Source organism: Tursiops truncatus, chromosome 8 (genome assembly GCF_011762595.2).
Source record: "Tursiops truncatus isolate mTurTru1 chromosome 8, mTurTru1.mat.Y, whole genome shotgun sequence".
NCBI lineage: Eukaryota > Metazoa > Chordata > Mammalia > Artiodactyla > Delphinidae > Tursiops > Tursiops truncatus.
In genome coordinates this window covers 48689074-48955370 of record NC_047041.1, presented here as the reverse complement: position 1 = coordinate 48955370, position 266297 = coordinate 48689074, and the positions used below count along the sequence as shown (strand labels likewise).

Here is a 266297-nt window from a genome sequence, read left to right as displayed (position 1 = left end):
TTCTGAGCCGTGTGGCTGACAGGGTCTTGGTGCTCCGTCCGGGTGTCAGACCTGAGCCTCTGAGGTAGGAGAGCTGAGTTCAGGACACTGGTACACCAGAGACCTCCTGGCCTCACATAATATCAAACAGCAAAAGCTCTCCCAGAGATCTCCATCCCAATGCTAAAACCCAGACCCACTCAACGACCTGCAAGCTACAGTGATGGACCCCTATGCCAAACAACTAGCAAGAGAGGAACACAGCCCCACCCATTAGCAGAGAGGCTGCCTAAAATCATAAGGTCACAGACACTCCAAAACACACCACGGGACATGGTCCTGCCCACCAGAAAGACAAGATCCAGCCTCATCTACCAGAACACAGGCACCAATCCCCTCCACCAGGAAGCCCACACAACCCACTGAATCAACCTTACCTGCTGGGGGCAGACACCAAAAACAATGAGAACTACAAACCTGCAGCCTGCAAAAAGGAGACCCCAAACACAGTAAGTTAAGCAAAATGAGAAGACAGAAATACACAGCAGATGAAGGAGCAAGGTAAAAACCCACCAGACCAAACAAATGAACAGGGAATACACAGTCTACCTGAAAAAGAATTCAGAGAAATGATAGTAAAGAGGATCCAAATCTTGGAAATAGAACGGAGAAAATACAAGAAGCATTTAACAAGGACCTAGAAGAACTAAAGAGTAAACAAATAATGATGAACAACACAATAAATGAAACTAAAAATTCTCTAGAAGGAATCAATAGCAGAATAACTGTGGCAGAAGAAGGGATAAGTGACTTGGAAGATAAAATAGTGGAAATAACTACCACAGAGCAGAATAAAGAAAAGAAGAATAAAAACAATTGAGGACAGTCTCAGAGACATCTGGGACAACATTAAACTCACCAACATTCAAATTATAGGGATCCCAGAAGAAGAAGAGGGGGAAAAAAAGGGACTGAAAAAATATTTGAAGAGATTACAGTAGAAAACTTCCCAAATATGGGAGAGGAAATAGCCAATCAAGTACACGAAGAGCAGAGAGTCCCATACAGGATAAATCCAAGGAGAAAAACGCCAAGAGACATATTAATCAAACTATCAAAAATTAAATACAAAGTAAAAATATTAAAAACAGCAAAGGAAAAGCAAGAAATAACATACAAGGGAATCCCCATAAGGTTAACAGCTGATCTTTCAGCAACTCTGCAAGCCAGAGGAGAGTGGAAGGACATATTTAAAGTGATGAAGGAGAAAAACCTACAACTAAGATTACTCTACCCAGCAAGGATCTCATTCAGATTCAATGGAGAAATGAAAACCTTTACAGACAAGCAAAAGCTAAGAGAATTCAACACCACAAAACCAGTTTTACAACAAATGCTAAAAGAACTTCTCTAGGCAGGAAACACAAGAGAAGGAAAAGACCTACAATAACAAACCCAAAACAATTAAGAAAACGATAATAGGAACATACATATCTATAACTACCTTAAAAGTAAATGAAATAAATGCTCCAACCAAAAGGCATAGACTGGCTGAATGGATACAAAAACAAGACCTGTATATATGCTGTCTACAAGAGATCCACTTCAGACCTAGGGACACATACAGACTGAAAGTGAGGGGTTGGAAAAAGATATTCCATGTAAATGGAAGTCAAAAGAAAGCTGGAGTAGCAATTCTCATATCAGACAAAATAGACTTTAAAATAAAGACTATTACAAGAAACAAAGAAGGACACTACATAATGATAAAGGGATCAATCCAAGAAGAAGATATAACAATTGTAAATATTTACGCACCCAAAATAGGAGCACCTCAATACATAAGGCAAATGCGAACAATCATAAAAGGGGAAACCAACAGTAACACAATAATACTAGGAGACTTTAACACCCCACTTTCACCAATGGACACATCATCCAAAATGAAAATGAATAAGGAAACACAAGCTTTAAATGATACATTAAACAAGATGGACTTAATTGATATTTACGGACATTCCAACCAAAAACAACAAAATACACTTTCTTCTCAAGTGCTCATGGAACGTTCTCCAGGATACCTCATATCTTGGGTCACAAATCAAGTCTTGGTAAATTTAAGAAAATTGATATCATATCAAGTACCTTTTTCTGACCACAATGCTATGAGATTAGGTATCAATTACAGGGGAAAAAACTATAAAAAATACAAACACATGGAGGCTAAACAATACACTACTAAATAACCAAGAGATCACTGAAGAAATCAAAGAGGATATCAAAAAATACCTGCAAACAAATGACAATTAAAACACAACAACCGAAAACTTATGGGATGCAGCAAAAACAGTTCTAAGAGGGAAGTTTATAGCAATACAATCCTACCTCAAGAAACAAGAAAAATCTCAAATAAACAACCTAACCTTACACTTAAAGCAATTAGAGAAAGAAGAAAAAAAAACCCACAGTTAGCAGAAGGAAAGAAATCATAAAGATTACATCAGAAATAAATGAAAAAGAAATGAAAGAAACAATAGCAAAGATCAATAAACGTAAAAGCTGGTTCTTTGAGAAGATAAACCAATAGCCAGACTCATCAAGAAAAAAAGGGAGAAGACTGAAATCAATAAAATTAGAAATGAAAGAGGAGAATTAACAACTGACACTGCAGAAATACAAAGGATCATGAGAGATTACTACAAGCAACTCTATGCCAATAAAATGCACAACCTGGAAGAAATGGACAAATTCTTAGAAATGCACAACCTGCCAAGACTGAACCAGAAAGTGAGCATAGAGGGAACCTACCTCAACATAATAAAGGCCATATACGACAAACCCACAGCAAACATCATTCTCAATGGTGAAAAACTAAAAGCATTTCCTCTAAGATTAGGAACGAGACAAGGATGTCCACTCTCACCACTATTATTCAACATAGTTTTGGAAGTCCTAGGCATGGCAATCAAAGAATAAAAAGAAATAAAAGGAATACAAATTGGAAAAGAAGAAGTAAAACTGTCACTGTTTGCAGATGACATGATACTACACATAGAGAATCCTAGAGATTCCACCAGAAAACTACTAGAGCTAATCAATGAATTTGGTAAAGTTTCAGGATACAAAATTAATACACAGACATCTCTTGCATTCCTATACACTAATGATGAAAAATCTGAAAGAGAAATTAAGGAAACACTCCCATTTACCACTGCAACAGAAAGAATAAAATACTTTGGAATAAACCTACCTAGGGAGACAAAAGACCTGTATGCAGAAAACTATAAGACACTGATGAAAGAAAGGCAATAATGGTCTTAAATGACACAATAGACCAGTTGAACGTAATAGATATCTACAGGACAATATATCCAAAAACAGCAGAATACACATTCTTTTCCAGTGCACAGGAACATTCTCCAGGATAGATCACATGCTGGGCCACAAAGCAAGCCTTGGTAAATTTAAGAAAATTAAAACCATATCAAGTATCTTTTCTGATCACAATGCTATGAGATTAGAAATCAACTACAAGAGGACTTCCTTGGTGGTCCAGTGGTTAAGACTCTGTGCTTCCAATATAGGGGGCATGGGTTCAGTCCCTGGTCAGGAAACTAAGATCCCACATACCACGTGGTGTGGACAATAAATAAATAAATATATACTAAAATAAATAAATAAATAAATATAATTTTTTAAAAACTCAAATACAAGAGAAAACTGCAAAAAATACAAACAGCTGGAGGCCGAACAATATGCTACCAAACAATAATGGATCACTGAAGAAATCAAAGAGGAAATTTAAGAATACCTAGAGACAAATGACAATGAAAACATGATGATCCAAATCCTTTTGGATGCAGCAAAAGCGGTTTTAAGAGGGAAGTTTACAGCAATACAATCTTACCTTAGGAAACAAGCAAAATCTCAAATAAACAACCTAACATTACACCTAAAACAACTAGAGAAAGGAGAAGAGACAAAACCCAAAGTTAGTAGAAGCAAAGAAACAATAAAGATCACAGCAGAAATAAATACAACAGAGACTAAGAAAACCATAGAAAAGATCAATGAAACTAAAAGCTGGTTTTTTGAAAAGACACACAAAATTGATAAACCTTTAGCCAGACTCATCAAGAAAAAAAGGGAGAGGGCCCAAATCAATAAAATTAGACATGAAAAGAGAAGTTACAACTGACACCACAGAAATACAAAGGACCATAAGACACTACTACAAGCAATTATATGCCAATAAAATGGACAACTTCTAAGAAAGGTACAATCTCCTAACACTGAACCAGGAAGAAACAGAAAATACAAACACATCAACTACAAGTACTGAAATTGAATCTGTGATTTTAAAACTCCGAACAAACAAAAGTCCAGGACCAGATGTCCTCACAGGCAAGTTCTATCAAACATTTAGAGAAGAGTTAACCCTTAACCTTCTGAAACTATTCCAAAAAATTAGAGTAAGGAACACTTCTAGAGTCATTCTAAGAGGTCACCATCACCCTGATATCAAAATCTGACAAAGATACCACAAAAAATGAAAATTACAGGTCAATACCACTGATAAACATAGATGTAAAAATCCTCAACAAAATACTAGCATACTGAATCCAACAATACAATGAAAGGATCATACACCATGATCAAGTGGGATTTGTCCCAGGGATGCAGGGATTTTTCAATATCCGCAAGTCAATCAGTGTGATACCCCACATTAACAAACTGAGGAATAAAGACCATATGAACATCTCAATAGATGCAGAAAAAGCTTTGGACAAAATTCAACACCAATTCATGATAAAAACTCTCCAGAAAGTGGGCACAGAGGGAACCTACCTCAACATAATAAAGGCCATATATGACAAACCCACAGGTAACATCATACTCAACAGTGAAAAGCTGAAAGCATTTCTGCTAAGATCAAGAACAAGACAAGGATGTCCACTCTTGCCACTTTTATTCAAAATAATTTTGGAAGTCCTAGTCACAGCAATCAGAGAAGAAAAAGAAATAAAAGGAATACAAATTGGAAAAGAAGAAGTAAAACTGTCACTGTTTGCAGATGACATGATACTTTACATAGAAAATCCTAAAGACACCACCAGAAAACTACTAGAGCTCATCAATGAATTTGGTAAAGTTCAGGATACAAAATTAATGTACAGAAATCTGTTGTATTTCTATACACTAGCAATGAAAGATCAGAAAGAGGAATTAAGGAAACAACCCCATTGCAACAAAAAGAATAAAATACCTAGGAATAAACCTACCTAAGGAGGCAAAAGTTATAAGACACTGATGAAAGAAATTGAAGATGACACAAACAAATGGAAAGATATACCATGTTCTTGGATTGGAAGAATCAATATTGTCAAAATGACTATACTATCCAAGGCAATCTGTTTCAATGCAGTACCTATCAAATTATCAATGGCTTTTCACCAAACTAGAACAAATTTTTTTTTAATTTGTATGGAAAGACACTAAATAGCCAAAGCAACCTTGAGAAAGAAAAATGGAGCTGGAGGAATCAGGCTCCCTGACTTTAGCCTATACTACAAAGCTACAGTCATCAAGACAGTACGGTACTGGCACAAAAACAGAAATATAGATCAATGGAACAGGATAGAAAGCCCAGAAATAAACCCACACACCTATGGTCAATTAATCTACAACAAAGGAGGCAAGAATACACAATGGAGAAAAGACAGTCTCTTCAATAAGTGGTGATGTGAAAACTGGACAGCTACATGTAAAAGAATGAAATTAGAAACTTCTCTAACACCATACACAAAAATAAACTCAAACTGGTTTAAAGACCTAAATGTAAGACCAGATACTATAATTCTCCTAAAGGAAAACATTGGCAGGACAGACTTTGACATAAATCACAGCAATATCTTTTTGGATTCGTCTTTCATCTCCTAGAGTAATGGAAATAAGAAAAAAGTAAACAAATGGGACCTAATTAAACTTAAAAGCTTTTGCACAGCAAAGGAAACCATAAACAAAACAAAAAGACATGGGCTTCCCTGGTGGCGCAGTGGTTGAGAGTCCGCCTGCCAATGCAGGGGACACAGGTTTGTGCCCCTGTCCGGGAAGATCCCACATGCCGCGGAGCGGCTAGGCCCGTGAGCCATGGCCGCTGAGCCTGCGCGTCCGGAGCCTGTGCTCTGCAACGGGAGAGGCCACAGCAGTGAGAGGCCCGCGTGCCAAAAAAAAAAAAAAGAAAGAAAAGCCCGCAGGTGGCAATGAAGACTCAACACAGCCAAAAATAAAATAAAATTCTAAAAAGTAAATAAATAAAATAAAAGCCACCGGGGTGTGTGTGCATAACAGAAAAACCATGTGAGGACACAGCAAGAAGGCAGCCATCTGCAAGCCAAGGAGAGGCCTCAGAAGAAACAAAACCTGCCGACATCTTGATCTTGGACTTTTAGCCTCCAGAACCGTGAGAAAATTAATTTCTGTCATTTAAGGTACCCAGTCTGTGGTATTTTGTTATGGCAGCCCTAACAAACCAAAGCAGATGCAATCCATTTCAAACATGTTCTCAAGCAAAACAAGAGCTAGTCCTCAGGTAAGAGGACTTGTCACATATAGTTTATCCTATATTCACCTGGTAACTGAGGGGGCCATCTATGTCTGCTAATTGGTTTTATCCAAAAGAAAAATAAACTTCTCATATCTTTATGAAAGGAGGAAGTTTTACAACTTGAAGCAGGTCACCCACTGAGGTTAGGCTCCTACCTTCTCCCAGAAACTGGGATATAGGTGTTCTGTCTCCCTTAATGGTTACTTTTCAAAGAGAAGTCTCCCAGGATGGATGGTGATGCAATTGTACAACAATGAGAATGTATCTAATGCCACTGAACCAACCACTTTAAAAGGGCTAACATGCAGGCTTCCCTGGTGGCGCAGTGGTTGAGAGTCCGCCTGCCGATGCAGGGGACACGGGTTCGTGCCCCGGCCCGGGAAGATCCCACATGCTGTGGAGCGGCTGCGCATCCGGAGCCTGTGCTCCTCAAAGGGAGAGGCCACAACAGTGAGAGGCCCGTGTACCGCAAAAAAAAAGAAAAAGAAAAAAAGGCTAACATGAAAAAAATAATAGTATAGAAATAAAATGGCTAACATGGTAAGTTTTATGATATATATATTTCGCCACAATTTTAAAAAGAGAGATGGTTCCCAAGTCCTTGAAAGGCATTCCTGGGTTGTAAAACTGGCAAGATGCTTTTTAAAAGATTTATATACATCTCAAAGGGGTAGAGAAAGAATTTGTAAGTTTTCTTTTTAAAATGCTCTAAGGAAAAGGAGAGGAGAAGTCTCTTTTCTTATTCTCAACAGTGCCCTTACAACTTAAATTCTATTCCTTAATTTCATACTTAAGGAAACTGAGGTCCAGAATGATAAAAAAGAACTTGCCTGAGGTCACACTTGGTGAATTGCAAAGCCTGAACTTGAATTCAGATGTCCTGATACCCGGGCTAGTCCTCACTTCTGAGATACCTCCAGAGAGAGTAAAGCCCCTATACCTATACCTGGACAAACAGCATCTTATCCTGAAGCTCACTGCCTGGCTGCTGTGCATATTAAGGAGTCAATGTCCTTTGGCAATGTCTGTGTGGCTAGAGACAACACAAGTCATCTCAGTTTAGGCCAAATACAAACCACCAAGCAGGGCCCTCACTCCCTGCTGCAAGGGAGTACCTGCTCACAGTGCTTAGGGAAGTGTCCCTGCCTTCCTTTCTAATCTGTCTTGACTTGGATAGATGGTATAAATTCTATACTCCCCCTCTGCTTCTAGGCCAAGGAGAACCCCTTTGAAGGCAGGGCTTTGAAGAAGCAAAGCCTTGAAGGGGTTAGGAGAGAAAATCCTGGTGCTTGGCCCAACGTGGTGCCATCTCCAAGAGGCTGGCTTATATTGTTCCAGGCACTAACGATAACAGCGACTACATTTCTACAGCACTTAACTTTCTAAAATCCTGTAAAACCTCCTTTATCATCACAATAACCTTCTGAGTAAAAACGGAAGGCTTTACGCACATCCACTACCTACCTTCCCCTTCCCCTAATACACACACACACACACACACACACACACCCCACCACCACTACCACCACCACCACCACCACCACCACCACCACACATACCACTTCACCCTCCTGTCAAAATATACACATACATCTTTTCCCTCCACACCCAACCTATTATTTTTTAGTTAAAAACCTTAAGGACATTCAGGAGTTTGACCAAGTTGCTGACACAGGAGGCTGCTGAACTCCCGTGCTCCCATGCACACTCCAAACATATAGCTATAGACAGAGCAGTTCCCTCTGAAATAAATACAGAAACTAGCTGAGAAACTCTTACACATCAGGCAAATGAGAAAACACCCATATCAAAACAGGTAGGAAAAACTGAGACACACTTACCATAGACTCTACTACCAGCACAGCACCATGTAGTTGGGAAGGAATTCCCAACATCCAGCTTCTCCCTGAAATGCAACGGGTTTGGACCCACATTTTGTGATCTAACTTTTAACCTGAGGGATAGGCCCCCAGAACACCAGGCTCTGAAGGCCAGTGGGGCTTGCATCCACAAGTCCCACAGGACTGTAGCAAACAAAGACACAGTTCTTAATGGTTTCAGGAATACACCGCCCGGGTTACACACCTCAGGCCAAGCACAGAGGGAGCAGGCAAAAATGCTCATCTACCAGTTTCTTCCTGAAAGGGACTTAAATACATACTTTCCCAGCTGCTGCCTGAGGGGCCAGCTTCCAATCAGCCTGCATGTAGGTACTGAATGCATTCCTCCCCTTTGGCACACTGACAGGTCTTGACACGCCTACTACTAAATAGTCATTAAGAACAAAGAAGGCACTTTGGACAATCACAAAGGTTTGTGAGACAATTAAGAGCTAGGGCTGGGCTGAGCAATAAGGTTCATCTCCTACCTGAGGCCACTCCATCAAGACTGGGAGAGTTGGCTCTTTTATCTAATTTACATAAACCAACACAAAGAGTCAAAGAAAATGAAGAAACAGAGATATATGTTCCAAACAAAGTTAAAAGATAAAACTCTAGAAACAGACCTTAATGAAACAGAGATAAGGGATTTACCTGATAAAGCATTCAAAATAATGGTCATAGTCTCTTCAGCAAGTGGTGTTGGGAAAGTTGGATGCTGCATGTAAATCAATGAAGTTAGAACATTCCCTCATACCCTACACAAAAATAAACTCAAAATGGCTTAAAGACTTAAATATAAGACATGACACAATAAAACTCCCAGAAGAGAACATAGGCAAAACACTCTCTGACACAAATCAAAGCAATGTTTTCTTAGGTCAGTCTCCCAAGGCAATAGAAATAAAAACAAAAATAAATAAATGGGACCTAATCAAACTCATAAACTTTTGCATAGCAAAGAAAACCATTAAAAAAAACACACACAACCTATGGACTGGGAGAAAATATTTGCAAATGATGTAACTAACAAGGGCTTAATTTTCAAAATATACAAACAGCTCATACAACTCAATAACAAAAAAAACCAACCAATCAAAAAATGGGCAGAAGACCTTATTAGACATTTCTCCAAAGAAGACATACAGATGGCCAATAGGCACATGAAAAGATGCTCAACATTGCTTATTATTAGAGAAATGCAAATCAAAACTACAATGAGGTATCACTTCACACCAGTCAGCATGGCCATCATCAAAAAGTCTACAAACAATAAATGCTGGAGAGGGTGTGGAGAAAAGGGAACCCTCTTGCACTGTTGGTGGGAATGTAAACTGATACAGCCACTATGAAGAACAGTATGGAGGTTCCTTAAAAAAATAAAAATAGAGCTACCATACGACCCAGCAATCCCACTACTGGGCATATACCCTGAGAAAACCATAATTCAAAAAGAGTCATGTACCACAATGTTCATTGCAGCTCTATTTACAAGAGCCAGGACATCAAAGCAACCTAAGTGTCCATCGACAGATGAATGGATAAAGAAGATGTGGCACATATATACAATGGAATCTTAGCCATAAAAAGACACGAAATTGAGTTATTTGTAGTGAGGTGAATGGACCTAGAGACTGTCATACAGAGTGAAGTAAGTCAGAAAGAGAAAAACAAATACTGTATGCTAATACATATATATGGAATCTAAAAAAAAAAAAAAAAAATGGTACTGATGAACCTAGGGGCAGGACAGGAATAAAGACGCAGACATAGAGAATGGACTTGAGAGGGCTTCCCTGGTGGCGCAGTGGTTGAGAGTCCGCCTGCCAATGCAGGGGACACGGGTTTGTGCCCTGGTCTGGGTAGATCCCACGTGCTGCAGAACGGCTAGGCCCGTGAGCCATGGCCACTGAGCCTGTGCATCCGGAGTCTGTGCTCCGCAACGGGAGAGGCCACAACAGTGAGAGGCCTGTGTACCGCAAAAAAAAAAAAAAAAGAAACAAATCAACAAAATGAAAAAGCAACCTATGAAATGGGAGAAAATATTTACAAGCCATACATCTGATAAGGGGTTAATATTCAAAATATGCAGGAAACTTTTACAAATCAATAGCAAAAATACAAATAACCTGACTTCAAGATGGGCAAAAGACCTGGATAGACATTTCTCCAAAGAAAAAAATATTTGAAGATCATAATAATGAGTTCAACTAAAACACAAGCCATAGGTACGTGATGCATGGCAACCTTTTCAACAACGGTCCCCCGATAAAATTAAATCTTACAGAAAATATTTCGAATGACTTTTTTTTTTTTAATTCTCTTAAGGATGGTGCCATTTCTAGATGCAATGGAGAAAAGTTAATTCATTACACACAATAGATACTTTAAGCATTGGGGCATAATTCCTTCATTGAATACACAAAAAAGACTTGAATTGAGAGGCTGAGAAACAGAGAAGGGTCAAGAAGGAAGCCTGGGCTTCAGGCTTGGCACCTGAGAAGCTGGGAGTTCTATTTACTGAAACTAGAAACACAGCACTCCACCCCCACCACTCTGGTTGTAGAGAGTTCTGCTGCAGCTACGGTGATATTTCTTGTCCTTTCTGTGCAATCTTCTTGGATGTCCCACAAGCAGAATCACTCCTCATGTCCTGAAACCAAGTTCTCATTTTTCATTCCCCTACATTCCTTCTCTACCCTCAGTTGGTTGGACTTTACCCTGGAGATGACAGAAAGTCCGTGTTTTGCAATCATCAGTTCAAGGGCAGGCCCTATGCAGATGTATCTGTGCAATCTCACAGTGCCTGCCACAGGGCAGGTGCTCCCTATATATTGAGTGAATAACTAGTTATGCATTTATGATGACTAAACCCTTTGGAACTTCCTAAGCAAGAAAGTGACTTAAGATTTGTCTTTAATTGGATTACTCTGGCTGCAGTGTGTAGAATCTCCTAGAGCAGGTCTTCTCAACCTCGGCACTACTGATATTTGAACTGATTAATTCTCTGCTGTGAGGGGCTGTCCTGTGCATGGTAGGATGTTTAGCATCCTACATCCCTGGCCTCTACCCACTAATTACCATTAACTCTCCTGTCCCCAGTTATGAAAGCAAAAATGTCTCTTCAGACATTGGCAATGTTCTCTAGGAAGCAAAATTGTCCCGGAATGAGAACCACTGCCCTGAAGGGAAAAGAAAATGAAAGATCAGTCAGGAGGCCATTCACCACATAATATCATAGGAGGAAGAAGAGGGAGTACAGTCACATTGATTGAAAATGTCTACTATGTGCTGGGCACTTTGCATATATTATCATATTTTAAAGAGGGATATGGGATAAGAGAGCTCTACTCCCATACCAACTGCCCCCTAAAATCCCTTCAGGGTTACCTGAGGTCAAGCCCCCAAATGATTAAACCCTAAAACAGACACCATCACTTTCCCTGGCCCCATATAAACGCGGTGGAGTCTAATTCCCACGCCATGTCAAAGAGAAGTGTTTGACATTGCTCCATGGATATTAATTTAAGTTATTCTGGGGAGGCCTCAAAGTCACTTTCCAGTCAGATCCAAGGGGGGACAGGACAGAGGTTCTTTGCACAAGGTGGTCAGACTCCAGACCTTGGGTATCTTATTCCTTTGTCCAAGCCCTCAGCCACCCTTGGGGAGCCTCTCCCTGGGGACCGCACAGCAGCTGGGCAAAGAGCTGAATGTTGGAGCCGACCAGTTTTCCTGGTGAGGTCCAGCTCAGAGGGCCCTGGAAGGTGCCTGTGCATTCACTCAGCAGCCTGGGGACTCGGTTTGCTCCCACCAACGCCCGCTGATTGCTGCTGGTATTAATAACATAAGCAGCAGGAGGCTTTGCACCAGAATCAGGGCTGTCTGGATAATTATCTAGTGGCCTAGGACCAGTCAGTAAATTACTCTGTGACCTGAGAATTCAGCAGGTTACCACCATCACTCAGGCCTGCTCACTTTATTGCTCTCCCCTCCTGCTGCACTGACATTTATTTGTCTCGTTTACATTCAGAGCATTGATTTCATGCCTTTTGTTTTCTGTCTTAGAGGTGAGAAGTAGTTTCTTTAGGAAGGCTGGTTCTCAGGTCAGTGGGATAGCTGTAGTGACACAGGGAGGGGGGAATACTGGAGTTTTTGTTTTCTGCAATCATTTAGTGTGCTCCTAGCACGTCAACACCTGCTCTCTGTGGTACTCCCAAACACATTTCTATCTTTTTTGTCAGAGTTGTGACACTCTCTAGTAAACCGCCTGTATATGTAAACTTGCATATTGGGGAAGGGGAGGTCAGAGAAGAAAACTCATATCACTCCCTCCTCACACACTACACTTCAGCTATACCAAATGGGAATGGTACATTCAAGTTAACTTTCCCAAATTACTTGGGGTATTTGCCTAAACTGTTCCCTTTATCTAGAGCACTCTTTGCCCTCTCCTGCATTGCACTCTTACTCATCTTTCAGGTCTTACCTTAGATGTCACTACCTGCACCCCGCACCCCCACCCCGACCCAAGGAAGCTTTTCCTTGCCCATCCAGAACACAGTTACTCATGCCCCTTCTGGGCTGCCATAGCATCCTATACCTTATTTTTATTACTAAATTCAGTTGGTTGCAATTACCTGTTTTCTTGTCTGTCCCATCTTTCAGACTGTGAGCTCAATGAGAACAAGAACCAGCTCACATCTGTTCCAGGTCCCCATTTAAAGTGGCCAAAAAAATGTAATAAGTAGACGTAGGAAGATATACCTTAACTCTGTTTTCCGGCAAACTCGTTTCCCAGCTTCAGCTCAGCCAAGACACTCACTTACATATCCAACACCACTCTTCAAAGAGAGCTGTCATGAAGTTTGCCAGTGGGGAACCTACAGCTTCAGCTAAGGACTTTATTCCCATTCCCTGCAATTATCTACTTTATCTATCCCTCTTTTCAATTCACCAATTTCTATAAATGCACCTGAAGATAATCCTGTAACTATCATTTATTGTTCACTTTAACTCCATAATCCATCTGAAAAACACAGATATTCCTGGCTCAGCTGATTAAACTGCTCTATAACCTTGATTAAGACATTTACACGCATTCAACCTTGATTTCCTCTTGCATAGAATGAGTCCACGATCTCTTAAGTGCCTTCCATCATGAAAGTTTTCTGATTCTAAAATTTGAAGTATATTTTGTGATTCTGCACCATAAAAGTGGCTACCCTTCCCACTTTCTGCAAAACTCTTCTAAAAACTATTTATTATTATTATTTTTTTTTGGCTGCATTGCATGTGGGATCTTTCGTTGCGGCATGTGGGCTCAGTAGTTGCAGCATGAAGCCTCTCTAGTTGTGGCACTCAGGCTCCAGAGCATATGGGCTCTATAGTTGTGGCACACAGGCTCCCCAGATGTGGCACGCAGGGTCAGTAGTTGCAGCACACAGGCTTATTTGCCCTGCGGCATGTGGGATCTTAGCTTCCTGACCAGGGATCGAACCAGCGTCCCCTGCATTGCAAGATGGATTCCTAACCACTGGACCACCAGGGAAGTCCTGTAAAACCCTTTTTGATAAACAAAATATGAATCAAGTAATTAATTAAAGTAAATAATTTACATACTTTTTCCACAAAGGTGCAGTGTGAAAGATCATAATCTGGCCCCAACTTACTCATCCAACCTGCCCACTCCATTATCATCACAAACTGCTTCTAACTCCTCTCTGCACAAATGCTTTTCTAGCCAATGTGCTCTCTTACCTATGATATTCCATCTGCCTTTCTCCTCTATACACCTGGAAAACTTCTAATTCTGTTTTGAAACCCAGCCGTGGTTAACTCCTCAGGGAAGTCTTCCTTGATTTGAGATGCAGCATGGCACAATGAATAAGCGTTTAAACTGTAAAGTCAGACAGATTTGGGACTCTAATTTGGCCCACCACCTATGGTGGTGGAAATCTGACTTAATTGATCTGACCAAGCCTCAGACTCCTCATCTGTGCAATGGGCATAATAGTTCCTACCTCATAGGGCTACAAGGATTGAATGAGGTAACCTAAGGAAGACATTTGACTCAGCTCCTGGCAAATAATAAGTATTGTATAACATTTAGCTATTATTATTGACTCCAGGTTAAAATTAATCACTTCTGATGCATACTTATCAAGCTGAATTTTACAGGCCTGTCTTCCCTACAAGATTATGACTTCCTTAAAGTTCAGAGACTTATTCATATCTGTATTCCCAGAACTGTGCCCAGCACATAGTAAGTAACGAATAAATGTTTTAAGATAAACTGAATTATACATTTAGAAAAGAAAGGTATTCTTAAAAGAACAAGAATTTAAAATAATACTTTAAATAAAGGTAAAATAAAAGTGTACAACATGTTATCTGATCATGCTCTAGACTGGCTGTGACACTTTCACATTCACGTTCAGGTTTTCACTTTGGTTTTCACAGTGAATTTATGTGGCAGGTATTATTATCCTGAGTTCACAAATGAGAGAAAGGACCTTGATTTTGCTTCAAATTCACAGAGCAATTTGCAGAACCCAAACCTGTATCACTTTTCTCCCCTCTTATGCTTCTCTTGCCCACCCCCACCCCCCAAAAAGGAGCAGCTCAACCACTCTTAAAACTCAGGTGTAAGATTTTAAGCTTCCACAAGTGATCCCTCACCCAGCACCCAATGAAAGCAGGCACAAAGACAGGGCCCTTCTCCGAGATGCCATTCCCGCTGGTTACTGCGGCCCCTACTTCTTCGCACGCTGGAGGAGAAAGCATGCATGGGCTGTACATTTTGCCCTCAGCATTTAGGAGACACTTGGTTTCTGCCAGTGCTTTGAGCTCCTCCAGGCTTTTCCTGTACTTTTGTGCAGCTGAGAAGGTGAAGCATAAGGGTATCAAAAGCTGCAAACAGTCCCTACCTCTGGAGACAGGCATTTACTAGAAGAAAGAACGGACCAATGGCTCCCCAGAGCATTGTTCAGCCACATTAGAGAAAGGATTAAGCAGATACATTCAGCTATTCTAACAGATTTTCTTTAAGCTTTGAATACGCCTCTCACCCTCACTCAGATAATCACATTAGTTTTGTCATTAAAAGCTCCCTTTTGTAGAAAGTACCTAAACCGCTTAAACCACCCAGAGAGGTCGCATACATTATCAAACACCAAGACAAACAAAAGGGATTTTCTGTTCCACATCTCAGTTTTCCTTATTCCTCAAAAAATCTGGGAAATCAAGGTAGAAATTATTTTGCAAATGGATAGTGGCAGGACAGCAATTCTCACTCCTTCCTTCCCCGGGAAGTCCCTTAGCAATCAGAACTGGGAAGACTGAAAAACTTCTGCGCTGGGGCCAGAAAAAAACAAAAGTTTAGCCAGGGATGAAGACAGCAGAGAAAGGAGTGGGGTAGAAAGAGTGTGCTTGCCTCTCTGCCACAGGAAATTGCATTTGGAACCAAGGAATGGTAGAAAAGCACAGGATTTGGGATCAGAACATGCCATTTACTAGATCTGTGGTTAGTGGTTGGGGGTGGAAGAGTTTCTTCATTTTTCTTGGCCTTATGGTCCTCCTTTATAACATGGAGGTAGGTAATATCTGCCTTGCTTCCTGCACAGGGATGTTAAGGGGCTCAAAATGAGAAAAAGCAGGCAGCAGAGTTCATGTAAACTATGATACAAGCACTACAGGGGAGGTATCTTTTGGCTTTCTTTTTATAACCCCCATGATGATAGGAGCTATGTCTATCTTTTTCACAATAACATGATGGGTGCCTAACCCTTGGTACATGATGAGTGCTGAAGATTTTTTTTTAAATAGTGCTTTTATTGCCTTTCTCACCAAGCTCCATCCTCCCTGCAAACTTCCATCCTTCAAGTCTCAGTTCAAATGTTACTTCTCCTTTAGAGCCTTCCTCAAACTTTCAGGATGAATTCATCACTTCAGCTTTCATGCTCCCACAGCATTCTGAATGCAACCCAAATTCTTAGCCCAAAGTATTTAATCATCTGACATTGTGACCGTCTCTCCCCTTTAATAGTGAGCTTCTTGAAAACAATAGGGCTTTGCCTTTGAATTCTTACTACCTAACACTGTACGGCATAGAGTAGCCATTCAATAAACGTTTGAATGAACAAATGATAAATGAACAAACAATCCAAAGAATTGCAGTTATTTGGCCCAGTGAAGAGAAATTCAAGGAGTAACTTAAGAATCAGACTTCAAAATAAAGGTTATTAAATTTTAGAGAAGATAATGTGTCTGTACTGCACACTGTGTTATTGTTATTTTTAGAGTTTAAGACTATTGGATGAGCTGAATAAACCATCAGTTTTTCATCTCCTTTGCTGGGTAAAACTTGAGGAAAGGGCCTTAAATTATAATGGAGAAGATTTAGGTTAGACTAGAGTTTCTCAACACCAACATTATTGCCATTTGGGGCCAGACAATTCTTTGTTGTGAGAGGCTGTCCTTTGCACTGCAGGATGTCCACTAAATTAGATGCCAGTACAACCCACCCCCTTACCCCACACACACATACACATCGACTTGTGATGACCAATAACATCTCCAGACATTGTCAAATGTCCCTGGGTGGTAAAATTGACACCAGTTGAAAACCACTGGCTTAGACCTAAAGAATAAACTCCTGCAGGTGAGGGTTTTGTGGCATCAGAAAAGAAGACAAAACAGGTAGTGTAACTGACCATGAGTTCCTTAGAGATAAAGCAGAAAATTTACTTTACTGCTTTATATTGTATCTTCCATTCTGAAGGTAGATGATTAACTAAATGAATTGACATCATGATAACACATGAAATGTCCCCTGTCGACCGTGAGATTTCTGAAACAAGAATAATCTGATAGCCTGTGTCAATGAAAAAGGAGGCCATTTATCAAATCATCTGGCTATTTCCACTGTACTGCACTTATTCAAGGGCATTTACTATACATCCTCAGTGTCATAGCACCTTACATATCACCTGAGCAAAAAGTTTCACTTGGAGTTTAATATCTTGGAGTTACTGATGGATGGTTTTCTGCACGCCTTTCTTTGGCTCTTTGCATCTAGATTTCAGGGGCTACAAAACAAAGAAAAGCAGTTAAAACCACTCTCCCAAAGCTAAGGAGGAAGTTTGTTAACAGATGCAAACATCACTGCATAGAATCACCTGATTCCCTATCTCTGCTCTGCCTCCACATGGCTGGTGAGCTGCTACTGGTCCCATAGTTCATCTGTGAGCCAAGTAGTGTAATAGTAGATACAAATGTCTGAGTAGATTCAGAAGCAGTTTTTCAAACTACTTCATTTGTTACAAAACATCATTCTTCCCCTTATTCAACTACCTCCAATGACATTTAAACTGGCCAACGAACATCTATTCAGAAAAATTTTGACTGAGAGTGTTCCTCCAGACACTGTAAAATCCATATATTTCTAGATTAAGTCAGATCAGCAAATACACACACACACCCCAAGTATATATACATACCAGTAGTATATTTCATTAGTTCATTACAGTTTAATCATTATACTTTGGTGTTATGACTTTCCTTTATACTGAAAGGTCATATAAGAATGAATACAGTGAAATTTAGCAATATGTATAGAGAAATTGAAAATCTTATTCATTACATTACATTTTTCCACTTTCTGAGGCTCTTTCAGGAAGTTCCTGCCTGGGACTCTCCAGGCTGACTGATCTTAAGTACAGTGTGAACTGTTTGACTTTGTTTTCCTCTTTGTAGATGGCTGATAAAAAGCTTAGAGCCAAATTTTCTCGGCCTCTATCATCAGAAAACATCTAGAATTCCATGGCAGCGTTTCCCAGTGTGTGTTTGGCAGAGCATTAGTTCTTAAATGTTGTTGAAAAAGGGGTTCGAGATCAGTTTGGGAAATGTCACATTCTTGTTGATTTCACAATGAACGTGGCATATCAAAGTTTTGAGAGATTCTGTAGTAAAGATAATCTGTTTAAATTTATTTTAACCATATTCAAACAGTTTGATCATGTACCTCTTTTTTATATAACACCCACTCACATCTGGCCTTACTAGCATTCTGTGGAAACTGTTTTATAAATGCTGCTTTATGATTTGCATTCCTAGATAAATTTTACATCCCTATCCCTTTTAAATCTCTTCTGTCCCACTTATGCTGTGCTTACTGTATATCTTTAGATCACCCGAAATCCTTTCAGAACCAGGTGTGACAAAAATCTTAAAATAAATAATAAATAAACACGTGAGCTGTATGACCTTGGGCAAGTAACTTTCACATTCCAGGCCTGGGTTTCTTATTTATTTATTTATTTATTTTTTAAGAAGATGTTGGGGATAGGAATTTATTAATTTTATTTATTTATTTTTGCTGTGTTGGGTCTTCATTTCTGTGCGAGGGCTTTCTCTAGTTGTGGCAAGCAGGGGCCACTCTTCATCGCGGTGCGCGGGGCCTCTCACTATCGCGGCCTCTCTTGTTGCGGAGCACAGGCTCCAGACGCGCAGGCTCAGCAGTTGTGGATCACAGGCCCAGCCGCTCCACGGCATGTGGGATCCTCCCAGACCAGGACTCGAACCCGTGTCCCCTGCATTAGCAGGCAGATTCTCAACCACTGCGCCACCAGGGAAGCCCGTGGGTTTCTTATTAAAGACGTTAGCCATGTTAAACACACATGTGTTTGATCCCAAGACTGCTTTTCAGCTCTGCAATTTTATGTGTCTCCACTATTAGGCAGCAATATCTGTTAGAACCAGCCCTTTCCTTCACCCCCTTGCATTGAAAAGTGGCTCCAGAGAATCTATCCACTTGAATGGCTATTTCTAGTCAGTGTTCTATTCCCACCTAACATCAAGGCAGAGTTATATTCAGCTCCCTTGATAAAAAGTGCCAGGCTGATGGAGTAGGAGAGGGAGGCTGGGGCATGAGCAGTTGAAGTGAGGGAAAATCAGTGGGTCCAAGTTTTAGAGGTATTGAGTACTTGGAGACCTAGGGAAGCCCAGGGTAGGAAGTACTTTCCAAAATCCAGGGGAGCCCAGGACAGGAGGTCATGTGAGCACATCAGAGCTGTGAAAGATGCTTGGCTATAGAGATGAACAGAAAGCTTGGCCTTTCCACCCTGGAAAGTATCCATTCGTATAAATTTACCGAGGGCCTACTGAGACCAGCTGCCCAGCGTCACGCCATTACTAGATGCTGATTACTAGAAGAAGTAAGGCATAGTCCCTGCTCTCAGATAGGTAATCAAGTTGATCTGAGCTTTGAAGTATGCAAAGAAGTTTGCCAGTGAAAACACATTGGAGGGTAGTGATAAGAAGGGAATCAGACAGAGAAGCAGTATTTTATTTTATTTATTTTTTAAAATAAATACATTAATTTTTTATTTTATTTATTTTTGGCTGTGTTGGGTCTTCACTGCTGCGCACAGGCTTTCTCTAGTTGTGGCGAGCGGGGGCTACTCTTCGTTGCGGTGCGTGGGTTTCTCATTGCAAGTGGCTTCTCTTTTTGTGGAGCACGGGCTCTAGGCCTGCGGGCTTCAGCAGCTGTGGCACGTGGGCTTCAGTAGTTGTGGATTGCAGGCTCCAGAGTGCAAGCTCAGTAGTTGTGGCGCACAGGCTTAGTTGCTTCGCAGCATGTGGGATCTTCCCGGACCAGGGCTTGAACCTGTGTCCTCTGCATTGGCAGGCGGATTCTTAACTACTGCGCCACCAGGGAAGCCCAGGAACAGTATTTTAGAATAACAGAAATTTTTGTGTTTGAAGTGCAGGTTGTTAGGAAAGTCAAAGGCAGCAGTAAGAACGGGAAATGAGTGCAGAGAGGTAGATCCCAATTTTAGCAAAGGCTGTACCAGGGATCAAGTGATGGGTTGGCTCAGTGGAGTCAAATGTACTACAGTTGTAGGAGAATTAGGATGTTTGGGGTCTTCTTAAGAATGTATTCTGGTAAGTACAGTATAGTAGCAGCTCCTGAAGTATATTTCCCGAACACTATTTCCTTGAGCTCACATCCCATGCTTTGATTACCATCTATTGACCATGGCTCTCCAGCCCAGACCGGGTTACAGATCTTTACATCCAACAGTCCTACTTGACAGCTAGCTCCACTTGGTTATTTCAAAAGTATATAAAACTCAGCATGACAAAACTGAACTCATAATCTTCCTGCCAAACCTGGTCACCCAGTGGGGCTTTCTTTCCAGTTTATGACACCACCATCTATCCAAGCGCACAAGTCAGAAATCATCAACCTTGACATCTCCTGCCCAACTCATATCTCATATAAAACTCATCACCAAATCCCACTGGCATTCCTTACCAAATCTCTCTCAAATTCATCCACTTCTCATTTCCACCTCTACCACCCTAGTCAAAGCTCTCTTTCTCTTACTTGGACAACTGCAGCTGTGGCCTCCTATATTACATGCTTACCCCCTCCAGTACACTCTACAATTTATAGCCAGAGTGATCTTTTTAATGAAAATCTGTTCATGTCACTCCCCTGAATAAGGACAGTCGACGGTTTTTCATTCCTTATAAAGACTCCTTATCATGGTCTACTTGAATGAGCTTCCTCCCTGCCCAGGTCTCCAGATTCATCTTATGTCACTTTCTCTGTGGTCATGTGGTCATCTGCTGTCCCATACAGAGGCCTTCTTTCAGTTCCTTGAGTATACTACACTCGGGGCTTTTGCGCATGCCGTTTTCTCCACTCCTCTTCTAGCATAGCCCCCATTTACCGTTTAGATAACCTAAAACATCACCTCTCAGAACAGCATTCTCTTGCTCCCACAGACCAGCTCAGACTATTCCCTGCTAAATTTCCTAATAACACCACTCTTCATAACACTTATAATTGTACCCTCTGTCTGTATAATTTGACATTTCGTGCCTTCCTCCCACTGGAATGTAAACCTTATTAGTAGAGACACTGTGTTTGCTTTTTCACCGTTGTATCCTCCAGGTTCCAGAACAACATCTTATGCCTTGTAAATGCTCTGTAAGTAAGAGCATTTCTGTAAGCAAAAGTTGTATTCTTTTTTTTTTTGCGGTAACGCAGGCCTCTCACTGTTGTGGCCTCTCCTGTTGCGGAGCACAGGCTCCGGACGCGCAGGCTCAGCGGCCATGGCTCACGGGCCCAGCCGCTCCGCGGCATGTGGGATCTTCCCGGACCGGGGCACGAACCCGTATCCCCTGCATCGGCAGGCGGACTCCCAACCACTGCGCCACCAGGGAAGCCCAAAAGTTGTATTCTTGATCACCATTTCAGAAAGTCACACTGCATATTTACAGTTTTAAAAAAAAACTACTTAACTTTAACCCATCGTTTTCCAACCTTGCTTAACTATGGATCTTTCTATTACGTAAGTCATTGGCATTTTGTGACACCTATGTTCCAAGAAACACTGTTTGATAGATATACACTGAATTGCTTGAGATGCTCTTCCTCCACCCTCATCCTAAATAGTGTGTCTCTGAAGCCATGCGTTTATGATTTTATCCCTCCCTAACCATCTGAGAGTTGTGGGCTTGCGAGATGGTGCAGCCTCAGGAGCCTGAGGACACCATTCTGGGAAGTCGTCACAGGCCTTTTGTGAGCAGAGAAGAGGAAACTGATCTGCAGAGATGAAGCAGCCATGGGAAAGGAAGCGTTCGGCAGGGCTCCCCTACTCAAATGGGATCAGGTAGGACAACAGGAGTGAGGAGAACTGAAGGCACATGCCTTGTCTGAGGAAATTCAAATTCAGAATTCTCTTAACTAGTGGTGCTCAAGGTGTGATTCCCCAGCGTCATCTGGAAACTTGTTAAAAATGCAACTTCTCAGGATCCACCCCAAGACATATTATTACAAATTCTGGGATGGGGCTCAACAATCAATGTTTTAACAAGCCCCTCGGGTAATTCTGATGCACATGCACACTTTAGACTGCTAACCAAACTACAAATAAGAGAAGCAAATCGTATGCACTGGTTGACAACTGGTGACCTCTGCTGTAAGCGAGAGAAAGTAGCAGTCTTGACTTTTAATGACTTTCCAGACCCTAATTCCATTCTTTCACAATTCCTCATTACACAAGTCCTGTAGCTATTACTACATAGCTTCAATAAATTCCCTCTTTTGCTTAAGCTGGTTTAATGAGGTTTTGTTGCTTGAATTCAAACAAAGATTTAAGCTACACCAATAAAGTGAAAGCAACAAAACAACAACAACAAACAAACTTGGATGCAAAGCTGGGTTCTGCTAAAAGTGAGCTGTGAGGCCTTAGACAAGTCCCTTCTCTGTGGGCCACAATGCCATCACCTACGAATGATGTGGTTGGACTGGATGACATCAGAGTTGCCTTCAGAACTCTCTAATATACTAGACTAGACATTGGCTCCTCTGGATAATCTCTTGACTCTACAGATCCCTTAAGAAAGATCTCTAAATTTCTTTAGTTCTGCCCATTGACTCTAGGTAGTTAGAGTAACAAAGACACAGAATAAAAAACACTCCAACTCTCTGTGTCTCTCTTTCCTGGTCTTCAAAAGCATCATCTAATAATTAGATGGATGCTTTAAATAAGGCTTATTTGATGCTTCAATTATTTTTCAATTTAAAATTAAATTTTAGCATATTATAATTAGGCCAACTTTAGTTAAGGTTGCTATCTGTCATGAAATGTACATAGAAAAAACATGTACATAAAAAACAATCATTTTTTGACAACTTTTCTCTTCACAAAAATGCAACTCATCCAAACAATCAATATTAAATGAAGTGGCAAAGTATTTTAAAGATTTTAAGTAAAAAAGGTTTCAATGAAAATATCCTAAAATCAATATAGCCTAAAATAAATAGTAAGAATATTCTCCATTAAGCCCATAAACCCTGCATTATATAACTTCTTAGTTGACAAAGAATAAAAACTAGTATTGTCTTGACCCTTAAATTCCCACCCCAGCAGACTTTTCTCTGATGCTGAAATGAAAATAGTGACCAAATGCTTTGATGGACAACTTATCACAATGAGAACTGAAGGCTTCCGAAACCAGACAAAGATTTTTCTGTATCTCCCAGATGCCAGGGAAAGTAAGGGGAATATTTCAGTCTCCCACCCGAGAATGAACATTATATCTGCATTTTATAAAAAAAAATAAGTGCTTTAGAAATACTCAAGCTCAAGATACAGTTTTTAAAAAGCAGAAAATGTTCCCAAGGCAGAGTGAAGAAAAAAAAAAAACTGAGAGAAAATAAAAGGAAACAAGGGAAAAGAAATCTTTCAACAGAGTAGAAACTGTTAGTCTCTCTCTCTGTCCCTGAAAGGTTTTGATCCAACCCTATTTGTTATCCTAGAAAAGCCCTTCTGAAGAAAGGTCTCAGTGTAAGAACTGCTTGAAAGAAGCCAACCCCTTGGAAATAGGAATGGCTCAGCCATTTATTAATGTCAAATATGCTGCCTGCATGAATTAGTCAGCTTGTCTTTTGGAAGCCATACAGAAAAATTCTTGTGCACCTGCCTCTTAGTGTCCTCTGACACTTCTGGCTTTAATGACAGCATAACAATCACCAGAAAATAAAATTAAAAAACCAAAATGCTGAACATAATTATATTTTGCCTTCTGAATAGCTGATTCATCAGTTTTTAAAGGCTTCTTACTGAAGTATCATCAGTAACCACAGAATATAACCTGCTCAGATGTAAAAAGAAAAGGAAAACAGAGTCATTTTCCTAAACTGGCAAAACCTGACCAAACTACCACAAAACTGACCTCAGAAACAAAGAGAAATGGAGCAGAAAAAGGCCAGATTTCTTACTGGCAGTACCATGGTGGCAAATATCCCAGAACTAAGAAAAGCTGCCAAATAGAAGAGAGAAAATTAAAGGACTTTACAAAAACAGCCAAGCCCAGCGCACACAGCATTCCCAACAGCTGGAGTGAGCTTCAGAAGCAACACACAGGTATAAGGTCCAGCCCTATTCTTTATTTACAGCACAGTTCAAAGTCATTAAATCAAGCACAAAAGAAATGGTTCCCATTTCCTGGTTTGGCACTGGATATCCTTTCTACCAGCTGCAATTACATCATTTTTATCCATCTTCTGCTTTTCCTTTTGGGAAAGTAGAAGAGGGGCTAGTGACAAATGGGCCAAAGAGACTTCAACTTCGAAACCAATAAATCCCTGCTTTCAGAGAAACCAAGGAAGTGACTCCCCCCTCTTGTGAAAGGCAGTCAATACTCTGCTCTAGTTATCAAGGCCACTGATGGTGTGGGAAAGCTGTCATGAAGAAATTCTTCCTGGAGGTGGCACAAAGATGGCAAGGACTCAGGTCATTGGATGGCTGCTATCACCACCATCACGTTCTCTTCTGTCTCAACCTTCACCACACCAAATCTAATAAACAAGGGAAAGTAATTATGTACAGAAAACCAAAGTGAATGGAAGTGTGGGTGGAATGAACTTAAAAGAAGAAACTGAAAATGATCTAACGTTACTCAGTGCATCTTTCCCAGACTTGCATAGAAATCTTTGATCCACTGCTTCATGTGTCTCACTTCCAAGGAGCGGGCTAATAGCACAGTGACGGGATCAAAGGCATTGTTGGCTCGGAGATCTAGATGATGCGCTCCCTCTGGGATGACGATCGCAAGTAAGGTGTCTGTAATATCCTTAGTTACTCCACCTCCTGACCACGGGTCTATTTCACCATTGCTAAGTGAGGGAAAGAAAAAAAAAACAGATTATTAGTTTTTTATATCTACACAAATATAAGATAGGAGAAACCTACTATAGGCATAACACCTAAAATTATAAGCTTATAACCTGGGGGATTTGATCTGAGGATTTAATCTGTCATATAGAAAGGTGCTTTATCCTGGAGTTTGACAATATTTCTGCAAGCAGGTACAGAAATAGGACCAGAGAAGACTGAAGGTGATGCCCCATGAATCAACCTAGATTGTACTGGGACTTGGAATTTAGAAGACTGAATTCCAATCCTGGCTTCATCACTCAAAAGCTGTATGACCTTACACAAGTTACCTGACTCAGTCTCCTTATCTGTAAAGTAGAGTTAACAAGGCCTACCTCATAAGGTTGCTTCAAGGGTTAAATCAGATGCTACATGTGGATATGTTTAATAAGTGTCAGGCACATAGGAGTCTTTCAATTAAAGCCAGTCTCCTTCTTTCCTAAGACCCAAATACCAAAGTGATAAAGAAAAATTTCCATATTTAAAAATGTTAATTATCTCTTGGCTCTTTAAGAAAACAAACCATTTTTTTTAAAAAAAATGTCCCTCTTAGTATAGTACTTTGGGAAATAGGGCGGTAGGACTGAAAAAACTGCTCTGAATCTAGAATCAGAACTTTTGGGCATTACTCAAGATACTCATTTTACATTAGCTTTAAAATTAAGGAAATGCTATTAGGTTATTAGTCCTGGCTGGTTCACACAACACATTTCAGAATGATGTAAACAGGATCAGTTATTGAAACAGGATATTTAGTTTAGCTGAAAAAAAAGCCAATACAAACACAGACAGCATCCCTAATAATATTTGTTAACAGCTTTGTTGAGCTATAATTCATCTCCCACAAAAGGGACACTTATATCGTACAAATTCAATGTTTTTTAGTGTATTCAGAGATGTGCAACCATCATCACGATCAATTTTAGAACATTTTCATCACCCCCAAGAGAAACCTATACTCACTGGCAGTCAAATCCCCATTCCCCTCTACTACTTCCCCTCACTCTCAGCCCCAGGCAACCACTAATCTACTTTCTATCTCTATAGATTTGCCTATTTTGGACATCTCATATAAATGGAATTATATAATGGGTGTTTTCTGTGATTGGCTTCTTTCACTTTGACATATTTTCGTTTCATCCATGTTGTAGCACGTATCAGTACATTTTTCCTTTTTATTGCCAAAAATATTCTATTGTATATGGATATGCCACATTTATTTATCCATTCATCAGATGCACATTTGTGTTGTTTCCACTTTTTGGCTATTATGAATATTACTCCTATGAACATTTGTGTACAAGTTTTCACATGGATGAATATTTTCATTTCTTTTGGGTATATAACTAGGAACGGAATTTCTGGGATATATAATGACTTAACCTTTTGATGAACTGCCAAACTGTTTCCCAAAGTGACTGCACTATTTTATACTCCCACAAACTACATCTGAGGGTTCTAAATTCTCTGTATCCTCACCAACATTTATTATGTGTCTTTTTGATTATAGTCATCCTATGTGGGTGTGAAATGCAATCTCATTGTGGTCTTGATTTGCATTTCCCAAATGACTGATGGTATTGAGAATTTTTTTCATGTGCTGACTGGCCTTTTGTATATCTTTTTTGAAAAAAATGTCTACTCAGATCCTTGCTCAGTTTTAAATTGAATTATCAATTAAATCATTTGATCCATCTTGAGTTAATTTTTTTGTATAGTATGAAATAGGGATCCAGCTTTATTCTTTTGCCTGTGAATATCCAGTTTTCCCAGCATCATTTCTTAAAAAAAACTATTCTTTCCTCAATGAATTGTCTTAGCATTCTTGTCAAAAATCAATTAACCACACAGATAAGGGCTGACTTCTAGACTGTCAATTCTCTTCCACTGATCTATATGTCTATGTTTATGCCAGTATCACACTGTATTGATTACGGTAGCTTTATACAAAGTTTGAAATCCGGAAGTATGAGTTCTTCAAATTTGTTCTTCCTTTTCAAGATTGATTTAGCTATTCTGGGTCCCTTGCATTTTTAGATGAATTTTAAGATCAGTTTGTCAATTTCTGACTGGTTTAAAGTTTACAAAGCCTTTCATATTTGACCTCACATTATATCAACCATGTGAGGTAGGTTTAATTACAACTCTTAGAGATGAGAAAACTAATGCCTAGTGAAGTTAGATGGCTTACTCAAATCAAGCCTCTGAGATACAAACTCAGATCTTGTAAGCCTATTCCAATGCTCATTTTATACTACACATTGCATTTCATGGACACATGATTGCTGTTGGAAATCAACAGCACATACCATCTTGGCTTGTGTGGTGCAGAGTAAGAAGAGCACAAACTTCGGGATCAGACACACCTGGGTTCCAGTCCCAGGTCTGCCTCTCATCTTACTAATCTCATGGAAGCTTAGATTCCTCAGGATATAACAGGGGCTGAAACAGCTGGATTTAAGTACCTGGCCCATGGTAGGTATTAGGTCACTTTTCCCTGTACAGCACCTCTTGGTATGTCTATCTATAAATCACTTGAAATCACTTACAGAACATTTTAATGTGTGTTCTGACATTTGTTTAATGCACATTCTATTTTGCTGATATTGTTACAAAGCCTGAAATAACAAATCTTCAAGGTCATATTATCAGACATATGAAATTATTTCCATAATTTGCATAATCATTTAAGAAAAACCCTATCATCTATAAGTACGATCTATACACAAATGACTATCAAATAATATCTTTAGCCAGGACCTTTCCCCTAAACTTCAGGACCAATATTCAATTATATACTTGACATTTTTACATGGCAGTCTAACGAGACATCTCAAGCTTTCAGGTCCAAAACAGAGCTCTTTATACTCTCCAACTCCCAACCAGCCCTGCCACTATCTTCCCAATCTCTGTCAATGGCAACCTTATCTTTCCAGTTGCTGGGCCAAAAACTTGTTACTTTTTAATCTCTCTTTCATATCTAATCTGTCGACAAATCTTGTCAGCTATAAATTCAAACATACCCAGAATTTGAACTCTTCTCACCACCCCACTGCCACTGCTCTGGTCTAAGTCACCGTTATCTCTAGCCTGAAGAGCTTTTTTTTTTTTTTTTTTTTTTTTTTTTCAGTACGCGGACCTCTCACTGTGTGGCCTCTCCCTTTGCGGAGCACAGGCTCCGGATGCGCAGGCTCAGCAGCCATGGCTCACGGGCCTAGTCGCTCCGTGGCATGTGGGATCTTCCCAGACCGGGGCACAAACCCGTGTCCCCTGCATCAGCAGGCGGACTCTCAACCACTGCGCCACCAGGGAAACCCAGCTGAAGAGCCTTTTAACTGATCTTCCTGCTTCTACTCTTGTCTCCCTGCGATCTAATATCAATACACCAGCCAATTTGATGCTGTTAAAATCTGAATCAGATTCTGTCACTCCCCTGCTTAAAACACTCCAAGTTTTCCCATTTCCTTCAGAGTAAAAACCAAACATGCAGGACCTACAAGTCTCTAAATGATCTGGGCCCTTCCTGCCTCTCTGATTTCATCTCCTGCTACTCTCTCCCTCCTTAACTCCACTCCAGCCACACTGACCTTCTCACACTGACCTTCTCCTCCTACCTGGAGGAGAACATGCTGTGGGACATTTACCTCTCAAGGCCTTTGCCTCTGCTTACCTCTCTGCTTGGAGTATTCTTAGCCCACCGAACTCGTGGCTAGCTAGCTCCTTCCTCCACATCACTATTCAAAAGTCACCCCTGGGCTTCCCTGGTGGCGCAGTGGTTGGGAGTCCGCCTGCCGATGCAGGGGACACGGGTTCATGCCCCAGTCCGGGAGGATCCCACATGCCGCGGAGCTGCTGGGCCCATGAGCCATGGTTGCTGGGCCTGCGCGTCCGGAGCCTGTGCTCCGCAACGGGAGAGGCCACGGCAGTGAGAGGCCCGCATACCACAAAAAAAACACAAAAAACAAAAAAACAAAAACAAAAGTCACCCCTTGGTGAGGTCTTCCTTAGTCACCTCATCTAAAATTTCAAACTTCTCCCCACCCTCACCAAGATTTCATAACCCTCTTCCCCTTATTTTTTTTTTCCCTTAGCACTTATCTCCTTCTAACATGCTTATAAGTGCTATCTTGTTCATTATCCATCTCTCAAACTAGAACTCCCCAAGGGCAGGGCTTTTTGTCTGTTTTATTACTGTATCTTCAGCACCTGGCACACAGTAGGAGCCATACAAATATTTATCGAATGAATGAAAAAAGAATGTATGTAGTTATTTGTGGCCTTACATCAGATGCCCTACACAAAAGAGATCTATAAATACACGCATGCAAGTTTAGGAACATGTAAATCACTTCAGTACTTTTTACATGGGAAAGCAGAGTTCACCTAAGTGATTCATATAAATATAGAGAGACTGACCTTCAGTTATGTGTAATACTGGCAAGAAACAATGAACTAAGTCAGCAGACCTAAGTTTTATACCCTATTAAGCCACATGACTTTGGGTAAGTCACCTGACCCCTCTGAACCTCAATTCTCATGTGTATTACCAAAAAAAATTTTTTGAAAGATAATGCCCCTCACTCACAGAGATATTGTGAGGCCCAAGTTGAATAATATATGTGGAAATCAGGTATAAACTATAAAACACATGAATGTGCAGCATTATTAGAGTTATTATCATATTCTGTAAGCATAAGAAGTGTTAATACTTCTGAGAGGTAAATGAATAATGAAAAGGGATGCAATAGCATTTCTCACAGAAATTTGGTCAGAAAACGAATGCAATCAATTTTCTAGGTAAATGTACAAATTAAAAAAGAAATATGCATTTAGGTACGTTAAATACATGTGTATTTGAAATACAAGTTTAAAACCCCTGTTCTACCCTCACCACACTTTTAACCACATTTTTCTTCTTAAAAAAATTAATTCAATTGCAACTTAACAACATCATTCTTGGGGGAAAAAATCACTCCAAAAATGTACTTTTTTTGGCGGGTTTTGTTAAAAACAAGAGGAAAAACTCACATGCAAAATAGGAGCCTTAGTTTTCAACTATGAGATAAATTTTTAAAGTAAACTACACAAGGGGTTGGATTCTCTTAAGTGAACAACTGGCCTTTATCATTATTGCAATTTGACAGGACCAACCCAGATAGGAAACTCTCCATTATTTGCAAAACAAAAAAGCTATCCCAACAGCCACATAATAAGCAAACTGCATTTGATTTAAAAGGTCATCTGAATCAGCCTAGTGGCTTAGCAACAGTGTTTGGAGTTGCTGAGAGACCTAAGATGCACATGGACTTGAATTTCTTGGTTCTAGACATGTGAAAGCTAAACCAGTCACTGGGAAATTTACAGGAAAAAAAAATACTGGCTTTCATGAGAGAATCTAGATGCCTGGATAAAATTCCCAACAGTGAGCCTCACTTAATTGCTGGCAACAATTAATTTGCCTGAGAAATGATGTTAAAGTAACCAGTTTCTCAGAGACTCCTTTTTGAATTTATATTTAAATAACTGAAAATGACCATTTGTAAGATAATTTCTTACCAACTGGAGTTGGGGAAAAAAATAAATCCTTCCAACAAAACCACTGTGGAATAAGAAAATTGCTGAAATGGAACTATTAATAGCTACTATTAAATCCTCATTCATTCAACACATTTACTGAGTGCCTACTATGTGTCAGGTACTGACTGGGTACAGGTGACTTAACCATGAACAGACAAAACCTCTGCCCTCACAGTGCTCACTTCTATGATAATCTATCTACTCCTCGAAGTAACTCTGGCAGGTAGTCATTATTTCTAACTCATAACTCATAAAAATTGGCAATTTGCCTGAGGCCACGCAGCTAATTCAGGGTAGAAGCAGAATGGCACCCAGGTCTCCCTGACTTCAAAGCCCAAGCTCTTAACTGGCAAATCTCTAATCCAACCATTAAAAACAGACTGAATTTTCTAACCAGAAAAGCAGTCACAGTTGGATTTGTGTGAGGTGACTTGAGAGAAGCATGAACATAAAATACACTTTCCACATGGTTCCTTAGACATTTTCTTACTCATCAATCAGTAATGTTTTCTAGCTGATGGCCACTAAGTAGACAGAACAGACACACCTAAAGCTGCTCTTTTACTTTCAGAATATGCTTTCTTCAGAAAAGCAGTAGAATTTTGAATTTTTAAATAACTTAAGTTTTACATTGAATTCTTCACACCTAGCAGCATATGGGAAAAGATTTCTTTTTAAAAGTAGTCTTGCCACTGCACAAAGGTAAACCAGCATTTTCATATAGTTCTGCCTTTAAACTTTCACATGCCTCTGAAGCCTTTCTGAGCTTTATATCATTCCTCATCCTTATCAAACATATTAGGCATTCACTCTGTGCCAGTCACTGTAGCAGGTGCTAAAGGCACAGAGATGATTAAGACAAAGTCTCTGTCTTTGAGAAGTTTACAGTCTCATGGGGCAGATAGAAACACGAACAGATAATTTCCACAAAGGGTGCTAAGGGATAGTCACAGGCCTTAGCGGAGCTAAGTGTGTGGGGGAAACCTAACCTCCCTGGAGGTGTCAGGGAAGGTTTCTTGGAGGATGCCCGAGCCTTAGGAAAAAGAAAAAAGGGGAAGGAAAGGACATTCAGGGACAGATAAGTCCCCTGTTGGCTAGAAGGTAAAGTACAGGCTGAGAGTATACTTCCATTTATTCATTCAACGTACATTTTTTGAGCATATATATTTGCTAGGTCTGGGCCAAGTACTTCACTAGGTTAAATTTTTTAAGCATCACAACAACTCTGTGGGTGATTTTACAGAAGAGAAAACTGAGGGTCAAAGAGCTTAAGTAATTTAAGACAGCTCATTCTGCCTTTGCACAACTCTGTTAGGAAGTCCTTTCTTACACTGAGCTAGAAGTTTTTAACACTGAGCCATAATTTCCACCTACTGGCTTCAGTTCTACTCCTCAACCTTTTTTCACAAAATCTATCCTTTCCACCGATGATGATGATGATGATGATGACGATTGTTATTTTGATACCCTGAGGAAAACAGTATAAAAGGACAAATGGATCACTAAAATACTCATCTGTAATGGATGAATCCAATAAAAAAGGATAATGTATTTGACGAAAACTCAGATATTAAAACCTTTATATAAGGATTTAAAGACTCCACTTTACAATTCAACTTGAACTTCAGATTTGAGCTTACAGCATCAGCACGCTAGAGAAATCCATACAAATACTACTTGGAGGTAAGGTCCTAAAGAAAAACAAGAACATGACAAAGTACTTCCTCCTCTGAGGCAACAAAGATGACCTTGGACACCCAAGGCTTATACGTAAGCCTTTTTCAGTCCTCTCAGTCCTTTCATGTTTTCCTGATTTCAAACATCCTAACTTGGCAGTTTCCTTAAATACCTTAAATATACTTATTTGCTCAACTGTCACTTCATAAGGTTGAGATGAAAAGTATAGTTTTGCAGACTCCTATTGAGGACAAGGAAAACAATTTCAGGAAATTAAAAAGAATCTTTAAGTTTTCCATACAGTGGGGGCAGGTACCCTACTGAGTGAGAAAATAGCATGAACCCAATAAGACAGAGGCTCTTTTGCAAAATGGGCAGTGCCACTGGCCTAAACCCAGAGAGTGATCCTTCAGTCAAAACAGCATTCCTCACTCCTAAAAGCTATTGGCCATGTCTAGAAGGTCAAATGTAACTCTGTTTAGAAGAGTTTGTAAAAGAATGACATTTACAATTTAAACAATAGGTCCCGTTTAAGGGATATGTACAGGTATCTCTCTACTATCTCCATATAGATTTGGGGAAATTTTTAATTAAATGGTTGCTATTTTAATAACTAACAACCTAATATTCAAGCCAAAACATGGAAATTTTGAAGTTGCAATCAGACACATAGAGTCTACTCAATTAACTCCAACGTGAACCAATACCAAATATGACACTACTAGTGCAGCAGTGTAACAGAAGAACAAACACGGGTTTTGTAGTCAGACACACCAAGGTTGCAAACTGACTTTATCACTTGGTAACTAAAACAAAGCTGGATGAGTTTTGGCAAGTGACTGCTCACAGTGACCTTCACTTTTCTCCTCAGTAAAAAAGGGACTATAAAAACTGCTTCCAAGGGTTGTTGTGAGAATTGAATTAAGTAATTTATTTAAAGTGCCTCATACAGTGCCTGGGACAGAACAGAGTGGGCACTTCAAAAGTGTTTGTTAAATATATATTAAAATTTTTTATTATCATTGATAACAATAGTAACACAAATTGAGAACAACAGATGATGCTTCACTTTGTGTTGGAGAGTATTTTTTTAATATTTTAACTTTGCTGCTGTTGTTTTTAAGCCTTTAAGCATACTGGTAATAGAGCAAAAATTCATATCACCTCTCAGCATCCTCTGTCTTTCAAGAAGTAGAAAAACATGATGGATACCACTGCTGTATTCTATATTGTTCTAACTGTGCAGCATTTTCCTGGTTCTCTTTTCTCAGCTATTCTAAAAATGTCTCCGTCAACCAAAGTTTTCTTTGGATCAGCAAAAATTCACCTGAAAATGATGTTCGTGTGTGAACTGATGTTTTTGCCTCCATACATAGTAGGGATCCAAGAGGGCCTTGGTTTCACACCCCACTGTTTAAAACAGTCATCAGAAAATTCCTTAAAGTTCCACGAGTGAGGTTCGAACATGTCATCAATACCATTAGAACAGAAGGGCATGACCATTTCTGTGCAGGTCTGAAAAAGCAAACCAGGAGAGATTCCAGTGAGAAGATGAGGCATAAAATGTTAAAGAAATTGACCAAGATCATACAGCCTGTAAGCAGTAAAGCCAGGGTTTGAACTCAGGGAGTCTGGCTTCAGAGCCCCTGTTCTTTATGCCATACCACCTCTCATTATTCCTGGAAAGGCTCAGCTGAGAAGTCACAGAAGTTGGGGCTATACATTCCTTCTTTGCAAACTGCTTCATTTCACATCTATTATCACATTTAATCCTCAAAACAACTCTGGAGGAAAGTATTACTATTATTATTACTAGTCTCATTGTACAGATGAAGGAATGAATGGAGGCTCAGACAGAATCAAGTTAGACTCCCCCTTCTTTTCTATGTCCATAAAATGCTACCTTTATGGGACTTACCAAGATCTATTGTAACCATTAGTTTAGTTACCTATCATTTCCACCAAGCTATATTTGATGATTAGATCGTATCTCATTTACCTTTGTGTCTCTGGAGCCTAGAAAAGTGCCTGACTTGTGGTAAGTACTCAGAATATATTCTGTGATGATTAAATACCAAACTGAACTAGTATATATAGTATATATAAGACAGATAAACAACGAGGTCCTACTCTATAGCACAGGGAACTATATTCAATATCCTGTGACAAACCATAATGGGAAAGAATATGAAAAAGAATATATATATGTATAACTGAGTCAATTTGCTGTACAGCAGAAATTAACACAACATTGTAAATCAACTTTACTTCAGTAAAATAAAAAAAAAAATGGAATTGGTATTTAATGAATGTATGAATGAGGAAACTTATCCATAGTCTCAAAGTATAAGGTAATAGAACTCAGATTTGGATCCAGGTGATAAAATCTTGCAAATTCTCTGTTATAGCACAACCATATCAGTGAAAAGTAAGTTCCGCTTGGGGAAATATACACACTTACCTGATAGCTCCAACCCAGGGCTCCCAGACTGCTGGTTGCTGTCTCTGATATATTCAGGCATCTCGCCTGGCCCGAATAATTGTAATATACATTCAGAGCTTGGAAAATATTCTGCAGCAGCCATGTATCAGATACATTGGGATTTTTCAAATACTGGCACACTACCTGTCATTTTAGAGAGATAAAAGGGAGAAGAGTCGAATAAAAATATAAAATTACAGTTTAATAAAACAAAGAAGAAATATGAGTTTGATTTGATCATAAAACAATCTTAAGCATCTAACGGCATTGCCTGACAATTTCTATCTATTGCATATAACCACCTTCATAAATGAATAAACCTTTCAAATTACTCCCCAAACTACAGAAATAAACCAAAGTCATTTGCATGGTATGCAAAGTCCTCCCCACTTACCACTCTAGGTTTATCTTCTGCAGCCTTTGCTCCAGCCTAGCAAAACCATTCCCACCACACCAACTTCTTTCCCTCCTCACTGCCTTCGCTCACACTGAAATGCCCTTTTCCCACTCCACTATTGCCTGGCAAACACCAACTCATCTTCTTCAACGCAGCTCAAGTGTCACCTCCTCTATGAGGCCATTGTTGCCTATGCCCTCAAGTCAGGGAGAACTAAATCACTCCCTTCTTTGTGCCTCCTCATCCAGTGCTTATTTCTATCAGAGCTGGTACCGCACTCATTTGATTCCAGAATGTCTCCCATGGTACTTAGCAAGGCATCTGGCAGCTAGTTTGCTGAATGAATGACTATATTTTTATGAAAATGCAAAATTTATGAAATTTCTTTTGGAAAAACTACACCAAGCTCCTACATCTGTAACATTATAAGAAGCATATCAGGCAGCTCCCCAGTTCAAAATACTCCTAACACTCGACTATAATCAGAGCTAAAAGTCACAGGTAATACTTGGGGTTGGGAGCAAAGGCAGGACTGACTAGTCAGGGACATGGGGAAATTTCAAGGTTATGAAAATATTTCTTATCTTCATAGGGGTCTGGACTATACAACAAACAACACACAATTTGTATGTAAATTTTACCTCAAAAAATTTATAAACAAATATTGAACTCTAGATAGTGATGTTAAAGCTGAAGTATACAGTCTATATTTCATTTATTTCTGCTCTAATCTTTATTTCTTTCCTTCTACTGACTTGGAGCTTCACTTGTTCTTTTTCTAGTTCCTTGAGGTGTACATTTAGATTGTTTATTAGAGACTTTTCTTGAGGTAGGCATTTATCACTATGAACTTCCCTCCCAGAAGTGTTTTTGCTGCATCCCATAAATTTTGGTATGTTACATTTCCATTTTCATTTGTCTCAAGGTAGTTTTTAAATTTCTCTTTTAATTTCTTCTTTGACCCATTGGTTGTTCAATAGCATGTTGCTTTATCTCCAAATATTTGTGAATTTTCCAGTTTCCTTTGTGTAATTTATTTCTAGATTCATATCACTGTGGTTGGAAATGATGCTTCATATGATTTCAATCCTCTTAAATTTACTAAGACTTGTTTGTGGCCTAACATTTCATCTATCTTAGAAAATGTTCTATGTGTACTTGAGAAGAATGTATATTCTGTTGCTCTGAGATAGAATGTTCTATAAATATCTGTTAAGTCCATCTAGTCTAACGTGCTGTTTAAAATCAATGTTTCCTTATTGATTTTCTGCCTGGATAATCTATCTATTGATGTTAGTGGGGTATTAAGGTCCCCTACTGTTCATGTACTGCTGTCTATTTCTCCCTTTAGGTCTGTTAATATCTGCTTTACATATTTAGGTTCTCCTATGTTGGGCACAAAAATATTTACAAATGTTATATATTCTTATTGAATTGACTCCCTTATCATTATGTAACACACTGTTTTGTATATCATTATAGTCTTTATTTTAAAGTCTATTTTGTCTAATATAAGTATAGCTACCCCAGCTTTCTTTTGGTTTCCATTTGCATGGAATATCATTTTCCATCCCTTCACTTTCAGTCTGTTCGTGTCCTTACATCTAAAGTGAGTCTCTTATAGGCAACATATTGATGGGTCTTGGTTTTTTATTCATTCAACCACTCTATGTCTGTTGATTAGAGAATTCGGTCCATTTACATTTAAAGTAATTATTAATATATATGTGCTTATTGCCATTTTGTTCATTGTTTTCTGGCTGTTTATGTAGCTCCTCTAGCTCCTTTCTTTCTTTGTCTCTTGCTCTCTTCCTCTGTGGCTTGATGACTTTCTTTAGTGGTATGTTTATATTCCTCTCTATCTATTGTATATTTACTATAAGTTTTTGTTTTGTGGTTACCATGAGGCTTACATATAACAATTTATATCAATAAAAGTCTATTTTAAGTTGATAACAACTTAAGTTTGATCTCACTGAAAAGCTCAACATTATTACTCCCCCATTTTATAATTCTGAAGTCACATTCTACATCTTTTTCTTTTGTATATCCTTAACAAGTTATTGTAATCATAGTTATTTTTACTACCTTTGATTTTTTTGGCCTTCATACTAGTTTTGTAAGTAATTAATCCACTACCTTTACTATATATTTGCCTTTCCAGTGAGATTTATTCTTTCATATGAGTTCTTGTTACTACTTAGTGCCCTTTCTTTTCAGTTTAAAGAAGTACCTTTTAACATTTCTTATAAGGCTGGTTAAATGGTGATGAACTCCTTTAGCTTTTGCTTGTCTGGTAAACTCTATCTCTCCTTCACTTCTGAATGATAACTGCCAGGTAGAGTATTCTTAGTTGAAAGGTTTTTTCTTTCAGCACCTTATATAGTGTGTCTTTCCCTTCTGGCCTGCAAAGTTTCTGCTAAAAAATCTGCTCATAGTCTTATGGGAGCTCCCTTGCCTGTAACAAATTGCTTTTTCTTGTTGTTTTTTAATATTTTCTCCTTGTATTTAACTTTTGACATTTTAAATATAATGTGTCTTGGTATGGGTCTGTTTGGATTCCTCTTATTTGGAACACTCTGGGATTCCTGGATCTGGAAGATTAGGGAAGCTTTCACCTATTATTTCTTCAAATAAGATTTCTGCCCCTTTCTCTCTCTCTTCTCCTTCTGGGAACCCTATGATGTGAACGTTAGACCACCTGATGTAAATGTTAGTCTATAAGTCCCTTAAGCTATTTTCACTTTTTTTCATTCTGCTGCTCTGACTGGGTAAGTCCTACTGCCCTGTCTTTGTGTTGACTGATCCTGTCTTCTGTTTCATCTAATCTGCTGTTGAACCCCTCCAGTGTAATTTTTTTCAGTTATTGTATTCTTCAGCTTTGTGACTTCTATGCGGTACTTTTTTTATATATTCCATCTCTTTGCTGAAATTCTGTGTTCATCCATTCTTGCTCCCCAGTTCAGTGAGCATCTTTATGACCATTACTTTGAACTCTTTATCAGGTAAATTAATATCTCTCTCATTAAGATTTTTTTCTGAGGTTTTATCTTGTTCTTTCATTTGGAACATATTCCTCTATTTCTTCATTTTGTTTGACTCTCTGTGTTAGTTTCTATATAATAGAAAAAACCACCTCTCCCAGTCATGAAGGAGTGGCCTCGTGTAGGAGATGAACCTTGTTGTTCAACCCTGCCTTAGCTCTTGGGTGTCTTTCAAACCTTTGTGCTTATCCAAGCAGCCTATTATATTTTTAATAACTCCAAGTAGTTGAGGACATGCCAAAACCTGTCAGCATCCCAAAAGGGAGGATCTTAGCCCTTTCATTCAGGATGCCTAGAAGCCAGACCCTCAAGCACTAGCTTTTAAAAGTATGCAAATATATACAGTACTGTGGGACTGCAAGCATAAGCCCTGTTGGCCACCAGAGTCAGGTGATCTGGAAGTGTCCACTGGGCAGTCACAAAAAACCGGGCTCCAGATGAGTGTATAAGCTCTTTTCTAGGTGATATCAGCAAGCTGAAGCAAGGCAGAGGGAAAGCACCAAGATGGCATCCATGGCCTACATCCCTTAAGAGCAGCTTTGCAGGCCACTAAATACGTGTTAAACCTGAAGCCTGCCCCTCAGGCAGAAGCTCCAAACAAGCAAAGAAGTCTCCTTCACAAAAAGACTAGGGGGTGTACCTCAGTCTGCTGTCTATGCAGTGCCCTGAGGGTGGCAGCCTGACAAGAACCAGAGCTCCAATAGCACAGTCCCATGGGACTCAGGAATGTAAGACCCAACCCCCCAGCCACCAGAGCCAGGTGATCAAGGGGTGTCCCCTGGGTGGGAGCCACAAAAACTGGGGTGCCAGACATAAAAGCCAGGGCACCAGACACATGTAAAGCTCCCCTCCAGGAAACACTGCAGTCCGGAGAATGGCAATAGAAAAAAAATTAATAAAACTAAGACCTGGATTTTGAAAAATAAAATTAGCAAATCTTTAGCCAGAGTGACCAAGAAAAAGAGAGAGAACTCAAATAAATAAAATCAGAAATGAAAGAGGAGATACTACAGATACTACAGATCCTATGTATTTCTGATACCACAGAAATACAAAGGATCATAACAGAGTACTATAAACAATTATATGTCATCAAATTCAACAACCTAGAAGAAATGCATAAATTCCTAGAAACATGCAGCCTATCATGACTGAATCATGGGGGACTTCCTTGACAGTCCAGGGGTTAAGACTCCACACTTCCACGGCAGAGGATACAGGTTCAATCCCTGGTTGGGGAATTAAGATCTCACATGCTGTGCAGTACAGCCAAAAAAAAAGACTGAATCATGATGAAACAGAAAATCCAAACAGGCTGAATACTAGTAAGGAGATTGAATCAGTAAACAAAAACCTTCAAAAAAACAAGAGTCTAGGACCTGATGGTTTCACAGGTGAATTCTACCAACATTCAAGGAAGAATTAATATCAATCCTTCCTAAACTCTTCCAAAAAAATAGAAAAGGAGGGAACACTTCCAAGTTCATTTTACAAGGCCAGAATTACCCTGATACCAAAACTACATAAGAATGCCACAAGAAAAGAAAATTACAGGCCAATATCCCCGATGACCATAGATGCAAAAATCCTCAACAAAATATTAGCAAACCGAATTCAATGATACACTAAAAGGATCATATACCGTGATCAAGTAGGATTTATCCAGGGAAGCAAGGATGGTTCAACATCAATAAATCAGTCAATGTGAACCACCATATTAACAAAATAAAGGATAAAAATTAAATGATCATCTTAATAGATGCAAAAGAAGTATTTGACAAAATTCAACATCTATTTATGATTAAAAATAAAAACTCTCAACAAACTGGGTATAGAGGGGACATACTTCAACATAATAAAGGTTGTATATGACAAGCCCAGAGCAAACATCATACTCACAGTGAAAAGCTGAAAGCTTTTACTCTAAGATCAGGAACAAGACAAGGATGCCCACTCTCACCACTTTTATTCAACATACTATTGGAAGTCCTAGCCAGAGCAATTAGGTAAGAAAAAGAAATAAAAGGCATCTAAATCTGAAAGGAGTAAGTAAAACTACCTCTATTTGCAGATGACATGATATTATATATAAAAAACCATAAAGGCTCCATCAAAAAACTGTTAGAGGAAATTCCCTGGCAGTCCAGTGGTTAGGACTCCACACTTGCACTGCAGGAGGCATGGGTTCGATCCCTGGTCAGGGAAGTAAGATCCCACAAGCCGTGTGGTGTGGCCAAAAAAAAAACTGTTGGAAAAATTAATGAATTTATTAAGAAAAATCAATGAATTCAGTAAACTTGCAAGAAACAAAACCAACATACAAAAATCTTCTGTGTTTCTATATACTAATAATGAACTATCAGAAAGAGAAATTAAGAAAACAATCCCATTTACAATTACATCAAAAAGAATAAAATAGGGCTTCCCTGGTGGCGCAGGGGTTGGGAGTCCGCCTGCCGATGCAGGGGACAGGGGTTCGTGCCCCGGTCCAGGAGGATCCCACGTGCCGTGAAGCGGCTGGGCCTGTGAGCCATGGCCGCTGAGCCTGCGCGTCCAGAGCCTGTGCTCCACAGCGGGAGAGGCCACAGCAGTGAGAAGCCCGCGTACCACCAAAAAAACAAAAAAACAAAAAACAAACAAACAAAAAAGAATAAAATACCTGGGAGGAGGTATTTTAGACATGAAAGACCTATATATTAAAAAATACAAGACATTGGGCTTCCCTGGTGGCGCAGTGGTTGAGAGTCTGCCTGCCGATGCAGGGGACATGGGTTCGTGCCCTGGTCCAGGAAGATCCCACATGCCGCGGAGTGGCTGGGCCCGTGAGCCACGGCTGCTGAGCCTGTGCGTCCGGAGCCTGTGCTCCGCAACGGGAGAGGCCACAACAGTGAGAGGCCTGCGTACCGCAAAAAAAAAAAAAAAAACAAGACATTAATGAAAAAATTGAAGAAGACACAAATAAATGAAAATATATTTCATGCTCATGGATTGGAAGAATTAATATTGTTAAAATATCCATACACAAAGCAATATACAGATTCAATGCTATCCTTATCAAAATTCCAATGATATTTTTCACAGAAATAAAATTAAAAATTCTAAAATTTGTGTGGAACCATAAAAGACCCCAAATGGCCAAAGCAATCTTGAGAAAGAACAATAGTAAAGGCATCACACTCTCTGATTTCAAACTATATTACAAACCTGTATTAATTAAAACAATATGCGGCTTCCCTGGCGGTGCAGTGGTTGAGAGTCCGCCTGCTGATGCAGGGGACACGGGTTCGTGCCCCAGTCTGGAAAGATCCCACATGCCACGGAGCGGCTGGGCCCATGAGCCTGGCTGCGGAGCCTGCGCGTCCGGAGCCTGTGCTCCGCTACAGGAGAGGCCACAACAGTAAGAGCCCAGCGTACCGCAAAAAAAAAAAACAAAACGAAAAAAAACCAATATGGTACTGGCATAAAAACAGACACGTAGATCAATGAAACAGAATAGAGAGACCAGAAATAAACCCATGCATATATGGTCAATTAACTTATGACAAATCAAGAATATACAATGGGGGGCTTCCCTGGTGGCACAGTGGTTAAGAATCCGCCTGCCAATGCAGGGGACACAGGTTCGAGCCCTGGTCTGGGAAGACCCCACATGCCGCGGACCAACTAAGCCTGTGTGCCACAACTACTGAGCCTGCGCTCCAGAGCCTGTGAGCCACAACTCCTGAAGCAACAAAAGCAAAAATAAACAAGTGGGATTTCATCAAACTAAAAGCGTCCTGCATAGCAGAGGAAACCATCAACAAACGAAAAGGCCACCCACTGAATGGGAGAAAATATCTGCAAATCATATATCTGATAAAGGGCTAACATCCGAAATATATAAAGAACTCATACAACTCAACAACAACAACAACAAATCCTATTAAAAATGGGCAGAAGATCTGAATAGACAGTTTTCCAAAGAAGACATACAGATGGCCAACAGGTATATGAAAAGATGCTCTACATCATTAATCAAAAGGAAAATGCAAATCAAGAGTACAATGAGATATCACCTCACATCTGTTAGAATGGCTATTATGAAAATGACAAGTGTTGGCAAGGATGTGGAGAAAAGGGAACCCTATGCATTGTTGGTAGGAATGTAAATTGGTACACCACTTTGAAAACAGTATGGAGGCTTCCTCAAAAACCTAAAACTAGAAATGCCATAAAATCCGGCAATTCCACTTCTGGGTATTTACCCAAGGAAAACAAAAACACTAATCCGAAAAGATATATGCATCTCCATGTTCATTGCAGCATTATTTACAATGGCCAAGATATGGAAACAACCTAAATGTTCATCAACGGATGAATGAATAAAGGAGATATGGTACATGTATATGATGGAATATTATTAAGCCATAAAAAAGAATGAAATCTTGCCATTTGTGACAACATGGGTAGAATTTAAGGGCATTATGCTAAGTGAAATCAGTCAGACAGAGAAAGGCAAATACTATATGATCTATCTCTCTTATATGTAGAATCCAAAAAAAAAAATTTTTTTTTTTTAAATTTAAAAAACCATGCTGGGACTTCCCTGGTGGTGCAGTGCTTAAGAATCTGCCTGCCAATGCCTTCCCTGGTCTGGGAAGATCCCACATGCCGCAGAGCAACTAAGCCTGTGCGTGAAAACTACCGAAGCCCATGCACCTAGAGCCCGTGCTCCGCAGCAAGAGATGCCACCGCAATGAGAAACTCACGCACCACAACAAAGAGTAGCCCCCGCTCGCCGCAACCAGAGAAAGCCCCCGTGCAACAACGAAGACCCAACACAGCTAAAAATAAATTAATTTATATGTAAAAAAAAGAAAGAAACAGAACTGAACTAAACTGAAAGCTGCAAAAACCTATCAAGCCTAAAGCAATAAGGAAATGCATATTGAAGAGAAAAGGCAAAAGATTGTTTTGCTATTCTGACAACTCTCAATTATTCATGGTAAGTCAAAAATACCTAATTGCATAGCCCTTTTCTCAGAAAATGTTCCTGAGAAATATGCCAATTAGAAATACTCAAGAATATATGGAAATCAAGAACCAATCATAGAATTTATTAAACTATCTAATGCCAACAGTTGATCAGCATTCTTTCCTGCATGTGGACACCCCACTGGACTTAGCTCTTTCAAAATGCAGCACAAAACTACGGAGTAGACCCATGCAATGCAGAGAAGAGCATTAGGTTCAAGCACAGCATGGTAGATGAGGCCGGGTGACAGTGCAAGCTGGGCAGGGGGAGAAGGGAGTGCTGATATGCAGCAGCAAGTGGCCTAATACTCTCGAAGAGAACAGTAACAAGTGAGTGTGACTCACATGCTGGCATCAGATCCCCTCTCAGAGCTAGAACACTGGGCCTCTGTCAGGCAAAGAAAAGGAGTCCCTATGAATAGCCATCTCTGCAAACAGCAGTTACTGTCACTCCCTAAGAGACACAAGCATGGCTGGGGACTGGCACCAGCTGACAATACTTGGGTTTTGGCAGCCCCACTTACACAGAGAGAACATCCTGGTCAGAAACTTGGCCTCTGCTGATAGAAATTCCATGTCCAGATTAAGGGCAATCCTGGGCCCACTGTCCTCTGTGAGGTCAGAGCACCCTTGGAGTACTGTGTCCAATTCTGAGCACCACACTCTAATAAGGACACTGACCAACATGAGGAAATTCACAGGGGAGCAATCAGGATGGGGAGTTGAGGAATAGTTGAAGAAACTCTATAATTGGTCATTTGAATCATCCCCAATCTTTTACTATTGCAAGTAAGGCTACAATAAATATCCTTGGGGCTAAATTTATCTATCTATCTATCTATCTACCTATCTACCCTTGTTTTCCTGAGATAAATTCTTAGAGGAATTATTGGTTTGAAGGAAATAAACATTTTTTAGGCCTTTGCTACATCATGTCAAACTGCCTTATAGGAAGGAAGTACCAGCTGATAATTCTACCAGTAAGATAGACAGTAGGCCTGAAAAATATCACTTAAAATTTGTTTACAAATATTTAAAATAAGAGAATTTTGTTGTTTTAGGTGTTTCTAAATTTCCTCTCTAACTCAAAGGTTCTGTGAGTCTAAGCATCATCCTCTAGATAAAAGACACACTCTCTACATTTCTCTATGTACAGTTGACCCTTGAAAAACACAGGTTTGAACTGAGTGGGTCCATTTATACACGGATTTTTTTCAATAAATATATAGTCAGCCCTCCATATCCACAAGTTTGGCATCCATGCATGGACATTTCCACCTGAGGTTGATTAAATTCACGGATGGGAAACCCATGGATACAGAGGCCCACTGACTATACTACACCATTTTACATAAGGGACTTGAGCTTCCATGGATTCTGGTATACACAGGGGCTCCTGGAACCAATCCCCTGAGGATACCATGGATACTGAGGGAATTCCATTAAGAATTTTAGTAGCCAAGAGTAAATAAAGTTTTCCCCAAAATACTTAAATTATACTAGCAAAACCTCAGCACTATTCCCATGTTTATTTAAAGACTAGTAATTCAACAGGATATAGTCATATACTTTTATTAAAGATCTATAGGATACACAAAATATGTAAATGTTAAGCCGAACCATATGAAATTGCCATGTTTATAAGTCAAACACAAATATTGGCATTTTTGGTTCAACCTCATATAACACTTCAGCTTACGCCTGATAATTTGCAGGTATTACCCATCTGATGAGGGCAAGCACTTGGTTTGTTGATTATTTACTTAGGGACTGTCATCTAATCAGACAAGGAAAGCTTCTCTGCCAACCACTGCCATCCGAAATACTCAGCACTGAGGCAGCCCCTGTACTACACTTTCCATTTATTTTGTAGACACTAGCAAACAGTAACTTCTAAACAATTTCTACAAAAGGCACAGCATTCCTACTTAGACTATAAATCTACTGATAAGGGGGCAGCTGGGGCTGAGTCTGCTAGTAAAACTATTGACTATTCCTTGAGGTCAGGTGCTTTCCCTACAATGACCCGGGGAGAAACATATAATAACCATCTGCATTTCACAGGAAAGGAAATAAGCTCAGAGAGGTCTGCTACAGACACACAAATTTAAAACTGTGAATATAAGTTCTGAACCCAAACTTTGGCTACAAAGTCCTGGTATACGAATATCTCTTTGATATCATATAATAATAATTATATGCATATAACTAGCATCAACTTAGTGCTTACTATACACCAGGTCCTATTAAATCCTCATAATGACCCTAAGAAGCACTATAATTATTATTATCCCCATTTTGCAGTTGAGGAAATTAAAGCACAGAGAGGTTAAGAAACTTCTCCAAAGTCAAACAGCTAGGAAGTAGCAGAACGGGGATTCAAATGCAGACCCACTCTGAAGTTTCCATTTGTAACCACTACACTACACACACTCAACCTAGAAGTTATAATATAAGAGAAAAATAACAACACGTACAGTACCTAAACATACCTGTAGCCTCATGCTTAATTTTTTAAACAAATATTTTTTTATTCTTAGATTATATTTTTCTAAGTTTATTTGTTTTAGGTAGAAACTTAGATAGAAGGGATTCTGTGGCAATATAAAATTATAAAACTTCTTATTATGCAATAGTGAAAAGGAAACTGTAAAAGAGTAGAGCAAAATGAGGTTCAGGAAATGGACAGACTTAATTCACTTTCTACTTCCTAGAACAAATGTGAACATTCAGGAAAAATGTAAAAAGAGCATAAGAGGTCCATTTTAATAATTCTGTGTTAAAGAGTGTAGAAATTATGGAGATAGTAGAACATTGTAATCTTAGTACCAAACTAATCAACTCTGTACCCAAATATTTAGGTTCTGCTTTTTGACCCATGTACACCAGAGAAAGTGAAGATAATGAATTGTTTAAAAGCTTTAAGTGTCCCTGTACCTATGAGGATAAGCATTTGAATAAGAGAGAAAAAGAAGGCAAAGAAAATGTTTTTAAAGGAGAAGGAAAGAAGATAGGTTTAAAAAAAAAAAAAAACCCATCTCTTCTCAGAGAGTATGGTCCATCCACATTAGAGAAAGGATTAAGCAGATACATTCAGCTTTTCTAACAGATTTTCTTTCTCTAAGGCTTCAATACGCCTCTCACCCTCACTCAGATAATCACATTAGTTTTGTCATTAAAAGCTCCCTTTTCATAGAATGCACCTAAACCGCTTAAACCACCCAGAGAGGTCGCATACATTATCAAACACCAAGACAAACGGAAGAGATTTTCCATCTTATATCTTATTATTTCACTGTATCTATCTGCATGCTCAGGAGGCTAAGCCAAAAGATTTGGTGAGTTATCAGCTGAAAAATGATTCCAAAATAGACAAACTCTACAGTATCCTTTAAAACTGGTCATTAAGCTGAGAACTGAGAACTAGCAGTTTTTATGCTGACAGAGCAGTCAAATGACACAGAGGTTTTCTATTTCCCTTTTCTCTTCTTCCTTGTGTTCTATCAGCCAAGTCCATGATTATTTCTGCATGAATGTTGCAGCTTCTGTTAACAGTAAACAAAAGCAAATGGAGTCTGAGTGTGCATGGCTCAAAGATAAATTAGAAAGAATGATATTTGAGTTGACATGGAAAATGGCATTCAGTTGCTGCATGTGGATACTTCAGAACTGTACAAGGTCCAGGCAGAATTGGAAATCATCTGCTTTTTTCATAACCCAACTATTACATATTATCTCACCATCCTAAGCCTGAGTTACAGGCTCAGAAAAGGACGACTGTTTGTCAGCCCTTTAAAAAGGAGGAAGTGTATCAGAGGGGGGAGGAGTCTTGGTTAAATGGAACTATCCAAGTGAAAGAGCAGTCCCCAACTGGGTAGTATTCCAGGGATTAGGGGGTTGGGAGAACAGAGAGGGGGTCAAGAAAGGAGAAACAGAATGAACAGTGAAAGAAATTGATCTGAAGCTAAGAGTTGGGAAGAGAGGCATGTAGTGGAAAAATTCTGAAATCAGATAGGATAAAATTAGAGATAGTTGTAGGCAATGGAAGTTTCTCAAGCAAAAGTCAAAGAGAGATTACTTTCGGTGGGGTGCAGGCAGGAAACAGAATTATAAATATATCATAAGCAATAAAGAATTCCTTAGTATGTCAAAAGAAAGGATAAAGTTGGTAAAAAAAATATTAACTGGAGGAAATGACAAAAACAAGTCCTGGATAAAAGAAGAGAAAGGTGGGCTTCCCTGGTAGCGCAGTGGTTGAGAGTCCGCCTGCCGATGCAGGGTACACGGGTTCGTGCCCCAGTTCGGGAAGATCCCACATGCCGCGGAGTGGCTGGGCCCATGAGCCATGGCCGCTGAGCCTGCGCGTCCGCAGCCTGTGCTCCGCAACGGAAGAGGCCACAACAGCGAGAGGCCCGCGTACCACAAAAAAAAAAAAAAAAAAAAGAAGTGAAAGGTGATTGTGAGGCAAAGACACAAAGTTATCTTGCCTTAAAAATAAACTTTTGGGCTTCCCTGGTGGCGCAGTGGTTGAAAGTCCGCCTGTGGATGCAGGGGACACGGGTTTGTGCCCCAGTCTGGGAAAATCCCACATGCCGCGGAGCGGCTGGGCCCGTGAGCCATGGCCGCTGAGCCTGCGCATCCGCAGCCTGTGCTCCACAACGGGGTGACACCACAGCGTTGAGAGGCCCGCGTACCGCAAAAAAATAAAAATAAAAAAAAATAAAATAAACTTTTAAAATACATATGTACACAAAAGATAAAAGAAAGACTGTGCTAAATCAAAAACAGATGACAAAATATTTGAGATATACTCCACTAATTTTGAGTGATTATTTAGGAGAGAGAGAGGATAGAATATATATTTACGTTTAAGACTCAACAGCAAAATATCTCAAAAGGAACATTAAAGAAGCGGAGATAAAACCAGTTAGACTGTTCACTGTTCCAAATCATAAACAAATGAATATTAAAAAGCTGTATTCCTCTGGCATTTTTTCTAAGTCAGGGCGGTAAACTACAGGCCCCAGGCCAAAGCCAGCCCACTGCCTGTTTTATAAATAAAGTATTGTTGGAACATAGTCTTCCTCATTCATTTAAATATCGTCTATGGTTACTTTCTGCTAGAACTACAGAGTTGAGTAGCTGTGACAGAAACTACATGGCCCACAAAGCCTAAAATACTTACTATATAGTTCTTTACACATAAAGTTTGCCAACCCCTATTCTAAGTAATGAGGGAATTGCCCATATGTTTTTATCATCTGACAACTCAGTTGTTCTCCAAGTGGGCATAAAGATGCAAATGTAATTCTCACTTTGTACACAGAGTTCAAAGTTAAATCTGATAGTTGTCACACTGTGGCCAGCAATCTACCCAAATCTTCAGTCAAATCTTCTAGTTCAGTGCAATGTGGGAGAAGATCATAGCCTCTGAACAATGGTAGACTTGAGTTCAAATCCCACTTCCACTACCTCTTAGTTGAGCTTAAATATCCTCTACCACTACCTCTTAGTTGAGCTTAAATATCCTCTCCATAAAACTGGAATTATAACTCTTTTTTCCCACAGTATTTTTCTGGGGATTAAATGAGATAGTATATATGAAAGTGCTTTGTAAATAGTAAAATAATACAGAAAGATAAGACATTATTAGCACATAGACATTTATGGAGACTCATCGGTTCAGATTTAGTTTTTTCTCATTATTTTGATCTAGGTTTTCTTACCATGAGAGAGATCTGTTCTTTAAAATAACTTTGTATTGTCAAAATTCAATTTAATTCAATATGCATTTACCTCTGGCTTGCTATGTGCAATATACTCACTGGTCATTCTACTTTTTAGATGAAGAAAAATATCTCTAATAGCAAATGATCTTGTTCCATTTAGGCTACAAAGTTTTAAACAAGGTGTGCATTTAATAATTCAAAGGGACAGTTAAATTAAAAGTGCTTTTGAAACCTGGTTCTTGTATTACCAATTCTACCTACATTCACAGCATTCATTCTAGCTGTAGAGTCTGCTGTATTCTCTAAATTTAATAACCATCAAGTTGGCCAGCTTTTGTTTTTAAAACTAAGAGGAATGCTCTTTACAAAGGAATGCTTAAAAAGAACACATACAATAAAGAATTCTGGCATGAAAAGAACCTTAAAATTTATTGTGTCAAGTGTCTTTAAATTTTCCAGAGTGTTTTCACATCCAATATTTTATTTGATCCTCAGCACATCCCTATTGAGAACATAGGTATTGTTATCCCATTGTGCAGAGGAAGACACGGAGGCCCAAGAAGAGAACAGAATTGCCCAAGATCACGCAGCTGGTAAATGGTAGTTCTGAACAAGGAACCAGAGTCAGTGCTCTTTCCACTCTACCTTGCTGTGTGGGGATCATGCCTTTATGATATATGTAGCACTTAGAATGTGTTAGCAGTTGACTGAATCATAGCACTTTGATAGCAGCTGCGATTTATTAAGCACAGACCATGTATTATATAGCTCTATGTGTCTCACATATATAAACTGTGTATATGAAGTGCAGAGCACAGAATTTGGTACATAGTAATTATTCCATTAACAGCAACTATTGGTCTTATTTCTAAGAGTTGGTTCTTAGTTCTAAGAGTTGTAATTCATACAACTCTGTAATCTCTGCATTTTATCTCCATTATTCAAATGAGAAAACTGAGGTCCACAAGAGCTAGGTAACATGTCCAAGTTTGAGGAACCAGAAAGTGACAAAAGCCAGGATTTGCCTAGGTTTGAGGTTTGACTAACTTCAGAGCCCCTTTGTCACTAGGACTTCCTCTGATGTTGAAAGTCAGAGTGCACCAAAAAAAAAAAAAAAAGAAAAGGAGAGAGAGAGAGAAGTATGTGATTAAAAGTGATGAAAGGACATTTTCCTATTACCTTGATAGGCCAAGCAGGCAAAGGCTGTAAAAAGTTGGACTCATAAGGGTAGTCCACCATTGCCAGATTCACCCAGGTTTCAGAGATCCAGTCTTTCAAATGCTGAACATCCTGAGATTCTGTTAATGGAGTGCATAAGTGAAGGGCTTCAGAAAGCCAGTGCAAGCCAGTACCTGAGAATAGAATCAAATTGTTGGAATCTAATAAGCACTGCTCAACAGAAGGGCTTTACAGATCATTCATTCTTCACTTGGTATTTTAGAAAACTCAGTCTTCTATACAGTTTCTCCAAGAATGCTTTTTCAACATTGAACAAAATATTTTTAGAACTGGTTAATCTCGTGATAGATAAGTTGCCTATCTTCATGAAGCTTACCAGAATTAGTATTCTGAATCATTCCCTTTTGTAAATAAATAAATGGAACATATAGAGCAATGAGAATGCATAAACTACAACTAAATAATACAAATGGATTTATCTGACAGTGCCGAGCAAAAGACAGCAGAGACAAAAAATACATACTATGCAATTCTGATTACTAAAAAATTCAAGAGCAAGCAAAATTAATCTATGGTTCTAGAATGCAGGATAGTGTAGCCTGATAAATGCAGAGGTAGTATCTGAAAAGGGCTTGAGGGGATTTCTTGATCTGCATACTCATTACACTATATATTCACCTTGCAAAAATTCACCAAGCTGTGTATTTTGATTTGTGTACTTTTCTATATGTTATATTTAAATACATATGTTATAATTAAATATATAAAAAGTTTACTTAGAAAGTGGGAAGTGTTAAATTTTATACTTAAAAGGTAAAAAATCCCAAGATTCCATTCTCTTAATTAAAGCTTACCCTTTTCTGTGAGTCGACTAATGGCATCCCAGGACCTGCGGATACTCTCTGAACAATTTGGGCCACTTTTCCTAAAATCTGTAGTTACAATCTTCATAAATACACCACAAGGTACCATATTCTCAAACTGCCAGATGGGGGCAGAGGATGCAAGAGCTCTAAATGGTAAGAAGTCCAAGGAAGGAGAAAAGAAAAAAATGTAACTCATCGAATTCAAGTTTTAAAATTGAAACTTATATTGAACAAAAATGGTGAGAAAATAACAGCTGTTAATGAAATAGAAATGAAAAATCTCAGTACAACAGAATAGAACATGTTTTACCCAAAACAAATCCCTACGGTTGCCTTGACAATTATTAAGAAAGTGCTCACATCCAACGTAAGTGCATTTACCCAACCACCAAATGAGGATACTTCATCCTGAACCAGGCTGCAAGCATGCCACCGTAAGAGCCCCCTAGGGCAATGACAGGTTGATTTCTAGCTCCTGGGATTGTTCTTTTCAAGTATTTGATTAACGTTGCAAAATCAGCCAGAGCTTGCTCTGTTGTCAGAAAATTCAAGTGTCTGGAATCCTAAAGAAAAATAACAAAGAACATGGGTATAAATGTGCACATAATAGCAGCTTAGGCATAGCATAGATCCAGAAAAAAGCCAGATAAGCTTTTCTCCAAATAGAATTTCTAGGCAACTGAGTTAAAACGCCCAGTCAAAGCAACAGCAATGCTGATTTAAACTCATGAAAAAGTGACTTTAAGTTTGTGGGAAGAAGATAAGGTATTTTGCATTCAATGTAATTTCTATTAAATGCTATTTACCAAAGACCTTGTTGAGGTAGTAGAAACAGCAGAGACAAACTGTAAGTAACAGTTAACAACAAATGTGATAGAATACAATACTAATCTTAACAGACAACTACTCTATTCTAATTTTATTTCAAATCTTGAAACATTTACAATGGCTACCATATAGGCAAAGGTAAACTAAACCCTGTGGAAAACTGAAGTAAGAATCATCAGTAAAAATAAAACTCATCCTTCCTCATCAGAAAGATGATTATTACGTCTGATATACCAACAACTGGAACAAATCAGCCTGCCTGATGTACAAGTATAAAATTGGAGTTAAAAAAAAAAAGAAAAACAGCAACCTATGGAACAACTATTTTCAGACATTGGGAAACAAGCAACACAAGACTTTGAGTCCTGAGAGAAGGATACTCCGCAAGTAAGTTCCATGATCATCTAGTTCTCTACCTAGGGAGAATTTCCTCATTGCAGTATAGGGAGGTGGAACTGAGAGTCCTGCTTAGCTGAGAAGGCTAATGAAGTGTCTCCTTTGAAAAGGTGAAAACTAATTCTTCTCCTTTTGAACTTGGGCTGGACTTAGTGACTTGGCTCTAACACGAATAGAATGTGGCAGAAGTGATATGTGACTTCCAATGTCAGGTCATAAAAAGCACTGCAGTTTCTACCTTGCTCTCTTGGATTGTCAACTTTGAGGGAAGGTAGCTGCCATGTCAAAAGGTCACTCAAGCAGGCCTTTGGAAAAACCCAAGAGGGAATACCCTGAAGCCTCTTACTAATACCCAGAATCAGTTTGTCACTCATGTGGATCTTCCATATGAGCAGAGAGGGTCCTCCAGCCTCACTCAAGTCTTCAGATGACTGAAGCACTAACTGACATCTTAAGCTCATGAGATCCCCTGAAACAGAACCACCTAGCTGAGCCACTCCTAATTCCTTACCCACAGGAACTGTAAGATAATAAATGTTTTAAGCCACTAAGGTTTAAGGTAAACTGTTATGTAGCAATAGATGACTAACACACCTACATACCCATATCAGACTATCCTATTTGACCTTCATACTTTAGTCTCACCACTCTGACTACTCCCATCACCTGGTATATTTTGGAAACAGAGTTCCATCTTTCCTCTTTCCTACTCCTTTAACCTTCCCTCTTATCCAAGATGTACGCTTTCTGGCTTCTTACCTTCTCTCTCATTGTCTGTCACTATTCTTTACTTACAGTTTTCATGGCACTATGTATAGCTGAGTGCAGTTTTTTCCCAATTCTCACAGTATATCTGTAATACTCCCCTACGCTACTGACAAATTCTGTGAGTACCTGAAGGGAAGGAAGCATATCAAAGACAGCCCTTACCGCCATTTTGCTAGCAACATATGAACCACAGGGACCTAGGAGAGGAGGTTATGTTTCTACCTGCAACAAGCTGACTACCTCCCAATGGTTTCAGGACCTGTCAACTCCCCTAATCAGATAATTATGCAAAATAATAAGCTAAAGGATAGAGTTTCCCATGTAGCCTAACAAATATCAGCAAATTGCTCTGCTTTTCATTTATAAAACAAGGACTATTTATTATTTATTTATTTATAACATGAGATAATAAAACCTCTGAAAATAAAAATAAAAAGTCCTTGCAAAACAGGAAGCCTAGAAAATGATTAACCCCAATCATTCCTAACTCATATTTCTCCAAAAGCATGGTATGTGTATAACGGTGGTATGCATGATGATCTTAGGTAGTGAGCAAACATTTTTAATGTAATACTTGTTTTATTTCAATGTAATTTAGAGAAAAATAGTACATAAAGCCTTACTAAGATAACACTAAGTTTGAAAAGTGAGTTGTGGGACTTTCCTGGCAGTCCAGTGGTGAAGACTTCACCTTCCAATGCAGGGGGTGCAGGTTTGATCCCTGGTGGGGAGCTAAGATCCCACGTGCCTCGGGGCCACAAAACCAAAACATAAAACAGAAGCAATATTGTAACAAGTTCAATAAAGATTTTAAAAATGGTCCACATCAAAAAAAAAAAAAAAAAAAAAAAAAAAAGGGGCTTCCCTGGTGGCGCAGTAGTTGAGAGTCTGCCTGCCGATGCAGGGGACACGGGTTCGTGCCCCGGTCCGGGAAGATTCCACGTGCCGCAGACCAGCTGGGCCCATGAGCCATGGCAGCTGAGCCTGCGCATCCGGGAGCCTGTGCTCCGCAACGGGAGAGGCCACAGGAGTGAGGGGCCCGCGTACCGCAAAAAAAAAAAAAAAAAAAAAAAGTGAGTTATTTAAAGAAAAATAGTCAATGAATAATAATACAGATGGCAAATTCATATAGCCAGAATCACAAGGGTAGTACATGAGTGACTCAGTTGAGGAAAAGGTGTCCTGGCTTATTAAGTGTAGATTTGTAGCTTTGGCTGAGGCCAAAGCTCCTTGTGAGAACAGAAAGGCCAGAAGGGAATCCAAGTGGCCAGTTGGCCTCACTGAATCACAGTGATGATTTGTCCTTATTGTATTGAAAAACACCTTACTAAGCAAACATTTGCGCACTCATTACATTTTTTTCCAGTGGTAGACCCAATAATTTAAGTGTATAATTTATAAAGCAGATTATTTACTGACATTTTTTAAACACTGAAAAGTTCCCTCCAATCTCTGCAGCCATAGATTAAGATTTGCCTGGTGAAGGCTAGCCTCATCACACTGAGTTAAAGGCTGATCATTATACATAAAAAGTAAAGATTAAATACAAATTACTGAAATTTCAGGCAGTTCAACTTAAAGCTATCATTTCTTTCTTACAGTGGGACATGTAATTAGAAAATGTTCTAAACTTAAAAGTAGAAAATACACTTACCTTGAAGGAGTTGGCACCAAAGGGTAGGGACTCTCCATAATATCGATGTTCAGCAAACACCAACATAGCTTTCAGTTCCTCAGCCACATCCCACATGAACCCCTAGGAGGAATTTACAAATTCACAGGATAAAATCAGGTCGTGAAAAAAAGTCTGAATCTCTTTGCAACTCATGAAATGGACCAAAAAGAGTTCTCTGAGAAGCTGCACAATTCATATTTGTTCCACAGGTAAACAATATAATTGCTGTTTCACTGTTGCACATCAATCTCACACTGTATTAGAGTGAAACAATTAAAAATAAGCCCAAGTTGCTCAACTATCAGTCATTCCAACTCTCCTTATTCTGACACTCTAGCCTCAGAATCAACATTATGTCTAAAATAGCCTTCAAATTGCACTGTGTGCCAAAAAATCTAGGAAAGACCTGTGGATAACTAAGTTATCTGTCTACTCACAGATAACTTTTATTTATAACATGAAAGAGAACAATACAAATAAACATATTGGACTCCCTTGGGTTTTAGGTTAATCTTATTTACATGAAGATAAATAGTAGCTAACCATAGCTAATATTAATTGAGTGCTTACAACTTGTCAGATACTCTTCTAAACACTTTATATGTATTCACTTAATTATCACAACAATCTAAGAGATAGGCATTTTGATTATACCCATTTTACAGACAAGGACACTGAAGCACAAGAGTTTAAATAACCTGTGACAGTCACACAGCTAGAAAGTGGCAGAGCTAAGATTCAAGCACAGGCCATCTGGCTCCAGAACACAACCACATCAAGTGCAGTAAGACCTCCTTATTTCCACACATAATGCTGGTCATTAATCAACCATTGCATTTTTTCACTTACCTCAAATTGTGCCTTCAGAATCCTTCTTAACAAAGCATTCTAGGTGCCCAACTTCAATCGACTAGATTTAGCACACTCGATCTAGACAAATCGACTAGATTTGTCATTCCCTGTGTACATTATTGCTTTTTAATGAGCTGTTGCTCCCTAACAAAGACTAAGAACCTCTAAGGTTTTTTTGTTTGTCTTGACCAATAAATGAACAATTAAAAGGGCTGTATGCATGTGAGGACAGAGAATTTAACCTGATATCTGTGATGGTTTCAATAACCCCCATTTTCTCTCTTAACACCTTGCTCATTCCCTGCCATGAATCTACAGATTCTGTAACACCAGCTCAAGATGCCCTCCTCTGCCTGTCCCCACTATGGCTTACTGATCACACCCTCCGCTCAACACCACTGTGCTAGGTATAGATCTCTATTACTCTGCTGCAATATTTGCTTACATGTGTGTCTGACCCTACCAGACTATGAACTTCTTAAGGGTAAGGATCATCCATCAAAATAGCCAGAGGAGTTGACCTCAGGGTTTGAGAGGAAGCAACTGTATTGATTATTTACCTGCACCTATTTCAGGGTGTTTTATTTTTCAAAAGAGGTCCATGTAACATATTAATATTAAATAACATTATGTGTCAGCATTGTTCTAAGTTCCTAATTCTTATTTGCCCTCATAACAACTCAATTAACTAGACATTATTATAACCGTTTAATATATAAAAACTAAGGCACAGAATAAGAAACTTACTCAAAGTCATAAAGCATAGTGGCAAAACCAGAATTCAAATCTTATCACTGGCTGACATCTTCACTCTTGACCACTATGCTATACTACCTCTCAATAAATAAATGTCCAGAATATGTAAATATGCAACCCAAACATTTTAGTATGTAAAGGAAGGTGTGTCTAGGGCTGGGAAAGGGTCAAGATCTGTCCTTCTAGGATCTGCCTCTATCAGGTACCTGGAACTCTTCCTACCCTGAGTAGCTCTTCCTTTCTACCACTTCAGAGGTCAGAGATTCCCAGCAAGTCTTATTAAATTATGCTGCAGTGCCTGTCAGAGCAGTGGGGTCTGTGGAGGCAGGAACAGTTGCCTACCTATGATAAAGAACAGGAGCTGGGAAAATAACTGGATAGGAGAAGCTGCCCCGTGGCCTTGGCATAAAAGAGAAATCACATTAGAAAGAGAAAGGGAGACAAGGCAGCCTCAGTTGTTTCACAGAATAACAGAGCAGGAATCTGATGGAAAGTAAGTCCTGATTTCATCTGTCACTCATCTAAGAGAGATAGATATCTAGGATCTCAGCTCTTAGGGAATTATTTTATTTTCAACTAACATATTTAGACTATTAGCATTCCTAAGGAAATAATCAGAAATGTGGAATGTGATAACACAGTATAATTGGGTTCATATCTTTGCTTTCAGTGCAGTTCAGTTCAACATTTACTAAGACCTCCTGAATACCAGGCACCATGCCAGACATTGGCAGTGGAGAAAATACGATTCAGTCCTCACTTTAAGGTAGTTCACAGACTAGCTTTTTGGTAGAAAGTTGCCATTTTCTAGTCTTAGCTCTGGAACATTAAAAAGGAAAATTTCTTCCTTCCATGTGTCCTCCTAAATTAAGTTTTGTTAACAGATTCAAGCATTACTATAAAAGATGACAGAATATATAGTCAGGGAAGCAAGATAACAGCTACACTTTTTTACCCTCACAAATATAAGAAAAATGGTAGAACAGGGAAGCTAAAATACAGCTACAGTTTTACCTTTGTCCATTCCTATTTGACAATCAAACTTGTATTATTTTTTCTTATTTGCACTGGCTTTGTTTAGATTTTATTAATTCATTCATTTAACAAATATTTATTGAGTACCTACTATATGCCTAGCACAGTCCTGGATCTGAGCATACAACACTGAACAAACAAAAATTCCTGCCCTTGTGTTCACATTCTAGAGACCATAATAATAATAATAAACTATATGCCATAACATTCCCACTCCCATTTCCCTCATATCCTTGTTCAATCGTTAAATAAGCTGGGATATTTTTTTTAAAGCTTTTAAAATTCAATTGTCCAAAAACAGTATTTCATTCTTTTCATGTGTAATTCTTTAAGGCTGAACAGGCTTGTTGGATATCTGTATTTATTCTTTTGTGAACTGCCTATTCATGTACTTTTTCTGTTTTTCTATTATTCGTGAGTTTATCTTTTTGTTATTTTTTAAAAAACTTCACAATACAGAAATACTCAGTCATATATACTGCAAAAGATTTTTTCCAGTTGATGATAATAAAAAGGAAATTGAGCCCAGAGTTTCACAAATCTGCACATACCGTATTATTGCAAAACCAGATAATGTCCCCTTCATTACCAGTGTAGAAAAGTATAGATCCACCATCTTCCTTCCAATGTTTATCAGCTATTAGGTACCGTTGTTTGAAAGTTTTATCAGTATGAAATCCAAAATGATCAACCTATGACAAAAAAGAAACAGACAAGACATATTTCAAAGGAAAGTAATTAAATATCAAACAAGTATTTATATTTATTCTTCCATTAAAATCAATCTATGCTGCAAAAATCACAAAAAAATTTAAACTTCACTTGGTTTCATTAGTAGTAGTAATATTGATATTGTTATTTTGAAATTATTTTCTTTATATTTTAAGATAAAGCAATGTTATTGGTGGTCAAGATTTTCAGTGTAACACAAAAGATACAATTATAAAATCAAGTAGCTACTTAAAAACAATAATGTTAAAATTGAATGAAACAGTAGAACCTATTAATTGGAACCTATTCATTTTTAAAATACAGACATTCCTTACTACCTGAATTTTCATTATTGAAACTTTTAATATCAAAATTCAAGGACTAAACAGACCACTGAAAAGGTCTATAAACATTGTCACCCCAATAACAATTAACATTCCAAGGGCCAGGATTTTGGTATCTAATACTATTCCCCACTAAAACGAATAGGGCTTGTTAGTGAAATGGCTGCCTGACATTTGGGACAAGAAAGCTACGAGATAAACCAATGCATCTTCCTGTGCAAGGAAGCACTCAAAAATTAATGGAGTTATATCTAACAAATATAGGAGACAACTATAAAGGACTATCATTGGCTAAAGTTTTAATAAATTGAACATAAAACAAATTGAACATAAGAATAATGATTGTAGTTGATTGAAACGTTCAATTCATGAAAATCCATTACTCCATAAGGATATCAAAAAAGAAAAAGCAAGAAAAATATTCGTTCGCCACCACTTAAGTTATTAAACCAACTCCTCACTTAGAAGTTGTAAATAAAAAAGTAAAGAACTCAACATTTAACCTGCCTTTCCAAGAGAATTATATTTCAGGGTACCAAATAGTCCCAGTTGATGAAAAAGAGCTCTGTTTTACCAAATGTCAGCTAATGCAGAAGGAATGACAGAATTAGAAAAATGATATTTGGCAAACCCTAGTGAAGTTACTGATTCAGGCAAGAATTACCAAATAGTGTTAAAAGCATTAGGAGAATGGATGACAGGAAAATGAACATTCATATTATTTCCAAAGTAATACCATAGAGAATACTGTCACAAGATCAGGCTGTCATCACCTTAACCTAGTAATCAAAGTTAGCATCACTAATAGTGGTGTGAGCAGGAATTATGTATCTCCTCACATGGTACAACACAAAGCACATTTCACCTATGATGAATTCTTGCCAAAAATGTTCGACTTCTAGCTTAGTCCAGTCTTTAGATCTAATTTCCAGTTTCTGGGAAATACAAAGGGTAGAAAAACAAACTGAAGATACTCTGAAGAGGCAATCAGACAAATCCAAAGGTAAGACATTTTACAAGAAAAAGGCAAGGCAATATCCTGATAAAAGGACTGTTTTAGATTAAATAAATTTTAAGGAACATAATAATCAAATGCAATGCATGATTCCAGATGGTATCTTGGTTTGAACAAACAAGATATAAATGACAATTTAGGGACAACTGGGTTAATTTAAATATGGACTAGGTATTAGGTGAGACTAAGGACTTGTTAATTTTGTTAAGAGTGATCATATTGTTTTGGCTACATAAAAAAATGTTTTTCTTTTTCTACAGCTGTACATTGAAGGATTTAGAGAGAAAACGTCATGCAGTTTATAATTTACTTGAAAATACTTCAGCATAAAAAAGTAAAATGAATTTAAAGGAAAAAATATAATCTACACTGAGAGAAAAAAACACACTGGATACTGAGACTTTGTGAGATACAATATAAAACATGTCAGAATGACACAATTTTAAGCTTACATTGCACTTTAAATATATTTTTTGAGCTTTTTCACCCTTCTCTTAATAAACTCACCATTTAAAAAATACAATTATTAAACCCTATAATATGGTAAAGTTCATATACAACTATCTGAATTTAAAGAGTTACCCAACAGTACAGAGCCCACTGAGCCTTTAGGGTCATAGTGTTTGAATTCTTCAGTGCTTTGGAGGGACAGGAGTGAGAATGCAGGGTGCTCTGGGGCACACATAGGCTGATCCAGTACTGCTCCAGCCTTCCTGGGGCAGGAGCTGGTTCTGACCTAATCCAGATCTTGTAAGATTTCCCTTGGCTGTTCTAAAACAGATGGAACTTCCTGCATCCACTCCATCTACACACACACACACACACACACACACACACACACACACACACACACACACACACACACACACACACACACACATGCATACTTCACATTCATACCAGAGGTCCCAAAATGCAAGTTTCTCAAAACTGCACCTAATGCACACATCCCAATGTCCACAATCATCACCATATATAGTCCTAAAATACAAGCTATTCTAATATAAAGACTATCTACCTTTCAGTAAAATAAGCAGTCTGTATGGAACAGGTATATAATAATGATGTCCATGTGCTAAAAAACCCCTCCCATGACATATGTTAACTCTCTCAGTCACTTATTCAACAAGCATCTATTGAATGGGCCAAGTACTTGTTCTAGGCCAAGTAGTAAACTAAGCAACAGGATAAAGCATTAGCTGAGCCACAGCTCCTTGATTTAACTTAAACTAATTCAATTATACCCACTAAGGCTAAAAGTAAAAAAGAGCAAGAGAAACAGGCAAACAGTGAAGGGAAGATAGACAAGTGATTCCACTTGCTTCCATTCAAATTAGTAGTGTTTCTCCACATGAGGTCCCTAGATATCAGTATCAGCTTCATCTGGGACTTGTTAAAAATGCAAATTCTCTGGCTGAATCCCAGGCCTACTGAATTAGAAACTGTGGGGAGTAGAACTCAGTAACTTGTGTTTTAACAAGCCCTCCAAGTAATTCTGATGTACAGCTAACATTTTGAGAACAATGAGTTAGCATAAGCCCCCAAATAAGACAAGAATCTGCTATTCCTTCTCTTGATCTAGGTTTCAGAATACTTCTAATATGTAAGCATCTCAGTATGCTGAATGAAACTCTGATGTTTAAAGATGTGAATTACCACCCAACATGGCCCCTAAATACAAGCCAACTGCATCATTTGAAGCTCAACAGGAAAAACCATCATCTGTTTCAACAAAGGAGGAAGGACTAGCTGTGTTGGACTTAAAGGAAGGAAGTACACAGCTCTCTAACAAGACGCCTTCTCCTGGTATTCTCAAAGATAATTCTGCCATAGTGATTTTCAACTTACCCACTGACTTTAGAGCCTAGCCTTGTAAAATGAGATATCACTGTTCCCTTTAAAAGCAGCCCACCAAGAAACCTATTTCAATAATACAGTCTAAAGGTTTCAAATTTGAAAACATGGGTATGTGTTTGTATATATCATGTTAAATGTATATGGTGAAAAAATTCTCGCCAGAGGAAGAGCCTGTATCTAGAATTACAAGAGCCACAAGAACTTTAGACAGAGAAAGCCAAACCTCCTTCTGTGGCTGCTCTCAGGGCACTCCTGCTCCTAGCAATCCCTAACTGTTTAGCTTGGGGAAAAGCGGGTGGAACTCTGGTATGACAGAAAGAAAGCAGGTTAGAAGTCAACAGATCTAAACTTGAATTCCTACTGTGGGGCCTCAGGCAAGTCACTTAACCTCTGTGAGCCCCACTGTTGTCCTATATAAAATAAGGATAATAACACATAACTCAAAGGATTGCTGTGAAGATTAGAGAAAACATATCCAAAGTATTAGGTATAGTCCCTGGTATATAATACATGCTCAGTGAATGTTAGCTCTCCACTCCATCCCATCTGCACACCAATCCTAAGCATGGAGTACTTAGATGGGGTAAATAAGGCAGAGAGTGATGAAGCTCTTCACAGAATTATAGGACATACCCTTAGAATGTCAAAATCTCCTATCTCTTGAGTGCTTCATCTAAATATTAAACAGCTAGAAAGAGGCAGTGAAATATCATTTACAAAACATTAATTTGCAGAATTTTCTTGACTCTTCCTAATTATCAACGATATCAACTTCGGGCTACACAGCTATAGATATTTTCCAATACCTAATGACCCAGCATACTAGGTGCAGCATGCCCTCTGCTGTTGAGAACTGAGGCCTGCACGCCACTTACAGTCCTGTGCTCCTGAACAGAGATTTTATAAATCACAACATAAAAGGAGACAGGGGCGTAGAAGCCATTTGATCTGCGTTGTTCAACTGAAGAAACCAGACTCAAAGAGGTCAAGTGCCTTGGTCAAGGTTACAAGTCAGAGGCAAACCTGGAATTTTTAATTGTTTTTTCAATTTAGTGTATTGAGATAACTAAAATAATTAATAGCACTGTAAAAGCCACACAGGCATGACCTCAAAAAGTGAAAACACCTCTAGTCACACACAGCAGTCCTTTCTAGAATGTGGTCCTAGAAATTCCAAGAGATGCTCCCCTTCTTCACCTTGTAGAGGATAAAGAGATCCATGAGAATGGGTAGGCAAGAAGGAATAAAGAGAACAACATCCTTTAAATAGTTTATTGTGGCAAAAATAACTATTTGGACTTTAAAACTGCTCAAAAATAAAATTTACACCCAGAAAAGCCTGTAAGAACATCACATCTATTAGAAACAGTTTTGGTGGCAACTTGGAGTGAGGGTTAACACAGAGCACCTGCTCTGTGTCTGGTACTGTGCTGGTGCTTTACACAAATCACCTCACCATCTTCCCCATTACCCTCTGGGGGCACGTTCATTATACCAGTCTTACATAATAAGGACACTGAAGCTCAGAGAGGTCAGATAACTTGTCCAAGGTAATATAACTAATAAATAAAAGTCAAATACAATTGTTTTTCATGTGCTTTATCCACTACCCAATCCTACTTCTGACAAAATCCAGCCTGCTTTTTTTCACTGTAACACACTATGGCAGATAGGGCTGGCTACAAACTGCAACCTTCAGCAGGGGACACTAGAGTATCTTCATTTGCAAAATGAAGTACATATCCCCAAATACATACTAACAGTTATACTGAAGCATATGGTCTTTTCACTGACCTGACTCAAGAATTGTTACTATATTGTTTTTAACTCATTTAATCAGGCTGCTGATAAAAAAAAAAAATCACGTTGACTCTTAGTAGCTTTTAGTTTTAAGAAACTCAGTATACAGTTGGTTTCATTTACATACCCAGATATACGATAATAGTTAATTGAAATTTTACTAAACATATGAAAAGTATACTCAGAGATATACAAGACAAAAAAATAGACTCACACCTCCAATACATTAAAGCACCTTGAAAGAGGGCTCTCTGGTCTCCAATTCTAATCCAGAGATGTTAAAATGAAATAAGATGTTCTTTCTTCCATTTGATGTATGTACCCTGTATTAATTATGGAATTATGGCATTACATTCTATTAGAGTTCCTAAATGGAGACCGACATTGTTTCTGGGCAAGCTTGATCTCCCCTGAAGGGGTAGACACCTTCATGTTAGAAGGACACAATTTGTCAAAGAAGGAACCAAAACCTGAAAGGAAGGTGGGGTTTAGGCAGGATCTGGGTCTATAGTTGGAGAAAAGTCCTATGAGTGGGGTCCTACTAAGTTGTCCCTCACCCCGGAGTAGCCACAGAACTGGGTCAAGACAGGAGAGCAAGCCATATCTTATGAGTCAGATCATGGGTGACTAGGTTTATTTCTACTTTATTATGTCAGAACCTTTCAAGAATCTTTTGAACGTTCTACCTTTGTTCATCTGTACTACAAAGATACCAGGAAAGATTGGAGAGTAAATCTGACTTAAAAGAATTAAAAGGGAAACAGTATCCCTTGATGAGAGTGGTGGTGGTGATAAGGAAAAGAATCACAAGTCTCTCCAAGAGGAAGGTGAATCCAAGAAACAGGAATGTCATTCCCTTCCCACAGGGATGCTCCCTTTATAGCCAACCTTAGCAGGTCTAGTTTCCATTTTAACAAGGAAGGTGGAAGTTTCCTCAGAGATAACCTTCAAGTGAAATCATCCTTCTATGTAATAAGATGCTGCATATCTTCACACATCTTTCTGTCCATATTAATATAAGAGAGAAAACTGTATTCCTTCCTTCTGTATATTATTTGTAACCTGCTCCTAGTCTCAAAAAAGAAACTCTTAGATATAAATTATTTACTTAAAGATAAAACAAACTGGGAAGGGAATAAAAGGATATGAGAGAGTCCACTGTGGAAAAAGTTTGGCTATCCAGCTTCCTACACCTACAAATGAATTGTTAGAAAGGCAAGAACACAATAGCTACCACAGTGCCCCTGTACAAGACAGATACTTTATAAATAATTATTAAATGAATGCAGTCCAAATCTTCCTAATGTGGTCCCCCACATTTCTGTGTAAAAGGTCCTCTTGTTAATGTTAAAATTCTCATAGACACTTTATATCGTGTTATATCAAGCCAGTGCTTGAGAAAATATAAGAGAAGCTATTATAAATTCAATAGTGGTATAAATAAATACCACAACAGCATCTAAAAACAGTATATACTATTCTCAATAGTATATACTTGGTAGGAAAATGGATTCAACACAATTCTACAGTGTTCAGGAAGCCTCCTTTCCCCTGACCAAAGACTTGGACCCCAAAAGGAGAATCCCATTCTAAATTACCAAAATTCTATGACATCAAAATATTCTCTGCTCTACTAAAACAAAGGTGAAGATATCCTGCCCTTAAGAACACCTAAAACATTCCAGTAAATCAAGAAATAACATGTTTTGTCCAACAATAGTCAGGTGTTTCAGCAGAGGAAAATTCTGGCATCATCTACTGGCTAAACAGCTCTGTGAGAGCACCACACGATCAATAACTTCCTGTGGCTTCAGGAAGCTCTGTACCACTAGAATTACCTGAGCACATTTTAAGCTCGCAAATTAGAGATAAAGTGTCACTGCAATTATTAAATATCTAAATTTTAGTAAATGTTACATCGTCAGAGGGCGCTGTTGTATAAATATTGGATTGGCCAAAAAGTCCGTTCGGGTTTTTCCGTGTTATGGGAAAAACCCGAACGACTTTTTGGCCAATCCAATAGTAAAGCAGGAGAACCGTTAGGTTTTTTTCTTTTTTGAACCGTTAGATTTTAAATATTAGATACATAAAATTTTAGGACAGTAAGGGAACTTAAATCTCAAGTCCAAACTCTTAAATGAAAAAAACCTGAGATACAAAAATGTCAATTATTTTACATCTTTCTTTTTAAATAAAGATATATTCACATAGTTTAAAGTCAGGGTTCAAAATGCATGTTGTTAGAAGTCAGACTAGTGGTTACCCATGCGGGGGAAAGTCACTCTAAAAGAGAATGAGAGGATTCTGGATTTAGGATGGTGCATTTTTCTATACCTATAAGATAATTAGCAAATAGATTTGTAAACACTTAAGATTTCCTTTAAGATACACGTATTATGTACATATGATGTTTATATTTCTATTTCACTATAGTCATATGTAAATTATATTATACTAAATCACATTTATATTAAATTTTTCTCCAGACTATTCTACAAAGCTACAGTAATCAAGACAGTATGGTACTGGCACAAAAACAGAAATATAGACCAATGGAACAGCATAGAAAGCGCAGAGATAAACCCAGACACATATGGTCACCTTATTTTTGATAAAGGAGGCAAGAATATATAACGGGGAAAAGACAGCCTCTTCAATAAGTGGTGCTGAGAAAAATGGACAGCTACATGTAAAAGAATGAAATTAGAACACTCCCTAACACCATACACAAAAATAAGCTCAAAATGGATTAAAGACCTAAATGTAAGGCCAGACACTATCAAACTCTTAGAGGAAAACATAGGCAGAACACTCTGTGACATAAATCACAGCAAGATCCTTTTTGACCCACCTCCTAGAGAAATGGAAATAAAAACAAAAATAAACAAATGGGACCTAATGAAACTTAAAAGCTTTTGCGCAGCAAAGGAAAACATAAGCAAGATGAAAAGACAACCCTCAGAATGGGAGAAAATATTTGCAAATGAAGCAACGGACAAAGGATTGATCTCCAAAATGTACAAGCAGCTCAATATCAAAAAAAAACAACCCAATCCCAAAATGGGCAGAAGACCTAAATAGACATTTCTCCAAAGAAGATATACAGATTGCCCACAAACACATGACAGAATGCTCAACATCACGAATCATTAGAGAAATGCAAATCAAAACTACAATGAGGTATCACCTCACACCAGTCAGAATGGCCATCATCAAAAAATCTACAAACAGGGGCTTCCCTGGTGGCGCAGTGGTTGAGAATCTGTCTGCTAATGCAAGGGACACAGGTTCGAGCCCTGGTCCGAGAAGACCCCACATGCCGCGAAGCAACTGGGCCCGTGAGCCACAATTACTGAGCCTGCGCATCTGGAGCCTGTGCTCCACAACAAGAGAGGCCGCGACAGTGAGAGGCCCGCGCACGGCGATGAAGAGTGGCCCCCGCTTGCCGCAACCAGAGAAAGCCCTCGCACAGAAACGAAGACCCAACACAGCAAAAATAAATAAGTAAATAAACTCCTACCCCCAACATCTTCTTAAAAAAAAAAAAAATCTACAAACAATAAATGCTGGAGAGGGTGTGAAGAAAAGGGAACCCTCTTGAACTGTTGGTGGGAATGTAAATTGATACAGCCACTATGGAGAACAGTATGGAGGTTCCTTAAAAAGCTAAAAATAGAGCTACCATATGACCCAGCAATCCCACTACTGGGCATATACCCTGAGAAAACCATAATTCAAAAAGAGTCATGTACCACAATGTTCATTGCAGCTCTATTGACAATAGCCAGGACATGGAAGCAACCTAAGTGTCCATCGACAGATGAATGGATAAAGAAGATGTGGCACATATATGCAATGGAATACTACTCAGAAACGAAATTGAGTTATTTGTAGTGAGATGGATGGACCTAAGAGTCTGTCATACAGAGTGAAGTAAGTCAGAAAGAGAAAAATAAATACTGTATGCTAACACATATATGGAATCTTAAAAAAAAATGGTTCTGAAGAACATAGGGGCAGGACAGGAATAAAGATACAGACATAGAGAGTGGACTTGAGGATACAGGAAGGGGGAAGGGTAAGCTGAGACAAAGTGAGAAAGTGGCATGGACATATATACACTACCAAATGTAAAATAGATAGCTAGTGGGAAGCAGCCACATAGCACAGGGATATCAGCTCGGCGCTTTGTGACCACCTAGAGGGGTGGGATAGGGAGGGTGGGAGGGAGACCCAAGAGGAAGGAGATATGGGGATGTATGTATATGTATAGCTGATTCACTTTGTTATAAAGCAGAAACTAACACACCACTGTAAAGCAACTACACTCCAATAAATATGTTTAAAAAAATTTGTTTTTCTTTCACTTAAAAATGTGTATTGAGTATTCATTAGTGACAGGCATTAGGAAGGAGAACGGAGTAAGATACAATTCAATCTCTCAAGTTTTGAATGTAAAAAAAGTGATGAGCATACTAATAAACAATCACAAGATGGTATGGTTTAAGTTCTATATACAAAGTGCTGTGGGAGCTTAGAAGTTACGTTCCGACCTGCAGGAATCATGCAAGGCTTCACCAAAGAAGTGATATCTGAGGTGAACTCAGAAGAGTAACAAGAATTTTTCCAAGTACAGAAAAGCATGTCAAGCAAAGGGAGCATGAGGAACTCTGCAGAACAAGCATATTCAGGAACTGTTGTTGTTTGTGGCAGAAGATATATAATTCATGAGGAGAAGAGATGGGAGATGAGATTAGATTCACCAGGCTGCCACCTGATGTACATAGGAAAATCTCCCTATAAAGAGAAACCTAACTGAAATCTGAGATTGCCTCTCTAAACCAACAGTGAATGAAATAGGTACGCTAGAAATAGAGCCTTAATGAGGCAGAGACTTTCATCTGTTGTGTCCACTGCTAAGTCCCCAGTGACTAGAATAATGTCTGGCACATGGTAGAAGATCAGTGACCATACACAGAATAAATGCACGCATGCATACATCCTAGCTCTGCAGATGGTATTAAAATAAACCCAACACAGCTTCAGAGAACAGCATGACTCAAAGCAATGAGAATAGAAATCAAAGTTCCCACGATCAAGTTTGTGAGGATTCATTTATTGCATGGGTCTGTTACTGGCTTTGGAAGAGTTGCAGAATGCTGTAGTCAGATGTGCCTTTTGCCCAGTGACAAATCACGTGCCTGAGGAAGAACCCAAGCATAAAACCTAAACCCGACTCACAAGAGTTTAGCGTTATCCAGGCTGCTGAGGAACCAGGAACTGCATGCCCTCTGCTGGGAGGAGAAACAGGAAGATTTAATATAGACAAAAGGCCAGCATCTAGGTGGAGGAGCAGGGGAAGGACTAATCAGCATTTTACTGAAGTATATAACCTAAAAGGTCAGGTATGACCTTGTGACAGGGTTATAGTCACAGTTTTTAGGGCTGTAAAGGACTTAAACCTGTGGCTCTCTGGCAGTGCACAGTTATTTAACCTGAATGACAGCTTCTTGTAAAATGTATATTATACTGGATCATTCAGCAGCATACTAGTGTTCAGTACACCCAAATGTGCTGCAAAATGTCGATTTGAGCAATGTGTAAGATACGTTTTTCCACAAAGAGTTTTATGAAGAAGAAAGAAACATGGTAGAGGTATAATGCCCAAAGGCAAAAAGTGATTAGAGGGAATAGTTGAGACTATAGGTGAGAGGGGGATTAGTGATGCTGGGAGATTCTGAGGAGACAGGAGAAAATGAGGTCAAGACACATATGGAGGGATTTGATTTGGACAGGAGGAACCCCTCCTCCTTTGGGAAACAGATGGGTACAGAAGGAACTACATCTCTAGGTGGAAAAGGAGAACACTGACGGGGTTCTGGCTAAAACGCCTCTCGTACAACAACTAAGTTTTTTAATCACTGAAGTAGGGGGCAAGGCTATCTACTAAAAGAGAGTAAAAGGGCATAGTGTGGCAATGATTTGAAGATAGAGGTGAAAGTGCAGCATGGAAGAAGGAACTGATGCTCAGGCCTTCCATAGGATCCCTGAGTTTAGAGACTAAATTTGCAGGCACAACAATCTACCTAGTTGTGGGTTTGCTTCAACAGACATCCACCACCCAGGACAGGAGTAGAGAAGTTTAATGGCTAGATAAAACTAGGATAGGAATTTCATAAAGAGGCTGTGACAGAGAACAGGAGGCAAGGGAGCTGAGGTCATCCCTGATGTCCATGCATCCCCAAAGCCATGAATACCCAAAGCCATGAATACCCAAAGCCATGAGGTCCTCTCCATCACAGGCAAATGCTGCTGAAATCTGCTTGCTGAATTGCAAGGGAATCTAAACTATGTTATATTTATTCCATTTTAAAAAGTGAAAAATCTTGCCAGAACTCATATACAGTAATCCCCCCCACATCCATGGTGGGTACATTCCAAGACCCCCAGCAGATGCCAGAAACTGTTGGTAGTGCTGAACCCTATACGGTCAGCAAACCCAATATAGTCAGCCCTCCATATTCTTACCCATATATTTGGCTGCAGAACCTACAGATACAGAGAGCCAACTGTATTATGCCATTGTATGGTACGATATATAAGGGCCTTAAGCATCCGTGGATTTTGGTATCCGCAGAGGGGTCCTGGAACCAATTCCCTGTGGGTACAAAGGGAATATATTCTATGTTTTTTCCTATACTAACAGATGGGTAGCATATACAGCGTGGATACGCTAGACATAGGGATGATTCAGGTCCTGGCAGGACAGAGCAGAAGGCGTGAGATTTCATCACACTACTCAGAACAGCATACAATTTAAAACTTATGAATTGTTTATTTCTGTAATTTTCCACTTAATATATTTGGACCAAGGTTGACTGCAGGTAACTGAAACTGTGGAAAGGAAAACCGCAGATGAGGGGGACAAACTAATGTTTTTCTTCCTTTATGATGGAAGAGATGGAGGCTGGTATCTGGTAAAAAGTAAAACGATAAAGACCCCCACCCCCACCCCCAAAAAGGCAAAACCATACTTCTCAAGTACAGGATACAGACCTGTGTATGTATGTAATTTACAATCCAATCGTCCGTATTCCCCCTCCTCTGAAGGGATGGTCCTCCTGCAGAGGGCTGTGATGACTTCCCAAATCTACTCTTCTCCAACTGAGCAAAACCCCAGTTCTTACCCATATAACATGATTTCTAAAATCTTCACAACCCCATTCACATCCTAGTTCAATTATCTTCCCTTTCATGGATGGTGTGCCCAGAATTGAGCACAATGCATGAAATGTGGTCTAATGAAGTGCCTTGCTCACCAATGGCTAGAAATAAATAACTTGTGAGTATGTTTATAGATATAGATCCACTAATGCAGCCTACTTTAAATTGAGAGTCAGGGAAAGTGTACTGCGTTGAATAATGTCTCCCCCAACATTCATGTTCTTCCCGGAACCTCAGCAAGTGACTTTATCTGGAAATAGGGTCATTACAAATATAATTAATTAAGATGAGGTCATGTTGGAATAGGGTTAGCCCTTAGTCCAATATAACCGGTGTCCTTATAAGAAGAGAAGAAACACAGAGACAGATACAAAGAGAAGGCCATGTGAAGACACAGTTATACAAAAGAAAGACAGCCACGTGATGACAGAAGACGACACTGGAATTATGCAACTGCAAGCCACTAAGGATTGCCAGCAACTACCAGAAGCTAGGAGAGAGATGGAACAGATTCTCCCTAGGAGGAACCAATCACACCGACACCTTGATTTTGAACTTCTGGCCTCTAAAACTGTTAGAAAATAAATTTCTGTTGTTTTAAGCCTCCCAGTTTGTGGTACTTTGTTACAACAGCCCTAAGAAACTAACATAGATGGCCTCTCTGTGGAGGTGGCACTGGGGGTAAAGCCTGAAGAAGCCAGCCAGGGGAAGAACTCTAGAAAGAAGGAACAGAAAATACAAAGGCTCAGAGACTTGGCATGTTGTAAAAACAGAAAGGAGACCACAGTGTCTGGAACATGGTGAACAAGGGGAAGCATTGTGGTATGGGATGAGGCTCAGGGCCAGGTGGGCCACAGTAGGGAGTTTAACACAAAGAGCAATGAGAAAGCCTTAAAGAGCTGTAGGAGTTATTCTGATCTATGTTTTACAGAGATCGCTCTGGCTGCTCTGTGAAGACTGGCCTGGAGAATGAGATGATAAAGAAAGGGAGAAGAGTAAACAAAAGGCTACTGAAAGGTCCAGGTAAGAGATCATGGTAAGACTGAAAAATAAGCCAGGTTTCTTCAGTCACTATATATGTAATATATATAACATCATACACCACTTTCTAAAATCATAATACACCCAGGAAAGATCACAATGAAAAAAGACCCAATGTATGACATCAGTAGTATTTGCATAACAGCAATCAACAAAAGGAAGTCTTTTGAATAGCTATAACCACCACTATTGTCCTTTAATAACTGATTCTGCACTGACCCTGACTCTGGGCATTCTAAATAGCAAGAGCCCTGCTAAAATGGTGAAAGAGTTCCAAGGCCATCAGGCTCCCAGTAGCATTTAATGGATGTGAACAAAGCAGATTTTACTTCTACCCTTTTCATCCAGAAACTAAAGAAATTATACAACGTGAGAATGTAATTGTTCTCAAAGCTGATGGTCTCTGTTCCTCTCTGGTGTGACAAAAGACATCAGGGACCACAATCTTTACCTGGTTACCTCTGTCAAATCAATAAACTACATTTTTAAAAAGTAGTGTATACAAAGAAGATACTACTACACAATGCTAAAATGCACCTCTTCCTCCCCCACAAAGGACCTTCTGTGAATCATACCGTGAGAACTGCTGAAACAGAAAACTTACAGCATTCTCTCTTTAGAGATTGCTTTAAAGAAATAATTTTTTATTACACTAATACATGACTTTAAAGGCTTTTAGCATTCCAAAAAATTAAACTTTACAAAATGCCCACATGAAGATCAAACACAAAAGGAAGCATTGAAGAAAGTAGCAGCCTGAGCTTTTTCCTTCTGGGGAACTCCAACATCCAATTTCAGTCCTGGTTTCACTATAAAATGGCCTCTAGAGACTCTTAATCATCATCTTAAAAATACACTCTATAGACTGCTCATTGTTTTCAGCATTCATCCGGTCTGAATGATAAGGGCGCTGTAAGAAAGATAAAGGAAGGGAAAAGGATATCCTCAGCTGAAACCAAAAAGCTCAGAACAATGGCAGCAAGTTCAAACAGGACCAAGTTGCTCCTTGATTACTTTCAGGTGCTTTTGTCATTAGGCCACAGTCCTGCATAGCAACTGCCCAGAGCTAATACGATATATAGATAAATGACAGTCATTGTTTACAGTCATTCATTCATTTCACAAGTATTTCTTGAGTGCCTACCAGGGGTTAGTGCTAGAGATACAACAGTGAACAAGGTAGATATGGTCACTGCCCTCACACTGCTTATAGTCTAATGAAAGAAGCAGATAATAAACAAGCAAATACACAAATAAAGAAACACTTAGAGGGACTTCCCTGGTGGCTCAGTGGTTAAGAATCCACCTGCCAATGCAAGGGACTCGGGTTCAATCCCTGGTCCAGGAAGGTCCCACATGCCACGGAGCAACTAAGCCCAGGCGCCACAACTACTGAGCCTGTGCTCCAGAGCCCACGAGCCACAACTAGTGAGCCTGCAAGCCACAACTACTGAAGCCCACACGCCACAACTACTGAAGCCTGTGCGTTCTAGGGCCCACGTGCCGCAACCACTGAAGCCCGCACGCCTAGAGCCCGTGCTCTGCAACAAGAGAAGCCACTGCAATGAGAAGCCCGTGCACCACAACGAAGAGTAGCCCCTGCTTACCACAACTAGAGACAGCCTGTGTGCAGCAATGAAGACCCAACGCAGACAAAATAAGTAAATAAAATAAAATAAATTTCAAAAAGAAGAAACACTTAGAAACTGTAATTGTGCAGGTTTGACTCTGACAGAGAATAACAGAGATAGACCTAATTTTAATAGGGTGATCAGAGAAGGGGTCTCAGAACAGGCAATAGTTGATTAAGCCTTTAATCTCCACAGCCTTCTAGTTAGGTATGTCAACTGTGTGAAAAGGGGATTCTATTCAATGCCACTTCTTCCACAAAGCATTCCTTGGTCTTCCTGCCTTCTTTGTGCTTCCATGGTAATTTCAGCTCTATTATAGTGCTTTTCAAATGTAGCCTTTGCACTGTATTTACCTATTTACACATGTCATACACCTGCTATTCTATTATAAACCCTAAAGTAACCCTATATAATAAGATGCTAGAATCTATTGATCAAAACCATGTGTATTATTCCCACCTGCCCTGTGAATAATGTAAGGCCTGCACTAAGGGCTAAATGTACATTCTCTCATTTGTCACAGGAACCCTATGAAGTGAAGAGGCTGCACCGTGCCATACTGCCTCCCCTTTCTTGTTCATGTCTGAATCCTCATAGCACAAAGTACAATGGGCACAGGACTTGCTCCATCAATGACTGCTGAGTTGAACTGAGCAGAAAAAGTGAGAAGTGTGATGTGACACCAGGAGACCAAGTAACCCAGGCTGGACTTAGGCTATACCAGTTAACTCTACTCCGGGCCCTTGGGGCCACCAGTAAGGCTCTGTTAGCTTTCTTGGCTCACGAGCCCAGCCGCTCTGCAGCACGCGGGATCCTCCCGGACCGGGGCACGAACCCGCGTCCCCTGCATCGGCAGGCAGACTCTCAAACACTGCGCCACCAGGGAAAGCCCCTCTGTTAGCTTTCTATCAGGTGTGTTAGCCTCAGGAAATGTGAAGAGATCCTAAAATTACCAAGTTAAAATCCTACTCAACTGTGAAAGAGTAGAAGAGTGGCAAACAGAGGTGACCATGATTAATATTGATTCTCCTTAGCAAGGACAAGGCCCTTTCATACACCATCACTTCCTGAGTGCCTACTGCATGTGTCTGGCTATACTAGATACGATAAAAAGCACAGTCTTTGCTCTCAAAGAGGACACAGACTAGTGGAAACAAGTGAGTAAAGAAACTATTTCTACACAAGGGATGCACATTATGCACAGGATGCTTGTTACGGCAGCCAAGAGGAGACAAAACCCAACTAACTGCCGGTAGAGGAGGCTACGGAAGAGGCAAACTCAGAGAAGCTGACAATGCCTGTGCTGGGACCATGCCCACCTCTTTTCCAACCTCATCTTCTGCCACTTGCCCCTCTCATAATTCAGAAATCATTGGATATAATATGCTTTCTCAATTCTTCAAAATTCAGAAGTCATCTGGATATAACATGCTTTTTTATATCATCTGGATATAATATGCTGCACACAGATTTACCCCTGCCTGGAATGTCCTCCTCCCTCACGTCATTACAGAAAACTCCTACTTCACCCTCCATGCATCCAGGTGTTCACTCAAGCACTGTCCCCTCTGTAAATCCTTCCAAGACAACCCTAGGCCCAGAGGAAAATGCTCCTTATCCAGTGGAAAAAGCCCTGCTTTGTAGTCTGGCAATCCTGAGTTGAAATGCTGATTGTACCACTTTCCAGTGAGGTAGATTCCAGCAAATATTTTCACATCTATGAACCTCAGTTGCCTCATTTCTAAAAGGGGCTACTAATATCTTCCTGACAAGGTTGCCAGGATTCAAGTATGTATACAAATCCCTGACCACAGTAAAGGCTCAAAATTTATTGAATTATAGCAAATAACCCCTGAGGATTATGGCCATCAATAATTTTATTTTTTGTATTTAAAAAAACACACAAAAGTACATTACAACCATATGGATATTTTTACAACATTTAACATGTGACCCTGGGGAACCTAAAAAGCAATTTGACAATGCATTTTCCCCAGGTATAATTCTGTCTTTACTAAGGCAGTAAAAATCATGCAAGATAGGGGCTTCCCTGGTGGCGCAGTGGTTGAGAGTCTGCTTGCCGATGCAAGGGACACAGGTTCGTGCCCCGGTCTGGGAAGATTCCACATGCCGCGGAGCGGCTTGGCCTGTGCGCCATGGCCACTGAGCCTGTGCGTCCGGAGCCTGTGCTCCGCAACGGGAGAGGCCAAAACAGTGAGAGGCCCGTGAATCGCAAAAAAAAAAAAAAAAAAAAAAAAAAAAAATCATGCAAGATAGCCTTTACATAAAGGATCTTCTACAAGAGAAAAGAGCTGCCAGAAGTATATAACCAAGAAAAGCTTCGCCTCAAAGGCTTATTTCATTTAAAAAAGAAAGGAAGGAAGGGAGGAAAGAAAGGAAGGGAAGGAAAAAATCAGTGGAAAAGAAACAGCACATTCTTAGGAAAATTATTCAGGGGTAAGAATTACAGTCTGTCAACACTACTTACTATAGGATATCCCCTCCCTTGGGACTTCCCTGGAGGTCGAGTGGTTAAGACTCCACACTCCCAATGCAGGGGGCCCAGGTTTGATCCCTGGTCAGGGAACTAGATCCCACATGCTGCAACTAAGACCTAGCGCAGCCAAATAAATAAATGTTAAAAAAAAAAAAAAGAATATCCTCTTCCTTTAAAACTATAATTCAAGGGCTTCCCTGGTGGCGCAGTGGTTGTGAGTTCGCCTGCCGATGCAGGGGACATGGGTTCGTGCCCCGGTCCGGGAAGATCTCACATTGCTGCAGAGCTGCTAGGCCCGTGAGCCATGGCCGCTGAGCCTGCGCGTCCGGAGCCTGTGCTCCGCAAAAAAAAAAAAAAAAAAAAACTATAATTCAAGAAGGCTACAATGAAAAGGTAATTACCACCATTTGTAAGTGATGGTGTTTTCATCTCATAGCATAGTACCTCTTAAAGTTCCCCATTTTAAAAAGTCTTTTTTGTTCATTCTCAAAATGGATGAGTATTAAACAAGAAATAAATCTTCTCCCTTACAGTATCCTGCTTTTGCTCCTTAGTATTTAGAAATACAATCCAAGTCAGGAAATCTCTATTACAAGCCCTGCTATTATGCAAGCACATAAACACTAAGGAAGAAAACAAGTAAAGAGGAAATGAATGTGTGTTATTCCCACCTGCCCCTGTGAAAGGAAAAATCCCTGAAAGGAATGATTTAACTACCAAAGGAAAAATCTGTAAGACTACTAAGGGATACCCAAGTCCCCAAGTCCCTTCTTCCCCAAACAGAATCATCTCCCTACAGTAGGAATAGTTTTCACCGTGCAGGTCTCTCTCCTTTGAACTCTCATGCTATATACCTCTCCTGCAATACTTTACACTCACCCTTAGTAAAGATTTTTGCTTCCAGGACTTAATCTCTCCATTACAGGAGAAAGATTCATCTTTGTAAGGTCCATCTAGTCTAGATTAGTGTTTTATAAAATGGAGGTTGTGATCCATTAGTGGGTTATAAACTCCATTTAGTGGGTCACAGCCACTAAATGCTTTGTTGAAGCATTTCTCTTTAACAAAATTGCACATTATTCAGCAAGCTAGCTACAGAATCTATGCCTACCAAGAAATTCTTAAAATCTAATAGCCTGAATCATTATGCTCCTATGGGTGTATTAATTCTAAGGCTTTCTACTTGAGGGATAGCTATCTATTAAATCACATTCCAAGATGTAATTATAATTCAGGCAACAAGAGCCATTTCACAAAGTAGAGCACAGTTAACAGTCAAATGAATGCTACAGACATCAAGTACTAGGGAAGCCCAGGGAAGGATAGCTCATGCTAGGCTAGGTCAGTTGGGGAAGGTTTCCCTGAGAAGTGAGGCTTAAGCAGGGCCCAGTAAGATGTGGATTGGAAAAGAGGAGAAGAGAAAAAAACACAGTGCCAGCTAGCCTGGACAGAGGCCTAAAGAACAGAGGAACTCAAGAGGCTACTGTAGTAGTTTACTTTGGGCCTACACAAGGTAATAATTCTGGGAATGTAAAGGAAGGGGCAAAAACTAGGAAGGAATCATGGACAGTCTTCATGACTGATTGGATTTTTGGCATGAAGGTGAAGGTGAGGGAATCAAATGATTCTAAAGTTTCCTATTCTGGGTGACCAAGAAGAGAGTAGTGCCATTAACAGTAATGTGAAAAAAATCAAAGGCGTTTTAGACGGGAGTCTCATGCAAAATGTAATAAAACATTAATATTTGTTATAAAAGTTTATCTTATTCTGAATGCTTATACCTCTGAGTTGTACCTAGGTAGCCATATGAGGGATACTAAGCAATGTAAGTAGCATCCTATTCTTAAGGCACTCATTACCTGGAAGAACCAAGGCTTGACACTCAGCCAGTTCTTAAAATATTAAAACACTTCCATACCTGTTGGCAAATAATTACCTTAGCACCTTGAGTGACACCATCCCCTTCTCTGTGCCTAACTTCCCAGCTGCCCCAGTCCCTTCTCCACACCTACAGACCTAAAGAACTAACCTACAGCACTCTAAGAGGCCTCAGCTCTATGACCAGTTTCTGCTTTGATTGGGCAGTGTCTATGCCACGCTGGTAGCACTAGGCAAAATATAATAAAAGCAAGTGTTAACAGCGTTCAGAAGACGGAGTAACCACTTCAGCTTGGGCCAGTTATTCATTCAAACAGCTGTTGAGCGCATACACTGAAGATACACTGATGGATGTGGTCCCAGGACTCAGGCTGCTCACAGGCTAATGGGAACACAAACATATAAACAAATCATTGCAATCCAGAGTAGTAGCACAGAAGTACCTGTAGAGTGCAATGGGAGACACAAAGGGGATGAAGTCAATTACCCAGCCCATCAGAAAGAAGAAAAGCAGTCCCATAAAGTTTCACAGAGAAGGTGGTGCAAGACATGAGCAGCAAAGGATGAACAGGAGCGTGCCAAGCAGAGAAAGGAGAAAGACAAACCATTCCAAGCAGAGAGATACCAGCACTGTATAAACCACATCCCAGCATAGTGTGTACAAAACAATGAGATGACCAATGTGTAATGCATGGCACAAAGTGTCAATAATAAATAACAAGTGTTAGAGATTTTTTTCCTAGCACATTTATGTTTGTAAAGGTTGATCCTAAAATGTATTTCCATTGCCTAAGCCTACACTAGCTAAGCCAGGAATGGGGCAGTCAAGATATCCTGAGAGGCATGGATTCAGTCAGTTTGGAATTAAATGAAGTACATGGAATCTGCACGTCAACTAAAGTTGCCTGCACTTGTTAGATATGTGTAATCAAAGGTGAAGGAGGGACAGTAAATGAATTGGAGTATGAATTAGGAGCAAAAGACCAACAGAAGACCTCACTACTTTTCCAATTAACAAAAAAGGGCTTCCTAGAGGGAGACATTTTTTAACAGAAGGGAACATGCGAGTGTTAAAACAAGCCAGACACCTCGAAAATTGAAGTATTTAAAGAATAAAGCTTTGCAGGAAGACCAACAGGAAAAAGCGTACATATATATTTGCCTTGAGTGTGGAGTAGAGAAAGGTCACATGAAGAATAGACACTACAGACAAATGACTATAAATTCAAATTAATAAAAGGATTTGGCAATGTTATAGAATTTGACTGCAAAAAGCCTTTCTGGAAATCTTTAAAAACCATGATCCATATTTTTTGGAAAGTAACTCCCCTAGCATCTCAGCCAACATCCATTTCACCATGGTAACACTCACATTCTTCAGAGATGGACCAAAGCACTGGGGGTATATAAGTAACAGCAATAGGCTCTTCTATACCTTGCCTAAGGTCAGATATTTGCATTTAATGTCTGCAATAAAACAGGACATAATACGCAGTGTCATTCCATCAGCTCAGTTCCACATATACAGAGCTTGGTGCTGTGGCCTCCCAGAACCACAGATGAGTGAAACCCAAGATTGTTGCCTTTGAGGAGATCATGGAGAGATGCTCGGTAAATATGAATTCCCTTCTTTTAAAGTGTGGTCATTTTCTAGATATTTATATAGTCTAGACTATATAAAAAGGCAAACAAAAAGCCTGTTTTGGTCTGCACTGGCTGCACCAGTCATGGTCATTTAAAGCCAATTGTTCAAGAGAAAGGAAGCATCCGACGCCAAGGAGAAGGAAGTCATCATCACTGCTTTCCAAAATTGTTGTATGAGCGGCTCCCTCAAAGGAAGAGGCCATCAGTGCTCAGGAAGTGACAGAGGTTTCCGACAGTTTTAAAGCACAGTGTCTGCAGTGTGACCCATGGTTCAAACTGCATAAAAATAAAAATTAACTGACAAATGATAACAAGTACTTCCTCACTTTCCTATCTGATGAATCAGCCATTGTTTGGGTTGCAGTTCCTTGTTTAAATTAGGTTATTAAATCACAATGATGCTGGCCAAACATGCTAGTCATATGCTATCAGCAAAACTTATCAAAAATGCCAAAGTGTGTCAAGGCTTAAATACACACACACACACAAAACACACACGTGCTTTTACACTAATAAAATCTAACCAGTACCAAGGGCATCTTTCAAACACTTTGTTTTTTGTTTTCCTCCTGAAAACCACAAATGTTCTGTGATGTAGTGGAAAGAGATGGGAATTTGAAGACAGATTTGAGTTTGAGTGCCAAATCTGCTATCTATTAGAGCTATCTGAACTTGAACAAGGTACTTCATGTCTTTGGGTTTGTTTTCTTATCCGTAAAATAAAAAAAAATAATAATAATGATACCTATCCCAGATGTGTCTTGTGATGATTAACTTGGATAATACATTCATGCAAGTGCCCAGCAAGGGCTGGCAGGAAGTGAGAGCTTGGTGTATTATTAATATATTTTGCAGTGTATTATTAGCATGCACCTCCCAAGTCTGAAACCACTTCCAAAAACACACACGAACATACACAATTTATATTATGTATTTAATATTGCCACTTAGAAGGAAGAAATTAATATATGAAACCTCAGCAATTTGTTCTGAGTGTTCACTTAAAAAGCCATAACCTTGCAAAGTAAAATTTTAAATAAATTTTTTTTCAGCTCTCTTAGGTAATGACTTGGTGACAGTGAGAGCATCTCACACACCAAATATGTTGTGGTCTAGTATGGGATATGCTTTTGCTTTTGACTTTCTGCCCACTTACCAGTGCTAGGACAGTGCAATATATTTTTGGTACACATTCACTGCTGTATAAACTACGTAGCTCTGAGGAAAGGTACATACTGCAGCAATGAAACACGGTGGCTTTGGATATCTTATTTATAAAGAAATTTAAAATAATCTGTGATATCCCCTTCATCACTTCATATGCTGAAGATTATAAATCCACATCTCAAGGAACTACTTATTTCCTCTTAGGTGGCAAAACAATGGTTCAAATAGCCGGCCTTCTCATAAAACTGGTTAAAGAGATTAGCTTAAATTTTCAGTCTAATATCCTTTAAAACAATAACACTTTATTAAATAAACAGGAGCCTGGTACTATTATTCTAAACAGTGTGTTTAAAGATGAGACCAATATCCAGACTTCTAAAGAAAACAAAATACATGGGTAGAGTTAACTGGACTTGACTCCCTAACCCAGAGACTGGGAGACTTTCAAAAACAGAGTGCCAAACAGTGACCTCTGTCCTTTGGAGTTACTGGGTAGGAGGGGGAACATGCAAGGCCCTCTGCAAGTGAAGTGGAAGATGAAGATATGGCAGGGACTAGTCCATGCAGCATAGATTAGGGACCTTTATATGAATTCTTATTAACTTATTCCAAGCCAAATTTTGTACATGGACTGCTGGGAAAGCTTAAAATGGAGGATTCACTAATGTATTTATGGTAAACTGTATTAAGCACCAAGCTTAAGGGGACAAAGTTCCACAGTAGTGACCTCATTACTTTATTCCCCATGGAGAATGCCTTTTTGTGATCATCAATGGAGGTCTCTTAACATCCTTTACTCTAGAATGTACAGAGCCACCCAAAAATATTTCATAGTACATTTTGTCTCAGGTGTCATAGTCCCCTTCTGCTACTAATGTAGTTCCCATTCATTTTTTTTTTTTTTAACATCTTTATTGGGGTACAATTGCTTCACAATGGTGTGTTAGTTTCTGCTTTATAACAAAGTGAATCAGTCATACATAAACATATGTTCCCATATGTCATTTTTTTAAATTAACTTTTATTGGAGTAGAGTTGACTTACAACGTTGTGTTAGTTTCTGCTGTACAGCAAAGTAAATCAGTTATACATACACATATATCCACTCCTTTTAAAATTCTTTTCCCATGTAGGTCATTACAGAGTATTGAGAAGAGTTCCCTGTGTTATACAGTAGGTCCTTATTAGTTATCTATTTTATATATAGTAGTTATATATGTCGATCCCAATCTTCCAATTTATCCCTGCCCCCTCTTCCCCCCCGGTAACCATAAGTTTTTTTTCTACATCTGTGACTCTATTTCTGTTTTGTAAATAGGTTCATTTGTAACATTTTTTTTAGATTCCACATATAAGCAATATCATATGGTATTTGTTTTTCTCTCTCTGACTTACTTCACTCAGTATGACAATCTCTAGGTCCATCCATCTTGCTGCAAATGACATTTCTTTTCATTCTTTTTTATGGTTGAGTAATATTCCATTGTATATATATACCACATATTTAACCATTCCTCTGTCGATGGACATTTAGGGTGCTTCCATATCTGGCCATTGTAAATAGTGCTGCAATGAACACTGGGGTGTATGTATCTTTTTGAATTATGGTTTTCTTTGTGTATACGCCTAGGAATGGGAATGCAGGATCATATGGTAGTTAGAGCTACCATATAATCCTATAATCCCATTCATTTAAATTCTTCTTTCCATAACAGAAAACCAAAGCCAGAAGAAAGCTCTGTATTGTTAAAAACTCTGTTATGTTTCTTTTTACTCTCCAAAATCACCCAACTTGCTGTTAAAAAGAGAATTGAAACTCCTCTTATTCCTCAACTTTATTAATGTGTAATCTGGATTTCCTTAATATGACTTCCACAACTATCTCTAAATCAGACCATAAATTACGAAATCTTCTATCTATTCCAGAAATACAGCTATTACAGAGGCAACATGGAGTATGGGTTCTGATGACACAAAAGCTCAGTTTAAATCCTGGTGTTATCATTTATCAGCTATGTGATCATGAATAAAATTACTTCATCTCTGAGCCCTCTATTCCTCTGTAAAAGAGATGTAGTACCTTCATGCAGGGTTTAAGATAATTATATGAAGAGCACATATGCAGTACCTGTCACAAGGTGAACATGTCGTACTATGGTGAACAGAGCAGTGCTCTGTCCCAGCACCAACTCAACACCAAGTTATGTTCTTAAAGTCAATGAAAGCTTCAAAGAAGGAATACCCACATCATGAGTGTGTAAGTGGAAATAGTGACAACACTGACTTCACAGTGTTGATCGCCCACCTCCTGCCTCATCATCTCTGCCCCCTGTCCCAGTCTTACTGACCTCCTTTCAATTCCTCCTACTCTTTCCTAAATTAGTATGTTGTACATGATACATCCTCTACCTGGACAGAAATCTCCATCACCTCCCTTCTCCTTGCCAACTCCTACTCAGCTTCTTGTCTCTGCTTTAACACCATTACTGACCAGAGGAAGCCCTAATACGCAAGACTTAGGACCGTACCGTAGATTCCGCAGCAAACTACTTCCTTAAAACACACATCACACTTGTAATTACTTGTCACTATCTTCTTTCCCACTAAACTGTAAGCTTCATGATGTACGTTTTTGTTTTCCCCTTATCCCTAGCTATTGACACAGTATATGGCACATAGGGAGAGTTCAATAAATATTTGTTGAATGAATATATAACTGTGCTGCTTTACTCTATAAATGTTAGCTATCATAACTTCTGTAATAGTTATACTTTCACACATATAAATTGTATCATATAACCAAACTGCAGGGCTGCTCTGGGAAAAGTTCCTAAAGAAATCTGACTTTAATAAATCTGCCTTATCTTAACCCCACGTGGGCAGTCCTCACAATACAAGCAGCAAGAAAGAGATCATGAGCCTGACAGAGACAGGTCAGCTGCTTCTCTCCAGTCACAGCACTGAAGGGCAACTTGGAACTAACTGATTCATACACAATAGACAGCAAGGATTTACAAATACACATAGTTAATTAGCCTCTGTTTACAAATGAAAAGCCAAAACCATAAAAAGTACTCCCTTTACTTTAGCTCTCTAATAAACAAAGGCAGTACACAGCCACCACAGAAGCAGCTTTTAAGGAGATATTGTTCCTGATACATTCATTCTTCACCCTTCCCCTAGCCCACATCCTCACACAAAGCAGAAAAAACAGGGGCTGCGGCACTCCCTCCCACGACTCCTTCTATGTAGATACTTTGGGAGAAGCGTCAGTACAGACAACCAGCTTCCAGATCATCCAAATAAGAGGATGAGAACAAGTAAGCCTGTTTTTATTTGCCTGGCTTCCTACCTTCTTCCCCCAAAGCCTTTTAGACAGTTGAGAATCAAGTTTCCACACTCTTTCCTTCCCTATACATACACACCCCTTCCTTACTGCAATGTGCAGAGAAGCAGAAAAAGGGAAGGGGGAAGATATAGATTCAAAAAACGTTTGTGCAGATGACACTCTAAGTAAAAGAGCGTGCTGTATGCTGTGGAGGGGTATGGATCCTTCAAGACAGGCTTCCTGCTTTAAAAAGGGAACAAAAGGTTTTAACACAAGGCTAGAGTAAGACACATGCCATGAGAGAAGTACAAAGAAAGATCTGACCAATCACACACTTTCTGGGCGATTAAGAAATGGCTCCTGGAGGAGGCAGTGTCTGAGATGGGGCTTAAAAAATGCAAGGGGTTGATAAAGGAGGGAAGGGCCAGAGAAGAGGCATTCCAGGCAAAGGGACAATGTGGATTAAAGCATAGAAACAGGAAAGAAATGGCCATGTGTGGAGAACAGATTAGCAAACTGGAAAGGTGGGTTGCAGCCAAAGGGTGGAAGGCCTCAAACATACAGGATTTTGTTCTTAATAAAGCAAACAATCAGGAATCATTGCAGGTCCTGAGTGGAAGAGTGGTTTGACTGGAGGGGAGGTGATTAATATGGCCCATGGGGACTGCAGTGGAGGGGGAACTGTAGGTTGCAAGGAAGGCCAGTTAAGAGACTCTTCCAGTCCAAGAAGGCAGTAATAGAAGCTGCAACAAAGCATGACGGCCATACAAGTGAAAATAACAGATATACTCTGAGAATAGAATCAACGTAACTTGTTGTTACAAAGAATATGGGAGAAAGAAGAGCCAAAAATACCTGACGTTTCAAGCTTTAGGGACTTTATACTTTCTGCTCCCTCTCTGATCCAGTGTCCCTTCCTCAGGGAAACCTTCCTGAGATAAGCCTTTCCCATCCGCTGTACCCCATATTTACACATACATATCACCTTGCTTATTTCCTTCAAGGCAATCATTACAATCTATAATCATCTTATTTATTTAATGTTTATTTGCTTACTATCTACTTCCTAACCAGAAAATAAGCTCCACACGAGCAGTCCAACTATTGTCTCAAGAACCATGCCTGGCATATATGTAGCCCTCAATAATTTTTTTAAAATGATAATAGCGCCACCAGGAGAAAGTCACCACTTAACCAGATAAGTCTGGTTTTGAGTTAGAACTACAGATCCAAGTAGAAATATAAGGAGGCAGATGAGGTAGTAATTAAAATGCAGTTGGTGCCTCAGTTTCTCCATCTATAAATTGGGGATAGCAGTACCGAGACCTCATGAGGTCACTGTGAGAATTAATTAGCTAATATATGTAAAGTGTTTAGAACACTGCCTTGTACATAGTAAGAGCCCAATAAATATTTTCGATTATTACTATTATGATTATTCTTAGAGAAATATGCCAAAAGTGAGACAGAGACAGATCGATCTACAATTATGGATTTGGGAATGATCTGCAAAGCAGCCATGAGAGGAACCATGGGCTCCTATCTGTGAAAAGCACAGATAGGAGGGGTTGGAGACTTAGGGAAAATATATGCCTTGGTTCTACTTAGGTGGCCTGAATTCCCCCCCGTCTGTTTGAAACATGTACAATTCCTCTGGAAACCTTTCTTCTTTCCTGTCACCCTCTTCTCCCCTTCCTTTCAGTAAAACCTTAGGTTGAAATGGGGTTATAAAGGGCCATTGTTCTTTTTTTCCTCTATCTCCACTCAAATGAGTTCTTCATCCTTGTTTCAGCTGTGTATGGAAGATAAGGATGTAAAATATTCAAGGAAAAAATGGCAAAGCAGCCATAGCCAGGCAACGAAAGAGAAACAAGAGTAGTCTGAGCGTTTACCCAGAGATGTGGTGCTGGGTAGTGCAGTCTGGAGTCCTGAGGCCCAGGTTCTGACACTGCCACATACTGCCTGTGTGAGCCAGGACAGGGCAACTGCTTTTTTTTTTTTTTTTAATAATACTCTTTTTAAATGGATTATAAAACAATGCAGATTCATCACAGATAATGTGAAAAATACAGAAAAGTATAAAGAATAAAATGAAACATCACACATCTTTCCACCATTGTTACTATTTTAGTATATTTTCTTCTACTCTTTCTCTGTGCAGCTATAAACATATTGTTAAACATATCTGACCCTCTCAATTGGTAGTTGATTTTTCTCTCAAACCTCTCCCACCACTGGGTCTGGAGGTGGAATAGGTATTTCCATTGTTCCTAATTCTTCCTCCATCTTCCCCAATTCGCTACCTTTAAATATTATGTCATCAAACTATAACACCCCACTACCCTTCTCACTACAATCATCTACTGACCCCTGGTTCACTTCCCTTCATGCCTTGAAGATTTTAGCTCCTTGTTCACTGTCGCTCCAACATAACTCCTTTCAAAACTCTTAGTGATGGGATTCCCTGGTGGTACAGTGGTTGAGAATCTGCCTGCCAATGCAGGAGACACGGGTTCGAGCCCTGGTCTGGGAAGATCCCACATGCCGCGGATCAACTGGGCCCGTGAGCCACAACTACTGAGCCTGCGTGTCTGGAGCCTGTGCTCCGCAATGAGAGAGGCAGTGATAGTGAGAGGCCCGCGCACTGTGATGAAGAGTAGCCCCTGCTTGCCGCAACTAGAGAAGGCCCTCGCACAGAAATGAAGACCCAACACAGCCAAAAATAAATAAATAAATAAATAAATACTTACTAAAAAAAAAAAAAAAAACTCTTAGTGACTTCAGTATCTTGGCCCTTTAGTTCCTTTTGCTCCTCTCCCCCAAGGACCTTGTCCTTCACCTACCTTGGTCACTAACCCATGGTCAAACCCTAGACCTTGTCACTCCCAGTAACTGTAATCCTGCCACACCCTCAATTTTAAGCATTCTACTTCCTCTATCTTTCCAGCTCATTCCCTCTTCTACTATGATTCTCCAAATCCTTCAACCTCACATTATCCACCTTTTCACTGTCCCTCACCCCATCCTCACTCACCTCCCTACTTGGCTTAAATCCTTTGCATACACCCCTCAGCTTCCATGTCTCTCTCTCATTTTGTTTTACTCATTTGGCAAAAGGGCAAAATCCTAGTTGAAAAGAATTCTCCACCAACCCCACACCCATACCCAAGAAACTGAATGTAGCTATAGAAACATACAGCCATGTCATGTGGTCTTACTAACTTGCATGAGACTTCACAACGGCCCTGCAGTCAAACTCTATTTCCCTAGTTCATTTGCCTTCTTTCTCTACTAGAGGAGTATGTACATTCTCTCTCCTCCTCACTGTCCTCATCCCCTACTACTCTCTCCCTTGGGCACATCCCTCCAGCCATACTGGCCTCCTTGCAGTTTTTCCCATCAGGCACACACCTACCTCATGGTTTTTGTACTTGCTCTTCCCAATGCTTTTAATGCTCTTTCCCCACTGCCTAGAATAGTGCCTGGCACATAGTAGGCACTTAAAAAAAATTGAGTAAATGAATCTGGAAATACATTGTACATTCAGTTTTCCATTTTGTTTTTTTCACATCATTAATTCATGACTATTTTTCCACATCATCAGATATACTTCAAGACCATCATTTTTAACAGGTAATAATATTCCATTTAATGGATACACCACAAATCACTTACAATGATATATTTACAGTCAAAAACCAGTAGATTTACAAGTAGGATATTTTGGATGTTTCCTTCTTTGATCTTTTTGAACCTTGGTAGTTTCACATCTAAAAATGAGGATGATATCTACCTCACAGGATTGTTGTAAAGACTGAATGTGGAACATAAATAGATACAGAGATGTGAGTTTTGTTACTACTGCTTACAACATAGAGGCATCATGGTGTCAACTGAATGAAAGGTCATAGATCTTGGAAGCAACAGATTAAAATATAACTCACAATATTCTCCCTTAATAGCTTGATCGAGACATTTAGCCTATATGAACCTCAATGAAGCCATCTATTTTTAAAAGTGATTGTAATAATTAACCAGCATGTAAAAGATTTTAGCATAATATCTGGCCCAGATTAGATAATCAATAAATTTCATTGTTCGCTGCTCATAAACAATAACTAGGACTTTTCTTAAATTGTGAACTGGAAGAAAAAAAGATTTTTATATATTCCCCAATAAAATATATATTATCAATGCAGAATTTTCCTGTTTTGATGGACAATTATATAATACCTACAAAGCACAAGTAAGATTTTTTGTATAAATCTATATATTGTTTCTTTTATTAAAAAAAAAAAAGCAAAACAATTATTATTTTTTTTTTTTTTTGCGGTACGCGGGCCTCTCACTGCTGTGGCCTCTCCCGTTGCAGAGCACAGGCTCCGGACGCACAGGCTCAGCTACCATGGCTCACGGGCCCAGCTGCTCCATGGCATGTGGGATCTTCCCGGACCGGGGCACGAACCCGTGTCCCCTGAATCGGCAGGCGGACTCTCAACTACTGCGCCACCAGGGAAGCCCCAAAACAATTATTTTTAATTACTGAATGACAATATGAATAAATTAATTCCCTTTTTTATTATGTGCTTCAATGTGTACATATATGTGTATATGTATATATATATGATGATGGTAAGCTGAGCAAGAAAATACTAAGTAGACCAGCCTCACTTTAGGGCTATTTTTTGAAGCAATCTGTGAGCTGCAGCCATATATTGGGTTGGCCAAAATGTTCGTTCGGGTTTTTCCGTAACATCAAATAAATGCTAAGACATTACAAATTTATTAGTGCTTTTCCATATTTTTCAGATACAACTTAAGTATGTGCTATTGGAATGGTCAAAAAATGTAATGTGAAGTCCTCCAGGATGTAATCATCTCTGCCTCCCCAGGACCTAGCCTGGTGCTTGAAATACAAAAGGAATTAGATAAACATTGAGTAAGTGGATGGGTAGGTGCGTAAGTGACTGATTAAGTATGGCAGTCTTTAGTGCCTTCTCTCCTTCTAGGCACTCCAGAGTCAATACTTTTTGTCTCCCCACCCTGTGGTTAGAGAAAGCAATGTAACCTGTTCTGGCCAATGACTTATGAAAGGAAGTGACCTATCATTTCCAGGCTGGAGCATTTACATGCTAGCAGAAGCCTTCTATGTTCTTTCTCCACTGCTACATTGATCGTGAAAGCATAAATTGAGAGGAAGCCTCTATCAGACCCTCAGTCTCTAAGTGAATGTAATGAGCAGAACCCTCTGCTCACCTGAATGGAAATACACTGTGAGCCACAAATTTCTATTGGGTTAAATCACTGAAATTTTGGAGTTTTGTTACTGCAGCACAACCTAGCCTATCCTGCTTACTACAACAAGCAGGGTAATGACATTCATTTTAGAACTCATGAGTTTATTTTTAGAAAAACAAAATGGTACAGATAAGTGGTTTACCTTGAACATGTAACTTAACCTCTCTGTATGATAGTTCTCTCACCTATAAAGCTGGACAATAATAGCATCTACCTTGTAGGATGGCTATAGGGATTAAATAAGTGAACGTCTATTAAGTATTTAGCACAGTATCTAGAGCATATAAATATTTCAATAAATGGTAGCAGATTATTATTATTATTAATGCATTAGACACTTATGCACTGCATATTTCAATTTACTCTCCCCCCTTACTCCATATTCATTTTAATTTATAGCCAATTTTTTCTATTCAAAAAATCTTTATTAAGAAATACTATGTAGAGGGTACCATGCAAGGCACTGGGAAGGAAAACAAATAACACATATCATCAGTTATTCTTCTTACCTCTGATTCTTCTTTCTTCTCCAATCCACCTTCAACCAAGCAAACTTTAAAATCGTAAACATAAATACAATGTTCTATGTTATAAATATGGTATCAGTGGGAGAGCTAATTTTTTTTTTTTTTTTTTTTTTTTGCGGTACGCAGGCCTCTCACTGTTGTGGCCTCTCCCATTGCGGAGCACAGGCTCCAGACGCGCAGGCTCAGCGGCCATGGCTCACGGGCCCAGACGCTCCGCAGCATGTGGGATCTTCCCGGACCGGGGCACGAACCCGTGTCTCCTGCATCGGCAGGCAGACTCTCAACCACTGTGCCACCAGGGAAGCCCAGGAGAGCTAATTTTTAATTTAAAAAACATTTTACATGATTTGAGTCTGTATCTTATTCAAAGTTGACATGGATAAATTGTTTAGGTCTGATTTACCAAAGGCAATTAATGGGTAGGGCAAAAAATAGAACTTGTGCGTACATCTCCACAGCTCCTGATATAATGCCCTATAGACAGGAGGCAGTTGTGAACAGAATTACAGATGCATCAGAGATCAGCAGATCTAATCTTCTTATCTTACATATTAGTACACTGAGATCTAGAGCGAAGCAATTTGCCCAAGGTATCAATATTAACACAAGTTAGTGGCAGGGCTGATACTAGCACTCAAATTTTGAAAATGTGTTTTATGTGGCTAAAGCACAAAGTCCCTGTATGCTGATGGATACAAACATGACAGTACAAAATCTAAAATTTTTGCTGAAATTACATTTTATCATTAACTGATAAAATATTCAAAACTCTTCTATCAGAAAGACAGGTTAGATTTAGTATTATTATCAAGAAGAGATGGTATTTGCAAAAACCTAAAAGGATACATTTATTATCATATATTTTCCCCTCCACAATTTACCAAAACTCAAAATAGCATAGAAAAAAAATAGAAATAGCTTCAGATGACTTTCTTTATATATCAGTCTTATGTGAAAGAAAATGATTTCAAGTGAGGAAAACAATTAATTTCTATGCCTTATTTACAAGTGTACTATATTATATCCCACTGGTAAAAAGACACATATGTACTACTTATGTAACAGAAAAGAATTCACAAAGATTTTCATATTTTCAAGAATAATTATTTTAGGTATGACAAGGAATGACTTAAATATTTTATTCTGAGTGGAGAGGAGGTAAGTTAAAAGCCATATTAAGAAACTGCAAGATAAAATAAAAATAACATTTACCATTTATTGAGTGTTTACCAAGTGATCTAAACTGTGCCTGATAAGCACTTTACACATATCAGCTCATTTCACAAGAAGTCTGTGAGATGAGTAGTATAATTATCCCTATTTGGCTGATTATAAAAATGGAGGCTCAGAGCAACTTGTCTGAAGTTACTCAGGTAGTGTTAGAAACAGAATTCATTCTCAAACCTGTATGGTATTCAAGTTCTATCAAGTTCTTAACCCTCCATAATTTTGATCACAGTCAATTCATCATATCTAAGGGGTGGACTACAATGACCCCTTCTGACAATGATTCTGTGAGCAAAAACAGAAATCAGTTCAGAATTCACATAATATTTGTGACGGTATGCTCCAGGCCTCAGGGGAAGGCCATCAACAGATGAACCAATAAGAAAAAGAGAAGAAGGGAAAAATGAAAAGAGGACAAGGAAAAGAAAAAGCAATAGGCCCTTCCAAGAGGCCTGACACAGCTCCGTTTTACTAGACATCAGGGCCACCATGACAAGAAAGGGAAACCCAGAAAAGGAATTGAAAGTAGAACTGTAAGGGACATACATAAATCAAAATAGCTTAGTCCACTGTGATGATCTCACAGTAGATAAGGAAGGAGCTGTGGGAAGGCCCTGCAGGAGTCAGCAGCCATGAGTTCAATGCTGGGCCAAGATGCAGAGCTCTCACATAAACACTGTTCAGTAGTTAAATAAGAATAGTTGAGTGTAGATGACTGACCACTAGGTTTCTAGAACAGACATTACCACAACTGTCAGCATCTGGATCAACCTGAAAGGTATAGCACTACGGAGAATGTGGTTTTAAGAGAGAGCAGGGGAGGAACCAGCATTTACTCTATTAAGTTCCTTAATTTCCTAATGTTCCAGGCACCATGCATGTGCTTTCCTGAATTACCATATTTAACCCTCGCAACAACCTTGGTAGATGTAATGGTGAATTTTACATGTCAACTCAGCTGAGCCATGGTGCCCAAAAGAGTCAAACATTCTAGATGTTTCTGTGAAGATGTTTTTTGGATGGGATTAACATTTAAATCAGTGGACTTCGAGTATAGCAGCTTCACCCTTCATAACGTGGGTGGGTCTCATCCAGTCAGGTGAAGGCCCAAATAGTAAAAAAGACTGGGGCTTCCCTGGTGGCGCAGTGGTTGAGAGTCTGCCTGCCGATGCAGGGGACACGGGTTCGTGCCCCGGTCCGGGAAGATCCCACATGCCACGGAGCGGCTGGGCCCGTGAGCCATGGCCACTGAGCCTGCGCGTCCGGAGCCTGTGCTCTGCAACGGGAGAGGCCACAACAGTGAGAGGCCCGCGTACCGCCAAAAAAAAAAAAAAAAAAGACTGACCTCTCCTGAGCAAGGAATTATGCAAATTGACTGCCTTTGGATTCAAACTGCAACTCTTCCCTGGGTCTCCAGCCCACTGGCCAACCCTGCAGATTTTGGACTTACAAGGCTCACCAATCATATGAACCAAGTTCTTAAAATTAATCAATCTCCCTCTGTGGAGAAAGATATACATAAACACACACACACACACACACACACACACACACACACACACACCCCTATTGATTCTGTTTCTCTAGAGAACCCTGACTAATTCAGTAAACACTGATTTCTACTTTCACCAATGAGGAAAATGACAGCCTGAAAGGACCCATTCTCCTTCCTCACTACATCACATAGTAAAATGCCCTCAGGATTCACATTCCAGTCAGAGGGGCTCGGGTGGGAGTAGGAGGGTAATGAAGAGCAGGGAAACCTCATAACCACAAGCCATGCATCCCAAGGAGCCTTTTACAACACTGGCATCACACATGTACCCAGAGCCTTGATGTGCCCGAGTGATGTGCTTATCCTTTGTCTGGTCTCCTGATTCAGTTATTTTGGATAAAAGATATCAAATATTCCTACTAAATCAACAACATTTGAAGACGCTGAAAGAAGAGGAAATATAATTGGTAAAGAACAGAATTAAAAGATAAAAAGAAAAATAAACAAAAAATGATTTGTGTCAATTAAATAATGGTAGACTTTGCTTTGTTTGGGTTTTCATTGGATAGTCATCCATTCACTCCCTCAACAAATATTTATTTTGTACTTTATATTTTTATGGGCTCTTCTGGGTACTGGACAGTGCTATCTAGCTGAGGAGACACATACAAAATAGTACATGTGAAAAAAGACCAACTAAAGTCAAGAAAGTTGACATTTCAACTGGGATAGAGGTATGAGTTTAACTAGCGGAGAAGACGGATGGTATTCCAGACAGAAGAGGTGACATTTCAGCTGGGATACAGGTATGAGTTTAACTAGCGGAGAAGAGGGATGGTATTCCAGACACAATTTCTGACACAGTCAACTTCAATTCTATGTTCTATGTTGCTAAAAGTATACGTGTACAGGGAAGGCGCGGGGAGGCGGGGGCCTATGGCAGGATATGAAGCTGAAAGACCAGCTGGGGTTATGAAATGAGGAACAATACCAAGGACTTGGCCCTTCATTCTGCAAGTAATCAGAGTTATGAAGGAGGGCTCAGCTTTTTTACCAAGACCATTCATGGAGCTTATGTGCATATAAGGACAGCTGGGAATCGCTTGGTCAGCTGGACAGATATAACCACAGATAAATAAAATTATTATAATGTTTGATGAAAATTAAACCTTGAATAAAAACTACACCTTAGGGGCTTCCCTGGTGGCACAGGGGTTGAGAGTCCGCCTGCCAATGCAGGGGACACGGGTTCATGCCCCGGTCCAGGAAGTTCCCACATGCTGCAGAGCGGCTGGGCCCGTGAGCCATGGCCGCTGAGCCTGCGCGTCCGGAGCCTGTGCTCCGCAACGGGAGAGGCCACAACAGTGAGAGGCCTGCATACCGCAAAAAAAAATAAAAATAAAAAAACTAAACCTTAGTTATAATAATAATTGTTTATTATTAAAAGGCATAAAAGTATTTCATGTGCTCTAACTAAAAAAATTAAAGTTGAGTTTACACATACTTTTCAGTCCCAACTAAAAATCTATGGTCCAGAAAAGTTGGCAATTACTATAAAACCATTATTATGCAACAAATATATATGTGAAAGTTTTTCTCAAAAAAATGAAATAAAACTCAATTGGAGTTGATGTAAAGAAAATTATCATGGTAATAAAACATTTGTAGAATCTGTGTCCTAAAATATGAACTAAATATAAGCCAGAGGGCAAAACATGGCTAAGGCCAGATCTTATAAATCACCAAAAATGGAAAAAGAACTGGCCTCAACTTATATATCTAAAGAGTGAAGTGGTCAAGAAAGGAATCCACAGTGAAGGAATATAAATTAGGACCTAAGAGATCATTCAGTCTCTTCTACCCTTTCATTCCCTACCCCGCTTTTCTGCTGATAGTTCTCTCTCATCATTCCTAAAAGGATTGTAGAGATCTTCATTCCAATAGTTCCCCTTCAATTTCACTTTAATTATGGGACTCTGCAATATCCCAGTATATAAAACAGATAAAAACATAAAGTTCAGGCTGAAAGAGGTCAGGGAGAGAGGGAGTTCTGGGGTACCCTAACTTGGGATTCCACTTGGGCCTTCCCCATCCCTTTGAGACAGCTCCATAAAGAGCCCTTAATTTTCCTCAGTAAAATGTGAAACACACTGGTCCTTGTCCAGATCTCTCAATTTACAAATGAGGAAACTGTAGCCTAGAGAGTTGCCTAAGAAAAAGACCCCTGTTTCCTAGTACTCCTGCTAAAACTAGAATGCTTTCTTTTCCTCATAATCTCTAAATTTCTGGGTTAAAAACAATTTCTTACAAATTATTCTATAAGTTCACACCATCCCTCTATCTCAAATTCCTATTCAGAATTCATAGGTCAGTAACCATGAGTTTAATAAGTGCCTACTTGAGGCCAGATACTCTGCTAGGGACATGTGATCTGCTCTCATTTAACCATCACCAAATCCTCTGGAGATCTAGAAATTGCGCACAGAGAAGTACTTGAAACTTCCCAAGGTCACAGAGGTAGTAGATTGGAATCCTGGTCTATTTGACTCCTAAAGCCAAACCTCAGACTCTTGCACTTCTAATCCCAACCTTTCCCAAATCTTTGCCTATCTTTTCACAGGCTCCCAGAAATACAGAACTGTAAGGGATCCTGTCATTTCACACAGGATGTACTTCTTCATCCAGGCTTCTCAGGGAATACCTACCTCATGCTTCAGCCAAGCACAAAGGCATTATGCCTACCTTAAACCCCTAAACTCAGGCTTCAGAACTATAGAGATGCTCACCTCCACCCCCCTCCCCAAATCTTGAGAAAATCCTACAACTTCTTTTACAAGTGTGAGCTACATATATGTTCAGTTTCACGGAGAATAGGGAAGGTTAAAAACTCTTAATAAAAGGGCTACACAGGGCTTCCCTGGTGGCGCAGTGGTTGAGAATCCGCCTGCCAACACAGGGGACACGGGTTCGAGCCCTGGTCTGGGAAGATCCCACATGCCGCAAAGCAACTAAGCCCGTGTGCCACAGCTACTGAGCCTGCGCTCCAGAGCCCGCGAGCCACAACTACTGAGCCCACGTGCCACAACTACTGAAGCCCGCGCACCTAGAGCCCATGCTCCACAACAAGAGAAGCCACCGAAATGAGACGCCCGCGCACCACAACAAAGAGTAGCCCCCGCTCGCCATCACTAGAGAGAGCCCGCATGCAGCAACGAAGACTCAACACAGCCAGAAATAAAATAATTATTTTTAAAAAATAAAAAAATTTAAAAAGGTCTACAAAATCAACTCTGAGCTGAACATGAGACAACAGGCTGGTAATTTAGGTTGAATAAATACTAGATATTATCTAATAAGATATTGGAAGTTTGAATTTAGGGGCTGCTTTGGGACAAAGGATGACTGTCACCTTGAAGTAGGTGCCAGAGTTGGGATTAAATAATTTGAATTTGGCGGGAGGCCAAAGGAGTTTTCATTAGGGCAGCCTCTGGAAGCAGAAGGCGTTGGAGTCACAGCTGTGGCCAATCACAGAAGAGAGTGTAGAGCCAGAACTGATAATAAATCATTGGTAATGGGAGGACAGAATTTAAACAGACTGGGGACCTGGGGCCACCATCTGTAAAGTGTAAGCCAAAGTTCAGACAAGTCCTAGGCATTAGGGGTCCGAAATTTCAGGTGAGCTCTGGTGCCTGGGAACCACGAAGCCAGTCCTCGCCACCCGCTCCGCCACCCCAAACCCCTTCCCCCTTACCTTCTGTTGGATGTAGTGAATCGAGTACTTCATGGCAACAGCGGGACGGGATCTGAAGCTGGTTGACAAGTGCAGGCTGCTGAGGGCCCTCAGGGCCGGCGGTACGGCTGTGGCGGCCCCAGGAGTCAGGAAAGCCAGGAGCAGGAGCAGGAGGGAGCGACGCCCCATGGCTCAGGCTGGCTGCTGCAGAGAGGGTAAAAGGGAGACTGGCAGATGCGCGCAGCCCGAGCCGGGCCCGCCCGCAGCTCCGCCCGCGGCAGACAAGCTCCTCCTCCCCGGGGGAAACCCAAAGCCACACCCCGCCCCTCAGCAACTCCGCACAAACCCGGGTCGCCCAAGCCATACAGACCCCGTCCCCGTCCCCGTCCCAGAAGGTGCCACCAGATTTTACTTCTCTCTTGTACCATCCCCTCTTTAGCGTCCACCTTTATTCCGGTCGCACTCTAATTCCATTGCCACAGCCTTGTCCTCCACAAATTCCATATAATAGTAATAATATCGATAATAGTATAGCCAACTAAAAATTGGTACTTGCCATCAGCCTCTACAAGGATTAAGTCACTAGCCACTGCAGCCTTGACCTTCAACACACCCTAAAAGGAGTTCAGGGTGATCAGGAATGAGGCACTCTGTGCTCTGGGAAAAACTGGCAGGTCAGGCCTTTCAGATATAGTTTCAGGAGGTTTTATGAGCCCAAATTCTTGCATCTTCTCATATCTAGAAAAGCACTAAGATCATCAATGGTGACATCTGCTCCTTGTGACTAGCAGCTAGCCTCTGCCAAAATGTGTGCTTGACTGTGCATACCCCCTTTCACTAAAATCATATGTAACACTGACCTTCCCCCCTACCTCTTTGGAGCAGCTCCACAGAGCTATCTGAGATGCTGTCTCTCGGGCTCTAGTCCTCATTTTGTCCCCAATAAAAGTTAACTCACAACTCTCACTGTGTGCTTTTTCTTTTTTTCCCAGTGGGCAGTACCATGACAATATATTGATGGTTCACTACAGCACTAGGCTTAGTGGCACACCATCTCATCTAACTCAACCATCCCACCTATTTTGTGGGTCCTGTATGATTGTTATTCCCATTTATAGCTGAGGAAACTGAGGAAACTCGAGAGGTGCTGGGACTTGCACTAGGTCACTCAGGAGGCGGTGGAGCACTGGCTTCGCAGACCTCTGAGTGTGGCTCCTTTGCACCCCACCTCCATGATGTCAGCCTAACCACCTCCTATGGTACTCTGTTGGTGGGTCACCCCAAACCTCCGTGTAGCCCACACAGGCCATCCCTCACCGACAACGGAGGTCGCCCGGGAATCCCACTAGATCCAGGGCCCTTCTTCCACGTTACGCCTCCTTTCTTCTTCCGGCAACCCGCAACCGCTTCAAGCCCCGCCTTCCCCTCCCCCCGCACCCCGGCAGTGCCATCCCTAGCCGGCAGAGGCCCCTTTTGTCTTCGCGGCTCCCCCAGCACCCACGTCCGCTTCTCCTTCCAGTCAGCCCGCTGAACCCCGGTCCAAGGGGCGCTCCCGCCCACCCCCACCCCTTCCTGGGGTCCCTACGCCCAGCTGGCTCAACGCTACCCGAAAACCAACTTTACAGACTGTACTAGTGCTCCCCCAATCGGTAAAGAACCTTCTTCAAACCCTGTCTGACAAAAACGGTCATCCGCAAAAGCTCACAGGCTGCTGTGCTAAATCTCCACCATCGGCGGCTCCTTCTTCTGATTGGCTCTGAGGAAGGACGGCTAGAGCGTCACTTCCGGCGGAAGGAAGCGCGGGAGATTCGATTGGAGGGCGCTCGTTTTCCGCTGAGTCTTGTGGATCTGCGTCACTGTGCTTCGCCCGGGCAAGGATCCCCGTCCTGTGCCTCAGGTGAGGAGCTAGGAGAGGAGGTTCTCGGGGAGCAAGGGCCGGAGACTCCTAACGAGACCCTTAACGTCGTTCTGAGTGAGACTCAGTGCATTCTATGTTGTTTTTTCAGGAGTCAGTCTCTTCTAGAAAAGGGCGGTTATGAGCGTAAAAGAGTAAGAAGGTCAATTATTTTAATTGGAGACGGTGCTGCTGCAGTCACTCAGCTAGCTTTTGTATGTGCCATCAGGTGGACACGGGTGAGCGTCTGGAACCGGACATACAGGGAGGAAAAGGTGCTACTTGCGACTTTTGAGGTGCTCGGAGATAAGTAGGCAGCTGGCTTTTCCAAACTGCTTTGACGACCCAGAGGGAAAGAGCTTAACTGAGCAGTGTGCTCAAACCAGAAACTTGAAAGTTTACTTTTTTAAAAAAAAAATTTTATTCAAGTATAGTTGATTTACAATGTTGTGTTGATTTCTTCTGTACAGCACAGTGACTCAGTTATACACATATATTCTTTTTCATATTCTTTTCCATTATGGATTATCACAAGATTTTGAATATCGTTCCCTGTGCTGTACAGTAGGACCTTGTTGTTTATCCATTCTATATATAATAGTTTGCCTCTGCTAATCCCAAACTCGCAATCCTTTTCTCCCCTATTCCCCCTCCCCCTTGGGAAACTTGAAAGTTTTCTAGGTGCCTTTCTTATCTCTCACATCCAGCCAGTCATACCAGCCTCTTGAATATCTCAGATCCATACACTTCTCGCCACTTTTACTGTCATTACTTTGGTTCAGCACGACTACTACATAACTATGCCAGTAGCCTCCCAGCTGGTTCTTCTTCTTTCAATCCTGTTACATTTCAATCCAGACACCACATTGGAGGCTGATAAAGCACAAATCTGATCTGGCATGCCCCATTAAAAACCTTTCCTTCAGCCCCTCCTATTTGCCCTCAGGTTTGAGTTTAACATGGTTCACAGGGCCCTTCTTGTCTTTCTGAGTTCCTCAAATGCACCATTATCCCTCACCTCCAGACCTCTTCTAAATCCCATCACCAACACAGCTAATTCTTACTCATTCCTTGGGTCTCCGTTTATGAAGCCTTCTAAGTTAAGAAGCCTTTCCTAACCCTGCAAGATTGGGTCACAAAGCACCCAGTAGTTAGTTACTCATTCTACAGATAGTTTTTAAATGCCTCCCTTCTCTGTTCCAAGAACTGCTAGGTACTAGGATTACAATGGTGACCAAGATGTGAGATTCCTGTTCTTTCTTTTTTTTTTTAATTTTATTTTTATTTTTGGTTGCATTGGGTCTTCGTTGCTGCACGCAGACTTTCTCCAGTTGTGGGCAGTGGGGGCTACTCTTCATTGCAGTGCACGGGCTTATTGCGGTGGCTTCTCTTGTTGTGGAGCACAGGCTCTAGGTGTGCGGGCTCAGTAGTTGTGGCGCACGGGCTTAGTTGCTCCGCAGCATGTGGGATCTTCCCAGACCAGGGATCGAACCCATGTCCCCTGCATTGGCAGGCGGATTCTTAACCACTATGCCACCAGGGCAGTCCTAGATTCCTGTTCTAATGGAACTTAAACCTTTTATGGGTGGACTTAAGAAGAGTAAAGTGGAATTTGTTTGATTTGGGTTGGTCTGAGAAGGCCTCCCTGAGGAGTTGACAGTTAAATTGAGACCTAAAAGACAGCCATGCAACAGAAGAAAGGAAGAGCATTCCAGAGTGAATAGGTTATGCCAAGACCTTAAAGCAGGAAAGAGCTTGGCATCTTAGTGTTCAAGAACCTAAAAAAAGACCAGTGTGGCTGGATCATGTTCAGAAAGAACAGTTTTATGAGATGAGTCTGGAGAAATGTTCAGGGACCAGATCACACAGTTAGGATTCTAATACAGCAGCATAAGCAGGAGATGATGGTGGTTTGGATTAAGCTGGTGGTAGAATATATTAGGGGAAGAGTGAATGACGGTTCTTATTTATTTATTTATTATTTATGCTGCGTTGGGTCTTCCTTGCTTTGCGTGGGCTTTCTCTAGTTGCGGCGAGCAGGGGCTACTCTTTGTTGCGGTGCGCGGGCTTCTCATTGCAGTGGCTTCTTTTGTTGAGCATGGACCCAAGAACATGCGGGCCTCAGTAGTTGTGGCACGTGGGCTCAGCAGTTGCGGCACACGGGCTCTAGAGTGCAGGCTCAGTAGTTGTGGCACACGGGCTTAGTTGCTCCGCGGCATGTGGGATCTTACCGGGCCAGGGCTCGAACCCGTGTCCCCTGCATTGGCAGGCGGATTCCTAACCACTGTGCCACCAGGGAGGTCCCAGAATGATGGTTTTTAGATGCGGAAATAGACTGAAGGGTGTCAAAAAAGACTGATGAATGTGATGTGGGACTTGAGGGAAAGAAAGGAATGAAAGATGACTTGACTCCTGGGTATCTGGCTTGAATTACTAGTTGGAGAGTACTGCCATTTACTGAGATGGAGAAAATTACTATTAAAGAGGTTTGAAAGGAAACTAACAATTCAGATTTTTTTTTTTTTAGCCTATTAAGCCCTGAGATGACTATGAGATATCCAAATACATTTGGCTGTCAGATAAGCAGTTGAGATATGGAAGTCTGGAACTTACACATATTGTGTACCTTTGTGTCACTTTGTTGGTAGTTCTACATTGTCTGTCTTAGCCAATAGATTATAAATTCTTTGAACAGAGAACCTGTTTTTTCTATCTGTAACCCTGTTCCCTTCCCCATCCCTATTCTATCCCTAGAATAGTACTTTACCTATCATAAATGCAGTGGACAAACTGTGCATTATACTCACTAAGATTTTCCTGGCTAATGTTTTAAAAATATTTTTCACCAGTATTTCTCCAAATAAAAGAGGTTTTGTCTGGTTTTTGCTTATTTAATTTTCTTATCTCCTGCCTGCCTCTCCCCTTTCCAGATTTTTCATGTTAACGTCAGAAAATCATTTCTCAGGGACTTGTTATGACTGCCTTTAGAAAATTAGACAAAGTATGTACCCTTTGAGGAGACCATTAGTTAGTCTTAATAAAGCAACTCAGAATACCCACCCTTTCCATAGCTGAGGACTCTGTCCTGTAAAATGTGAAACGGGAAATCTGAGAGCAGCAAAGTGACAAAGATTTTCTTGCAAAGCAAGAACAGTTTGGGAAGGAATGAAGAAAGGGAGAAGAGTTAGTCATATCTCCTTTTCTGTATGCCATTAGAAGTGGGGAGTAGTTTTTTAAAGGAGTGATTTCATCCTTTGGTCACAGCCTTGAAACAAATACAAATAGTTTGTGTGAAGCTTGAGCAAACAATGTAATGGACTAGAAAGACTGGTGAGCTACTCATCAGAAGGCATGAATTCCAGACCTGATGCTACCTGCTTCTTGACCTTTAATTAGTTACTTAATTTCTCTGAGTGGATCAGATAATCGTATAAGAGAGAGAACTGTAAAGCATTCAGAAGAATTTATGAGCCCAACCAGGTTATAAACTTCATTAAAATAGAATCCACATCTTACACTTCTCTTCACCACCCTCCCCATAGGCTAATTCACATTAAATACTTAATTAAATTTTTTCTCCATGATCTAACACTTAAGAAGAATTATTCTAGTAGACCAATTATTTTGGATTTTCTAATCTAGTCCAAAGGAGGAAAAAACTGTATCAGTGTGTGTGCATATATGAGCGTGATTTTTTTATAGGCTATTAAGTTACCTTCTAAAAACTTGGTAATGAGGGAATTAAGCTGAAAAGCCTTAATAGTAGTTTTCACGTGTAGGCAACGTAAGCCTTATTTGGAAACTTGTGAGACGTGCAAATTCTCAGGCCCTCATCCCAGACTTAATGAAATCAGACTCTGACATTGGGGCCCATAAATCTGTGGTTTAGCAGTCCCTCCAGGTCATTTTGATGCACACTAAAGTTTGAGAACCCAAAGCATCTCTAGTGTGAAAAGGGTGCATCACCTGTGTTAGCATGATTCCATTAAATATTTGCTTCACCTAATGCCCCTTCTTCAAGTAACTTTGTTTATAATTTAGCTTAATATTTTTTTTTAACATCTAGTTTTATCCAAAAGAAGATATGGGCTTAAGATGAGTTCCTTCCTTGTGACAGTAATTTTTTGTGATAAATTAGTAAAGCATCTTGGATTATAGTTCATCTCCCATGGCTAGAAACAGAGAAAGCAAGTAGTCCAGAGTATTCCATGTTAAATTAAAAATGCACTATAATATGTCCACCTGGACCCAGCATATTTTCATAAGCATAAGTCTATCAGAGTCTTCAGTCCTGGACATTGACTTGAGCAATCTCTGGCCGTCAAAACAAAAGCCAACTGAGGTCCTAATTAATTCCCTAACATTTATACTTTTCTCCCTCTCTCTCCATCTCATTCTCCTGTTTCTACTTCTATATGTGAGAGATTAAGGGGACCCAAGGTTTTTATTATATTTATTGATTTTTCTAATTTAAAAAGTAATACATTTATGAAATATTTAAAATATTTAAATAAGAAATATTTAGAAAATATTTAAAATGGAAATAAAAATCACCTTTAATCTGACAACTCTGAGAGAAAGTACTTTTTAAAAGAAGGTTATCTGTGTGCCTAACTATTCTCTTTCTCCCCATCCCCGCCAAGCTAAGACTAGATCAGTCCCCTTGTTGTATTTTCTCATGGTATTCTGTACTTTTTCTTTATAGAATTTTCCACAATTTCAGTTTTTTGGTGTGATTATTGGTCACTATAAGTCTAGTGACCAGGTAGGGACCTTGTATATTTTGTCCATCTCTTATATTATTCCCATCACCTGGTATTTATCAGCTGTACAATAAATGATTGATACATAAGTAAATATATTGGACTTATTAAATTGGAATATGGTTTGCTGACCGTGATGGAACTGAAAGTAATGTAATGCAATATCACCATCCTTCCCAATAAAATCAAGAAGAAAGATAAATTGCAATAGATACCACATATGGAATTGTTACTAAGTCTGTGATCATGTTTTCCTAACTTTAATATTCGCTCATTCCTGATGCTTCATTCAGTTATCCATCAAACATTAATTCAACATACTTTAAGTCAGGCAGTAGAGAGAGAGGCAAAACAAACTAGATGACAAGAATCATAAGGAAATACTATGAAAATAACAAAAGGAATAACTAATAGTGACTGTCTAAAAGGATCTTATTGCATTTTTTTCACCAGCCAATGAATGGAAAGTCTTTTAGCCATTTGCTGGAATTTACCAAGTGAAACGCAAATAGTAAAAATACTTCAATGACCTTTTTCATTTCAGTTCTCAAATTTATTTATTTCTCCACTAGAGGGCAGTAAACCCTTAAATAATGACAATTTAACCTTCCTTCCTTTAAAAATAACAGCAGTTAGTGCTTGCACAATTAATTTAGAAATTAATTCGCAAATATTTCTGCTTATATATGTTTTTCATTTATAGGTGACATGATAGACCAGGTCTCCATCTTCATGAAACTTTAAGATTAATGGGGGTAGAACCAACAAAAACAAGTAAGCATGTATCATCTGATATATAATTTTCATGATTGCATATATCACGAGCACGATTAGTACCATGAAGGAGTAAACTGTGTGATATCATAGAAACTAAGAGGAAGGAAGTATTTACCTGAGATGAAATGGGGCTCTCTAAGGGGTAACATTAAAGATTGAAGGATGAGAATGAGCCAGCTATTTGAAGTACTGAGGGAAGAGCATTTTAGACAAAGAGAAAGGTAAGCACAGAAGCCTAAGAAAGATTATTTGGTGTGTTTGAGGAGCAGAAAGAAAGCTAGCATGGCTTGAAGTGCAGTGATTAAGGGGGTGAGTGGTACAAGGTGAGGTCAATGAGGTGGGGCTAGATGAGCTAGGGCCTGACAGGCATTGTGAGGAATTGAGGCTTCATTCTAAACTGCAAGATTTTAATCAGGTAAAAGACGACATTTTCAGGAGGGAGTTTTGCCCTGTTTTATCTCTCCTAGCTCATAGGCAGGTGTACCACCTTATTACACCCTACCCCAAACTGGATTTTAGAGGAAGTGTAGAGGGAGGATGCCTTTGCTGACATACATTCCATCATTTGTTGCATTGGTAAAAGGAACTTGAGGTAAGTAGCACTAAAAATAGCAGTGTTCTCTGGCCTTTTCTTTCTGCCTTTTCCTTGTATCCTGTATCACCTCCTCTACCTTGTCCTTAGAGATTGCCATGTAGCCTAAAGTGACAGCCAAATCTAGGAAGACATATCTGCTTTTGGTAGAACCTTATTAGTCATGTATACCTAAGGGTTCAAAAACAAGGATAACAACAAGAATTAAGCAGAGTTAGATTTTTTTTTCTATGCCCGCTTTAATAACATAGATCGGTGATTTATGTAAATCCATTTATCTATAATCTTTGTACGTTTCCATCTTACTGCCTTAGGTGGCAAGATTTTATTTTCACAGGAATATTTTGATTGGTAGACAGGATTAGAAACATTTTAAGATACCCATTCCATAATCACATTTCTAAATTCGTGATCATCCTCAGGAGGAGCTATACCTAAAAGATTCTTTTATGATTTTGAAACTGATGACTTACACTTTGTCAAAATTTGCTGATGCCAGTCTCAGAAACAGTTTCACCCATTTGCAGAAATTGAAAGCTTTTGCCGTGTGTTTACAAATGAAAATTTATTGGTATAGCTTTATCTTGAACATGTACAGAGATTTTTATTTCAGAGCATTTATATTATGCTATAAATAAGCTAATCAATTTTAAAAATTTTGATAAACCAACATTTGAGTTTTTAAAAGGAAAGTATAAAAGAGGCGAACTGCTATTTTATTGTTTTACTTCTCTGACGTGTTTTATACAAGGCTCATAAAGCACTTTGAACTCTCATTTGACCATGCAACATTTTTATTTTTCTATCTGTACACTCTAAATTGTCTTTTTTTCCCTCTTCAAGCTGTGTAGAAATGTACATACTGAAATCTAATGAAGTGATTTTTTTTTCCAGCTGAAAAGAACTATTTCCCACCAATTTCGTTTCTTTTAAACATTCCTGTAAGTTCATTTAAGTTCCTTTCTATTAATAGTGGAAACAAGTTCTATATAGCTCTTCTTATAAAGATGTTGAAAGAAATTAAATGATACCTTTCTTGAATTACTGGGGTGGAGCATTTATTCAAAAACAGAATATTTGCTTGAACTACTCTGTTTTAAATCTTATTTTCTTAATTAAACAGAAAAAGAAAATTAGTTTTCCAATACACTAACATTTACTACAAAAAAAAACATCTATTGACTTTGCAGTGAAGTTTAAGTGATTTTCCTAAGAAATGAATTACACACATGCAATTAAAGATTTGCCATTCATCCCATGGTTATTTTGTTTTGCAGACCACAGTGAGGACACATGAATAGAAGAAGAAAATTTCTTCTTGCCTCAGTTCTTGCTCTCCAGAATTCTAGTTTTATATATCCTTCATGTCAAAAGTGCTTCTCTCGAATACTCCTGGTCTCCAAAAGGTAAAAATAAAGCCTGAAAGTGTGAGAAAGAAAATGCAAGTGTACACTGTAGATTTCCTATGGCTCAAAGGCAAGTAAGGATTAAATTTGTATCAGGACGTAAGATTCTCTTAGATTGGTTCTTCTGTAAATCCTGGAATAGAATTGGCTGGTAATCCTCTATTACTAGAGGGATGTTTCACATTATCTCCAAGTCTTTACTAAGTACCTGCTTCAGAGAAGAAAACTAATTTCTCAGAGAGGAAGTCACGAGCCTGATGCAAAAACTTAATACACTTCTGGGATATCCCTGGAAATAGTGTAGGGGTTTTTTGTTTGTTCATTGTTTGCTTATTTTTGCATAATCTCCAGATTATTTTTTAATAAATGAATAAACTCCCTGAGAACAGGGACTTTGTTATTGTAACCTCTGTATCCTTCAGCACCTAGAACTGTGCTTGGCACATAATACTTTCTTATGGTGCCCAGATTCAGGCCAACTAGACCTGAGAGCCTAGGATTCTTCTCTGATCTTTATAGAGTACAGGTGAGAGGTTAGGGTTGGAGTTCCTTAAGAATACATTCTCTCTTCCTAGGGGTGAGAATAAGAATATCTAGTAAGTACCTAGTAGTATGTAAGTAGAGTAGTAGGCCAGCAATATGCTTAACTAGTCTTTTTTGTCTAGTTAGCATTGTATGGGGAGGAATTGACAGTTCCAACCCACACCTGGACTCTTAAGTCATCCTTCTAGTAGTTTTCACTATTTCTTTATTAAGCTATTCTTTCAAGTACTCATTTGTAAATTGAGAGAAAGAACCTATTTGTGTTATTCATCATTAAATCCTCAGCATTCAGCCTATGGTTTAGTTCATAGAAAATACACAATAAATGTTAAATGAATGAATAAATGACAATGTGATAGTGTCTGGGTTGTCTTCGATCTAGACTTAGCTTCACTCATTTTCAGGTTCCTACCTATTTTCTGAAAAAACTAAAACACAGGGACTGTTTTCCTTTGATCAGGACCTATTCTTAGAAGCAGTGTGGTAAAATGGAACGATTTCAAGCTTCGGAAAACACAACAGGGTTGTAGATAGGCTCTGGCACTTGATAGTTGTATGATCTTGGGCAAGTATACTTTACCTATTGCATTATATCCTGGTAATTAAAAAGCACAGTTCTCTGGAGCCAGACTGCCTGGGTTCAACTCTCAACCCTGCCACTTAAAGCTTTGTAGCCTTGGGCAAGTCACTTAAATTATCTGGATCTCAAAATGGGGAAACTAATAATATCTGCTTCATAGGATTGTTGTGAATTAATAAATGCTTCAAACATTGTGTGATACATAATTAGTAATATATAAATGTGAAACATTTTTAAAACTGAGTTTTTTTCCCCCAAGTCATTTCTTTTAAAGATAATCTATAACAACCATTTAGGTTGAACAATACTGCCATTTTTACCTCTTTAGACTGGTAATAACAATAGATAACATTAATGAATGTTTACTATATGCTACACATGGTACTAGGAACTTTGTAAGCATTATATCTTTTAATACAACAGCCCTGTGAGGTGATGCTACTGTTAATGCCAACTTTCAAAGGAGAAAATTAAAGCTTAGAAAAGTAAAATAAATTGCCCCAAATCACAAAGCCAGATAGTTAGTGGCAGAAACATATTCAAGCCTAAACAGTCTGACTGCTATCTAGATCCATAATTACTATATTACCTCTAAATTAACAGTGAAATTTGTATCCAGAATGATACCTCCCGCTCTCTTTCCCAGAGTTTAAGATGCCCTCAGAAAACTGAGCTCTAATTGGACCATTTAGTCACATAAAATCCACAGCACTTTGTCCTTGCCTGTGGAAATGTAGTCCACAAAAATATAGCCTCTCCTCTACAGATATTACATTAACAGTGCTACACAAAGTCTATTCCCATACTTTCCAGTGCTTATCTTTTCTACTGTTATCTCTGCTTTCCTTTTTTCTTACCTGGAGTCAGTTGTAAGCCAGCACAGGAAACAGAAATTCCTCACTGCTGCAGCACAGCAAGTTTATGACAGAGGAATTCCACACTGTAGCCTTTGCAGAAGATTTTAGAGACAGTGAAGAACAAAAAGACTGCTCCCTAAAAGTTTTTCATTGAACCCCAAATCCTTAGTGACAACCACCATAGTAGTTTTGTGTTTTATGGGATTAACTTTTTTCTCTTGTTAACCTCCAAGATTAGAGCAGTGGTGGTTTTCAAATTACTGTTCTGCAGAGCCTTAGGGTTCTGTGCTTCTAGAAGGAGATAGGATTAGAGAAGTAATAGTGGATTGTGCTGACTAGTAGGTAGGGCTTTAGGGCCCCCACTTTAGTTTCAACAACAGCTCCATTCTCAGCCTTGAATTAGGGTTCCAAATTAGATTTCTTTTCAAAAAAGATTCCATGACATAAAGATGCAGATAAAGAAATAAAAATGTAAAAACTATATGTACAGTTGACCCTTGAACAACACGGGGCGCCAACCCTCTACACAGTATAACTTATAGTTGGCCCTCCATATGTGCAGTTCCTCCATTTATGCAGGTCCTCCATACCTGTGGTTCCTCCATATGCACAGTTCCACATCCAAGAATTCAACCAACCACAGAATATATAGTACTATATAGGATTTACTCTTGAAAAGATCCATGTATAAGTGAACCTGTTGCAGTTTAGACCTGTGTTGTTCAAGGGTCAGCTGTATAAAAGTTAGTTTGGTCCTTCATTATCATATTCATATATATGTGAATATGTATATATATATATATGTACACATTTGTATATGTGAATATGGTAATCTCATATAAAGGAACAAACATATGTGTGTGTGTGTGTGTATATATGTGTATATATATATATATATATATATATATATGATTTTATATATGTATGGGGGAGGTGTATGTACTCCCAAAAATTATGAGCAAGAAAGGGGACTCATTTGTCCATATAAGCAATCTGGCCAGCCCAAACATGTAAATTGCCCTTCTGATTCACTTAAAGGAACCCATTATCCCTTTGGTCTAGAAATCTGTCTCTGCACTAAGAACTTTCTTTTCCTGTTATTTTTTAATATTTTTCATTACCTTTACCTGTGAAATATGTAAAATATTGTGTGTTATGGTTATGTGTGCAGTTTTCTGGGAGAGAAGAGAGTCCATTGCTTTCATCAGATTTTCAAAGAGTTACTAATCTCATCAATTTTTCTACTTTGGGGCTAAATATAAGTACACTAACCTAGAAAAATAAATGAATGAAAGAATGTTTTAACTGGTATCAAACAAAAAAGGTAGCAAATATAAGTATTATTTTAGATAGATCCTTTCAGAGGCTTCTTGGGGTCAAAAATTTTCATAATAATTCTAAGGCATAATTTGCCTTTTCACTCTCATTCTTGTAAAAGTGCATAGTGGAATTTTCCAGAGGCTCCATGACATGTGATATCACAGCAGAGTGAGCAGAGAAGGAGGTATGAGAATCCAGCTGTCTATTAAGACAGACATTAAATAGGTTTGCAAAATATAAAGCAATGCCACTCTCTTCTCACTGATTTATTTTGGAACACAGTTATTTTTTGTAAAAATATGTTCTTTTTGTTAACTATGCAATGGATCTATTTTTTAAGGTATTAATAAGTATTTTTTAGAATTCTCACTTTCATTTAACTTCTCATTTTCAATTGGAAATATAGATAGATATTACCCACATAAGCAAAAGCTCTTTGGTATTCTCAATAATTTTTAGGAGTATAAAGGGTCCCTGAGACCAAATATGTTTGAAAACTGCTATTCCATAACAAATGACATTTTGGAAATAGGGGTGCCTCTAGAAGTTAAATCAGAGGACTGTGATTTCAATGTGTTGTCTCTACCCCTGCTTCTCAAAATGTGGTCTGAGGAACAGCTGCATCGGCATCACCTGGGAGCTTGTTAGAAATGCAGAATCTTGGGCCTTGTCCCAGACTTAGTGAATCAGTATCTTCATTTTAAGAAGATCCCTAGGTGATTGGTATACATACTGAAGTTTGAAAAGCTGTGATCTGTATTACTCCATACTAACATTTATTTCAATTCAGACTTATTCCCAAAAGGATTAAAGGAAACTACATAAATATCTTCATTTTATATATAACATAAAAGTATAAATAATTTAGTGTATATATGCATTAATGCTAATAATGCATTAATACTAGTCTTTCTTAGGCTATCATTGATACTCTGTATTTGTAAGGTAGTTCATTATTAACCATACTGTTCTTATAGTTAAACAAGAAAGAACTCCAGGCAAGGAATCCAAAGCCTTGGATTTGGTCATAAAAATCACTAACTTTGTCACATTGGGCAAAAATTCACCCCAGTTTCCCAGTTTGTGAATGGGAGTAAATGCCTTGTTTATGTATCAGAAGGAAATAATGTATGTTGAAAACATTTGTAAACTGTAAAACACTGATGCACATTAATTGTAAGATTTGCTAAGAATTTTACATTAGATCTGAATGCGTTATTAGTACATAATTTTTAAAGAAGTTCTAATATATATTTAAAACACTTAATTCATTTCACTAGAGCTTGGTACTAATGAGGTTTTATGCCCCAGTAAGTCGATTACCTTCACTTCCTTCTATGGCCAGACTACAACACAAACTCCAGCCAATTTGGTTAAGATTATATGAATGGATTGGCACAGATCCATCATCAGTGTGGAAAAAAAAATTAATAATTAGCGCAGATGTAATGATGATGAATCAGTAACTTCTTTTTTTAATTTATTTATTGTTTTTATTTATTTATTTTTTTGGCTGCGTTGGGTCTTCATTGCTGCGCGCGGGCTTTCTCTAGTTGCAGCGAGCGGGGGCTACACGGGCTACTCACTGCGGTGGCTTCTCGTTGCGGAGCACAGACTCTAGGCGCATGGGCTTCAGTAGTTGTGGCATGCGGGCTCAGTGGTTGTGGTTTGCAGGCTCTAGAGTGCAGGCTCAGCAGTCGTGGCGCACGGGCTTAGTTTCTCCACGGGCTTAGTTTCTCCGCGGCATGTGGGATCTTGCCGGACCAGAGCTCGAACCCGTGTCCCCTGCATTGGCAGGCGGATTCTTAACCACTGTACCACCAGGGAAGCCCCAGGAACTTCTTATATGAAGGATTAACCTTTGTTCAAAAGAGTCACCTTGTGAGCCATGGAATTCAGGCTCCCCCTAGTGGCTGTCTGGGAGCAATCAAATTTATACAACTGTCTCTAACATTTTCTATGCACATTTTTAAGCCAGATCATTAGCGACATGAAGAAAAAACAGTTCTAGGATTAACCATTACCATAAGATGTTTTAAGGGGTCAATTTGTTAAATTAAGAATGTGAAAAATGGATAGCAGAGTTCTAAGATATTGTAAACAACTAGAAAAGAGGGGAAGCATAAGTAGAAGTGACGGTAACCATCACAATACTTAATATAATTATGAGGGAGAAGCAGACTAAACACATTAATTTGACAAGATCTGTACTAGATTCTTTCTTTACTTTCTTTTCTTATACTTTGTCTCATTTTATCCTTCTTCAACCCTGGATTTCACAGATGAGGAAATCTAAATTTAAGGGATTTAGTATCTATCCTAAGACCAGACTGCTAGTACATAACAGTAGTGTTATACTTGACACACAGTAGTTTTTTTTTTTTTATAAATTTATTTATTTTTATTTTTGGCTGTGTTGGGTCTTCATTGCTGTGCGTGGGCTTTTCTCTAGTTGTGGCGAGCGGGGGCTACTCTTCATTGCAGTGCACGGGCTTCTCATTGCGGTGGCTTCTCTTGTTGCAGAGCACAGCCTCTAGGCCTGCGGGCTTCAGTAGCTGTGGCTCGCGGGCTCTAGAGCACAGGCTCAGTAGTTGTGGCACATGGGCTTATTTGCTCCGCGGTAGAGGGATCTTCCCAGACCAGGTCTCGAACCCGTGTCCCCTGCATTGGCAGGCAGATTCTCAACCACCGTGCCACCAGGGAAGCCCATACACAGTAATTTTTGATAAGAAAGGATTTGGCCAAAAAAAAAAAAAAAGTGTTTGATAGAATTCAAACTTGAAAAAAAGAAAACCAACTAATGTCTAAACATGACCTAGGCCATCTTCACTATTAAACATGAACCACCACCACCACCCCCCAAAAAAAAGAATGCCTTTGGCCATAATTGCCTTACAAACAAGTTAAACAAGATGTTTTGTACCTATTTTTTGTAATCTAATAAATTCTCAGCATATTTCAATGAACTAAATTAAAGAAAGTAAAGTTATTCTTATAATAGTGAGAAAAATATGACTAGGTACTTTGTGTATAAATATTTGTTAAATGTTTTGAGATTATTCATTGTCCTTTTAACAGAAGATAGACTCAGGTCTTCTGTTGGTGTGGTGCTTGCTTCATTATATCTAGTTTGCCCCCACCCCCAACCTCAGACTATAATATGCCTCATTTGTTAATGATGACTTAGCTACCCAGTAACAACCAACCAGCCACCCTCCCTCCCCACACCCCTCTCTCTCCCCACATACACACACACAGTTTTCCTTCAATTTTTATCAATTTGGTGCTACTTAATTTAAATCAGTAAAGTAACTGTTATGAATAGAGAAAATTCAAAAGAGGTTGATCTGAAATCGTTTAAGAAGGATGGAACTTGTACATTTTGTACATAAAATATTATTTTTAATCTTTACTTTTCCAGATTTGTTTTACATCATATTAAAAAAAAGTAAGTGAACGTCTCTATGCTTTTTTTCCTCCACTTTTCCAGGTCTAATTGTCCAAAATGTGGCTCTACTGGTGAAGCTGAAAATGCCAGTTACAGATATAAGCTTACCTTAAAAGTTGCAGAATCAAACAAATTATTTGGTATTACTGTATTTGGAAGCTGCTTAGATGCATTTTTTGGTCTTACAGCCACTGGTTTGCACAGGTAAGAATATTTAAAGCATTCTTTTTCCTAGCTACTACTTTAGAACATCAATAGAATTTGAAGACGTGGGTTTTTTTTGGTTTTTTTGTTTTATTTATTTTTGGCTGTGTGGGCTCTTTGTTGCTGCTTGTGGACTTTCTCTAGTTGTGGTGAGTGGGGGCTACTCTTCGTGGCAGCATGCGGGCTTCTCACTGTGGTGGCTTCTCTCTTGTTACGGAGCACAGGCTCTAGGCGCACGGGATTCAGTAGTTGTGGCGCGCAGGCTTCAGTAGTTGTGGCTCACGGGCTCTAGAGCGCAGGCTCAATAGTTGTGGCGCACGGGCTTAGTTGCTCCGCGGTAGAGGGATCTTCCCGGACCAGGTCTCGAACCCGTGTCGCCTGCATTGGCAGGCGGATTCTTAACCACTGCGCTACCAGGGAAGCCCCCAGAGATATGTGTTTTTAAGGTAATATGCATTTAGTAAAAACAGATGATCACTCGACCTCAGATCATCAGTTCATTTAAAAGATAATCAAGTGAGAAATAGAAAGATGTTTATTTACTGAATACCTATTGTGATGATGTTAAACCATGCTCCAACCAAACTGTAATTAGACTATTAAATTACAAAACTCTAATCCAAGTTAGAGAAATATATAATAAGAAAGTAGGGCTTCCCTGGTGGCGCAGTGGTTGGGAGTCCGCCTGCCGGTGCGGGGGGCGCGGGTTCGTGCCCCGGTCTGGAAGGATCCCACGTGCCGCGGAGCGGCTGGGCCTGTGTGTCCGCAGCCTGTGCTCCGCGACGGGAGAGGCCACAGTGGTGAGAGGCCCTCATACCGCAAAAAAGAAAAAAGAAAAAAAGAAAGTAAAATTGTTTCAAACTGAAGGATTTTTCAAATCAAGTGGCTAAGGTCTCTTGAGGTGGAAGAAGCTATTTGAAGGAATATTTGCATATCAGAAATTGAATTTTGTCATTTATTTCATTTGCATTGCAAGTTCATCTGCATAGTTTGACCTGTTAAGATGTTCTGAGAATGTAAGGAGATATGTAAGCAACTGAAACTTTTTCTCCCCTTCAATCTTCTGCCCTCCTCCCCTAATACTTAATAGAGGAAATCTCTGTTCATCTCCTTATAGTTGAGAGCAAAGTGATTTGAAGAAAGGGAGGGCCAAGGGACCACAGCCAGGATTGCCAGCGATGAGGAAAGACTTCCCCCTCTGCTTTGAGGAGAAGGGTTAAAGATCCCAGCACTACTCCCACTGACACTTTTAGAATAATTGCTGGGCCTGATTACTAGGCAGGCATCTACTTTATTCACATTTGATCAGTTGTTTTTGTCTTTCTAGGCTATAAGAACCTAGAGGGAACAAAATGCGTAGCTCTTAAAGTCACTTTTTTTCCCCCTATATGTAACTCAAAAGTTTCATGCTGTATTTTCAAACTAATTGTGTCTTCTTTGTGGAAAGTTAAAATTTCAAAGCTTATCTCTTCCCATTTTTTATTTTCTTTCCAATCAAGGTACATTCAAGATCGTAATGAAATTCCAGAAACACTGGACAGTGATGCAGCTCAGACCCTATTAACTAAAGCAGTTGAAACTTGCTTTGTTGGACAAAGCTTTATTTTTGGAGTGACGGTAATTGAGACTAGCTTTCTTTTTATTATTATGCTAACATTTCCATTGTAATGAAATGATTTTAATTTTCTAAATAGTTTTTAGGAGTCATAAGTGTGAGAGCCTGTGGAAGCACTTTAAGCGTTGTAAAAATAGGCTATAGGTGATCTGTTAAAATACCATGTATGACAACTTCCTCTTTCAAAAGTTAGAAGAGCCCCATTCAAATGCATTCAGAACTTTAAAAATCTAAATTTATTATAAATTCACAAGTGCTAGATATTTTGTTTTGATATTTGGTATTTACTGTACCCTCTAAATTCAGTTCAGGTTCTGTAGTAAAACTTTCGTCAACTCTAGCTTTTTAATCTTATCTATAAAGGGAGAAAGAGGGAACTAACCTTGAAGGCAAAGTAACTGAGTGTTGATAACTGTAAGAATAGGTTAGGAAGGATCATCTTAAATAATTATAAAAGTGACTATAGAAAAAGTCCAGAGAATGTGCTGACTGAAGGAGTAATCGTTTTCTGTCTCTTGTATGCTAAAGGGAACAAATCAGTATTTTGCCTACACTGCAGTCAGTGTTTTAAAAAGCGGAATACAGCACTTCACAGCTGAACAGTGAGAAAACCCAAAGGGAAGATGAAATTAGAAGCTACAGAGGTTTTCTTTCTTAAAATCTCAGACGGCTCTTTTTCTTCTTTTTTTTTTTTTAAAGTGAGAACATTCCTTTAAACACTGAAAGCTTATGGAAGCTAATGAGAAATATAATAGTAGTTACCATTTATTGAGCAACTACTATTTGCTAAGCACTATAGTTTTTTGTGTGTTATTGCTAATACAGTAATCCTGCATTTTTATCCTTATTTTATAAATGAGAAAACTAAGGCTGCTAATAACTTGTCCAAAGTCCCAACACTAGGAAATTTTAGAACCAAAATTTAAAGACAAGTCTCTTTACTCCAAGGTTTACTTCCCCATAATTTCAATTCCTCTAGCGTTAAACCCTATAACTCTAGAGGAATTGAAATTACAGGGGTGGGGGTTATAGTTGCATCTGTTTTTAACCTTTTAAAACCCTGTTTCACATTTGAGTCAAAGGAAGAAAATATTATTCTGATTTAAATTCATTTACTTCTTTCACAGAATTTTGAAAGCCAACATCGACAAGGTTCAGGTTCCAGTAACCTCTTAGAGCAGTGCTCAGACCACAAGAGAGAAGTTAAAGCGCTAGTAGCTTGCCAGATTGTTCTACCAGACCCAGGTGTCGTAGGCTTCACTGTCATTGACTATTTCCATCGGCTTTTGCAGCTTTCTGATATCAGGAAACTTCGCTGTGGCTCCCAGGCACCTAATAGCCACCTACTTGCTTTAGAAAATTCAAATAGCGATGTCAGCAGCATATGTGGCCCTGACAGCAGTTCTTGTTGTTTTGAGTCCCATGGCAGCGATGATTTTTCAGGATTCTGGCAGCTATCACTTGAACTCACTTCCGTTGTTTCACAACTAACAGATGATGATGATTTTTCAGCTTCAGAACAAAGCGAGGCCATTGATACTCTTCACCAGAACAGAATGTGCATCTCCTCTGCAGAGGCCACTGGTTCCAATAGCTGCCGTGATACCATTCAGGGTTTATGGAGCCCTGTTTCTTATATGGATCAAAATAGTGCAGCACAAAAGCTGGGTGAAGAACTTGGCTTACAAGCTGATCAGCCAAGTGCGGTTCATAGCAATCATCATGAAATTGGAGTTCCTGGTTCTAATTTATTCCCTTTGAAAGTGCAAGAGCCCCTTGAGCCAAGTAATACAATATCCTTCCACAGTGCAGTGGAAGTTAAAAATATATATTCCCAGCGTGAGCTAACATGTCACCAGTATCATGATGTAGATACCCCCGCTAGCTTTCAGGAGAGATCTGTGTGTTGTCCACCTTCATCACTCAGACTTGAAGAGATAGCTGGGGGTTCTCAGGACTGTGACCCTGAGATCTGGGCTGACCTTCCACTCTCTGAAAGCCTAAACAAATTTCTGGCAGCTATCGAAAGTGAGATTGCTATAACCCAGACAGATGGCAGTAGCAGGAAATGTCATCTAGATAATGACGTCAGTAAATTACATGCAGACCACAGCAGGATATCCGTGACTCCACAGAGAACTACTAGATCCTTGCATGCACCACCTGTAGGCTTAAGATCACCACAAGCAACAGTCAAAGCAAACTCCAGCAAAAATAACTTCCTTTCCAACTGTGAAGCAAATCCAAGTCCTAGCATTCATAAGGAGTCACAACCAGAGAACACAGCAGAGACTATCTCTGTAAGTAGTAGTGAAAGAGGCATTTCTGAAAATCTTCTACCAAATGTTTACCTGTCAGTTCTGTTTCCATCTTCAAAAGGCTCAGGCACAACAGTTACTCTTAAGTCTACCAGAATTCTACCACATGAGGCTGAAATTTCACTTAAGCACGATACTTCAGAGACTGACCATTCTTGTCTCAATAGCAAATATTTTAATGGATGTGCAGAAAAATCACTATCCGAAAGGAGTGAAAAGTTGACAACTTTGAGTTCTAGGAGATATAATGATGTTTCCAACCTTCACAACTTAGAAAATAAACAATACTGTAGGCGGCCAAAGAACCAGGGTGACAGTTTGACAATTTGCAGGAAACTCACATATCCTTTAGAAGCTCTTTGCAGTATGCCAGATAGAAGTACGAACGCATTGAAAGAAATGTCTTATGAGCACACTGGTAATAACCTAACAGCAAACTGTTCTGCTGGTCATGAAGGTGGCTACAATGCTTCTGCTGATCTCTTTGATGATAGTCCTAAAGAAATGGACATGGCAACAGAAATGACCAAAAAGTCACAGGATATTTTGTTACAGTGGGGAAAGTCTTCGGCAGAAAGTCATCCTACAGAATCTGATTTTTCATTGAGATCATTCTCTGAAAACTCCAGCCAGTCTTCACAAAAGTTATCCTTGCAAAACACATCTGCCTCTCTGTATCTAAAAACATGTCCCTCTCCACCTCATTTTCAGTCAGATTCAGAATATGATTTTGAAGATAGCCAAGACTTTGTTCCATGTTCACAGTCAACTCCAGTTATAGGATTCCACCAAACTAGAATTCATGGAATGACAGGAGCTTTCAAAAAATTACCTGCCTTTTATTTGGGCCTTGATGCTAACTATAAAAAGACAAGGATTTCCACTGTAAATGATGCACAGCAAACCACCCCAAGCTGTCCAAAAAATATAAAGACAACCAGCCAGAAATCCAGAAGCCCTACTATATCTAGTATTACACAACCAGAGATCTCCAACAACTGTCCTGTTGCTAAGTACCTTGAAACTGATGTTGATGAATGGGTCCCTCCTACCACACAAAAAGTATTTCCTTCAGAAATGCTTGGATTCCAGGCCATGGGTCTAAGGAAATGCCCAGCTGCTTATAATTCTCCTGATCAAAAAGAGTTACCAAGAAAAAAACTGAAATATGTCAAACAAAGAACTGATAAATGCTTAATTAAGAAAAAGTTAAATTTGAAGAATATGCTTACAGCAGCAGAACAGAAATCTCCTGACTATAACAGTACAGGGTTAGGCTGGATTTTCAAGGAGTCGGTTTTGGGACTTGCTTCGCATTCAGAAGTCAAATGTTGCCTTCCATTTTCAGAAGGTTGGTCACCTTCAGTGCCTGAAACTAAAAGTGCTTGGTCTCCTGAATTGTTCTCATAAAATGTCACCTGAACCCAATTTCTGAGCTTTTAAAGGTAAGTCTGTTTGGAAACTCTTGCCTCCAGTGTCATGGAAAGCATTCTTACCATTTTGAACGCTTGAAGAGAAGCAAATAGAAAAGAGGTGCTGTTGTGCCTTTTTATATGGGGGGAAGCCATTGTTCTTCCCAGTGTTTTATCCAGAATACTCTGATTTCAGATAATTTGGCACTTTATCTTATATTATTGATTGTACTTATGTAATATTGTCAGTTTTGCTTATTGAAAGTATTTGTTAAAATCACACATACATTCAGAAATAAAACCTTTGCAAACCAAAACTTAAAGTCTTTCTTAATTGTTCAGCTTAGATCAGAAAATGTCTACCATGTATTAAGCCAACTACTGTTCTGAGTTTGTGATACAAAGCTACAACGCCACTGATCTTAAAAGATTTTAGTCTACTGGGTAAGACAGAAATACAATGGACAATTTCAATACAATGCAGTAAATGCGATGATAGAAGTTTTTAACGGATATTAAATTTATGTTGCTCTGGGAGCATGGCAGAGAATCAGTTAACCCAGCAGCATCTATGGGCTGGGGATAAGAAGAAAGGTCAATAAAAACTTACAATTTAGAGGTAAATGTGAAACTGTCACTATTTTATCCAGTAATTATTTGTTGAATGCTTACTACATGCCAGGCGCTATGCTAGGTGCTGGGAATTCAAAAATGAAAGTCAAGCTCTTACCTCAGAAACTCATGGTCTAGAAGAGTAAACAGGTCTCTGATAGGGAGATAAGCTCAAAGGGCTAATAAGGAGCAAAAATGAAGAATAGTTTCTAGACATTCACGTCCTTAGCAGCACCTCAGCTGCACCCTGTAAAATATTTGTGCGTCTCTGGTCAGCTCTCTTTGCCATTCCCCACAGCAACTATTCCAGATACTCACCATTCTTCGTGCCACCGACCTACCTACTCTTGCCTCGTACTTCACGGAGATCACCTGTATTCCCTTACCTTCCCACACCCATACTTACCCACTTGTCTGTATCGACTCACCCACAACTCTTCTTCCTCTAACCTCAGAAATAATGCACACCTCCTATTTAGTGCTAATCTTTCTTTTTGGGCTGTTGATCCATTATACCCATCTTTATCGTCTTGCTCTACTGGCTCTCTCCCCTTCCCCCACTTTTAATTTTGAAAACTTGCAAAAAAGTTGAAAGAATGATACAATGTTACAGCATCTATACATACGACCTAGATTCAATCATTTAACATTTTGCCTTTTGTGTATGGGTGTATTTTTTCCATTGTGTCTATAGATACATATAGTTGTTTTCTGCTGAACCTTTTTTAATTAGCTTATTTATTTTTGGCTGCATTCGGTCTTCGTTGCTGCGCACGAGCTTTCTCTAGTTGCGGTGAGTGGGGGCTTCTCTCCATTGTGGTGCACGGGCTTCTCATTGTGGTGGCTTCTCTTGTTGCAGAGCATGGGCTTTAGGCACGTGGGCTTCAGTAGTTGTGGCACGTGGGCTCAGTAGTTGTGGCTCACGGGCTCTAGAGCTCAGGCTCAGTAGTTGTGGCATGTGGCTTAGTTGCTCCGCGGCATGTGGGATCTTCCTGGACCAGGGCTCAAACCCGTGACCCCTGCATTGGCAGGAAGATTCTTAACCACTGCGCCACCAGGGAAGTCCCTTTGCTGAACCTTTTTAAGGTAAGCTGCAGATATGACATTTTACCTTGAAATACTTCAACATGAGTTTTCTTAAAATAAGGACTTTCTTCTACATAATTATTGGTACAATATCATTATCACACTAAAAACTATAACAGTAGTTCTACAACATTGTCTAATGTTTAGCCCATATTTAAGTTTTTCTACTTGTCGCTAAGTTGTAATTGTTGTCGATGTTGTTTAACCAGGATTTCATTAAGGTGACTCCATGGGGTTTGGTTACGTCTCCTGTGTCTTTTTCTAGAAGTTCACCTCTTTTTTTCCACAACATTGGGTTTATGAAAATATCAGACCATTGTTTTGTAGAATGTCCCACATACAGATTTTTGTATTTGCTTCTTTGTAGTATCACTACCTTGTCTCTCTGTCTCCAGTGTTTCCTGTAAATAAGGTCTAAAGACTTGATTAGATTTAGGGTTTGGGCAGAGATATTTCATGGATTTATGTTGTGCACTTCATATTGTATCAATGGAGACACAGTATCAAGTTATCCCACTATTAATGATGCTAAGTGAGATTGCTTGCTTAAGATGTTGCCCACCAGATCTCTCTAGTCTACAGGTACTTTTTTTCTTTTTTTTCCTTTTTTTAAGAGTAAAGAGTCTGTATTATAGTTGCCTACCAGTGGTGTTAATGAGTTTCCATTTCCTGCTCTCTATCACTATGTACTCAAGAATTTTTACTTACTCAGTGATGTACAGTCGGTTTCACTCATTCTTTTTGATACTCCATGTAATACTTGCTCCCTCACTTCTAGCTACTATTGTTTATAGCCAGTCTCCATCAAAAAATAGTCACTGTCAGCTTTCACATCACTCACTATTCAACCTGCTGCAATCTATTCTCTCTCCCCCACCTCCAGTGGCTATGGTGTTGGTAGTTTTCTAACCCTCAAATCCAATGGATTTGTCATTCCTTATTTTATTTGATCTCTTTGCACTCTATATACAGGTAACATTTTCATGGTTTCTGGTTTCTCCTAGTCTCTGATCAGGTATGCCTGCAGGGCAATTTTTTTTTTTTTTTTTGCTGGGCCCTATATAAACAATTTGATTTTAAGATGTATTACAAAATTCATGGTCCCATGTAAGGTAGAGTTCATCAATGAAGATTTAGAATAATGGATAAGAAAAAGATGTGCATTTATTGACCAGTCAGTGCATGTGAAGATTCTTTATAGTATACAGGCAGCACCCCTTTCTCAGGCCAAGGATATAGTCTCTTCATGTTCTTTATTGTCAAATGTGCCATTCCTGGCTAATTTCATATCTCCCACTGTGATTAAAGAGTAGTAATGTAGTTACTATTGTATTGAACTATGTAGATCTTACCTCTACAGTTCCCTAATGTCATTTATTTAATGCTGGTTACATCTTTACTCATGCTGCATCCATTGTGCCACCGTGAGTACTGGCTTCCAGTAACTCTCTCAAATGTTGTTACTCTGCTTCACTGATGATTACCAAAAATGCAGATCTTACACAGAGTATGCAGGAAAATGTGAATAATAATTCATTTTCTGGTGATATTTAGCATTTGGACTTTTCTAGCATAAACGTAGAGCACATGTTCTAACCGTGTCTTCTCTTGAACTTTTTAGGCTGTAATTACTGCATTCCCAAACTGTGATCTCTTAGCCACACCCAGGAAGAATAGTCAAGAGGCCCACGGATGGAGCAAGAAGAATAGTTTCATTTGTGCAAGGAATGCCCATTCCTCCATCAGCATGGCTTAAGCCCATACCTAGAGGGCACAAGGTCGCTGTCAATTGGAAATGAGAGGACATTGATTGGAAGAGCCAGTTGGCATAGCAGAGCAGCAGTCTTAAAAGGCCTCAGATTAGATGGGCCTGTCCTGACACACAGTGCAGAACCTGCAGAGAGGGTAAGGGGACCTCCCTGGTGCCAGTGGTGGGAGGTGGACAGAATTTAAGAACAATGTCACCATCCTCACAAACTTGGTGGTCTACAGACCAAAGACAGTCCCATAGTTGGAACACAGACCAGTGGGAGCCAATGCACAGACCCACACATACAACTCAATCTCAAGGGTCAATAGTTTGGTAACCCAAAACCCTGAATTCATTCTGTGTCCAATATGAGAGTCACCTAAAAGCACCATTCTGGCAGCTCAGTTTCCTACTATTGTGTGAAGGAAATATTGCTTCGGCCAGTAGAAATGGTCCACTCTTCAGACCCAGGGAAATTCCATAGGCACAAGACCCAGAGCTCCTTAGAGCATTTGTTCCACATGAAGAGTAGGTGAGTGGGTTAGAGGGTCAGAGAGTACCTCAGATGGGAGAAATGGCACGTGTCCCAGCACCAAAGTGGGACTTGAAAATCTCAAGAGAGGCATTCTGGCGACCACGTCTACGTGGGGACCAGATCCAGGCTCAGGGTGCCTTCCTTAGTTCCAGGAACTGGAGGTGAATTTAGAAAATCTTGAGGAAGACACTCCAAAGCATCAGTCTCCCTGAAGCATGGGGCTGGTCAGGGTCCTTTCTTACTCAGCTCTTAGAGGTACTGTCTGATCATCCCCTCTTATTATCCTTGACTGCTTCATTTGCCTGCCTTTTAAAAGATGGTGCCTCAGTGTTCTGTTATTGGCCCTTCTGTTGAAAACCCGAATGAACTTTTTGGCCAACCCAATACATGTACTCTTTGGTTGAATTTATCCACTCATCTGTAGTTACCACCCATAAGCTGTTTAATTCAAAATCTGTCTTTTATCTAGACTCTCCTGAGACCAAACTTGTATGTTAGTGTTTTATTATTCAGCTCAAAATGTTTTATAATTTCCATGTGGGTTCTTTGACCCCTGAATTTTTTACAAATGTATTTCTTCATTTCCAAACAGAAAGGATTCTTTCCCTAGCTATCTCTTTATGAATGATTTCTACCTGAATTACACTGTGGTCAGAAAAATTATTCTATATTATTTCAGTCCTTTGAAATTTGTTGAGACATTTTCTGGCCCAAACTATAGCCAGATTGTAAATGTTCTAGGTGTGCTTGAAAAGAACATATATTCTGCAGTTACTGGGCACAGAATTTTATATGTGTATATTAAATATATTAATCATGTTCAAATTATCTATATCTGTACTGACTTTTCCCTTGTTTTATTAATTATTGAAAGAGGGATTTTTAAATCTCCCTCTATGATTATGAATATGTATATTTCTCCTTTTAGTTCTGTCAATTTTTATTTCATTTTGAGGCTATGTTATTAGACACAAATTCAATCTTGTGTCTTCCTGATGGACATGGGGAAAGTCCCGTTTCATTGCTATTAATGCTTTTTGTCCTAAAATCTAATTGTTATTACTGTACTACATTAGTTTTGTCTTGGTTAGTGGGTTTTGTTTTTCATTTCTCTTTTATTTGTTTGTTTATTTATTGGCTGCATTAGGTCTTAGTTGTTGTGCACAGGCTTTTCTCTAGTTGTGGCAAGCAGGGCTGCTGTTCATTGTGGTGCGCAGGCTTCTCATTGCAGTGGCTTCTCTTGTTGCGGAGCGTGGCCTCTAGGGCGTGCAGGTTTCAGTAGTTGTGGCTCGTGGGCTCTAGAGAGCAGGCTCAGTAGTTGTGGCCCACAGGCTTAGTTGCTCCGTGGCATGTGGGATCCTCCTGGACAAGGGATCGAACCCATGTCCCCTGCATTGGCAGGCGGACTATTAACCACTGTGCTACCAGGGAAGTCCCTCATTTCTCTTTTAAATCTTTCTGTAGCTTTACATCATAGAAATGTTTCCTGTAAACCTCATATAGTTTGGTTTTGTTTTATTGTCCAGTTTGACAATCTTTGTCCTCTAGCTGGAATATTTCATCCATTAACAATTAATGTAATAATTTAAATATATTTGAGTTTATCATATTTCATGCTTCCTGTTTATCCTGTCTATTCAATGTTCTGTGACTTCTTCTTTTTCTTATAATCCTTTCCCAAAGACCTTAAATCTTTTTAATACATTTACTATTTCTTTTAATTATGTTTGTCATAAGTTTTAATTCTATATTTTTAACTCCACAAGATATAGTTTCTATAGTCAGTTTTTTATATTTTTTTTGTTTTTGTTTTAGATTTACCCACTTATTTACCATTCTCTTTGCTCTTCAATTTATGTTTTATCCTAGATCTTATATCACTTTCCTTTGGTCTGAAATAAAACCTTCAGAATTTTTTTTTTTAACTTTTATCTATGTAGTTTTTTCTTTTAATCCAGAGTTGTTTTTTGAGTTTTGAGTGTCCTAGCTTTGGCAGTTTACTGTTTATTTATTTATTTGGTTGCACCAGGTCTTTAGTTGGGGCAGGCGGGCTCCTTAGTTGTGTGCGGTATGCATGTGGGATCACCAGCAATCAAACCCAGGCCCCCTGCATCAGGAGCATAGAGTCTTAATGACTGTGCCACCAGGGAAGTCCCCAGAATTATTTCTTCTGTTGAGATTTTCTTGATGGAAAACTCAGGTTTTTTGAATTTGCATATTTATTTATTTGTTTGAAGATGTCTTTATTTTCACTCTCAATCTTTTTCTTTTTTTGGCCACTCCACACAGCTTGCAGGATCTTAGTTCCCCAACCAGGGACTGAACCTAGGCCACAGCAGTGAAAGCACCAAGTCCTCACCACTGGATCACCAGGGAATTCCCAATTTTTCACTCTCAATCTTGAAAGATATTTTCTCTGAGTGTAGAATTCTAGGGTAGGAGTTATTCTCTTTCCACTCACAATGCCATTCAACTGTCCCTGGCTCTCATTGCTGTTGAGAAATCAGCTAACTGCCTTTTTTTTTTTTTTTTTTAAGTAATCTGATATTTTTCTTTCTGGATATTTTTATTCTGCCTTTAGTGTTCCTCAGTTCTATTAATGATGTGTTGAGATATGGATTTCTTCTTTTTTTTTTTTTTTTTTTTTTTTTTTTACGGTACGTGGGCCTCTCACTGTTGTGGCCTCTCCTGTTGCAGAGCACAGGCTCCGGACGCGCAGGCTCAGCCGCCGTGGCTCACGGGCCCAGCCACTCCGCAGCATGTGGGATCTTCCCGGACCGGGGCACGAACCTGCGTCCCCTGCATTGGCAGGCGGACTCTCAACCACTGTGCCACCAGGGAAGCCTCGGATTTCTTCTTTTAATTCTTCTTGAGATTCATTAAGTTTACTGAATCTGTGCATTAGTGCCTTTCAACAGTTCTAAAGATTTCTCAGCCATAATCTTAAAATATTGCCTCTACTCCATTCACTCTCATTTGAGAATTCCAATTAAACATGTTATGCATTCTCACTCTTTCATTTCTCTTAACCTTTCCTTGATTGTTTTCCTCTTTATATCTGTGCTGCATTCTATACAATTTCTTCTGACATCTTCATCTGTGTCTAATCTACTTTTCTACCTACCCATTGAGTTTTTCTTTCAAAAATTATATATTTTCTGAAACCTGGATTTTTTTTTTCGAATTTGCTAGATCACATTTTAAAGTGTTCTTTTTCCTCTAGACATTTTCAGGTTTGTCTGTTACTACTTCAGACACAGTAAGCATAGTTGTTTTATATTCTGTGTTTGACAGTTTCAGTAACTAAAGTCTTGATAGGTCCCTATTGTCATATTTTTTTTCTGCTGGTTCTCACTCATAGTGCCATGTTTCCTTGAGGCCTAGTTTAGCTGGAGCTACTTGTTTTCTTTGGAAAATTATTTATAAGAATTCTGAGGCCTAAGAAAATGTTTTCTGGGGGAGGATTTCCATTTGCTTCTGCCAAGTGCCTGGAATCAGTACCAGTATAAAACAACTTAAACTAAATTCATATTTGAGGGCTTTTTATTGTTTTAATTTATTTTATGAAGTATAATTGATTTATAATGTTGTGTTAATTTCTACTGTGAGAGTTTTTTAGATCCGCCAAATGAGCTGAATTTGGGTTGCTAAATCATACAGGGGTCAGATTATGACTATAACTTCTTAGGGACTGTTTCCTTCCTCCACTGCTGAGGGTTTATATCTGATTCCCCCTACACTGAAGACCTTCTGAGGTCCTGCCTTGATGGGCAATTCCTAATCCTATTAGATTCCTTACCATGAGCAAGTTATCTTCTGTCCCCCATACCTCACACAACAATGAAAACTGAGTTAAGATTGTCCCCTAAGCATTTTGTCCATCTTTTATGGCTGAATTATTTGTGACTATATTACAGTATTTGACCTGCCATGAATTATCATTTAATAATAAATGTCCCAGGATTTTTACTCCTTTTAGATGATTAAAAAAAACTACCCTCAAAGTTGCAGCTACCTTATTAGACTGTTAAACAGTTATTAAATTTCTAAATATTGCATCTCATCAGTTCTTAGCATTTTAGACCTGGAGGGGACCTTGGAAAACATCTGAATCAGTGGTTCTCATCCATAGGCTGCTCATTTAAATCACTTGGGACCTTTTAAAACCATATTGATGCCTAGATCTCATCCCAGACCAGATTTATCAGAATTTGTGAGGATAAATCTCACATATCAGTAGTTTTTTTAAACTCTCCAGGTGATTCTAATGTGAATCCAAGGTTAAAAAGCACTGGTCTAAACCTCATAGATGAGGAAACTGAGACCCAAAGATGCTAAAAGTCTTCCCAAAATTCACATTTACATAAGGTAGAGATTAGAACGTGAAGTACCCTAAGTCTTACTCCAGGACTCTATTGCCCCATTCTGCCTCCTTTATTATTGAATACTAAATAAAGATTGGCAACAACATTTCTTTTAATTCAAGAATTCATACAACAAACATCATGTGTTTTCTGGGTACTTGGCACTAATGATAGGATTATTAAATAGAAAAACACTCTGGAAACTTAAGGTTAGAGAAAAGCTGATGGAAAACTAGAAGGATTATCTAGTTAGCATTTGTTCTTTAAAGTCACTGCCTAGTCTGGATCTTCTACCTAAGATGCAATGAAATGTTTTGGTTATAATTTAATACCAGGGGCAAAAGAACCTGTCTTCCCATTAAAACTGATATGTTTAATTATTTTCTAATAATGAGAACTGCATCCTTGACTGTTTTTCCTTTTTCTTGTAAAGAATTCAAAACCAAACATGATGCTCAGTTATAGCCACTGTACTGGGTCTTATGGTTTGCTCTCTCCTTTTAAGTGATCTGAATTTTATTTCCATTTTTATTAACATTATGGCATAAGTGCCTTTTATTATAAAAATGCCTTTATTAGTTTTGAAAGGAAGTGGTGAAGTAAATTTTTAAATTTAAAAACCAACCTCAATTCATTAATAGATTGTTACCATTTAATGAGTAAAGTATATGTAAACTGCTGTTTTTTATTTCCCTAGAGTGTTTACCAAGGAAAACATAAAATATAGACTCCTAAATTTATCTAAGAGAGAAATTTTAGATACATGGTTTTCTCAATCAGCATTATTCATTTTATAGATTTCTTTGATAATTATCATTTGTGAAAGTCATACCTATACCTATTAGATGACTGATTATGTATGCATACGTACCAGAATCTAATGTGATACCACGGCCAGCCAGACTTTTCTTTTAGCTGCTGGTCTTTAAAGAGTCGATAACCATTTCTTGATAGCCATAACTTATGTGGCAGACCTTTGTTAGGTTCTATCATTCATTAAAAGTATTCAGCAAATTGTTTGTTGCGTTCCAGAATGTACCTGGCACTGTGCTAGGTTTAAGATAACTGCTATCAAGAAGCTCACACTCTAATACATGATGTCACATACATTATATCATTTAGCTTTCATTCAATCCTGTAAAATATTGTTATCCCCATAGCCTCTACTATCTTATCTGTAAAACAGAAATAATACCTCTTAAAGCTACTGTGAGAGTTAAATAAGACAGTAAGTGTGGAACATGTTCCTGCCATCAAATTCAGTGTTCTTTCTACACCACCACACCTTCCAATACCAGAATTTTCTGTTTGCTTTCACCTACCCCTTTATTCTTCAGACACCATTTTGAATTAGCATCTGCTCTATGGTTGTAATACCTTTAACCAATTCCGATTCCTCACCTCCACCATGGCTTCTTCCCATCTTTCTCCCTCTATTAAAATCCAATCCTTTTCTGACCCCTTGCTTCCCCCTTGCAACTCAAAGTATTTTTGGAAATGATCCCTTATCACTGATTCATTGTTGATGGCAATGTAATTGGTATGAATTCTGTGTAAGATAATTTGGCATTATCTATGAAAATTATAAAAGCATTTCCACTTGTAAAAAGTTATCCCACAATTATATTCATATATAAAGAAGTATTAAAGAAAGATATTCCAGGGCTTCCCTGGTGGCGCAGTGGTTGAGAGTCCGCCTGCCAATGCAGGGGACGCGGGTTCGTGCCCCGGTCCGGGAGGATCCCACATGCCGCGGAGTGGCTGGGGCTGTGAGCCATGGCCACTGAGCCTGTGCGTCTGGACCCTGTGCTCCGCAGCAGGAGAGGCCATAGCAGTGAGAGGCCCGCGTACCACAAAAAAAAAAAAAAAAAAAAAAAAGAAAGATATCCCATATCACATTGTTTTTAATAGCAAAATAGTGAAACAAATAATCATCAACATTTATAAATGGTTTTATATGTGTAGAATATTACTGGAAGGATACAAAAAAACCAGTGAAAATTTTTTTAAAAAGTGAAAATCAGAGTGTATGGCATTATATGTATACACGTACACATATATACACATATAGACATATATATGTATATATCTTTCATGAGTATAATGATACTTTAAACACTAGGTGCCTTCAAATGATGATAGAGAACCAATTCATTGTCTTGAAAACTTATAAAAACAAAGGGAAAGAATTAAACATTTATCTTAATTTTCTTATATAAACTGTACCATTGGATAACCAAATAGCTGTAGGGAGATTCTCCTTATAAAGACTCCAACTAATACATTTCATAAATGATAGAAATGGAATATCACCATTTTGCAATCCCCAATGAATAATGGATGTGCTCATTGAGCATCAATGGCTGCTAATATTCCAAAAAGAGACAAGGAGCACCTATTTACTAGATGACTTGCTGCCTGATTCATAAATCATTCAATAAAGTCAATTAGATCTTCAAAAAAACCAAAAAGACAAGATATTATATGCTTCCAGATGAAAGAATATATCACTTCCTTTAATCTTGCCAAAAGTATTGAACCTGAGTCTAATCTCGCCTCTGTATCTAGCTGTCAATTTGCAAAATACACAACTGACAAAAGAACATGCAGACCTACACCAATAAAAATGAAATCAGCAAAATCCAGACTAGGAAACTGCATATCAGACAATGCATGTTCTTCAACAGATGATTTTAAGGAAAAGAAAAAGATGGTGGAGGAGCCTGTAAATCATTTAAAAGGCGCATGAAATTTTTTTTAATGGGCAAGACTAAACTCCAGTGCCTTGAGATGCACACTTGAGTATGTCAATTCCTTGATCACTATGAAGTCAAGATAGTTTCTTTGAGAAGGAGAGGAGATTCAGGAATGGTTGACAAAGTTCTATTTCTTGACTCAAATACAAGTGTGTTTACCTTATAATAGTTTACTAAATGATACACTTGTTTTCCTGCATTTATGTTTTAGTTTATATTTTTTAATGTTTTAAAAATAATTGAAAAGAATGTAAGTAGGTGCATTGTAACGAGGGAAACAAAAGGCACAGACAGGTGGAGCATCTCTCTTTGGGCCAGTCCTCATAGTTATTTTACATACTTTGTCATTTACAGAAGTCAGGTAACTCACTCAAGGCCAAGGCCACATCACTAAGTGGCAGAGCCAAAGCTCTGATTTTTCCAGTGCACTGCACCGCCTCTCAGGCCTTAGGGGGAATGCTGCAAGAGCCCTCACCTCTTAGGCCAGGCATTTCTCTGTGAGACAACTTCTGCCTTCTTGTTGACCAGTGGCTGCAGCCACTTGAATAATTTAAGGTTGAAGGCAGGTGAAGTATTCTGCACTGTTTTTATCTGATCCATCACTTGCACTTTCAGCCTAAATTAATTTGTTATGTGATAAGAGAAAATTATCTCCATGGGAGAGAAATGAACTCACCTATAAAAATATTGCCTTTTCCCTAATAGGATTCAATCTGTTTCCTGCAGTTCCCTTTAGGTGCCAAGCTGAAGTGTATGACCACTTGGCCTATCTCCCTTCATCACAATTCCTTCACTGGCTGAAGAATTTTCTGCTAACTCGAGCTACCAGCTCTGCCAAGAGCCAGGTGTTTGTCCATCCCTTGCCTGCCTTGGGTGGGAAATGATAACTCATGACATTGCAAAACCCAGGGCTGACCAGCAGCTTTCTCATTTTGTATACAGCAAATACAGGGGCTCAGGGCCTGGGTTGATGGACACAATAGCACCTGTAATTAGATCCAGGTGCTGTATACACTGGCCATTGACTATGACTCCAATAATTACAAAGTCAACCAACCAAAATAGATGTTATCAAAGATGGCTAAAACAGAGACCTAAAAATCAGCAGGAGCTGGAGAAGCATTTTCCCACTCTTTGAAGATCTAAGCTTAAGATACATGTGTTTGGTAAAACAGGCATTTTTTCAGCAGGCCTTAACCAGATTACTTGTCTCAGGGCTTGCAGCTTGGCTGGTATCAGATAAAGGGATTCATTGAAAGCATAAGCTTAAGGGACATGATTAAATTAACTGGAGTCAATAAATGCCATTGACAGTATGTTACAACTCTCTTAGATCTTGGGGTATTTCTTATGTAACAAAGGGGAAGTGGATATGGTAACTCTCATATTGAACCTGTAACTAAGCAGCCAGTCAGCCCAATTAACTAATACAATCTGCTGTAGATTGAATGTTTGTGTCCCCCCCATCCCCGAAATTCCTATGTTGAAACCTAATCCCCAAAGTGATGATGTTTGGAGGTAGGGTCTTTGGGAGGTGATTAGGTCATGAGGGAAAAGCCCTTATTAAAGAGGTCACAGAGAGCTCCCTCACCCCTTGTACCATGTGAGAACACAGTGAAAAGATGGCCATCTATGAACCAGGAAACATACCCTCACCAGATACCAAATCTGCAGGCACCTCGATCTTGGACTTCCCAGCTTCCAGAACTGTGAGAAGTAAATTTCTGATGTTTATAAGCCATCCAATCTATGGAATTTTGGTATAGCAGCCTGAAGAGACTAAGACACCATCTCTCAATGGCCTGCTAGATGACTAATTTTTATTTCATATATGTAGTGTTATTTATTATGTGCCTATTATATGCCAGACACAATGGCACTTTACTTGTATTATTTCATTTAATCCTCAGAGTAGCACTAGTATTCTGAGCACTAGTATTAGCTAAATTTTAAAGAAGAGAAAATTGAGGCACAGAGATAAAATAACTTGTTCAAGGCCATAACCAGTATATGGTAGAGCTAGGGTTCAAACATAGGTCTTTTGTCCATGCTCTTCCCACAAATACTAAGGCAAAGATTGCTAACAGCCTACCCTAATATCCATTCTCTGCTTCTTCCTTTGTAATAAAACCCCTATTTTATTCAGGAGAGAAATATGCCCTATTGAAAGACTGTATTTCCCTGCCTCCCTGGCAGGTCAAGTTCTGGTCAGAAAGATATAAATGGAAATGTTGTGTGGAACTTCCAAGAAGTTTCCTTAGAATGAAGGGATCAAGCCCTTCTTCCTCCTTCCTTTCTCTTTCTTCCTTCCTGCTGTGGAGACTGGGACGTGATGGCTAGGCCTCTAGCAGCTATCCTGGACAGGAAGGTGGTCTTGAAAATAGAGGCCAGAATGAGAGAGAGCCCAAGTCACTGATAACACCATGAAACCACAGTACTACCCATTCCAGGCTTCCAACCTCTAGACTTCTTTCACATGAGAAAAAGAAACCCTGCCTTGTTTTCTCGGGTTTATTATTATATGTAACCAAATATGCCACATATATCTGTATTTCACCCACATTTTGCCTTGCACAATTATCTAAAGCTAAATAATTCTGCTCTCGATGCCCACTAATTAGTAAAATAGCTGTCTGTGGCTCCAGCTTGTTTAACTCTTTATTAAAAAGGCCCGAAGAGAAAAGAACTAACATTTGTATGCCTTCTATGTGTTAGGTACCCATATATATTATTTAACATTCTCACTGTCTCATTCCATGATCATTCCCATCAGTGCTAATATATCCTGCTTTAAAAACAAAACTCTTTTTTTTTTTTTTTTTTTTTTTTTGGGGTACGCGGGCCTCTCACTGCTGTGGCCTCTCCCGTTGCGGAGCACAGGCTCCGGACGCGCAGGCTCAGCGGCCGTGGCTCACGGGCCCAGCCGCTCCACGGCATGTGGAATCTTCCTGGACCGGGGCACGAACCCGTGTCCCCTGCATCAGCAGATGGACTCTCAACCACTGTGCCACCAGGGAAGCCCCCAAAACTCTTTTTTGACTTCATATTCCTCTCAACACCCCTTATCAGCAAAAACTCCTTAAAAGATTTATATTATAGCCACTGTTCATCTCTCTTCTGATTCTCCTGAACCCAAGCAAGGCATTTTCTCATCCCTGTCATTCTGATAAAATAACTCTTTCAGCATCATCCATGACCTTCACCCTTGCTAACTCCACGGTCATCTCTTAGTCCTTGCCTCTCTTAATATATTAGCAGCATTTGACACAGGTGATTGCATCCTCCTGGAAATACTTTCTTCACTAGGCTTTCAGAATACCACTCTGTGTTCTTCCTGTTTCACTGGTCATGTGTTCTATCCCTTGCTGGTTCTTTCTTATCCCTGACTAAGTGTTGGGAGTACTCCAGGGTTCAGTCCTCAGTCCTCTTTTCCACTTACATTCACTTCTTTGGTGACATCAAACAGTTTTCTGACTTTCAGTACCATCATTGTGGTATCAGCTCCCAAATTTCTACCTCCAGCCTGATCTTCCCAAATTTCAGAAACATATATATAGCTGCCAACTCAATATCTCTATTTGGATATCGAATAGACATCTCAAACTGGACAGGTCCTAAACCAAACTCCTGGTTCACCCTGCCCGCCATAACTACTCCTCCAACAGTGTTTTCCTTATAAATGTCAGTAAAACACTACCAGTTGCTCAAGCCAAAAACTTCAGTGTCATCCTTGGCTCCTCTTTCTCTACATCTAAACCATGAGCAATGGGAATTCCCTGGTGGTCCAGCAATTAGGACTCAGTGTTTTCACTGCCGAGGGCCCGGGTTCAATCCCTGGTCAGGGAACTAAGATCCCACAAACTGCTGTGCAGGGCAGCCAAAAAAATAAATAAACCATGAGCAAGACCTGTAGGCTCTATCTTTAAAATATATACAGAATCCATGTTTGAGGGCATTAAAAATTATTTAAAACTTTTTAGATATGATTATAATATTGTTGTCTTTTAAATTCTTTTAGTGATACATTCTGAAGTATTTTTAGATGAAATTACATGATATGTGGGCCTTGCTGCAAAACTACAGAATGGAGAAAATGGGAATATAGAAGAAACAAGATTGATCATGAGTTGGTAATTGTTGAAGGTGAGTGATGTGTACATGGAGGTTCATTATATCAATACTAGTCTACTATGTTTTACCTATGTTTGACATTTTCTATAATAAAAAGTTAAATAGTTCTCATCACACACAAAAAATTGTTTCTGTGTGTGGTGATGGATGTTAACTAGCATTATTGTGGCAATCATTTTGCAATATATACATATGTCAAATCATTATGTTGCACACCTGAAACTAATACAATGTTATATGTCAATTATAGCTCAATTTTTTAAAAATATGAGTAGCTCTATTTTTTAGTATTTTATTTTTAATTTTTTTTAATTTATTTTTTTTAATTTATTTTATTTTTGGCTGTGCTGGGTCTTCAGTGCTGCGCACGGGCGTTGCAGTGAGCGGGGGATGCTCTTCGTTGAGTGCACGGGGCTTCTCATTGCAGTGGCTTCTCTTGTTGCGGAGCACGGGCTCTAGGCGTACAGGCTTCAGCAGTTGTGGCATGTGGGCTCGGTAGTTGTGTCTTGCAGGCTCTAGAGCACAGGCTCAGTAGTTGTGGTACACTGGCTTAGTTGCTTCGCGGCGTGTGGGATCTTCCCAGACCAGGGCTCGAACCCATGTCCCCTGCATTGGCAGGTGGATTCTTAACCACTGCGCCACCAGGGAAGCCCCAGCTCAATTTAAAAAAATTTAAAAAGGTAAATAAAATAGAGCCAGAATAGGAGCACTTCCCACAATCTCCACACCTACTCCCATGTCCCAAGTCACTTTCTTTCACCTGGATTATAGCAGTGATCTCCTTAAATAGTCTCCCTGGTACTGCCTTTGCCTGTTTATAATCTACCCTCAACAGGGCATCAGGGTGATCTTGTTAAAATGTAAGTAAAGTCACTCCTCTACTCAAAACCCTCCAAAGGCTCCAGCTCACTCTAAGTCTAAAAACCAAAGTCTTTGCAGTGGACTCCAAGGTGCAATGATCCATGCCACCACTCCCCTCAAACCTTTGCCCCTCACTTTTTCATTTTGTTTTAGCCTTGTTGGCATCCCTTTGCCTTGAGGCCTTTGTACATTCTGTTCCCTCTGCCTAGAACACTTTTCACCAAAATGCATACACCATTCACTCTGTCACTTCTTTCAGGTCTACTATTAAATGACATATTATCAATGAGGGCCTCCCTTAACCACCTTATATGATGTATCAATACTCTACCATCACTGCTTCTCTCCTTGCCCAGGTTCATATTTTCTACCCCTCCCATGCTAAATCAATTCCATGAAATTAAGTTGTGTTTGTTTTGTTTTTTTAAACTTTGTTCACTGCTATAGTTTCTGTGACTAGAACACTACTTGGGACATACTAGGTGCTTGATAAATAAATGAATACCAATGTTGAGACCCTCATTTTATAATGAGGAAACTGAGATAAGAAGAGGTTAAATAACTTGCCTAGAATGCTTTCCATGTTCAAAGCAGGGTCTTAATCTTTGTCTTCTATACCAGTGCGCTTTTTTTTTTTTTGGGGGGGGCACACAGCATTCAGGGTCTTAGTTCCCTGACCAGGGATCAAACCCGTGCCCCCTGCAGTGTAAGCACAGAGTCTTAACCACTGGACCACCAGGGAAGTCCCTACCTGTGCAGTTTCTACTCCAAAAGTGCTGAAAGTATTTCACAAGTTTACAATCAGGATTAAATGTAAATATGAACATCAGTAAACTTTATAGAATTTTAGGCCACATGCAAGTTGTTAGTTCTTGTGGTTTCATCTTTAAGATCAAAGTCAGAAAGACTAGCCTGTTTCCTCAAGCTTATTTTTATCTAGATGTGAAAATACAACTATTCTCTGGGAAGCCTGAATAAATTCCAAGTATTAAAATTTAGATAGTCTGTCTTATGTTACTAATATGTGGTTTCCTGCAAGTAATGGAAATAAGATATTTTGATTCTTGAAATCTTCAGAGGTGAGCACCTGGCCAAAAGCACAGCCACATGATTGTGGTTTAAAAATAGCTCCAGGTTTCATCTCTCAGCTGCAGATGTGTTTGGGAGTATATAGATAGCATATAGCAGGTATATTCTGCCAGTCAGAAGATGTGAAATAATGGAGTAAATTAATGACAGTGATTCTCAAGTTTTTTCAAAACACTGATTTCCAATTTGCCAAAGAATTATATATCTGAATCATTACATTGCCCAAATGAGAAACACAGTGACCTAAACATTTAGATATTTGGGGAATAAACCACATTTATAATTTTCTTCCAGTGATCTGTACTGATTTGTATATGAATAAGCATTTAAAAATTCTATTCGAGTTTGCAATTTGTTCCATTTAACTAATGGAAAAAACCAATGCACAAGTTGAAATAAACTTGTCAAAATTCCCTTAATGGCAAAAAACCCCCCACAACAACAGAATGAAAACACTTAAGAGTCAAAGTTTCTCCTCCAACTGGTGGTATTTGCCTCCCAGTCTTTGCTGCTTACGACTAACTAGGTCATATTAGAATCATATGAAATTGCCAATATCTGACTGATTTTGACCTAAAAAACACAATTTCACATGGTTCAAATTAATATTAATAATAGAACACTTAAAAGCACAGGATATATAAATTCAGAAGAGAAATTCCTGCAAATACATCTTTTTAATAAACATGTTAAAAGAGCAAAATTGAGTCTCATACCAACTGCTGAGAAGCTATCATTGGACAAAAACAAAATTATAGTAAGTGATTTTGCAAAGCCCAATATTTATGAATGTGAAAATGTTAATGTCAAATAAGGTTACAGAGTGCCTATGCTCAGTTAACTGAAGAACACCATGCCAGGGAGCCCAAAGTCATAGTGCGATTCCTTTTTATCCTGTTAACTCTACCATGCTCCATGACCCACTGTACTCAGTCTTAATCCAGGACATTTGTCTCTCAAATGCATATCGCAAGGCAGAGTGAGAGGCAAGAGGTGAAATGGGGATGAGTTTCAAGAAAAGGTGCAAATCCGTGACTCCTGCAGTGGAGGTGAGAGACATCTAAAAGCAGATTCCTGCACCTACCCTATAGTATATGGTCAATAAATGGCGAATGAATGAATGGGTGAATGAGTGCCTTATTAGTAATGCATAAGTAGTCTGATTCCTAATTATGAAGGATAATATTTTAAATGATATCTCTAAAAAAATAGAACCATATAATGTGTTTTAGCTGGAAGGTATCTTAAAGATATCCAATCTAGTGCCCATATTTTACAGTTGGGAAAATAAAGGCTTGAAATTAAATGATTACCCTGAAGTCACACAGCTTCTCAGTATCAGCTGGGACTAGAATTTGACTCATGCTTCTCAGTGTAATACTCCTTCCAATATATGATAGGATAAAACATTTTTCTCACCATTAGAAATAACTAGCATATAATTTTCACATCCTGAATATAGCAGAGGAATCTTATTTACTGTTATAATTGGAGGAGGCCTTACTCAATGTAGCCCCGTATTTTATAAGAAAGAAATCCATGGTGCAAAATGTTAAACAATTTGTCTAAGGTTAGCCATTTAGAGAATCGACATTCAAACTCAAGCCTCCAGATCCCCAAATCCAGATCACATTTCATGCTGAAGGACATTAGTGTACTTAAAGCTTGTATGCTTTTTACATAGTTTGATGGCATATGATTGTCCAAATGTGGGCAACAGGAAATGTTTATTTATTTACAAGTACATGGGAAAGCAATTTCTATTCACCTTTTTAAAAAATTCTGTTACAAATAAAAAGTTGTTAATACATTCATCCTTTGCACACAAAATACATTCTTTTTACTTTTACTCTCAGTATGAATTATTTCTTAATAACAACCGAGGCTACAATGGACAGTCAAGTGGTTTGGCAATTTGACAATGTTTTTTCAAGAAGGAAAACCCAAACTTTAAAAGACAGTCGATATATGTAAAGGAAATTGTATATTAAAAGTGCTCCTAGGGCTTCCCTGGTGGCGCAGTGGTTGAGAGTCCACCTGCCGATGCAGGGGACACGGGTTCGTGCCCCGGTCTGGGAAGATCCCACATGCCACGGAGCAGCTGGGCCCGTGAGCCATGGCCGCTGAGCCTGCGCGTCCGGAGCCTGTGCTCTGCAATGGGAGAGGCCACGGCAGTGAGAGGCCCGCGTACCGCCAAAAAAAAAAAAAAAAAAAAAAAAGTGCTCCTTCATTGAATCCTAGAAGATTGAGTGCTGCTCTCCAGCATGATTTGTAGCCGCCCTTTCAAAAAATGTGGAGGACTTGGAAATTCTCTAGTGATAACAATTCAATTTCTACAAGACTGAAGCAGTCTTCATGAAATTGACTATCTAAATGATAGGCTCATAGAAAAATTCTTATAGCCATATTAGGGTGTTAGCCATTATTCAAGAATCTCCTAATTGACCAGTTGATCTAAGATTATAAGTTGCATTCTCTAAGTAGGATTTTAAGAGGCCCTGCTTAAATGAACCCAAGTGACTTTGATTTGCTAGACTAATTAAAAGATGTGAAAACATATGCCCACACAGAAAACTTGTACACAGATATTTATAGCAGCATTATTTATAATAGCCAAAAAGTGAAAATAACCCAAATGTCCATCAACTGATGAATGGACAGGTAACATCTGGTACATATATACATACAATGGAATATTATTTAGCCATAAAAAGAATGTATTGATTCATGCTATAACATGAAACATGGTATAACATGAAACTTGAAAACATTATGCAAAGTGAAAGAAGCCAGACACAAAAGAGCACATATTATATGATTCTTTTTATATGAAATGTCCAGGATAGGCAAATCTATAATGAGAAAATAGATTAGTGGTTGCTAGATGATGGTGGGGAAGCAGGGAGAGTGATTGCCAATGGGTACAGAATTTCATTGGGAGATGATGAAAATGTTCTGGAGTTAGATAATGGTGATGGTTGCACAACTTTGTAAAAATACTAAAAAAAACCACTGAATTATACACTTTAAAGGGGTGAATTGAATGGTGTATGAATTATATCTTAATTTTAAAAAGAGAAATGCAACTTCATTTTAAAATATTTTGCTCAGATTCCTGCTCCCTCATCCCCCTTTTTAATGTTGAGTGACGTTTTCACACAATCACCTTTCTATACAATGTTTTCAGCTAATTGCACTCAGGTCATCATCAGCTTATATTTCTAACAGGCATTTTATTAAAAAAATACATGAACACATAAGACATGATACAGCAGCCTGTTAATATCTGCATATTAACATTTAAAATCAAGTATTTTGCTTGTGTTGAAATAGATTTTATATTCAGATGTATTCAGATATTACTGAGAGCCTATGCTTGAAACCAACAACCAATTAAGAGTTGAGTTCATATGATTCCATGATGAACATGTTTGTGAAAACTATGTTTACATTTTGATCAAAAGAGATAGGAAAAGGGAAATCAGGGATTCTCTAAGTCTTCATAAAACAGCTTCTCTAAATATTTTAACTAGCTGCTGAGAAGACCTCCAGAATTATATATTTTGTATTTTATTTCATCCCTATACTAAAAGTCATGCATTAAAATGTATGCAACAATATATATGGGCACACTTTTTCCCTTTAGATGATCTAAAAAAAACTCAACCCTTTATTATCTGAAATTTTTTTTATCTGAAATTTTAAGCAAAGGTTTTTGTTTTTTTTTTTTTTTGCTGAAAATAGCAATTTTACTCACACACTTACATTTATGTAAGTGTATTTAAGTAGCTCCCTTACATATCAACAAAGAAGCCCCAACCTTCTGGTATGTCTAGAGGACACTTCAGTGAGCAGAAATTAGGAGTCAGCATTCCAGTCATTTGAAATTTTCTACAACAGGAACATGAAAGCCCCAACATACCTTAAAGGGATAAAAGGGTTCACACACAAAAAATTTTTTTAATAAATCAATTGACATTCATTGTCAGGGAGCCTACAAGAAAGTTCTACTAACATTCTGCAACTGTATAGGACAAGAGAATATATATTCTTAATGATTACTTTCCAGAAAGCAGTATGTTTAGCAGCTGTTTTTCAGAGGGCTTATCAAGTTTTGCTGTTGTTATTTAATCCAGGCATGACTGTGTAACCTTAAACAAAAGCTCTGTACCATTCAACCAACTAGTGACAAATTATCCTAGCAGACCGGATTCGTATCTTTTGATATTCTGTGCAGGAATTTTTGCTTTATTAGGCATTTGGTATTCCAATTTTTATTTCAGAACTTAGTGCACATGTAGAAAGGGAAAGAAACCCTGCTAAATTTAGGTGTTGGTAATTACGTCCATCAAATAATGTCATGTATGAAATTACATCCTAAAAGCAGTTGACAAAACTGGGATTCATGACTCCATTTTTACCAAGAGGAGAAAACAAGAGCCACATAACCAGAATAATTCTTCAGAAGCATACTTGGTTATCAATTATATGTTAACTAAAGAAGAAAATACATGGATAACTGAAGAGTTAATCAACAGTAAGATTGTGATCTAAATCTGATATCAATAAGAAGCTAAGAATTTATAAATACCTATCCTGACATTCCCCAAGGGAATAATAATTATCACCTTAATGAGATTTTTCTGTCAATTAAAAAAAAATTGAGGCAGAAAGGCTATAATAAATGGCAAACATGGCCCTTTAAAAAGAAAACAGGATGAACGCATTTATCTTCTAATGGAGAATGGGATCAAGAAGAGAGAGGTTCAAATTGCACTGTGAGGTATCTCGGTAATAAGGTTAAGTTTCCTGATAATGAGTTTACGACCCTGGAATTGCCCACTGGGTAGAGAGAGAGAATACCTTTCTTGAAGTAGGTAAAGAAGTGGAGTCTCTTGGGTAACAGTTATGCCCTAAGGCAGAAGAATGGACCAAATGAGTGATTTTCTTTTAAGGCCCTTTCAGAAATGGAGTTTTTTTTTTTAAGTCAGGAGGATTCCTTGTTTTGTTCTAAGGATCTATAGTTGTATCAGACCATCCAAAGTCTGCTCTTAATCAAGGAGAAAACTAATATTTGAGTGTTTACTGTTTACCAAGCATTTTCAATTTATCTAATTTTTACAATAATTCTGACAGGTATTATTACTATTAGTCTATCTTGTGGAGGAGGAAACTGCAAGAGATTGTGCTTTGCATAATGTTATAGCTAATTCATGGGAATATTAGGACCCCTAACACCTAGCCTAGTGTTCCCCCCTTCTAAATACCTCCCTACATCACTCCCTGAAGTGTCAAAGTCACAACCCGCCAAGGGAACTAGAACACAATACCTCTGAAAATTCTGCTTTAACTCAGTGGGAAAGTAAAATTTTGACTCTTGCATGTCACAAAGTCAGTTAAAGAAGAGGGTAGCTTTTGTGCTCTGACTTCTTAACCAAAGGAGTCAAAGAAATTCTCACCAAAACTGAAGTGTTTCTCACCATACTGATGCAAGACCAATGACTTTTTTAGAAAGACCAATGAAGAGCCATCTACCAGCCTTCCAAGGTTGCAAGTTACCTTGCAGGTGGAGGAATCACTTGGGTAATGGGCTTTATTAGCAAGTGTTGCTTATAGTTATCTCTGATTTTCAAATCAAAGACCTATATTTTGTTACTTTCTACATAGAGCAATTTGGCCTCCGTTCTTTTAAAATTATTTTCAGATCATGCTTTTTCAAGAGAATCAAATCGACTAACCAAATGTCATTTGAGACTTTTCCAAAATAGATTTTGGGGCCTGCTTTTTGCCAGTGACCATCAGCCCATCTGTGACAGGAGCTGCAAAACTTTACATTGGTAATTTACGGGATTTTAACTGACGATTCCGCTCTGCTAAAGAGGCCTATCCTGAAATCCTGAAGAAATACCAACTACTCACTAACACTGAGCTTGGCCTATGTTTGGCAAGTGACAAATACATAATTTCCATGATTTCATGTAGATTTCAACTTCTACTAAAACAATACCTTTTTAATCTTTAACTCAAGAATCAGTTTGTGATTTCAACAGGATATCAATGAATGGACTTGGAAAGCAATCCCAGCCTAGGGCATAACAGCAAGCCAGTCTCAACCTAATGACATGTAACCACCCTCCTTCCTGGAGAGTAGGATGCACTTTGGGCAGAAGCACAAAGCCTTAAAAAAAAAAAAAAAAAAAAGCTGTGGGTCAGCAGATATTTAACTGAACGTGTTACGAGAAGCAAAGTACTACAACATAGAATTTTAATAGGTCATCTGGGCCACCCCAACAAATGCTGGGATCTTCTCCACATCATCTTTGCCAAGTTCTTATCTAGCCTTTGCTTGACAGAGGCAGCCCCTTCCATGGTAAACCAACTTTTTGAGAAAGTTCTCCCTTACGTGAAGTTCAAATCTGTGGCCCTATGACCTCTATTCAGTGGGCCTCGTTCCACCCCTTTGAACAACAGAGTCTTGCTCTAATGTACTGTGTTCCTCTCTCTTTCCCAAGCTATATTTCCCTAAATCCTTCAAATATTCTTCAGATGTCTTAAATTTTAAACTCCTTCACCATCTTTGTTATGCCTCAGTTTGTTTTTAAACTATGGCTCCCCAGAATGATTGCAATGTTCCCATGGGTTTAGGAAAGGAGATGAAGTATCATCTCCCTTGCTCTAACATTATTAATGAGCTGTTGGAAGGGATGATAATTTCTTAATTCAGTATGCTTTCTCCCCAGTGTGAGAATGTCAGGGAAGCCAGTTTTCCCTCCAAACACAAGTAGGCTCATGTCACAGATATGAAATCCAAAAAGAAGAAAACCAAAAAAACACATCCCTCTCTTATCCCCAAATTAGTGTTCAGCCACACACTGCTTACATGGAGTACATTTTGTCAGAAGGATGAGATAACACATGTTTTTTCACTGCTTTTCATTTTCAAGTTAAGTCTCAAGAGGATTATAGTTGCACTGAAACACATCTGTCGGGGCCATGGTTGAGGAGAATAAGTAACCAGTTGAAGTTAAAAAAAAAAACTCTAGAAAAAAAGGGTAAACCCTAGAAGAGCTCTTCTACAGGCTAATAGGGCAGTAGTCCCTAAAGTACTTATGGTTATGAAATACAGAGTTCTGCAGGATTAAGAAATAGAAAATGTCTATCTTTAAAGCTATTGGTTTGATACATGGGGCAAAAAATTAAATAGTTTTTTCCTTATTATAATATGATCTCATTCACGTAGCTTAGTTTATTATTAAAAAAAAGAAGTTTCCATTTTAGTCAGAGGACCAATTCAAAATCACTTGCAACTGGTGTTTTTTCAGAAAGATGCATTAACTGAAACTTGATGCTAGATCTGGAAGAATTATGGGATAGCTTAAAGGGCAAACGAGGCAAATCATGATCTAACACTGGATGTCACCAGTGTCCTCCAAAGACATAAATTCATAAACAGAAGAAGAAAGAAGAATCCAGCCTTCGGTTAAATTCTGCCTCCCCTCTCCAGCAAGTCTAAATTGTTTACAGGAAACAGCCCTAATCCAAGTGTCGTATTTTGGCCAGTGGTTTTTACCTTTCTTACCAAACTCTAACTCAGAAATTGACACATTGTCAAATCAATCCATTTCACTTTCATTTTTAGTTATTTTCTTTCCTCTTTACTCAGGTAGAGGTGCTAACATGAAATGACTAAAAAAAAACAGAAGGAAAAAATGGCCAGGAAAAACTAATGGCCTATCTAAGTAATCCACAGAAAGGATAACTGGCCCCATATAATCAAATTTAAATGTTAATATAATTCAATAGATCTAACACAAGCACATAAAGGACTAAAAAGCCTTGCATAGGTAAAGGACAAAGCATAAAATCCTTTGAGGATACAGTCTGGACAAAGCCATAATATCATTAATATAAGCAAACTACATGATTTCACAGATTCCCCAAATCTGACTATATGACATGAATACGACGTGTTGTAAATTGAAGAAAAGTTCGCCATATATTTAGTAACATTATTAAAAAAAAGAAAAAGATCACACCCAAATGGAGGCAGACATGGACTCTGGTAGTCTTATGAGTCAGATCAAGCCATACTGAATTATGAGAAAGCAACTCTCTTTTTCATCCACCATTAAATGAGAATTCATTTTTATTTAAGAAGGTTCATCTTAGCAAATATTGCCAAGACAATAAGGACTAGTAGGCAAACCAGTAAGTTTAGGTCCTGGCCTGTGTTAAGATGGCCACATTTAATTAGTGTCCTTTCTCAAGTTCTATTTGATAAATTTCTGTTTAACTGAAAAAGCTCCTCTTGGCACTAAGTCGTTTATTCAACTAATATTTATTAAGCACCTACAATATTGTCAGGGCTTGTTCTCAAACTTGAGATACATCAGTGAACAAGTGTCCATAAGGCCTAATCTAGAATTCATACAACTAAGAGAAAAAAAGAAACAAAGCCCTGCATTCTCATGTGTCCTTGCTGATGTGCCATAGATGGGTGACTGTAAGTACAGAAAGGCTGGGAAGGGTAACAGGGAAGAAAGGGGCCAAGAGCAGAGCTTTCTAATACCCTTCTGAGTTTGGCCAAGAGTAGATAAAGGAGACTGAGCCCTAGGAAATAATCTCAGAATGCAAGAGTGGCCCTACAACCTGTTATTTTACAACTAAATTTGTCCAATCTAACAATGTTCTATTCTCTGAGTTCATAAAGCAACTTTATTTTCAACACACTTATGCTGTGAGACAAAGTTGAGTCATGATATGCTGGGGACTTTGGATTTTTGCCCTAAATGACAGATAGTAAACCTAAACTTAGGGACATTTCCTCAACATTTAAAAAGAGTTCTTCTGCCCACTTTGATGAACTTTTCTGAACACCTTTACTTGCTGGCTTGGTGGGGAAAATGGGGAGGGAAAGGCAACCATGATAAATTATTTTGTTTGGTGTTTATTAAAATGATTTTTCTTTCCTATAGAGATACGTTCTAAAATAAAAGCATTTCAAACTTCTGGGATCTCTTTCTCTTACCCATAGGATCAGGACAAGCGTGGTGAGGCCAACCATAAGTATCAGTCCCTTAAACAATATGTACAGTCCCCATGTGCAGATAGGTTGCTCTGAAACCTACTAAGGAAATGCTAGAAAGGCTTCACCAATATTGTGTCTCCACATGACTCATTGCTTTAAAACTCAGTAGCTTTCACACATCAATATATCAGGACCAAGACTGCCACCATCTACAGCAACAGTGGAATTATGTATCATATCCTTATCCCATTACTCATCCCTCAATTATACTAAGCAGCAAGCTACAGAAACATCTGACAGCATCAACAGCAAATAGGTTTAATTATTTTCCCAATTTGCATTTATATCAGTGAACAAATTGGAAGGTATCAAAGTATGGCACTGAAGAAACAGTAACACATATTCAGCAGCATGGCTTCCATTTTGAGTTCTGTTTTTAAATTGGCTAAGTAAAGGCATATATACCTCCATTTGAATTGGAGATTTGCAGTAACACATGTATATAAGGAAGGGAGGGAAGGAGGGGGATAAGGAGGAGAGGAGGTAAAAAGGGAAGACCAGGAAAGAGAGAGAGGAAAAGAAAAAGAAACAGGAAAGAATGAATGGTCATGAGTCAGAGAGTAATATTACTACAAGGAGATGACAAATGACTACTCAATCTGCTTCTAGAAGCAGAATTTTTCTAAGGTTATCATTGCAGATACAAAAATTGTGAGACTTTTCATCTGTTGCTATTCTCACTTACCGTACTAAAAACTTCTACAAAATCCTAAGCCTTGGTCTGTCCAAGATGGATAGTACCAGGAAGTAAAAGATGTGACCTGCTATCAAGGACTGTGCTCTGCTTGGAACTCTGCACGGCAGTCCATTAATCCACAGTATTTTGGTCAGATCGGGTCTGTTTTCTCACACTACTCATAATGTTTTAGAGCTAATCTTTTATATTAGGGTATCTACCATTCTCTCTTTTTTTTTTTCCATTTTTCAAACTTTTTCATTTACTTAAAGGGCAGGAAAGATGGGAGAATTGAAGAAGAAAGTGGTAGAGATTTAGAGGGGAACAGGAAAGGAAAGTATTCTCTTTCCCAACAAATCTACCCTAGAAAAGGTGATAATGAGACTTTGAGAAAGACAGCTGATTAATGGACTTCCCTTTTTTCTTTTTTTGTTTTGTTTTGTTTCGTTTTTATTTCTATGAAATGTATTTAAGGACATCAATGTACTAAAATGTTTGGTCTGTGAAAGAGTGGAATCATTAGCACCAAAAGGAGTCATGGAGCTTGTATACATTAATAAAACAATGATTGCTACTGTTGTCACGGGTAAAGGTTTCGTTTCATTTTTACATCCCAAAGTTCTTGAAAGTGCCCATGGAAAAGAGAAATAACACTTTTCAAAATCTCCATGGAGCTATCAACACGCACCAGAGACAGGACTTGGCGTTCCCAGTTTTGGTTTACCTGGTAGACAAGAAAACCAGGGCCCCCAGAAGCCCTAAAGAGCAGCCCCCACATGCACCCACTGACGTGCAGGAGGGATCCCTACAGTACGTCTCCCCCTGGACTGTGTTCAGGAATGCGTTTTACTTGCTTTTTTAAAAAAAACAAAAGCAACATGCTCTGCAGATCATGGAGCGCCTAGTGCAATTTTCTCCTTGATCCGACTCCAGACTGCAAAAGGGTGAAACCATTATATGTTCTGCTAATGCTGGCCTGTGGACGAGGCCCTTGGCCTGCCATGCTTTGTAAGCTCAGGAGCCCACAGGAGTCAGAAGGTCCTAGAGCGGGACCCATAGTCATCGCCAGATCTCCCCAGCAATTGGTGGCCCATCAGGGCAACTGCTGATTCCTTTTTTTGCTTCTCCTTGCCTCAGCCTTTAGTTGAAATTACAACAAGTCAAATAGCTGATACTTTTCCCTTCTCCAGGTAAGGGTGAGGATACATTGTTCACAAGTGTGTTCTGCCTGGCTTCACTGATGAGGCGGCACGCCAAGTCAAGGAAGAGTTTCTCCACGTTATCGGATTCCTTGGCTGAGGTCTCCAGGTAATACATGTCCTGAGCTTCTGAGAATTCTTCAGCTCTCTGCTGGGAGACCTCTCTCCTTTCAGCCAGATCAATCTTGTTGCCTAAAATAGTGGTAAAATCAAAGAGGAAATCGTCATTTGACTTTTTTGCAAGTTTGGAAACATCAAAATTCAACTCCGTATCTGAAGTCACCCAGAGAGATGGGCAAGTAAAGCAAAACAAATGTGACTGTGATTCCTGGATTGTTTATTTTAAAATACCAGTGCCATTTGTAATGGCAAAGAACTGGAAACAACCCAAAAGCCCATCAGTTGGGCACTGGCTGAATAAACTATGTCACATCCATAGTTATTTGGAGCTACTTAGCACCATAAAAAGCAATGAGGAATATCTCTGTAGGCTGCCATGGAATGAGACATTAGGATATATTGTTAAGCAAATAAAGCAAAGTTGAAAAAAGTGTATATAATATACAATTCTCTAAGAAAAATGGATGAAAAAATACACTTTATTCTTATTTTTTTAATGGGAGACTAAAACAAAATTTTAATTTTAAAGATAATGGTTACCTATGAAAGGAACAAGCTTGAGGGATGAAAACCAGCCCTTTCTAAATATACTTCATTTTATAGATTTGACTTCAGAATCTTATCAATGTTTTACACGATTACACAATTAATATGAAATTAAATTTAAAAAGCAATTCCTAAAGTTGAAAGCAAAATTAAACAAATGAACCTGTTTATCATGAAGTGGCATAACCACACAAAGAGGAACTATTTCAGGTGAGTTGAAGATAATTTAACCAGTAATTTAACCATGTATCCCCAGTGGCACATACCCTAAGGACAAAAAGAATTGAAGGAAAAAATCTTGAACTGTCCAGTAATTATCTTGTCGGTGGTAGTGTTGGCATCATTTATCTGGGGCTACTATACCTGTTTTAAGGGATAAAGCAAATGAGTAATTATGCCAGTGGCATTAGGACAGGGATTTTTAGCATGGGAGAAAGGAAATACGGATATAAGATTAATGAGGTTAAGTAAAATTTCTGTAGTCCTGAATTACAAATGGAAGTATCAGTGTGAATAATTCATGGTGTTATTTTATCTTTAAAAAATTTTCAACTTCTGTTTTGGAAATCTGACAAAGGTGATATGCCAACTGTGTTACTTCCCAACATTGCTCATGGTAAAAGTGACCCTTGATTGATAAATTCCATCGGGCCTGGGAATTCTATGTATGAATTATAAATACCTAATGGAAAGCCTTAACTTTAGGCTTCCCTGAGTGTGATGATTCTTCATCTGAAGAGACCCTGAAAGTTAGGCCTGTCGGGTTGTTACAAGAGCGATGGGCTCCTATGGGGCATTGAGGCTTCTAGCCAGGGCAGATCCTGCACTTGCCTGAAGTGAGCCTTTTCCCTTCACATCTGAACTGTCCCGGGAGGTCCTGGACAGCTCTGTGGACTGCTATGAGGGCTGCTTCCACTGAAGAGGAATGCTTGATGCTGGCTTACTACTAAGCTGTGTTTCCTGTCCTGTATCCTTCTAAGTGACTGTGATACCATGTGGTCTATGGTAGTCTCGTCAATCAAAACGTTTCACAGAGCCTAATGAGAAAACCCCCTGTGGATGCCACAGAATTCACCATATACGCACACACACACCAGCTCTGTCCACTGAAAAGCCTAAAAGCCATCACCTAGTAAAGACGATTCCTATCACCTTGGTTGTAGCCTCTAAATACAACTTCCCATTGAAAAGAAACAGCGCTTCCTGAAGAAATGCCTAATTCCAAGTCTGGGGTAGGAAATGCACTGGATGTGCCTCGAACACTTGTCATCCCAGAAATAAAGAAAATTATCAAAGATTCCTGAGTCATGTCAAAAGGACTCAGGAGCCCAGTTGAAGAAGCTCCCACTGTCAAAGTTGGAACAACTGAAGCATCAATAATAATAATTGCAAGGGGCTAGAATACATCAAATATATTTAAATCTATAGCAATATTCAAAATATAAACAAACTTCAACAGTTGCTTTTGGAAGACTAGGGAACCAACTCATTACTTTGGAAAGTAATAAATGGAAAAGAAAGAATCAAGCATTTTTCTTGACTGTCCTATGAGAACAGTACCTTGGAATACCAACTATAAAGTATTATCTGCTAAAACGAAAAACAAAACCTAAATCTGACCAGGCTCTAGATTTACCTACATATCTGCCACAAATTTAGGTGATAGAGGAACATATCAAATGATACCACCAGGGTGAAATAACAAAATTCAGACTTGAAAACTCCACAGGACAAACAAATGCTTTAACAAATAAATTCCCAGGGAGCAAAAATGGAGGGATAAGCTATAGCTAAAAGGAGAATCAAAAGACATAAAAATTAATTACAACATACAGACCTTATTTGGATCTTGATTTGAATAAATTTCTGATGGATGAGTCAATCAAGGACTCATTAATATTTTTTAGGTGTGAAAATGGCATTGTGGTTAGGTTCTCTTTTTTAAAAAATTTTATATCTTTTATAGAGATACACACTGAAATAATATAAATTGAATTAATATGACATCTGGGATTTGCTTCAAAATAATCTGAAGGGGAAGGCAGATAGAAGAGATGGGGAAAAGATAAAATAAGATGGGCTATGAGTTGTTAATTGTCAAATCTGAGAAATGGGTATATGGGTGTTCATTATACTGTTTTCTCTATTTTGCTTATATTTAAAATTTTCCATAATAAAAAAAATTTTTAAAGCCAGTGCTGGAGCCGCATAGCACAGGGAGATCACCCCTCTTTGTGACCACCTAGAGGGGTGGGATACGGAGGGTGGGAGGGAGACACAAGAGCGAGGAGATATGGGGATATATGTATATGTATAGCTGATTCACTTTGTTATAAAGCAGAAACTAACACACCATTGTAAACCAATTGTACTCCAATAAAGATGTTAAAAAAAAAAAAAAAGGCCAGTGCTGGGACTTTCCTGGTGGTCCAGTGGTTAAGAATCTGCCTTCCAATGCAGGGGAAGCAGGTTCAATCCCTGGTTGGGGAACTAAGATCCCACATGCCACGGGGCAACTAAGCCCTTGTGTTGCAACTACTGAGCCCATGTACCATAACTACAGAGCCCACGTGCTCTGGAGCCCACACACAGCTAGAGAGAAGCCCACACACCGAAACGAAAGATCCTGCATGCTAAGATCCGATGCAGCCATAAATAAATAAATAAACTTTTTTAAAAATAAAAAATAAATAAAAAGGTAGTGCCGGGCGTCCCTGGTGGCGCAGTGCTTGAGAGTCCGCCTGCCGATGCGGGGGACACGGGTTCGTGTCCTGGTCCGGGAAGATCCCACATGCCGCGGAGCGTCTGGGCCCGTGAGCCATGGCCGCTGAGCCTGCGCGTCTGGAGCCTGTGCTCCACAACAGGACAGGCCACAGCAGTGAGAAGCCCGTGTACCGCGGAAAAAAAAATAAAAATAAAAAGGTAGTGCCTCTTTCATACTGAGCTGACTGATCATGTCCCCTCATACATTCATTTAACTTCCTTTATATAGAATCCCAAGTAGTAATGCTTTGACTCATGTTCTCAAGGACTTTATGTCCGAAGTGGAGGTCTTTCAAGCTCTTCACAGCAAAGGTTCTCCATTGTGCAGGAGGGTTTTCAGGACCGAGCATGGAGCATTAGCTCATAGAGAGGCAGATACTTAACCCAGCAGCCTGAAGGAAAAGTCCAGCAATCTGTTACAAGGCAGCACGTTACAGCTGGATAAACACAGGCTTTGAAGTCAGTCTTACATGCTGAGTGACCTTGGGGAAAGAACTTCACCTGTCTGAGCCTTGCTTTCCTCATCTGTAAATTTGGGATCATGACACATAATATTCCTAATATGATTCCTGGCACATATACACTAGCTATAACGCTTTCTATAAAGTGTTTAACTTACTGTTAACCATGATTTTTAACTTAATGTTTCTGAGGTTCTCTACTGGATTTCCAAAATTCAGGTCTTTCTAGAATATACAACAATGTTCCTTCTTAGGAAGAAAACTTTTTCTTTTTTTTTTTTTGGCCACACAGCACAGCATGCAGGATCTTAGTTCCCTGACCAGGGATCAAAACTGTGCCCCCTGCAGTGGAAGCTCAGAGTCCCAACCACTGGACTGACAGGGAATTCTCAGGAAGAAAACATTTTAACAACCAAATATTATTAACATTTTTCCATCACCAGTAGAGGATTTTTAACAATCTAATCTGTTTCGCCGCAATTTCATTTTTAATGGGTGCATTTGTCACCACAAAAAAAAACCATGGGTTATTTTCTGCTTTCCCCCCATACTAAATAGAGGTTCTACCCTCCTACAAGAGGAAACAAACTGCAGAATTTCCCTTATTCTTTCTGAAAATTAGAATTTTTCAAATCAGTATAAATGTAAGAAGGGAAAAAATTAACCAAAGTCCATTTTTTTAGGCAAAAAATAATTGCTTCAATAATGAATTCCTTATCAATGTAGATATATTTTACTTCTAGACCAGCAGTTTCCATGGCCTAGATTTTTTTGTAATGTTTAGCAGCCCACATAACTTTCATGGCAATCCACCTTCTTCCCTAGAGCCTGCACTGATAGGAAAATCAATCAGCAACATTTTCTACTTTACTTTTCTAAACCATCACCATGGGATAGGATCTATTTCATTTTCTCTTCAATTTCATTTAGAAGAACTGAATGTTGACCACATGAATTATACAGCTGTAGACTATATTCTCGGAAGGTACCAAGGCATGTGGCCTTATGTGACTCTAAATTCTCTGATGCTCACAAATCAATGTCCCTCCTCATTAGTCCTTACTTACCCACTAGCACAGTGATGACCTTGTTGCTAGCATATTGTTCTATCTCCCGCAGCCACTCAGGAAGGCAACGGAAGGATTCCTCACAGGTTATGTCATAGGTGAGGATCAAGGCATTGGCGCTTCGGTAATAACTCTGGGTGATGGACCGAAATCTCTCTTGACCTGCTGTGTCCCAGATCTGGAGCTGTAAAGGCATAAGAGAAGGATCAGGTTGGTGAAGCAAAAAAGAAAGACAGCACTGCCTTGCTTTAGTTTAGAAACAGAAGCACCTTCACCCAGATAATTTCATGGTTATTTTTTGCCCCAAGAAAAAGGCACCTACAATTTTTTTAAAGATTTGTTGGGTGAGCCTGGTTAAAGATAGGGATTCACTTTGATTTTTGTTTTTTAGTTTGTTAAATTATTTTGAGTTTCCCCTTTATTCTTTTTTTTTTAAGGCATTTAGATTATTTTTGTATAACTTCATTTAAAAGGTAAAATTAGGGTATTTATAATCTACTTAATTTTTATTATAAGCCTATTTCCCATAAGAATTGCTTTTTTTATCTGTAGACTCTTCATTGCTCATATCTTTAATTTTCCATTTTGTTTATTTCCTAAATCAGAAAGTATATTCCTATGTCTTATTAAAGCTTTGCATTCATATAACATATTTCAAACGTTCTCCTTTTGGTCATAAGCAATCCCTTCTATTCTTTATAAAAAATCTTAAAAAAGACAACCAAACTATTGAGCACTTACTTGCCAAGCTCTATTCTAAACACTTTACATAGAATAACTCACTTAACCCTCACAACAACTCTATGAGGTAAGTACTATTCCTATATCCATTTCTTACATGAGGAAACTGAGGCACAGAGAGATTAATTAACTTGCTCAGTGTCTCACAGCCAATATGTCCTAGAGCTGATTCAACCAGGCAGTGTGGTCCCAGAGTCCCTGCTCTTAATCATAATGCATGCCCAATTACAAAAGTCGGGATCCAGGGCAAGCTGTCACTGTGATTGTTGGCATTTCAGTCAGCAACTGGAGAGGGAAAAAAAAAATCCATTCAAATGAATATATTAAGGTATTATCTTTGTTAATGAAAACAGGAACAATGCCATGGCAGGCAAAGAAAATAATTTCTCTCCACCACTTGTAAGCTCTGTGACCTTGGGCAAGTCATTTAATCTCTTTGGGCTTCGGTGGCTTCTTTATAAAAAGAGGTTAATAATATGCAAACTTGCTGAAGTCATTTACCTGATGGTTCTAATAACAAAGAAGGCAAAACACTTCTCACTTCAACCTGAATTTCCCTGCACAGAGCAGACCTCTGAAAGAGAACTCTTCCCCAGAGCGACTGCTGAGTGCAGAACAAATCCGAGACCTTGAAAAATAACACCAACAACAATCTTCCCTTCTAACTGCATCAATTTCACATGTCACAAAATGCCTTCACCCCCATTAACAGAACATCATTTCCTCAAGGGAGACCTTCTGGAACCTTCAGATTAGGCCAGATTCCCCATCCCCACCCCCAAATAATCTCTCCTGCAACCTACCCTGCAATTCTCCCTCACAGCACCTGACACACTTGAATCACTTAGTTACTTGTAATAACTTGTTTCAGAACCGTCTTCCTCACTAGACTGAAAGCTTCATGAGGGGGAAGCTGGGGTCCATTTTACTCTCCCTTATCCCCTATACCAAACCCAGTGTCTGGCAAAGAGTAAATGTTCAAATATTTATTCACGGTCTCATTTCATCCTTACAACAACCCAGTGAGGTAGGCAAGTTTATGCCTCTCTTTCATTAACAGGTTACTCGCAAGGCTGGGACACAGACTCCAGGCCTTCTGACTCCCAGGAGAGGACTCAGTCCATACACCGTGCTGCTTTGCTGCCAGAGACTGATTTAAATGTACATCTGCATCCAAAGAGGATGAGGCAGTTGGTATCACCCTCTGCTCAGACCAGTTTAGCTGAGGAGACTGATGAGTGACCGGTGGTCCCTGCCACCAGTCAGTGGCACACAGGCTCTCCTTTGATTTGGAGTCACAGCTGCCCTTTGATGATGTACATGAAAGCCTGTGTATGCTGAAGGCGACCATACAGATGTTACAGCTTTTGCCAGGACAAAAGCTACTTCTGTTCTCTGCCTCAAACCTAGGGACATGGTTCCCCTCTGCCAGGCTGTGTCTTAGAACAAGAGACTATTATTTTAATGCCGCACGGAGCCTCGAGAAACACTTGTGATTGGATTTAGTACTGCCAATCATTAGAAATCAGTATGTTCTCATGACTGGCACATCTTGAGAACAGCTCTGAGAATGAAAACCACTGAGATATTTTCTAGAATACTGACTGTATGTCTTGGCTGAGATGTAGGCTGTTTTCCCAAAGAGGCTGCCCGTTTCTAGCCCTATGGTTAATTCCTGAGGAGATCCATACTCCACTGCCTTTATTATTCAACTTGGTTTCACTATTCTCTCTGCAATTCATTTGCTCTTTTTCAGCATTTATAGGTCATTAACAGATGCAGAACACTGTGCTAAGCACAGATAGGATGCAAAGATAAATAAAACACAATCCCTGATCTCAAAAAGCTCCTAGTACAGGGAGGATGAATACATAGTTGACTAACCATGGTAACATATGAGATGTTTTATTAAAGAGGGGCCAGCAGGAGAGTGTCTCCTGGTGTTAGTCTTATGTCCATGAATACGTTCTCAATACCACTGCCCTGGGCTTTCTAACCACTCTCACCTCCAGTATGGGGCTGCACCGTTGTCTACTCTTTTCTTTGTACCACCACTTACACCTCTATTGCCTCTGCTACAAGAACGTACTGCAATCGTTGGTTTACTACTATGTCCCCTTGTTAGACTAGGTTCTCTAAGGGTAAGGGCTGCCTTTTATTTAACCTTATACCCCTACTGCCTTCCTAAAACAGGCCATGGTATGTGGTGGACACATTGGAATGATGGCTAACTGAATGAACAAAGGATGGTGGAATCACAAAGGAAGGATGGATTCATTCTGCTTAAATGATTAGCAGAGTATTAAAGAAGATTTCACAGATGAAACGTTTCAGCAAGATGACAGTAAGTTACTAGGGAACAAAGATGCTTTACCTAACACAGTGCCTGGCACAAAGCATCCACCCTAACACAGGATGGCTGGATAAATGAAAGGATGGACAGATGGCTGAGAGAGGAAATACAGATGCATACTTTCAAGACTTTCCTATCTATGCAGTATATACCTGATGAGAGAAAAATCCAGCAAATCTTCTATTATAATTAATCTCCTAAGGTTAAAATGTCATAGACTGAGCTTAGAGTTTTGCTTATTACTCATTAATTTATGATAGGCTAAAAAAATCAGTGGTTAGGAGAAAATTCTATATAAGCTTTAATTATATTTTCTACCCAAGGTCACCTTCATAATACAGACCACTTTAAGAGAAGGGCCTCTTCCTCAACTTTGCCTCTACTGATTGGGCACTAAGACTTAATAGCTATGAGAATCTTTCTATCACCTTTGCTTAGCTGCCTGTGATGTTGGGAGTCATTCTAGAAAGAATGGGACTTGTAGGAGAGGCTGAGGGTGGATGATGAGCAGTCAGGAGAGAAACCGGGGTTCTGGTCCTGCCCTGCCACTCGCCAGGTGGGTGATCCTGCACAAACCACGGGTGGATTCTCTTTCCATTGGTTCTATGGGGCCCTGAGAAAGCCTGCAAACTACTAGTAAAAAGACACTTAACTCTCACCAAGAAGAGGTATTCAGTGAATGTTAAAGAACACCAACAATAATAAGACAACAACTGCTTCCTTAGTGAAGCCTGGGCTGCTCTCCTCACGTGTCCAAGTGTTAATGAGACCCTTGGACTAATGTGGTTGAAGAGGGTCATTTTCTATCTTGATTCTACATATACGGCTAGAAAAAATCCCAGGCAAATTAATTAGGACTGGATTTCGGAGATGAACCAACTCTCACTTCTCAGAGACGAAGGTCCAGAGGCCTAAAGTGATGATGGGAACAGGCACTGTGCTGTGATACAAAGATGAGTAAGATACAAACCTTGTTCTTGGGGAGCCTGTGGTCTCGTGGTAGAGTTAGATGCTATAAAAAGATGGATTTTAGCTGAGTATAATAAGTACTTCAAAATGAGGTTATGGTTCATGGAAAGTGGCATAAATGTAATACCTAAATCTGGGGATTCAGGAAGGAAAAATAAGCCTGTTCTTTAACAATGGGGACCATTTCTTATTCACTGCTATCTATTCCCAGGGCCTGGCATATGGCAGGCATGAACCTTTCTGGTCAAAGGAATGAACTCATACATATATATGTATATAAATGGGAAACCCAAACATCTGGGAATACAATGCCTAAAACAGAAGTTACCTTAACCCAGCTCCTTGGGATGGTACCACCTGCCTCTGCTGGAACAGGAGGGAACTACAAGTGGCTCTTCCTGCCTCCGCCTCTCGAGTGCACACGCCTGGCTCCCTTCTCTCCCCACCCAGCTCCTTCTCACCACCCCAATGCACAGTTTTTCTGACCTTTCCAGTGGGCATTTATGTGGATTCCACACCCTGCTTTTATTTTCCAGAGCCCCCAGCTCTCCATCACTATTGTATTTGGTGTAGATGTCTTTGCAGTAAAAAAAACCAAAAAACCCTTTGAAGAGTCAGGGCTGGAAGAGGCACTAGGAAAGATACTGTCCCCCACTCAGGAGCCTCATCCTAAACACATCTCTGTATGTCTGTGACATGCTGTAAGAGCACCCCGGAGCTTCTCTGCCCTTCCTGAGGCATCTGAAGGTGGGCGTGCAGGTACCTATGGGAGAAGGATGCAAGTGACATGGACTCAAACTTGGGATGCTGAGGTTGGGATCTGGCTGTAACTCTGATGCCAGGGTCCTCACTGTGCTGCTGATGCCAGGGTCACCCCTTCTTTCCATGGGACTCAGCTCTGAAAGATCTGACCATGGAATTTCACTAACTCTGAGGGGCACAGTGCCAAAGATCAGTATCTCTACCCTCCTTCCAAGTAATTTAGTCTTTTTTCTTCTTCTTCTTTTTTGGCCACACCATGCGGCGTGTGAGATCTTAGTTCCCTGACCAGGGATCGAACCCATGCCCCCTGCAGTGGAAGCACAGAGACTTAACCACTGGACCGCCAGGGAAGTCCCCCAAGTAATTACTGCACACTTCTTTCCATCACCTCCCGCTTTCCTTGCTCTGAGATAATGGGCTTACTATGCTTTCATTCTCCCCTGCTCTCAGAGCAGTAGAGACCCCTGTCAGGGAGGCAGTGAGGTGCACTGGCCCACACAAAACTGGTTCAGATCCTGCCTACCTCCCTTGCTAAACTGTGTAGCCCTGGATAAATAAGTCACTCAACCTCTCTGAAAACTATAAAATGAAGACAATTTACCACTTACCTCACAGAGTTTACAAAAAGGATTAAGTTAAATGTAAAAACAGGTAGCAGGGGGATTGATGCATATTAGGCACTCGAAAAATACTACCTCCCTTCTCCTGTTACTGAACTCAGACGCCATAGCTCATACAGGTACCAAACCATCCAGAGGCCACAAAGGGGATGGGGCAGATCATGGACCCTTCCTGGACCCCTCATTTAGTATTTCTCCCTTACTAGGGATAGGGGTAGGGTGGTAGACAGAATAATTCTAATAAATGATTCATACAACAGAATGACCCATAATGAATGTAGGAATCGGGAGGCTCTTTCATGAAGCTGCTATTAAGAAGAAACAGGGAGCTCAGGTCCGTGCTCTGTGATGACCTAGATGGGTGGGATGGGGGTGGGGGAAGGGAGGTCCAAGAAGGAAAGGATATATATATATACACATAGCTGATTCACTTTATTGTACAGCAGAAACTAACACAACATCATAAAGCAATCATACTCCAATTTAAAAAAAAGAAGAAGATATAGCTCTGCATAATGGCCCAACTCAAGAGATCCCCAAAAGAAATTTCTTCCTTTTTTTTTTTTGGCCATGCCACACAGCATGCGGGATCTTAGTCCCCTGACCAGGGATCGAACCCATGCCCCCTGCAGTGGAAGCACGGAGTCTTAACCACTGGACCACCAGGGAAGTCTGACATGACAAGAGACAGGACAAACTTGCCTCAGCTCTTCTCTCTCTGTCTTCCCATTTGTAAACACATCACCCATAACCCCTTCCTGCCCCTATAAATGGAAGAGAGGAACTCTGTTTGGAAATAAGCTGCCATGGCTGAGTATGTTATTTTCAGTGTGGGTTTCCATTAGGTGATTTAATAAATGTTATGAAAACACTACTTCCTCTCACACAACACAATGAAACCCTTATTGAACACTTAGTATCTTACCTTTACTTTTTCACCATTAATCTCCACTGTCTTAATCATAAAATCAACTCCAATTGTGGCTCCTTGTCCTGGGGGGAAAAGACCCTAAAGCAGAAATAATAGAAAATAACAATAAGCAAATCTTTCAATTAAATGAGATTCTCCCCCCACCCCACCCCATTACTACCCATCGCCAGCTCCTTCCTTTGGCTGAGTTAACTGGTAGAAGAGAGAACTCTGGTTAGTGTCATGGGAACCCTGTTTAATTTAACTTTGTGTGTATGTTTTGAGGGGAGGAGAAAGGGTGGATGGGGGAGAGAGAAATGCTGAAAGAAGAAGGAAGGGGAAAGGGGTACAAAGAAAGGAGGAAGCAGACAGAGAGGGTAAAAGAAGAGAACTGGGAAAGGACGGGGGACCTGACTTCAAAGAATGAAACAGAAAAATCAGACACAAGGATAAGACATGGAGCTGCAGGGATGAGATCAGGATGGTCTGGGTGGGGGCAAAACGGACAGGTGCTCTAAAAGGTAAGCTCAAGGAAGATTCAAACTGGCTATTAGTCTAGGGCATGGACAGCCATGGGGGTGAACAACCAAGATGAAAAAACAAACAAGAACTCAACACAAGAAACATGAATGAGACAGTGATCCTCTGAATTTCCATCCGCCCTGAGAGTGATAACTATTTCTGTACCATACAGATATAACTACATGAGATCAGGGCCAATGACCCTGGGAAGATAACTGAAGAAAAGCAGTCATCCAGGGAGACAGTATAGTAGAAATAGCACCAAACCAGGAGGCAGCAGCCTAAGGATCTCTGAGTGACCTTAGGCAAACCAGTCCTTCTCTCTGGTATGATGTAAGTAATTCAAAACAAAGCTTTACATCAAATTGGAAGCTGAACTAGAAAGGTATGATTTTAGTAAAATTACATGTATAATGTAATTTACTGTCACATAATATTTCCTGTAAGCTTAGGGAGGGAGTTGAAGTGGGAAGGAATTCTATCAAGAAAGAACCCTTCACCTAGTTTCTCTTCCCTCTTCACATTCATACTCCAGAATTTCCAGAAATTAAAGTAAAATGGACTGTATTAGCTCTGGGAGCTAAGACTGGGGCATCTTTAATTAAGTCCATTCCCTAACAAGAGGGTTCTTTAATTAAAGTATGAACTTAAAAGACTGAGCATCAGACCAACAGAAACTGTTCCACTGCACGTCTGCAAAAGATGTAAATATAAACATTCACAACTTTGCTTACAAATATTGAATCAATTTTCTTCTATTTTGGTTTGGCTCAAACACAAGGCTGCCAAGCTTCAAGTTTACAGCTCCAGCTGTTTCGCAGTATAACAAATGCCAAAAAATAAAACAAATCCTTCCCAGTGTCTCCCTCATCATTTTGTTCCCCAATTCCTCATGCCTCAAAAACAGCTGAATCCAATTCATTTTAACTGTCTACTAAATAACAAAACTAAACATAATCCTGTCTATGAAATATGAACTTTGGGGGGAGTTAAGGGACTGGGAGGGGTAAAAAGTAAACAGAAAAGAAAAATAAGGGGTGGTGTGCTTATTGGTAAAAATTACTGTTTAAAAATCAAAGTATTTTTACCCCTAATGACAAGAATTATGCTTTTAAAAAGAAAAGCCAGACTCCTACGGTCTCAGAAGTTAGAACATGCAAAAGATAAAAAATATCACGCTGTGAACCGGAAGATCTGGATTCTACTCCTAGCCTTGCCACTAACATGATATGAGATGCTAACAAGTCATTTCATCCCTCTAAGACCTGAGTTTTTTACCTATAAAATGAGAAGAGCGGGCTGAAAATTCTCTAAGGGAACTTTCAGTTATTAGACAAGGTCAAGGGAACTTCTGACAAAGGGACCGAAAACTTTACGTCTCTGCAGTCTTGTCCTCCTGCCAAAAGCAGAAAGGTTACTAATGGTAGAGGGAAGTAAAACTAGTTGGAGTTTCCAATATTACGCCATGGCGGTTGACTGAGCCCAGATGCCTGTCAGCTTGTTACTTTTGATTTCACCAGGCCATGGCTTAGTAAAAAGTCCTATTCTGCGTTCATTATCATGGGAAAAACCTTGACATTTCCAAAGATGACTCTCTGCCCTCAAGCTATTTGTGTTAACCAATCTGTCTCTCCAGTTTTCCAGAGAACCACAGACTGTCAGAGCTAGAAGGGGCCTTGGAGATCACAGGGAGGCAGGAAGGCCCAGCAAGGGGGTGGAGTTTCCCCAGGCTTACGGGGCAAGAGCTGCGACGAGGGCCCGTGTCTCCACTCTCGAGCCAGTGTTCTCTCCTGGGCACCAGGTTGCCCTGTGCCTTAGACAGAAGAGCTATTCTCAACCTTCCCCGTTAGCACTTTATGAAAATGCAAGATGCATGCATGATAAATCCTGAAAAGGATGCCATTCATAATTTTCCAGGAAAACACAGAAGAAGGTCAACCTCAGAATGATTTCCCACCCATTTCTGTGTGAAATCAGGTATATAATCTCTGGCAGTAATTCTCAAAAGGGCAGCCCCAAAGGGAACTTGTACTTAGAACAAATGATAAGGACTCAACCCAGAGGGAACATTTAATTTAGTTCAAATAGTCCTTCACTGTTCTCATTTCATTCCCGTGGAATAGATTAGAAAAATCAGCATATTTGGTTCTAAACCAAAACGATTTGATCAGCTTTCTGGGAGGAACTGAGAGGGCATCAGCAGGGAGCTTGAGGGGTTTAATTTGAATTTGAGTTTTTAAAAAGTTAACATTTAGGTTTAACTTGACATCCAGATTCATTTGTTTCCACCTTTGGATTATTATTAACAAGTAATCTTTTTTTTTTTAATCTGATAAGCTATTTTTGATACTGCGGACTGAAAGCAAAACCACTCACCCCTTTTACTAAAAGAAGCCATGAGAGGCGTGGGAGGGCTGGTGGAGACCCACTGAGCCGTGCTCCCTGGAAATGGTTCAGAAACTCTAGTCTATACGAACTCTTACGTATAAAATAAATAAGCTGTGAGGATATATTATACAACACTGGGAATCCAGCCAACATCTTATAATAACTATAAATGGAGTCTAACCTTTAAAAATGGTGAATCACTATGTTGTACACCTATAATATAATACTGTACATCAACTATACTTCAATTTTTTTAAAAAGTCAAAAGAAAAGAAAGAACAAAGGATATTTCACAGAGAAAATAGTGGTCATGTTCACCGTTGCTGAGACTTCAAATAAGATGAAAATTTTTAAATGTCGGAAAAAAACCCTCCAGACTAGGCTATGGAGCTGGTACACTTGCAAAGGGCTCGTTAAGCATTGGCAGCCAAGAGGCTGGCGTAGGTACCACTCACCCATCCTGTCAGGATCCCCTAACCCCGAAGGCCAGATGGAAAAACCCGACCCCAGACTTCAGACTTCTTACCTGAGTGAACCGTCGGACTAGGCACGTCTTCCCCACACCAGCATTGCCGATTAAAACAATTTTAAACAGGAAATCATAATCTTCCATACTCATTTACACAGCTGCAAGGCAAACACAGGCACGAGTGAGATGGGCCTGGTCAGACTTGCCCACAGAGCTCAAGCTGCACCACCCCGTCTCCTCGGGAACAGCAGGGCTGACTCATTTGAGGAGCAATTTAACACTCCCCTCTGGTGACCCTGCCAGTGAGAGAGGAACACAGGTGTTTGGTCACAGACGGACTTTATTCCTTCCCAGTCACCTCACACCACAAAGAGCAAATGACACAGAGGTCATTTCACCTGGTAAACTTTATTCTTCCAAGCAGTCAGGTCACAGGTCTCTCATGTGATAAGATGTTTTCTTTTAGCATCAAAAGGAGATTGCAAATCTCTGTGCAGACAAGCTGGGGGTGCAAGGAAGCAGAGCGAAGGGGAGCCCATCCAAAGCTGAAAGGTGGTTTATGTACATGCTGTGAGTGCCTCTGGGAGGAAGGGCTAGAAACTGGGAGACTGAACAAAGGGAGGAAGCTTCCAGTCTCCTGCAAGCCCTGGGGGTCTTGGGGTCTTACCAGTGGGAGTTACTGCCATCTTCCCTTCTATCACCACCCCGTTGCTATACACCTCCTGCCAGCCTTGCTGATGCTGCAGTATCTCCCAAGGTGCTGGTCTTTTCATTCCCATAGGCTGTGTACATGGTATTTCCTCTATCTGGGATGCCCTCCCGCCCACCCTTTCTGTGTTGTGAAGTCAACCCTTTAAGGACCAATGCAAGCGTCTCTTTCTCTCTCAATTTTTCGCTGATCTTCCCCCAATAAACACGTTCATTGTTCCTCTGTCCTGAAACTTCATACAATTATTTGTTCAAACATCTGCCTCATCCTCGAGGGAAGGGATGATGTCTTTCAGCTCTATTTTCCTAGCCCATGGGACAGAGTTAAACTCAGTAAATATCTTCTCTGTAGAATTAAATAATCAATGGACCTATGGCTGAAGTGTAGGCCTTAGTTTCTTAATTGTGCTAAAAAGAATACTACCTGCTCTGTCTACTTCAGAGGACTGTGGTGCAGATTTGAAAGAAAAAAAAAAAAAACTATACAAAAGAGGCTTGGTTAACCACAAAGCCCTACCCGCGTAAAAACAATTATTGTCTACTGAGTACCTACTACAGCACTGTGCTAGTCACCATAGGAAATACAGAGATGAGACAGTCTCTGCCCTTGAAACCAACATGAGAAAAGTTAGAAAACAATAACAGGGCTTCCCTGGTTGCGCAGTGGTTAAGAATCTACCTGTCAATGCAGGGGACATGGGTTCCAGCCCTGGTTCGGGAAGATCCCACATGCCGCGAAGCAACTAAGCCGGTGCACCACAACTACTGAGCCTGCGCTCTAAAGCCTGCAAGCCACTACTACTGAGCCCATGTGCCACAACTACTGAAGCCCGCGCGCCTGGAGCCCATGCTCTGCAACAAGAGAAGCCACCGCAATAAGAAGCCCGCACACTACAACGAAGAGTAGCCCCCACTCGCCGCAACTAGAGAGAAAGCCTGCAGGCAGCAACGAAGACTCAACATAGCCAAAAATAAATAAATTAAATAAATAAATTTTAAAAAAACAATAACAAAGTTAAATAAAATTGAGAAAACCAGAAAAAACCTCATTTCATAAGGTGAAGGCAGAACAAGCCCAAGGGACTCTGGAGGAAGAGGAAAAGGATGATCAGCGAGCCCAAGATGGTAAGGGTGCCTGGGAGGCTAGAGCAGCCCGGAGTCACTCCTACCAGCCAGCTGAAGCTCAAAGGGCTGAGGGTTGCAGGGTGGAAGGACAGAAGGGGAGTCCACTGCACTGAGACTTGTGAAGGAGCCAGAGGAGTAGATTCCCTGTGTGCAAAGGTGGTTTCTATGTGGATTCCAATGATCCTTGGAAAGATGACTGACGGCCAAGCCAACGTGCAGGTGGCAGCCCAGGGGGTTCTGTCTCTGTTCACCGGGACTGTGAAGGAAAAATATCTCTCTGTCAAGAATCTGGATCCAGGGCTTCCCTGGTGGCGCAGTGGTTGAGAATCTGCCTGCCAATGCAGGGGACACGGGTTCAAGCCCTGGTCTGGGAGGATCCCACATGCCGCGGAGCGACTAGGCCCGTGAGCCACAACTACTGAGCCTGCGCGTCTGGAGCCTGTGCTCCGCAACAAGAGAGGCCAAGAGAGTGAGAGGCCCGCGCACCGCAATGAAGAGTGGCCCCCACTTGCCACAACTAGAGATAGCCCTCGCACAGAAACGAAGACCCAACACAGCAAAAATAAATAAATTAATAAACTCCTACCCCTAACATCTTCTTTAAAAAAAAAAAAAAAGAATCTGGGTCCATAAACAGTCACTGAACTCACTATATGCCAGGCACTATACTTGGCACTTTATGTCTATTTCCATTTGTTTTTACAAGTTTATGAGGCTGGTATTTTATGTTACCTGTTTTGCAGGTGAGTAAATTGAGGGTCACCCAAAGTCATAAAGCTAACAGCCAGACTTCAAGTTCAGAAGGTATACATGCCATCAAAAGAAGCCTCACTGCCATATGCTCCCACAGTCCCCTCCCCTGCCCTATAGTAACTCACCAAGTTTTACTGTACTTAATTATTTATATCTGTCTCACACTCCAAGTTCATCCCTCAGCATGCACGTGCACGCGCACACACAGCTGTGAGCAGCATGAGAGCAGTGAAGTCTCTGTCTGATTGAGCCCTGACCCCAGCCCCTCCCTATCATCACCACTGTCACCGTCATCATCATCATCACCTCATTCTTTATTATTAACTCATTGATCCTCACAACACTCCTATCAGGTAGACACTATTAGCATTCTAACTTGACAGATGGGGAGACTGAGGCACAGGAGAAGTTAAATAAGAAGTCATTAAGGTCCTACTTAACAGTGGGTCCCCCTTCACTGATGGAAGTGCAATTCAAACCCAGATAGCCTGGGTCCAGCTCCCACATCCCTGAAGCACTGCCCTACGGTGCCTTTCAGAATGCCTGGCTTATAATAGCATCTTAAGAAAGATCTGAAGAAATGGAATGATGAAGGGTAAGACTCAATAAATGTGATTTCCTTTTTCTCTTCCCCTCTGGCTTCAAATCCAGAACTCTTTCTACCACACTGTAGCAGTTTAAATAAGAACCAAGGTCAGACTCTGGCTAAAAAGGCAGGGATTAAAACTCAATAAAGCTGTTAAAAGTGAAAAGGAAATATATCTCAGGGCTAGGTGCAAGGAGAGCAGGAAGATGTGAGGCTCTGTGGCTCATATGCGGACCATAACTCACTGCTTCCTAAGTCAACAAAAAGAGAACACAGTACTGGGCCACATTCTTTTTCTGTGCTTAGATTGTTTGCAACACATTTATTTCTCCATCTTTGGCAGAGGTCAAAGAAACAAAGCAGAGAATCGAGAGAAGAAAGTCCAAAAACAAAGACCTGAGAAACAGGGCTCTTAAGAGAAGGTCAACAGTGCCCAAATTATGCACCTTCAGAGAAGGAAGGCAAAGAGTTACGTGGCCAGAGTCACGTTCATAGTCAAGTCTCGGGTAGAGACCACCTGGAGCAAGCCACAGACTAAAAGTGAAGGCCCGGGCTTCCCTGGTGGCGCAGTGGTTGAGAGTCCACCTGCCGATGCAGGGGACACGGGTTCATGCCCCAGTCCGGGAAGATCCCACATGCCGCGGAGCTGCTGGGCCTGTGAGCCATGGCCGCTGAGCCTGCACGTCCGGAGCCTGTGCTCTGCAACGGGAGAGGCCACAACAGTGAGAGGCCCGCGTACCGCAAAAAAAAAAAAAAAGTGAAGGCCCTTTTCCTTTCTATAAGAAATTATTTTAATGCTCCGTTAAATGTTTTTTTAAATAAACTTCTGGGAGAAAAAGTGTCTGGTCTCTTTAGAAATGCAGGCTGCCTGTGGCTACGGCTGGACTGTAAACTCCAGGTTACTGGCTGTGGTTACTGTTCTGTTTCTAATAGAAAACACATTGCTGGATGAAAAGCTCACAAGAATCTCTGGAAACTATGCTCTGAGGAAGCCTTTCTGTTTGGGAAGTACTGTAACAGCTCAGGCATCACCAATCACCAAGTGACGAGACAGCATCCAAGGAGGGGGATCCCACTCAGTAGCAGTTAGTTACACGCAGCCCTAAAACTGAAAACAAAAGTTGCACCTTGTCTGGGGAGCAAACATGTCACAAGATACGCTACTGGCCAAGCACAATTCTAAGAACTGTATATTCTATTATTGTTAATAATAGCTGACACTTAATTCAATGTTTATTATGTGCCAGGTATTCTTCTACATGTGTTCACTTATTTAATCCTCACAACAACCGTATGAGGTAGGGTACTATGATTACCATCCCTAATCATAGCAGAGGAAACAGGCACAAAGAGTTTATCCTAAAGTCATGCAGCTAGTTAGTCTTAGGACCAGGACCCAAAGACAGATCCATCTGACTCCAGAGCCCTGCTCCTACTGAAATAGGATGCTGCGGCCCCCTGCCTCGTGGCTGACAGCGTTGCTGTAACTGTCATGAGGGCTGCAGGGTCAGTTGAATGTGCCCTGAGGTCCCTTGGAGCGCAGTGTTCTGGAACCTCCCTGGTCTAGGAGCAATGCACCCACATTGAAAGGACCACACACTGATTCTAGGTCATACAAGCACAGCTCCTCATGATGCCCTCCAAGCCCAGGTCTCTTTTAGGAGCTGGGCCCAGACTTTTCCTTGAAAACCACATCCACAATTCAGTCACCATTTGTCCCTGTAACCAAGTATCGGCACAGGGAATATAAACAGGAACACTACTCAGATAAACAAGCGAAACCTCAAATATCATCACCACAATAGCTCTAAATAAATGGATATGTACAGAAGATTCAAAAAAGGAAAAAGAGATGAAGAAAAGAAAAAAATGAGTTTAAAAAGGATAAGGAAGCAAGATGTACTATGAAAAGCTTAAAAGAAAAAAAATTCTAAGCAATGTGATTTTGGCAACATAAACCATTTATCAAAGTGACCTTTTAAAAAAACAAAACAAACTGTATTCACTGCTGTACATCAGAACATTTTTTCCCCTTGCCCTTTTGGGCTCAGGGTAACAGATAAAGTCAAGGCTTCTGGTGAACACAGGGCCAGATCCCTGCCCTGGCTTCTGACCCCCAGCCCCTGCCCAAGAAAATGATACTCGGGGGACTTGTCCTCGTTCAAAAACCGTGTGTCTCACGCAGGTCCTTTTCTCTTTCAAGGTCTCAACCTTGGTCTATAAATGGAAGGGGTGGGTGAACAGGCGCCAGGGCCCCTCCTAGGACAGCCCCTCCCCAGGACAGCCCCTCCCCCAGGACAGCGTGTGCTGCCCCTTCTCTAACCCAAAGAGGCAGTATGAGAACTGGGTCTGCCAGAGAGCCGTGTAAAGTTTCCTCATCCCTAAAATCGGGATAGTATCAGAACCTACACCACTGAGTTGCTTGAGAGGCAAATCAGGTAATATATGGAAAAGTGATTCATAATCAAATGTATAATAATCAAATGTTTTAAAAAATATAATAATCAAAAAAATTTTTTTCCCTCAACCCTCTGACAAGAGTCACATATACTGATTGCAGAGCACATAGCCAAACAAAAAGGAAAGAAAATCACCTGGGGGAAATCTTTTTCCCTACCCACACCCCACCTGGGGGTAAGTACAGTTAATATTTTGGCATACATCCTTCTAACTTTTTTAATATATATATTCTCACATCTATGCGTTTTTTCATTTATGGATTTTTTAAACAAAAACAATCATAATATTACAAGAAGTTTTTTTGTTTTCTACAGAGTGCTATTTTCCCAAAACCCAGAATCAGAACTCACGGTCTACAAAAAGAATGGACACCCAGAATGCCCATCAGCCTTCACTCAACACTTGCTCCTATGACCCTAAAATCTCAGGAAGGGGGAGGGGGAAGATAGTGACATAACTGAGAAATACTAAATACTATAACCCAATGTTGGAGATTTAAAAGGTTTTGAAAATTTCCACAATGAAGAAAACTGGCTGTTTAATCCAGGATTTACCAAACATGACTTTAGCTGAAAAATCTTTTCTTATATTAATACCTTTTAACATCCCTTGCTACTAAGCCTCCACGAAACATTAGTGTCAAATGCTATTTTATAGCATTTGAAATCAGGGCTACCCAGGTAGGGTTGCTAGAGGGAGGGAGGGAAGAAGGAAGGAAGAGGAGACCTAGCTAAATTTCAATTTCAGATAGCAAACAAATAAATTTTAATATGTTTGCTCCAAATATTACATGGGACCTATGAATAATTTTTTAGTATATAAGTATGACCCAAATACTTCCTATGACATACTTTTTTAGGCTGAGCTGGGTCTTCATTGCAGCACACGGGCTTCTCTAGTTGCGGCGCGCGGGCTCCTCTAGTTGCGGCACGCGGGCTCAGTAGTTGTCGCTTGTGGGCTTAGTTGCAGTATGTGGGATCTTAGTTCCCCAACCAGGGATCGACCCCGGGTCCCCTGCATTGGGAGCGTGGAGTCTTAACCACTGGACTGCCAGGGAAGTCTCTGGGCATTCTATATTTTATCTAGCAACTCCTACCCAGGGAAAATTCGACTCATCAGGTCTAGTAGAAACAGAGGCCCTAAGCACAACCCCAGCTGTGGAGGAAGATGGGCAGGACATTAGAAACATCAAAAACAACCAAACAAGGAATAAAAAAGGGCAGCAAGTAATATTTGAAGAAAGCATTACTGAGCTGGGGTTCTTCAGAATCTGGGCCAGACTCCAGGGACTGGGTTCAGACTGGCACACAGGGCTGAGCAAGTGAGTCTCTCCCTCCTGGACAATCCCAGGGCACTGGGGACCTTCCTCCAAGTACATATCCACACGTGCTCTGTCTGGTGGAGGGGCCGTGCCCTACACATCTATTGCTCCTACTGTCTGTCCTTAAAGACAAGGACCACGCTTCAACAAGATACTCGTGTCTGCATACTCCACTGGCTGTGTTCAAGAAGTACAGGATGAATTGGAACTGTTTGATCTGTCTTTTGCTCTAACAAGGTTCTGTCTCAGGAAGCTCATTATTGCTTAATTACTAGAAGGCAATTACTAAACATTACTTTAATCAACTGCTGCAGCTCACTTGCTTTACATCAGCTGCTAATTTCAAGTTACTGTGAGTTAATTATTCTTCTTGGCCAGGGATGGCAAACGCCCACCTGTGCCATGGCTGCTCCTCATTCGTCAGGCCATAATCCCCAGCATTTTCATAGGGCCCTTTACAGTTTACCAAATGCTTTCACAGACATGATCTAATCTGGACCTGCCAACAAGAACTGGTTCTTATCATTCATTAGGCAGGTGAGGAAACCAAGGGTTTAGGTGATGACGTGATTCATCCTAAGTCACACACTGGTGAGTTGCAAGGTGACCTCTGTATCCTATGCACCTAGAACTTCTCCCCGTTGCATGAACACACTGTTTTCCCAGGTTCCTGGGTATTTGGAACATGATTTGAACACTTACGATGTGCCAGGAACTGTGCTGTTTCCATATATAATCTTATTTAACTTTTTCAACAACCTCATTAGGTAGGCTAATTTTTAACATCTTTATTGGAGTATAATTGCTTTACAATGGTGTGTTAGTTTCTGCTTTATAACAAAGTGAATCAGCTATACATATACATATATCCCCATATCTCCTCCTTCTAGGTACGCTTATTATTCTTATATATAGATAAGGAAACTGAGGTTCAGAGAAGTTAACCTATTTGTTCAAAATTACACAGCTAATGAGTAAAAGTATCAGGATTCAAGATCCAAGTTTTTCTGTGACAAAATTAAGTTGGAACTCTGTGAGAGTTATACTAAAATAAATTCCATATGGATTAAAGATTTGGATTTTTAAAAACGAAAACATGAAAGTGCTAGAAGAAAGCAGGATATACATAAATATATAAATCTTAAAGTGGGGCAGGCTTTCTAAGAATTGCTCAAAATCAAAGCCATAAAATAAAGATAGTGACCCATTTGACTAATTTTTTTTAAATTCTGCATTGCAAAAGAGTAAAAGATAAACTGACTAAAATACCTGAAATGCATATAACTAAGGGCTAATTTCCTTAAATGCATAAAGAGTTCCTACAAATCAATAAGAAAAAATGAATAACCCAATAGAAAAATAGGGCAAAGGACATGAGCAGATAGTTTACAAGAAGGAAATTAAAATGGTACTTACATTTAAAAAAAAGAAAAGATCAGCCTCACTCATATAGTTTGAGTAAATTCAAACTAAATGATTTATAATTATAAATAATAATTTATAATGAAAACTATAATCAATTTGTAATCAGAGGCCATTTTTCATATCAGATTGGCAACATTCACTCTGTATTGGACAGAGTGTAGAGAAATGGGGCATTGAATACTGCTGGTGGGAGGCAAATCAATGCAACTTCTATGGAGGGCAATACTGAGTTAAAACTAAAAGGGCTATTATAACCCCTCCGACCCAGCAATTTCACTCCTAGGAATCTGTCCTACACTTATACTGATACACATGTGCGAAAACACATGGAGTAGGATATTCCTTACAACAATGTTTGTAATAGCAAATAAGAAATCAGCCTAAATCCATCAGCAGGAAAATAGTTGTACATATGGTGAAAACCACGCAGCCCACTATGGATATCTGTAAGATACATTAAGTGAAAGAAGCAAGGTGGAGAATGGTGTGTATAGTATGAAAAGAGGGGCATATAATTATTTATCTGCATATGCATAAAATATCTCCGAAAAATACAAAAGAAAACTAGCAACAGTGTTTGCTTCTGGAGAGGCTGTAGTATGTAGCTCTTTCTGGGAAAGAAGACAACCTCTAACTCTTAATAGACTCTGCCCTTTCATTCAGTCTACAATAGTGCTTAAAAGGCAAGGTAGGGCTTCCCTGGTGGCGCAGTGGTTGAGAGTCCACCTGCCAATGCAGGGGACACGTGTTCGTGCCCCGGTCCGGGAAGATCCCACATGCCGCGGAGCGGCTGGGCCCGTGAGCCAAGGCCGCTGAGCCTGCGCATCCGGAGCCTGTGCTCCGCAACGGGAGAGGCCATAACAGTGAGAGGCCCGCGTACCGAAAAAATAATAATAATAATAATAAATAAATAAATAAATAAAAAGGCAAGGTAGTTGTCCTAATACAGAGAAAGGGGCCCTTTTAAAAATATCTGTTTGGGGTGCTCCGTCTCTATTTGTTTTTCTCTTTGTCTGCCCTGCTGCACCCCTTCCTGTGACAGAGATTCAGGAAGGAATGTTCCACCCAAGTTCTGCAGTTGCTTTTTCTAGTTCATGGTATATATTAAAACATGTCTCAGAGCAGCAAGACTCGACATGGTAGGCTCATTCTTTCACATCAACTTCCCTTAAAACCAAATACCCATCGTATGACAGCCAAATCCAATGGACAGAAAAATAGTCTATTTGTGTCACTAATAAAAACAAAACTCTCGCCCATGTAAATCATGTATTACCACTCAGAAATTACTCTCACTGTACCCTGACACAGAATCTTCCTGAGGAAGCAGGAGAAGCCTGTCCTTTTCTCCCCATTTCACAGAAATGGCATTTGAAACTAGGAGAGTGACTCACCTCAGGCCACTCAGCATGCAAGCAACAGAGTCAGAAGAGACACGTGGGTCCCCTGACTCTAAATCAGAGCTGCCGCCAGGACAAATAAAGTCTGCAAATATAAATCCCTACTGGGCGAGGCCACGGGCCTAACCACCAATGGAAGCTGGCATGGACCCGTGGATGGGAGGCAGGTCAAAAGCAGCCCTTGGCTTGCTTGCATTGGGAGGGATATTACATCCAATAAAAGGAATCTCGAAGAGAGGAAAAAGAAAAAAAAAAGCAGCCCTTGGGAATAGTTTTTAAGACATGCAAAAAAAATAATAAAGTAGGCCTGAGATCTCCACAATATTATTTTCAAAACCAAGACAATAAAATAGTTTACCTTCTTCTTTGTACATATTGTCTTTTATATTTTCCTATTTCCTCGAAATACAAAATGGATTTGGGATACCGGACAAAGAAGAAAAATGAAAAGTAATCCAAGAAACAGCATTTCATCAGAACTTTAACCAAAGCACACTTCCAAATGATCTTGTTTAAGTAAACAAGGCTCTTTCACCTTCCACAGTGAGAAGGTGTCACTGCCCTGAGCCCAAATGTGTTTTCCCACATATAAGTGAGAGGAGGAGGGAGGGCCACTGCTGAGGACCCACTTGGGCCCCCATTCAGTTCACTCCCCAAGCAGAGCTAATTTGTTTTGTACCACAGCACCTGGGGGCAGGTGCTTGACCAAGAGCCTTGGATGCGCTTGGTAGTATTGGCACCTTGATTTCCAGGGGAAAAGGAAGATACCCGTCCCACTCATTAATCCCTTTCCAAGATTGGGAGCCTCAGTCTGCAAAACATGTTTGTTGCACTGATCTAAAAAAGGCCTTCCCCAGACCCAACTTGCTGTTTCCAGCTTCTGCACAAGCCCAGGCCAGGCTCCCTCTATTGTTCTCCTCCAACAATAAACAATACCACCCACAAAGAGCTCCGGGGAGGGGGGGAGGTTTGTCCCCCACCCCCCACCCCCGCCATCGTGTTCTCTAAATCGGGGATTGTGTCTAATCTTTCCTCTGCAGAAGCTTTCCTGCGCCTGTTTGGCTGCACCGGAAGGGCCTCATTATCAGCATCTTTAGGCTCCTCCCCCAGGGTGAGCGCACAATGTGGCCCAGCCAAGAGACCAGAGGTCACGGCTGCAGCCCCAAGCACTTCCCTCTGCCTTAGGGACCCAAGGCAGACCAAGCATGGAGGTATCTCCTTCCCCGTCACTCCAGGCTGGACCCTACCCTCAGCTGTTTAAGCTGATTCCCTCCTCACTGGAAGCAGGAGACAAAGGAAAAGGAAAGCAAGTGTCCACGTGCTCTATGACTCAAACGGATGAGGATAAAATGTAGCAATTCTCCCAAGTTTATCTCCCAAGATTGTGCCAGGTCACAGGAGAATGACTATTTGCCTAGAGCTTAGAGGCTTCATACACACCAGCCCATTTCATCCTTGAAACAGCCTTTTGGGTGGGATTTCATAGTTACTATCAATAAGCTTTTACATCTATAGAGCACCTCAAGTTTGCTAGGTGCTGTCCTGTAAATTATTTTGTCTGCATCCTGGCAAATCCTATCTGGAAGATGGGGTAGAAATTCTCCCCCAGCCTGGTCCCCCAACACACACATACACGCGCAAGCACACAGCCTGCCATAAGCCATTTGTTGCCAAGGCCTGCAGATGTGCTGTCAGAAATGTATCTTGAATACCCCTCTCTGCACTACCTTTGTCTCTACCGCACCAACCTGGCTCAGGCCCTTGCCACCTCTCACCCAGCCAGTGACGTCTAAGCAGGTGAAGTATAAAGTGGCACAACTTTCCTCACTAGCAAGTTTTCAATATTTATCAAAAGCCTTAACAACATCCACACTCTTTGATATAGCAATTTTGCTTCTGGGAATTTTCCTAAGGAATGATTCCAAGATGTGCACAAAGGTTCATTCACAGTAGCACACATAGAAAGTTCATTCCAGTATTACTTAGAATAGACCCCCAAAATGGATCGAGTAAAGCCTGTATCCAACAATGGAGAAATGGTTACACTTTTACTGAGCAACATGATATAACACTATGAAATATATACTTGGAAGAAAATACAGTTTTTAATAGATCTTTATTGGAGTATAATTGCTTCACAATACTGTGTTAGGTTCTGTTGTACAACAAAGTGAACCAGCCATATGCATACATATACCCCCATATCCCCTCCCTCTTGAGCCTCCCTCCCACCCTCCCTATCCCACCCCTCTAGGTGGTCACAAAGCACCGAGATGATTTCCCTGTGCTATGTGGCTGCTTCCCACTAGCTATCGGTTTTACATTTGGTAGTGTATATATGTACATACCACTCTCTCACTTCTTCCCAGCTTACCCTTCCCCCTCCCTGTGTCCTCAAGTCCATTCTCTAGTAGGTCTGCATCTTTATTCCCCTCCTGCCCCTAGGTTCTTCATGACCATTTTTTTTTTTTTTTAGATTCCAAATATATGTGTTAGCATACAGTATTTGTTTTTCTCTTTCTTTTTTTTTTAACTTAAAACATTATATTTATTTACTGTTTTTGATATAAGGATAAAGTCTTCTCTTTGACAATGGTACTAGTCATTGAACCTCTGATTTACCTCTTTACATAAACCACATTCATCAAGTAGCATCTAATTTCCAGTTTCATTTCTTTAAAATAGAGATGTTTGTTTTTCTCTTTCTGACTTACTTCACTCTGTATGACAGACTCTAGGTCCATCCACCTCACTAGGAATAACTCAATTTTGTTTCTTTTTATGGCTGAGTAATATTCCATTGTATATATGTGCCACATCTTCTCTATCCATTCATCTGTCGATGGACACTTAGGTTGCTTCCATGTCCTGGCTATTGTAAATAGAGCTGCAATGAACATTGTGGTACATGACTCTTTTTGAATTATGGTTTTCTCAGGGTATATGCCCAGTAGTGGGATTACTGGGTCATACGGTAGTTCTATTTTTAGTTTTTTAAGGAACATCCATACTGTTCTCCATAGTGGCTGTATCAATTTACATTCCCACCAACAGTGCAAGAGGGTTCCCTTTTCTCCACACCCTCTCCAGCATTTATTGTTTGTAGATTTTTTGATGATGGCAATTCTGACTGGTGTGAGGTGATACCTCATTGTAGTTTTGATTTGCATTTCTCTAATGATTCGTGATGTTGAGCATTCTGTCATGTGTTTGTGGGCAACCTGTATATCTTCGTTGGAGAAATGTCTGTTTAGGTCTTCTGCCCATTTTTGGATTGGGTTGTTTGTTTTTTTGATATTGAGCTGCATGAGCTGCTTGTAAATTTTGGAAATTAATTCTTTGTCAGTTGCTTCGTTTGCAAATATTTCCTTCCATTCTGAGGGTTATCTTTTCATTTTATTTATGGTTTCCTTTGCTGTGCAAAAGCTTTTAAGTTTCACTAGGTCCCATTTGTTTATTTTTGTTTTTATTTCCATTTCTCTAGGAGGTGGGTCAAAAAGGATCTTGCTGTGATTTATGCCATAGAGTGTTCTGCCTATGTTTTCCTCTAAGAGTTTTATAGTGTCTGGCCTTACACTTAGGTCTTTAATCCATTTTGAGTTTATTTTTGTGTTTGGTGTTAGGGAGTGTTCTAATTTCATTCTTTTACACATAGCTGTCCAGTTGTCCCAGCACCACTTATTGAAGAGGCTGTCTTTTCTCCATTGTATATTCTTGCCTCCTTTATCAAAAATAAGGTGACCATATGTGCGTGGGCTTATCTCTGAGCTTTCTATCCTGTTCCATTGATCTCCAGCATTTATTGTTTCTAGATTTTTTTTTGACAATGGCCATTCTGACCCATATGAGGTAATACCTCATTGTAGTTTTGATTTGCATTTCTCTAATAGTTAGTGATGTTGAGCCTCTTTTCATGTGCCTCTTGGCCATCTGTATGTCTTCTTTGGTGAAATGTCTATTTAGGCCTTCTGCCCATTTTTTAATTGGGTTGTTTGGTTTTTTGATATTGTACCCCATGAGGTGTTTGTATATTTTGGAGATTAATCCTTGTCCGTTGTTTCACTTGCAAATATTTTCTCCCATTCTGAGGGTTGCCTTTTCATCTTGTTTATGGTTTCCTTTGCTGTGCAAAAACTTTTAAGTTTAATTAGGTCCATTTGTTTATTTTTGTTTTTATTTTCATTACTCTAGGAGGTGGGTCAAAAAAGATCTTGCTGTGGTTTATGTCAAAGAGTGTTTTTCCTATGTTTTCCTCTAAGAGTTTTATAGTGTCTGGCCTTACACTTAGGTCTTTAATCCATTTTGAGTTTATTTTTGTGTATGGTGTTAGGGAGTGTTCTAATTTCATTCTTTTACATGTAGCTGTCCAGTTTTCCCAGCACCACTTATTGAAGAGGCTGTCTTTTCTCCATTGTATGTTCTTACCTCCTTTGTCATAAATTAGGTGACTATATATGCATGGTTTATCTCTGGGCTTTCTATCCTGTACCATTAATGTATATTTCTGTTTTTGTGCCAGTACCATACTGTCTTGATTACTGTAGCTTTGTAGTATAGTTTGAAGTTGGGGAGCCTGATTCCTCCAGCTCCGTTTTACTTTCTCAAGATTTCTTTGGCTATTTGGGGTCTTTTGTGTTTCCATACAAATTGTAAAATTTTTTGTTTTAATTCTGTGAAGCATGCCATTGGTAGTTTGATAGGGATTGCATTGAATCTGTAGATTGCTTTGGGTAGTACAGTCATTTTCAATATTAATTCTTCCAATCCAAGAACATGGTATATTTCTCCAACTGTTTATGTCATCTTTAATTTCTTTAATCAGTGTTTTATAGTCTTCTGAGTACAAGTCTTTCACCTCCTTAGGCAGGTTTATTCCTAGGTATTTTATTCTTTTTGTCGCGATGGTAATGGGATTGTTTCCTTAATTTCTCTTTTTGTTGTTAGTGTATAGGAATGCCAGAGATTTCTGTACATTTTGTATCCTGCAACCTTACCAAATTCATTGATTAGTTCTAGTAGTTTTCTGATGGCATCTTTGGGATTCTCTATGTACAGTATCATATCATCTGCAAACAGTGACAGTTTTATTTCTTCTTTTCCAATTTGTATTCTTTTTATTTCTTTTTCTTCTCTGATTGCCATGGCTAGGACTTCCAAAACAACGTTGAATAACAGTGGCGAGAGTGGACATCCTTGTCTTGCTCCTGATCTTAGTGGAAATGCTTTCAGTTAGAAAATACATTTTAAAAATGCTTAGTCTAGGTGGTGGGATTATAGATTTTCTTCTTTATATATTTATATCTTTTCTAAATTTTCATCAATAAACATGACTCCTTTAGAAACAATACACTTTATTAAAATACATGGACTCAATACTGGTGAGTGAAACAGGAGACAGGTACACACAAACCCAGCTAGTGACCATCCACATTTTCAACTGGCTCTTCTAGAAAGCAGCATCTTCCTTGGTACAGACCAAAATCCATAACAGAGTTCAAACCTTCCATGCCCAGAGCTCACTACTGGGAATTCACTTTAAGAAAAGAACTGAACAAACTCAAAAAGCAACATGATCAAAAATTCTCATTACATCTTATCTAAAAGAACTGGAAACAATCCAAATGTCCAACTTGGGATAGTTCTGTATGGAACATCAACACCATGGAATGCAGGGCAGCCATAATCATGCCAGTTATGAAAACTATGTAGAAATATGAAATAATGTTGAAAATAGGCTGTAAAATTAAAAGAAGACACAAAGCTGCATTTGTCAGAACTGCAGCTATAAAAAATAAGCATGTATGTGAACAAGGGCATTTCAAAAGTAAGAACATATACTGTGTTTGGATTATGAGATCACAGGGAGCTTTTTGTTTTTTAACTTTCATTCCCCCCCACACCAGCTTTATAAACAAGCTTTTAACATTTTGCATGTACCACAGACACATTTTTTTAAAACGTAGAGAACGTAGAAAAAGGGAAAATGAATTACCAAAAGGAACACAATCATTGCCAGCATTTTGATGTGTTCTTCCCTGTCTCTTTTTCCTGTGCACTAGATGGTTTGGTTTGGTTTTGATCACTGGAATCATGACAACATTTTCTTTAAAGTAGTCACAAAATCATTTCAATTTTTTTTTTTTTTTTTTTTTTTTTTATTTTTTCAGTACGCGGGCCTCTCACTGTTGTGGCCTCTGGAGCACAGGCTCCGGACGCGCAGGCTCAGCGGCCATGGCTCACGGGCCCAGCCGCTCCGCGGCACGTGGGATCCTCCCAGACCGGGGCACGAACCCACGTCCCCTGCATCGGCAGGTGGACTCGCAACCACTGCGCCACCAGGGAAGCCCCATTTCAATTTTTAAAAACTGGAGAACGTAACATAAGACCTGTAGGAACATACAGCGATGGGTTTTTTGAAATACTATCAAGAGAAATGACCTCATACAATGTCTGACTGTAAGCAAAAAACAGCAATATCGTACCATTGTGACAGAACAGATGGAATGATCAAAGTTCCTAACACCTGCAGAAGACTCGCAGGCCAGTATCAGTAACCATAAGTGGGGAGCATGGAGAGTGCTGTGCTACTAAAGCTGACATCATTGGAAATTAGAAGGAATTTTCTCAGACTTGGAAAAGATAATAGATATGACAATGGACTAAGTTTTCAGATCAGAAAAAGCTTGAAGGAATCAAATCCAATTGGTCAGCTGACCCAGAATAGTTAACCTCCTTGATACCTACTGATATCCAAGCCAGCATGGACCCCTCCAGCGAGAGAAACTGCAACAGGGAAAATCACTATGTAAGCAATGCCTGGGCTCTGCTGCCCATTGAATGTGGTCCCTGGAGAGAGTGAGGGGAGGCTGAGTATGCTGTCGTCACGGAGGGGCTCGGTTTCTGCAGGAGTGTGACACTTTGGGGCTTTTCAAACAACTGACAAAGGATTAATCTCCAAAATATACAAGCCGCTCATGCAGCTCCATATCAATAAAACAAACAACCCAATCCCAAAATGGGTGGAAGACCTAACTAGACATTTCTCCAAAGAAGATATACAGATTGCCAACAAACACATGAAAGGATGCTCAGCATCACTAATCATTAACAGAAATGCAAATCAAAACCACAATGAGATATCACCTCACACCAGTCAGAATGGCCATCATCAAAAAAACTACAAACAATAAATGCTGGAGAGGGTGTGGAGAAAAGGGAACCTCTTGCACTGTTGCTGGGAATATAAATTGATATAGCCACTATGGAGAACAGTATGGAGGTTCCTTAAAAAACTAAAAATAGAACTACCATATGACCCAGCAATCCCACTACTGGCATATACCCTGAGAAAGCCATAAGTCAAAAAGATACATGCACCCCAATGTTCATTGTAGCACTATTTACAATAGCCAGGTCATAGAAACAACCTAAATGCCCATCAACAGACAAATGTATAAAGAAGATGTGGTACCTATACACAATGGAATATTACTCAGCCATAAAAAGGAACAAAATTGGGTCATTTGTAGAGATGTGGATGGACCTAGAGACTGTTATACAGAGTGAAGTAAGTCAGAAAGAGAAAAACAAATATCGTATATTAACACATATATATGGAATCTACAAAAATGGTATAGATGAACTAGTTTGCAAGGCAGAAAAAAGAGACACAGATGTAGAGACCAAATGTATGGACACCAAGGGGGGAAAGCGGGGTTGCGGTGGGGGGGGGGGGTGGTATGAATTGGGAGATTGGTATTGATGTATATACACTACTATGTATAAAATAGATAAGTAATAAGAACCTGCTGTATAAAATAAATAAGTAAAATTCAAAAAAAAATTCTAGAAATGGCTCAGTCTATACATACTCAGTAAAATTTGATCCATAGTTCAACCAAATTCATGGTAAAATAGAGTTTTTAATTGTAAGATTTTAAAAAAAGACATGTACCACAATGTTCATTGCAGCACTATTTACAATAGCCAGGACATGGAAGCAACCTAAGTGTCCACCGACAGATGAATGGATAAAGAAGATGTGGCACATATATACAATGGAATATTACTCAGCCATAAAAAGAAACAAAATTGAGTTATTTGTAGTGAGGTGGATGGACCTAGAGTCTGTCATACAGAGTGAAGTAAGTCAGAAAGAGAAAAACAAATACCGTATGCTAACACATATATATGGAATCTAAAAAAAAAAAAATGGTTCTGATGAACCTAGGGGCAGGACAGGAATAAAGACGCAGACATAGAGAATGGACTTGAGGATATGGGGAGGGGGAAGGGTAAGCTGGGAAGAAGTGAGAGAGTGGTATGTACATATATACACTACCAAATGTAAAACCGATAGCTAGTGGGAAGCAGCCACATAGCACAGGGAAATCATCTCGGTGCTTTGTGACCACCTAGAGGGGTGGGATAGGGAGGGTGGGAGGGAGGCTCAAGAGGGAGGGGATATGGGGATATATGTATATGTATGGCTGATTCACTTTGTTATAAAGCATAAACTAACACACCATTGTAAAGCAATTATACTCCAATAAAGATGTTAAAAAAAAAAAAACAAAACAGGGTCCCTCAATACAAACTGACTCTTCATCTCTTACATGCATATCTAGCAAAGCCTCTGCCTTCTGTTGCAAGGTTGGGGGAAAGCTGCTGGGCTGATTGAGACAATGAGATGCCACCGCTAACATAACAAACCTCACTCAGATACTCCCCACTTCGAGGAAAAACGTCACGCTGCATTCTTTGCTTTAGAAGCTTTTAGACACTAACCCCCGGACAAGGTGCAGTGTGACTCCACTACAGGCCTACACAAGCCCTCTGTGAGAGGAAGGACAGGACCCTGGTGAAGAGGGCGAACGTAGGAGCCAAACTGCCTGAGTCTGAGTCCTACCTCTGCCCTTCATGAGTTGGGTGACCTTGGGCAAGTTCCCTATCCTCTTGGTGCCTACATTTCTTTATTTGTAAATAGGGATAATAACTGTACCTACCTCATAGGGTTACTGTATGGCTGAAAAGAATTAATACAACAAAGCACAAAGAAGAGAGCCTGGCATACAGGAAGGACCCAATAAATCTTAGGTGTTGCTCTTATATTGTCACTGTTGGAGAAAGTTCAAATTCCCTAGTAGGGCATACAGAGCCACCCATGACCCAGCCCCTGCTCATATCTCTGGCTTCATTTCTCGTGACCTTTGAGTTACCATCACCACGATGATCACATAGCCATGCCCAGCTCCCAGAGTGTGGCCCCCAAGGCAGGTTCATCCACAACTTGACTCACATGGGGCCATTCTCTCCTTGTTGCTGGCAAGGAACCACATAGCTCTGGAACCTTCCTCCCCTCCCCCCATGTGAATTAGCCACTCTCTCCTTTACGCCTCCACTGTGTTCTGTGGAGACTGTCTTCATAGATACTTCATTATCCTCATTGGTTTAGGTATCCTGCTTCCCCCACTAGACCTAAAGGACAGAGGCCCTTATGAATTCCTATCTGTATCCCCATTGCCTGGCACTCAGTAGATCCTGAATAAATATAAATGCAAAAGAAATATTGATCAGAACATGCAAAAGCTAGGAATACTTTTCAGAGAACCTAAACACAAGGATGAGGAAAGCAAACCCCAAAACACTTTGATCCTAAGGAGAGTTAATTGGCAAAGATCATATAACCAAAGAAAAGAAAATGATAATTTCCCAGGGGAAAGCCAAACCTTGTTATAATGAAGTGTCTCTGTGTGTACTGGAAGAGGGGGAGGGAGAAGTGACATTAATAATGGTTCTAAACTTACTGATGTTGACGAGTTATTGAACAGCACTTTTTAAACCTTTTCTTTAGGGAAAAAAAAAAAGCTGATTGGGAAGTATTTTTTAACCTTGTTCAGAGTGCAGGTTATTTCAATATAAAATATTGCAGCGGACCCAGACTGCAAGAAAAAGAGAGAATTAATCTTTGCTCAATGTCTGTAATGAGCTAGATACTTTAAAAATAATATAGTTTCTATTTATTAAGCAGAAGGTGCCAGACACAGAACCGTTCACTTTAGACGCATTATCAAATTTGATAACGCAAGTCCTCAACATCTCTGAGACATAAGTATTAGCCTCTGAATTCTACAGATGAGATAAACATATTCACTCATTCCATACACTTGTAGTGAGCACGTACTATGTGCAAGTCACTGACCCACGAGCAGAGGATACAGTGATGAACAGGCAGACAAGTTCCCCCGCCACACATCTTCATAGAGTATACATTCTAGCTAGGCAGAAGAGAGAGCAATGAATGAATGTGGAAATGAGCACATACATAAATAAACAAGGAAAATTCCTGATAGTAGCAAGCGCTAATGGGAACATATGTGTATATATAACTGATTCATTTTGTTGTAAAGCAGAAACTAACACATTGTAAAGCAATTATACTCCAATAAAGATGTTAAAAAAAAAAAAAAAAAGTAAAGGAAGGGACAGAGTGTACCCAGACAGCAATTTTAGAGTGAGTTGTCACAGAAAGCCTCTCTGAGGCAACTCTATTTAAGATGAGATTTGAATAAGAAAAGGACAAGCACATGAAGACTGGAAGAGCATTTTAGGCTGAAGGAATAACTATGCAAAGTGTGCTAAAACAAGAATGGACTTGGCATGTGCAAGGAGCCAAAAATAGAACAATGAGGCTGGATGCATGGTCAAGAAGAAGAGGGCTGAGACTGACATGGGGCAGGTCACATAGAGCTTGGTCAGCCAGGACAAGGAGTTTAGACTTCATTCTGAGTGCAACAGGAGGCCACCTGGAGGGAGAGGGGTGGTTAGGAATATGACATAAACCAATTAACATTTTTCAAAGATTTCTCTGGTCCCTGCAATGGAGGGTATTGCGGTATAGATACCGGTTGAAGCAGGGCAACTAGTTAGGAGGTTACTGCAAGTAGTCTAGGTGAGAGATGATGTAGCTTGGACTAGGGTGCTGGTAATGAAGATGGAGGGAAGGAGATAAATTTGGGAATGTTTCTGAAGATAGAGAAGACAGAACTTGCTGAAGGATTGGATGATGATGGTGAAGAAAGAAAGAAATCAAAAGTAATGCCTAGACATTTTGGCTTGAGCACTTGAGGGGAATACTAGCACCACTTACTGAGGTGGGGAAGATTGAAAGAAGAACAAGTTTAGGGTAGAGACTAAATCAAGAGTTCTCTTCCGCCCACGTTAAATTTGCAATGTCTCTTAGAGATCTACCTGGACATGAATCTGGAGTTCCAGAAGAAGTTTGAGGATGAAGCTACAGATTTGAGGGTCATTAGCAAATGGATGTTAGGGAAAGCCATTGGATTAGAAGAGGACATCTGTGGAGGGTGAATAAATAGAGAAGAGAAGGGGGCCATTTCAGAACATGGGGCACATCTCCATTTAGAGGCTGAGGACAGAAGGAGACTGAAGAAGAGACCAGAGTGGTAGGAAGAGACCCAGGAAAGTAGAGTGTCAAAGAAAACAGAGATCTACTTTGTCACATGCTGCTGAGAGAATAAGTAAGACTAAAACAAAGCAGTGGCCTTCGACTTGGCAACATCAAGGTCACTGGCAGACACAGACAGGAATAGTCCCTGTGGAACGATGAGAAGAGATTAGAGTCAGGGGAAGCAGTCAACGCCAAAACAATGGACAACTTTTAGGTTTTACTGAGAAAGGGAACAAAGAAACTAGAAGATAGCTAGAGGGTGGGTATAAGGTCAACAGTCTTAAATTAAATAACGAATTTATTTTATAACATTTGAGAGACAAAATTAGAAAACATTTTGGATTGTTTTGGGGGGGGATTGTTTTCAGGTAAGAAATACTAGAGAATGCTTATTTGCTATTGAGAATTATCCTGTGATGAGGGTAAATTTCATGATGGCAGAGAGAGAGGGGGCATAATTAGAAGATCAAGGATCTACAAGACTTGGTCTTAACCCAGTTAATAATGTGCCCAAGGCAAAAGAAATGGTAGGCAGGGAGATGGGATACTAATCCAGGTCTGTTTTGACTCATACATGCATCCTTTTTCCACCACACCAATGACTGTAATCTAATAGAGTAGCATTTGCAAAAGATCACAACTCCAGGCTCTGAAGGTAATCAGAACAGAGTTAGAAGGGATCTTAAGAGAACCTGGGAGAGCTAACACAAACACACCACTTCTTGTATGTAACCAAGCTCTGTTCATCATACAGAATTCTATTATTGCATCTTCACTCAAATGTCATTCATGAGTGCACATCTAGCTGTAGTCCTACTAGAGGCAGAACCCTCCAACACTGCCCTTTAATGTAAAGAGTGGGTTTGAGGACGGGAAGGGGACACTGAGATAAATCACAGAGCAGAGTAAGGGGGAACACTGCAGGGAATAAACTCTCTAGTGACTGTAATAAGGTAGTTAAAAATACTTTTAGAAGGTTAGTTGTGTATTTATATTCAGCAAAGTGAAGACGGAAATCATTATATGATCGTTTTGTTTCTTTCCTATTTACATAGCGACCTCAGGAAGCAAGTGACTATGGCTGTGCCAGGAAGTGGCCTCTTGTCATCTGTTTCCCATGCCCACTCCTGCTCTACCACATGGGCACGGCACCACCCCTTCAACCCCATCTTTCTCTCACCTGGTTTCTCACTATCTGTTCTAGTTTACTTCTTCCTTCAGGGCAACATACATGCCATCTCCCCCATGACGTCCTCCCTGATTTCTCCCTCTCTGAAACTTTATAGCACTAAGTACTAGTACCATGTAAATTTAGCTCTTGCTCACATTAAGCCTTTTGTTTTTGTTTTTGTTTTTTCGTGGGGAGGGGAACAGAGAAAGGTTTACTGCAAGGTCCAAGCAAGGAGAACGGATGGCTCATGCTCAAAAGACTCGAACTCCTTGATCACGTTAAGTCTTAAAACTATTCTCTGAGTCAAATATCAGAATGAGAGTACTTTTCAGTAGGAAATTCCATGCAATTGTTGGCCACTGTTACTTTGAGAGGAAAGATCCAGATTGAGTTGAAATTGTGGCTCTGTTCCACATCTGATACACTGAGTGATCTTGGGCAAGTCACTTTCTGAGCCTCAGTTCCCCCACCTAGAAAACAGGAATACTATTACCTACCACCCACCACCTGGGTAGGTATCCAAAATGTGCTGGACAGCCCACTCTTCTGCTAAAAACCCTATGATGGCTTCCCATGGTTTTCAAAATCAAGTCCCAAACTCTTCAACCTGTTTATTACATCCTATCAACTTCTCCAGCCTTATTTCTCACCTACCTCACATCCTGTACTCTAGTAACAATGAATTCCTCATGATATTTCTCACCCCCATGCTTTTGTTTTTTTGGTCCCTGCTGTCCCTGCACTCTTAATCCACCTTGCTCAGGCATCGCTCTCCTCCTGGGAGCCTTCCTGGATTTGTCAGCTTCCACCCTTTCCCCACATACACAGGTTAGGTTCTCCCATTTGGTTCTCCCATATGACCCTGACCACAGCTTAATCTCTGTAGTTACCCCACTGTTTATAATTATTTATTTACAGGCCCACCTACTCCATAAAACAAGGGTTCCTTGGGGAAAAGGACTGGGCTTTATTCATCTTTGTATCCCCAGCACAGGCACTGACTTCTGCTTCACCTTTTTGATGCTCCATTTCTGCATCTAGGAAACAGAAAGAATTTCACCTACTTGAAAGGTCAGGATTAAGTTTAAATATTCAAAGTTTACTGCAGGGTGTCAGGCACACAACTGGCCTTCAGTACATTTGATTTATATTCTCAGCATCTCCAGATTTTTCTCTTTTTCTGTCCTTCATGCCCAGGCTCTTACACTGGCCCTGTGCCTTCGCTGTGAGCCCTCTCCTTGGTCCATAGCCCTGGTTCCTACCCCTGACAGTGCCCTTTGAACTCTGAGGATTACTCAGTTAAGGCACTAAAGCAGTACTGCAACCACCTCGAGTACCTCCGTGCAAGACAATGTCCCAGATGCAGTGAAATTGTTACAACATGTACAAGGAATTTATGACCTACTAGGGGGTAGAGAAGAGGTAGGGAGACAATTAGACAAATGAAGCCCGGGCAATTCAAAGAAGGAAAAGTTCAGATATCTCTAGGGGAAGATGGGAAGGCTTTAGAGGAAGTGGCATTTCAAGTGGACCTCAAAGGATAAACTTAAGTTGAGGAGCTGTTTCTAGAGTTATACGTGTTCCACAAAACACATTACTAAAATGCTCTTGGCCCCTCAGATGAAAAGTAAACTAAACTTAGGAAATGCTGCCTACTGCATACCCCTCTAGGAGATTCACAATACACAGCAGCAAGGCTCTGGGAGGTCTGGAAGGGACCCTATTTAACTTTGCTTAACGTAGCATCCCATATTTGTTCGGCCACTAGTTCTCCATTTCTTTCCCCCCTGGAAGATATCTATAGCATCTTGAGGATCATACGTTAAGAAACAGGTTAAATGGTACCCTTTCAAAGTTATACATTTGCATCTTAACAGGACCTCTCCAAAATAATATCTTAGCACCATATTTCTTTAACAACATCATCAGCAATTTAAAAAATTCTCCTGGCATCATGTCCAAAAGGAAGAAGACCCTGCAGGGCTGAGTGAGTAGCTGAGACAGAATGAATTCCCTCCCTTCTCTAGTGAGAGGCAGAGTGTAGACTACAAGCCTTTCAATCAAGGGAGGGAAAACGAGCCCTCTTCTGAGTGAGTCCATTCCTTCTTTGGTAGGATGTTTACACCCTTACAGCCACCCTCCCACCCTTTCCAACCTGCTGACTGGGTAAAAAAACACCAGACTTGAAAGCTAAGGGCACAATGTTGCATAACAACAAGCCGACAAGGTATGTTTTGCTCCTTAATATTTATCACAGTCATGACCTGTGAGAGGCAAGAAGAAAAGGGGCATTGTCTGCTTGCCTGTCCCCACCCTGGAAGCATGGTGCTCAATTACGCAGTCTGGGGGTTAACAAATGTTTACTGGGAGCAAGGTACAGTACAAGCTTTACTGTGCTCATGGTACAGAGAAAAACAAGATATAGTCCTAGGCACAAGTCCTGCTTCCCCGACCAACAGGGAAGATAGGTAAAAACCAACTGCAATGCAGCACACGGAGCTCAGGCAAACAGTGCTGGAATCAGAGGTGAGGACAAAATGCCAGCAAGGCATAAATGCAGGGACTCCTTAACTTTGCCTGGGCATAAGGTCAGAAGAGAGGCGTGTTAAAACAAGGACATTCCTCTTACTCCTCAGAAGATCGGAAAGGAGTTTTCCAGGCAAATAAATCAATCATCTGTAAATAAATAAAAGAGGGTTCTAGGTTTGATTAGAATAGGGATGGACATAGCAAAACTGAAAAACAAAAAAGCAGCCAGTCTTCCTGAGAAGGGGGCACACTGAACAGACGCATCTAATTTCACCGACCCCTGCTTTTTTTCTTAATAACAAAACCGTTCAGGCCAGGGAGACAGGAGAGATGATGGTGTCAAATTTGGGAAGCCTGGGAAACAGATGAATAAGTAGTTAACAGACTTAGCAGACTCAAGAAATCTGAATCCTAAACCAGATGCAAGGAAAGCTGAGAATTTGGCTGATTTAAACCACAGAATCTTTACCGGGCCCAGGACTGGCGGTACCAGGTATCCCTAGAGCAGGTGTATAGGATGCTTATATAGAGACCACAGTGAAAGCTGCCTGAAAAGAAGTTAGAGCCCCAGACACCACCTCCACCTCCCACCCCCGCCGACTGACGAAATTCTGGAGGCTCAGTCTCTAGAAAGCATAAAACAGAAATGTCTAGTATGTGCTTTAAAATAATCTGAGGAAGGGGATGGGGGATACAGATGAACGGAAAATGTTCATGAAGCGATCATTTGTGAACCTGGGTAATAGGAACGTAGGGGATTATTGCACTATCCTCTCAACTTTTTGTAAATCTTTGAAATTTCCCATAATAAAAAGTAAGAGTGTCTCTGGCCCAGGAATGCCCAGCACAGTTGAAGGTGAACAGAAAAAGACAGGGCGCTGTGTCTACTGAAGGTGAAATGTAACAGGTTTTCATATGCCCTTTCCTCTTGACTGCCAGAACGTTGTCAAGTGGACCACATTCTGCTAGGAGGATGGAAGAGTCCTCCTGGGTGAACAGAACCAAGGGAAAACCTGAAGATGCTGTCCCAGGGGCTCCCAGCAAACAGCCCACCCAGATCAAGCTACAGGGAGGCCCAGAGATCATGATCTCCATCCTATATTTGGTTTCTTGAAAGCTTTTTTTTTAATACAGCAGATTCTTATTAGTTATCCGTTTTATACATATTAGTGTATAAATGTCAATCCCAATCTCCCAATTCATCACACCACCGAAAGCTTTTTTTGTTTTTGAGAGTTTTATTAAGATATAACTCACAACTCATTTCACCCTTTTAAAAGGTGTACAATTTAATGGTGTTTAGTATATTCACAGTTGTATAACCATCACCACTGGGGTGGTTTATTAAGCTATAATATTAAGCTTTATTAACATGTAACTTACATACTCGATTCAGTTTTTTAAAGTGTACAATTCAGCGGTGTTTAGTATATTCAGAGTTGTACAACCATCACCACAATCGATTTTAGAACATTTTCATCACTGCAAAGAAAACCCTATAACGTTAGCAGTCACCCTACTCTCCAGCCTCAGGCAACTACTAATCTATTTTCTGTCTCTATGGATTTGCCTATTCTGGTCATTTCGTATAAACGAAATCATACACTACGTGGTATCTTTCACATACCAAAATGTCAAGGTCTCAACAGCTTTTTTTTTTAGTATATGTGCTGCCAAAGCGAGCACTCAACAGCTTTTTTTATCCAACCGCCCTGCCCTTAATTAGAAGCAACACAACCAAGGATCACATTCAGAGTGACATATTGGGGAAGTCTCTAATGAAGATACAGACCACAGCAAACACATAAAAGCAACTGGAAGGAAACAGCTACTATGTGGAGAGGAGTGGGGTTTGGGGCAGGGAATACCATTAATATTCTCACAAAAATGAAATAAAACTGTACCCATGAAACAAAAATAGGACACTATAAAAAAAGACACACTAAGAGAACAACAACAACAAAAAAAAACTTTTAGAAATTGACAACTTAACAGCAGAAATTTTAAAAATTCAACAAAAAGATTGAAAGACAAAACTGAGGAAATCTCCTTGAGAGTAAAATCAAAAGATAAAGACATGGAAAAGAGGAAAGAAAAGTTAGGAATATTCTAGAGGACCAGTACAGGGGGCCCAATATCTGAATAGGAGAACTTTCCAAGAAAGAGAAAACAGAAAAAAGAAAAATTATAACAAGATAGTAATTCTCAACAGCATCAATAAAAACAAGAAGACGATGAGCAATGCCTTTAAAATTCTGAAGAAAAATGATTTCCAACTTAGAATGAAATCTAAGAACCCAGTCAAACTATCGATCAAGTATGAGAATAGAACAAAGACATTTTCAGGTATATAAGATCTCAGAAATTCACATTCCATGAACCTTTTCTTAAGAAGCTTGTGTAGGAGGTCCTTCACCAAACTGTATAAAAGAAACAGTGGATCTAGTAGAGACAGGCAGCAGAGGACCCCAAGAGGACCACATAAAGAAGTCAACCAGACTGGAGAAGTACAACTCAAAGGGCAGACATGTTGAAGACGGTCATCACCAACAACCCCACTGCCATTAAACCCTCTTTGCTATTGTTGACCTAAATATTTAAAATATATGAGTATAAAATTTTCAAACATACTCAAAAGTAAGCCCCTGATACCCATCACCCAGATTCAACAATTATGAACGTTTTGGCCTATTAATTAATCTATCCTCTTTTTTCTATTTTTTTCTTTGTTTAAATATTTTAAAACAAATTTCACATCATAGCATTTCACCTCTGCATACTTCAGAATCCATCTCTACATTACCATTTTCTAACACCACATTACTATTATTGTGCCTAGAAAAATTAATGATAATTCCTTTTTATCAGTCCATAACAAAATTTCCCCACCATCTCAAAAATGCCTTTTTATACTTAGGCTGTTGTGGGCTGAACTGTATCCGCCCTCCCACCCAAAAAATTTATATGTTGAATCCCTATGTGCTGGTATACTTCAGAATGTGACTATAATTGGAAATAGGGGTTTGAGAAAGGTAACTAAGCTAAAATAAGGCCTTTAGGGTGGGCCCTAATCTAACCTGACTGATGTCCTTATAAGAAGAAAGGAGATCAATGGAAAAGAATATGAAAAAGTACATATATACGTATAACTGACTCACTTAGCTATATAGCAGAAATTAACAACATTGTAAAACAACTATACCTCAATAAAATAAGTTTTTAAAAAAGAAGAAGAAGAAAAGAGATTAGAAAATACAGAGAGACACCAGGGTCACCTGTGTGCAGAGGGATGACCATGTGAAGAGGCAGGAAGAGGGTGGCCATCTGCCAGCCAAGGAGAGAGGGCTCAGAGGAAACTAACCCTGCCAGCACCTTGATCTTGGGCATCTAGTTGCCAAAACACTGAGAAAATAAATTTCTGTTATTTAAGCTACCCAGTCTGTGATATTTTGTTATGACAGTTGTAGCAAACTAATACACAGACTATCTGAATCAAGATAAGGTTCATGCATTACATATAGCTACGATTCTTAAGTCACATTATTATTTTTTTCAGATTCTTAAGTCACATTACTATTTTTTTCATGCTGTTGACTTGTTGCAGAAGCCAAGTCAGTTGTCCAACACTCTGAATTCATCTGTTTGCTTCCTTAGAGTGTAATTTAATTTGTCACCCTTTCCCCTCTCTAATAAATCAAAGTTGGCACCATAAAAGAGTAAACCCTAAGAGCTCTCATCACAAGAAAAAGAAATTCTTTTTTTTTTTTGGCCATGCCATGCAGCATGCAGGATCTCAGTTCTCTGACCAGGGATCAAACCCACATCCCCTGCAGGGAAAGCACAGAGTCTTAACCACTGGACTGCCAAGGAAGTCCAAAAAATTCTTTTTCTATTTCTTTAGTGTTGTATCTATACGAGATGATGGATGTTCACAAAACTTATTATGATAATCACTTCATGGGATGTGTAAATCAAATCAGTATGCTGTATACATGAAACTTATAGAGTGCTGTATGTCAGTTACATCTCAATAAAACTGGAAGAAAAAAAGAAATTTGCAGAAATGTAAACAAGGCATTCTTGCTAATTTCTTTTTGTTTTGGCAAACAGAGTTTTTATTTATGTTACCATACGATTCAATTTGTTATTGTTATTTTAAAATAAAGTAGTAAATTTGAAAAAAGTTAGCTCTAGAGGTTTGATTGATTTAGGGGTCAACTTTTAGGTAAGAATATTCCATAGGTGGTACTGCATACTCTCTTTTTAATCTGACAAGAATGACGGGTAAACTTGGTCCAGACTCTTTCTGGCACTATTGACCTTGACCATATGCTAATGAAGCATCTGCTCATCCCCTCCATGCTGTCCATCTGGATTAACTGAGGGCATTCACTTCACCCCACAGAAGAGATGGCCTGCTTTGGCCTACTTGCTGAGAGCTGGAGGTGGGCCACAAAGAAAGCAGAAGTAGAAAAGACATAGCAGTCCATTCTCCGTGCCCATATCCTACCGGATGTCCAGCGTCTGGCCCACACTGAGCCTCACCAGATGCCCCAGGAGTGGTGAGCCTTGTATTTCCAAGGATTTACTCACAGCCTTGCCCTCTGACTTCCCCATCAGGATCCTCTGCAACCCCCAGGGAAGCTACTGCCAGACTATGAACCTGAGTCTGTTCGGTTTATATTTAGATCTAATAGTGGCAATGTTGCCCTTTTTCAACAGGTTTGTTAGATTTGCACTTGATCCTTTGTTTTAAAAAAACTAAACAATGTACAGTTTAGTAATACAAACATGGGTGGTTAAACCATAAAGAAAAGTAAGGGGATGCTCAACGCAAGAGTCAGGATTACCATTGCCTTGATGAGAAGAAGAAAAAATAAAAATTAAAAAAAAAAGCGGGGGGAGATGTGATTTTGGGATAGAGGGTACACAAGCAGTTTCTAAGGAATCAGTAATGTCCAATTTGATAAATTAGATGGTGGATATACAATTTTCACCATATTGTTCTTTACTTGTAAATATATATTTAAAGCATTCTTTGGTATGTATGATAGTTTCCATTTGAATTACCTTTTTGTGAGCAGTCCACTGTGGCTAGAACATAGGATTTGAAGAGTGAAAGGAGAAAAGACTGGAAATGGAGTTAACTCTGAAGGCAAATGGGAGCCTCCGTGATGCTCTCTTGGGAGGACCATCAAGGACATGTATACCCGAGATCAATTAAAATGGCTTTCTCACAACCTATCCATCGAGAAGGATAGGAAAAATTCTTTTTTTTTTCTACTAAGTTACCTGAAGATGAAATATCCAACATTGTAAGCCTCTCATGGGGAAACATCATATGGTTTTGATGTATTTTTCCAGTGAAAGGAGATTCAGCTTGCCCTAGGGAACACATTTGCCTCAAATTCTTAAAAGACACAAAGCTGAGACGGACATGGAACAAATGTTTTAGATGACAGAATTGGCATATATCTTGGTGAGCTGGAGTGACAGGTCAAATCTAGCCCAATTTATCTCAACATCTACCATCTACTGTGAACATACGATATGCCAAGAGTTTAACAGAGTTTATCTCATTTAATCCTTACAACCCCACTGGGAAGCTGAGACCCAGGGAAGTCACTTGCCCAGGGTCACAGAGCAAGTCAACAGCAAAGTCATGATTTTGAACCTAGATTTTCAGATTCAAGTTCCAATCTCAAGTGAGATTTCTTCAGCTACCACAAATTAACATTTAAAAACAGAATCTTCTTTACTCTAATACCGTCTGTCACCCTCAGAGAAGTGACATCCAACCCCAATCCCTTGGGCATATGAGAGTATCAGCACCTTAGAAAAATGATTCGACCAGACTGATTTCATTCATTAAACATTTGGGGATCCTCTGACAGCTGCCAAGAAACCTTTATCTGCTCTCAAGAGCAAGTCTGTCATTAGGAGTAAGCTCTAAGAGGATTCTCTCTGCTACCAATTCCCAGCTCAGCTTTGTCTATCTCCACATCAGTACTTAAGAATCTGCGAAACTCAAGCTCTGCAGTTGTAGATGGGGGTCCCTTATCACAAAGACTGCTGAGCGAGACCCCTTAGCCAGCCTGTTCCCCACCTTCAATCTTCTCTCATCCTCAGGGCCACTGTGATTTGATGGGCCTGTGTAGCTGACAGAACAGTACAACTGGCTCTGTTGCAGAGTCATAGCCAATGACTATGGAGCAATCCCAAAAGACAGCCAGAGAATTTTAATGAAAACCAGAAAACTCCTGGCCACTAAGTCCAACTGCATTCCAGGCCCACCAGCCCCTCCCCCTGCTGCTAGGAATCCCTGAGCCAGCTTCACCCCAAAGAGCAGGGAGGAAGATCCATTTTGTATTCAGCAATGCTTTCCACAGCAGCCACCTTCCAGGGTCATTTAGGTGAGAGGCAAGGCACACGCTAATTGCAACAGGACCAAGGGACCCTGAGAAGCACAGGGTGTGGCAGCAGCAGGTCTGAGCCAACAGATTATGAAACAGTCATTAAAAAAAAAAAAAAAAAAAAAGGGCCTCTTTCTTTCTGCCAAAGCTGTCTGAACACAGCTGCATACGAGGCTAGTGAGGAATCTTAACAAGCTTAAAGGGACAGTATTTCGGATACTCAAGAACCAAAAGGGAGGAAATGAATATTTTGATCACTTACTACGTGTCAGGTGCTCTGGTCTCATTCCACCTTGACTATGAGGTGGGAATTATAAACTGCATTGAACGGATAAAGCCCCTAACTCAGAGAAGTTAGATAGCTTGTCCAAGGCACACAGCTGGCAAGTGGGGAACCAAGACTCAAAGTTCAATATGGGTGAGGCGCATCATAAATAAACTCAAAATCCTGACCTGTCCTGTTTAATAAAAAAAATTATGTGCCTGGAAGTAAGCTAAGATTTCTGTACACACTATATCATCTACTCCTCACAGCAACCAGACAAGATAGGGGTCATTATTATCCCCATTTTCGATGAGGAAACTAAGGCTAGATGCTAAGTAACTTGGCCAAGGTCATGACGCCACCAGGATTTGAACCCAGGTCTATCTAATTCTAGAGCCCACCCCCATGTGAAACCAGTCACCCTACAGCCTACAGATGGGAATCACAGAGGCCAGTCATGCCAAGCGAGCAAGTTGCATAGAGACTTCTGCCAGCTTCTCAGCAGGTAATTCACATTCTGGGGTCACCTTTCAATTCCTCCAAGCAATCCACAGAATCGTGGCTCTGGGAAGGCTGACAGGGTTGTTTCCCATGGGCTCTGTTGACACTGCAAGTATGAAGGAGAAGGCCACCCCCGTGACGGTGTAGCCTGTGATACCTGTGCGTGTAGAAGCCGACAGCTCCTTTCCGCAGGCTCTTCTCCATAAGCCCACACACCTCACAGCAACCCCCCTCCCTCTCCCATCAATGGCTCACAGGCCTATTTCGTATTCCTAACAGGAGAACGTGTGCCTTCTCTTAGAGCAACTCTGATTTCCCAAGGGAGACTACTGTCTAGACAGAGCATCCCGATCCATCCTGGCAAGAGACGGGCCACACAATGTCATGTCTGCTCATTGCGTTATTTGGGAGTCTGTGTTCAGCAGCCCAGTGAAGGCCCTGGGCTTGGCACCTCTGAGTTATCTGACTGAGCAACACTCTGTATCACAGCCGATATGCAGGGTTGGAACGGTCTTCCCAGGCAGGCAAGTGTTACCCGAGGGGAGTCACAGGCATCTTACACCCAGGCTACGGGGTCACGCACACACGGGCACACCATACAAACAGTTCCATTAATCAGGCTGAAACTTGATAGAACTCTTCTCCACATGTTTAGAATTAAGCACCAGGCTGGGAGGAGGACTGAACCCTTAATACTGCCAGGTGCTGCGGCAGGTACCTTCACAGCCGCTATCTCAATTAATCTTCATAACATGCTGTGAGGTAGATAAGACAGCTATTGTACAGATGAGGCACCTGAAGCCCAGAGAGGTAACATAAGTTGCCAAAAGTCACACAGAAAGTGGCAAAGCTCAGATTCAAATGCGTTTTTTGGGGTTTTTTTTTTTGCGGTACGTGGGCCTCTCACTGTTGTGGCCTTTCCCGTTGCGGAGCACAGGCTCCGGACGCGCAGGCTCAGCGGCCATGGCTCATGGGCCCAGCCGCTCCACGGCATGTGGGATCCTCCCGGACCGGGGCACGAACCCCCGTCCCCTGCGTCGGCAGGCGGACTCTCAACCACTGCGCCACCAGGGAAGCCCTCAAATGCATTTTTAATAGGACTCCAACATTCAGTCATGAGGCCATGCATTTATTCCTCAGATATCTATTGAGCACCTTCTCTGGGAAGCTATTGTGCCGCTTGTAGAAGATCCGACTGCTAACGTGTAATGTAGGTCCAGTTACCCAAGAACTTAACGTTCTCATTAGGAGATAAGACAGGCGATCTGAAAGAGAGGTGCAGATGATGAGATTAGGACCTCAACTGGGTGATCAGGGCAGGCCGCTCTGAAGAAGTGGCATTTTAGCTGAGATCTGAAAGAAGAGAAGGAACCGGGCATTTGCAAAACTAGAAGAAGAGTGCGGGCAGAAGGAATATGTTAGGAGGGCAAGTACCGCCTGCAGAAGAAGGCTTGGGACGTCTGAAGAACATAAAGGACACCAGGGACCAAGGCTGAGTGAGCAACAGGGAAGAAAGAACATTTGAGATAAGGCAGGGCCTTGCTGACCACAGAAGAGAGTTTGGATTTTGTCGGGAGGTCCATGGGAAATCAAAGAAGAGTTTTAATTAAAGCAGTGACACGATCTGATCCGTGCTTTAAAGGGATGATTCTGGCTGCTGTGTGGAGGACAGACAGCAGGGAGGGGGCAAGAGTTAGGAATCAGGGGAGAGATGATGGTGGCTTGGCCCAGGATGATGGCAGTAGAGGTGGGTTTTACATTTGGAGATAGGTCTGAACAGACTCGATGATGAACTGTATGTGAATGGGGAAGGAAACAAACTCCTGGGTTTCTAGGTTGAACAACTGGGTAGATGGAAGTACCATGTATTATGAGAAAGACTAGAGAAAAAGCAAAATGCTCATGAGATAGCATGCTTCTTATTCTTATCACATCAAGAAGAAAAAAAAAAGTAGACCCAGTTGTTTGTTCAGGGAAAGCTGTGAATTAAAGGCTTGAAGCTACTTAATGGGGAAGAAAAGGTGTTGGGGGTGAAAATGGAGAATAAATGCCTTAGGAAACAGGGATTCCACTTACTTCATGGGCCATCCATCACTGCCACACCGGGACAAATGGATGGAAGGGAGATTTAGGAACAGAATTCAGTTATATATAAGGAAGGGCTGTCTCGTGGTCAGAGCTGTGGGAAATGGAATGAGGTGCCCTGGGGTGATGATGACTTCCCTGACACTGCAAGAGTTAAAGAATAAACCAGATGACCCCTTGGCTAGATGGTTAGAGAATTCAATAATTGGGTGGGCAAATCCTTCAAAACCTAAAATCCTTCTAAACCCTAGAATTCTATGGTTTTACGATAAAATGTTATTAATCTGACCTTCAGGACTAGAGTTTGCCCAACAGGGCAGAGCTCTCCTACCCTCTAGAAGGTAAATGAGAACAATATTAGCTTATTTCATTCACTGTAAAGTGACTCCTAGTTTACTTCTAAGTGTCATATAAGATGATGAAAGGCTTTTTGTATAAGCAAAAGGTACAAGCTATGGAATCAGATATCCTAGATCTGCAATTTATTAATTCTGTGACATCTGGCAACATATTTAAATCCTCTAAGTTTCAGTTTCTCTCTTTGAACAATGAGAAAAACAATACCTAATTTAGGATGTTTGTTGTGTGGACCCAAGTCCAGCATCTGACACATTATAGTGAGAATAATAATGATAACCAATATTCATTAAGCTATTACTACATGCTAGGCATATGCTGTGTGTTCTCAGTGCATTTTTTCCATTTAATCCTTACAACAACCCAGAAGGTAGGCACTTATTATCCCTGTATTAAAAATTAGAAAACAGACTCTAGAGCTTAAATAACTTATCCAAGAGTCATATAGCTAGTAATTATTCAAATTAGGAAAACAACCAAGCAAATAAACAAACTTCAATAAAGGTTGAAAGAAAAAGACAAAGAAGCCATATTTCAATAATTTGAAAGAAAGTAACTTACTGTTAAATTTCACAAACAATTCAATCCATTTAGTAAATATTTTTGAACATATAAATGAATAATTGAATGAATAAATGATTCCAACAAACATTTATTGATTTCCTACCAGGCACAGCATCAAGAAACTAAGGTTATAGAGAATTTACATCGATTTAATTGAGAATTTGCTTTTAGAACCACAATCTTCAAACTGCAGATAACTATGACCCATAGTCCATGAAAAAAGGTACTAAGAAATGTCATTCTCATACAGACCAAAAGAAGCTGGAATTACTGTTGTTCTTAAGTCAAAACTGTTAGAGGGACACTCAGAGCGGTAGGCAGATGACCAAGAGCACACGATAAATGGAAGCTGAGGGAAGAGAGAGTCTCAAAGAAAAGATGAGTAAGACTTCCAAAGGAAGCAGAAATCTAAGAGAACAAAGGCTAACTTAGTAACTCGGAGTTTGCTGATGAACTTCACTAGAATGGTGAGGAAAGAAACCAAGTCGCATAAGGCGTTTGGATGAATGGGTTAAAGAGGAAGAGGAGGCAGTCTGTTAAGAAGTTTGGGGGGCTTCCCTGGTGGCACAGTGGTTGAGAGTCCGCCTGCCGATGCAGGGGACGGGGGTTCGTGCCCCGGTCCGGGAAGATCCCACATGCCGCGGAGCGGCTGGGCCCGTGAGCCATGGCTGCTGAGCCTACACGTCCGGAGCCTGTGCTCCGCAACGGCAGAGGCCACAACAGTGAGAGGCCCGCATGCCGCAAAAAAAAAAAAAAAAAAGTTTGGGGATAAAAAGGAGAGGGAAAGAACAGCAGCCTGATGAGGAGAAGCAGAAGAACCACTGACAAGTATAGAAGGTTAAGGAGCAGGAGACAAAAGACAGATGGAGGAGATAGAAGAAATAGAAGGAGGACCAGACCCAAGGAAGTCACAAGGGGAGGGACAGAAGGCATAGGGAAAGGCTACCCTTGGGAAAGGAGAGGTCACCTTCTGCTCTGGGACAGGAATCAAGGAGGAGAAACTGGTGTATGGACATTCTGAAAGAGACTCCAAATCAAGCTGGATGAATACAGAGTGATCAAGTTAGATAACACCATTTTGAAATCAGTATCAAAATGACACTGATTTTTTAATACTCAAAAATTAGTATTAAAAAAGATAAACCGGGCTTCCCTGGTGGCGCAGTGGTTGAGAATCTGCCTGCTAATGCAGGGGACACGGGTTCGAGCCCTGGTCTGGGAGGATCCCACATGCCGCGGAGCAACTAGGCGCGTGAGCCACAACTACTGAGCCTGCGCGTCTGGAGCCTGTGCTCCGCAACGAGAGGCCACGACAGTGAGAGGCCCGCGCGCCGCGATGAAGAGTGGCTCCCGCTCGCCGCAACTAGAGAAAGCCCTCGCACAGAAACGAAGACCCAACACAGCAAAAATAAATTAATTAATTAATAAACTCCTACCCCCAACATCTTCTTTAAAAAAAAAAAGATAACCATCATTTTGATACAAGTTCTCTATGGTTAAAAATCAGACTTCCTGAGATATGCTTATATTCTGTTTCTTAACCTGGATACTGTAACTCTGGTATGTTCAGTTTGAGAACTCCATCAAGCTATATGCTTATACATGCACTTTTCTGTATGTACATTATACTTCAATAAAGTTTTTATAAACCAATCATTAACTTAGAATCACCACTCCTGTACTCTGCTCAGTTTTTAAAAGAGTAACTCAAACTCAAACTATATATTCCTTCCGACAGTCAACATTCCTTACCATTCTTTTAGATTTTCCATAGCACTAAATTCAAGATTAGATACACAGTAGGTATCTAATAAATACATGTTGATGTGACTGAAAAAACTTTAGCACCCAATGTTCAGATTTAATACAAATCTATCTATAGGAAATGGCACCTTTAGGATTGCAAAATCTTGCAGACCCTAACTTAGCCAAGTGATTACACAGAATATCACCAATAATGGGGTAAACTAACATTATGTGCCTCCCCTTGTGAAGCAGTGGGAAGTAAACAACATCAGCTATTTAGAATTCTTGCCAAAAATGGCTAACCTGAATATAATCATGGAGAAATAATTAGACAAATTCGGATTGTGAGATATTCTTAAGAAAACAGGCCTGGGATCTTAAAAATATCAGTGTCATAAAACACAAAAAAGAGGAAGGGAGAATCATAGATTAAAAGAGACTTAAAGGGGACTTCCCTGGTGGCGCAATGGTTAAGAATCTGCCTGCCAGTGCAGGGCACACGGGTTCGAGCCCTGGTCCGGGAAGATCCCACATGCCGCCGAGCAACTAAGCCCGAGCGCCACAACTACTGAGCCCATGTGCCACAACTACTGAAGCCCACGCACCTAGAGCCCGCGCACCACAACGAAGAGTAGCCCCCTCTCACCGCAACTAGAGAAAGCCCGTGCGCAGCAACAAAGACCCAACGCAGCCAAAAAATAAATAAATAAATTTTAAAAATAAAAAAAATAAGAGAGACTTACAGAGAGAGACAGAGAGAGAGAAAAACTAAAGCTACATACCTAAATTTAATACATAGTCCTTGATTAGCTCTTGGATTAAAAACAATTAACTGTTATCAGCATTATAAAATTAACAATATTATTCCTATTATTTGGACAATAGGGGTGTGACAGATTGCTTGCAAAAATGCCTGCACTTGTTCGTTCCCCTGTATCCATGCCCTTGAGCAATATGACTTTGCAGCACCTCCCTTCAAAAGGAGCTTGTGCCTTGCTTTGGCAAAAAGACTGCAACAGAAGTTATGCTGTGCCAGCTCCAAGCCTAAGCCTCAAAAGGCTTTGCACACTTCCACTCTCTCTCAGAATCTGCCTGTGTGCCGTGGATAAGTCTGGGCTGTACTGCTGGAGGCTGAGAGACCCTCTAGAGTAAAGACCAGCCATCCAAACTGAGGCAACATAGACCAGCCAGCCCCTAGCAGATCCAGCACAGATTCCAGATTCTGAGGGGGCCCAGCCAAGGTCAGCTGAGCCTGATCCACATTAGAAGAACCACCCCGTTGACCCACAGAATTATGAGCATTAATTAATAGTAGTTGTTTTAAGCCACAAAGTTTTGGCAGGATTTATTATGCAGTGAAAGGTAACTGATCAAAAGTGAGATTTAAATATAGACTGTATATTAGACAATATTAGGGAATCAATGTAAGTTTCTAGGGCATGATAATGGTATTGTGGTTACGCAGAAGGATATCCTTATACTTAGGTGATAAATACTGACAATATTTAGAGACCAAGTATGACGATGTCTGCCCCCCTAAAACATAAATCTGCATATAGAGAGAAAGCAAAGGTGGCAAAATGTTAACAATTAGTAAATCTAAGAGTTTTTGAATGTTCTTTGCACTAATCTGTTCATTTGAAATTTTTCAAAACAAAAAGTTAGAAAGAAAAATTACCACCTCTCTCCAGAACATGGTGACATTAAATATTTATCTGGTAACCCAGCACACCACTATGTAGTGAATAGATCCTTCTCATCCTTTTTTTGCCATCCTCTGCCTCCCATCCCTTTAAACAGATAGAGACTACTGTTGTTGAAGGGGGAGACAGAACAGATAGAAACTGCAGTAAATCAGGGGTACTGTAGTTTAAAAGTAGCAAGCAATCCCTAAGTGAGGTTTTCTCCCTGATATAATCAGAAAAAAATTGTGGCAAGGGCTTCCCTGGTGGTGCAGTGGTTGAGAGTCACCTGCCGATGCAGGGGACATGGGTTCGTGCCCCGGTCCAGGAAGATCCCACACGCCGCGGAGCGGCTGGGCCCGTGAGCCATGGCCGCTGAGCCTGCGCGTCTGGAGCCTGTGCTCCGCAACGGGAGAGGCCACAACAGTGAGAGGCCCGCGTACCGCAAAAAAAAAAAAATGGTGGCAAGTTGGCTAAAGCATGAAAAGAAAAAAAGCTTTGGCAAAAACCATGGGCAGGTCTTTGAATGATTTTGTGTTAGAAACAAATATCAAATGTTTCTCTATTTTAAGGGATTTCTCAAATTTCTACAAATGAGAAAAGTATCTTGTATTACATCTCTTCCCCCTGAAAATCCCTCAAGATTCTTATCAATATAATGGAAATGTGTTTTTTCACAACCAGATGAAAGCCTCCTTTATTTAATTTGAATTTTCCCCCAAGTGATATGCAGCAATTATTAATGCTGTGTATTGACTTATATGAACCAACCCAGGGGCCTAGGTTCAAAGGATATGGTTTTCTGAGATGAAGTCCAAGGACCTCGGCTTTCCTGTGCCATATAGAGGACGTCTGCCTACAATGAACAGCAAACAAAGCCCACACTGTTCTTTACATAAAAATAGTAATCTAGATAGAGTGATTAATTTTTCAGAACAATCTCTACAAATCTATTAAAATGTCTTCGACTTCAGAAAACTCCATTCAAGCATTCCCATGTGTTACCATTGTCAGGTAAGAAAAACATTCAATTTATATAAGAAAGGAAAGAAAATGTCTCAAGGTACTGTAACTTTAATGAGCTGTTGTTCTCATCCATCAAAACTGAAAGTTTAATGCAGCAAAAATATTTGTTTTAGGCATTATTTGACTCAAAGCCAAATCCATGCCCACTTTTTCTTACAGAATCCCTCAGTTCTTTAACCCACAAACCCCAGGATGTCTCAGACTATAGTTTGAAACTAGAACTTTAAATTAAAATGGTTGTGCAAAAGGAAGAAGGTACCACATACAGACAGCATCTTCCAGTGGCTCCACAAACTTCATCCGAATTAGAGAAAACAACCAGGCTGTCATGTCTTCAAGGGACCTTTGATGTTCAAAGAGAATTCTGTGCACATTAATTCTCAAAATTGTTCACTGACACTGTAAAGACAGCTGCAGAATGATGGGCTTTCCTGGCCCACATCTGCATATTAGCATATGTGTCTGGTAGAAGGACTAGACATCAGCAGACCTGGGCATGGGTCTGGCTCAGCCAGAGTCCCCATTTACTTGTTACTGCTTAAAGCATGTTAACTGCTTAAAGTCCGCATTTACTTGTTACTGCTTAAAGCAGTGTTAACTGCTTAAAGCATGGGTTGATTGACAGACGCATTGATTCATTCATTGAGAAAACATCTGTTGAGGAAATTTTACATGCCAAACCCAGAATGGGGAAACAGAGATGAAGGGGACATGGCCCCTGCCCACAAGGAGCTCATAAGCTAATGGAGAAGCACAGTCCAAACACTTAGACAAGCTGGAGTAAAGAGCTCTGAGCAGGTTAAGCACTTGAGCCTGGACTTGAATCCTGGCTCTACCACTTGGCTGGGTGAATGTGGGCAAATTTATTTAATCTCTTCAAGTTTAGTTCCCTGAGCTGTAAAGTGGGGACAGTAATCATATCTCTTACATTGAGTTACTGTCAGAATTAAGTGAGATAATATATAGTCCTATACATGTCAGTAAACTTTCAGTAAATGTTGGCTATGATTATTATTATTTATTATTATCTGGGTGGTTATACTAGATATCTTTTTAGGTCCTTTATAACCCTAAGATTCTATTAATTAGCTGTGACCCAGAGTAAGAAATTTAACATCTCTGGGCCTCACACTCTTTGTCTGTTAAATGAAAGGGTATAGCTAAGGGACCTCTAAAATTGCTTCCAGCACTAGAATATTAAAAGGCTCTATGACTGTTCTTATATGATTTTATATATGTCTCAGTAACACTGCTTAGATAAACTGGTACAACAAATAAACCATCTTTCTCTGAGTCGTTTTTCACTTTTGTTCCTTTAACCTCATAACCTACCTCTGCATACATAGGATGCGCACAAGGTATCAGTCCCCAGAGAGAAAAATAGGCAAGTGCAGGGGAAGCCAGGTCCCTGTCCCCTTCCTTTAGGCTGGGTAGTGGTTTCCAAAATACAAGTGTGGGAGAAGCATTGTACGGATTCATTCATTCATCCACACAAGCATCCCACATACTGAGGGAAGAGAGCCTTCCTGTGCTCCCGTGGCACCCACAACTTGTCCCCATATGCTACTCTCCACACTGCCATCTTATCTGCCTGCACCAGCAACTAAATTGATTGAGGGCTGGGACTTTGTCATGCTAACTTCGCATCCTCAGTCCCAAACACAGTGCCTAGAATGTGGCAGACACCTAATGACTTAATTAACTAAGATTCAAACTTCCCTCAAAACCAAAACTATACATTTGCAAAGTTACTAGGCATTTTGAGATGTGGGCCTGAACCTCTGGGGATTCTTTACAAAGGGTCACCAATCTAGTAGTGTCAAGAAATAGCTGTGTGACCCTGGGTGGGACGGGGAGGGGGCAGGCACGCAGTGGGAGGATCATTTCAGTTTCCTCTTTGATAAAATGAGGGAAATGGATTAGATCAGAGGTTGGCAAACTATGACTCCTGGGCCAAATCCAGCCTATGGTCCCCCCCAGTTTAGAGTGATTTTTACATTTTTAAAGGGTTATGAAGCAAATAAAGAATAATATGCATCAGAGACCCCCCTAAGCCAATGCGGTTCTCTAAACAAAACATATTTACTTTCTGGCCCTTTAAAGCTTGCTGACCCTGGATTAGATGAGCTCTAAAGTCCCTTTAAACCCAGAAATGTTAGCATTCTAGTTCTGCTCAATCAATCCCATTCTGGCTCTGCACACAGAGCATTCCCAAGTCTGAATCAGTACGCACAGCAGGAGCTCAATTGTTATTTGTCTAATTGAATAAATGGATTCTGCAGCAGTAACCCTAAGAACTAAATCCCCCACCAAGAGGGTACACTGGGTCAATGTGTATCAAATGATACAACACGGGGACCATGCAGCAGTTCTACTGGCCCTTTGGATGACAGCGGCACCAAAAATGGCCCAGAGCTCAGATAAACAGGATTAAGATTCACCTTGCTCCACCAAATCAAAAATACACTTAGCTGTCCCCTGAACAGACGCCTTGGGCAAATTGTAAAGCTGTCTAGAAGTTACTATCAGAAACCCAGATCATCTAAACAGATAATCTTTTTTTTTTTTGCAGTACACAGGCCTCTCACTGTTGTGGCCTCTCCCGTTGTGGAGCACAGGCTCCGGACGGATGCGCAGGCTCAGCGGCCATGGCTCACGGACCTAGCCGCTCTGCGGCACGTGGGATCTTCTTGGACCGGGGCACGAACCGGTGTCCCCTGCATCGGCAGGCGGACTCTCAACCACTGCGCCACCAGGGAAGCCCCTAAACAGATAATCTTAATAGCCATGGGCCCAAGAGAATAAATCCCATCCAAAATAAGGCATATAGGATAATTTAGCTCCCAACATTCTGTTTCTCTTTTCCTCTCTTGTTAAGAATACACAATACCGGGACTTCCTTGGTGGTCCAGTGGGTAAGACTCCATGCTCCCACTGCAGGGGGCCGGGGTTCGATCTCTGGTCGGGGAACTAGATTCCGCATGCCGCAACTAAGAGTTTGCATGCCACAACTAAGAAGTCTGCATGCCGCAAAAAAGATTCTGCATGCTGCAACTAAGACCCGGCGCAGCCAAAAATAAATAAATAATAAATTAATAAATTAAAAAAAAAAAAAGAATACACAATACCAAAACAAGGAATTCAAACATTTATGTCAGGGCAGCCAGCCAAGGAGAGTCTAGAATATATGATCCTATTATCACTAATGGAAGTTGGAGCAAGGTAATGAGACAATAAGGCCTACCTCCACTCTCACTACACATACTTTTCCAAAATAAACAGCTAGCAGTTATTCTTTTCTTGTTCCTGCTCTCTACACCCATAAATCACTCCTGGGCATATACCTTTTGCTGGTTTCAAAGAGGGGGTTTCTGGTTTTTCTTTTTTTTTTTTTTTTCTTCCTTACCTTCACTCTTCCTCTTTCTGGATGCTACCAAGGAGTCCTGAATGGACCTTGGCTGTGCTTGTCTACAATCCCTCAGTTGAGCATCTCCAGTCCACGTGCAACACACACAAACCCAACTTCCCTTGTCAGACTGTCCCTTAGGAAAACAAAGTTGATCTGGGGATTCTGCCCTCTACATTCTCTGCTAAAGAAGCTACTTGGAGCTCTCTCTTCTCCCAGATGACCAGAGAAGTCTGAAGGCGCCCACACCCAATGACGAGGTGGATTCATACATCTCACTCCCATTCCCACCCCCAGGCACCATGCTCCAAATATACTGGCCCGGAAGGTTAAAACAACAACAACCTGTATATCTCAATCCTTAATTCCAGGCTTTTCAGAAACCTGAGGAGAGAAGAATAGTTTCTTTGGATTCTCTTCCTGACACATTAGGTAAGCTTTTTCCAATAGCCAGAACAGACAGACAGACACTGACCCTCTGCTGAGCTCTGCATAAGCTTCAAAAAAAAAAAAAAAAAATTAAAAAAAAATCCCATTCCTTCTCAGTCTTGTTGTTTTCATGGGTTTTTCAACCAATAAAAAGGGTTTAATCTCAGTTGACATCTTTGCTTTAAAGATAAGAAGCCAACACTTGGGGACTTCCCTGGTAGCACAGTGGTTAAGCATCCACCTGCCAATGCAGGGAACATGGTTCGACCCCTGGTCCGGGAAGATCCCACATGCCGCGGAGCAACTAAGCCCATGCACCACAACTACTGAGCCTGCGCTCTAGAGCCCGTGAGCCACAACTACTGAGCCCGTGCACCACAACTACTGAAGCCCACTCACCTAGAGCCCGTGCTCCGCAACAGGAGAAGACACCAAAATGAGAAGCCCGTGCACTGCAACAAAGAGTAGCCCCCACTCACTACAACTAGAGAAAGCCTGTGCACAGCAATGAAGACCCAATGCAGACAAAATAAATAAATAAAATAAATTTCTTTTTAAAAAAAAAAGAATCCAACACTTGGATTATATTATCAGAGCTCTAAGACCCTCCGCCCCCCGCAATGATCCCAGGGCCAAATAGCCTCACCCACATTTCCTCCAAATTCCATCACTGTAACCCCTGCTGCGGGACCCAGCACAGCCCTGAGCACCTGTTCCTGGCTCTTCTCCCTGCTGGAGCATGTGATTCAGAACCGCTAGGGCCAAAAAAAAAAAATCATCACGTGGTTTTCAAAAAACCACTGGAAGGAGTCTAGGTAATTAACGTACAGAAATGCAGACTGACTGCCTCCACCATAAGATAAATCTGATATCTACTCACTCTGTCTCTATAAAAGGTTTCGCAGACTATTCATTATCATTTGAACAAAGAAAAGAGACCCACACGTGCCTTTTGAATGTAAAGTTTCATAGGAAGCTTGAGGTGATTCAAATAGGTGTTGGAAGATACGTTGGATTACTCAGATATTATCATCAAGTATATATGAGAAAACTACATATTAATACTCAAAATACACTACTGCTTATACTTTTAACAGTGCACAATCATCTTAGTAAACATGGTACAACCATTCTCACTCCTCAAAGCAGAAATGACCATTTCCTCTACTTTGTGGGCCCACTGGACCCTGTAAGGATGTTAATAACAGGAACTGTGACCCTTTATTTACTCGTTTGTTTGTATGATCATCTCCCCACACCCCACTGCTTCCACTACCCCAGGCTGTAAGTCCCTTGAGGACAAGGACCCCATCATATTCTTTTTGTTTTAATATTTATTTATTTATTTGGCTGCATCAGGTCTTAGTTGCGGCACGGGGTACCTTTCATTGCGGTGCACGGGCTTCTCTCTAATTGTGGCGCATGGGCTCTAGAGTGTGCGGGCTTAGAGCATGTGGGGTCTTAGTTCCCCAACCAGGGATCGAACCCGTGTCCCCTGCACTGGAAGGCGGATTCTTAACCACTGGACCACCAGAGAAGTCCCCAATATTCTTTCTTGAGTCCTCAGTGCCCAATAGATTGCCTAGCACCCAGCAGGTACTTCATAACACCAGGATGAAAAGCAGGAGATGCAGTAGGTACTAAGAGAGCAGAAACTGAATCTGTCTTATTCGTTGTTACCTGGCCTATACATATTTTTTGAATGAATGGATGTACCGAAGAAATAAAAGACCAGTGGTACTAGGGCATGAAAGTATAGAGCTTGGTTGTGGAGTAATAAATATCATCTTTCATCAATTCTAAAAACATGTTTTCTTACATTTTGACAGCTTAGAAATTAGGATACATTTTACAATGGATGGCATCTTGGCATTGTGTCATAGTTTATTTGGAATCTTCTCTTTCTTTCTCAGTGGTACATAGAACAGTCTTACATGTTCAAAAATAATAGTGTCATAGATTCAGTGAAATACAATTATTTGATGTGGCTGCAGTAAGAAGGGTTGGAAAGATGAGTGTAAAGTTGCACTGAATTTTCCACAAGAGTAGAAACAAAAAGAGAGCTTGGGACTTTTTAGTGGCTGGCAAGTGGAGTGGCTATTTCTTTCAGAATGACTGCTCCTTCTCTAAAAGCAGCCCAATGGCCAGTCTATGCTAAATAATCCTGTCCTTCTGCCTACCACTGATTGGTCCAGGGTTGGTCACATGATCCAAAGTGAGCCAATCATTATTACTCTGAGATTTTTTTACTTGAAGCCAATGAGAGTGTAGGTCAGTTTGTCTCTGATGTTAGCAACAGTGAGATTTAGTGTTCAGGAGCAATCCCTGGCCATGCTCCCTGACATGTAGGAGAGAAGCAAAGGCAAGAGACACAGTCTTGATATAATTTGAGTGCCTGTGTGGCTCAAACTAGCTACAGGCTCACAAAACCCATTTCTTTTTCTTCTTAGGCCATATTTCTCAGCCTCCTTTACCATTAGGTGGGGTCATGTACTGAGTAATAACTGACGGAATGAGGACAGAACTAATATAAGACACTTCCAGACCTGGCCCATGAAAACCTCACACGTGAGATCCTTCCACCTTCTTCTCCATCTTCAGGTTAAAAGGAGAGAACTCTGAGATACCTAAAAGAGATGGGAGCCATAAGATGGCAGGAGCCTGGGTCCCTGAAACATAGAAGGTAGCCTAACCAGAAAAAACTATGTTGAACTGTTGTATGAATGAGAAATAAACTTCATTTGTGTTAAGCACTGAAATTTGGGGGGATTGTTAAGGCAATTACCTGCTCTAATATTTCCTGGTTCCAGCTGCACCCAACGTTCATATGGTTACATGAAACATGCCAGGATTCTTCCCATAAATTCGCTCTTTGCCCAAGCTAGTTTGAGTTGGGTGTCTTTCATTTACAACTCGAAGAATTCTGAAGAACACAGCCAAGAAAAATGAACTGCAGTCATTTGAAATGGCAAGAAGATAAAAGTAAGCAACAATCCCTAAGTGTCAAGGGAACACCTAGAAAATTTCTCAGAACAGAGTAAATAATTCCAACAAACTGATGACAAATCACAAAAGATTCTTTTCAGTTTCTAAGGGCTTCTAGCTCTGAACTCATAAGCCACTTACAGTAAGATACTCTCTCCATTCTCATTTTATTAACAGAAACATGTATGAAGTTGTAATAACCCTGCCTTAAGGTATACCCTCATGAGTTCTCACCCATCTAGAATCCTAGCAAGATAAACGTCACTTACCATACATAGTCAGCCCTGCTGTCCCAGGATTTATTGGGAAATGGATCCACATGTAACTCCAGAAAGTCAGATAATTACTCTGGGGCACAGAGCTCTGGGTATGAGTACACAAGCCTGACCAAAATTTTCAAAAATAAATATTCAGGAACCACCAAAGCTTAAGGGAGCATTTATAAGACTATAAATGAAAAGATTACAAAAATAAACAGAAGAGTGACGCCATGAATGCCTACGTGAGCAATGAAAAGTTTTGCCTGAACTGGGAGCCAGAGATGACAGAGCATGCATCCTGCTCAGTTTCCAGAAATGTCTCTCAATGAGCCCAAGTTTGTTTTAAAGCAAGCACTGACATCTATAATACTTTCTAGGGGCTCGTTACAGAGCACTTCTACACTATACATTGAGTAATCTGACTCTCACAATGACAGTAGGAAGCTGGGATTGTCGTCAGTTCTCCATTTACAGCTAAAAACACAGGCTCAGACAGGTCAAGTGCTCACAGCCTCAGGATTTGTGGTTTGAGCCAAGACTTGAGCTCCAATTTCCTGACCCCATATCCTCTGTCCATTTCGTTGTCACCCAAACTATGGAATGCCAGGGTTGAGAAAGCTGGAGAAGACTTTTCCCCACTGCCATAATTCATCAACCCATTTGGAGAGTAGTTTTCTATGTTTCATGCAGTCATATGTGGGAACTTTCCCGGGGGTGTGCGGGGGAGCGTTAAAGGGCCTGGGATAAATGCCTGGTCTGCCTGCAAACCCAGCTGGGAAAACACTCCCTGACAAGACACCACAGCTTGTGCCCACAGGGAGGCCTTGACAGAGGAGAAAGGAGCCTGAAGCAGGGGGTTAGGAGTACTGAGACCCTCATGTAATCCTGGCAGAAACTCATGGTTGGAAGCCTCTGAGAATCAGGCAGCAAGGTCTCTCAGGACCCCAAAAATAGAATCTGGAGCAAATGAACTGAAGTTACTCTTTGCTGGGGAGGGAGAGGGGATCAAATGCATAAACTTAGCTGGCCTCAAAAAGCATTCTCCGGGCTTCCCTGGTGGCGCAGTGGTTGAGAGTCCGCCTGCCGATGCAGGGGACACGGGTTCATGTCCCGGTCCGGGAAGATCCCACATGCCGTGGAGCGGCTAGGCCCATGAGCCATGGCCGCTGAGCTTGTGCTCTGCAACGGGACAGGCCACAACAGTGAGAGGCCCGCGTACCGCCAAAAACAAAAAAAAAAAAAAAGCATTCTCCCAGATGATTTTCATGAGCCGCTTCTGAGAGACAAATTGCCGATATCAAACACACACATATTACCTGGGAAAGACGAAAAAGGAAAAAAAAAAAAGTGCTTTAGTAAAAGCCATTTATCCCTGGCAGCTGGTGATCCACCACCTCGGAAAGAAGACATAGGAAATTGGGGGAGCTGCCCTTTGGGGTGTTGGGAAAACTGAGGAGTGGGCCTCTCCTGAATATCACTATTTCCCAGGCTCCAAGGATGAGAGGGAGGTCCTGTACCCTGGTACAGTTCCCCCAGAAACAGAAAAATCCAGGATCCTGAAGAAACATGGGATAGTGGAAGGAGCAAAGGCCTTGATTTGAACAACTTGGGCTTGAGCCACTGCTCAGTCTCTTGGTAGCTGGGGCTTTAAGCAAGTCACAACCTCTTTGAGCCCCAGCTTCAATATCTGTAAAGGATACAACACTGACCTTACAGGATTGTGGGGAGGATAAAACAAAATTATTAATGTAAAGGGCATAGCACAGTGTCTGATATATAAGAGCTGCTCAATAAATATTAGTTCTTTTCCCCCTCAATCCTCACTTCAATTCCTTAGTATTAGAATTCTAATACTTGGTCATTCTAATTCTTAGTAATTCACCAGTCCTTAGTAGTCTTGAGAGGATCATGTATATTATCCAATATCTTGGCCATTTCACTTGCCTCTTTGAAATATAAGCATCTGCGACTTTAGCTGTGAACATCTCAAATAACTCCAGGCCCTTGGGCCTCTTATTAGTCTACTTCATGCTTACTAAATTCCCTTAGACAAACAAACAAACAACTGCAACCTTATAATCTTTCTCCAGTCTGAAAGAGAATCCAAACCTTATGGATATTTGGCACATAGCTGCACTTAACAACTGGCAAATTCGACTAAACTTTCCACAAGGCTTAAAATAAAAGAGTTTTGAGTTCACCAAAGCTTTACTGAATTTAATCAATATGTAGTGTGCCTATGAACATAGGGACAACAGGAATGATGAGGATCTTGTGGTCTTCTTCATTACCTTCCTGGTCTTTGGGACCATTTCCTCTTGACATCCACCTATCCAAGACAGGGCCATGCCCCTCCTCTAGGTCTTCTGTATATACCACTACCAGTGCTTTGAGTGTACTACACAATAGTCATCTATTTTATGCCTCCTTCACTAGTCTACAATCTCCTTTCAGGCAAGAACAGTGTTCTGCCAAATCTCAATTACCAGAACCTACCAACACAGTACCTGGTGCGTAACAGATACTGAATTAACATTGGCTCGATGGATGGATAGATGGATGAATAAACAAATAGGGTTTTTAGATCTGGGAGAAACCTTAGAAATAATCTAGTCTAATACAAGGGCTTCATTTCACAGATAAGGAAGCTGAGGCTCAGAGCTGTAAGATGACTCAGCCAAGGTAGCCTCAAAGGCAGCAAGAAGATGACAAGTGGTGGCAGTCACATGCCATTTTGACTGTGAGTTCAAAGGCAGACATCACTTCACACTCACCTCCAAGGGGAGGCCGTGTAGCTTGGTGGACACAGCATGGGCTCCCCGGTGACGTCTTCTGCTACCTATCAGTCATGTGATTTTTGATAAATTGCTACATCTCTCTGAGTCACAGTGGCTGCATCTGTTAATTGGGGCTATTAATAACTCCAGGGTTGTTGGGGGTATTAAATCTGCCAACATACATAAAGTGCCTCGCATAGCATCAGCACTATGTGCTAAACAAATGTTTACTGAATGAATCATGAATGAGTCCCTGTCTAGCATACCACGACTTCATGATCCTGGCTTAGACTATATACTTAAATCTCTGCCCACGTGGAAGGTGGCTGGGACACCCATAATTATAGAGCCATGTACTTGGAGTTTGTTTCTTGCTGGAATTGGATTTTAAAGCCAAGTAGCCTCTGTAATGTTGTTCACTGTTCCTTTCACCTGGGTTGCCCTTCCTACCTTCCTCATTGCCACACAATTGTTACCCATCTTCCATTACCCAGCTATATATGCCCTGTCCAGAAAGCCCTCTCTCGTTCCTATGATGTCTTCAGTCCTTCCTGTCTCACTAATTACTTTCCACCCTAGAGTAGAGGGGTGTATCTGTTTTGTTTTTTAAATTGTGGCAAAATACATATAATGTAAAATTTACCATCTTAACCATTTTTAAGTGTACAGTTCAGTACTGTTAAGTATATTCACATTGTTGTGCAGCCAATCTCCAGAACTTTTTCATTTTGCAAAACCAAAACTCTATACCCATTAAGCAATGACTCCCCTATTGCTTCCTCCTCCCATACCCTGGCAACCACCATTCTACTTTCTGTCTCTAGGAGTTTAATGACTCTAGGTACTTCCTATAAGTAGAATCATACAATATTTGTCCACTTGTGTCTGGTTTATATCACATAGCGTAATGTCCTCAAGGTTCATCCATGTTGTAGCATGTGTCATAATTTCCTTCCTTTTCGAGGCTATTCAGCTTTGAACTACATTCAAGGCTGAATACATTGAATGATTATCCAATATTCCACTACATGTACATTCTACATTTTGCTTATCCACATATCTGTCAATGGACACTTGGGTTTGCTTCCACTTTTTGGTTATTGTGAATAATGCTACTATGAACATGGGTGTATAAAGGTATATCTGTTTTATCTCCTCTACTTAAGTGTGAATTTTTCAATGACAAAGAGTGGGTCTCAGTCACCTCTATAGTTCTCAAGGTATCTGACACATGATGAGCACTCAATAAATACCGATCAAATAAATAAGACAGTAATCTGCTCCAAAGATGAAGTAAAAAAGTAATGATCTTCCACACACAAATTTTCAAAATGGCAGAATTACACAGCAGAAAAGCACAGTCTTTGCAGTAAGACAGTCTTGATTTCTGGTCTTGGATCTGCTTCTTCTTAGTCATGTGATCTTAGACATGTTGCTTAAGCTCTTCAGTTTCTTTATGTGGTTTTTGCCACAATTAAATACTATAACTTATGTAAAGCAGTTAGCACAGCACTTGGCACACCATAAACTCAAAAAATGTTTGCCAATATTACTATTATAAAATTATATAATAAAAGTAACTTATTGCACATACAAACATGCCATTTAGCTTCCTGGCCAAGATGACTTTAAAAGCAAAGAACGTACAGAATTCTGAAACCAAACAATTATGACAGGTCATAGTCAAAACAGAAAGAAACTATACAGCAGTTACAATGAATCCAGATTGGTATCACTAAACATGGAATCTTGAGCTATACAGTTGCAGTTCTGGGAGCTGGAAACTTTGTCACATCAAAGGGACAGACTTAAATGTTGTACTAAGAATCATCTCACTCAGCAAAGCAGCCTAAGATCTCATAAACGTTTTTTGTGTTTGTTTTTAATTTTCTTTTTTTTTAAATAAATTTATTTATTTTTGACTGTGTTGGGTCTTCGTTGCTGCACGTGGGTTTTCTCTAGTTGCGGACAGTGGGGGTTACTCTTCGTTGCAGTGCGTGGGCTTCTCATTGCAGTGGCTTCTCTTGTTGCGGAGCACGAGCTCTAGGTACATGGGCTTCAGTAGCTGTGGCACGCGGGCTCAGTAGTTGTGGCTCGCAGGCTCTAGAGCGCAGGCTCAGTAGTTGTGGCGCACGGGCTTTGTTGCTCTGTAGCATGTGGGGTCTTCCCAAACCAGGGCTCGAACCCGTGTCCCCTGCATTGGCAGGCGGATTCTTAACCACTGTGCCACCAGGGAAGTCCCTCATAAACGTTTTTTTAATCAGGATGACTTGAGGGTTTTTTTGGTGCCTGGGCTAAATCTATTTTGGATTTGATCATTCATGTTTTGAACATTTTAACAAAACGATGAAAGAAATAAATAGATCTTTATTACTATTTCAGACAGAAGTATTTATTTCGATCTGTCTCAAAGGAAATTGAGTGTCCCCACCCCACTCCCAGATCTTCTTGGACATTAATTCCTTTTGAGGTTGCTATCCAAATTTTCCAGACCAGAAACATTCCTTCCAAAGCCAGCTCTTAGAAAGTAGCGTTCTTAAATGTTAGAAGGAAAAGCTTATTCGAGTTTCTTTTTGTCTGCCAAAACAATTAACATTTGCCATGGCTAATTTAAATGGCTCTCTGAGACAAAATCAGAAACTCAGTTGTGTGGTGGAGGAGAGGGAAGGGAAGAAAAAGAGAAGGTAAGACAGAGTTGCCTGAATGCTAATATTGGCCCAAATGTGACCCCAAGGGACCATAACTCCTAACTTTCCTAGGACAATCATGACCTCATGTAAATTTAACTCTATACTGAGATGATCTGTTAAATGGATGACTAAATGTGATGATATACATATATTTTATAAGACCTTGCAATTAATTTATAAATAAGGGTAAAAATTCTTTGTCAGACCATACGTTCCAATTTTGAATTCAGAACAATACTTTCCCCATATGCTATGTGTCAATTTTAATTTGGCTCCCAAACAACCGCTAAGGGCTACTGCTGCCTTACCCACCCAGGATACCCAAATGACGTCGAGGCCTATTAGGTGAAGGGCACCAGGGTGAGACTTGAAAGGCAGGGCCCTGTTTAATCTTCACAACAACACTATGCTCTAAGTATTGATTTTGGTGATGACTGCACAACTCTGTGAATATACCAAAAAACTACTGAGTTGTATGTACACTTTAAATGGGTGAATTGTGTGATGTGTGAATTATATCTCAATAAAGCTATTTTAAAAGTCAGCATGATAGGGCTTCCCTGGTGGCGCAGTGGTTAAGAATCCACCTGTCAATGCAGGGGACAGGGGTTCCAGCCCCGGGTCTGGGAAGATCCCACATGCGGCGGAGCAACTAAGCCCGTGCACCACAACTACTGAGCCTGCGCTCTAAAACCTGCGAGCCACAACCACTGAAGCCTGTGCGCTTAGAGCCCATGCTCCGCAACAAGAGAAGCCTCTGCAATGAGAAGCTCAATGAAGAGTAGCCTCAGCTCACCACAACTAAAGAAAGCCTGCGTGCAGCAACAAAGACCCAACGCAGCCAAAAATAAAATAAATAATTTTTTAAAAACATTTAAAAGGCAGCGTTATATAAAATAGTAAATCTTAAGAAAGCTCACTATGTACACACACACCCCACTCACTCCTACTGCCCTGTGCCTGTAATCATTCTGTTATCTTATATACTTCCAACTTCAAATGTATTTTCTTTTTTTTTTTTTTTTTTTTTTGTACTCGGGCCTCTCACTGCTGTGGCCCCTCCCGTTGCAGAACACAGGCTCCGGACACGCAGGCTCAGCGGCCATGGCTCACGCGCCCAGCCGCTCCGCAGCATGTGGGATCTTCGCGGACCGGGGCACAAACCCGTGTCCCCTGCATCGGCAGGCGGACTCTCAACCAGTGCGCCACCAGGGAAGCCCTAAAATGTATTTTCTTATCCCCACTTCTTTCACAAAGTATGCACTCTTCTACACCAGCGTTCTTCTTTTCTTCTTCTTTTTGGATCATCCTTCTTTCACTTAAAATATGCTTGGAGATCTTCGCATATCAGTACTTAGAGAAACCCTCATTTTTGTTTGTAGTTTAATAGCTTTCCCTTTTGTGAACATACCCATTTAATTAACCAGTTTCCCACTGATGCACACTTAAGGTTGTTTCCAATCATTTGCTATTAGCAACAATGATACAATGCTTGTGCTTTTTTTTAATTTTTTTTTTATTTTTGCTGTGTTGGGTCTTCGTTTCTGTGTGAGGGCTTTCTCTAGTTGTGGCAAGCGGGGGCCACTCTTCATCGCAGTGCGCGGGCCTCTCACTATCAAGGCCTACTCTTGTTGCAGAGCACAGGCTCCAGACGCGCAGGTTCAGTAGTTGTGGCTCACGGGCCTATTGCTCTGCAGCATGTGGGATCCTCCCAGACCAGGGCTCGAACCGGTGTCCCCTGCATTGGCAGGCAGATTCTCAACCACTGTGCCACCAGGGTGTGCCTTCTTTTCAACTTGGTTTTATCAGGTAACATTCTGCTCCTGGACTGTCAGGAGACAGCACCAATAGCAGGAACCACTTCAGAGTTAGTTGGAACCGGGTCTGCATCTAACCTCCTCTGCTAACCAGCTACTAGCTACATGCCTCTAGGAAAGTTACTTGTATTTTCTGAGCCTTAATTTCCTCACTTCATAAAGTGGGCAAAATTCCACCTACTTTATCAGTTTGCTTTTAGGGCTCAATGAGATAAGACTGGCTCCCACTGTCCAAACTTGGGACAATTTTTGTATCAAAAAGCATAAATATTGGGGGAAGGGAGGCAGAAGATTGGCAATGGACTATAACACACTGGGGGGAAAAGAATCCAGGAATCCAAGTGATACTAAAAAATAAAAATACAAAAATAAAAGAGGAGGGGAGCTGAAAGCTAATCTATCAGAAAAATGCCAGGAAACAAATACAGAAAAAATTCACTGCCTAAATTTTTTTTAATAAAATAAGTAAAATTTATTTATTTTATTTAAAAGAAAAATGTCAGACTCTGACAAGTACAGGCTTCTGGTAACTGACTATACTGCTGAACTAAATGAATAAGCATTTTCAGAACACTAATGGAAAACTGATGAATTCATAAAAGTTCTAACAAAAGATCAAGATGAAAAAAAAATTAATTACATGGGACTGAGTGAACTGATGAGGATGATTATAATTTTTGTGACTTTCTGTTTGAATTAAAAAAAAAATCCCACAAGGACTCAGAGGCAAAAAAAACAAATCAATTTTCACTGCAAAGTAAAGGAGCTGTTACGGTGGAGGATTACTGGACTGAATGTCAATATTATGACATAGTATGAGTGTGTTTCATGTTTGGTAATTGCAATCATTGTTGCTTTTGTTGCGGTCATCCATTTACAATGCTTGGTGTCAGTTTATTTATCTCTTGTAAAAATAAAATACAGTGTGTGTGTGTGAAAAAAAAAAGAAAAATGTCAGGAAACAAATACAGAACGGAAGAGCAAATTAGAAAATCATCCTTTAATAGATGTTAATTAACCTAGGCCAGGATTATCAATAGATGTTTAAACCACTGAATGAAAGTTTTTGAGAAACAGGATATCCAAACAATCTCAAAGTATAACCCCACAATTTTATTAATTACAAAGAGAAAAGGGTTCCTTTACAATGCAGATATCAGGCAATGTCACCTCATCCAAAATACAAACCTCACATCACCAGTGACATGACAAACTGACAGAATGTGTCACCTAATGTGATGCAAGGGGAGGGATGCAGCATCGCCTCCGGGGAATTCTTACCACGAATGTTTAATCTGAGTCTAAGAATGAGAAAACAATTAGACAAATCCAATCTACAGTCTACAAAGCAGCTGAGATCAAAATGTCAATATTATGAAAGACAAAAAAGGCAGGGAAACTTTGCTACATTAAGAGAAACTAAAGAGACACGACTACATTGTGTAAGTAATCCTTATTAGATTCTGGGTCCCCCTCCCCCCAAAACGTTATAAATGACATTGGAACAACTGGGGAAATCTGAAGAATATTATTGTTTCAATATAATGATATTGTGGTTACAGGGGAGAATGTCCTTGTTCTTTAGACATACATGCTCCCGTGCTTAGAGGTAAAGTGTTGTGGTGTCTGCAACTCACTTTCAAATGGTTTAGAAAAAAAAAGTGTGTATGTGAGTATGTGTGCGTGTGTGTGTGTGCATAGAATGGTAAAGCAAACAAATCTAGATGAAGGGTGTAAGAGTGTTCACTGTAATACTTTTGCAATTTTTCTATATGTTTGAAAATTTTCAAAATAAGTTGGGGAAAAAAAATCAAACCAAACATGTAAACCACTTGACACCCAGTAGGTGCTATGATTGTTCCCATCATGGCTTCAACTAACTCAATACATCTACAAAAAGCTCCTCCCCTGTGCCCATGGGTAAAATAAACCAAATCAAAGTAAACACCACCAGCCAGCCAGTCCTGCCTTCAGAATGCTTATACTTTTGATCAGATGGCAAGGCAAAAACAGGAAGCAGCTGGAGATGAAGTAAGGTTTCAGTTCCAGAAAATCTACCTGGGGCCTACAACTGCAAATTTTTTTTAAATTAGGTAACTTTAAAAAACAGAACAGAACCAGTTACTTACCGTCACTAAGAATTGTTTCCTCATTTACATGGAAAAGTGGAGCTAAAATCTACCACCCAGGTTGACAGAATAAGACAGCATACATAATACACCTTTGTAAAGCATATATTATTGAAGACTCTCATTAAAAGATATTAGTCTCCTAGAATAAAAGCAGAGAAGGAAAGCTCCTGGATGGTTCCACCTTTGTTTTCCTATCAGAACACCCAGCAGAAGAATTTGCATTTAGCTTATGCTCACAAATATTGGATGAAGACATAATAATAAGACATTATGAGACAGAATGCCTAAAGAAAGTCTTTTGGGTAACAGATGCCACTGGAATTAGAGGAAAGATTAATATGAGCTGGCCCAGCCAGAGACAGCAACACCTTAACAAAAGCACATATTTATGTGCACATAAATTTGCCAAAGCCCTATTACACACATTATCTCATCTGAGCCTCACAATAATCCCCATTTTGGAGATGAATAAACTGAGGCTTGAAAAGACAAATTACCCACCTAGCACACAACTCAAATTTGTGTTTGCTCAACCCAGCCACAGAAGAACAAAAATAACTGGCTAAAAGAATGGAAATAATTCACAGCTCAGCGATCCCAGGGTCTCTGCTGGGACAGTGAGTCACTGATGGCCACTCCTAAACTCAGACCTTTTACCAAAAAAATGCCAAAAATCTGCCTTGGGATTGCTTCTATGGATATTCAGAAAGATGAAAAATCAGGCCTTTTTACCATGTGCTTCAGATATTAAAACAGTGGAGCTTAAATTCCCCTTTCTTGTGTGGTTATGTGAAGGAGATGGAGAGGAAGTGAGCAGAAGAGGTTATTTTCACTTCAAGGTTGATGGTGTCTGCATTTTAGTGAAGTTAACCTTAACTCAAAGATAAAATTTTTCTGCAGAATTTTCTGGGGGAAAACTCTTGGCTGCTTTACTATTTCAGATCACTTTTTAAACATCCTGTTGTGTTGCAGACTGGGAAATATATTTTATTTCTCTCTTCCAGAGGTTTCCATGTTATTTACATATCAACCTTTACTACAGCCATCACAAAAACCAGCAGGAACTCTTAATTCCATTTTTCCCCACTTTCTGTCCACCCATCACAAATTCCTTCCCTTAGTAAGAGAGGGTAGCCCAAGTGGCTAATGGACTTGACAAACGGCAGTGTCAAAGACTACGATACGAATTTTTTTTAATACTTATTTTATTTATTTTGGCTGCACCAGTCTTCCTTACGGCATGCGGGATCTAGTTCCCTGACCAGGGATCGAACCTGGGCCCCCTGCATTGGGATCTCGGAGTCCTACCCACTGGACCACCAAGGAAGTCCCTGCGATAAGAATTTAAATCAGGAGGCAATTAAAGGGAAACTGTCCGTGCCCTTTGACCCAGCATTTCTACCCCAGAAATGAATCCTACAGAAATATTCCCACAAGTTCATTACAAAAGGATGCATGCTCAAATGCTCACTGCAGTAGTGTCCAACAGCCACTGAAAAGGGCAAGTTAGAGGAACATGCAAATACATGGGGCAAATGCCTGAAAATATATTAAGTAAAAGAGCAAGCAGAATACGTATTATAATAATATCATGAGCATATGTGTGGGACAAAATGACAGCCATACACATCAAAATCGCAACAGTTGACTATGGTGGGGTGGAATCAAGGGAATTTTCCCTTTGTACAGTAGTTTGTTGTATATTTCTGTAATGAATTTTGCTTAATCTTACGTTATGTCTAGAATCAAAAAACTAATTTAAGATATATATTTATGTGCTCTTTCATGGCCTTTCCTCTTTGCAGTCAAATGCTCTACTCCTGAGTTATAGCCCCGCTTATCTTCGCTCTTCACTTTGGAAACAGCTAGCGTTCTACCTGCATTACTACCTCTAGAAATAAAGAGTGCTGGCTGTAGAAGTTTGCACTCTTAGGGAGTGACAGAATCATGGTTAGAAAGGACAGAAAAGGTCACCTACAATATCTGCCAACAAATGGTATTCCAGCCCATAGGCTAATTAAATATGTGCTGTTATCAAGAAAATCACTATCTTCTGAAGCAGGCCTTGATGTCTTCTAGCTTTGCTGTGACATTCCTAAACATGACATTCAGGAACGGGCAACTGACCTGGACACCAATGTCCACTATGTGGCAGGCTAAGCAGACAGAATCATTATCACATCCAAGAAAACTAACATTGTTACACTGTCATCTCCTATGCAGCTCCCATTCAAATTTCCCCAACTGTCCCCACAATGTCCTTTATAGCTTTTTTTTTTAAGTCCAGGATCCAATCAAGGGTTGCATGTGGCATTTGGTTGTCACAGCACTTTAGTCTCTTTTAATCTAGATTAGTCCCCCATTCATTTTGTTTTGTTTTGTTTCTCTTTCATGACATTGACATTTTCGAAGATCGCAGGCCAGCTGTTTTGCAGTATGTCCCACAATCTGGACTTGCCTGATTATTTCCTCATGATTAGATTTAGGTTAAACATTTCTGTCAAGAATTCTACCTTGGCGATATTGTGTACTTCCCATTGCATCAAGTTGTCTAGTTACACTGAGTTATCTTTTTCTTCATTGTGTCACTGTGGGTACCAAGAAAGCATCAGCCAATAAATAAAATATGTAAAATAATAAATAATGTCAAAAACAGCTTCAATGAGCACCAGCTATTCCAGGCACAGTGCCAGACATTTCAAAATGTATTATCTCATTTAAACCTCACGACAATCATGCAAAGAAAGAGGTTCAAAGAGGTTAAGTCACTTGCCCAAGGACACACATGTAGTGATAGAAAAATGCACAATGCACATGTGAACTCACACACACACACACACACACACACACACACACACACACACAAATGATCTCTGGGGTTCATGGTCTCCCTGAGGATCTTCCAGGGACAAGTTAAGAAGCCCTACCTTAGGGCTTCCCTGGTGGCGCAGTGGTTGAGAGTCCGCCTGCCAATGCAGGGGACATGCATCCATGCCCCAGTCCGGGAAGATCCCACATGCCGCGGAGCGGCTGGGCCCGTGAGCCATGGCTGCTGAGCCTGCGCGTCCGGAGCCTCTGCTCGGCAACAGGAGAGGCCACAACAGTGAGAGGCCCGTGTACCGCAAAAAAAGCCCTACCTTAAACTAATCTTGAGGAGTCCTACCTAGCTTTCGAGGGTTGAATTCCTGTGAAGAATAAACTGAAAATAAATGATCTGTGGTCCATACAAAATTCTTCCACACTTGGAAATGTTTGGAGATGGGCCACCTTTCCACCACAGCCAAGAAAATAGGGCAATGGTTCCATAAATTATTTTAACATTCTGGTATTTGTTTGTCTTGTTTTTTACTATTCTGCAATAAAATGAAAAAAATAGAGAATTTTTCACAAAGCTAAATATATTTTTAATTTTAAAATTATGCTCTTTCTACAACTTTTGATATAAAATGTCCTTTATTTCATGAGATAAAGCGAAGGAGGACATATTTTTTAAATATCTTTACTACAGAAAAATAACCATTGGCAACAACTCACCCAATTTTATCTTATTTTTTGTATTTTTACTTATCTATAAAATTCAAAAGTCTGAAACCCATTGATCTAGGGAATTCTATACAATCAAAATTATTTTTGAGAAACTAACTGGAATAAATGAAGTTCAGCCCAAAAAGAAACCAGATCTGAAATATTTCTGAAATTTCCCTTTAAGTCAACCAAAAAACATTTCAGAAGCTTGGGTGTCCTCATTTTAATGCATTTGTTAAAACCATTTTACATTTTGTATTTGCATTACTCATTGCCATCTTCCGATATGTTGATATTTCCTGCTTTTGAATGGGCCCTTATGACTTAGATTAGTTTATTCAGTCTACAAACATTCACAGAGTCCCCAGTTTGTGCAAGGCACTCTATTAGGTGCCTGGGAACCCAGACTGGTGAGTTTTTTCTTGCCTCCATGTCTCAGGTCAAAGGTCACCAACAACTTTGTGAACACTGCTCCTCCCCCACCAAGGAAGCATGAAAGTCCCCCTTGGGGCTGTGCTCTCCTAGCACTGCCTACAAACCTCTCTGTGTGTGATTATATGTTTATGTTCCACTCCCTCACCTGAGCAATTTTTCCAAAGCAAATACTGTCTTATTCAATGCTGTATTCCTAGCACAGTGCACGTATACCTGGTGATCAGTATAAATTAGTGGAATAAATATATCTTATGATGAGGAAACTAAAGCTCACCAAAAAAATATGACGTGTCCAAAATCATACAGCTAATAAATAAGTAGTACTCAGTCTTAGAAAGCCTCACCAGAGCTCTCTTCCATTCCACCATGCTGCATCCTACACACAGACAGTGAGTGAAAGATCTTAGATGTCTTCCTGGAACCTGAAACTCAATATGACCAAAAGTCCCTCCTCCTTGAAAAAACAAACAAAAATCTGGTCCCCAGCTAATGTTACCTTTCTCTTGTAAGCGGCATCTCCAGTGGCTCAAGGAAAAACTCAAGTCATCTCGACTCTCTCTTTTCCCTATACCCACATCCAATCAGTCTACAGTCTTATCACTTATAATCTTCAAACTTAGTGTCTCTCCAATCTCTTCCCTTCTGTCCTAGCCCCTGCCACCACCCTAGATCCAAGTCACCACCATTCCATACGTAGACTACAAAAATGACATGCTACCTCATCTCACGTTCACTTTGGTTAATTCTTTCCAGTCTCTTTCCCACTTAACAGGCACCGTGATGGTTTTAACATCATTCTACCTGCATATGTAATTCATCTAGCTAAGTAAAGCCATTCACTTAAGATAAAGACCAAATTCACCTGTGGCTCAGAAAACTGCCCACTCTTTAGACTCTGTCCACCTCTCCAGCCTCATTCGTCTTCATTCTGGTCTCTCTCCCTTGCTCGGCCCCCATATACTAACCTTTTAAATCCTCATATTTATCGCTTTCCTTTGTACTTTGAACATGCAGTTGCCCTTTGTCCCCATTCTCAGCACCACCCATTGCCGTCCTAAATTACTTACACTCACTCTCCAAGTCTTCTTGAAATGTCACTTCCTACAGAAAGCCTTCCCTGATTCTCCCAGACAAGGGAAGCACACCACATTAGGCACTTCTATCCCACCTAGTAGTACATCCCCCTTTGGCAGGAGCATTCATCACACCTGCAATTACTTCTCCAATGATTATCTCCCCTATTAGAACATAAGCTCCGTGATGGCAGTGGAAGCGTCTCTTTTCACTGAGGTATCCAGTCCTTAGAATATAGTAGCTGCTCACCATATCTGCTGACAGAAGGACAGGCTGAGGCCATAACATCAGGCGAGGTAAACCAAGGGGAAAGGATTCTTATCCCTTTGCAAAGGATTTAAACTAATGGAGAGGACTTCCCTGGTGGAGCAGTGGTTGAGAATCCGCCTGCCAATGCAGGGGACACAGGTTCAAGCCCTAGTCCGGGAAGATCCCACATACCGCAGAGCAACTAAGCCCATGCGCCACAACTACTGAGCCTGCACTCTAGAGCCTGCATGCCACAACTACTGAAGCCTGCATGCCTAGAGCCCGTGCTCCACAACAAGAGAAGCCACTGCAATGAGAATATGTGCACCGCCACAAAGAGTAACCCCCGCTCACCACAACTAGAGAAAGCCCGCGTGCAGCAACGAAGACCCAATGCAGCCATAAATAAATAAATGTTTAAATAAAATAAAATAAGCAAGAAAGGAATGCACAGTTTTTCAAGGTCACAGGGATAGCAGTGATAGGGCCAAAACTAACCTTCCATTCTGCTCATTTCTCCTCCCTAAAACACTAAAAAGCCTGGGTAGGAGAGGGCACAGCTTAGAAGAAGGGATGAAAAGATGGTGAGTGAGAGGTCCAAGATGACAGCTTCTGAATCTGCCTGTCACACTAATTGCCTCCAGATGGGCAGCAGTTAGACTTTTCATGCCTAGAGCAGCACTGTCTTACACAAACATAACCACTACCACATCCTTCTCCTTAATAGGAAGTTTATAAAATAACAAACTTCTTTCATCCACAAAGGAGAAGAAATAACAGGAGGAAAAGCTGTTGCTGCTCCAAGCACCTTAAGAAAAAAAAAAAAAAAAAAACCAAATGGCTAGTTTGGCCACCTGGACCTGCTCCTCAGCAATCAACAGGGAAGGGAGGGGAAAAGACAGCCTTCCTACCACATACTAAAGCAGGGAAAGGAAAAAAAAAGTATTAAATGAGGCAGAAGCCATTCGAAGTCTACTTATTCTTTGGGAATTATGAGAACATTTTGTGTAGAGCATTTAAAAACCTTGCTAATGCATTGGCAGCTCTTAATACAGGTACCAAGGAAAGGAAAAGTGGCATGAGCTCAACTGCAACAGTTAACTGTCCACGTGCTGCTGAGGCCAAACTATGTCTGTCACAGAAGCCACAAACCAGGCCAAGGGGTCAGGTTCGTTGCTGTTCATCCTGCCAAGCACCAACTGCAAGAAAAAGAAAAGGCAAAGCCTCTTCAATGAGGACTCTGTAGAATAACTATTAGCACAGTCTCATTCACCCTGGAGTTTCTGGGTGAAGAAGAGAAGGGATGAGAGGGTATTCAGAGACTGGAAAGTGACTCAGAGAAAGAGATGTCATCTACTGGTGATAAGAGGGAGATTTTGAAACACAGAGGAAAAATGAGAATTGCAAATGGAGAGGCAGGGAAAGAAACTGGAAGAACTTCAAGAGACACAGAGGGGTGGGGAAAGGAAGGTACAGCGGGAGGGATGCTCAGCAAAGCAGACAGTAAGCAACAGAAAAACACAGAGGGAAGCAAAGCCAAGCAGTCCATCTTTTCCCAAATCCCAAAGCTGCTCATTGCATCCCAATAAATCACTCTACCACAAAGCCCATACAATGAATTGTCCTTTGCATCCAGTAACAAGCAGCATTTAACGAAGCATCGCCCAGCTGCAACTTTAGAGACCTAAGGGTCTGAATTAAAAATGTACAAAATTGGTTCAGCAACAGAAGACAAACAGTAATGACTTTCCCCCAATGCCTGCCTTGGCTATGAAAGGTTTAGCATTTTGAAGTTAAGCATAAAACACTCTGGCATTTCTCCTTTTGACATTCCAAGAGGGGGTGTGGTTGACCCCAGGTCCATTCATTTCCAAGGTTGTAGATCTCTCAGCTAAGACTGGCCCCATCTGTTCTGGAGTCAGCCAGCTGTTTATTTCAAAATAACATATTTATTGTACTAATCATCCTACTAACTCTTACAAGAAGAGAGCCAATATCATACGGGTCGAAATGCTCTCTGTCTTGTTAAACGTGTCAGTTTGTTTAAAAACCAAAACCAAAAAGCAAAAAAAACTCCACTATCCTCCTCGGTTTCCACCTCCAGGATCACTCTTCCATGCGTACCTTTCAGTAACGGCAAATGAAGGTTAATGGCGCTTCTAACTTTTCCTTTCCCCTAACGCTTTAAAATGAACCAGAGTGTACCTAATGATCCCTTCTCCCAACCGTTATTTGTGACTGGTGACTGTGCCTCAGGAAACGGCAGCTCATTATGGTACCATTGTCAGTGGCAAGGAGCCTATTGCAATGTAATTTAAAACACTCACACAAGCACAAATCTGTCGGCTCCACTTCCAAACAATCCTGAAATCCTGCAGTTGGGAGAAGAAAAACACTTAACAAAAATGCTGCATCTAGAAGCCCAAGAGAACCTTCACCAGACACGTGAAATGTTTCTGACAGGCACGGAGTGCACCATTAAAGGACACTGTCACCTCAAATCAGCAGAAAAGGCGAGACAAACGACGTAGACACACATACACATAAAATAAAGCCCCACAAAACTTAACCTACTCAGAAGCACGCTCATCTTAAAAATGAATAGTGTGTGCTCGCCCAAGTGACATGAAATGTTCCAAAGTAGTGCGACCACATTAAATCACTGTCTCCATTTCTCCCCACGCATCACCCCTTCCCACTCAAATCTCAGCACTCGGGCCGTGTGTGACAGGACTGCAGTCCCCCAACCTCTGCCTTCCTCTGATTTTCCAAGAGCACTTCCGAACGTCCTCCGCAGCCCAGCCCCCTCTCCCAGACTCCAAAAAGATTGAGGGGAGTTGCGACTAGGGAACTGGCAGGCATAGGTCCTCCGGCGGGGGAAGGTTGCTGGAGTTGTTCTTTGCAGTGACCCAAATTGCACAGAGCTTTTCGCTTAGCAGCGTTTGCGAGCACCTCCCCAGTCCTCCCGCCCCCATCTTCCCAAAAGAAAGCCTTGAGAACTAAGCGGGAGGAATAACTTGGTAAGAATCATTTGAATAAATCACTTCAACTCACCTGGTTTGGGATTTTTCTCCCCACCCCAGGCATAAACAGAAAGGATGTGCGAATGAGTCACGCACGCAAGGGAAGGTGTTGCGATGTCCTAAGTCCAAGGGCTGGAGTCAGTCCCTGCCCTGGTGCTGCTGCTACTCTTAGCTCAGCTGGAGCGAGCGGCAATCGCAAGCCTAGCAGCAGCAGGGGGGTGGATAGACCTTAGCACAATGAATGCAGTGGGGTTTTTGCAATGACATCATCCCTCTGTCCAAAAGGCCCCAATAGCCATGCTCAGGTGCGGTGCATTCTGGGAATTGTAGTCTCCTCAAGGGCTGGCGGGGACACCGAGGCTGTTGCCGGAACTACAATGCCCAAAATGCGCCAAGGTCGGACGCGCCCAGAGCGGGCAAAGGGAGCGAAGGGGACTCGGCCGCCATGTTAGGAGTGCTAGGACGTTTCTGCGGAGCTGGCTGAGGTTTTAGGGAACGCGGGAGCCGAGTGGTGGTGCAGAGGGGACGGTGAGGAGGAGGACAACCCGGTCGGAGAGCCTGGGTTCCAAACCTGGGCACCGGGGGATGGAGGCGGCATCTGGGGACTGAGTAGGACGCGTCTGGCTGGTGGCGGCATGAGAGACCGAGTGGGCCTTGACCTCACGGTCTTGCAGGGGTTGCGGAGGCCCTCTACTCCTCTTGCTCCATTTTATAACTAAGGGATTGAGGGAGTCAGTTTACTCCTGGTCTCAGAGCATCATTGAGACCCGCTAACAGGATAGTCGGGGGGGGGGGTTGTGAATTTTGGGGAGTGCGGAGACCCCGGGTGGCGATTCTGTCGCCTTTGGTCGGAGAAGGTTTCACCTAACGGAGTTGGGCTCTCCCTCCCAAATTTATTTTTATCTTCTTGTCATTCATTTTTCAACCATCCTTACCCTTTCCCAGGGTGTCGTACCCTCATTGGTTTTTCATACAGCAATGATTTGCAAAAGGTTCCAAAGAAATCGATGTTGGAAGGGAGCTAAGGTGGAAGGGAACGGTGTTTTGGCCCCGAAATAAAGACAAGACAGGAAGAGTCCTACAGGAGTAACACACCCGGTTTAAAACGACATCTTCATACCTGCCAACGAAAGCAGGGAGATGTTGAAAGGGAATATTGATGATAGACCGATTGGCGGCTGGCTATTGGTTCCGGAGTAACTGGGATTCTTGAATAAACCTAGAGCGTTATGCTAAAAATACTGCGGAGACGGGATCTTCAGTAGCATGGATCACGGACTTATTTAAAAAATACATTTAGTGTTTAATTTGTGGAACTCCATATATACGACCATTTTAGGAACTAATTTTCTGTTGAACTAGGTAGCTGAAACCGAAGTCATTGGTCTTTAAGTTGTTTTGCCCAGTATTTCAAATGGACTGTGTTTTTTTCCCGATTGTGTTACTAAAACAATGCTGTGTGTTTGTTCTTTTTCAGAGTCTGTCTACACTATGAAAAGATGGGAAATTTCTTTCTTCCTGAGGGTGTCCGAAGGGCTAAAAATGCCGATATATTTGTGCTGTTTTTCTCCTTTCCTTTTGTGTATTATCCTGAAAAACAAAATTAACTGACACTTTGGGTCATCAGGGGTATGCACTTCACTTGTTAGGAGTTAAAATTATAGCTGATAAATGGATTATCATATCAAGGAAAGACTAGGCAGAGTGATTATAAACAACAAAAGCATGGTCCAAAAACATGTCTCAAATGTATGCAGATGATAACTACAAAAACAGTTTTATAAAGAATGATCTTATATATGTCATGTTTCTGGGAACAAGGCAGGTGAGTGGCTTTGTTTCATTTTTAAACAAAGGTAGTATGTATTGACCTCACTTATCCATGGATACAACAATGGGAAGAGCTTATGAAATCATTTGTTATTCAGAAATACCTTCTTTGCAAATAATGTTGGTAAGTATAGGAAAAGGTACAGAATGTTTACTGTTTTCTTTCTGATCATCAGTATAACTATAGACGTGTTTTAAGCATAATAGAGATGAAATAGACTGAACAGGTTTACATTTAGGCTTAGTTTCAAACTCTTACAAATTATTCTTAGGGCTTGGTGATTCAGGGGTGGTATTGTGTCTTATATGAACTTACGTTGTTCATTTTATAATACTTCTTTATGTAAGCAATAACCTCAATTTGAGTTACTATGGAAGACAAATGGCGGGGGGTTGGGGGGAGGGACCCAGCAGATTTCACAGAAATACTGTATGTGAGAAATGAGACCTGTATAATGTAGTGATTTCTATAATTTGTCATGTGATTGGATAGTTAGAAATTTTTCCAGCCTTATATCCAATGGACATCTAACCATAAAGAAATGAAACAAGTCTAGTTACTATCTCAAAAAACAACTCCATGACCCTTAACTTTTAGAAAAAAAAATTATGTACTCTGTGTAGAAATTTCATTTAAAAAATTAGTACTAGAGGAATTGATGATGCCAGCTTCTGAAAGAATAACCTCAGTGTCCCAGAGGAAAAACTGGGTTAGAAAGCTGAAAAGTGGAATTAGGAATGCCTTAAGTAAATAAAGAAATCTACCTTCTTTTTCTGTCAAAAGGGAATTAGAACATTGATTTGTATTATAATTATAGGTAGTTCATTAAAGAGTATTGAGTTAGTTGCTATTATATCAAGGGTTTTTTCAACAGGGTCAAGTGTCTGGAACACCTGTAGAACTCTAGAAATGTGTAGCTTTTGCCCACCATTCATCCAGCTGAATTATTGTCCAGGGTTGTAACCAGCTGTTGTGTATTTTTAAAACACTAGAGGTGAGTGCACAGGGGTGGGGTAGAGCAGCCTTCCACATCCCATATTTGTGGTTTTTTGTGGTGTGTCACACAGGTAATAACAAAGTTTTGGCAAGGATTTTAGGTTTATTACTAAATATATTAATAAATGAATTTTGAAGATGTGTAGATGACCTAGGGATCAATTTATGCATGGGGTGGAGGAGGGGACATCAATTTTAGCTTTAAGAATACCACAATATCCTGACTTCCTGGATATTTCTTTTTTTTTTTTTTTTTTTTTTTTTTTTTTTTTTTTTTTTGCTGTACGCGGGCCTCTCACTGTTGTGGCCTCTCCCGTTGCAGAGCACAGGCTCCGGACGCGCAGGCTCAGCGGCCATGGCTCATGGGCCCAGCCGCTCCGCGGCATGTGGGATCTTCCTGGACCGGGGCGCGAACCCGCGTCCCCTGCATCGGCAGGCGGACTCTCAACCACTGCGCCACCAGGGAAGCCCTGGATATTTCTTAGAGTGAGGGTTTAGTCTAATACGAAGAAAGTCTGATCATAAGAGACACTTAACCAGTAAGAGCTCAAAGCTATGACAGAATTATGGTAAAGTTACTCAGATATTTAAAAGAAACTGAAGTATCTAGACAGAGGCAAAAAGATATTAGAATTTTCTGAAAATAATTTTTCTTTAACTCCTTGCCCTAAATCCTAATTTTTTTTAATTATTGATGTTATTGTAGTATTCTTGGTATTTGGGTACATGATATATAAGAGTATCTTTTTTTTTTAGCTCAAAATTCTTTGACTCATTACTACATTTGTGATCTTTTCATTCAAAGTCATGTAACATTCTTTCATTCATATCTGCTAAAGGATAAAGACAAGACAAAGAGAACAAGCATATGAAAATTTTAAAGCAGCCCCAAGAGTCAAACTCAATAAGTCTTCCTTCAGAGGAGGGAGGTCCTCTTGGAGATGGTATATGAAGACTGACTTTAGTGTGTTGGGCAGTAATATTAGTGGCCTTTCTGGACTCCTGTTGCTTCAGTTTTAAATCTATCTTGAATAGCTTGCTAATTTTTTACAGAAATTCGTAACATTCTAAGCCTCAGTGGTAATAGCAGCCTCATGGGGGTGATGGTTAGGATTAAACAAAGTTATGTAAAGCATTTAGCAGAGGACTTTGGAACATGTAAGTTTCTTGTGGATTTTTTAAATTTTTAAAAAGTAGTCTCAAAGTACTTAGGACCCAAGGACAGGGATTACCTCAGCTGAACTCTTAGCAATTTGTTGATAAGTCAAACTTGTATGACCAAATTGTTAGGAAAATACAGTTCCAGTTTTTCCTTTGATAAAGTGATGATATAGGGCAACAGTTTTTTTCAGCCCATGCCACGTAAGGAATGTAAAATTCTTGTTATTGAGATCGTGTTAGTGCCTGGGATGGCTGAAGTCAAAAAAATTACAATAAAATTTTGTTTGTGTTCTTGTATAGTTTGAAAAATCCCGACAGTTGATTATGAAAATTAGGCCCTGTCTTTACTGAGGATCAGTGTAGTTAATTAATTCTGTAAAAGATGATGTCCTAAATTATGAAAAATGTTAGAATTGTTTCATGCCTTCAAAGTTCTAAAATGCTTTTATATTTTAAGCTATGAAATTTGAGAGAACAGCCGTCAGTTATGTTGTCCACCTGTCTGTGTCTCTTCCAAAATAGAATCAATTTTCTTAGCATTCTCAGAAATGAAATGCCGGCAACCCAAAGGTGATGTAAACCCAGCAGTTACAGTAAGAATTATTTTAAGCTGATCACAGAATTGAGACAAGCGAACTTAAGGGGGAAAATGAAAAACATTTTACCAAAAATTATCTTTATATTATAATTATTATAATTATAGCTTTATATTGAGTTAAATGTTTTCAACAGCGTGTATTTTTAAAGTAGACACAGATGAGCCTGTCATACAGGGTTCAGCAGTTGTAGTTTCTCCAGGGAAGATCTTTAACTCATTCAGCAAACTTTAATGTTTCATATTTTAAGCATTTTACTTTAACAACATTCAGAAAACTAAAGTGTATGTTTTCTAGTCTTGTTTAGTTGACCCACTGTTGTGTTTGTAACAAGTTGGCATAATTTTACCTGCTGGGTTTAATAGGCCACAAAAGGTATGTGTAGTAAATATAAATATCGCAATGTCAGGATGCAAAATCAAGATGCTCATAGCTAATGATTAACCAGAAAAGTGAGCCCTCTATCCTATGATTTTTTATTTCTCAGTTTTTAATAGGTTTGGATAATTAAAGTGGCACTAGAAAAACATTTCTTTGCAAGAATATGAACTTAATCCAATATAAATATGTTCATGAATATAGCCACTTAAGGAAAGTGCAGAGATATACAGTTGTAAGAAATTAATGTACAGTAAGTTGGTACATATTCATAATTCTTAATTTGATATGGACTATTTGATGGTGATGTATGTTATTGAACTTGCTGTAAAGATTAGTCCTCAGTGAGTTCTGTCTTAAAACATTTTAGGAAATGTTCGTCAGAGTCACCCTCTTTACACCTAAGTCATGATTTGGTGAATTTGGCACATAGGTGCTTGTAAATGGAACAGCTTGGAGACTTTTGAGCTACTCCACCACCATAAGATAAAGTTCAGTAACCATAACCCTTAGCATAACCTAAATGATAATATTTTTTCACCTTTGAGCCAAAATAAAACTCAGCTTTCCTCCTTCCTTACCCTGCACCACCAGACTTTTAGTCATTAATGTAGTATTAAGTGGGATCTTTCATAGTTTCTTGGCAGTTGTCCCCATTGAACTGGACAGCATTTATGCTGTTGGGTCGGTGTTAGCATATGTAGAGCCATTTTCTTGTGAATGTTTCATAATATCTTATATACAAGACAGAAAAATTATAGAAAAACTTATTTTTTAAACATGCTGAAATAAAGCAGTTGCCTAAGTGGTGATGTAAAAAAGTATACAATTGCAAATAACAACATAGTAGAGTACTTCATTACAATTGCTAAGCTGCAACTAAACGTCTTACATAAGTGTGATATAAATGACCTTTACCAGTCCTATACTATTTCAGTGAAATACTTTCCTAATAATAGGATGGTACAGCATTTACTCTGTCCCAAAAATTGAGAATGCAGTGAAAATTAAGTGCTTTTTTGTTTGTTTTTTGTATTTCAAATCGGAAGATGTTTATTGAGCATCTACTATGTGCAAGAAAGATACTTGTCTAATACTGCAATGGATTAAAACAGACAAATCTGAAATAACAGTTCCTTCCACCAAAAACTCCAAAAAACATAAGATACCTCTGAAGTAATCAACACAGTTCTATATGTGTTTGTAATACCCTTTGGGGAATTAAGCAACATTTACTAAACACCTAAGCATATCAGAGTGCTCTGTTAGCAAGCATTCTAAACAGAACGATCTGAAATATTAAAATAACGCAGAACTGACAAATATTAGTCTATTAACCAAGATTTGATGAATGAATAAAGAAATCCATACGAACTACTAAAAGGAAGGCTTCAAAGGTGCTTCAGAGGAGATGGATTTTCTTCTTGGCTAAATAAAACATGATAGAAATGCTGGTCCTTTTCTGGGGTTCGGCTTACTAAAAAGCCTATACTTGGAGTTTATGACGTTTTTCTTTGAGCTTGGGATATTAAAGTTGCAAAGGTTGGAGAGTTCTGACGTAAAGCCTGAGGACAGCTAGGTGGATTGGTTGAAATCTGGTCCCTGAGATGAAGGGACAGAAATGTGCTGTTCTGGGCCCAGCATGGGTAACACATGGGTAGGAAGAAAATTGGCCTGGAAGGCAAGAAACCTTGGTTGAAAAGTTGATTTTGATACTAACCTGCAGTCTCAGTTTTTTAAAGGTCATTTGAAATCTAAGTACAGGAAGTACTGTTTTTGATGATGAACTTTACATTTATTTATTTAACATTTGGCAAGCTCAATGGAAGAATCTCCATTTCAACTCTGCTTTGTTTACTCTTTGTATCTTTAATATTGGGTATTATGCCTCTTGAGTTTCAGTCCCATGACTATTCTGTTTTCGGTATTCATGTTTTTGTCTTTCTAAAATTGTTTGCTTCTTTGTTTCTTACTAGTCCTGAGATAATTTATGAGCAATTATTGTAGCATTTCATCTGGCAGTGTATTTGCCTAAGATGGGTTGCTGGATTTTCTTGTTTTCCGGATAAACTCTGCACTCTCGTCTTTCTCATTCTTGGAATCCGTTTTGCATTCGTTGCAGTTCTGGGTTCTTGTATGGAAATTCTAATATTTATGGAGTACTGAGAGGAAGCCAGATTTCAGGAGTTTAAGGAGTGAGTGAAAGGAATGGGGAAAGAAGTAGGCACTGCATGTAGATAATTTTTAAGAAGTTTGGCTCCAGGGCTTCCCTGGTGGCTCAGTGGTTGAGAGTCCGCCTGACGATTCAGGGGACACGGGTTCGTGCCCAGGTCCGGGAGGATCGCACATGCCGCGGAGCGGCTGGGCCCGTGAGCCATGGCCGCTGAGCCTGCGCTCTGCAACAGGAGAGGCCACAACGGTGAGAGGCCCGCGTATCGGGGGGGGGGGGGGGGGAAAGAAGTTTGGCTCCAAAAGAGGTAAGAAGTAAGAGTTTACAGAGGGCATGTGGGATTGAAAGAGGGTTTATATTTAAATCTTCCTACTTCGGGGTCAAAATCACATTCTACTTCACGCGGTCTGATCATTTCCCAAAGGAATCAGGACTTAAAATTCTACCTTGCCCTGAAATCGGGCCAGGAGGAGAGGAGGAAGAGCTCTGAAGTATTTTTGTGATTTTTTTTTTTTTTTTGTACGTAATACTCAGCTTTTCATTTGATTTGATTATTTTTCCTTCCCAGTTTTCAGGTCTTTTCATTTAACCTAACTTGTACTCCAAGAATAGTGGTTTTTATCACAGTTCCAAAAAAAAACATAGCAATGACCATGAGCCTCAGCTTTTGAAAAATGCCTTGTTCTAAAAGGTGGTGTCTGCCCTTTATACCTGTATCATTAATTCTTCCTAGCCAGACTGACTGGGATGATCTTCACAACCACTTTTAGAAAAAATGGTGCTCAGTTGAACCAGGAGGTTAGACTTGAACAAGACATGTCTGTTTCTTGTCCAATGTACATTTACCTAAAGGAGGAGAAATCTGAGATAGTCAAATTCTTTAGATTACTTAAATGAGGAGGGTATAATTGTCACAAGGAGAGAAAAGCAACTAACACCTTAGGGCAACCAGGCCCTCCACAAAAGTGGAAAATACAATTCTGACTGATATGAACTAAATTTTCCATAACCTGTACTCACTCTCATCCCATTACCCAGTAACGTAAATGAGCTGCTGTTTCTCTCTGGGAGTTTAACTGGCAGAATAAATGGAAAGATGTCAGCAAAAGAAGGAAGCAGGTAAGACAGATAAGATTTTGTATAATCAAAAAATATATCCAAGGTGTTGGTTATTACTAGATCTTGGCACGGTAACCCAGGTTTCATTGCTTTCCATGAGATGTACCAGAAGAAATAACCTGAGGTATTTCCATGAAAAGAGAAACTTAGGGCTACCCGTGAATTGCTCTGCTATAAGTTACATTTTGGATTGCAGTGCATAGTGCAAGCCTCCATACATCCAGCAAGATGCCCCATTTTAGGCTAAAACTTGACTGTCCAGACTAATAATCTATTTCTAACAAATTTAAGACTATCTCATAGTCTCCCACCTCTTCAACCATCTGGAGAGAGGAAAAGATAAAACAGTATTACTTGAGTAATTGTCATGGGCCCAAAGTTGTACCCAGATTCAGAAAGTTATTGGACATCCCTGTTTACTGCTGAGTTGTTTATTTAAGGTGTTACTTATTTAATTGTTAATTATTAATACCTGCTCAGTGGTCTGATGAAGATAAACTTCAAATAGGCTGTTAATTTACATGCCTGAACCCATTCTGCCTTTCAGTAATCTGAGTAGAAACTTAAAAGTTATGTGTAACACATCGTAGCTTGAGAGAACCCTGAATTTCTAGAATATATCTTGATACTGTGTAAAGTTCACTTAAAATGCACTTAACAGTTCAAATAACTGGAAAGTAATTCCTCTGATAACACTGGCAAGGACATGCTATTAAAATATTTTTGTGCTAGTTGAAGTCAAAATAGACCTACAGCCTATCTGTCACATTGTATGTGTTTATATTATGCATTATGATGGTTAAATCCACTTAAGATCATCACCATAGGATCATGAGAAGTTAATTTAGTAGTTGAGAGTATGAGCGTTAGCAATTGAAAGACCTGGGTTTGAATCTCAGTACTTATGTGATTTGGGGTATATTCATCAGTCTGAGACTTTGAATCCTATAAAAATAGTATTTGTCAGCTTCATTGAGTTTTCCGAAGAATTAAGAAAATAATATGAAATTTAATAAGCTCTCAAAAGGCAGTATACTGTAGTGGCTTAGAGCATAGTCTCAGAGCCAGTCAGCCTGGGTTGAAGTCACACTTCTGCCCATTGTGTTGACTTTGAGCAAGTTATTTAACTCTGCCTCAGCTTCCATCTGTGCAGTGGGAATAGTACCTCCCTCATTGGCTTGCTGTGAGAATTGAATGCATATATAAAGCAGTGTCGCCTGTGAGATCACTTTTGAGGCAAAAACTAGTTTTTTACAAATCTCACCATGTATTAGGATTCACTGAAAGTACATATATCCTTCAAAGTTAAACCATTTTTAATCATGGAGAGTATGATTCTCTCTGCTTTAGATGTTATAAGTTAATGCCCCATCAGTTTTAACAGTTTACCAAATACCTAGCTTAGTAAATGATACTTTACACGCTATATATTTTATGCATAACATATATGATATTCGTACCATAGTTTATAATTAGCAGGGATTCTATCACAGTTTAAAGATTGAGAAGATAAGGAAAGTATTGTCTAAAATAAAACCATTTTCAGGGTTTGGTCTGCAGATACCTGAAGTGAGTTCAATCTTTATGGTTCACTTTAAGAATGTTGGGTCTGTAAGACATTCCAAAGGCAGAGCTTGAAAGAACTGCCTTTGAGTCAGGCCTGGGTTCTGGATTTCTGGTCTAATAAGCTAGGAAGTAAGGTATCAGCTTAGGCAAATTAACTTTTTTTTTTTTTTTCCCTTGCAGTACGCGGGCCTCTCACTGTTGCGGTCTCTCCCGTTGCGGAGCACAGGCTCCGGACGCGCAGGCTCTGGACACGCAGGCTCAGCGGCCATGGCTCATGGGCCCAGCCGCTCCGCGGCATGTGGGATCTTCGCGGACCGGGGCACGAACCCGTGTCCCCTGCATCGGCAGGCAGACTCCCAACCACTGCGCCACCAGGGAAGCCCGCAAATTAACTTTTGAATCTGTTTCCTTATCTTTAAAAATGCAGTAACATTTAACATAGAACACCAGATACATAGGGTTTTTTTGTTTTTTTTGGCCACGTACCACATGGCATGTAGGATCTTAGTTCCCTGACCAGGGATCAAACCCACAACCCCTGCAGTGGAAGCACAGAGTCTTAATCACTACACCACTAGGAAGTCCCTGGGGACCTGTATTTTTAAGGCACTCACCATGTGATTTCCTCTTCACCTAGTTTTACTTGAAAGCACCGTGGTAAATTAACTTGCCAAAGTCAGGCCTCAATACATAGGCCCCCTCTCATTTTTGTGTTCCTAACTACTTTCCATTGTGCTCACTATTTCTTATTGCTGCAATTCCAAGACACAGTTGCCAAAACTTTTTAAATGTTTCTTTGTAGGTATGTTCAATGAAGAATGTAATCCACCCACATCAAGTATTGCTTAATTCAGGTGTATAAAGTTTATTTTAGGGAAATGAACAAATTATATGATCCATGTCTTCATCTAAAGTATTTGATTAAAAAATTTTGAATAAGAAGCAGCCCTACGGTATCCTATTATAGACATCCAGAGTGTCAGTATTTGGGGATAGGGGGTACTGGTTCAACCAGTTCTAAATCCATTTATTTTGTTCTGTACATACGTATTGATTAGTTACCAAGTGAGAGGCTGTGGAGGTACAAAGATTACTATGACCCTTTAGACCATTAGACTCAACCTTTTACTGTCATGTACCCCTTGGTCAATCTAGTGAAGTCTATGGATCACTTTTCAGAAAAGTTTTTAAAAAGCATAAAATACAGGGCTTCCCTGGTGGCGCAGTGGTTGAGAGTCCGCCTGCCGTTGCAGGGGACACGGGTTCGTGCCCCGGTCCGGGAAGATCCCACATGCCGCAGAGCGGCTAGGCCCATGAGCCATGGCCGCTGAGCCTGCGCGTCCGGAGCCTGTGCACCGCAACGGGAGAGGCCACAACAGTGAGAGGCCCGCGTACCGCAAAAAAAAAAAAAAAGCATAAAATACGGTATATTGGGTAATAAAGGGAGACAATGATATTGAAATAATTATCAAAAAATTTTAATTTTGGACGTAGAAATATATATGCTTTATAATTCATTAACAAGCAAGTTGTCTGCAGCAATCGTAATAGGAAAACATCAGAGTTCAGCTGTGACACGTTTACGCCTAACACTACTATGATCTGTTGCCTGCATTCAGATTTTATTAGAAGTTATTGAAAATAGAGATGTAATTTTTCCCCATCCAATTTCATGGACCCCTGAATTCTGACTATGAACCCCTGATTAAGAACCCTGGCTAAATTTTTTAATAATAGGAACTTTCTCTTTTTCACTGTTGTACCCAAGACCCAATTAAGATCTTTAGAGACCCAAGCACTGAAAAACTTGTGACGCTCTACCTCATATATTCAAAATCAAAATAGTTGCACCATGAAGTGGACTTAAGGAAGTTCTCAAATTTCTCATGTTGAGGACATAGATACTTTTAGAAGGTACTAAATTATCTCCATTTGTTTCGTGGGGGCAGGCAGGGAAAGAGGCTGCTTTGCTGTTTTCTGAAAGTATCCAAGCTTGTCTATATCTGCTATACTTGGTACGTGGTTAAGAGCTCGATAACAGAATAAATGAATGAACCTTTACCATAAGGGGTTCACGATTTTAGAGAATATTAAATTCATCAAGGTATAAAATGAAAAAATGGAATACCATGCTAGGGAGTACATGCTCTGCTCCATAAATGGACAGATTAGAGGTGTTTGTAACTAGTATCTCTTATAGATAGAATGAAAGAATAGGGCTGGTATCTTCAAGTGGTCGCACTGGAGTGTAAGCTCCCTGAGGGAAGGATTTTTGTCTTTTTTCACTGTATCTGATATATTCCAAAAACCTAGGAAAGTTCCTGGCACGCTCAACTAGTTTATCCTTACCTAATCAGCCTCAGATCTGTGGTACCTCTATTTCTCCAGACACTGCTCAAACATTTCAACATTAACCTACCTGCAACTATGGAAATTTTTAAAAACTACCTCTTCTTCCTTAGACATTCAATAAGTGAATCAAGGGTTATTGTTTTTCTCAGTAGCAAGCTAGTAAGTACTGCCATAAATATATGTTTAGCTACCACTTTCATTCAACAGTACTTCAGGGTAGAAATCACCTGCATTTTAAAATTAAGGGACAAATCAGCTGAGGGTCACCTGTTAACAAGTAGAGAGGAATTGAAAATAGAACCTAGGTTTGTTTGACATTTTTTAAGTCTACACAAGAACTGCTGCTAGTATCTTTTGCTTTTAGGTGAAACAAAAAAGGAAAAAGGAAATGTCCCAGACCTAAGTAGCTTCCATTTGGCCAAGACTACAAATGTAGTGTTTTCCCTTCATTTCCCAAAGAGGTGCAACAACCATGTGACACCAAGGCCTTTTGATGACAAAACAGAAGTTCCATAACTATTTAACACATTTTTTAAAGTCTCATTTGAAAATACACATTTTTTAAACTTTAAATATAGATAAGCTGTAGTTTATGCTTCAGTAATCTCTGCTTTATTTTCACAATGTATTAGTACTTGATATTCCTTTCATATTTTCTATTCTGCCCTCCAAGAAAAACATTTCAAGGTTTCTGGGGTTTGTTTTGGTGATTTACAGCTAAAAGGATTTTTTAATGCCTTTCTCCTACCTATACCCACCAATATCAATGGGTACATTTTCATATAGCTTGTTTAGAAGGCAGTAAAGCAGCTTAGACAAATCATCATTGTTTAGACTAAGGAAATGTTTATGAAAGTGGAGTGATTTTCAAGCCCTTTTGATCCACATGGGGAGCACTAGACCAATATCTAAATTAGTGCATGATACAGATACATATTTCAGTTCTGACTCAGCATTCATGTTGGTCAATCCATAACTTGGAGAAGTTCAATAGAACTTCATTTTACATATGAAGAAATTGGGTACCTGGGAAGTAAAACCTGGCTTGGCCTGTGGTTACGTGAAACCATTTATAGGCTTTATCCATGCTGCTTAGTGTGAGCATTCATTCACTTCACTGCAGAAATACTGTTTGATCACAGCGTGCTGCCCCAGTCCCTGCTGGAGACATTCCATAATATGTGGTATATGGACCTATTGCCATTGTAAACTATAAGGAGTTCTGAATTCTGAATCACACCTGGTCCCAAGGGTTTACAATAAGGGATTGTTGACCTGTAGTTATTTTCTTTCCACAATAGTCATCTAGGTGATTTGGTACTTAGAAGCATAAATACAGTGACAATATTCTACCTTCTAACCTCTCCCCTTTCAGCGCAAAGCTGCAACATGACTGGGTCATAAGCCAGTAAACTGCCTTTGGCCGCCAGATGTTGTTAACAGTAGGTAATACGCTCTTTTCTTCTGCCAGGCACATACGCAGTTAGGCATGCAGCAATTGTTTAATGGATAAATAAGTTGTTAAATTTTAACACTTTGATGGATTGCTCAATCCTTTAAGTAATAGTTGACTTACATCACCTCTTATAACCTGATTCTTTTGTGACAGATGTTAGCTAGTGAAGTGGACTGTTACAGACAATGAAGGAAATAGAACATTGTTTATGAAACCCTAGATGGCCTGGACAGGAGACTAAATTGGAATCCTTAATTCCCAGTGCAGAGAGGGCCTTGATATTTAAGAATAAAAATATTAATAGCTGAGCTTTATGTCATGTGTTTAATGTCATGACCATAAAGCCATTACTGTAACACTTAAGTTTATCTTCTAAAGGAAGCCTGTGAAATGTTTCCAGAATGACTTGGTTTTTAGTGATATTAATTATTGTTTTCTTTCGGGACCTGATTCTTTGTAGATTCCAAGATGATGCAGTTTCGTCAAAGGCTGTTCCATCCTCAGTTTCTTTAAAAATAAAAAATACTCTGCAATTAGGTAAAACATTTTTAGATGGACTACCGCCATCTGGTCTCTTTTCCTGTCACCCAGGTTTTTCATCAACCACAGCTCTATGAAAGGACATTGAAGGGTCTCCTGTTACACACAATATACTAATGCTCATTAGAGAACATTAAAATAAGATGACAGCTTCCATTATCAGCCTACACAATAATCTTTCCCTACCTTCTGTCCTCTTATTTCCCACTTAGTTTGTGTACTACTAACTATATTGAGGTAACATGACCACTAAGTTTGAAGATTCTTTGAGACCAAGAGCTATACCGTATTTGTTTTCACATTTCCTTCTGTGCTTAAAACAGGACTTCTGTTTCTTCAGTAAATATTCATTGAGTATCCACTAGGTGTCAGATATTATACTAGGTAGATTCTGGGGACACCAAGGTAACTAAACAGGGAACATGCTATTCAGAGTCTAACAGTCTTGTGGAGGAGAAGTGGAAAAATAGATCTGTAAGTCAAAAAAGCTGCAGTGTAATATTATAGTGGAATAGATGATTTCCTGGTTTAAGAGTTCTAAAAAAATCATTTCCAAAAACATCTCCCCAGTAAGTCTGACTCAGTGACTAAATTTCCACCACTAGAATGTCATTATAAGACATTACACTGTGGTTGCTTCTGGGCAGGAAAACTAAAGGATATTAATGGGCTGTGAAATCACTTTTTTATTCCCCTTTTTAAAGTTTTTAGATTTACATAGTACAATTCACTCTTTTTTTTTTTTTTTTAATAAATTTATTTATTTATTTTTGGCCGCATTGGGTCTTTGCTGCTGCACGCAGGCTTCTCATTGCGGTGGCCTCTCCTGCCGCGGAGCACAGGCTCCAGGCACGCGGGCTTCAGCATTTGTGGTGTGTGGGCTCAGTAGTTGTGGCTCACAGGCCCAGCCGCCCCACAGCATGTGGGATCCTCCCGGACCAGGGCTCGAACCCATGTCCCCTGCACTGGCAGGCGGACTCCCCACCACTGCGCCACCAGGGAAGCCCCAATTCACTCTTTTTGATGTATAATTCTACAGGTTTTGGCAAATGCACAGTCATGTAATCACCACAATCAAGATATAGAACAGTTGGATCACCCCCCAAAATTCTCTCTTTTTATAATTTGTGATAAAAATTAATTTTATTTTTCAAAAATTAATGCTGGAATGTTCTATGTATATCTACTCTTAATTCAAAAAAGTATGTCTTTTGGGACAGCACCTTTTATCTTAAGCCTCTTTAGAAATACAGATATCCAAGGAGGGGCTGAATCATTATACCATTGTTAGTTGTCCACACCTTGGTTTGTAGATGAAGCTGTTGAAAGGAATTAGGACTCAGAAAAGGTAAAGGGTGCATTGTGTATGTAGTGTGTGTGTCTTAGGTTAGAAAGAGGGTAGGGGTCAGTGGGCAGAATTGGAGATTAGGGCCTGACAGTGGAACAGTGTACATGGAAGGGTAGATACGGGTAGTGTGTTTTGTGTTTAGTATAAGGGCCCTGGGTTCTCAGAGATAAGAAACACCAAATAAAGAGATGAGCCCTGAAGAGGAGGTCCTCACGTGAAGATGAATTTTTATCTGGAGCTACAGAACTGGGATTCTAGTACTGATTCTGCCAGTAACCTGTTCTCAAAAAGTCATATCCCCTTTCTGGGCCTCAGTTTCATCATCTATAAAAAAATTTGCATCAAGTATATTCTAAAGCCCATTTCAGTTTTCTTCAACTAGAAACAAACCTTTGTGTGTGTGTGTGTTTCTCAATTTCTGTCCTCCAGTTTCAACTAAAGAGACCCATCTGTAGATAACAATAACCAAACTCTAGCAAGCATTATGATCCCCTAAAATTTCATGTAGTTTGATGTCAGAAGCTGCAGAGCACAGTTAGGGCTGATCTGAATTGGGCTTCAGTGACACAGCTCTCTGACCCTCAGTCTTCTCATTTATAGAATGACTGTATATACTCTATGGTTCCCTGTAGTTCTCACATTTTATGACTATGAAACCTATTAAAACTACCAGTGTTGGGCTTCCCTGGTGGTGCAGTGGTTGAGAGTCCGCCTGCCGATGCAGGGGACACCGGTTCGTGCCCCGGTCTGGGAAGATCCCACATGCCACGGAGCGGCTAGGCCCGTGAGCCATGGCCGCTGAGCTTGCACATCCGGCGCCTGTGCTCCGCAACGGGACAGGCCACAACAGTGAGAGGCCCGCGTACCGCAAAAAAAAAAAAAAAAAGAATTCATTTAATCTTCCTGATTTACTAGTGTGGTAGAGACTAGTTGTTCATCAAAACATGGGCAAGTAAAAGGACTACATTTCCTGGCCTCCTTTGCAACCACATTACTGTGTTCTGGCCAATGAAATACGGGCAGAAGTGATCAACACCACCTCCAAACCTGAGCCATGAGGCTTTCCCATGCAATTGTCCATGCTCTCTTCCTTCATCTATCAGAGGATCCATTAGAATCGTTATGCAAGGGGCTCTCTCTTTCTCCCCCTACCACCTGCAACCTCCATTGGATTGTAATCTGAGTCAGAAATAAACTCGTTTTGTTAAGTCACTGAGATGTGACCGTTACAGCAGTTAGTGTACCCTGACTAAAACAAGGTTTGACAAGAACCCAGAGAAGGAAGAGAGAAATTGTTCACAGTGTCTGGCTCATTATGTACAATAAAAAGGGTGATTAACATCATTAACTTAAAAGATGACGATTACTTTTATGGGAGATATTATGAGCAAATAGCTGTTAAAGTACTTCAGGTAAAGTGTGAAAAATGTAAGGATTTACACTCTGGTTTCCAAAGATTTTCATAGACACCCTGGGGACACCTCAAGGAATGAAGATACCATCCCTACAGTGTCTCGTACGCTGTGCTGCTAAATCAAGTGAACACATTTCACTAAGTTTTATAAAGATGTAATAACAAGTATGAATACATTTTTTATGCTGCATTGGGAATCCTTCCTCCATTTTCTTTTTGGTGCACGCGGGCCTCTCACTGCCGTGGCCTCCCCCGCTGCGGAGCACAGGCTCAGCGGCCACGGCTCACGGCTCACGGGTCCCCCGCTCCGCGGCATGTGGGATCCTCCCGGAGCCGGGCATGAACCCGCGTCCCCCACATCGGCAGGCGGACGCCCAACCGCTGTACCACCAGGGAAGCCCCTTCCTCCATCTTGATGTTTTTCTCTTGTTTATTCAAATCCAAGAGCTGAAATGTGGGTTTTCAATTTCTCCCTCGAGTTAGCCTATATATAATCAATAGCTTCCTTCACTCTAACACATTTTCTGAACATTGCAGTATTTAGCTGGAGCCATATTTTTATCTTGAGGAATTAAATTTCTATAATTTGGTTTACCCTTGGTTTTTGAATGATCTAATGTCATATATATATATATATATATATATATATATATAATTTTATTTATTTATTTATTTATTTTTGCTGTACGCAGGCCTCTCACTGTTGTGGCCTCTCCCGTTGCGGAGCACAGGCTCCGGACGCGCAGGCTCAGCGGCCGTGGCTCACGGGCCCAGCCGCTCTGCAGCATGTGGGATCTTCCTGGGCCGGGGCACGAACCCGTGTACCCTGCATCGGCAGGCGGACTCTCAACCACTGTGCCACCAGGGAAGCCCCTAATGTCATATATTTTTAAATTTATTTATTTATTTATTTTTGGCTGAGTTGGGTCTTTGTTGCTGCGCGGGGGCTTTCTCTACTTGCAGAGAGCGGGGGCTACTCTTCGTTGTGGTGTGTGGGCTTCTCATTGTGGTGGCTTCTCTTGTGGCGGAGCATGGGCTCTAGGCATGGGGGCTTCAGTAGTTGTGGCTCGCGGGCTCTAGAGCGCAGGCCCAGTAGTTGTGGCACACGAGCTTAGTTGCTCCGCGGCATGTGGGATCTTCCCAGACCAGGGCTCGAACCCCTGTCGCCTGCATTGCCAGGTGGATTCTTAACCACTGCGCCACCAGGGAAGCCCTCGTGCCATATTTTTGATCTAGCAACTTTTTGCTGTGTTTTCTCTTTTTTATGCTTATTTGCAAAGTTGATTCCTATGGAATTGCACGGATAGCTACTTAGGCTTTTAGCTTCACATTTTCTCCTCAAATGCAGATGAATTATTTCTTCTTGACTTTGGTGAATCAGAATATTAGCACAGCCTCCCAAGACTATTTGCTGCTATTACCCTTATCGTGCTCCTTCTCTGAATCTTATGTTTTCAAAACATTTAGGAGCTGGGCAATTGGTTTTGAAGCCTTGATAAGTGTTCATGGAAGCTATGTGGCTTAGAGGAGACAAACAGGCTTTGTATTCAGACAGACCTGATTTCCAGTACTGGCATAGCCACCAACTATCTATATATGACACTGGTCAATTATTCACTTCTTAGGAGTCACAACTAAAATTAAGATGGTAAAACCCACTTTGCAAAGATAAATGGGATATATAGGACGATTTCTTATTTTTCTTTCTTTTTTTTTTTTTTTTTTGGCTATGCGGCATTGCATGCTGAATCTTAGTTTCCCCATCAGGTATTAAACCCACGCCCCCTGTGGTAGAAGGGCAGATTCTTAACCACTGGACCACCAGGGAAGTCCCTGATTTCATTTTTTTTAATATGGATACAATAATCTTAAAATACTAGCAAACCAAACCCAGAATGTACATTATAACCATGTATTTATATCAGGAATATGTTTGGTTTAATATTTTTAAAAATCAAAATATAATTTATACCTTAACTGATTGATGGGATAAACACATTTCGTCATTTCAATAGAAGCAGAAAATTTTTAATAAAATTCAACATCCATTCATAAAACCGAAAACCTTACCAAACTGGGACTAGAATTTATCTTTTTCTGTTTTTTGACTGCATCAGGTCTTCGTTGTGGTGTGCAGGCTTCTCTCCAGTTGTGGCGTGCAGATTCTCTCTAATTGTGGCACGCAGGCTTCAGAGCGCGTGGGCTCTGTAGTTTGCAGCACGTGGGCTCTCTTGTTGAGGCGTGCGAGCTCAGTAGTTGTGGCTCACAAGCTTAGTTGCCCCTCGTCATTGGGATCTTAGTTCCCTGACCAGGGATTGAATCCACACACCCTGCATTGGAAGGCGGATTCTTAACCACTGGACCAGCAGGGAAGTCCCTAGAAGAGAAGCTCTTAAGCTGATAAAGGATATCTATTTTTTAAAAACTTATGCTTTAGGAAGCAAAAGCTGTATTAAATTGATAAAGGATAACTTTTAAAGTATATAATACTTAATGTTTAAAAGATGAAAAATTTTCCTTTGAGATCAAGAATAAAAGATTTATTTTATTCCCCATTGTCCTGGAGGTCCTAGCCAGCACAGTAAAGCAAGAAAGAAATATAAATAAAGGTGTTAAGGATTGGAAAGGAAGAAAGGAAAAACAACTACATTTAAATTATTAGACTTAATAAGAGCTTAGAAAGTTTACTGCATACAAGACTAATTATAAAAATCAATTGCATTTTTATATACCAGCCACAAATAGTTGTGGTTTTTTGTTTGTTTGTTTTTTGTTTTTTTGCGGTATGCGGGTCTCTCACTGTTGTGGCCTCTCCCGTTGCGGAGCACAGGCTCTGGACACGCAGGCTCAGCGGCCATGGCTCACGGGCCTAGCCGCTCCGCGGCATGTGGGATCTTCCTGGACCGGGGCACGAACCCGTGTCCCCTGCATCAGCAGGTGGACTCTCAACCACTGCGCCACCAGGGAAGCCCCACAAATAGTTTTTAAAAGTATCTGAAATGGACAACTTATAATAGCATTAAACATAACAAGTACCTAGGAATAATCTAACAAAAGATGTGTCTATCTCTAGAGAGAAGACCAAAACTTTATTCAGAGACATTAAAGAAGACATAATAAATATTCCATGTTCAGACTAACTATCTTTCACCCCACTTCTTAATGCTCTGAATATAATACCCTTTCTGAAGCCCAAGTCCTGGTGCTTCAGAAACCTTCTTGTCTCCAGCTCTTTGTTGCTGTAAACAAATGTCTGGATAAGAAGGAAGAACTAAAACTCTGCACAGAAATGGCTCCTAATAGTCTCAGCACTGTTGTGTCGAATCCTGGACACAAACTTAACTGTCACCAGCTCTGATGACAAGGGACACTCTACTGGGACTACATGGTACACCCTGACCTTTGAGAGTTCTGGGTAAGCCCAGCACATCTCCAAACAAAAGAAAAGTCAGCATTTATAGATGGGTTCACTCTATCCAAATCACATTCCTTCTTTTGATCCTTAGTACAAGCCTATGGGGAACAGTTTTGTATTACCCCCATTTCATATGTGAGAAAGCTGAGTTTCCTCAAGGTTAATGACAACCAAAAATAGTCAACTATAAAGCTGGGACTCAAATCCAGGGCTTTTGACATCAAATTTGATGCATTCAAACACAGCATTTTTTTTTTTTTTTTTTTTTTTTTTTTTTTTCGGTACGCAGGCCTCTCACTGTTGTGGCCCTCCCGTTGCAGAACACAGGCTCCGGACACGCAGGCTCAGCGGCCATGGCTCACGGGCCCAGCCGCTCCGCGGCATGTGGGATCTTCCCGGACCGGGGCACGAACCCGTGTACCCTGCATCGGCAGGCGGACTCTCAACCACTGCGCCACCAGGGAAGCCCCCAAACACAGCATATTTTTGAGAGCAACCCTGTCCTACCACTTTTCCAGGGCAAATACAATGTCTTACAGATTCTTGAGTCTTTTGACTGGGCAAATCTTTTCCTGATGCCTCTCTTCTCAAACAATTGAGTTTCTAAAGGCATTATATTTTTACATCTTAGAAGGAAAGCAAAGGAGAGAAAGGAGAGAGAAAAGTAGGGACTTTAAAATACTTGCTTCACAAATTGGCCGTTGATTTTTTTTTTAATTGAAGTATAGTTGATTCACAATGTTGTGTTAGTTCCCCGACCAGGGCTCGAACCCGTGATATATATATATTCTTTTCCCTTATAGGTTATTATAAAATATTGAATATAGTTCCTTGTGCTGTACAATAGGTCCTTGTTGGTTATATATTTTATTTATAGTAATGCGTATCTGTTATTCCCTACCTCCTAATTTATCCCTCCTTCTCCGGCAGTTAAATTTTATAGTCAAGCCAAAACTTTCTTTCCCTTACCTGTGACATGAGATAATAGATTTACGTCTCTTTCTCAGACTTTTTAGGATTAAATAAAGTAAAAAATGGAAAGGGCTTAGCACAGTGCCTAGCACATAATATGTGCTTAGTAAATGTTGTTGGCATTTATTGTTATTGGCAGCTACTATAGCACCAGAAGATAATCCCACAGGCTTTACAACCAGAGTATTGCCCAGATCAAGGCAGAGGAAGCACAACCCCAGACTAACTGCAGCCTTTTTTTGCCAGGTCTTTTGTGCTATTCTTAAAGAGACATCCTTTCCCTAGAGAGCTGCAGAGGGGAGGAAGACCCCTGGAAACTAAGTGTTTTTGGTTCTCAACATGTGATTCACAGGGAAGCTATATTGTTTAAGACATCTCCTTTGTTCATTTGTTCATTCTTTTATTTTTTACTCAATGGACCTTTATTGAAGAGCCAGCTATGTACCAGGCGCTGTGCTAGTCACTGAGAATGGAGAGAAATACATCATAAAATAGCGTTGTAGAGGGAACTCTGGGGCGATCATCTCAGGTGCAAAGCTCTGGGGGTCCAGGACTGTTCCTTTGGAGGAAGAGGGGGCAGACTACCAGTTATGGCGGGAAATGTATGAGCTTGACATCAGAGGGATCAAGGTTTGAATCAAGGTGCTGCTTACTTTCTTGTGTGAACTAGAACAAATTCTTCATATCTCTAACCCCCCATTTCTTCATCTGTTAAATGGGAACTAAATACTTACCATGAAAGGGTATTATAGAGATTCAGTGGTGTCATGTAAATGATACGCTTGGCCTTTAGTGGCTCCCACTCCTCATGAAATTGATCCGCCCTCCGCCCCACCAACCTCTCCCCTCCAAATTGCATTTTTCTTTGTTGTGGTTTCTTTTTCCCTTTAAACCTGACTTTAATTTGCTGTAAAACTGCTCTCCAACAAATAATAATAATAAAATAAGTGGAGAAGTGAGTGGGACACACAGTGTACTTTGCCCCCAACCAGGAAGCCACCCTCCCACTTCTCTTCCCACACAACCATCATGTTTCAAGAACAAACTACTGGGTCTCAAAGGCCAGTCATCCTTAATTGCCCATAACCAAGCATTTCAGACCATCTCTGATTAGTACATCAAAAGGAGCCCATTGCGTGTAGGTGGACTATTTCCACATTTGCTCTTTATCCCTCAGTAACTGGTCAGACTATTCAGAAGGGAAAAGGATCTTGAAAGGTTGTTGACTCTAGAAGAATGCTGAGTATGTCATCCTGGGCTCTTGATGCATCAGGACAAATATCCTTTGTTCTCTCCTGGATAGTGATGCCATAGCTTCTTGGTTTCTATTTGAACCCTGCTCTAAACACTGAAAAGTTGTGTTTTTCATTTGTTTACTTCACCATTTATTCATTCATTCACTCACTAGACATTTATTGACCACCAACTATGTACCAGGCCTGTGCTAGACCTTGGGGATATATCAATGAAAAAGACAGACAGACTAGACCAGGGTAGACAGACCAAAAAACCAAAAATCATGTCATCAAATAAATTAACAAGAAAATTGTGATAGATAATTACTGCAAAAGAACTAAACAGGTAATGTATAAAAGAGTAAGTAAGTAGAGAGGGGAAACAGAGTGGTCAGAATGGGCCTATTTAAATTGAGCCCTGGGACTTCCCTGGTGGTCCAGTGGTTAAGAATCTGCCTTCCAGTTCAGGGGACGCGGGTTCGATCCCTAGTTGGGCAACTAAGATCTCACATGTCACGGGGCAACTAAGCCCATGTGCTCTAGAGCTCGCACGCCATGACTAGAGAGAAGCCCGCAAGCCGCAACAAAGAGCCCGCGCACCAAAACGGAAGATCCTGCGTGCTGCAATTAAGACCCGATGCAGCCAAATAAATAAATATTTTAAAATAAAAATGAATAAATTGAGCCCTGAGGTGCCAATATGAGAAAAGCCAGGAAGAAGCTTTCTCAGCAGAGGGAACAGTAAGTGGAAAGGTCTCTGAGAGGGGGGAGAGCTTGGTATGTTTAGAGAAATTAAAGGAGTATGAAATGAAGACTAAATAGGGTTTTATAAGCTAGGACTATGGATTTTACCTTAAGTGTAATTTACTAACTATTCAACAAACACTGAGTGCCTAACCTGTGCCAGGCATTGTTCTAGGCTCTGGACATGCAACATGTAACTCTTGAAAGTTACATTCTAGTGCGGGAGACAAGGAGTAAACAAAATAAATAAGTAAAATAGATAGCATTTTTAGATAGTGCTAAGGAGAATATTTTAATAAACTAAGAAAAGGAGTTACGTGTAGGGTCGTAATTTTAGATAAGGGTGGCCAGATAAGGCCACACTGAAAAAATTACATTTATGTAAAGATTTGAAGTGTCCATGTGCTGTCCAGGGGCAGAGCCCAATATTTAGAGGTCAAGGAAGATGAAGAGCACCAGGAAAGGGGAATGACAAAAGTATCTGGAATAGTAAGAGAAAAATCAGGCAATTGTCCTGGAAGCTAGAAAATGTTTCAGGGAGGAGAAAGATCAACAGTGTAAAATGCTGCAGATACTAAATAAAGATAAAAACTGAGACACAATCATTGGATTTAGCAATGTGGAGGTGGAGGTCATTGGTGACGTTGAAAGATCAGTTTCACTGCTATAGTGGAAGCAAAACCCCAGTAGGAGTATGTTCAGAGAGCATTGGAGTAAGGGAACTGGAGACCTTGAAAATAGAGACACTTTCAAGGAGTTTTGCCATAAGGAAAGGGATGAAATTAGGTAGTAGCCACAGGAGAAGTTAGGTCAAAATAGAGTTTTTCCTCCAACTTTTAAAAATGCTCATTTACATTTTTGTAAATGTAAAAAGTTGAAAGAATAGCACCGTACCCATATATTCTTCACCTCGTTGTAGCAATTGTTGACATTTTGCCATATTTGCTTTCTCTCTAGAGAGAAGGGTTTCTTTAAAGATTTTTTCAAACTGTGAAATATAATGCACATACAGAAAAGTCCACAAAACAAAATGTATAACTCAATGAATGACCACAAAGCTAACACCCATGTAACCAACATCAGTATCAAGAACTAGTACACTGCCTGCATCCCTACAGCCCCCTTGTGCCCACTCCCTCCCATTAAAAGGTAACCACCATCCTGAATTTTCATAGTAATAACTTCTTGCTTTTCCTTCTAGTTTTACTGCATAATAGTGAATTTCTAAACACTACAGTTTCATTTTTTGCTTGTTTTTGAGCTTTAAGAATGGAATAATACATACAGCGATATTCTGTATATCTAACTTCTTTAGCTCATATGTTGTGGGTTTATTTCTCCATTGTATAGTATTCTGTTATAAAAATATGCCACCATTTATTATTCATTGTACTGTTTATGGTCATGTTGATTGTCTCCAGTTTTTCACTCATACGAATAATGCTGAATGCTGCTGTGAATGTGCCTGTATATGTATCTTGGTGCACATGTAAATGCATTTCTATTGGGTATATTCCTAGGAGTAGAATTGCTGGGTCATAGGTATGTATAAATGCAACTTCCACAGCGAATACCAAAGAGTTTCCCCATTGGTTGTGCCAATTTACATTCTCATCAGCAATGTTTGAAAATATGTTGCTCCACATCCTTTTCCTTCTTTTTCTTTTAAATGCTTGCCATCTTAGTGAATATGTTGTGGTATATCATTGTGTAATTAACATTCCCCTGAGTACTGATGTTCTTTGACCATTTGGATATCATCTTTTGTGACACGCCTTTGAAGATTTTTGCCCATCTATACATTTGAGTTGTTTAACTTCTATTGATTTGTAGATGTTTTTTCTATATACTAGATATAAGTCCTTGTAGATTATATGTGTTGCACATCTTCTCTCAGCCTGTGCTTTGCCTTTTCATTTTCTTAATGCTGTCTCTATATGAATAGAAGTTCTTCATTTAATGTAGTTAACTGATCAGTCTTTCTGTATTGTGCTTTTTTGGGTTCTGTTTAGGAACTTTTCCTCTATCTCAAGGTAGATATTCCCTGAGGTAATCTCCTAGAAGTTGTATTGTTCCACTTTCCACATTTAGGGCTATAATCTACCTGGTGTTGAGTTTTGTATATTGTCTTTCCTTTTTTTAGTATATGGATATCTAATGACCCAGTACCATTTATTGAAAGACCATCCTTTCCTCCCTGTTCCACCTCTATGATAAATCAGATGTTAATGCGGCAGTTCATTCCTAAGCTTCGTGTTTTACCCCATTGGTCTATTTTCTTGCCTTGCCGTTACCATACTGACTTAATTACTATAGCTTTAAAATAAGTCTTGATATCTGATGAAGCAGTTAGTCCAACCTTGTTCTTTTTCAAAAGTGTCTTAGCTGCTATTGGACCTTCCATGTCCCTACAAATTTTAGAATCACCTTATGGAGTTTCATAAACAAAACAAAAGTCTTCTTGGGATCTGGATTGGAATTGCAATGCATCTATAGATAATAGAATTGATGTCTATAAAATAATCGAGTCTTCCAACCCATGAATATAGTATATCCTTCCTTTCTTTTTTTTAGTTCTTCTTTAATTTTTCTCAATAAAGTTCATAGTTTTCTGTGCAAAGATCTTGCACATTTTTTTGGTGTGAATTTATTTCTAAGTATTATTTGAAACTTTAAAGATTTTAATGCCTGTTTGTTGCTGGTGCATAGAAATACAATTGATTTGTATTTTGGCCTTTATACTGCAACCTTCTTAAACTTGCTTTTTAATTCTAGTAATTTATCTGTAGGTTCCTTTGGATTTTCTATGTATGTAACCATGTCATGTGTGAATAATGACAGTTTGTTTATTCCTTTTCTTCACTCTGAAATTACAAAATACTTCCTTATGTCTGTTAGTAATTTTAAAATGATAATGAAATCTTTGATTTATCTGGAATTTATTTTTGGTATACGGTATGAGGTATGGCTACAAGCTAATTTTTTTTCCCCAGATGAATATCCTGATTTTTTATTTAACAGTTATTGAATAAACCATCTTTCCCCAATAATTTGAAATGAGACCTTTATAATATATTAAATTCCTATGTGTATTTGACTGTATTTTTTATGGTTTTTCCTCTGTTCACTGATCTCTTTCTGTCTTAGTTATTGTAACTTTAAAATGTTTTAATATATGGTGGACTTTTTTATAGAGTATTTATTGCTATTCTTTTAAATTTTATTTATATGAATTTGAGAATCAGCTTATCTACTTCCAAAAGAAAATTCTGTTAGGATTTTTATTAGGAGAGCTTGAAATTATACATTCTGTTTCTGATGTTGAGTCTTCCTACCCATGAAGAGGAGCTGCCTTTCTAATTGTTCTGTGTTCCTTAGTATTATAATATAGACCTTGTGCATTTCTCATAATTTATTCCTAGACATTTGTCTTTTTTGTTGATATTGTTAATGAAGATATTTACTGCATTATATTTTCAAACTGGTCATTGTTTGCTTGAAGTTTGCATAGTAGTTTTTCTGTGAGTTAATTTTGTAATCCAACCACTGAACTAAATTCTCTTCTTGTCTGTAATAGTTATTCAGTTGATTCTCTTGTTTTTCCCCAGGTAAGCAATTATATCATCTCTAAACAATATTTCTCTTCTTTTTTTTCCATTAAGGGGTTATAAGCAGGAGGGCTATCTAATCTGATTACAATATTAAAGAATACATTGTCTGCAAAAGCAGAACCAAGGAAACTTTTTTGGAGTCCAGTACAGTAATTCAGGTACGAAAAGATTGTGATTTGGGCTAAGAGACTGACAGCAGAGATGGACGGAAGTCAATAGACTGGAAATATGTTTCGAAGGTAAAATATGTGACAGGGAACAGGCTGATCATATTATGTTAAAGATTTGCAAACATCTTGGAAATCTTCAGAATATAAGAATCATAGTTAGTTAGAAAGGACCATAAATATAATCAAGTGTGTACCCTAATCCTATCTTTTCTTGGATTCACTCCAACTTCCCAGCCACCTCCAGTGATAGCTCCCTACCTCCCATGTAGTCTATTCCATTTACTCAATTTACTCCGCAAACCCTTCTCTTCGTCAGTTACTGGGTGGGGCCCTAAGAAACATGGGTAATCAAGATTCACTCCCCTCTCTGGGGGAACTCAGAGAAAAGGACAACTCTCTTAGAAAGTTTCTTTCCTGGCAGATTCTACCTTCTAGTTTCCTGTCTAAATTCTCTTATAGAACAAGGCTGATCTCTCTTCCTATGCTGCTCACACCCCAGATGTTTGTAAAGCTAATCATAGCCTTTTGGGGTTTCTTATCCCCTTTTTCTTTTTTTCTTTTTTTTTTTTTTTAACCTGATCTCACTCCAAGTTCCCTCTTTATCCTGGTCCAAATTTAAGAAACTTGAAACTTGTACTTTTGTGTTATTTTTCTGAAGAGTTATTATGTCATATCTTTACCTTTACTCCATAATTCAATACCTGGGGAATTAGTGTTCATTATATATAGTTAGATATTCTTGTTCATATTTTTTTTGTTTTGACTTAGTGTTTCCTTTTTTTAAACTGTCTTCATTAAGGAGTTAGTATGTGAAGTGTATAATTAGCTTTGGAAACAATAGACTAAAGAGCCATGTAATCAATTACCTTGCCAGGCTCAGCAAACACTAGCTGGTTACAACGATAAAAGCATTTATCCAATGAAAAGACAGAATAAAATAATAATGCATATGGAAGGAAGCTCGCAAGTTGATTTGTGCTAAGTGAAATATAAATATATGATTTCTCCAAGATAAGCAACGGTATAGAATCTGCTTTTATGGATACTATATAACATCCAGTCCAAATAATAAGAATTTTTTTTCCCCAGTAGCCCATTACTCTTCCAAAGTAGTTACATTAATTATGTGTTCACAATCCCCATCCAATTTAACAGTCAATATATTTAATGAACATGTTATCTTCTTGGCCAGGCATTTTTGTGTAACATTTGAATATAACTGTATTTACAGTATCAAAGTCTTAATGCAATTTGACATGTTTTCCCAAGTGAGTTGCAGAGAAGTGACAGGGGGGAAGGCAAGAGGTTGTTTTCTGTGAAGAGGGTGACTGACCTTGGTCAGTTCAGAATGGAGACAGCTGTGAATTATAATGGGTTCCTCTGATAATTGTCATATTTAAACTAAACTGATGATATGATAGCTCAGGGAATAATTCCTGGTGCTTTGCAAGTGTTGTGGGGAGTTTGCTTCCCTGCATGATGTAAGATAATTTTTTCTCCTTAAATCTTTTCTTTAAGCATGGGTAACTTGAAATAGTGTAAATGGTTTTGCAGTCAGATATGTCCGACTTTGAATTCTGATATGAATCAGGACAATTCAATAGTTTTTTATTTTGCACGTTACTTAACTTTTCTAATTTGGTTTTTAAAAATTTAAATGGATTATAATATTTCCCTAATAAGGTTATTGTGAATTGAATTAATACAATGTGTGTGTATTATTGTCATTGTTCAATGTTCATATATATATAAATATATATATATATATATAAATATATATATAAAACCAACTAACAAAAACCCTTACTTAGTAGGTATTTAGTAATGTTAGAGGCCAAATTCCCCATCATGTGTTCCCTTTCTTTGCAATCCATTCATTTGCCTAAATTACTTCTCTCTTCTTTCATATCTGACATTTATTGGGTTAAGTTTTTTTGATTCTGCTTCTGAAATGCTTTTCAAATTAGTTTCACCACCTCCATTCTTTTTGGCAGTGCCTTAGTTCAGGATACTATTGTCTTTAGCCTAGATTATTGCATCAAGTTTTTAACTAAGGTTTTTCCCTCCCTCCAGTTCCCTTGGCACTTCCAGTACATCATCCACACTGTCCAAAGATTCTCAAAACACTTTTTTTTTTTTTTTTTTTTGCAGTACGCGGGCCTCTCACTGTTGTGGCTTCTCCTGTTGTGGAGCACAGGCTCCGGACGCGCAGGCTCTGGACACGCAGGCTCAGCGGCCATGGCTCACGGGCCCAGCCGCTCCGCGGCAGGTGGGATCTTCCCGGACCGGGGCACGAACCCGCGTTCCCTGCATCGGCAGGCGGACTCTCAACCACTGCGCCACCAGGGAAGCCCCTCAAAACACAATTTTGACTATGGCAACTTCTCTTGCCTAAGTACTATTAATAGCCAGTCTTCACTGCACAGATCTTGTCTTCTTCATCTTTCATCTCCGATATCAAACAGGGTGTTCTATGTTATCCACCCTCTTCCATTAGCTTCTTTAACTTTCTGTTATTGCATTAGGTTATAGCAAACTTTCTGAACAAAAAATGGCTTTTGAACATATTTTATTTTTTTAATATTTATTTATTATTTATTTTTGGCCGCACCAGGTCTTAGTTGTGGCATGCGTGCGGGATCTTAGTTCCCCGACCAGGGATTGAACCTGGGCCCCCTGCATTGGGAGCATGGAGTCTTACCCATTGGGCCACCGGGGAAGTCCCTGAACATATAATAAAGATGTTCAGCTTCACTTAGAATGAGAGATCTGAAAATTAAAACTACGTAAGATATTATTTTTCATCAGTTTGGCAAAGATAAAAAAGTTTGACAATACATTATTTTGGCTAGGGTATGGGGAACTATTCTCATACGTTGTTGATGGGAGCATAAATTAGTACAATCTTTTTGGAGAATAATTTGACAATATGTATCAAAAATGACCATAACTTTGACCCAGCATCCTATTTATCCTACAGAAATATACATACAAGATATATATGGAGAGTATTCACTGCAGCATTGGAACAGCAACAGGTGGAGAATAACCAGAATGTCTATCAACAGGGTGATGGTTATGTAAATTGCAGTATATCCACAAAATGTAATTCTAAAGAGTCAAAAAGAATGATGCAATCTCTGTGCAATGATTTTTTTTTTTTTTTTTTTTCCTTTCTTGCGGTATGCGGGCCTCTCACTGTTGTGGCCTCTCCCGTTGCGGAGCAAAGCTCCGGACGCGCAGGCTCAGTGGCCATGGCTCACGGACCCAGCCGCTCCACGGCATGTGGGATCCTCCCGGACCAGGGCACGAACTCGTGTCCCCTGTATCGGCAGGCGGACTCTCAACCACTAGGCCACCAGGGAAGCCCGTGTGCAATGATATTTTTTAAAATCTCTAAAATAAAATAAAATGCAGAGCAGTATATGTAGGATGCTATCATTTGTATAAAAATTTTAAAAGATACATATGCATGTATATTAAGTATTAAAACATCTCTGGAGTAACATACAAAGGATTGAAAAGAGTGATAACCTCCAAGGAGGTAAACTAGGAGAGACTTACGCTTTATGTTCTTCACTACTGTTTGAATTTTTTTTTTCACCAGGCACACATATTATTTTTTTAAAAAAACCCCAGAGCAATGGCTAAACAAACTATGGCAGATCACCTTGATGATATATGAGTCTGGTACTGTGCTGAATTCAAAACAGTCCTATGAGATGGCATTGTTCATCTCTAACAAAAAGCTAAACTGATGATGGATGAGATGGAATGTCTGGACAAGGTCCCCATGTCATTAAGAAGCAGAAGGGATATGAGCCTGGCCCTACCTGGCACCAACTCCCTGCAGCCTGCCTCGGAAGTACCTAAATTGTGAAAAATACCCCATTTTATTCTAGGTATAACTCTGCATGTCTGTGCTGTTTTTTCACTAGATTGGAAGCTTCTTGAAAGCAAGAGCCATTCATCAGTTTATCATCAACTACTATCACAATGGCTGGGGTGTGGTAAGTGCTCAGTAAAAGTTTGCTGATATCAACAGATGATTTTCTTTTAGCAACCAGATATTTATGAGATGTAAATGCTAGAACCTGTCATCTTTTGTAAAAGGTAGAATATTTTGTTTTAATTTTTTTCGGCTACACCGCACGACTTGAGGGATCTTGGATCCCCGACCAGTTATTGAATCCGGGCCACGGCACTGAAAGCACCAAGTCCTAACCACTGGACCACCAGGGAACTCCCAAGGTAGACTATTTTAATTTCTGTCTTCATTGTACCAAGCAATTTAAAATGGAAAAAATTGAGCTTGCCTGGTGGCACAGTGGTTAAGAATCCACCTGCCAATGCAGGGGACACGGGTTCAAGCCCTGGTCCGGTAAGATCCCACATGCCGTGGAGCAACTAAGCCCGTGCGCCATAACTACTGAGCCTGCGCTCTAGAGCCTGCGAGCCACAACTACTGAAGCCCACGTGCCACAACTACTGAAGCCCACGTCCCTAGAGCCCATGCTCCACAACAAGAGAATCCACCACAATGAGAAGCCCGTGCACTGCAAGGAAGAATAACCCCCGCTCGCCACAATTAGAGGAAGCCACGCACAGCAACGAAGAACAAAAGCAGCCAAAAATAAATAAATAAAACAAATAAATTCATTAAAAAAATAAAAAGGAAAAAGTGGAATCTTGATGGTAAACACTGTAGCCACAGAATTCAGGAGCAAGCTATTCTCTTTGATGTTTGGTTTTCTAATGCATAAGAGAATAATACGAAACATTCTAAACACACGTGCCTCTCCACATAGCTGACAGAGGCAAGTGTGAGACTGACCTTGTGGATTATCCTGTGAAAAATTTCACTCTATGCCTTTTGTTTCTAGCTCCGTTTGGACTACTCAGAGCAGGAGTTGTTGGCCCCAAGACTGTTCATGCCTGGGGGAGCTCTGCCTCATGTCAGAGGATTTCTGGCCCTATCAGCTCTAGTGACCTGCTTCTGAGATGTACAAACACTACACTCATTGCAGAGCTTCTAGACTTTGGAAAACTGTGGTATTTAGACTCTCCAGAGCAATCAGCAACTCCTAAAAGGCATTTGTTCAAAGCCAAACTGAAAGTTACTAGACATTTTCCAAAATAGTGCTTAAAGCAATACTTAGTTCACTGAATCTGAATTTATTGGTCTCCTCTAATTTCCCATCTTTTCTGGAGGTGTGAGTCAACCAATGGTGAACAAGGGTGAGGGGCTAGGATGTGGTTTGGGTCTATCAACTGGGACTTAAAACTTGGGTTTATCAACTTAGAATCTCAGAGAATTCCTTTTCCAGCATCACCTGGGCAAAGCAGAAAGGTAATAAAAATAGCACAGACTGAAAGCAGGCTGACCAGAGTTTGAAACTTGGTTCTGTCAACAACCGGTCATGTGACCTTGGGCAAATTACTTAACTTCTTTGAGGTTTTGTGTCCTCATTTTGCAATGTTGTGGTAAGAATTTGATAGATCATCATCAGCACACTTCCAGGTGTGTTTTAGGTGCTCAATAAGTCTTGATGAGCAACATGAGTTGAATAACATACTTAAGATGACAGGCATATAGAGGAGTTTAATAAATATTAATTCCCTCCCTACTCTCTACCCTCTCACTTTCAGTTCAGGTTATATGTTGCCCTTTGGTGAATTTTTCCCCTTCAAGATTGCTCCCAAAGGTCATCAAAGACTATTTTTAGGGCTTCCCTGGTGGCACAGTGGTTGAGAGTCCGCTTGCCAATGCAAGGGACACGGGTTCGTACCCCGGTCGGGGAAGATCCCACATGCCGCGGAGTGGCTGGGCCCGTGAGCCAGGGCCGCTGAGCCTGCGCGTCCGGAGCCTGTGCTCCGCAACGGGAGAGGCCGCAACAGTGAAAGGCCCGCGTATCGCAAAAACACACACACACACACAAAAAAGACTATTTTTAACCAGAGAAAAAAAATTAAGGCAAAAAGGGAGCATGCAGTGGAAATGTATTCACTTTAGCTTCCAAGCCCCAAAGGGATGACCTTGTTTTTCTATTTGTTTGGTCAAGAATAAACCTGTGCAACGCTGTTGAGCAGAGAAAATTTTTAATTTTAGTTTTTAAAACTGTTTATAGTGTTGCAAAATAGATTAGAAACTACAAATGGAGAGCGGCCATCGCCAAACCATGCATTAGAATCTTCTTACACTTTTATTACAAAGGCACCATGGATCAGTAGCTGAGCACATAGCTTTAATCTCTGACCAACCTAGATTAGAGTCCAAACTCTGTCCCTTATTTTCCTTGTGAGCTTGGGCAATTTACTTAACCAATCTGAGCCTCAATGTGCTTATCCGTAAAATGAGGCTAATAAGAGTATCCACCTCATAACAGCACTATTTACAATAGCCAAGACATGGAAGCAACCAAAATGTCCATCGACACACGAGTGGATAAAGAGGATGTCGTATGTGTATATATATATATATATATATATATATATATATATATATATATATATATACATACACATACATACACACACACACAATGGAATATTATGGAATATTACTCAGCCATAAAAAAGAATGAAATAATGCCATTTGCAGCAACATGGATGGACCTAGAGATTATCATACTAAGTGAAGTAAATCAGACAAAGACAAATACCATATGATATCACTCATATGTGGAATCTAAAAAAATATAAATGAACTTATTTACAAAACAGAAATAGACTCACAGACATAGAAAACAAATTTATGGTTACCAAAGGGGAAAGTAGGGGGCTGGGGGAGAAAGGGATAAATTAGGAATTTGAGATTAACATATATACACTATATAAAATATATGAACAACAAGGACCTACTGTATAGCATAGGGACCTACTGTATAGTTATTCAATATCTTGTAATAACCTAAAACGAAAAAGAATTTGAAAAAGAATATATATATGTATTATATATGTATATACATATAACTGAATCATTTTGCTGTACACCTGAAACTAACACAACATCATAAAACAACTATACTTCAATTAAAAAAAGAAAAGGGTATCCACCTCATGAGTTTTGTAAGGATTTAATTAAATAATTACTATGCTTACAATGGTGTCTGGCATAAGGCTCACTCTCAACAAATTGTAGCTGTTATTTTCATCATCTCATTTAATATAATCCCGCAAGCCAGCTACCATTATTGCCTCTATTTTACGAATAAGGAAACAAGAGTCTGAGATGATGAATATAAAAGTATTTAGCATATCACCAGGCAAATAGTAAAAGCTCGAAATATGTGAGCTTAAAAAAAAAAAGAATAAAAGCAATGTTCCCCAACCTGCAGATCAATATCTGTGATTAGAACTTAAAGTCGAGTACTGATCCTTTATGCTCTGCAGGCATTTTGAGTAGAAAGAGGAAACTAAAATGACCTATTAACTTGTCTATCTACTCCCAGGCGCTAGGAGGATATGGCCAGAGTCCCCATACAGCTAGCATGTAGGTGCTGCACGTGCTCAGTAAATATTTGCTAATCAACTAAGTGAAGCAGTGAGCACACAGCGGCCCTGTTCTGAATCTTTCCCATCAGGAGATGTTGTGCAGTTCCCGTTCCTGACCTACCCCCTCTCTTCATTGTGACTTCCTTCCTCATCTTAAACCTTCAGGAAAATTAACACGGGACCCTCCTCGCTGAAAGATAAGAGGATGTGTGCCTTCAACAAAACACTTGAGCATTCCTGGAGATGTCAACCCTGCAAATTTCACCCAAAGTCCAAAAACTGGGCTGACCACATCTAGTTGAGAAACCGTAGTAGAGTCTTTATTAAAAGTAGGCACCTGATGGGCTTCCCTGGTGGTCCAGTGGCTAAGACTCCATGCTCCCAATGGAGGGGGCCCGGGTTCGATCCCCGGTCAGGGAAATAGATCCCGCATCTGCAACTAAGACCCGGCATAGCCAGATAAATAAATATTTAAAAAAATAAAAGCAGGCACTTGAAAGATTGTAACATTTTGAGGGGATGAGCAGGACTCATGTTGTTTTGGAAAGGAGCATGTTTAAAGCCTGAATAATAAATAGTTAAGCATTGAAAAACTTACTTGCTTCAGTGATGCATAGTACAGGGAATGTGCCCAGCAAATGGTAGTTTTTATTACCAGAAAGAAGGGCAAGGGTTGAGGCCAAATCCCTTAATAATAAGTTCTCATATCCAAAAGCTCAAGTCCTCAGAAGATGGTCCTCAGAAACAGGATTTTATTGGTATGTTTACAAATTGCCTAGAAGACAGGCAGCTGTGATGGGAGTAATTGTGAGATTTAAGGTTAGAAGAATTTAGGTCCCAAATCCCAACACTAACATTTTTAGGCAGTGTGAATTGGATTAATCACCTGTCATCTCTGAGATTTGGGTTCCCCATATGAAAGTAATTCCCAGGATTTTTCTGAGTAACAAGAGAAACGTGGATTATAGCCCTTTATAAATTGTGAAGTACTCTTAAAAACACTAGCAAGTCCTTTTGTCTCTGGCCCTGTACCAGCGATGCCCTAAGAAAGGAAATACGGTGCTGTGCCTGAGGCGCCAGTTTTCCCATCAGATGGGCTGCAGAGATCTCATGAACTCACAGCCACTCTTGTATCAGATGCTGAGTTACTGACAGGGTAGAAGGGGACATGAAGGGGATCTGGGACACAGGAAATTCCACATCAGCTTTCTCAGATCTATCTAGCAAGGAACTCTTCGCCATCGTTCACCCTCATCAGGAAAACTCATCTGCACTCTCAACTTTCTCAAGGAAGAAATCCCTCTTACAAAGGATCCAGGAACTTGGAGGAAAAAGGGAAGCTGGAGGAAGAATGTTATTGCTCAGCACTTTGTTTTCAGAATATTCCTGCAGTGACTTTTCATCTTCAGACTTTTTCATCTTCATGTCAGTGTGAACAGCTGGCATGTTTCATGAGATCTTTCTTACAGCAGCAGTGTGGTGTCACACACAGAGCTTTAGAGTGACTCAAGGCTTGGCTCCAAGGCCCTATCCTTTCACTAATGTGTGACCTTCAGCTGATTTCTACTCCCTTTGAACTACGGCTGCTTCTGAAAACTAAGCAAAGCCATGGAGATAGAAGAAACATCACTTCTTAGCTCAAATTTTTGCTCTCAGAAGCCACACTTTTAGTTCCCAATTAGATTTCCTCTTGAATTGGTATCCAAATGATATTTCCTGAGTTATTCTAGTCTCCTCTACGGTTGTGACCTCCAACACGATCTTCTTAATCTGAGTACTTAGTGCCCAGGCCTGAACCCAGCACACAATATGTTCTCAGTACATGATTGTTAAATAACCAATTATAGGTATTAACTTAAAACTCATTGTAATCTCTTTGAGTGAAGCCCCCAAATTACCCACACAGTGCAAAGCAGGTGCTCAAGAAACACAAATTGATTAATTCATCCGTTCTGCATTTATCATCTCTTCCTCCTGCTTCATTTGCATCTTCTCATCTTTGGGAAGTTGAGATTTCCTGCTGTGTTTTCTGTTTCCCAGCTGTCACCAACCACTAGTACAAACTGCCGTCTTCTTGGAAAATCTCCCCTTAAAGGTAGGGTTTCCAGGTTTAGCAAATAAAAATATATGACAGCAAATTAGATGTGAATTTCAGATAAACAGTGAATAATTTTTTTAGTATAAAGGTGTCCCATACAACATTTGGGTCATAATTATACTAAATTTTTTAACTGTTTATCTTAAATTCAAATGTAACTGAAATCTATATTTTATCTGGCAACCCTACTTAGAGGGTCTTACCCCAAGCATAGACACCAATATGAAAGCTGTCATTTCTCAAAATTACACCTTTTAGGCTCCATGCTCATTAACTAGTCAGTCCCCAAACATGCCTAAGGAGAGAGCAAGCTGTTTTATTCTCCTTCAAGCACAGGCCCTGCTCAGAGTGATATGTTGGAGAAGAGAGAATCAAGTCTCTTAGTTTCCTTGCTGATCTCAAGTTTCCTTCCTTCCACCAATGAGCTTCTCTCTCTCTCTCCTCACCCATGGGATAGGTGCTTATAGAAATATTCCATCAGCACCCAGAAATCAGAGTATCCAAACACTAAACTTTGCCGCTCCCAAAACCAGTTTATCCTTCCAAATCTCCCTGCTGCTGTCATTGAAACAGAAACCTCACCTTCTCCAAACACAGGAGATGTTTTAACTTCTTTTAACGTCTTTTGTATGTCTTTTTGTTTAATGTCTTTTGTATGTCTCCTCCTTTTGTGTGTATTAAGTCACAAAGTCCTGGGTTTGTCCTTTTTTTTTAAAATTCATTTATTTTATTTTATTTATTTTTGGCTGCATTGGGTTTTGTTGCTGTGCATGGGTTTTCTCTAGTTGCAGCGAGCCAGGGCTACTCTTCGTTGTGGTGCGCGGGCCTCTCATTGCGGTGGCTTCTCTTGTTGCAGAGCATGGCCTCTAGGCACAAGGGCTTCAGTACTTGTGGCACGCAGTCTCAGTAGTTGTGATGTGCAGGCTCAGTAGTTGTGGCTCATGGGCTTAGTTGCTCCGCGGCATGTGGTATCTTCCGGGACAAGGGCTCAAACTTGTGTCCCCTGCATTGGCAGGCAGATTCTTAACCACTGCACCACTAGGGAAGCCCCTGGGTTTGTTCTTGCTGCTGTTTTTTATTTTTTGTTGTTTACCCTGCAGAAACATCTCTTGGACCTGCCTCTTCCATTCCACTTCTCCAGCCAGCCCTGCTGATTTAGTGTCATCACCTGGGGCCTGGATTGCAGCAACAGCATCCCAGTTCTTCTGGCTCCCTGCATCTGTGCAACTTCTAGTAAATTCATTGTTATATAGTGCCCTTTTCCCATCTGTGATTCCCTTTTGGGAGAGGCTGGCATGAGTCTCTATTTCTTGTTTAACAAATAAATACCAGGCTTCACAGCCCAGTCTTCAAGGCCCCAAACCTATATAGCTTCTTCTCCATGTCTGCTTTCCATAGACTGATGAAATCCAATTTCTATTTGCCAGTACCTGCTTCTGGCAACACCAACCCCATCACTGTATTAGCTTTGAGTCCCTAAATCCCTTCCTTCTCCTCCTCTGGGTCAATCCCCATCCCTTGCCTCCTTCAAAACCCAGCCCATTAGAAGATAACAAAGCCAATCTTGGGGTGAAGCAGGTCTTTCCAAATGAAAGAAAGCAAAAGATGAAAACATAAAGGGATTGTACAATAAATTTGATTACACAAGAATGAAAATTTTCTTTATGTCAAAACGTCCTATAATCAAAACAAGAGAAACTAGAGAAAATGTTTACCATGTATAACAAAGTTAATATTCTTGAAATAATTTTACAAACCAATTAGAAACAGACATTCCAAAAGAAAATGAAGAAAAGATACTAGTGTGTAACACACACACAACGTAGGAGAGGCCAAGGCCGAAAACATGAAAAACCATAATACTTCAGTAGTAATAGAGAAATGCAATTAAGATAAAGATGAGCTTCCCTTTTCCTTTATCAAATGGGCATTTTTAAAAAGGATGATGGGACTTCCCTGGTGGTCTGGTGGTTAAGAATCCGCCTGCCAATGCAGGGGACACGGGTTTGAGCCCTGGTCCGGGAAGATCTCACATGCCGCGGAGCAACTAGCCCGTGTGCCACAACTACTGAAGCCCACGCACCTAGAGCCTGTGCTCGACAACAAGAGAAGCCACCACAGTGAGAAGCCTGCGCACCGCACGAAGAGTAGCCCCCGCTCGCCACGACTAGACAAAGCCAGCGCGCAGCAATGAAGACCCAACACAGCCAAAAATAAATAAATAAATAATAATAATTAATTAATTATTTTAAAAAATTTTTAAAAAGGATGATGGTGTCGATATGAGTGCAAGATCAGGATTTTTCACACATGTTTTAGCAATCAATTTCAGGGTGTTTCTTGTACTTCTTTAAAATTGCATAGATTTGAAAAAATATTACTTTTTTACCTTATTAACAGTGTTTCCCAATTTTTCTACAGTAAATATGTATCCTTTTTATGGTTAACAATATACACAAATGCATTTTTTAAAGTCCTATAAAAATTAAAATGAAGATGAGGAGAGAGAAGAAGGAAAGTACATTATCTTAACTCTGAAAGACATGGTTTGGGAATCCCTGATGGCCAGTAACTAGCTGTGATTAACCTCTCAAGTCTAGAATCCTCACCTCAGAGAGCTGTTTTTAAGATGAAACCAAAAAAATGGTGTGTAACCTGTTGCCACGGTACCTGGCATTTTGTAAACATTCAAAAAATGGTGGCATCTATTATTATTCTGTTGTATCCTCAGCATCGAGTTTCAGTGTTCTGCGTATAGTAGGTGCTAAATTAAAATATCTGACTGATGATGTGATTTTATCTGGACCTTTAATATTTTTCTCTACTGACCCCAGACTCTCTTTCCCCTTTTCCTTTCCTCCTGCCTCTTCCACATCTGTCTAGCCATCCCCTTTCTCCTTCTCATTACACTCCATGTCTTATGGAACAATATTTCCCAAGTACTCTGAACAGCATTTTTCAAAATGCAACTCCCAAAGCCACTGACTTGTCAGCCTTACCTGAAGGTCAACAGCAATGACAAAGGTTGCCAGTCTTCTCTTCACTCTTTTACTAATACCTGACCTGAAACTCACCTGTCCTCGGGATGCTTCCTTTGCTTGACTGTACCTGAGTCTGCTCACATGAGTGCTTCCTGGTGGCTTGTGAAATGTCTGGCTGCTGGCCTTTTCTTTCCTCCAGGCTGAAGCTAATTCTATGTTTCTTATGATGCTTCCTGCATGTTCGTGTTCATCAGTCTTGAAAATTGTTTACAGCATTTACTAGTCAGCAAAATATCCCCCTTCCCTTTCTTGTCTTCCCCTCTTCATCCCTTCCACTTCTTCACCCTCTCCTCCTGAAAATATAATTATTAATTTTTTTTTCTCTGACATAAATTTGTATTTGCTTTGGGAAAGTAGGATGAATGCTTTTGTGCCTATGACCCATAGGCACAATATTGACTATATGTCCTTGTGTTATATTGATATTTCAGAAACATACACTAAATACTTTAGGGCAACTGATAAGAGATAATAACAGCAGGATGTGATGCTGCAACAAGCTCTGGATTCTCTCCCTCATAACCTCATAGCTGTTAAAGTATGTGATTATGGGATGTATCATTAGACCAGGTTTGAATTCTGTCTCCAATACTGTACAACCACAGGCAATTCACCCATCCTCTCTGAGCTTTAGCTTCTTCATCTATAAAAAGAAAATGATAACATCTATCTCAAAAGGTGAGAATTAGGGCTTCCCTGGTGGCGCAGTGGTTGAGAGTCCACCTGCCAATGCAGGGGACACGGGTTCATGCCCCGGTCTGGGAAGATCCCACATGCCGCGGAGCCGCTAGGCCCGTGAGCCATGGCCGCTGAGCCTGCGCGTCCGGAGCCTGTGCTCCGCAACGGGAGAGGCCACAGCAGTGAGAGGCCCGTGTAACGCAAAAAAAAAAAAAAAAAAAAAGGTGAGAATTAAATGTATGTAAAGCATGTAAGAGACAATCTAACACAGAGTAGGAGTAGAGACACTCTAACATAAAGAGAAATGTGAATTTCCCCCTCCCTTTCCAAATTCATTCATTCCATGGGGATTTATAATCCAATAGAAAAAACCAAGACCTGCATAGATGAAGTAAACACTAAACACAGTCAAAATGAATTTATCAAACACATAGCATATACCATGTGCCAAGCACTCTACTAAAAGCATTTTGCAAACATTACCTAATTTAATCTTCACAACGGTTACTATTATATCTCTGTTTTAAGATGAGGAAACTAACATCCCACAGGTCCCACAATTAGTAAGAGGTGGAGCCCAAGCAATCTGGTACCAGTGTTCATGTTCATAACCACTGTGTCGTACATTTCTCACTCATGCCTTGCACATAGTAGGAACTGAAGAATTATCTTCAAGTCTCTCCTAGCCTTTTTGACCAAATCAAAGAGTAATGACCACACATTCCTGGAAAAGCACACCTTACCTAGTCTTTGATCAAAACAATTGACTACTTTGCAGACAGGCTAAAACTCCAACCCAGTCTGGTGCAAAGGAACCAAACTGGGGTATTTTTTTTACTGTCAATAGGCTAGCTCCCCTAGGGCCAGTGACTCTGTAATAATAAATACCCTAGGTTGTGAAGAGGTTGACATTTTTTAAAGGTCCCTTTGGACTCCACAGATTTTTTCAGAGAGATATCATTTGGTAAGCCCCTTTAATATTTGTTTTCTCATTTAATTCTCACAGCTACCTTATAAAGTATCATTTATAGACCTAATTTATACTGACAGAGAAACTGGGGCTCATAAA

The 266297-nt window shown here is 40.0% G+C and overlaps 3 protein-coding genes and 1 long non-coding RNA gene across 25 annotated transcripts; 2 read left to right on the top strand and 2 right to left on the bottom strand.

The window, feature by feature from the left end:
• Window positions 1-24410: 24410 nt before the first annotated feature.
• On the bottom strand, window positions 24411-97671 carry PRCP (prolylcarboxypeptidase). Of its 6 annotated transcripts, none has more exons than XM_019948738.3 (10): window positions 97593-97671; window positions 95909-96091; window positions 58025-58165; window positions 54810-54911; window positions 51545-51726; window positions 51152-51309; window positions 50298-50470; window positions 34915-35079; window positions 33781-33968; window positions 24411-25159 (listed from the first exon to the last, which is right to left on the bottom strand). In XM_019948738.3, the coding sequence occupies exons 2-10, from the start codon at window positions 96074-96076 to the stop codon at window positions 24943-24945; spliced, it is 1494 nt and encodes a 497-aa protein (XP_019804297.1). In that variant the 5' UTR covers window positions 96077-96091; window positions 97593-97671; the 3' UTR covers window positions 24411-24942. The 6 variants fall into 6 exon arrangements, with proteins under 6 accessions (XP_019804297.1, XP_073664459.1, XP_019804299.1 ...); XM_073808358.1 differs by lacking the exon at window positions 97593-97671 and having other exon boundaries at window positions 24411-24841; window positions 24967-25159; window positions 95909-97275; XM_019948740.3 differs by lacking the exon at window positions 97593-97671 and having other exon boundaries at window positions 24411-24841; window positions 24938-25159; window positions 95909-97274.
• Window positions 97431-141056, top strand: DDIAS (DNA damage induced apoptosis suppressor). 12 transcript variants are annotated; one of them, XR_004527858.2, is made up of 10 exons: window positions 97821-98056; window positions 103248-103318; window positions 103789-103913; window positions 104808-104854; window positions 105191-105319; window positions 112110-112271; window positions 113771-113888; window positions 115014-117649; window positions 120936-121219; window positions 132738-141056. XR_004527858.2 is itself a non-coding variant. In XM_033862185.2 (9 exons), exons 5-8 carry the CDS (start codon window positions 105207-105209, stop codon window positions 117612-117614), a joined length of 2994 nt encoding a protein of 997 aa, XP_033718076.1. In that variant the 5' UTR covers window positions 97821-98056; window positions 103248-103318; window positions 103789-103913; window positions 104808-104854; window positions 105191-105206; the 3' UTR covers window positions 117615-117649; window positions 132738-141056. The 12 variants fall into 12 exon arrangements, 11 of the variants coding, with proteins under 11 accessions (XP_019804293.1, XP_019804289.1, XP_019804291.1 ...); XM_033862185.2 differs by lacking the exon at window positions 120936-121219; XM_019948730.3 differs by lacking the exons at window positions 97821-98056; window positions 120936-121219; window positions 132738-141056 and adding an exon at window positions 97432-97784 and having other exon boundaries at window positions 115014-117933.
• A 3066-nt stretch (window positions 141057-144122) lies between these two features.
• On the bottom strand, window positions 144123-225060 carry RAB30 (RAB30, member RAS oncogene family). Of its 2 annotated transcripts, none has more exons than XM_019948774.2 (5): window positions 224875-225060; window positions 160512-160612; window positions 157091-157174; window positions 150721-150904; window positions 144123-145955 (listed from the first exon to the last, which is right to left on the bottom strand). In XM_019948774.2, the coding sequence occupies exons 2-5, from the start codon at window positions 160602-160604 to the stop codon at window positions 145705-145707; spliced, it is 612 nt and encodes a 203-aa protein (XP_019804333.1). In that variant the 5' UTR covers window positions 160605-160612; window positions 224875-225060; the 3' UTR covers window positions 144123-145704. The 2 variants fall into 2 exon arrangements, with proteins under 2 accessions (XP_019804333.1, XP_073664460.1); XM_073808359.1 differs by lacking the exon at window positions 224875-225060 and adding an exon at window positions 166938-166960.
• A 204-nt stretch (window positions 225061-225264) lies between these two features.
• LOC109552335 (uncharacterized) lies at window positions 225265-265233 on the top strand. 5 transcript variants are annotated; one of them, XR_012333388.1, is made up of 5 exons: window positions 225265-225371; window positions 226321-226668; window positions 251799-251905; window positions 254069-256168; window positions 262610-265233. It is a non-coding gene; the product is annotated as an uncharacterized lncRNA (long non-coding RNA). The 5 variants fall into 5 exon arrangements; XR_012333387.1 differs by having other exon boundaries at window positions 251799-251986; XR_002179134.3 differs by lacking the exons at window positions 251799-251905; window positions 254069-256168; window positions 262610-265233 and adding exons at window positions 233014-233094; window positions 238929-242383 and having other exon boundaries at window positions 226321-226797.
• The last annotated feature ends 1064 nt before the right edge of the window (window positions 265234-266297 follow it).

Bases quoted from the DNA above. Each gene is read 5' to 3' on its own strand.
- DDIAS (XM_033862185.2), top strand. From the start codon at position 105,207: ATGAATAGAAGAAGAAAATTTCTTCTTGCCTCAGTTCTTGCTCTCCAG. The intron at 112,272-113,770 runs GTAAGAATATTT...TTTCCAATCAAG, and splicing joins ACAGCCACTGGTTTGCACAG to GTACATTCAAGATCGTAATG. The intron at 113,889-115,013 runs GTAATTGAGACT...CTTCTTTCACAG, and splicing joins GCTTTATTTTTGGAGTGACG to AATTTTGAAAGCCAACATCG.
- RAB30 (XM_019948774.2), bottom strand. From the start codon at position 160,604: ATGAGTATGGAAGATTATGATTTCCTGTTTAAAATTGTTTTAATCGGC. The intron at 157,175-160,511 runs GTAAGAAGTCTG...TTTCTGCTTTAG, and splicing joins TAGTCCGACGGTTCACTCAG to GGTCTTTTCCCCCCAGGACA. The intron at 150,905-157,090 runs GTAAGATACTAA...ATGCCTTTACAG, and splicing joins TTAATGGTGAAAAAGTAAAG to CTCCAGATCTGGGACACAGC.
- PRCP (XM_019948738.3), bottom strand. From the start codon at position 96,076: ATGGGGCGTCGCTCCCTCCTGCTCCTGCTCCTGGCTTTCCTGACTCCT. The intron at 51,310-51,544 runs GTAAATGCACTT...CTTACCATTTAG, and splicing joins TATCCTCATTTGGTGGTTGG to AGCTCTTGCATCCTCTGCCC. The intron at 33,969-34,914 runs GTAAGTGTGTAT...TTGCTTTTTCAG, and splicing joins CCCTGGGTTGGAGCTATCAG to ACCTGCACAGAAATGGTCAT.